Consider the following 282,611-nt stretch of genomic DNA (forward strand, 5'->3'; position numbering starts at 1 on the left):
ATGATCAAAAGTTTGAAATTGTGTGCGAGTAAATTAAAGTATTTTTGGTGGGTAAACCGGTAAGTAATAGCTGATCAGATGTTACTCTCTACTTTCGGTTTCTTTATTTGCTGTTGAAATTCGGATGAAACATATGCCGCCACAGACAGACTATGTTTATTTTAAAAGATTTAGTGATTATTAACGATACAGTCATTTTCTTCAAAAAAATAAAAAAAACGATACAGAAGATGTATTCTAAATCTATAAAAATATTTTATAATCGTAGTCTGAATAAAAATTGATAGTTCAGAAATTACAATCAACGAAATGAACATGTTAACAAGGAAAAACGCTTGTGACACATGACTTATTCCCGTATCACCCATGTTAATTATTTCTTTAAATCACAGTATTATTATTAGAGAAGATCCGGTCAAAAAGTAAATTCTTGGAATGTTTGTGTCTGCATAGGTGATCTAATCTGAGAAGTAAAAAATTACATAATGAAGGCAACAAGAAGATAGCTTGTAATCTGTGTTGGCACCAATGAAATTGAAGACAGTGAGAGTGAAATAGTTGGAAACTGGTGGAGAATAGGCGAGCTGACACCAGAGTGCAAATATTTGTTATAACACGCCGAACTATCACGATTTAATCGTTGCAAGGTGATGTGACAATTTGATTTTTAAAATTATTGATAAAACTAGACAGAAAAATTATAATAATATTAAATTTGACTGAATTTAAAATTGTCGCTTATGATTTAACGTGACTTCATGGACGATGTTTGAGTAATTTTGAATTGTTAATGAGTTATTAAAAATATAATAATAAAAATAAAAATTATTTATAAATTATTTTTATTTAAAAAGAAGTTTAAAAAAGTTAAATCATCAAAATAATTAACCCAAACTAATTTCTAGTTTAAACGCGTTCCTGTTTTATTTTTTATTTTTAAATCAAATTTGTTACGACAAAAAACTCTTTTTCATTTTAAATAACAATTATGGGAAACCTAGAGCCTGTTTGCTGGGCTTGAATTCCGGGCTTTAAGTTATCTCTGATTTTAAGCTGAAAAATGTTTGTTTGTGAAATGAAATAAGCCAGAAGTCAGTTTAAAGTCAGAAATAAGTCAGAAGATGACTTAAAGCCTGAAGTTAGTTTGAGGTACTTTTTTCAATGACTAATTTTTTTATTTTTTTTGATAAAAATTACTCTTAAGTCATAAATTACCAATAATTCTTTTTATTTCTATTATTATATTTTTAATAACTCATAAGTCATTAATAACTCAAAATTACCCAAACAGACATTTTAAACTCTCAGCTTATTAAATAAGTCACGTTAAGTCATAAGCCATAAGTTCAGCGAAACGGACTCCTGATCTTATTCCATAAGAGCAACTACAATACAATGCTATATTTGGTTCTATTGCTATATTATAGCATCAAAAGTAAAAAAAACTCATCTCCAAAGAGGTGCTATATTTGGATGCATCCATGCATAGATGCATCCTTGGTTCTATATTTGAAACCAAGGATGGATCCATCCATGTTGCCACATCATTAATAGCTAGAAATTGGAAACTAGTTAATGAGTTAATGAGTGGTAAAAGTTAATGAGCTGGTTTTATATAAAAGTTAGATAAAAATTAATGAATTGGTTAAATTTGAAACTAGTTATAAAACTTAGCATTGGAGTAAGTTCTATTTTAACACCAAAAAATACATTTTAATGCTATATTATAACAATAGCATTAGATATATAGCATCTAGTATTGTACATGCTCTAAAAGCTTTGGGCCATTAGAGCAAGTCCAATAGGTGTGCTAAATTAAGTCTTAAATCCAAAAATAGGGAATATGGGATAAAATTGCACTCCAACACTATGCTAGTGATGTGCTAAATCACTAGCACAAGCTTCCCCTTCCCTATTTTTAGAATATGCTAGCCACTCCTAAACTATTTTTATCATTAAAATATTCATTTCTCTCTCTTCTCCACATCATTTCCCTCTCTCCTCCACACCAAAGTTGTTTAAATTTAATATTATTATAATAATAGGGAATGAATATAGGGAGTACTATTGGAGCTCATGTGCTAAATCTTGTGCTAAATCACTAAGACATATTATCTTATAATATTTTTAGGGAACCCCTTAGCATAGTGTTGGACTTGCTCTTACGAACTATCGAGCAGCTTAATAGTATCACCTCCAAATGGTTCGCAAAAGTCTTCAACCTGCCAAAACAGGTACACTTTAATCCCAATTTATGCCTTCTAATTTCTACATTCAATTTCTTAATCCTTTTTTTGTGAAACTTTTTTTTTTTTTTTTACTTCATGGCCATTTTATTCTACCAAAATAATAAAATCGAAATTATAAATGCCCAGTAATTCATGCAATCAAAAATCTCATTATTAGAACACTTCAAGATCATGGGTTGATCTACATTGAGTTGCTGCATTGCCACTTATGCCTGTGTAAAAAGAGATGAATTTGTAGAGTTGTTCTTATTGCCCTGTGTTTTTATAGAGTGAGTGTTGTGCCTTGAAGCTGTTTGACAAAACGCCTGAACTAAACACAGAAATGCAGTAATACTTTGCTGATTGCTAACATTGTAGTTTAGTAGCTTAGTTGGTGCCCTTTTTCTCGATAACAAGATGTTTCGGTAGAGGCATGAGTGCGTGAGTATTTAAATTTCGGCGTGCTAAACTATGTTATGATGTTAATGTTTCTGTATGGTAGGTCTATCAGCAATTAAGTCGTTCAATGCCGATAAGTACCTAAAAAAGATAGGCCTAGGTAAGGAGGACCATTATTTCTGGGGGCAAGTAGGGAAGGCATTGTTATGCACATATGCATTGTTTGGCGCTGCATGGTTGTACAACGAAACATCGCCCCTTGGTTGGTGGACACTTAAGCCGAAACCCAAGGAAGAGAAAGAGTTGGCCCATCTGTATGAACGTCGGGAATTTCCATATCCGGGTGATGCTGAGGCGATGGAGGAGTTTATTGCCAAGGGTGGGATGATCGGGACAACTATTGGGCCGAAAGGGGCACTTGAAACAGATAAGGACTCGGTTAATTTTCAGAAGCAGTTGCAGGATAAGAAGTTTGAGCACGAAGCTTTTAAGATGTGGGTGAGGATGAGGAGTGAAGTTGTTGCAGACCTTCAAAATAAAGGGTATGAAATTGAGTGATTGTTCTATCATTTCTGCAATATAAAATGATAATGTTTGTTGTGTGATACTCCCTCTGTCCCATTTAATTGTATACGTTTCTTTTCAACTGCTCGACACGCATTTCAATGCTCTTATAAAACATAGTTCCGTAACTTATTTTTGAGATTTTTTTTTTCTGAATAAAAATATAACATCCAAACTTTAATTCAGAAAAAGAAAATTTTAAAAATAAATTACACAACTACACTTTACAGGAGCATTAAAGTCCGTGCCACGTCCCCGTCCCCCAATGTATACTACTCAGGGGGACGGAGGGAGTATAATTTATGTGTAGCTTGATTAGTAGTTAAAAATTCAAATGGTCATTGTTCTTATGAAACATGGTATCAGCAAATTGTTATATGCATCGAACTGGCTTGATTCTTAATAAATTCTTGTTCTTAAATTCCATCTGTCTATTCTTACAAGAAAAATATGTATATATTGCCAGATTAATATGAGAATAATCAAAGTTAAGACAGTCGAATATGTGTTACTAAGGAATGTAAATTAGCTTTGCCATTACTTAAAGACCAATTGAAATTTCCTGAGAGAGAGATTCTGGGCTTAGTTCAGTTTTCCCCTCAAAATGCCTATACATAGAGAGAATGAACAACCTGCATTCGGTTTATAAATGATTTTGTTCATTTGTCAGCAATTTGGTGTTAAATTCGATGAAATTTGGTTCTTATCTGATTTGATAGTTATAAGGGGTAAAATATAACTCAGTTTTTGGATGTCAGAAACTATAACTAGGTCGAACTTGTTTAAGAAAGTGCTCGTGTACAGCTTAAAATACAAGTTTGTGAGATTTCTCAGTAAAGCAGGCGCTTTAAAATTTAAACACATTTTTTAGTTGTTATTGAAACTAGGATCCGCTTGAAATTGATGTTGCAGACAACAAATTTTTGCTTAAAAATACGTGGAAAAGCTGTTTAGTAAATTAAAAAATAATTTTTCTAATGGCAGTTTTTAGCTCAAAAACTGATCACGATACTTTTAAATAAAGGTGTTTTTCCTGTTTTTGTGGGAACTATCACAGATTTAAAACATCATTTTTTTTAACAAGAAGTGAAATACGTGAATATGAAAAAAATATCGAACAACAAGAATCTACATCCCGTACGCTGCACTTAAAAATTAGACCATTATGTCAAATCACAACCTACATCCTGAATATCATGGTTAAAAATTCAAGCCGCAATTATATCATAAAAATTGTGGATGCATGCGGTTTGAGATTTGATGATCACATTTCTATTATTTCTATAAATAAAAATTCATTTACTTCCGTTTTTTTATTTATCTGTATTCACTTTTTTTATACCATTTTCCATGATCGTAATAATACCCTCTTCGTTCGCATGAGTTGTATATATAAGAGAAGGGAAATGGGGACGTCGACACGACACGTATGTTAATGTTCTTGCACAATATAGTTTTAAAATTTATTTTAAAAACTTTTTCTTAAAAAAATTTAACACTAAAATATATATTTAAAAATAAGCTATAAGAATATATATGATAGAAGTATTACATGTCAAATACCAGAAGAAAATGTATAGATAATGGGGCCGTTTGGCTGAGTTTAAAATAAGTGCTTCTTGCTTAAAGTAAAGAAGTGAAATAGAAGTTAGAAGCTAGTTAAGACTTATAAGTGATTAAAGTGTTTGGGAAATAAGCAGAAGTCATGAAACAAAAGCTAGCATTCTCAGCTTTTTATAAGTGCTTCCTAACTTATTACACAAACAGTACGAAATAAGTGCTTTTAACTTATAAGCCCAGAAGTCTGGCTGCGAAACACCACCAATATATGGGTGGAATCCAACATGGCTTCTGTTTTGGATCACCAAGTAATAGCGTATTTTGAGAAACTAACTTTTGGGCCGTCAGCTATTTCAAAGACTTGTACCTGACAAAGGATTTTCACTTCATGTATCCTTTTCTTTTGGGCTTCACAATAAAGATAACAATGGTCTGCAAATAACATGGGCGACACTGTCAAAAGCCTTTTGCCTCTACTTGTATATTTCGATAATTTTAAATAATAGTATAGTATAATTCATGAATTACTAAAATTATAGAAATAAAAACAAATCAATAAACTATCTTTTAAATAATGATAAATAAAATATTCAACCAATTAAAATTATAAGTAAAAATAAAATTACTTAAAAAATAGTAGTCATATCAGATAAATTTTGAAAAATATTTAGGTTGTTACAGAAATGACGTTTCTGAGGCAAACTTATCTAAAAACAACGTGTAGTGACAAATTCGATATTATCACCAAAACAAGCCCCATTTCTGTAATCCACTAAACACTAGTCCACAACATATACTCACATTATACACACATTTCTCACCGGAAACACCATGAATTTTCCGGCGGCCGTGAAACGCCCGATCACCAAATTCTCATCACCACCTCTTCAAACTCACAAACCACTCAAACCCCATCAATCTTTGATCAAATCCCCGCCTACCCTTTTCAAGAAATCACCGAATTTCAACAATCACTTGAAAAATGACTCATTCACATCCCTTTCAAGCTCAAGAACTGGTTTTCCGATGAGTTCTCGGGTCAATTCGAAGAGGGCTTCTTCGGGAGATGATCGTTATCTTGTGACTGACGTGAAAGCACCGAGCTTTGTTGAGTTTATTACTTCTGAGAGGATTAAAGTTGTGGCAATGCTTGCTATGGCTTTGGCTTTGTGTAATGCTGATCGTGTGGTTATGTCGGTTGCGATTGTTCCGATGTCGCTTTCGAATGGGTGGAGGCAGTCTTTTGCTGGAGTAGTGCAGGTAGTTTCTGTGATTCTCTCATTGCATATGTATATTTAAATGTTTGTATGATCTTTAGTTAGTGTAGTAGAAATTCGATGAAATGTTATTTTTTTCGATGCCTGCATAACAGTGTATTATTTATCTTATTAAATTGTGGAGGTTTTAGTGTACTCTTAGTTTGGTGCAGAGTGTTTGTTGCTTTGCATATGTATATTTAAATGTTTGTATGTGATTTTTGGTTAGTGTAGTAGAAATTCGATGAAATGTTATTTTTTTGGATGCCTGCATAACAGTGTGTTATATATCTTATTAAATTGTGGAGGTTTTTGTGTACTCTTAGTTTGGTGCAGAGTGTTTGTTGCTTTACTTGTTGCTGTGTAGAAACGGTATGTTTATGCAATTGATATTGAATTGTATGATTAAATATTATGTAATGAATGTGACGTTTGTGAATGATTAAGAGGATTTAGGAGTGGTGCTAACTAGGGTGAGCTTCAGTGTGGAAAAGTTAACGGATTTTTTTTAAGACTGAAGTGAAGAATGTATATAATTGGAAACCCTATTTGGTCATTGTTTCTCGATATAGACATAGTATAGGCTGATTTTACTTACGTGTTGGTGTTTGTCGTAAGTCAAGGTGTAGGGTCTGCTCATTAATTGGTGTATGGGATGATATGATGGTTTAGGATGTTTTCTAGTTTGTCGGTTTCTACTGTCTGCAGCATTAGCGGGCACTTTTTTTGTACGGATGATTACGGTGTTGAGGTCTATTATTAGTTTATGTTAGTTTCTACTTGGCTCCCTTGTGATGATTGACATTTTACTTCTTTTTCAAAATTGAAGGATATTTCATGTCTTAAATTGATTTTATCAACTTAACTTAATTTGAAGTTTTGTTTTTTCAAATTTATTTGAAAGTCAATGTCTGCAGTTTTTACATTGCTTTAACGTAGAAACATTTATTATTATTAAACTCTGTTAAAGAAATCATTACTCCCTCCGTCCCCCGTGGTTGTTTACGTTCACTGTTACGCATTTTAGCCTCTTCTTTAAAAATTTTGATGATATTTAATGGCCTCTAATTGCAGTCTTCTTTTCTCTGGGGATACCTGATATCGCCCATAGCTGGTGGGACTCTTGTAGACTATTATGGCGGTAAGATAGTCATGGCATGGGGTGTCACTTTGTGGTCACTAGCGACGTTTCTCACTCCATGGGCTGCAGATACTTCTTTGTTAGCATTGCTACTTGCACGTGTCCTACTTGGCATCGCAGAAGGTGTGGCTCTTCCTAGTATGAACAATATGATAGCAAGGTAGAGTTTAACAAGTCACTTACATGTCAAAATGAATTGAATTCTCATTCGATCCTTTATATGTTATAATATTGTGATTTTAGAAGACTAAATTTGGCCTTTTGATGTTAGATGGTTCCCTTCAACAGAACGATCCCAAGCTGTTGGTCTTGCAATGGGAGGATTTCAGCTTGGAAGTGCTATTGGACTCACACTTTCTCCTATCCTCATGTCACAAGCTGGTGTGTTCGGACCATTTATAATATTTGGATTATGTGGTTTTTTGTGGGTTATAATATGGATTTCTGCTACAACAAGTACTCCCGATCAAAATTTTCAAATATCACGATATGAGCTGGAGTATATACGAAGCATGAGGCCAAAATCCTTAAAGGTTGAGAATGATTTGGCAAAACCTAAAGTCATTCCTCCTTTTAGACGATTGCTTTCCAAGATGCCAACTTGGTCTATAATTGTTGCAAATGCCATGCATAGCTGGGTATGTATACATTCTCTGTCTGTATATACCTTATCTGCTGAGATTATTATTTGTTTTGGTCTCATTATAGTATGTGGGTATATATTTATTAGTTCCCATATGTTATTGATATACCGAATCTCAAAATTCCTCATCTTCTACATTGTTCGTTTTTTGCTCACAGGGTTTTTTCGTTATTCTTTCGTGGATGCCAATATACTTTAAAACGGTAATATCAGATTTGACTTGCAGAATTTTAAATTGTGATATTTCTTCCATATATCTTGCTTCGAATATACCCTTTAGAAAATGAGGAGTTGTTGTTTTCATGCTGAGCAGATATATCATGTTGACCTCAGACAAGCCGCATGGTTTAGTGCTGTTCCATGGAGTATGATGGCAGTAGTAGGATACTATGCAGGTGTTTGGTCAGATGATTTAATTCGACGTGGTACAAGTGTCACTTTTACCAGAAAAATGATGCAGGTTTGAGTCAGTATATATCTATCTTTTTGAATGCTTATTTAATATACATCTTGGAATCGATTATTATAAAAGCATTTCTAGATGTGCTAATCTATAATTCAACTAATTGTGCAACCGTCAACATGATCTTAAAGGTTGCTATGCTAAAAGGAGTCCCACGGTAGAAACAAAATAGTGCTGCCAAGTTGATGACTGTGTGCTTCAACTTATACCAACTTCATATGCTGATTGTGTTATTATTTACCTAACAATTAGGCGACTGCCAACAGAGATAGGTAGATGATATTCATTGTTTAAGAAATGGTCAGGAGAAATTGGGAGACTAAACACGTGGTTGAGGCAATAAAAATGTCCAGCACTGTTAAAGTAGATTAGTATTGTAAGTGGCTAGTCTAACACGTGGCTTTCAGATACAAATATTTTTTCTGTAATGAAGGACAAGAGTGATAATTTTATTTTTGAATATATGTAGTCGATATATTTTTGCTTTATAAATATCTGAATTTAGAAACCCTATCAGATTGAACATGAGTGTATTATGGATCAGAAACATGAGGAGCATGTCATCTGGCTTCTCAGCTTTCCTAAAACTTTGGGGATAGTATTTAAAGTTTAAAAGCCCAGTATTTCATATAGTAATTTGCATACCTTTATATAATCATGCCGTATTTTTATGATTTTAAACTATATTTATTAACTTTCCGTATATATTCTGTATTCACAAAGTGAGGTGTCTTCCCAAAAATAATCTCTGGTTCTAGGAGTAGAGGTAAGTTATATGTCTATCTTACACTCTTAAGACTACCCTATGTCTGAGTGAAACGCACCTGGTATGGTTTTGTTTTAGTTGGTACCTTGTATACGTTGGCCTTCTCTTAAACTGTTTCTCGCTGTGAATCTGTTGCTTGTTTCAACATCTCTATTTAGTTGTTATTCGTTCATTATTTTAAGGACTATTATTAGTTGCTGGCGAATGCAACATGATTTCTATGGTTGACAAATCTCCTAAAAGCTGGTTACTACAACTCATGTTGCAACATATTGATTGTCGAACTAAAATGATTTGCTACTGTTGACAAAGACACAAGGTAACTTAAATTTTTTCCTTCAGACAATTGGATTTGCTGGCCCTGGCCTTGCTCTCATTGCTCTAACAATGTCAAAAAGTCCAATAACAGCATCTGCATGGCTAACCGTAGCTGTGGGGCTGAAGTCATTCAGCCATTTCGGCTTCCTTGTAAATCTACAGGTTGGTATAAGTAAATTAGATGAAAATACATGTTTTTTTTTCACCTTCTAACTGTTGATCTACACTTGTCATGATTTAGGAAATTGCACCGCAATATTCTGGCGTTCTTCACGGTACGTATGTACTTTTTTTCATTATTCATTAATGCTAAGTAATGATATTTGACATTTAAGCCGATAAAAAAGCAAACGTCAACCCCTAGTCCAGATGAAATAGTCTGGGGTTCACTCTGTAATACACCACTTCCCTGCATCTGTAGGAAGTCCTAGAGATCTCTTACACGATCTGATTATAGACTACAGTTAGCACCCAAAGGAAGTATCTATTTTTAAAGCTCATTTGTCTACTTATAACATGTTTGAGTGATGTGGATGAGAATTTGAAGAAATAGAGAAAATATGACAAGCAGATGATCAGAAACTTTTAATCAAATTATCGGAATTCGAATAAGTGGCATCAGATTTTTACTTGTAGTATATTTGGCCTGATGTACGCTCTTTCACTTCTATAGGTTTGTCAAACACCGCAGGAACGTTAGCTGCTATAGTGGGAACAGTTGGAGCTGGGTACTTTGTCGAACTAGTTGGCTCCTTCCAGGGATTTTTGATACTCACAGCTATCCTCTATTTTATGTCCACTCTATTTTGGAACATTTTCTCTACCGGAGAATTGGTTGATTTCGATGAGACTAATCAGGTCAAGCAGCATTAGGTTAAGCCTGATTTAGAGAAGAGGAAATATGGCAGATAGAGTTAATTTCATGTGTCATGTGTTGTAGGCAGTATGTACCAGTATGTTGCTGTAGTTGTAATGTTTGGGATGCCGAGGAGCTTACCCGATTTCTGATTTTGGATTAATGTAGGTTTTTAATTTTCTTTTTTGTAAATATATCCCAGTATATATTAGGGAGGCGCTTGGTTCATGGTTAATGTGTCTAACGTGAATCGGAATCTCAAATCCCGTCTTGGTGTTTAGCTTAGCAATCTTGTGACATGGAATGAGAACCCAATCTAACTTGAAGGGTAAATCATTCCTTACGCTTCTTTTGGATACCTATTTGGCTATTTCCATACCCCTCATTCTCATGTCCCATTACCTCATTTTCATTCTAGCTCCCTATCTAAACGCCCCTGGTAAACCTAATGAAGTTGGACCACTGACTTGGTTAAAAGCAAGAGACCTTCTGTGAAGAACATAATATATTTTTGACAGAAAATCAAATTCCCCAGTTTATGAAGAATTTTATTTTCATTTCTCACTTTGACTGATCTTTTCTAAGAACTTTCCCTAGCTTTTTACTCTTTCCCTGCTAAATTGACATGGTTCAAATCATTGAAGGTCAAGAAATTCTAAAATATCACAAGCAACAGATTGCCAAGTTCAATACGTTTGCCTACTCACAATAAGCAGGATACGAATTTTCGACATGTTCTTTATTTTGTGAGAGTTAGTTTTTGATTCGGTTGTAACCCAACTTTAAAAGAAAATATCATTTACCTTGGGCACTGACCCATATTATAATAAATAATATCTCTTAGGATTCTGCAGCAGAACTTCACATGCAAAATATGTCGATATCTATGTATTATGTTATCTATTTAAAATTTAGGTTTCTGCTGCAGAATCTTAATGATTCTATGATTTTATTTTAAGGATGGTTTCTCCGTTGAGCGCGACCCTATCTTTAATAATATAAATAATGTTCAAGATCAATCAACTAAATCAACGACTAGTAACATGTTATTGATTAAAAATATAAATATTTAATTTTTCTCTTGAACAAGTATAATTTTTTATATATTTATCAAAAATCTAAAATTAATACACATGAAAAATTCGCTAAAATACGTCACCGAACCCGCCCAATTATATATTTATCCAGGTTGACCGTGGAGTTCATCTACACGTCCAATTAATACATTTGTCGTCGGCCAACTTTGTTTATCACCAAATTGACCATGTTATTAAATATCATATCCACAAAGAAATCACTAACACATTCCCCCATCATTTTATAATCATCATCATGTATCATATACCAAATAATGTTTGATTCATTTCCAAATATTATATATTCCTAAGCCTTCAATTTCCTCCAAGTTAGTTGAATTTCTTAGCTGCAAAAATGAAGAGAACACCCAGTCCTCAAATCACAAGGCATGGTCAAATCAATACACAAAACTCAAATCCACAAAATGGGTACTTGGGAAACAAGAATCAGAGGAAACCCCATGTCTTGAAAGCTTTTGCAAGAAAAGTATCTAAAGTTTTGAGCTTTATTAGCTGTAAGGGAGAACCCAACTCTAGTACACTTGAAAATGATGTTCATCATCATGGTATTGAGAAAGACTTTGCTGGTAAGTCTGTGTGTTTATATGTTTTGTGGATGTTGATTATGTATAGATACATGTGTTTGTTTAATTATTTCCGGCCGCAACCAATGGGCTAACCTAGGCTGGAGTCCTGTTCCGGAATTTAGTAGAATTTTAATTTTGTTGGTTTAGGATGGAAAATTATTTATTTATGATGATAAACTTTGTGTTGGTCTAGACATATTATGAAGTACAATTTGCAGGCTTGTAATAAACTCTTAAGAGCATCTCCAACTCCTTAGCTAAAAGTCATTAATAGATACTATAAATGAAAATATAACCTCTTGATGTTTGGCCAATCTCTAGAGTACTATAGCAAGATTTCACATCATTTACTAATATATTCTATTTATACAACTTGAAATAATTATTACATACAATTTTAAAATATAGTCAATCAATATAGTTGGAGATGCTCTAAGATTTTAATAGGATTGTTCATCTATGAGAACTTATATTCAGGTTCAGTACCCATAATATTCTTAAATTGTGGCCCTTGGTGGAATTTTAATGGATGTCCATTCAAGTGTAAGACATGTGATAATGTTTGAGTAGGTATGTGGTCATTTGACAAGAAAAAAGTTGTGATTAGGTTTGGCTGATTAATTGCTGTATAGTTTGTAGTAATGGCAAATGTCCTGCTCTGCAGCATCAGAAGATACTTCTTCAAAAAGCAGTAGCAGAAATAAGTTTATAAATTCACCAGAATATATGAAGGCCTTGAGTGGTGAGAAACCAAAAAGGGTTAGTTATACGATTGAAGAGATTATCAAGGGGACAGCTAATTTCTCAACAGCAAACAAAATTGGAGAAGGAGGGTTTGGTATTGTGTACAGAGCTAAGCTAAAAGATGGATCTTTTGTTGCGGTAAAGAGGGTGAAGAAAAAGGTAAGAAGAGACATTTCAGTACAAAGGTTTTTTTTTAATAGTCGAGCTGTTTTTATAGATATGCATGTTTTGTGAAGTTGAATTAAGGTCTAACTTCATTTGAAAAATAAAATATATGAGAAGACTTGACATGTTTATGTGTTACAAAAATTAGTACATTTACATATGTAAAGTTACTTGAAATTCTTCTCGCAGAACCTGAATGATAGGACATCGTCAACGGAGTTCAGAAATGAAATCCTTACTCTAGCAAAGATTGAGCATTTAAATTTGGTTAAGCTTTTTGGTTTTCTGGAGCAGAGAGATGAACATCTGATAATAGTTGAATATGTTGGGAATGGAACACTTCAGGAACATCTGGATGGTAAGCGAACAATCTTTATAAGCACCCTTTTTAATGTAATTCACGCCTTTTGTGTTTGTATCCACCAAATTATAAAAAAAATACGATAATATACACGTACACAAAAATAAATACCACAAAAATATAGATGCTCGCCTTACCTTGATGCAAAGCTCTTTTCTGTATCTCTGTATAAGCAACTCTCTAATTTTGCATACTCCTCACATATGTTACTGTTGTAGGTGGAGACAGCATTTGCTCACCTTCGAAATCATATAACCGTCCATATTTATTTATTTATAAGCTGTAAGCTCTATAATTTTCTAGTCCTTATATGTTTTAGACTCTCATTGGTGATTAATACAATTTTTTTTATCTTAGAAAGGATCTTAATTCTTACCACATTCTATTTCCCACCAAAATATTATCAAGTACATCACGATATATTGACAAATGTCTGTGAATCACTTCTTGACTATATGAAGAATATTTCTTGTTGTGGTAGTATATACAGAAACTTCTGATTCATTTTGCAATAGTTTAATAAATGTTGATATATCCTAAAACCAAAGAATGTACAACCTTACACTTCAATCTTAATATTGTCATAACAGGGATACTTCTACCCTGAATATGACATTGCTTGTTTTAAACTACAAATACATATGTTGTTGTGTGTTCAAGTAGTTTAAAATATATTGCTCAATTGCTAGTGATCTGTCGTGCAGGGATGTGCGGGAAAGGACTTGAAATTGGAGAGCGTTTGGACATTGCTATCGATGTGGCTCATGCAATAACTTATCTGCACACTTATACAGGTATTTGCTATGTTACTTAAAGGAACTGCCGGAGACATGTTCATATGCCAAATTGCCTACTCGATGCCAACTGCATAGGATCCACAGCTTTTATTCTTTAGAACTTCTTGCAGAGTTAAACTGGCTTGAAATTTTTTTCCATGTACTACAGATCCTCCCATAATTCATCGAGACATAAAAGCATCAAACATCCTTGTCACAGAAAAGCTCCGTGCCAAAGTGGCAGACTTTGGAATTGCACGGCTAGCTCCTGAAGATCCTGGAGCAACTCACATTTCTACAGAAGTCAAAGGAACGGCAGGGTACTTGGATCCTGAGTACCTGATGACACAACAACTTACTGAAAAGAGTGATGTTTATTCCTTCGGGGTACTTCTTGTTGAGCTGATAACAGGAAGGCAGCCAATAGATCTAAAGAGACCAGTCAATGAGAGGATCACTATAAAATGGGTAAGTAGAGATTAGAGAACTGCATGAATCCAAAGTGGTACATTTCACATGAAAACATATTCTAAACTGTTTTTATTATACTTGCATGTTCATATAATATTTTGTTTGGCCATCCATTTTACACTTCAATTCAACAGGAGACTTATTGATGTGATCTCAGATTTCTTCACAGTCCTCGGAATTATACAGAACTAGTTCTTTTGACATATCTTTTAATTGACATATACTTTTACATTTATGCAGCTTGTTTCAATAGGACATATAATTTCTTACTGTGTGTACCTTTGTTTTAAGCATTTTAAGGGCATATTTGTGGGAATAAAAATATGAACTATGCTACATGCACATCAGAAGACAATTTTCTTTCTAAACAATAAGTTCTCTCCTACTGAACATATTATGTTTTTGATGATTAAGAGTACATAAATATATCAGGAGTATTATTGACATAGTAAACAAGGACTAGTCTACAATGAAGAAGTTGGTCCATGTGTAAGCACATAATAGATTCCACATAGCATATGCGACTAATGGTTTGCTTGTTTTGTGTCTTTTATAGTTATAATTAACTTTTTTAATACTAGAACCTCCAACTGCTTGTTACCAAGAGTGAGGGGTACGGGTATCCGCTAGGACATAATGCTATGGATGACTTTTCTACTTAAATGATACTGCAAGGTTTATTAACATAGCATAAGTTTATCACTCACTTGTTAAAACTCTGGATCTGCAGACTATTATATACAGTTGACTCAGATAGAAGCTAATTTTATCTAAAGATTACACATTTGCAACTCATTACAAATAATGGGTATCATAGTAAATGTGACCTCCTTAAAGAGCAAGTAGAGTCGATTAATTTCATAGGACTTACGGAAATACAGGAGTTAATTTGTTACTTACTATACTGGAAAAATCAGTATATTGAACTCATCTACTATTTGAAAGTGCATTTTCTGAATATAGGAATATATTATGGCAATTTTCGTCAAAAATAAATAAATATATATTATGGCAAGAGTGGAGCTATCAGAAGAAGCCTTTAAGCAATAAGATATACTCTTTATTTGATGCTCTATATAAACATGACACTTTAAACAAGTTTCACTTTGCTTGCCCCTTCAAGATTTGTTTTGTTACTTGTAAAATTAAAAGAATGACAACTTTCTGTACCGAAGTATGAAATTCTTGTCAGAAGCAAGCTTCCATGTGGCAAATGTGAATATTCTTTTCCTGAACGGCTTTTTTTAAAATAACTTTTATTGTCAAGACACCCTGAAATGATAAGACCGTCTTTGAAAAGTCTATGTTTGATTGTGGTATTTAGTTAAATCCTGATGTTAGGATTACTCAAACTTTAATTAAATAAGTTCATTGGAGTTCAATTTTACTTACTGTTATGGAGAATCTAACAGTGATTAAGCGAATGACTTTCAAAGTAAATAAAGATGACAAATCGAATCATGTATATTTGTGTCCAGCTGACAGCTGCATTCAAGGATACTACATCTCAATTTTCAAGTTCTCCTTTGCATTTTTGCTTTTGATCTGTTTCCGGAATGTAGTAAGATACAAATTACACATTTAGCTAACCTTAATGCTAGTGAATTTGGAAATTAAAAAAAGAGCCTACGTTATGGACAATAGCCAGAATTTCCTTCCCTAGCATACACAATAACCTTAAGTAAAAAGGTCACTTGATGATTTAGAGGGTCCTCATTTTTTGGAAGTTACAGGTTATAAATTTTGTTTTCTTGACTCCTTTTCTTGCATTATAGGGGAAGATAGAGATACTAATCATTTATATATGCAGGCCTTAAAGAAACTAAAAGAAGGAGATGCTATTATGACAATGGATCAAAGACTACGAAGGAATCCAGCATCTATTATGGTGGTAGAGAAGGTTCTAAAACTAGCTCGCCAGTGCCTTGCACCTTCACGACAAGACAGGCCCCTAATGAAGAAATGTGTCGAGACATTATGGAGAATTAGAAAAGATTACAATGAGAAATGTGTCAATTCTGCTGCTTCAGCCTTTGCCAATTCTGCAAATGTAGTCGAGGGGGATGCTAGAAAGAAGCGACATAATTATTTTGGGATCGAGGATAGTGAAAGCTACAGATTTCGTTCTGCTTGACTTACCAGCCCATAGTTAGGAATTGTGATTATACTTTTCTTTATTTTTGATGTCCTAATACCTATTTTTTGATTGATTCTTTTTGCTTGACCATATTTTTCGGATAAAACTTAACCTCAAGGTACACGAAATTGTGTGAGACAACTGCATATCTATAGATGTCTCTAATTTATACAATGTTTGTTGAAGTTGTGGAATGATTATGGACTTCATATGCCATATTGTGTTCTAAAGCAATCAGTTTTTTAGGCAGAAAGTAGACTTGGGAGCCTGAGAATGTGATCTGGTTAACTGCATAATTAAATTAATCTGTGTCCATGGCCAGCACTTAGACATTAACTTTCTGATTGATTCACACTAATACATACTTGTTCTAATCATTAATATATCATGATAAATACCAAGTCTATTTCAAGACCAAAAAACCACAAGGATTTGCATGTATGCTATACAGTTTTTGACAATAAAATGCCCTCTACTGAAGTTCACCTGCCAGAGATATATTTAAATCACGTATGCTATTCATCAGCTGGAATAGCTCAGTTGGTTAGAGCGTGTGGCTGTTAACCACAAGGTCGGAGGTTCGACCCCTCCTTCTAGCGTTTTTCCCTTGTCCCAGCTCTACGTTGCAGAGAGTTTTTTTCCTTGTTAGAGCAGCTGCTGGTATTGCTTTTGAGTGTTGAAGCTCAAGTCGTCATTGTTGTTCCAGATCTTGTTGCTGTTCATGCACAACACTTTTTCAATCATTTCCACATGCATGTCACACAGTCGACAGCCCTTGTAGCAAGAAATTTAACTCTCGGTGTTGAAACAGTAACAAATAGAAGGTGGGATCAGTTCATATTTATCGTATAAATGTAGCAAAGAAAAATAATGGAAGTGGATGTGACAAAAAAAATAGTGGGAGTTCTTGATTTTTATACTATAAGATTTTAATATATTCGATAAATTTTGAAATGTAAAGAATTAGATAACACATTTCAAAAATGAAAGTGTAAAAAAATTATTGAGACGGAGGGAGTATATAATTATGCTTACATATAAAAAGACATCCATGTATAGTTCATAATAAAATTGCGGTCCGGTTCGATCTGTGAAAAAAAGAAAAAAATTAATTTTGACTCCGATTTTGAACAGAATCAACCGAGGGCTCACCAGGAGTTTGACTACCACCCTTAACATTCTTGAAAAGTTTGAGAACATGTTATACATAAGAAGGAAAATAAAAGGGAAGGTGGAAGAAAATGTTATAATAAATATTTATTGAATAAGTTAAGAGTATGGTATAACTTGTTATAGATATAGATTAGAATTCACTAAAATTAATGGGAATTACAATTGACACATCATCTCAACTCATCAAAAGTAAATAAAATTAGGTGTAATAATTTTATATACAAGATAGCGGGATACTCGAAGAGTGGTTGAAATTTGGAATAAGAGACCGTAACCACCATATATATTATTCTGTTTTAATATAAAAGGAGATTTTTTGGAGCTAAAATATAATTTTTCTGTAATATTCGTTTTTATATTCAAATTTCATATAATAATTAAGTAAAATATACAAAATAATTTAGAGGAGTCAAAACTTATGACAACATATATAGGTGACAAATAATGTTTCTTTTGCACCAAAAATCTGAGAGAAAAGGTCTTGTATATCATAAATTGAGCTTAAAGTATCCTGAATATCAAGTTTTGAAAAAAATGATAACATCGTAGAACGTTACATCATGTAGCGTTAGGTTATAAGAATAAAATGGTACGATGCAGCATTTTGATAATGATGTTACATGGATTATAAGAATAAAACCGTATACGATGCGGGGTTTTGATAAGAGAAAATAGATTTTTTTTGTCACCGAACTTATTATGTTTTTAGAAACTTGCCACTCAACTAATATTTTTCCCAGATGTTAGGTTCAGAATTTTTTTTGCCACTGAAGTTAGGTTCGGGTTTGATTATTACCATTATATTAATTCTTTGTAGTATTATTAAAATATAGTGATAACCTTTAATATTTTGATGATTTGATATATGTCTATCTTTATATATAGTACTTTTATGTCGTTTATCTTCGGTGATGAGAGTTAAACACGCATTTTACGGTTTCCAAAAGCGTACTCTCATAAATTATTTTATTTTTTCTTCTGAATAAAAATTTAGTGTTTGAATTTTTATACGCAAAAAGAAAATCTCATAAATCATTGAAGATTAAGTTTTCCTCTCTATTTATTTATCTTTATCTTGAACATTATAATAAGATAAAGTTATTAAAAATTACGAGAATAAATTTAAGAAAGATCTTAAGCTGAACTAGGTGATTGAAACTTTAATAGTGAAAGATGATGCATCGTATCACTCAATTAGACTTTATTTTATCATGGAGAGCATAAATTATTTGAAGTCATTGATTCCATACTGATGATTTAATAAATTTTTAGAATTCTAATTACGATTTTTTCTGATTTTAATTTATATCACCTCATTTTATGTTATAAATTATTGCTATATACAAAGATATAAATATACATCATATTATCAAAAAATTATATACTATCACTATGTATTAATGATGCTACAAAAAATTATCACAATGCTAATAATCATATCCGAACCTAAGTTAGTGATTAAAAACAAATCCAAACCTAACATCAGTGACTAAAAAGAAAAAAAAATTTAGTTGAGTGACAAGTTTCTAAAAACACAATAAGTTCGGTGACAAAAAAATTTATTTTTCCGTTTTGATAACGATGTTACATGGGTTTGGGTATAAAATGTTGGATTAAGTTATATTATCTGGCGTTAGATTTTTTAGGATTTTCAAATATTTTTCTTATTGATTTGGACTAAAATAAGAGAGAAATCGTATATCATGTAATTTTTTTAAAAAATATAAATATTACACGACGTCACATCACAAAATGAAATATTATGAAGTGAAATTTAGGATCAACATTTGAGACTTTGATAGTCAGATGTTTTAACCAAAACCCGACCGAAAAATCCTGAAATCGGATTAGGATAAAAATGAGAAAAGAAATATACAGTACACTTCATCGCAATTTACATGAAAATTGGGCAGGGTGTAAAAACAGGATTTTGAAATATAACATCGAAACCCCCGCGCCCAGCCCTTTTTCCATTCTCAACTACACACTGCCATGGAAGAAGAAGAGGCTGCGAAACAGCAGCAGCTCCTCAACATGGGCTTTTCTCAAGACCTAGTTTCTCAGGCCCTTGAAGCCACCGCCGGTGATTCCACTCTCAAAGCCACCGAATGGATTCTCTCCCACTCTCAAAACCCATCTTCCCCTCCTCCTTTATCTTCTCCTTTTCAACCCAAAATCAACCATTTCTTCGCCAAACCAACTCCAACCCCCCCTCTAAAAACCCAATCAAAAAATACCCATTTGCGAGAAGAAGAAAATATTATGGCCCCCCAAAAGCGATTAAAAGTTCATCCACTGAGGCAGCCGCAAAAAAAACATAATCATAAACCTCCTTTGTATGAAAGAATGAGACCTCGTACTATTAATGAGGTTGTCGGACAAGACCATCTTCTTGCAAATAATTCTCTGCTTAGATCTGCAATGCAATGTAAGTTGATTCCTTCTTTTGTGTTGTGGGGCCCACCTGGGACTGGTAAGACTTCTATTGCTAGAGCTATTCTTGATTCTGGTAGTAGTGGGTGTGATTTGATGTATAGGTTTGTGTCTTTATCTGCTGTGACTGCTGGGGTTAAGGATATTAGGGATGTTGTCGAAGAATCGAAAAAGTTGAAATTAAAGAGTAATAAGAGGACTATTTTGTTTGTTGATGAGGTTCATAGGTTTAATAAGTCTCAGCAAGATTCTTTTTTGCCTGTTATTGAAGATGGTAGTGTTGTGTTTGTGGGTGCTACTACGGAGAATCCCTCTTTTCATTTGATTACTCCGTTGTTGTCGAGGTGTAGGGTTTTGAATCTTAGTCCTTTGCAGCCTCAGCATGTTTGTATGCTGATTAGACGAGCTGCCGATGATTTGGAGCGTGGGGTTGTGCAGAGTTTGTCAAATGTGGGTTGTGGGGTTATAAGGATTGAGTTGAGTGATGAGGTGGTTGAGTTTTTGGGTTCGAATTGTGATGGGGATGCAAGGGTTGCACTTAATGCTTTGGAGAATGCAGCTGTTACGGCTGCCGCACGAGTTGGGGATTCAGGAGGTTCAGAAGAAAATGACATTACTCGTTCAGTTGTGCTTATGGTGACTCTTGATGATGCAAAAGAGGCGTTGCAGTGCAAGCATCTTGCTTATGACAGAGCGGGCGATGAGCATTATAATTTAATCAGTGCACTCCATAAATCTATGAGAGGAAGTGATGCTAATGCTGCAATTTATTGGCTTGCTAGGATGCTGGAGGGTGGTGAGGAGCCTCTTTATATTGCGCGTCGATTAGTTAGATTTGCTAGTGAGGATGTTGGACTGGCTGACCCATCTGCAATAACCCAGGCCATTGCATGCTATCAGGCTTGCCATTTTCTTGGTATGCCTGAGTGCGATGTGAATCTTTCCCAGTGTGTTGCATATTTGGCATTGGCTCCAAAATCAATTGCTGTTTATAGAGCACTAGGGGCTGCCAGGAAAGTTATAAAGGAATCAGTTGGACATGTCATGGAACCAGTTACTCTAAAACCTCAAGGTGTTAGAGAATGGCCCTTTCCAGGATCTTATATTCTAACATTCCCCCTCACTCGAGAGCCCATTTATGGGTCGAAGAGTGGATCACGGGCGCTCATCTTTGGAGCATTAATTTGCCATTTGTGCCACTATAAATTGTGAGAATATTGGGGGTGGCAGGGATCGAACCTGAGTCCTCTGCCAACCTGGCTCTGATACCATGTCAAGGAACCATGTTACTCTAACACCTTGAGGTTTTAGAGTAACTGGTTCCATGACATGGTATCAGAGCCAGGTTGGCGGAGGACTCGGGTTCGATCCCTGCCACCCCCAATATTCTCACAATTTAAAATGGACACGAAGGCAATTTATGCCCCAAAGATGGGCGCCCGTGATCCACTCTTCAACCCAAAAAAATGGGATTTCGAGTGAGGGGGAGTGTTGAATATAAAGTATAAGATCCATAAAGGGGCCTCCTCTAACACCTTAAGGTTTTAGAGGGAATGGTTCTCTACATGGTATCAGAGCCAGGTTGGCGGAGGACTCGGGTTCGATCCCTGCCACCCCCAATATTCTCACAATTTATAGTGGCACGAATGGCAAATTAATGCTCCAAAGATGAGCGCCCGTGATCCACTCTTCGACCCATAAATGGGCTCTCGAGTGAGGGGGAATGTTAGAATATAAGATCCTGGAAAGGGTCATTCTCTAACCACCTTGAGGTTTTAGAGTAACTGGTTCCTTGACAGGACAGAATGAGGGAGTGCCTCTCCACTTGAGGAATGCACCAACAAAATTAATGAAAGATTTTGGTTATGGAAAGGACTATATATATCCACCGGATAATCCTTCATCGACACAGACTTATCTTCCACCTTCCCTTCATGGTTATAAGTTCCTGCATTGGCCTGATACTGCTGGTGCTTTAGATGCTAACAGACGGACTGATAGATGCTGATGAATAACTCCCTACTGTCCCTCACTCTTTTTTTGGCAGATAGTAATCTATACTGGTTAGAACTTCCTTTATGCCCCATCCTTTTCATTACATTATGAAGTTTGGTTGTATTAGTATATATATCTCTAGTATGAGAAATCACCTAAAACTCATTTTCAAGCAGTATGGATTTATGAAAAAGGTATATATATTACGGATTAATAGTATAGAAAGGACAAACAAAAAGGTCATGCTAACAACAATTATATAAAATTTAAGATGTACATACTGCATCAGTGCTATCTATTAAGATAATATTAAATCGTAATGACTGCTATTATATAAAATTAGACAATAGGTTTACAATTTCAACTTTATTGTAATAAAAATAAGAAAGTAATATTTCACATCCTCAAATAGTGAGAGGCTTTTAATTGACTGGTCAAGGGCAATTTTTTCTTTTTTTTTCGATTTTAATAAAACATGAGTAAATTGCTTGTATTGCACTCCCACAAACACGTTTTCACGATTTAGGCAATGTCTAGTATGCTGTACAGTCCGAATTTTTTATTCTTTTCTATTTACTAATTTCATGAGCTAAATGTATAATTGCATAACTACTGCACAACAACTATTGGAGGGAACTATTCTCATTGCTGAATCTCATAGCAGTTCTGGCCCCATCAATTAAGAATATGGAAGGGCCACATTCTTACAAGTCCTTGTTAATTATGGCCTGTTTGTTTCCCATAATTGTTTGATTATATGTCATAAATTACTTGCAAGTTTATTATTTGGGTTATAACTAATAAATAACCTTGACATATAACTAAATTACAAGTTGAATTTTGAAAGTACAAAATGTGTACTTATTGCAGTTATTTTTCTTATGATTTTTGCAATTTGACTTCATAAAAATGAATGCTATCCCTTCTAAAGGTAACTTGTAGTACTTTAAAGTTAATTATGTTAATTTTTGTATATTATAAATTACATATTGTGAATCAATTTATCCAAAGTGATAGTAACTTATAAACAAAAATTTCTTTTTTACTTATAAGCAGTGAAAGTACTTTAAAGTGAAACATAACTTCTCCTGTATTTAAGATCTCCCGGACAAACCCTATAAGTACCTAGGCATGGGTGCCAATAGCCCAAGAGGGCAGAAATTTTTTGTTTATTGCACGACTTATGAGGAAGTGAAGATATAGAAGCTCAATTTTTTTATGGGATAAACAGAATCTCGGTAACTTATGATTTGCTTATGCAGTGATAAATTGTTTCTTCAAGTTTACCTCATTTGATGGTTTTTGAATGTGTGTATTGTAGTTCAAATAATCTTATAAATTATGGGAAGCTTTTTAAGGTATATCAAAAAGGCCGATGAACTCTTCAATGTTCTGGAATCACATGTCTCGTATAGATAGTTCAGAAAATTTGCACCCATTTCGTTGCACTTGTGAATCTTGATAAAACTTTTCTCTGTTATCTGGACCATGTGATCAAAATATCTTGAATTTTATTGTTTAAGTTGGGATCTGCACTAGTAATTGGTTTCAGCCCTCATCTGATGATGGATTCTCCTTCCGTTGATTTCTATATTTATTATGTTGTTCTTCTGCTTTGGTTGATGATAAATAAAAAAAGCAGAGAGAGCTCCTAAATAGTTAAAACTGGTCTTTCATTCCAATCACCGGATCTTTTATGAAACTTCCCATCCCCTAAAGTTATTTTATAACTTTTCTTTGACAATTAGTATATAAATTTTATTTTCATACAAGAAATAATAAAATTAACTATACATTAATATCGGAGAGGGTCGATAATCTATATTTAAATAAAAATACTAAGTTCTTGCATTTAATCTATTATGAATTCACTGTTTAACGTTGATTCTTAGATAAATCTAAACAAGTATTATTGGACAAACTTGTAAACCAGCTCACAATGTTGAAGGACTAGAGAACAACACAATTTGCATAGATTGTTGCCGTTAATTGTAATTGTTTTCGCTTAAAACAACTATTATCAACTGCATTCCAGGATTATCAGATGGATGCAAGTAAAATGGATGATTACAGTCAAAATTAGATGAAACAGACGTAGATTTTATTGTTAAAATTAGATGCTCTCAAACACAGGTTGATATATGATCAAAGTCTGATACATAGAGAACACAGAGAAGTGTTTATTATATAAAGAATTCTCCGTTTTTTCTTCCCTTTATCATCATTACCCCATCTCCTTGTGAAAATCATCATCCATTAGTGGCGTGGATGAAGCTTGGTACAAAACCTGAAGCATTTCAGCGTGACGGCCTGACCTGGTATGGAGCTTTTATTTTTTTTATTCATTTAGTTTTTTTTTGTTTAAAATATTTGGTGGATCACGAGTAACTGACTGAGAAGAGAAGCAAGACTTGAATCTCGTAGACAGGGTAGATATAAACATTACAGTAACGTGCAAATGTGCTTGCTGTGTCATAACACTCGCTTGTGTTATAGTACTTGAATGCAGTATGATGCGCATTTATGTTTTTAATACTCGCTCCGCCTATTAATACTTTTCTTGTTTGTTTATCATATTTGTCAAACATATACTTCTGATCGTTAATATTTTTAATTTCGTATTAGTATTAAATATAAAAACTTCGTCGTATTAACATTAATACGAATCGTCGTATTAACATTAATACGAATCGAACAAGATCACTTACAATTATATTTAATCTTATAAATTAAGTGTAAATTAGTAATTTGTTTCATGTTATGAAAAGTCCCGACATATGAAACAACAAAAGTAATAAGAGGCTGAGAGAGTATTATTTGTCGCGAGATAAACAAGAAACCTAACGACAGTTCAATTGATGTGGACCGTTCTGGACTATTATGATGAATGTGGAGGAGCAGTGATTCCCCGATTCCTGGTCTCGTCTATCTCGTGCATTCTCATTCAATTACCACCTACTTTGAAAATAATACAGGTATTTTTTCTTGCTAAATTTATTTCAAGTCTATTTTCTCTTTCTCTTTAAAAAAAAAAGCTCATCTCTTGACTTTTTACACGTAATTTAATATGTAAAACAAACATATTTTTATATATTATATTTTTATCTTTATTGTTCTAAATAAAAATTTAACATCTATTCTTTTAGTTAGAAAAAAATTCGAAAAATAATGCGTAGAAGGATATTTTTTTGCATCTCAAATTACTTGCAAAAAATCAAAACGATCACTACAAGAGAAAGCGCTTTTATCAATGGAAATTGTTAAGGGAAATTAATCCGTTAGTAGTTCTCCACAGATTTGTAACGATTTGACTAGTCAATACTCATGCCAACTAATTCGCAATGAAATACCCATGATTATTTACCAACAAGACGTTCCGTTAGGAAATATAGTCTCACAATAGAATAGTAAGGGAGTATCTCAAATGGGGACGCTTATTTACCAACGAGGCGTTCGTTTGAGAAAGAGAGAATAAAATTTAATAAATTATGTATCTCATACCAGTTTTCTTCTCTCTTTTATTATTTTAAGTACCCAAGGAGTATCTCAAATGAGGTTGGTTAAATCGGACATATAAGATGTTATCTAAAATTTGTTTAATCCGTGACACATTTTGTTTTGATGGTATCACTATATTTTAATTATAACATGTAATTATTAAGTTGTTATAAATATAATGTATTGTTTCAATATACTAATCGATGACGTGACATTTGCTATAGAGCAGTCGTTCTAAAAATATAATCATCCATAAGTAGTTGACTAAAATTTATAAATTTGCTATATAATACATGATATAAATAAACACAGCGTAACAAACGAATCAAGAATTATATTTTCATATTATCCACAATCGACTACCTCAAGCAAAACAGGAGAATATACGGATATCAAATTTTTTATTGCATGCATAAATAACAGAGCGAAATTTATACAAATCTTTTCTGAAGAAACATAAAGAAACTCACTAAATATGATAATATCTTGGAGCAGACGAGACTGTTCTTTTCAAATGGATTTGTGGTGAAATACTCTGTTCTTTTTTTCTTTTTTTGGTCATAAGGTGAATACTCTGTTCTATTCATTAGACTGTTATGAAATGTAGTTGCATGTTAGGTCGCATTATTTATTCTTGCAGGCCCATAATAATGCTTACAATTATGTTTCATCTACTGAAACCAGAGATAACATCTAATACAGGATTTCCTTGTCTATATATTAAAGCCTGAAAGGGTCTTGCATGGTAGTAACAGAAAGCTCACAAGAAGAGCTATGGGTTTATTGGCAGGAGTAGCAGCAGAGAAGCAGGCTCATGTAGTTTGCATACCTGTCCCAGTGCAAAGCCACATCAAGGCAATGCTGAAAATGGCAAAGCTCCTTCACAGCAAAGGCGTTTTCATTACATTTGTCAATACAGAGTTCAATCACAGACGCATCCTTAAATCAGGAGGCCTTCAATTTCTTCAAGGCCTAACTGGTTTTGAATTTGAAACCATCCCGGATGGCCTCCCTCCATCTGATCCTGACGCTACCCAAGACATATTAGCACTTTGTCAGTCAGTTGCTGAATATATGTCGCAACCCTTTCAGAACCTTCTAACGAAACTCAATACCGGAAAAAATCAGGTGACTTCTATTCTCTCTGACGGTTTCATGACATTCTCAGCTGATGCTGCTCAGAACCTTGGAGTTCCTATTGTTTCGCTTTGGACAGTTGCTGCTTGCGGATTTATGGGATTTTATCAGTTCAAAAATGTCCTTGAAAGGGGTCTTGTACCACTTAAAGGTATGTTTTCCCAATTTTGAATCGACATGCAACTGCAATCACATATGACATGCAATTACTAACTATATTAGTATCTATGCTCAATAAAACTAGACTAAAATGCATGCTCTGTATATGCCCAAAGTATCACCTTGATGCATTTTGTGTACCTAAACTATTATGCCTAGCGCATGCCCAAGAATCAGGAATGATGCAGAATGTATACTGCTGGTTTCCTCGAACACCGTCAGAGCATTTCTGTAATTTTGGATTTGTAAGTTGTAACAGCTTTCTACCACATGTTTTTCTATCTGCAAAACCAATTATGATACTCCAAACTCAGAAATCACTTTGTGCATGAATCAATTCCTTCCCAGAAAAAAAAAAAATAGTACAATTAATTTACTTAAATATTACTCCCTCCGTCTCACTCATTTCTGTACAGTTTTCTTTTCGGGATGTCCTATCATTTTTATACAATCCAAAAATAGTAACTTTTTATAATATAAAACACTACGACACCCACTACTTTCTTCCGCCATCTCAAATCTATTACTCCCTCCGTCTCTAAAAGCTTTTCTCATTTGATATGTCGGGACTGTTCATAACATGAGACAAATTACTCATTTACATCTAATCTATAAGACTAAATATAATCATGAGTGATCTTGTTGGATTCGTATTTATGAATACTTTAATACGGTGAAGTTTTTATATTTAATATTGATACGAAATTAAAGATATTAATGATCAAAATAATGTGTTGGCAAGCGTGAAAAGGAGAAACAGGAAAAGTATTACTCCCTCCGTCCCACTTCTTTTGTCTTGTTTGACTTTTTGTGGTCAAATTGACCAAACTTTGACCGGTAATAACTAATTATTCTTACATGATTTTTAAAATCCGAAACATACATCTTGAAGTAGAGCAAATGTAGATTTTAGTAATATATTTTTTAAAATCTTTTCCAATTATTTAATACATGTAAATTTCAGTCAAAGTTTGGTCAATTTGACCATTAAAAGTCAAACAAGCCAAAAGAATTGGGACGGAGGGAGTAAGAGACGGAGGGAGTACTATTAAAAATAAATGGGTCCCACCACTTTATCTACTTTTCATCTAACTTTATTAATTTTTTACACTTTTTCTTGGTCTCCGTGTCCCAACTAAAATGTATATAATTGGTTGGGACGGAGGGAGCATATGAGATGGTTAAAAACATGCTAGTATTTAATGGAAACTGTTCACCAACCACAATCGGATATCTTGCTTATGCAGCCAACTCATCTCTAACCGTCCAAAATAAGGCAATCAATGTCTAAAAATTAAAGAGGACAAAACTAACTGCAAGTATATGTTCTGCGTCGATCCTTATTCTTCTGCATGCACTTTGCTAGATATGATAGTTGGAGTACACAAAACGCATCATAGTGATACTTCAGTACACAATCTCCAATTAAGTCATAAAACTATAATGTTCACTGTAATGCAGATGAGAGCTATCTAACAAATGGATATTTAGACACCATGATAGACTGGATCCCAGGAATGCCAGACATGCGTTTGGCGGATCTCCCCAGCCATTTAAGAATAACAGATCCAAGTGATTTCCAATTCAACTTTTTCTCGGACTGTACTCAGAGAGCAGCTAATTGCACAGCACTTGTAATCCATACCTTTGATGATTTGGAACAAGAACTTGTGAACGTCATCTCATCTATGTTAGGCAAAAATGTATACACAATAGGTCCTCAACAGATGCTTCTCAAACAAAGTACATTGGATCAGAAAAAACCTCTCACGAGCATTGGTAGTCTCTGGGAAGAGGAAAAAACATGTCTAGAGTGGCTGGACTCTAAAGAAGCTGATTCTGTAGTTTACGTGAACTTTGGAAGCATAACGGTCTTGTCTCCAGAGCAGCTTCTGGAGTTCGGTTGGGGGCTTGCTAATAGCAAATTCTCCTTCTTGTGGATAATTAGACCAGATTTGATCATTAATGGTGAATCCGCAAATACACTGGGACTTGAATTTATGGATGCCATCAAGGACCGAGGCTTCATTTCAAGTTGGTGTCCACAAGAGGATGTTCTGAACCACGTAGCAGTGGGAGGGTTCTTGACACATGGAGGATGGAATTCAATCTTGGAGAGCCTATCCGCGGGAGTGCCAATGCTCTGTTGGCCTTTCTTTGGGGATCAAACAATAAACTGCAAGTTCTTGCGTGACAAATGGGAGTGTGGATTGGAGATTCCTAATAACGTCAAGAGAGGCGATGTGGAGGAGCTTGTTAGACTACTGATGGAAGGAGTTGAGGGTAAGAAAATGAGAAACAAGGCCATGGAGTGGAAGAAATTGGCAGAGAAGGCCTGTGGACCTAATGGCTCTTCTTCTCTTAATTTGGACAAGCTGGTGGTCGTGTTGAAGAACTAGAACGTCCATAATATTATGAATAAATTCATTCTTGAATCTTCGGTTTGCATCTTCCAGCTTTCATGCTTATGAATCAATAAGGTTATGATAATTCAAATAAATGAAACGCTTTTTTACTTTATTGTACGTGCGCTCAAACTCTTGCTTCAATATTCGCATCAAAAGGTGACGTACTAATTTTAAATTTACTTTTTTCGTGGAGTACGTAAATGACATTCAAATATAATTGAACACCTAAAATTTGTATTTAAATAATTTTACTTCTAAAATATTAGATTTCTAGTATATTTTGTCATATAAGCTATAGGAAAACTTTTTCATATACAGATTTAATAAAATTACCAAAAAAAAAAAAAAACTTAAAGCTGTCGCTCACTCTTGTTAACTCAGACAGAGACGACGCATACCATGTTCAACATGGTTTTAGTTGCAGTTTATTTTATTTTTTACAAATATGGCTTATATATAGCCTTACAATGAGGATTGTTCTAATAAATTTTTGAGTGAGTCAGGATCAAACACAACACCTGGGATGACATGGGATGACAGAGGATAACCAAACGGACTCGGCACCAAAATGATCGATGGTCGTTTCGCTGAGTTTATGGTTTATGACTTAACCTAACTTATGTGATAAACTTGGAGTTTAAAATGTGTTGTGGGTGAATTTGACTTATTAATGATTTATAGGTTATTAAAAATATAATAATAAAACTAAAAGTGATTCATTGGTAACTTATGATTTATAGGTATTTTTTATCAAAAAAATTAAATCACTGAAAAAAAAATACCTCAAAACTTCTAGTTTTAGGTAAGTTTCTGTCTTATTTATGATTCTAAACCAACTTCTGACGTATTACATAAACAAACATTTTTCGGTTCAAAATCATAAATGACTTGAACCCGTCTTTAAGCTCAGGCAAATAGCCTCATAAAGCCAAGTTCACGAAGTAAAGAGCGAAGGCCACACAAGTCTAGCAGCTGTATTAGCTATTCCTTTATATTCAGCCTCTGCACTAGAGCGAGATACTGTAGCTTGTTTCTTTGAGCTCCATGGAATAAGATTAGAACCTAAATATACACTGAATATACACCGTAACCATCGGTAGGCTTGCGATCATTAGGGTAACCAAATCAGCATTTGTGTAAGCATGAAGTTGCACACCAGATTTAGCAGGTATAAATAGGCCAAAATTAATTGTTACTCTGGGATATCGTATAATTCTTTTAAGGCTTAATGCCCTTATAACATCGAGGCCGCATCGGTACAACCCTGAACTTTGAGGGTTAAAAGGGCATTAAGCCTTCTTTTAACCACGATCCAATGAAGATCAGTAGAAGAGTGCATAAATTGTGACACTTTGTTCACTACAAAGCAAATGCCAGCTGGTGTTAGTGAGATATTGAAGAACACCAACTGTGCTATGAAACAATGATGTATTTGCTAATGGTGTACCAGAGTAAAATGAAAGTTTACACGAAGCGGCAATATGTGTATGTGCGAGTTTGGCACCATCCATTTTGACGACAAGAAGATCTGGTATATATTTTGATTGTGTAAGCATGAGACCATCCAAAGTGCGATGTGCTTCTACACATAAAAAGAAATATAAGGATCCCAAATCTTTGAGAGAAAATTCTTAATAAGTGAGGATACGTATGACTGATTGTTTCCTATTATAAGAATATCATCAATGTAAACCAACACAATTAAGAAGAATGTAAAACGAAGTTTGAGAAGATGGTTACTTAGATGAGTATACCAGGTCCGAGGAGACTGTCTAAGATCATAAAGTGCTCATAGTAATTTACAAACATGACTAGGATAACACTAATCAACAAAGCCAGGAGGTTGTGCCGTGTAAACATCTTCAGTAAGAAAGCTATGAGGAAAAGCATTATAAACATCAAGTTGTCGAATTGTCCAATCCCAGAGACCGCTAAACTCAAAACTACACGAATTGTACTTAACAGTAGGGCTGAAAGTTTCATCATAATTAAGCCCAGATTGTTGATGGAATCTTTTGCAAAAAGACACGTTATATCGCTCAACAGAACCATCCAGCTTACGTTTGATGCGAAAAACCTATTTGCAGCCAACTAAACTCATATGTGGTTGATAAGGAACCAACTGCAATTTTTTTTTCTACTAGAGCATTAATTTCAGAATCCGCGAAGCTTCATTTCGAACGAGAGCATTAATTTCAGCATCCAAAGCTTTTCTCTATTGTGCAAACTCATTGGCTTGTGACAAGTCGGTTCAATCTCATGTGATATCAATTAGTTAGTGACGAGCTGAGAGAAGAGGATGTAATATTGTGGAAAAATCTTTGTGTTTGCCGCTGTTGTTTTGGTATGCGTGATCATGTAATGGGATGAAACAATGGACTTGTTGGCTATCTGAGAGGGCTCTGTAATGATGTAGATCTGGATGTGCATGATATCATTTGCACCTAAGAGAGCGTTAGTGGCATAATAAGTTTTTCTGAATATATAATAAATAATTTAATTTCAAAAAAATGAGGAATTTTTTATTAAATGACAACTCAAACATCTCTATTTGTGTTCTTTATTTAAAAACTATTAACAAAAGACTAATAAAAATAATGTGAAAATTAAAATTGTCCGAATATTTAATTAATAAAACTCAAATGAGGTTTGAGTTAGCCATCACCTATTCATCAAGATTGAAAAGTGAATCCTTAATGGAATGACTAGCGTTTAGAGATCACATAACTACTATGCAGAGATGCTCTAATACCGCAACCGAAATCACAAATGTGCCGTTTCTAAAATAAAAAATTGAAATCGAACCGAGCACGGTTGGTGCCGTTCAATTATGATTTCTGGTTTATGTCTTCATCGTTAATCTTGTATCAATGAATTTTTTTTAAGAAAATTAATAATTCAAGTAAGTGACTTGAACATAAGATTATATAAAGATTCAAGTGACTTGAACATGAGATTATATAAATTAATGATATTATTATTTCTAGATGTACCTAGTCGAGTATTATTATTATTCTATTAGGAGAATAATAATAATATATAGATACTAATATATTGATTGACAAATGATCACATCTCATTGATAAGTATAGAAATACTAAAGTCAATACATACGTATATGTAAGAGTATAATGTAAAATGCAACGATAAAGGTGGGTTGTGGGTATATAATGAATCGGGTGAAATATGAATCATATAGATATAATTTTTTTTTTTGTCATAGATCTAGATATAATTTAACCCTTCTATTATGGGTTGTATTATTATTATTGATTGATTGATTGAGAAGACCATAACATGCACAGCATGCTTAAAAATCGATTTCACTTAAATAGTCTACTCATCGATCAAGAAAATAAAATTATATTATTAAAAGGGCGGCAAAGATCTAGACTCGAGTTTAATCTGTAATATTAGTGTTAAAAGGATTATATTATGAATAATTTATTATTATTACTTGGTTACCAATAATGTACAACTGGATGTTGCTCATTGTTTATGATTTTAGTATTAAATAATATAATTATTTCCAATATGATAATAACCTATATGGTCACACATAAATGATATCTAGAGAGAATTAATTTAAACTATGAATTTAAATTAATTATGTAATTAGAATTTATTTATGATATTAATTAAGTGAGACTTAATTGAATTAAATAAATTAAATATAAAATTCCTTAAAGTGAATATGAAATTCTATAATTAACTAATTAGATCAGTTCTAATTATATACCGAAAAGAAATTTTAGGTAACTATTGATACCTATTAGATTAGTGTTAGGAATTTTAGATAATTATTAACACTAATTGAATTAGTATTATGAGTATTATCTTTCTGTCTCTCTACTTATATATAGACAATTTCAAATAAAATCCTAGCAGTTGAGAGGAACAGATCTTTTGGTCTCCTCATCGATCATTTGACATTGGGTTGTTCGCACGGATACCACTAGAGACATACGTGGCATACACGGAATATGTTGGTAATTGCAGCAGCTAAGACTTCTAATTGATATCTTTTACGGTAAATCAATAGTCTCCGAATTAAATTTTATGTTTTGTCATGGATCCTATAGATGGTTTCGCTATTTTTGATTTATTTTCGCATTTTTCTGCTATGTTTATTGCGTGAAACCCATCAGTTATAAATAAAATACACTTACTTCGTTCCTCAGTTGTATACATCGGGGGATGTAGATGCGACACACACTTTGATGCTACGGTAAAATTTTGATGCTCCGGTAATATATATTTCTATAACTTGGAGACCTCTTACTGGAATATTGTTAAATTTTTTTAGTGGTTCAACAAATATAGCCAACAACAGAAGGGATGATAAATTTTCTAGTCAAGGAGAATGTTATATCGGAGTTGATACATATTTACATATTCTTTTTAATTCTTATTTCTGATATTTTTAAACTATTTTAAACCTAATGTGTTGTATGGTTAGCATATCCAACCATGTCGACTAAAATGATATAAAATACTGATTATGAGAAATTTACTTTGTTGTGCTATAATGGTACTCGATAAAACGGTATGCTATATTTTAAAACTAGTACGTGATTATTATTTCAAGTTATTATAAATAAAATATATTATTTTATTTTGTTAATATGAGTCTCTGGTAGTCAATAAATATAGCTAATATCACGAGGTTGATTAAATTTTTAGACGAGTTGAATGCACAGTTGGAGTGAAGAATGTTTTACATTTTCAATATGATTTTTAATTATGAGACCGTTTTAATGAAAAAATTTAAGAGTTTTTTTTTATAATATTGTATTAAATTCCTATGGGAAGGTTTTGGTATTTCAGGAACCGTGCCTGTTTGGCAAGACCCACTTCCGGCTTTTTTTGATAAGAAACCGGCTTGTACTTTTCTTGACCGGTTTGTATAAAAACTCTGAAGCACTTATAAGAAGCCGAAGATGCTAGTTTTTGTTTCACGACTTCTACTTTTTTCCCAAACAGTTTAATCACTTATAAGTATTAATTTACTTCTCACATATAGTCTACTTCTTTACCTTAAGTAAGAAGCACTTTTTTTAAACTTACCCAAACGGCCGACTTGGGCATTGAAGAAGTATAAGATGTTTCTCACTTCTGCTTTTCTTGACCCATTTGTGTAAATAAGTAGAAGCACTTTTAAAAAGCTGAGAATGTTAGCTTCTCTGTAAAGCTTCTAATTATTTTGCAAGCACTATATTAACTTCTTTGTTTCTCACTTCTAATCCACTTATTTACTTTATGCAAGAAGTCACTTATTTTTAAGTTTGCCCAAATGGCCTTTAAAATATATGATTACTAAAAAGTTAGTACATTCTTAAGAATGTCAACTCCAACAATATTTTTTATATTCTTTTCTTTTCCATCTTATTAATATTTGAACTAAAAGATAGTGAAAAGTGATGGATAAGTAAGAGAGAATAAATTTTTTATTAACAATAATAAATTAAGAGCCATGTGGAGGCTTTAAAAACGAAGAGACTGAAGACGCTCTTAAGTTAATAAAGAGCCACTAAACATGATTTTTCCAATTAAGAGCTCATATAAAGAGCTTATCAGAGATTTCTCAAGTATAATAATATTAGTGTGTCTTATTTTGATAGGTTGTTCTCTATAGTATAACGTGTAAGAATTGAAATGGAGAAAGAATGAAATTTATGAATAATTGCTTTTAATATATTTCAAATTTCATTTTATTCCATTCCTTACAAATTCATTCGCTCCGGCCGAACACAACATTACAGTATTGAGATTATGCTGAAGATATTTTTGTCCACAACCATCATTTTGAAACAATAGGCGAAATTGGACGGGAAACATGTGTTCTTTTTTCTTCAAATGAAATAATGTTATAAAATAGTGTAAAGTGTGGAAGTAAATTTATTTTGGTTTCTCAATACCGGTGGAATTCGTGTTAACTAGCTATGCCACTTATTAATTCTCTACTGGTTAATATATCTTGTCTAACAACGGTTTCGTTTGACTGCAATCAGAACATTTTCTTATTGTAATAGAAAATTTATTTAGGCACAACAACATTATATCTCAACATGGCACCAAAGACATGCTCAAAAAAGATAAAGAGGTCAAAATTTTTGAAGCCTAGGATATCTAACGGCGTAGTAAGCAGCAAAGAATGGTTAAAACACATCACTGATGAAAGTTCCAAGGCTGTCATTCCTGTTGGACCTCGTTTTCAAGCTGATGTTCGGGATTGGAACGGTCAAATTCCAGGGAATTATCAAGATGAATCAAAGTGGTTGGGTGCTAAAGTGTGGCAACCTAATTTTACAATCCTGACCGCAGTTGAAGAAGATGGTTATACTAGCGGAAAAGGGAAGCTAGAACCTCTGAATGAACAAAGCTACATGTCAGGGATAAGAATAATCAGTTAATGTTGGATTTGGGATCCATTTATCAGCTTTCCGGATTTCATAAGATTGGTTATGCAATTGGGAACTCTTGCAACTTAAATGAGTGAAATAACATTTCTCAACATGCGATCAAACAGAACAAGTTTCTGGAACATTGTTTTGGTGTATTTGCTTTCAAAATGTCCCTGGAAGGCCCAAGTGTTGTGAATATACATCAATATTTACGTTCCTCATGAATTAGCATGAAGATCATGAACTAGCAAGGGAGTGTCAAGTGGGTTCATTTTATTTGTTATATACCCCTGTTTGGATTGGTAATTCTTTTTATTTTTTCTCAAGTCTAACGTATGTCATTTCTGTGTGCAACTGAAATTTTTTAAGCTTATGCAGGTTCTAAATAACGTTTCTTTAGTCAAACTATATGCAACTTGAAATTAGATAATTGAATGCAATTATCTTACAATTCGTTAAAAGTTTGTGCTTCTCGGCCATTTCTGAATTCTGCGGCAGAAATAAGTAGCCTCCTCATGAATAATATGGGCTATAATTGGGTAACCTTAAAAAAAATTTTTTTTACTTAGAGTAAAGAAATGGAATAAAAGTGAGAAGTAAATAAAGACCTCTAAGTGATTAAACTGTTAGGGAAAGTCTCGAAACGAAAGCTATCATTATCAGCTTCCTATAAATACTTCTGACTTTTTACCACGGATCAAGGAAAGTACAAAGTTGGTTTCTTATAAAAAAAAGCCGAAAGTGGGTCTAGCCAAACAAGCACATAATTCTCAACTTAGCTAAATCCACATCAATTTATATTTTATAGGTATCAAGTAGCATTTCTTTCAGATTAGAGCAAGTTCAATAGGTTGTCTAAATGTTCTCTTAAACTCACATTTAAATAATGTTTCAAAAAGATATCACTCCAACATTGTCCTAGTGATTACCTAAATCACTAACCATTACCTATTTTTAGGTAACCACTAGCCATTACTTATTCAATATTTATGAATAAAAAATTCATCTCCCTCATTTTTTCTTTAACTTTTCCCTCCTTTTCCACCTTATTTCCCTCAAATTTATTACTAAAATAATAATAGAAAACAAAAAATATGGATTACTATTGAAATTGACACTAAGAGTAGCTTCTCTAAATCACTAGGATTCATTATTTTATATTATTATTAGGTAATGAGATAAATAACATATTGGACTTGCTCTTAGATAACACAAACTGTCTTAAATATTCCCTGGAGCAAACTGTACAAACAAAAATATGATATGCCCCTGTTAGGGGGAGAGAAGCAAGATCTGCTTCTTGCTACTGCTTTTCTTGAGTCGTATGTGTAAAGAAGTAAGAAATACTTTTAAAAAGTCGTGTGAAAGAAGTCGGAGGTAGAAAATAATGTTAGCTTCTCATTACAGCTTCTACTTTTTTTCCAAACACTTTAACAACTTATAATTATTAATTTACTTCTCACTTCTACTCCACTTCTTTACTCGATATATAACCCTGCTAAATAATATTCCAAATCTCCTAATAATAAACTAGTGATAATTAATCTTAGTTCCTGGTTAATTATTCTTTCTAATTAATTATAGACAATATCTTCTAACATTATCTTCCAAATTCGGAAGGTATCCTTATAACTCGAATATGATTAAAATATAAAATTAACTAAATCCAAACACATTCCTAAACAATCATGATGATGAAATTTTAATCCTATGAGCATCCCTAATGGAGTTTGGTTAGAGTATCTCCAACCATCAAAAACCCTTGGCTAAAAGATGAGTTGACATACTTAAAATAAAAAAATTTAGCCAACAGCTCGAAAAACTCAACTCCAACCATGCTCGGCTGTTGTCTATAAATTTAGCCAACCTCCTATGGATGGCTAAATTTGTCGAACCTCTACAGGTTTGTAAGGAAATCTGTAGGAAGATTGCACATCATTTATTACTATATTGAACTGATATATTTTGTTTTAACAATCTAAAATATTAATAACATACTATTTTTAAATTATAGCCAACCAATATAGCTAATACCATTGAAGCAAAATGTCTTACAGGTTCAGCAAATTTTACATAATGTCTTACAGTTCCTATTTAGCCAACGATTATAGCCAACGCCGTTGGAGATGCTCTTATAATCGTTGGCTAAATTAGACCCGTAAGATATTATGTAAAATTTGCTGAATCTGTAAGACATTGTGCATCGACGGTATTGACAATATTGGTTGACTAAAATTTAAAATCAGCATGTTATTAATATTTAGATTGTTATAAATAGAATATATCAGTTTAATATGATAATAAATAATGTGTAATCTCCCTATAGGAGGAGGTTGACTAAAATTATAGATAAGAGTGAGTATGGTTGGAGTGTGATTTTTTTTAAAGAAGAGATTGACTATATTTTTTTATTTTTGTATGTCAACTCAGTTTTTAGCTAAGGCTTCTTTATGGTTGGAGATGCTTTAACACAATTGTGTTGACTTGAAACGTCGACATCTTGGAAAAAGATATGATACATCTAACAAGTCAAGACATCTCTAAAGTCCAACCCCAAAGGCAACCAATTAAGCCGTTTAGTGGCGTCGATGAGTGACCTCCAATGCCCTGCTCTGTTTCACAATAGTTTTCCAGATATATAACATAAGAGAGGATTCAAGCCAGTTCCAAATGGGTTCTCATAAAATTTGTTCCCAAAAAAAATAAAAGCTCAAAAACTACATCATAATTTTCAAAGACACATTTGTACAGAAATCAACAGACAAGGCAACTTGGTCAACAGGAACATAAAATCATAAACTATTGTGAAGATAAGAACCTTTGTGAAACCCATAATATCATCTTACATTCATAACTGCCGATTTCTTCATTAGTAACCATATGTTAGCTGAGCTTTTGGCCACAGTCTCATGGAAATTGATTTGGGCAGACCCATAGTAAGGTCATTTGTTCCAACTGAATCAAGGAACACCAAATATGATTTATCTCACTTTCAATTTACAAAAAACATCATTCTTAACTTCAATCCTCATCACTGTCAACTTCCAAAGCACCTGATCTGATCTTTGTGCTAATTCGACGAGGAACATAAACATTGAAGTAGTAGCTCACAACATTTTTCCAGCATTTTGCAGGAAAATGCACCGAGACAAGATCTAAGAAACTTGTATGTTTTGATTTCATGTTGCATGTTCTAGCAAGAGCATTAATTGTCTTTCGCTCGTCAAAGTCCCATGACTTCCTCCTACCTACCTCACCCATCTCATAAAATCTCCATTTGTAATAAGCGGGTCCTAGATCCGACCTCAATTGATTATGCTTGATTCTAACATGTAATTTAACACATTCAGTAGATCCTGGGAAGGTGCATAAACAAGAGTCAGGCCTTCCTTTCCCTATAGTATTACCTTCTTCTTCAACTATGGTCCGGGTTGCATAACTAGGTTGCCATACAACAGAACGCAACCACTTCGATTCATCTGAATAATTCTTTCGAATCTGGTCGTTCCAATCTGGCACATCGGCTTGAAAATAAGAGGCCACTGGAATGACGGCCTTGGAAGTTTCGTCAGTAATGGATTTTGTCCATTCTTTGTTGCACACCGTATTCTTAGATTTTTTAGGCTCCAAAAATTTTGAGTTTTTTATCTTTCTTGAGCGTACCTCTGGTGCCATGTTAAGATAAAATGTTGTACCTGTATTGGGTATCAAATTTCAGTTAAATAATGTTGAGTTCACCTTTGAACAGAAATCGTTGTTGACAAGATATAGTTACAGAGAGAAAATAGAGGTACCGTACGTCTTTTATATAAGGTGGAATCAACTGGCATGAAAATTGTGGGGCCGTTTCGGTAAGTTTAAAAAAAGTGTTTCTTGCTTAAAGTAAAGAAGTGGATTAGAAGTGAGAAGTAAATTAAGACTATGGAGCCGTTTGGGCAAGCTTAAAAAAGTGATTCCTTGCTTAAGGAAAAAAGTGGATTAGAAGTGAGAAGTAAATAAGTTAATAAAGTGTTTGGAAAAGAAACAGAAGCTCTGATAGAAAAGTTAGCATTCTCAGCTTCTTTAAAATGTTTCTACTTATTTACACAAACGGGTCAGGAAAAGCAGAAGCCAGAAACAGAAATTGATTCTGCTAAACAAACAGGGGCTATAAGTGATTAAACTGTAGTTTGGGGAAATCCTGAAACAAAAGCTAGTATTCCCAAATTCTTTTAGGTGCTTCTGACTTTTTACACAAACGGGTTAAAAAAATAGAAGCCGGCTTCTTATCGAAAAAAGCCAGAAGTTGTCTTGCCCAAATAAGCACTACATGAAATTAAAGTCGCTCTCACAGTCAACACTATCTATTACAACCTAATTTTTTATGCATAAAATGTAATTTCCTCAATTGCCCGATTATGCACACGTAATGATAATTGCTAGACACAACACCTTTGCTTAATCTTAAAGCTTATATACAACACAATTTTCCGGAATGTAATCAATGTTGAATTCATAGATACATAATTATATTCCTTCTGATTTCGAATTTTTACGCTGATGCAAATGAAATTTCTATCATAATAATACACACCAATATATTATTATATATGAGATTTTGACTCAAATTAGGACTATATCTCTAATAATAAAATTTTAGCTACATCCCTTCAAATCATCCCTCAACCTGAATCTTGTTAGGACTAATGAGAAGCTTGTGATCCTACGACAATGGTCTGTTTGGCATTCAACAATAATTTCATAAATAATTTCTTATTAGGGTTAAATACATGTTTTTTGCATCGTTTGGTGTGTTTAAAAATAATTTCAAAATATAATTCATAAACACCACATTTTGCATGTGCAATTGTGCTGCAGAACTCTAATTAATACTAGAATTAAGACAAAATTATACACCTGAACTCACTCCATGTAAATATAATATTAATACTACAAAATAAAACGAATTTTGCTACAAAATATTATGTTTAACATCCGAACCGTACCCCTATACTACAAATAAGGCAAATGTTGTTGCACAACCCAAAATTTTGAATAGACTCTTTGCATTCAATTGTTAAAATATTTTATGATCAATACAAAATAAAAAATTCAGCTGAAATATACAAAACTACAAAACAAGGCGAGTACAAGGCGAGTTCTGCCGCAGAATCTTAGTTAATACCCCGCACCAACATATAATAAAAGTTCATGTAATACAACCAAGTTCAAACATCTAGGTACTGTTTGGGGTTGCTGTTACATACGGCAACAACAACTTTTTGCTGAAAAGCAGGTGAAAAACTGTTTGGTAAATCTTAAAGCAACTTTTTAGTAGCTAAAAAGTTGCTTTTAGAAAAAGCATGTCTTCCCATGCTTTTGGAAAAAGTTGCTTTTCAGCTTTGCAAAAAACTGTTATAGATTTCACTATCAAACCTAAACAAAAACGTTATTTTTTTATATTATAACTCAAAATAAACGTTATTTTTTTATATTATAACTCAAAATAAGCTCATATCAAAAAATTACCAAACAGTTATCTGACTTCTGCAACATGACTTTTTTACCAACAACACAACAATTTATAACAACAATTTATAACTGCACTCCCAAACACCCAAACAGACCCTTAATCCTTCTAAAAAATAAAAAAATTCAAACATTTAAACATTCTGATAAAATCAAAGAATAAATAAACCTTAAATGTGCTATATTTATGGATGTGAAAAATTACTGAAGTGATACATCAATAAGAATTAATAGTTATACAAGAAATCACTTATCATAACAAAATTACAACATACCTTGAACAAATCTCATCAAATTTCCTTGGATTAGTACCAAATCAGCAGTTAGAGCAATTTGATGTAGATCTGGAGAAGACTAATTGCAACAACTTGAGATGGTTGAAATCAAAAGAAGATTATCATAGCCAGTGGTGGTGATATATAACAACAATGATATTTGATGGGCTGATGTGCTATGATGAGATCCAGATCTAAGAGGAGCACAAACCTATGCTATACTAATTCACCTAATATTATATGTGAAGTCTGTTTTGGGATAGATGTTCAAAACTGTTGGGCTGCTAAGAAAGTGTTTGGTAAAAAATTAAAATATATCTCAAAAATATATTTTATATGAAATATATATTATAAATTTATATTTGTATATTATTTTATTTGAATTTATATATATTATGTATTTTTAACATAAATTGGATTTATTTTTTTAAAAATATATTTATATCGTAAAATGAAAATCCGTATCCAACCCAAAATTCACCGTCTATTTTTGTCTTCATATATCAATAATTAAAATCCAGACAATAATAATTGGTGTTTCATCCTCTGTATCAAATCGTGGCCGGTGCTTTGTATTCACAACTGCTTTATCTTTCGACACCATCCTAGCACTTCTTTTAAGAGGTTACTAAACAATAATCCATGCCATTTTGTTCAAGTTTTTCACTCGTCTCTTTCTTTATTGTCATCTTTCTAGTTCGAACGCAAAAATATGCACGGTCCAGATTTGGATATTATTTATCATAAAGATGACTATTTTATCGGTGATCTCAGAGACAATATTTATACTCCAAGCAGAACATAACTAAAATATTGAACTGAGACGTGTGGCCGGGGTTTAAACAGACACATCTAATTAAACAAATATTCAATCTTTCACCATGATAAACATACATGCATATATGCTCGGGTATAAGTGTGCTAGAAGCCTAATCGGATTAATCGGATTAATCAAGGAGCGCGCAAGCGGCCCGAACACCGCTTTAACAAAAAAAAAACATACATGCATATAGAGTCAAAAAGGGTAGCAAATGCAAACATATAGAGTTCAGTAGTATTACAGTATATACACACAAAAAATTCTTATAGGTCATCCGGCTAATAATTCAGGAAACTCTACACGGGTTCGGTTTCCAATTATACGAATGTTAATACGAATGTCGGGACAGCACTAGACAGCTTAATCCTTAATTTTTGATATATATGAAGGGGGTGCTGCCTCATCATAGAATTTTTCTACACTTTTTTTTGCCGGGTGTAAGTTACTAACATAGCTATATGGTGCATGGCTGCCCTTCATATATAGCGCACGTTTGTTTAGCACGAGTAGCTTCTGGTTGTGCTTCCATTTTTCTTGACCTGTTTGTGTAAATAAGTAAAAGCACTTTTAAGAATCTGAGAACACTAGCTTTTCTCTTAGAGTTTCTACTTTTTTTCCAAACACTTAATTAACTTATTTACTTCTCACTTTTACTCCACTTCTTTAATTTAATTATTTAAGTAAGAATTCGCTTTTTTTAAGTTAACCCAGACAGCCCCGTATATATATCCCGCACACTTTCCAACCGGTGGAGTATGGCGAGGGACCCTGACCTGACCCCCTTACCTTCTACTTCTGCTTCTAGCTTCTATTTTTCTTGACATGTTTGTGTAAATAAGTAAAAGCACTTTTAAGAATCTGAGAATGCTAGCTTTTCTTTTAGAGTTTCTACTTCTTTTCCAAACACTTTATTAACTTATTTATTTCTCATTTTTACTCCATTTCTTTAATTTAACTTAATTATTTAAGTAAGAATTTTAAAGTTAACCCAGACAGCCCCGTATATATATCCCACACACTTTCCAACCGGTCGAGTATGGCCAGGGACCCTGACCCCCTTACCTTCTTCTACTACATTCTTTTCTTGTTTGCGACTTTTTTCCATCTTCATAGTCATCCTATTTTCCTTCACAAATATTTGTAGCTTCCTCTGCTTGACCCCTTTTTTGCTAGTATCATCCTTGTTTAATACATATAACTGTGAAGAGATATCTTCACCACTCGAAGAAGATAAACTGGGGAACAGCTTGGGTTTGAGTGTATATAAGAAGATAAAGCTTGGGTGCTTACCAATAAAAGAATGGTTTTTACAGAAAAAAGGTTTCATAATAATATATGAGAAAAATGATGAACTGAGGCTACTCTAACAAACTAGACAGAGATGATAAATATCAGACTTACATTCATTTCTAGCAAGGAAAAATAGAAGATGACTAACAAGTTTCAATTTCAGCCTTCTTCAATTTGAATAGTTACATGTTGAATACCATATACTGTTTGACAGTAATCCGTCAGTCTGTGAATGCATTCGTTTGAACTAACTCCGGCCTCAACTATTACATGGCAGGCTAATACATTTTTCCCTACTGTGATTGACCAGACATGCATATCATGGACATCTTTAACTCCTTCCATATATTTAAGATCATGCTCGAGACGATCAATGTTAATCTCACTTGGTGTACTTTCTATCAAAATGCAATATATATTTGTCAGCATGGGCAAAGTAGTACTTAGAGCCACAATTGCGAAGATGAGTGTACAGATTAGATCAACCACTATCCATTCAGGTTTTGCCCATATGATTAAGCCAGCAACCATTACCCCAATGGTCTGAATCAGATCAGTAATGACATGCAAGTAAGCCCCTTGAATATTTAAATTTCGTTTTCTGGTCTTCACCGGGGAATTTGGCACCAGAGTTTTAATCTCTTCTTCAGTACATTCAGCTGCAACGCCATGATCATTTTCGATTTCATGATAGGTACTATGCGTATGATCAAGGACAAGATTTTGAATCGGATTGTGAATATGTCCCTGATCATGACTTCCACTGTGAGGATGATCGTGATTGTGATCATGACCGTGATGGTGACTATGCACGTGACCATGATCATGACCATGACCAAGCCAGAGCACCATTACAAGGTTGATGAAACAACCGAATGCAGCGACAACAAACATGAGCTTTCCATTTACCATCTCATTTTTATGAAACATTCTTTCAACTGCTGCATATATTAAGGTCCCAGATATGAACCAAATGAGCTCCACAGACAAAAACGCCCCCAGAACTTCAAGACGGTGGAAACCAAATGATTGTTGTGACGTCGCCTCCCATCCAGACGCCCAAACAGTAAAAAGAGAAATTGAAAATCCTGCAATGTCACTCAGCAGATGGGCTGCATCAGTAAGTACTGCAAGACTGTTGGCTTCAAGACCTCCAACAATCTCTACTACCATGACGATTAAATAAAAGAATATCAGCCCACAAAGTTTAGTTCCAGACTTTGATCTTTCCTTTGCATCAGACAGACTGAATTCTGATTTTAGAAAAGAGCAGACAGAGCACAATAATGGTAGTGCCTTAGAGGACACATTCCTTTCAGCTTTTGGTGATTCATTAACTTCCAGCTGGTGTTCTTCAGCAGTGGGAAGTATTTGATGTTCCATCTGCTTACCCTCTAGCAGCAATGCAAATCAAGTTAAACGAACACCTGAGCAGGAAAACAGGTTTACAGGAGCAATGCATTTTGTGAACAGTGCGAACTTAGCAATAAATCAACCTATAAAACCAGTTGAGATATTTTATATGTACATTTCTTAAGTCCTATATACCATAGAACTGTATAATCCAATTTTAGGTACTACAACAACAAATCTCAGCAGAATTGCAGAAGCAAGTTTTATCATTGAAAAGGTAGTGCCTAAAGTGTTAGAAGTTTTCTTAAGCACATGTAGGGCAATGAAAATTTTACCAAAACACTGAATCAACCAAATCATCAAAGCACAAAAATAAAAGGTACATAACAAACCTTTTTGGTTAATAATGTGAAGAACATAACAAGTTCACCTAAAAATAAGATAAAACATAAAATGGTTCCTAGTTTACAAAGAGAAATTTAGAGGGAAAAAGGTTATTGCAAAATTTCTCAATTTTTTCTTTTTGAAATCAACTCAAAATTGAGTACATGGACCAATTTGTCATCACTATTCAGTTGGTATGATGTAAAGATTTATTACTGGAAAGGATTGGAGATCAAGGGGAAAACAAGGACCCAGACTTGTGGCTCCTGCCTAAGGAGTTGGAGACATCAAAGCTTAAATTAAAATGACGAGCCTGAGGAATTTTAATCTTATATATGTGTGTGTGCCCTGCGAATGTCTTCACAAGTGCTAAGATGAAAGATAAGAGATGGATTCATAAGACCTTCACATGCCTTATGGATCAGGACCAGGCTACACTTACAGCAATCTCAACAAGTACATATGACATCCTATTTTGAAATTCACAGACTAAAGGTATAAAAACATGTCCATTCAGGTTGAATTTTTTCACTTATTGCAGAAATAGAAAAGAGAAGGAGAAGATCACCACATATGAGTGGGACTTGATCTGCGCCTCTGCATTTTGTCATGATCATTTATCTTTATATTCTGGCTATTGTAACCATCATCTCCATTTAGATTATAAATTCTAGGAGCAACTTGTATACAAAAATGATCAATGCATAACACAAAGAAGAATGCTAACGACTATTATCCATCCAACAAAAAATAAAGCTAAAATGTTCCTTATCCACTTCGGTTAAAATATAACATTAAATCCATTTGGGGCATTCCTCTAACACTTTAAGGCTTATTGATTCTCAACAATTTCAGCAATGAACAACAAGATAAAAGGATTTTGTCAATGCATGAAAATTTCGAATTTTTTAACTACCAACTGATCAAGAATTATAATTTCATATTACCTGCAACAGACTACCTCAAGCAAAACAGGACAATTTACAGATCTATCAAAGAATTTATTGCATGCATAAACAACAGAGCGAAATTTACACAAATCTTTTCCGAGGAAATATATAGAAACTCACTATATATGATTAAATCTTCTAGCAGACACGACTGTTATCTTCAAATGAATTCGTGGTGAATACTCTGTTCTATCCTTTAGAATGCCTCCTTGGCGTAGAATGTAGAGATAAACAAAACAAAAGCTTGTGAAATTCCGGCCATTTGTTTCTCCCGGTCTTTCTTTAGAAATATATAGATTTTTAATTAATTAAATGGAAGGACGGCCTTCTTATATAGGCAAAGAGAAGTTTGTGGGGGAAGTTTGGAGAGCGTCTGTCCGAAAATTATTTGCAGGAAAAAGGATTTTTCAAAGAGAAAAAATAGATTAGCTTACTTTAGAGTAATTTGTATTTTGCACCCCATAAGTTTAAGCGCTTTTACGATTTAGTCTCGAACAAAATTTCTTGTCAATACGCACCTTAATGTTTAAAAAGCGCTTCGATATGCATCCCTTTGACCATATTCCGTCAAGTTAATAGTTAAAATTAACGGCTGCAAAGGTAAAACGGTAATTTTGTATGAAAAGAATCAATAGAAGGAAGTCTACAAAATTACAATTTATCCCGTTAACTTTACTTTTGTATGCAAGTTAAGTAAGTTGTTATATGGTCTGACGCAGGCTCCTTGATGTTGGTTTGCTAAATTTCTACTGCATTGAAAGATTACGGTTTCTCTTAATCCCATCTGATAACAGCCTATTCACATTTACTCAAAACTGTAATTTTGTTGCTATTCTGGTATATGTTGATGATATTCTTGTTACGGGAACTCATATACATCTTATCAATACTATTACATTCTACCTGACCGCCAAATTTCAACTTAAAGACTTGGGACCACTCCGTTATTTCCTTGGCATTAAGGTTGTTCGTTTTTCTGTTCCTCAGAAGGCATCTATCTTGGTCAGCACAAATATGCCTCGGATATTTTGCAGGACACTTGACTTGTTGATGCTCAGCCCTTTGTCATTTCTATGGAACATAATCATAATTTTCAGGACAATTCCAGTCCCTTACTCTGTAAGTCTGTAGCTTCGTCTTATAGACGTCTTGTAGGACGTTTAATCCATCTTACATTCACACGTCCTGATTTAGTTTATGTTGTGCAAGTTCTGTCTCAGAATCCAGCCACACCTCAGACATGACCATCTTATTGCAGCTCATCGAGTTGTTCAATACATCAAAATTCTCTTACTCCTTTTACTATGTATTGTGATATCATATATGTACTTCATACTGCTCACAATTCTGTCATTCACAAGCGTACTAAGCAATCAGTAATATCACTTAAGACCTTAAAATTTTTAGAACCAGATTTTTATAATATATAAACAGGATTTAAATCTTAAGAGCTCACATTGAATTCCAAACTTTTTCTATTAACAAGTTCTAAATGCAGGATTGCAGAGCCAAGGCTGATCCGCATTTGAAGATTTCTGACTTGATACTATTACAGGTAACGACGCTAGGTAACGGTATTCTAAACCTGAATTGATTATAAGAATTTTAATTCTCATGCAAGCACTAGTCTGTAATCAGTGCAACTCAAACCATAATGCTCCCAAATGCGAGGAATATCTATTGGGTTGGGTTACTATATTTCGGGGATTTTGGAAGGATAGATAAATCTTTGCTGACAAGGACTTTCTGGGGCACTGTCGAAACAATTTTTTAATTTTCGACATCTCTGCATAGGCATCGGCTTTTACATTGCTGAAGTGAAAGAATATCTTCTTGAGCGACGGGGAAACTGCAAGCAAAGTCTTTATCAAAGAGAGAACTCTTGTGTCAACCACCACATCAAGAATTGTCAAAGTATGTAGTTGGTGTAGTAACACGTCCTTCCAGCAAGGCTTTTCCATTCTTTGTCCAACTGTTGGGTCCAAACTCCTTGTTCCAGGTTTCTACACACGAAACATATGAAACTTCTTAATACTTTCATAACATCCCCAATAAACTTACGAGTTAAAACTCAAGCTGGAAATTATAATTAAAAGATTTTTAAAATTAGTTCTATTTCTAACCAGTTCAATCATAAGAACCCGCAGGTTGGACAAACATCTGATCAAGCTAAGAGAATTGTAAAGTTGACAAACATTTTTAAATTGAAGTCCAAGTAACCTAAGGATCTCTATTCGTGGTGCAACTCCCTTCAACGTCGGATAAAATGGTTGTCCCAAAACCTATTAATGGATGAAAAGGCAAAACACTAAATTGTAAGAGACACTGCTGGAGTATTATTTAGTTGAATGTAAAATCTGTTAGTTAGATTGGTCGAACTCTGTTCTTACCTCGACAGTGTAACCATTAACATAAAGATGACTGATGCTAGGTGTATCGCCAAGAAGCTTGATCAAATCGACGGGCATCCTCGTGTTGGGATTTACTGTTGTCAGTGCGAGACCTAAGAATTTCAATTGTTTGGTGCATTTAAACCATTGCCACTCAATTTGTTCACTTTTGTACAAGATAAAATATGTGAGGTTGTTGGAATTGGTAAATTGGCAGCCCAAATTGTGAATTCCAGTACAGCCATACAGTAGCAATTCCTTCAGTTGAGACCCAAATGAGATGTCAGCAGTAATTGAGACATCGATAAGTTCAACCCTTCTTAGATTATCAAAGCTTCCAAGTTTAGGTGATGCAGTTAGTGTCCCTGTAGTGAGCTTGAACTCAACCAACCCTTCACAAGTGAACAAAGGAATTTCACAGGCATTCTTTTCTGAAAAAAAGATCTCCAAGACCTTAACCTTTTTATTGAGAAAGTGATCAAGCCACCGAGAAACAGTAAACTGATCAAGTTTTGGAGGAATGAAGAGATTTAAGCTCAATAAAGGTCCAGCATGAGCCAATATAATCATCTCAACAGCCCTCGAAAAGGCAGACTGATGCGTGTCTTTGTCTTTATTAGCAGTAAGTTGCAAGAAAAACAACTTATCGAGGACTAGATTGTTTTTCATTCCCCATTTACACCTCCATTCTTTTGACAGAACACTTGTTCTTGCTGCATCGTGAACCGACAAACGCTCCAAGATACAGTGTACTAGTTCTTGTGGCAAGTTGCTGATCCTATCTGATCTTTCATCAAGTTGTATCATTCCAAAATCACCAATTCCCTCGCTGTGTACTCCATCACTAACAAACACTCGCATTTGATTATCAAGTTGCTTTCTTTTAGCACTAGGTGTGTCGTCTTCTATAGCATAAGATGGCCTCTTTGGGACATCACCAGCCATTGCTAAATTGAATATCTAAGTAATCATAATAACAACTCAATTAATCAATAAGCAAAAAACGATCCAAAGCGAAAAAAAAACATATGTGCATGACCCATTATATTGAACCGAAAATATGTACATAATCAAAGAAGGGTCCTGGTCCCGGGCATCCATATGCCAGGGAGCTCTTAAATAAAATATCTGTACTGTTGGATGAATATCCAGCGGCGGGATCGACATATACGGCGTTTAAAACGCACGGTTAGGGGATGTCCCGTGCAACGCTTAAACGTATTAAAAACATGATATAATCTAAACACTGGATATTCATCTAACGACAACGCTTAAACGTATTAAAAACATGATATAATCTAAACACTGGATATTCATCTAACGGTTGTATGTTGTTTAACTCCTTTGCAGCCATTAATGGCTGTGGACCGCTACCCATTAAAGAAATACAACAGAAGCAGGGGATGAGTAACAAACAGCTGAATTGAACAAACAACAAACAACAAACAAAGATCAAAGAGAGGTATAGAAATACGTACGTGTATATGATGATATTGTTTTCGAACAACTTATGATCTTTAACTTTAGAGCAGCTAGTATCGTTTATATATACTGGGGTTAGGGTCGGCTCAACAGTAAAGCAACCAAGCGCTCGCCTAGGATCCCAAACCCTTAAAAGGCCCCAAATTTTTTATAGTTTTATATATGTATTTAGGTTGTAATAATTAAACTTTGATTTGTATTTATAAAAAAATATATTTAAAATAAATATGAATTATTGTATTTAAAAAGAATATATATAATAATAAAATATTAATAAATATGAATAATATTAACTTAAAAAAATGAGAATCAGATGAATCAAATGATTTTGAATTTTTCAGTGATATGGGTAAGTACTTGATAAATGTAATAAACATAATATTTAAATAAATAATATTTATTTTTATTTTTCATAAGTTATGTGGATTCTATCTTTTGTGTTATAATACTTTTTTAAAATTTATTTAGTTGAAATTTTATATTAATATACAAATTAACCTAAAAAAATAAAAAGAACAATATATAAAATGATGTATAAATTTGGTGTAAAATCTAAAGATAATGATTATGTTCCTATTGATAAATATTATGTATAATTATTTATAAGAATCTAAAATATAAATTTTTTTAAATATAAAAAATAAGTATCAAAATACATAAAACTTATTATAAATAATATATAAATTCATATATTATATAAAATAGAATATTTTTATATAAAAAAAAAGACCTCCATTAAAATCTCGCTTAGGGCCTCATATTTAGTTGATCGGGGTCGTTTGGATGAGTTTAAAATAAGTGCTTCATGTTTAGTTCTCATTTTAAGGGTTCTGACACTCACTCTGTATATATATATATATATAGTACTACTCTAATACAAACCACCTTATTCTACAAACTAAAACCCAGCTGCAATATCACTAAATTCTGAACACAATATCACTTAATCTTTTAACAACCCCACCTCCACCTCCATCTTCTCCGGCTAAGCCTTCACTTCCGGCAACACCATTTCGGACGCCCCCTCCACATTTGTCGCCCACTACCACCCCGTTCACGTCCACCATCCCTCCATTCCTCCTCCACCATCTCTACCACCAACGTCCAACCACCTCCACCTCTTCCACCACCTTCATCTCGACCTTTGCCATCTTCACCTCCGCACGCTATCTCAGGTCCTACCTCCGCCATAACTCCATCTCGACCTCCACCTCCACCATCTTAACCCCACTCCCGCATCCTCCATGCCCTCGCCCCTCCATCTCCACTACCTTCTTCTCAGCCACCGCCATCACCACCAGAATTAACAAACAAAAATAGATCTGGAGGTTTGCATCAGATTCTGGAGATTTTTACGAATATCACTAATTTCTACAGAGGATATCACTAATTTCTAAAGCGGATATCACTAAAATGTATAGATTATATCACTAAATAGTATATCAGAATATCACCGATTTTTGTAAAAATATCAAGAGCAGGTGGCAGAGGTGGTGGTGATGATGGTGAAATCGGAAACAATGACATGAGTGGCAGTGTTGATAGGAGCGTGTGGGCATAGATGTGATAGTATAGGTGGAAGGAGAAAAGGGAGATGAAGTGCGGTTGATGAAAGAGAAGTGGAAGGAGGAGAAAGAACGGGGGCAGATCTGGGTGGGGGGTTACTGCTGGGTTATAATTAAGTGTAAGTGAGTGCCTTTAGTAATTTAAGGAGTTTCAATAGTGGTTTTTAGTTTTTATTCTAACATTGGTTTCTATTTGATCATGAGCATATATATATATATATATATATATATATATATATATATATATATATATATATATATATATATATATTAAGGTTCGAGGGAGAACCTTACTATCAAGAGAACTGAGAGATCTAATAACAACCATAGATATATTCTAATATTACAATGATTTAAAACCCATTAATTTAATGGCATTATTGTAATAATCATGTGTATGTTGGGTAAATGGCTTTCTATTTTGGACCTGATCGACAAAGAATCTTTTAAACATGGAAATTTGTATCACATTTAATTGCATACAAATCAATCACAATAAACTTTTAAAAGGAAAGATTATGCAATATTCTCATTATTTAGATATATGAAAACACACATAATACAAAACATACTCTTATCTTCTACAATCACAGACGTAGAACAACTTAGTTGTAGAATTCCATGATGGAGAACAACGAGAAAATTACAAGGTTTGCATTCTATCTTGAATGCAAATGACCAAAAAGAACAGATTACGCAGACAAGGTTTAATTCGGTGGTGGTGTTTAATTTGAAGGAACACCCTTATCATGTGATGAACTTCGTGGTTAAGTGAAGACGATCGATGCGCTGGTGCACAAGAAACAACAGCATGCGAACATCATTGATCTGGATTCTTTAAAGAACCATCACCCTGCTTGATTTCTAAACCCACACTAAAGACAACCCCGTCCCCTGTTTTCTGTCAATTTTCGTTCGATGGTTACGGAGTTGTTTGAGCAGTGCGTTTTCTTTTGATTTTTTTGCCTAGTCGTTTTTCCGAGTTGGGGTTCGATTTCGTGTCCTGCGTACCAAGTCATAGCTGTCTTTGAGTTCCTTTGCAAGTTTATGAGTCTGAGTTTGTTTAGTTTTGTATTAGTGGATCATTGCAAGAATTCAAAGTTGATATAACTGAAGCAACAACAGCATGCCAACATCATCTCTTGATTCCCTATGGGCTGCAACAACTTCTATGATGGAAAGAAAATTCAAATCTTGATTTATTGCTCGAAAGCAGAAGAAAATTGCTATTATGCCGGGCAATCACGGAACTCATGCTGCTAAACCAAGCCAAAAGAATAGTTAAAGGATTTGAATTCTTGAATTCTATATGATGTCATATTAAAAAAACTATTCTATAATCTTTGTCAATATAATATGTTGGTCATCAGATTCTAAAATGTGTTTACCAGAAAGAGTCACAATTTTATATATTTCCGTTGTGTATTTCATAAATGCTAATTAGGGTCTAAAGGAAGGAATAATCAGTGATGATAATGCTTCACAGGATTGCTGTGGAGCAAAAATTGAAAAGCAAGATGGAACCAAAGGGGGTGCTGTAGAAATCTCATTAATTTTATTAAGTTCCAAAGCACTTTTACTACATTTTCAGTGATTCTTGGAAAAAAACGACTACAATATTTTTGAAAAGAATCCCTTTATGCATTATTCTAAGATGTGTTGTGAGGTTTTATATATAATTACCATTAAAGATTCTTCAATTTTTGGCAAATATAATATGTTGGTCAAGAGAATCCAAGCTCTGTTCCGATGAAAGAGTTTTAATGACAATCTCACTTTGTCTATTCCATGTTGCTTCACAGTGCCGAGACAAAAGAATCATTAATGACGGTGATACTTCAAAAGTGCCCAGACAAAAGAATCATTAGTGACGGTGATGCTTCAAAAGATGGCTGTGGACCAAATCCTTTTTACAAATGTTACTTGCCTATGATAGCAGTTCTCACAAACAACTTCACCAATATTTTAATTATTATAAAATTTAAAATACTAAAATTTATATTATAGAATATTAATCTAATAGGTGTTTTGTTATCTAATAAGCCATATTTCTCATTACTAAAATGAAATATAATAGGTGTTCTGTTATCTAATAAGCCATATATCTCCCGACAAATTATATTTCTCAAACAAATATTTGTGTATTTATTTTATTAACAAATATGTTCTCTCAAATGTTTTAAATAAATTAAATTTACTACAGTTATATTTCTTTTAAAGAATCTTCTAATTACTGTCATACCTATCTTCTTAAAATTAAATATTAATATAATTATATTATCCTAAAGAATCTACTAATCTTCATCATATTTATCTTTTTATCTGTAAAAGAAAAGTTGTGGAATCTAATTACTAACTAGTTTTACATTATTAAAATAGAATATAATAAATTACAATTTCATTTATTTAAAACACTTAAGCGAATCTCCCGACAAGATAATATTTTTATAATAAATACTTGTGTATTTTATTTTAATACACAAATATATTGTCTAAATTGCTTCAAATATTTGAATTTCACCATAACTATATTCCTTTAAAAAATCTACTAATTAACTTCATATTTATCTTTCTAAATAATTGAATTTTCATAAAATTATATTTTCTTAAGGAATCTATTAATTACCGTCATATTTATATTTTTTATCGGTAAAAGAAAAGCTGTAGGATCTAATTACTAAGTAATTTCTCATTATTAACATATAAAATAATAAATTAATATTTTTATTTATTTTAATATTTAGTTGAATTACTACATATTATAATATGCTAAGATTCTATATATGTACACTTAAAGATTCTTGTAAAAATTATATATTTATATATTAGTTTGGGTTCAGAACTTCACATGAAAAAAATTCTCATTTATGTATTAAATTTTGAAATTACTTTTGAACACACACAATTATGCGGAAAAACATGTATTTAGATTTAAATTCTGAAAGTCGGTGAAAATTACACGGTTGTGAGCAGAACCCTAATGGTTCTATTTTAAACATTGGTCGAGACCCTATATAAAAAGAACATTTAATAATAGATTCTAGTATATATAATAAAGTATAATTCAAATCAAATTGAGATTCTTTAAAATGTTTTGAGATTCTTTAAAATGTACGCTCAAATATCGAAGAATGGATATAGTACAATTTTTAAATATTTATTTATAAAATTTACATAAAATGTCTATTTTAAGTAATTGAAAGAATATTAACACGGTGAACTATATTTAAGTTTTTTTTAAAAAATCTCAAAATTTTATTATTGAAAATTAATACTAACTTAATTTATATTTAAAGAGCACTTTATCGAATTCTTAACAAGAAAACATGTAAGTTTGCTATAATAGATTTCGCAAGTTAATTCTGTAACTAAATACTTTTACAATATTTTGAAGAATTTTTATTAGAAAACTAAATATTTATACAATATTGAAAGAAATATTTCATGGATAATAAAGTACTGATTTATTAAACGTGATATTTACACAATATTTGAAAGAATCTCTGATGAATAACTATTTTCATCATGGTCAATCTTTTGAAAATTTGAAATTCAAAGTTAATATACATTAAATTCTATGGTTGATTGATTAAGATATGGAGAATATAAATAAAGAAATCAATTGATTACATATCTTATTATTTATGTTAATCAAATAATTGGTCATAAATGAAAATTGAGATTCTTTAAAATGTTCTGGGATTCTTTAAAATGTACGCTCAAATATCGGAGAATGGATATAGTATAATTTTTTAAATATTTATTTATAAAATTGACATAAAACGTTTATTTTAAGTAATTGAAAGAATATTAACACGGTGAATTATATTTAATTTTTTTTATAGAATTTCAAAATTTTATTATTGAAAAATAATACTAACTTAATTTATATTTAAAGAGCACTTTATAGAATTCCTAACAAGAAAACATATAAGTTTGCTATAATAGATTTCGCAAGTCAATTATGTAACTAAATACTTTTACAATATTTTGAAGAATCTTTATTAGAAAACTAAATGTTCTTTTAATTTATACAATATTGAAAAGAAATATTTCATGGATAATGAAGTACTGATTTAATAAACATGATATTTACACAATATTTGAAAGAATCTCTGATGAATAAATATTTTCATCATGGTCAATCTTTTGAAAATTTGAAATTTGAAATTCAAAGTTAATCTACATTAAATTTTCTAGTTGATTGATTAAGATATGGAGAATATAAATAAGGAAAGCAATTGATTACATATCTTATTATTTATGTTAATCAAATCATTGGTCATAAATAAAAATTTGCCCAGAAGATATTTTTATTGATATCCGATTATGCCCTTTACTGAATCATTGATATATATATAGGCTTGTGCTCAAATGAGAACCCCAACTAATGTGAGATATGAGATCTAATCTCAGCCACACATTTTTATCCCCAAATTAAATGATAACCACACATATTAAATGTTAAGTTTAATCCACCCACCCACCCATTTCTCTCACCTCCCCAACCCACCCACCCACCCACTTCTCTCACTGCTCGAGCAACCCCCCCCCCCCTCCTGACATCAACTCGACGGCAACTCTGCCGCACCTTCCACCACAAACAACACAGATAACACTCACAGTACCTTTGTATACACGTGCTTGCACTCTCTGCTCGCTTCCTCTTCTCTGCACATCATCGCCTTCATCTCCATCGGCGAGGCGGCCACTCCGGCATCGCGGCTGCTGCCGACCTCTATGCCACGTCGACAATCCTCTTCCTCCTTACTTTCATTTACTCACTGACATTGTTGCTCGTCGTCGATCCAATCTCAACGCACGCAGGCAAGCTTCTGATTTCGCCGTCACGTTCTATAATTATGTCGACAGTTTTGGTGGTGCTGAGAGATTTGGTGGTGGTGGTGGTGTTGCTTATGTAGTGATTTTTTTTTATTTCATTCGATTTTTCATGTTTTATTTTGTTCGATTTTGTTGATTTTGATCTTGTTGATTTAAATGCGTGTTAATTTTTATGATTTTGTGATCAGTTTGATGATTTTTGTGCATTGTGTGATTTTAATTATATGTGGTTGGATGTGGTGATTTTGTTTTGTATTTGGGGATTTCGGGGGTGGTGGTGGTGGTTTGTAGATGGTGGTGGTGTGGTAATTTTAATTTACGGTGGTGAATTTTTTTTCTGGTGTTGCTTTCTCATTTTTCGGTATTGATTTCTCATTTTTTTGTGGTGATTTTTGTTTTTACGGTGGTGATTTTTGTTTTTCTGGTGTTGATTTCTCAATTTCTGGTGGTGATTTTATATTTTACGGTGGTGATTTTATGTTTGCCGGCGGTGATTTTTTAATGGTCGCCGGAGGTGGTGGTTGTCGCCGGAGGTGGTGGTCAGCAGTGGTTGAAGGTGATAGGTAGTTGAATTAGAAGATTGTGAAATAATAAAATATTATTTTAAATGAATGATGAGAGATGAATATAATGTATTTAAATGAATGGCTGAGATTAGATCTCATATCTCACAATAACAGTGGATCTCATTGGAGCATGACTCTATATATATATATATTCACTAAATCTTCTAATTATAATAGCCATTGGATTTAAATGAATCATCTACGGTAGATAGGTTTGTTCCCCCGGTTCTCTCGATAAAAAAGTTCTCTTAGAATCTTACTCCTATATATATATATCGGTTTGTCTAGTGTGTGCCCATGGGCACACACTAAGCGCGGAAATTTTTATATTTGGGAGATTTTGATTGGTGTGGTTGGTGTATTTGCAAGGGGGGTCCACCATTATCAAAAGAGGGGAGCCAATCAAAATCTCTCAAGCACAAAATTTTCCGCGCTTAGCATGTGCCCATGGGCACACAATAGAAAAACCGTATATATATATATATATATATATATATATATATATATATATATATATATATATATATATATATATATAGAGTGAGGTTCCAGAGAAAACTCTCTTATCAAGAAAACCGAGGAACCCTCTTAGATACCGTTGATTATTTTTCTCATATATAACTATTTCTAAAATTAAAATCAATCAAATATATCTATAATCTAACACACACGGGGGCAAAATTGTAAAGAATCTGTCATTGATTAATTAAAAATCTTCTATTTTTGGCATCTAATAAAATCCAATCAAAGCACACAAATAATCTAGAATCATTACATACATATATTATCCTCTAATAAGAATCTCTGCAATTGTAAGAAAGAGACCGCCGTGGTTGAAAACACCATGATTCATCGTTTGAAGGTTTGTACCACGTATCCTCCTCATGGATCTTAAAACTTTTTCATAAAATTTATCTGTTATGACTTTTGTATAATCTCTAGAACCATATAATCCTTTTCAGAGATATAATGGCAGAAAAGAATCTCCATAAGAACACCGGCCATTTGTTGGTACGAGTAAAACCTATCTTCTTAAAGAGAATCGTGGGGAATCTTTCCGATGCACAAAGACAATGGGTTGTGGAAACCGGATTCGAAAAGCTTCTACTTTTCAACATCATGGAATACCCTCAACTTCTGAGTTTTTCGATTTCAAAGTCGTACAAACCAATCGATTTAACAATTTCAATTGGTGAGAATATTATAAACTTTTAAGAAGATGATGTCTAGAATGTACTTGGTTTGCCGAACGGGGAGTTAATGTTTGAGAATTCTTACAATAGAGAGTATACAGATGTTGGCTTGAAATTTAGATTGAACTTTCTTATTGTCCTCACCAATATTCTAATCAGGGATCCAGAACACCTTATCTCAATTTGAAGATTCTGTCATATTCTTAAGTTTGAAGATTCTCCTTGTTTGGTTAGTGTTCTATAAGAGATTCATTATAGTATAGTTGATTGTTGAAGTTGATATTGTGTGTATAGTTGTATTTCACACATGCTTCAGTTGGTGTTCATTACTAATGCATTCAGTTTAGATCTTTGTAAAAATTCTAATCAATATTATGTTCAGTGTTCTAATCAGAGTTGTTTTACAGAACAACACAAGGTTCCAGTACATATTCTAAGAATTCCTTTATTTGTTGGTAAGTTTTGTTTGGTAGAGGCGGGGGTCTGATTTGATTTATTTGTCTAGTTTTGTTTAGATTTTTTTTATTTTCTCCAATAATGGAGAATTTATATTTGTATTCTTTGTTAGTTTGTAGTAGATGTTCCCTATTTGAGTGTGTTCTTTGTGATTTTTTGAAAGAAGTTCTCTCTTTGCACATTCTTTTTTTCTGATAAAATTCATACGAGGTGCCGCTATACCATTAACGTTATGTTTTTTTTTTAAAAATTCATTCTACTTGATTATAAAAAATATGTTTCTAATAATACATTTCTTACGATTATGTTAGGTGTTTAAAATTAAATTTTTTGAAATTTAGTTTATTGAATAGTTTAAAAAGAACACATAATAAAATCATATATGATCGACAAACGAACACCTAATAACTTCAAGTGTAGTTATAATTTTACTTAAATCAATCTCATTATAGTATGTTGAATTGAATATTGAGATTCTAGTAGATGTTCATCTATACATCACTCTAAAATATTTCATTATCAAATTTTTTGCTCAACGATTAAATTAACATTTAATTACTAATTAGTTTTATGATATATTAGAAAGTATAATTAGATTATGATTTTATTAAAGATACCATTTTTTGATATGGAGATTCTTTAAAATGTTCGCTTGTATAACAAAATAACAAATATTAAAATACACTTGAACACTTAATTGAATTGACATATTATAATATCATGAGAGTCCAATAAACATTCACTCAAATTTGTAGAATAATATATAGTAGAATCTTTAAACTGATATTATAATAAATTTATATTACTTTAAAATATTCGCTCAAATATAATAGAATAATATAAGGTAGAATTTTTAAAAAATTTATTTACAAAGTTGAATTAAAACAACTATTATAATATATAGTAAATGAAGAGATTTCTTACAATACCCGTTCAAATATTTTTCAAATGAAGGTTCTTCAAAATGTTTTTTCAATATTTAAATTTTATATTAAAAGTAAAAAATAATTAAAGAACTTAAGTCATTGTATACAATTTTTTTATAAATTTTTAATATTAATTATTAGAATCTTAATACTTATCACTTAATTAAATAAAATGTGTTAATTTAAATTATGATTTATTTAAAAAGTGCACATAATAAATCATATATCATCAACAAACCGAACACATAACAACTTCCAATTTAGTTATAATTTTACTTACATCATCAATCTCATAACAGTATGTTGAGATTCTAGTAGATGTTCACTTATACACCTACTAGATTCTTTACGATACCCGTTCAAATATTTTTCAAATGAGGGTTCTCTAAAGTATTGTTTCAATATTTAAATTTTATATTTAAAGAAAAAGATAATTAAAGAACTTAAGTCATTGTATGCAATTTTTAATTAATATGTAATATTAATATTATAACATTTCAAGATTCCAATTAGAGCACTTAAAAGAATCTTAGAAAATCTTAGAAAAAATTTTATTTTAAATTATTAGAGCACTTAAGAGAATCATAGAAAATCTTAAATAATTTTAAATCAATAAAACACTTAAGAGAATCTTGAAAAATCTTAAATATTTTTAAATTAGTAAAAAACTTATGAAAATCTTAAAAAAATATTCAATTTAAATTAGTAAAACACTTAAAAGAATCTCAGAAAAATCTTAAATAGATTTAAATGAGTAAAACACTTGAAAGAATCTTAGAAAAAAATTATTTTAAATATTCAATTTAAATCAGTAAAACACTTAAAAGAATCTTAGAAAATCGTAAATATATTTAACTGAGTAAAACACTTGAAAGAATCCTGGGAAAAAAATTATTTTAAATTAATAGAGCACTTAAGAGAATCTTAGGAAAATATTATATTTATTAGTAAAACACTTAAAAGACCGTAATAAAAAAAATTATTAGATGATCCGTTATAACAATGGTAAGAGATTTATTATCATACACAAGATAACGCAAAATATATAAACAAGATTCTCTAAGATATTCGATCAGTTTTTAGCAAGGTGAATCTTTTGAAATTTGAAATTCAAATTTAATACTGATTGATTGATTGAGATATGAATAATATAAAAAAGGAAATCAATTAATTGCAAATCTTTATTGAATGTACTGATTAAATGCATTAAATATATTACTGATTGAATGCATTAAATATATGTAGAATATTACCATAATATCCCTTATGAATTAGATTTGATTGATCTTTTGATAAATTAAAATATATATTATGATTATAAAATCAACGGTGATTAAGTGGGTTTCTCGGTTTTCTTGATAAGCTGGGTTTTCTTAGGATCTTCCTCCTATATATATATATATATATATATATATATATATATATATATATATATATATATATATATATATATATATATATATATATAGAGTCATGCTCTAGTGAGAACCAATGTTATTGTAAGATATGAGATCTAATCTCAGCCACACAATTTATACCTTATATCAATCTCTCATCACACATTAATTTTTAATTTGTAAATATTTTAGCATCATCTTCATTCTAATTCCACCACCTGCCACCTTCAACCACCGCCGATCACCATTTCCGGCCACCACCACCTCCGGCTAGAGCTGGCCAAACGGGCGGGCCGGGCCGGTTCGGGCCGGTTCATGCGGTTTCCGGACCGTCGCCGGTGAAACCGTAACCGGCACGCCAAGATTGGCGGTCCGGGCCGGTCCGGGCCGGGCTGGAGAAAATCAAAACCATAACCGTATAACACGGTTTATACGGGTTAGACGGGTTAGACGGGTTATACGGTTCGGGCCGGTTCAACGGTTCACGGTTCGAATTCGACGGTTCCTTAAGTTCACTGAGGACCAGTTGAGCAAACTTTTATAAATTAAATTAAATTTTACCTTTTTTTAAGTTTCAATTTCATTTTAAAATGTAAACTTTTATGTTTTCATATAAAACAAAAAATAAAATATAAATATCGAGTGTATTAAAATAGACACTTTTTATTAAAATATAAACTTTTTATTTTGTTTAATATATAAACTTCTATATTTTTCTAATATAATATAATGGAAAAGAGAGAATCTTAATATTAATTTAATTAAAAATTTGAAAATAATTTTATGATAGTTGACATTTAGTTTAAAATTAAAAAATAAAAAATATAATATCAAATATATTAAAATATAAACTTTTTTATTTCGTTTTAAAATATAAAGACGAATAAAACGGAAAGAAACCGTGAACCGCGAACCGCGGTTCCACGGTTCAATCACGGTTCACCGTGCCAAGATTGGACAGACTGTCAAACGAAATAATAAAAAAATACACCCTGCTTCATTCTTTCATAGAATTGGAAGTAGCGAAACACGGGCCGGTTCCGCGGTTCCGCGGTTCAAGCGGTTCAAGCGGTTCCGCGGTCCGGTTCCGCCCTGCTAAATATTTTTTTATCATAAAATTAAAAATATCTTATTTAATAGTATATAATATAATATATAATTATTATATCTAAATCAGTTTTAATATAACAAAAGTGAAAATTTTCTTATTTTATAGTATATAATATAACATAAAATTATTATATCAAAATCAGTTTAATATAACTTATAAAATTATTAAGTGGTGATGATTTATAAGATTTTAAAATATAAGTTAGTAGAGTGTTTAATAATTTAATTATAAAATGACATTTTTAAATAAAATTTAATTTATGTAAATATAAACTTAATATTTAAAATTTAAATCAGGCTAATTTATTTAAATATAAATTTGATACAGATTACGGTGTAGAATTCCACGGTTAAACCGCGGTTTTGCGGTTCGCGGTTCAAACCGCGGTTAAACGGTTCCAGCTTGTGCGGTTCAAGCGGGTTAAAGCGGTTTCGGGCCGGTTACGGTTCGGTTTCTCGATTCTAAACCCGTGTTCGGCCCGTACTCAGTTTCGGTTCATGCGGTTTTCGAACCGGCCCGTGTTTATACGGTTTCGGGCGGTTAAAAACACGGTTCGGGGCGTGCCGGTTCGAACGGTTCGGCCCGTTTGGCCGGCTCTACCTCCGGCGACCACCGGAAAATCACCACCGGCAAACATAAAATCACCACCGTCAAACCGAAAATCACCATCGGAAAACTAAAAAACACCGCTGGAAAAATGAAAATCACTTTCAGAAAATGAAAATCACCACATCACCACCATTTACAAACCACCACCACTATCTACAAACCCCGAAATCTGAAAAATTACCAACTACAAAGTAAAATCAGCTCCAAAAAACAAAAATCACCACCGTCAAACAAAAAATCACCACCAGTAAAGAAAAAAATCAACACCAGAAAAATAAAATCACCAACGCCAAAATAGATCCAACAATAGCGTCTCCGACGACACAACGGCAGCACCCACTTCAACGCATCTCCACCTTCAAACACCACCCCTCCACCACCGATTAACCCTTTCTTCCCTTGTCTACTCCTTCGCCTCTGATCTTGTCTTCTCCTTCTTCATATTCGTTGACTTCAACTCCACCTCCTTCTCCTCCACCAGCTCCTTCATCGTCATCGCCAAGAAGCTCCACACCAATACAGTTGCTGATTAGCCTGATTGTGTCGCTGGGGAAGGCAATGGCGTTTTCACCGTCGGTGGATTGTGTCATTGGAAAGGCGGCGAAGTTTTCACCGTTGGTGGATGGGTCGAGAGAGGTAGAAGGAGACGGAAGGGATAAAGATGACGGGAGAGGGAGATGGAGAGAGAAATGGAGAGCACAGTGGAGGGGATGAACAGGTCTGATTGAAGATTGACGTTGGAGGTGAAGAACAATTTTATCGAAGGCAAAAGGCGGTGGTGTGGGGATTGGGGATGAAATGAGAAGATAAGTGGTCAAGCACGTGGTTAGGAGAGAAAAAATGTGAGGGTGTGATTAAAAGTTGTATTATAAATAAAGGGCTGAGATTAGATCTCATATCTCACATGAGCTTGGGTTCTCATTTGAGCACTTGCCTATATATATATATATATATATATATATATATATATATATATATATATATATAGGCGAGGTTCAAAAGAGACGGAGTTTTAGCGAGAGACGTGATATCTAGCTGTTGGATTAGTCTTGATCTTGTGATCAGATGGGATATACTCCATACTGTATAAATACAATCAATTTATGTACAAGGGCAGTACATAGAATGTTTTGCACTATTAAATTTTTTATACGTATCCTTAAGTGTATCGAGTGCAGAATTATTACATAACTTTCCTTTATCAGGGAGATAATGAATATAATTTACTCTCCTTAATTGATTCCAATTAATATGATGATATCACTGATCTAATTAACATATTTTAATTATCATTATATACATATCAGTCATACGATTTTGTCAATTGTATTTCCAAAATTAAAAAGATTGAATCTTTATTGCCATCAAATTCACCGTTACAATTCCATATAATATACAATTAAAATGTTTCCATGTAAGTTGAGATCTTAAAAATATTACCATTAATGATACGTCAATGTTACATATTTTACATTATTTCTTACCATTTATAAATAGATTGTATGAATATTCGGTGCACTATTAATATAAATTAAAGATTCTACAATTAATATATTATCATAGATTATATTAATGATTCTTTTAGAGTTCTACTGTCTTTATATCATCGAAGTTTTTTTTTGAAACAAAAATAAAAAATTCTATAAAACATTATCTAATCAATTTAAATTATATCACTAATCCACTGAAAATCCAACATCAATTTAATTTATTAATAAGAAGAACATTGGAGAAAAAATATTAAATTATTATTTGTTGCATGAATAAACACTGGAAAAATGATTCTTCATCAATGGAATGGTTGTTACTAAATAAAAAAAATTCTAAGAATAATGATTTTTTTTATCTTTTATGAATTTCATTATGAAGAATTTTTATCTATTTTAAATTTCAAATTAATAGTTCACATTAAATAACACTATTGAGAATGCCTTAGAGAATTTTTAATAAGAAATTTTAAGAACTCACTGTAATAAACATTATAGTAAAGATTATTTTAAATGTTATTTTAACAATCTATTCACGAACACCTTAAAGAATCTCCCATAAATATCTTAAGAAATCTCCCAATCATATCTGATGTAATAAATAATAAATTATATATTTATTATTTTCTAAATTTTTTTATGGAACATATCCGATAATCTTAATGTAATGGTTTTTCTATGTTAATTCTGACATTAAAAAAAATCTAATGAATACGAGTATTTGATTGCATTTTACTAATATAAATTAGTTAATCTACTGTAATTATTTAATATTTTTACTAATTTAAATTAAATATTTTTCAAGTTCTCTAAGTTTATGCATCAATAAGCAAATCTTAACTAATATATTAATGAAATAAATTATAACAAAAAATTCAAATTTATCAACTTATACTTAATGATTACTAGTGAAGGCATTCAAAATACCCAGCGTTTGCCCATGGGTAAAATTTATTTACCTAACCCTCTCACAATACGGGTAACCCGTTTTCTTCACGGGTAATACACTTATGGCCCATTATTCACGATATAATCAAATTTGAAATTCACGATTCAACAGACTGGTATATTCAAGCTTCAAACCCCATTGTTGAGTCACTGCCAAACATGAGTATCGAGGATTTTAATCTCGTGCAGGATTCGCTCACATGACGGGTGTGGATGATTGCGGCAGCTCTGGTATCGACAGTTGTGGAGGTACGTTGTATCCTTTCGTGCTGATTCATATAGCCTATTCTCCCTGCTATTGACACTGTATCATCAATCCCAACCCATTCTAATTCAAGGAACAACAGCTCGGAAACGGCCTTCAGAATCGGAGTTTCAATAGGTATATATAGTAAGATTTTAGATTTCCTTATGGCTGAAACATAGGTAACAATTGACAGGAAACATGCAAGTGCTAAATTAAGTTTGTTTGTTGAGCTTGGTAGTTTTCAACCATAACACTGATGCTTTAAAATTTAATTGACTGATTCCATTTAACTTATAAATGCAGCAACACACGCGGGCAAGGAAGGCGTGGGTACAAGCCATGATGGCAGCAGTAACCCATAGTTGCGTAATAAGATGCAAACGCATGCATAGCAGCATGAACATCCCTTTCAAAGGTTCCGTGTATACAATATTGGTTTGAATGGCACCATTAGTCTTTATCGTCCATCAGACTTCAGATATATTCACATGCTCATTTATTCCTCATATTCTTCTAAATGATGCTAAATATGATTCACAGACAACACCACATCAAGTCGCCGTTGTCCAAATGTTAGTACACTTTTTAAAAATGATATATTCAAAACTCCAGTTCACTATGATAAAGAAAATTCCCCCATCAACTCAGGTATTACACGTGCTAATAATATTTATTATACTTCCAGGAAACGTCTATGTGGTCTACTGTTGATCGACTGTCACGGTATATAACTTTGGTCTTGAATTTTTGTTTGTAACAGGTTCGAATCGTCGTGGACGTGGTCCCAGCACTGAAAACTGTTTGCGATACAGTACACAGGAGATGCGACCTCATCAGAGCAAGTGTACAAGCGCAAGGGTCGTGGCCTAAGCATTGAGAATCAAATCAAATCACAAGTCTGTCAAGAGCCTCTGACTAGTATTGTATTGCCACTCTTAATATTTTTTGATGTATTATGGTATCACGCTCTTCTGTTTCGAATACTCTTATGTGATATTTTGTTTCAGCGCGTGCGCCCCCGTTGTGGAAGAGGACCCAGCATAAGCTCAGTTTTGAAAAAAGGTATAACAACAGCCTGCATCCTCATGTACATTGTCTGAGAATAGCCATCTTGGTGCCTGTATATGTGTCAGACAAACAAATATGTGCGGTAATGTATATCCACAGGCATATACATGTGAAGTCCTCCATGCGTTGAAAACCTCCCTCTGTTTAATTAGTATTTCATATCACTTGCCTGTTTCTGAAAATCTAAATTGTTTACGGTATCCATGTGGGCTATGATATTTTTTATATTAGTCGTATATAACAAGGACCATTTGGACAGCATGAGGGCTTATCATTAATTTCATGTTTTAAGCGTTTTTCGCCAATTTGCAGCCATCAGTGGAAAGCAGACCTGTACATCTTCGTGTATATCATCTGAATTAGGTGCATCTGAAATAGGTGCATCTTCATGCACCTCATCTGAAATAGGTGCATCTGGGGCTAAGAATCTGCTCGGCGAATTCAACAAGGCTGATGCAGAGGTCCCACCGGGTTACACAGGTACATACATATCATATTTATCTGACTTCCAATCAGATGATACATGGGTTGTATGCTTTTGTTCAAGTTGGATAATCCAAAAACGACTGTTTGTTGTCTAATGAACAGGTGACGAAGAAACACGTCCAGGTTTTCAACCCGATCTCTGGAAAGGTTATCAATCCCCAGGTGCGCCTTCTGATTCGTGTACCAAGTGCAACGCATTATGATTTATTTGAGTTTCTCATAAATTGTTAAAATTTTCTAACCGGTACTTGCAATATTTTTAGGCTTTCAATGAAGCTATTGAGAGTTAGATACATTGGGAGAGGATTCATACAAGGATAACATTCTTATTATGTAGCTTCTTCAAGACAATCTAACCCTGTGGACTTCTGATATGCATGTATGTATTTAGCCAAGATTTAAGATATAAATTATGCATAATTTGAGTCTCTGGTGCAAATTTACTGATTTATATGCTGGCTGTCCAGGACGGGGCTGATGAGACCAAAGTAGCAGCACCCAAGTAAGAAGAGGAGCAGCGCTGAAGTTCACAACTTATGAAGAAGAAGTTTGATTCCTTCTCATCTGATAATTTGATTTTAAATTTGTTTTGCTTTATTTTTAAACCTTAGATGGATATTAATCATCAAACTACTGCAAAAGTAGCACTATTTAGAAGGTCGTCTTGGCCAACCAGTCTATACTTTGTGGTTTCTAAATAATGATAAGAATTTCTCAGTTCTTGATTTGTATTTCCCAGGCAAAAAAGATGGCAAAAGAAGATTAAAGATGAAGGGATGGCTACATATAATTCAATATATCTATTTTTAAACTCTTTTGGATCATGGTCTGTTAATTCGTGCTTGGGGCCTAAAGTTGAGTTAAATTTTTTAAGAAGTGTTAAATCCACGGTCTAACTGCATGCTCGGCCTCCAGGCTCCCTTTACATCCGTCTCTTCCAAAGACTTCACTATCTAATTTAATATTGCTAGCAGAAACAGATCCCAGGACTAGGGTTGCTTCTCAAGAAAGGATGCATCTGATGCTTGGAAATGGAAATAAGTAAAACTATTGAGATTAAATGGTGTTATTTTTTTTTTTTTACAGCCATAAATTCAATTTATCAATGTTGTACAGGGTTTTAATGTTTATATCTTCTTCTAACACCATACACATCCTATATCTGCCATTCTTGAGATTTTACCTATAATCTTTCATGTGATTAGCATGACTAGATCTCTCCTAAATTTTATGCACTCATCGTATAACTACACGAGCATGTTTATTTGCACTTGATGAAAGGTTGCTAATTATTTCTCGATTTAAAGTTGACATAAAGGTAAATGAATGAGTGAGTTGATAGTATCATTGTTGGAAACATTTATCAGGTTTCTGTACATGTCATACAAGCCACTTTGGTGAGCTGGGGAGTTGATGAATGATTCTTAGAAATTGAAGGTGTTGATTTCTCTATCTATGTCCAGGCTAACTTTTCTATCATGATGATAATTAAATTGAAAAAAATATTAAATTATCAAGTTCTATCAAAAGTGTCGTTTGTGTTTGATTTAAGCAGAGAAGTGAAAAAATTGATATAGTTAAAAGTGTAATTATCTTTAAAAGAGATCGTTTTTCATGTGTAGGTATTGGTGAAATAGATAGATACTAGATAGATAGATTTACAAATATGAAATTGCCACAGAGTTGGGAAGTGAAATTGATAGATTTACCAATACTCTTTGCATAAATTTTATGTGTAACCTTACTAATATTAAAATATTTCAAATATTTTTTTAAAATATGTCTTCCAGTATAAAATTTACAATCTCTAACTTTTTTAACTTATTATCATTTTGTTTATCAAATATAAAACACATAATTGTTTTCAACTATTTATATAATATTGAAAAATAAATTATATAATTATAATGTAAATAAAAGTTTTCGTATTTTATAACACTTTTATTTCTATGTGAATTTTTGTTAATTTGTATAGTTGTTTAACAATGTTTTTTTTATCTATGTAGTATACACACATGTATAATTCTATACAATTTTTGAATTTAACGAGGTTAATAACATTAATAGATTTTATACGAAAGTTTAAGCACGCGTAGTGCGGCCAAAATTTACCATGTTTTAACTCTGTTGTGTCGCTGCGAAAAATACACATATATAATTCTCTATCATTTTTCGAATCTAACGAAGTTAATAAAAATAATAAATTTTTACGAGGGTCCCCGCACGCGAAGCGCGGGCAAAATTCCCTATAAAGTGAACATAATTAACTTATATTATATATTTTATTGGAATTTTACTTTTATTAGAGAAACATAATAGAACTTAATATAGAATAATTATATTTAGAAATATGATATTAATGAAACAATTAGTATATTTTTAATATTATTAAGATAACATTTACTGAAAATTATGTTTAAGAAATTTTTTAGAATTTTTATAAAATTCCATATTTCTACTACTTTTTCCAAAATAATGTTGTTATAAAAGAGATATATAATGCTAATAAAACACTTTAAAGAATCTCATTCAAAAAATTAAATACATTATGAACTCAAAAAAATTAAAACATGGTGATGTAATTTGGAGAATAATTTCCTATATGGTTTTGATAAATTCTCAAAATGTTTTTTATATTACTTTATTTGTGATTCTCTTAAATAATTTTTAATTATTAATTTATTGTTCATGTCAAATGAATTTTTTTATAAATTATGATTGTTTAAAGTGTTTTTGATTCTTTAATCTCGTGGATTCTTCAGTTTTATGAACGTGTCTTAAGGAATGATATATTATTAAATTTTACTTAATAAGATAAATGAAAAGTTATTTGGAGGAATACTGTAATGAATCTTTTAGAGATTAAATTTCTAAAACTATCACATATGTTGAGTTAGTATGATAGATTCAAAGTCTGAATTTAAAATAATATATTTTTTAAAATTTTGTATTTAAATTAAACATTTCGTTCTTAAATTTTCCGGTTGTATAAGACCACCTTTAGGATTATTATTTTATTACTTATCAAAATATCAATTGCTTGCCTAAGTAGTAACCATTTGCTATTTAAAGTTCTATTAAGTGTTTATTCAAGTATATGACAAAAAAAAGTGTTTATTCAAATATTTCAGTATATCATTTTAAATTGAATATCAAACATAATATTTTTTTTCAACGTTATATTATAGTTTTCTAGGAGTTATTATTAAAATTTAAATTTTATAGTGAATTTGAACATATGATCTATATTTAAATATTATGTTCTATTATTTAATCAAATTATAGTGTAAGATTTAAAATCGAGTAAATATTTTTTTAATCGAAAATATTTTATAATATCTTTTTATTTCAACAAAGTAACAACTAAATTTTAGTATAAACTTTTTAATCGAATAAGTATTCCAAAAATTTTAATATAATTTTTTTATTATATTCTAGCAAAATTTATTATAATTACTTTGAGTTTTGTAAGTGATCTACATACATTATATATTTTAGTAGAATGAAATTTATGAATCATGTTGTTTAATTTTTTCTCCCATGAATTTTAGTATTAGCTCGTTAAATACAATTAAGTATATGAGTTACAATATATTTAAGGATTTGAAACGTAGTTTACATGAACAGATTACCAAAAATATGCAGATTGTAATAAATTTATTAGCAAAAATATAAAGATTCTTTTGTAATTAGAGATCTTTAAATCAACATGTCAAAATATAAGAATTTGTTAAATATGAATAGATATATAATGTTAAAATTTCCATTATTATATAATAACATCTGCATTAATTGTTAATAAATTATGACTCATAAATAATATTGATCTTAAATATCTTTGCACATCCAAAAATGGAATGGAACACAATGAAGAATCCAAAATAATGAAGAATTTGCAAGCACCTATGAAAGAACACTAGACAACAATAGGTGTATATCTTAACAACACTCAAAACACCAAAAATAGAAAAATAGAAAAAAACTAAGAGGTCGCAGGATAATGACCATTGCTCCTGTTTCTATTCATGTGCATGAGTTCTGGTGCCCAACTGTCCAATTCTAATATCATTGAAAAGATGCATTGGACAGCCAAAAATCCATGAATCTTAACGAGTGACTTGAGAGCCAACAGTGAGGAAACAAGAACAGCCAAGAACACTTTAACCTTGATGGATTGCCTTCTCACCCATGCAAACAATTTGTTCTTCATACTGTTCTTGATAACATGAGGCAAAAACATCAAGAACAAAAAATGGTTAGTGTTCTACTTGACATTCTTAGAATAAGAAACAACTATATACTTATGTGTTTCTGAAAAGAGATTAAGAAGAAAAACAAACCTTGAGAGATCAATCTCAGGATGAATCGACTTCGACCTTACGGTGTTCTGCAACTGTTCGCTACCGTTGTCACGCCTGAACCAAATAAAGAATCAAGAGTTAGGGTTCCATAAGGTGTTCTATATGAAATTCGTAAAAATATATGGTGAATCAGTGAGATCAAAAGCCAGAATAAAACCTTGGGTTGCCCATGTTAGCTTCCATTGACATTGTTATTACAAACCTCTGCAAATCTTTTCAGCGCTTACATACTTGATTCTGAGTTATATATGTCTTGTATATTAAGACTTAGAAAGCTTCCAAAATTAAAAAATCCATGATTGAAGCTCCAAATCAGTAGTATATTCACGTTACCTTATAAAGAACGTATATTGATCTTATGTTTCTAGTTTACATCAGCGTATAAATTATTTTTTTCCCCAGCGTGCCCCTGTAGTTGTTGCAAGAATACTGATGGAATCAACGGCTGGTGTTATGTCTCTCTCGTCTCTTGATAAGCTGCGTCTCCACGGAACTTGACCCATATATATATATATATATATATATATATATATATATATATATATATATATATATATATAGGGTTACTCCAGTGAGAACTTCTTAAAATGAGAACCGTGAGAACTTCCTTAATTTATCATATTTTGGATAATCTAAACATCAAACTAGTGGGTACCCAATATAAAAAATGTATATAAAACTAATCTCTTCTAGTTAAATAAAAAATTCAAAAAAAAAAGTCCACTGCCACGTCATCAGTGATTTTTTTTTTATTTTTTTTTATTTTTTCGACTAGCTAGGTGGAGACCTTAATTATATACATTTTTTGTGAAGGTGCCCTGACGGGGCTCTTCAAATGAATGAGATATTGATAAATTAAAAAAAATTCTCACGGTTCTCATTTTAAAAAAGTTCTCATTTGAGCAAGTGCTATATATATATATAGGGTCACGTTCGAGATAGAACCAAGTTATTGTTAGAACTTAGAACTCGCTAAGGACCATTAGATCTAAGTATATTATATGGTTGAGATTGAAATTACATTTAATTATGAAGTACTATATGCATTAAATATGTACATATTTATGACCATTAACTAATCACTTTAAATAAAATGACTTACTTACCATAACTAGTTTTAGTTTTAAATATAATTATTATATATTGCTGCAGTATACTCTATTTTTATGTCATATATTCATTAAAACAAAAAAATACTATTGCAGTATATCATAAATTATACTCTTACATTATTGTCGAACTAATACAAAAATAACATAACCATAGTATATACCATTGCAGTATATGTAAGTAATAGATAAAATAATAGATTCAATTCATCAACACGATATTAGCTAAAATGAAATAATTAGTGAATTCATTATTTTATTGTAACTTAAATATACTGCAATGATATACCATAGTATATTTATAAATTGATTTGATTTTTTTATCTATTACTTAGATATACTGCAATGGTATACAATAATTATATCATGTGTGATATATTTCCTGAAATAGTGAGATATGATATATAATTTATTACCTAATATAATGTGAAATATAATGTGTGCTTTAATGAGGGAAGATATTAAATGATTTAATATAAATGCCTTTTAAATCATAGCCATAGATTTAAATAAATCTCTAAGTTCTAATTCTAGTATAGGTTCTAATTTGAATCTCACCCTATATATATATATATATATATATATATATATATATATATATATATATATATATATATATATATATATATATATATATATAAAGGCTAAATCAAATACAAAATCTTAAGTAAAATCCAATTATCTATTTCAAAATCACTATTTACAACTATATGAATTACTAGTTTATACTGCATTAATCTTTGTTTTATTTAGTAAAATATGCTGCTTTTATTTTTCATAATTGAGAAAATCTATTTGTTTTAACTGCTGGTTGTCGATTATTAATGATCAATTATGATAATAGGAGGTCCATATTGGTAGCAAGTGATGGAGGCGTATGGTGGTAGGTAGTTGCTAAGTATGGTAATAGTGGCAAGCATGGAACAAGGAAAACGGGTAAATATGACCGGCTAAATAAAAAATTGCATAATTATGAATTATCACAATTTCTGGTCGAATTTAGCTAAAATTGATCACGAAATTTTTGATCAAATTTAACCCCTTTTTTTAGTAGTGGCCACAGTGGTCATTGGTGATGGTAGCTGGAGGTTTATTTTTGCTTATTGATCATAAACGAGATCTTGATTTGGTGATAAATTTTTTGAGTGAAATCACATTCTGATGGATAATTCAAATGACAACTCCATCGAGATATGATAAAAAAGATATCAATAACGAGAATGCACGGAATAGTAAAGATAACCAATCCATATTACCACTAGCTAGGACTGCTAAATAACAGAAAACATTCAAAGCAACCGTTGAAACCTTCTGCCTCAATATTACCAGGCAACGCTTAAAGCAACTTCTCAACAAACACAAATTCTAAAAACTGGATTGGTAATCAAATAACAAAGGGAATTATGCACGGCACAACCAAGAAAACTGAGAACTCAATTGAACATATTTTTATACTGAATGGAACCTAATTTATATTATGGACCCCTAATCAGTTTTTAAAAACGAATACTTTTAAGAATAAAAAATGAAATTAATATATCAAGTAATTTTTTGTACGAACATGAATTTAAATATATTAAAATGAGGGTGATCCAAAATATCGACCGATGCTAATTTTACAAAAATATGTCAAGAAAAAATTGATTACATTTACATAATTGAAAACAATAAGATATGTAAATTAATGTAGGAATAAGTTGACGCTAAAATATTCGAGTAAATTGCTTATGTGAAACATTTGTTATATTAATGTGTAATAATAATATATATTATATTTATAAAATTTATAAATAAAATTTAAAACCCAACATAATTACACGGTTTGAATATTTTTATTTCGGTTTAGTTCAATTTTCTTATTTCGCTTCGGTTTCACTTAGATTATATAATTATATGATGGTTTTTAGTTATGTGTTTTTTTTACCTAATTTAAAATTCAAACTTGTATATATGACAAAGGTCCAAGTTTTCTGTCGTACATAAAATATTAGAATATTGGATATCAAAATTAGACAAATATGACCTTATTATTTTAATTATTTTTCAAATATTTGTAGATATTCGACAACGTACAAATTATGTTCTACAACATAATCGTTATAATCAAAAAAGTAAAATAATTATTTTTATAAATCACAAGACACTATATTCTACAATATAAGTTAATGATTGTTAAAATTGAAAAATATTAATGATTGATTGATATTTATGTTTAGAACTACTTATAAATGATAAATTATAAATAAATTTGGATAATCAAAGATATAATTAAATTATTTGAATACCATATGAATTATTAAAATAAATATATAATTTTAAATTTTATAACATAATAATTAATTTGGTAATATTTTTGAAAAATGCTAACAATTTATAAATGCATGTTCTCTCTTTAAATGCCATGGACAGTGACCATGTAGTCCAGTACATGGTCACGCATAGGCACTTAGATAGCAAGGATGAGCTATATGCAGCAATCCAACAATTAGAAAAGAAGTTACTTCTTATTTAAACTAAAGAAATGGGGTAGCTTCTTAAAAATGCTTCTACTTATTTACACAAACGGGTGAAAAGAAGCAGAAGCTAGAAACAGCTTGCTTCAGCTTCCGCGAAACAAACAACATCTAGAAAGTCACTATAATTCTGCTGAGATTGGCAGATCCAAGACGGGCTTAATATTTTAATAAAACTATTTATATGATGAGACAAAAATTGTAGATGTAAACTAAATTTAAAATATCTTTAATTATAGTGTAAATAAGAAAACGTTATAGCTTGAGCGTAAAATCCTGTAATTTTATTATTTAAATATTTTTATTTAATTAGTATTGTTATTATGAGTTAGATATTAGATTTGGATTATTTGTATTTATATATTTAGATATTAGTATTAAGAGTGATTGACACTTTGCACCCCTTATGTTTAGGCCTTTTTTCGATTTGGTCTTAAACTATTTTTTTTTGGCAGTATATATGCACCCTAAAATTTGAAAAGCGCTTCGCTTTGCAACCCTTTGACCACTATCCTTTTAATTGACCGTTAAAGTTAACAGATTTCAGATTTTCACTTTGCAACCCATAATTTTAATTTTTTTCATGAGTATTTTGAAATAATTTTTTCATGAATCAGAACAGTTCTCTCAGCACTCCTCTTTAAACGACGCATGTGATTCAGTATTGCAACACATTCATCAATAGCTTAATTTTTAAGACTGAAAATTAAGACTGAAAGAGGTTGTGAGAGCTTATGGAGGGAACTTTGCTGCTAAGGTATGTTGATTGCGAGCATCTCTTTTCTCAGGCTGGTGTGTCTATCTTCTCATATCTACTTTGATTTTATGTAGAAGCATCTCCCTCTATATTTCATATAAGATAAATAAATAAAGTCTCTTGCGTCATGCTTAATTTTTACTATAAAAGTCCTCTAGAACGGTTATTGTTGTTTCTCAAGCATGAGTGCTACGATTGTCAAACGCACAATATGTGTTGATTATTATAAACCTCTCATTACCCAATTTGGCTTGCGCTTTATTTTGCTACTAGTGAAAGAGGCAAAACAGTGTAAAGAGGCAAAACAGTTCCTCAAGATCACAAAATATTTAGATGTAAAAACTGGTCTCAGGTGATAAGTCTGACTTAAAAGTTCAAATTGTGGATCGTTCATTTCAATTTCAAAATAATATGTTCAGATATATTATTGAATATAGATTTTCATGAGCACTAAACTAATGAAAATTATATCTTTATAATAGTCTTTTATATCTTACAACATTATAATACGTCATTGTTAGTCTATGGTATACACAGATAGGTGCACTTGAGATTTATTTTGCAAAGTTACGTTTGTGTAGCAGGCAGTGTTGTAAAAAGCGCAAATCGGTCCTAAGCGGTGAGGTGACCTTGTAGCGCTTAAGCGGATAAGCGGACGCTTAAGCGGAATTTTAAGCGGGTGATTAAGCGGATTAATAATATATATTTAAAATTTTATATATAATAATATTATATATATAATTAAAATTATAAAATAATTAAGTAATAAGAATTTAAACATAAAATGTTTTTGATAAAAAAGATATTTTTAATTTTTTATTATAATTTTCATAATATTTATAAAAAAATATTTGTATTTATATATAAAAATTTATCAAGTCAAAATCATTCTGACCGCTTAATCCGCTTAATGTCCGCTTAATCCGCTTAACAGGCCGCTTAATGTTAAAAAACGCTTAATCTCCCGCTTAATGTAAAATCGAAGCGTTTTACCCTCCGATTCCGCTTAAGCGCCCGCTTAGACGGCCGCTTAATGCGCTTTTTAGAACACTGGTAGCAGGATTGCATTCATATGTACACATCAGAATCGGTCTCCTTTACCTATAAGCAAGAGCATGACATATGAAGCAACTTATATGTTTTGACACAAATTTTGTGGTAGCATTTTCCAATTCCTTAATCAGGGTTGTACTACCATTGCTAATGGGAGCGGTGTGTTTTTTTTTTTTTTGGTGCCATTATCATATTTCAAAAATTATTCAGAATCCTACACTTGCAGAGCTTCACAAGGCAGCCAACCAAGGTAGGAGGTGCACTTGGGAGAGCTCTCAGCCATAAAAGCCACTTGGGAGAAGTTCCCTCCATAACCTCTTTCAGTCTTAATTTTCAGTCTTAAAAATTAAGCTCTTGATGAATGTGTTGCAATACTGAATCACATGCGTCGTTTAAAAGAGGAGTGCAGAGAGAACAGTTCTGATTCATGAAAAAGAAAATTCAAAATACTCATGAAAAAAAATTAAAATTATGGGGTGCAAAGTGAAAACCTGAAATCTGTTAACTTTAACGGTCAATTAAACGGAGAGTGGTCAAAGGGGTGCAAAACGAAGCGCTTTTCAAACTTTAGAGTGTGTACTACCAAAAAAATTGTTTGAGATCAAATCGAAAAAACGCCTAAACATAAGGGGTGCAAAGTATCAATCATTTTAGTATTAATTGGAAGATTCTAGAATTTATTTTTGTGTTAGTTAATTTGAATAATAAAGTAGAAAAGATTCTTTATTGATGGAAGGAAGCGTAGAATTATTATTTTTAAAATTGAAATCTTCTTGAGAAGACCTTATATTTGGAAAAGTGGTTTATGAGGTGGAGAAAATCGTGACCCAAAGTTTTATGTGCTATATAAGAATCCTTTAGAATCCGAATAAGTCGTACATCAATTTGGGTACGCTCTCTTTTCCTCTTTGATTCTAACACGTATATGTTGACTTGAGATATTGATTTCTTGCTCCTTGTCATGTGTATTTGATGTAAATATATCTTGTTTGCTTAATTGTTTATGCTGAAATTCGTATATAGTATTTTCTGTGAATTAGTTGGTTGTAAAAATCGTAGTAAATTGAAAATTGATCAGATTTTGTTGATTCTGGACATTCTGAAAAGATCTCTTCGTTACCTACAACTTTTGTATCAGGCAGTATGTCGAAATTCGCAATGTATCTATGTTACAAATCACATTCTTTGTTACCCTCCAGTTCTTAGTCGCGAAACTTTTTCCCATGTTCAAAAATTCGTTATAAATTGACCGTATGTCGAAAATTTACTCATGATACCAATCTGGAAAACTTGAGATATAATATTTCATTATCAGTCATACCTGTTGTTTAAATTTATTAAATTGTCTAAACTGACTTTACAAAAATTTAGGGTTGTTTATACTTTTCTGCTGAGTTGTTCCGTATTTAAAAATTCATATCTCCTTATTTGCCATGAAATTGTGATCTTTACCAATTTAGAAACCTCTGATAATGCTCTTTAAATGTTTAGTTATATTCTAATTGAGATCAGTTTGTCGTCAAAATCAGCTTTGTATGTAATCTGGTCTTGAGTAAATTCTGTTATGTTACTTGAACTTCTAAAATTCATAACTAATTCGTTATCTGTCCGTTTATTATGAATCTGGTCATTTTGGAATCCTTGTTTAATGTACTTTGATTCTCCAGTTGACTATTTTCTCATATTCAGAAGCTATATTTGGTTAATATTGAGATTTGTAACAGCATGTATGTTATTTATCTTATTCGATAAATGAAATTGTGTTAATTATTATTAGTTGTTAAAGTTTGAATTTTGTTAAGACTTGTTATGTGCCTTGCTCTTGATTGTTTAAGGAGTACTACATGTTAATTATGTTTTGTTTATTAATTAAATGTGTAGGTTTTGTTCGTGTTATTAATTTCGGATTTTAAGTGTCTAAGTATACTTTTGACTCGCTTTTAAATTTTGAAAACATATTTCGATTCTGTTTTTAATTCGTATAAGAAATAAGAGTTTTTATTTCAAATTTATAAGATATAAGTATTTGTGAATTTTAGAACACAGTCTCTACGTTTCGAACCCATTCGTAGTCTACGTTATAGTTCCGGAACTAGACTTGGATTCCCTTAGTAGGCGCATAAGTGTGCAATTTTAGATATCTGCTAAGGGCGCGTGATTATTGAACTTTAGATCCCGGTCACTGGGTATGTGTGGCAAAAGAATAAGAAAAAGATCCCGGTCACTGGGTAAGTGTGGCAGTAGAGCAAAACTGTGATATTTAAAAGATTTTCATTTCATTTTATTTTGTTCTGCTCCGATCTGTTTAAATTTTGAAATTGTTTTTAAAACATAAACTTTGGGTTGGAATTGCTTTTGCAAATATTTTACAAATTGTTATTGTTTTTTAGAAACAATGTTTTATAAAACCGCCCATTGTTTTGAGATTCATTTACAGTTAAATTGTTACTTGCTGAGCTGGGTAGCTCATCCATTTTTCTATATTTCAGGTTCTATCATGTGGAAGAATTTTGAGAATAAGATTGAGGATTTTTGGATTTTATGCTTCATGATTATTTGCATTAGTAAATAAAGACTTAGTGTTTATTAAGAATAATTTGATGAATTTATTAGTTATTGGTTTGGATTTATGGAGCCGCGTCTCCAAATTTATGACTTTTGATTATTAGATTAGACCGCTGCTTTGAGTTATATATTATTTGAGGATTTTGATTTAAGTAACGGTATTATTTATGTTATGAAATTAGTTTTTAATATTCCGAAATTCGGGATGTTACATTGAGGCACCAGGTGGTCCTAGTACGTTTAATTAGCAATAGACATCGGTCTGGAACCGATGTTAAAAAAATTTAGAAGCGATGTCTTCGCATGTGTAGAGAAAGGTCCAGCTTTTTAGACATCGGTTCACAACCGATGTTAAAGATTCACCTAGACAACGGTTCTAACTTAGACACTGATGTCTTTTTTTTAATATTTTACATTTTAACACATGATCACGAGTTCAATATTAGTTTATCTTGTAATTTCAATCAATTTAAGCATGCGATCCACAAGTGAAAAAAAGACAAAGACAACGTATATGCAAATCAGGACGTTGTAAATAAGTACTTTTGACATCGGCTATTATCTGGACTGATGTGAACAACAATATTAAACATCGATTATGTAGGCCTATATTTGGGATCTCTTTTGAGCTGTTGTTAAAGATATAATTTAACATCGGTCATCTTAAATCCAGTTGATGTTATATCTTTGATAAGACATCAGTTCCTTGTATATCTCACACTCAGAAATGAAAATTCAAATACCCAGAAGCAATATACCAAACCAAATAACTAGTATACAAAAATCAATATACCAAAACCAAAGTTGCATTCAATTGGCCAAGTACATTATCTAATTCATCTAATTTCATGCTCCTAAACATAAACTGTACTTGAACTGCATTTTGTAATCATCCCCAAGTATAAAGTCATCCCCAAGTATAAAGTCAGATCTCTATTCCTCCATTATCTTAGTATATTTTGTTCAGTAGTGTTGTCAAATTATTATTCATCCTGCAAACAGACCAGGGAAAGGCAAATTTAATCCTACAAGTATATTGAGAGGCTAAAGAGTGAAGTAATGAAACTGAACATTGCCTTAATATGTTTACCTAATCGACTAGAATTACCACCATGCCTAATGCATGCATCGATGTGTCTTGATATGCTGCAGAAGACTTCTGGTAGAAGAATATTAAAGATTTTGGTATATGCGAAGCCAACTCCAGGATATGCTCATAAGGTTGAATTCTGGAAGTAGAAATGAGGAGAGTAAGCAAACGGATCAATCTTAAATTTAAGTCTATAGCTCCATTCAGTAAAAATAACTAGACAATGCAATTAAAACAAGGAAGTTATTTATGTTGCTTACTTTTGTAAAAGTATTACCTGAAGGGATAATATTGTTGCATCTCTGCTGAAACGAGTCCAAAAGATTTTGCATGCTCTCGCACTCAGTATTGTTCCATATCTCGGAAGAAATTTAGTTCCCCGTATCCATATGAGTATGGCAATAACTCTTCCACCTCAATCCTGGAGCTGGAACAACTCATTCTTCTTTTGAATCTACTATGGTTTATAGACTCAACCTCAGCCAGAAATATGCTGTAAACTGGTCTATGATCTGAGAAACGAGACTCACCACGAACATAAGACATTTGATGCAGACCTCTACCATACCACAGTATGCGATCACAGAACCTAAGTTTCAATAGCTGAATGTATGTTCAGAGTGCATTACATATTGTACAATTGCAATAAATCATAACAGATTGTAATTTTAATTTGAAGCACATTATCCAGCAGTATGATGCACTACTATCAAAAGAATAATGTAACATCAAAAACAGAAACCAATTTCCTAGCCAATGGATCATCTATTGTTATCAAATTTATACTTGAAAGAACCCTTAGTCTATAGAACACCGGAATATATTATATTAAATTCAGCAAAAAGTTAGATATCTGTGCATGTACAGACGATTTATCCACTCTACAACAGAGCTTCAAATTCATTTTGGCTAATAAAATATTTGAACTGAATGCAGAAAACTTATTGCGGAAAGTGAAATATCACTTACAGCTTCTTTCCTGGAAGTACCATACTTGCTCTGCATATGTAGAATGACCCCGTTCAATGAATTAGAGTAATCATACATCAATAAAATACACTGAAGAAATATTAGCTATTGCATAGACCTTCATAGAGAACTCAGGCACATCTAACAACAGCAACTTCGCGTCAAAATAATGTGACAGGGCTTTTGCAAGCATTTGCTGGTAAAGTTCTAGAACAGAAGACATAAACAAGCAATAAATCCAAATCAGACAGAAATTCGATTAATCTGTAATATAGATACTTCCTTTCACACCACTGCAGGGCATGACAATAAGATTGTATGGAGTAACAAAAAAACAGCTCATGTTAATACACAAAAGCTTCCAAAAATTGTGAACTAGAGTGCTTGTCAACTAGGGAATACAATCAGATTTTTTCACATCAACTTTGGCACTATAAGAGTTTGTAAATACATCCAACAATTAATAATATTGAGCTAATTTTGATCCAAGAACCTCATAATCCTCAATGATCCAGATTTGCAAAAATATTCAATCTTTAACAAATAAGAACCCTAGACGATTTAATTGAAAATCAAAAGCCAGTATAATCATACATATATACAAAGAGTAACTGATCAAAAGTAGAAAATAGAGAGATTTGAGAAAGAGTACCTTTCGTAATTGGTAAAACCCCCAACTCAAGAATAGAAACCCTAACAAGATCATATCGAAAAATGAAAAACAAAGTCAATCAATATATACACAAACACAAAATATATGATAATGAAAAGGGAACCACCTTTTAGCCAATTTATCAGGCGCCGGAGCCTTTTTACACTGCTATTATTAAAACCACCATCGAATCGAGACTAAGAGAAGACTCATCGAATGAATTTCTATGCTTGTGAGTCCCTGAGTCACACACAATCCGTGACCCGACCCATGACCCGTCCATTGAAGTCTGCAACGATGTCGTCTAATAGGAGGTCGTCGTCTTCGAAACGGAAGCAGATCTCGAATTGGGCTCGGTGGTGGTAGGTCTGGCGAGTTGGTAATTCAGGCATCTGGTTGAAGTCTAGCATGGGGTTAAAGCTTGACGAGAGAGAGAGGAGTGCGAGAGACTACGTGTGAGAGAGATGGAGAGAGAGAGAGAGAGAGAGAGAGAGAGAGAGAGAGAGAGAGAGAGGGTGTGGACAGTGAAAGGAGGGGGAGGGAGAGGAGGGGGGAACGGGGAATAAAGTTTTGGTTTAGGAAAAATTCAAAATTTTGGCTGAGGAATGGAATGTGTATGTATGTAATGAGGTACTTGTACTTTTAGTTGTTTTGATTTTATTTTCAAAAAATTTTGATTAGACAGCGATTATGTTTTAAAACGATGTTTATAGATATTTTAACATCGCTTAAAAATCGATCGATGTTAAAAATATTTTTGACATCAGTGCTTTTCCTAGCCGATGTTAAAACGGTGATGTCTATTGCATTATTTCTAGTAGTGAAATGTGTTTGATTGCATGTTAGGAGCTGATGGTTATCTATGTAGTGGGAACATACGGCCAGAGGTGGCCAATGGGAGGGTCGGCACGGATCGAACCGCCATTTTAATTGCTGCTGTGACCAGCCAAGCCGACCGGCGAGCCAGTTACGGTTCAAAAGAGAATGCTACTGCCATTAGAAATTTTTTGATGATTCAGAAACATGCTCAGATTACATGAATTCATCCGAACCAAGCTAATGATAACTCTAGATGGCTAATAATTCATCTCCTGTGTGAAGTTCTCTATAAGTGAACCTTGATCTTTCAAACGAGAGAAGAATGGAGGATCGTATTCATTGTTGAGAACCAGTACTTTAAAACTGGTATGAGCTCTGATATCATGTTGACTAACCAATTCTCATAAAACCACGAGGTGCTAGAAGGTCCCAAATAGATCATATGCTATATTCCAACATTCATAGCATTGTCCTTACAAAAAAAAACATTCATAGCATTGAAGATTTACACAATAGTCTATCTATCTATAATACACCTGCTGAACATCTCAAAATGAAGCTTTCCATTTCTTCATACGCATTCTACCTGCTAATTTCATAATCAAGCACCAAGCCACTGTAAGCACAACAGCCAGACTCTGACCTTCGACTAGGCCAGCAATGACAATAAAAGAGACCAACCAATATTCTAAGACCAAGGTTCTTCTATCTGTTGGTCTTTGAGGTTCTGCTTCAATTACACTTTCTTCAATATATGTGAAAAATTTGTTGGTGGTGCCACCATTGAATCATGGCGTTTTAATCTTTTCTTCAATGTCGGTTTCTTCATTGGAAATCTGGTTTAATGGCACAGATCATTAACCAGACAGAGCAGGCCTGTTATTCAATGGAAGTGGCCTACTTTACCTGAATTCTAATCTCATAACAAGATTTGATTACAATGCCTTCTGTGATCAGTAATTATAATCTTTTTGTGGTTTTTGTAATCTCTAAAGTTTCAATGAGTAAAGAACATAAGTTTTTGCATCAGGTTTGCATGGTGATCAGAGGCCACCTAATATTCTACTGTCTTTCCAGATATGTTAAAAATAGAACCACGTTTTATTTTGGGTTATATATGCATGGATAAATAAACACATTTTATATCGAACATCATAACGACTTCAACCAGTTCATCTCTGATCTATGTGGACCAATTAAACCCGCCTCCAACAACAGTAAGACTTATTCATAAGTTGTACTGATGATTTATCACTTAACACCTGTATTTGCTTTTTATTTGAAGAGGCTTTTACTGCTTTAAGAACTTTAAAGGATGTGTTGAGAAGGAGATGGGTGCATTGTCACTTGCTTAAGAACAAATAGAGAAGACGAGTTTATTTCAACTGAATTTAAAGAGTTTAGTAAATCTCATGACAAAAAACGATATTTGACACTCCTTAACAGAATGGAGTTGTTAAATGAAAGAACAGAATACTCATGAGTGCAGTATGTTCAAATTTCAGCTGCTATGAAGGTTACAACATTAATTTTTGCCTGAGGCTGTGAACTGGTGTGTGCACATTCAAAAAAGAAGGCTAATTACAGCGGTGAAAGATAAAACTCCAGAAGATGTTCGCATTCCTAACCAGTTGCAAGACTCAACACTTGTGGAACTTTGTGTTTCTTCAATTAATTCAATCATGCAAGTCCTTAAGAGCAAAAGAGATCACCATTTTTCCGAAGCTTGTTTATGCCTGTTTTCCTGATGCAGATACGTACCAGCGCCTTCTCCTTCTTCTGCGTCCAAGTCCTCAACAACATTGACACCCTGAAATGCACCTTGTGATGGCGGAGATTGTCCTGAAGGTGCTACAAGTGCTGAGTCAAGAGTCACTGCACCTGCCGTCCGATTAATATCAGTCATTAGCCTAGTCTTCTGTTTACGTCCACGCATCTGTCGATTTCGTCTGCTTACAGTACTGGATGCAAGTGGAAATGAAACATGTTAAGAATTTTCAAACTTAAAGATCAAGGGAATTAAAAAATTAGAAAGTTCACCTCAAATTAAAGCCAGCTCCATTGTTTCTTTCATTTGCCTTTTTCTTGGATCCTTCCACCCGAGATTTTCCTCTTTCCTGCTTATCAGCATTGTCCTTTACTAAATGATCTAAATGATCGGTATCTGACCAATTAGGGATTGTGTCTAAAGAATCCTGGGGACATGCCAATCCGAATAGAAGTTCCCCCTCTTCATCAGCTACATAGTATACAAATCAAAGATACATAAAAATCACAAAGACAAAAGACTAAATAAAAACAAGGTTTTTAGATATATACCTGGTTTCAGATCAGATTCCGTTAGAGATAAAGGCTCCTTATCAATATTTTTCAATTGTTCCACAGGAGTGAGAAAATTCAGCCAACCTGATTCAAAGATATCTTATTCAGAGAGTCGGTCTTGTGGTGGTGAGGAGGCAGACTCAACTTTATGCAGCAGGTCACAAAAACTCAGAGATTTTTAAAACTCTACAAACTTAAACATTGACTCAACGAAAAATGACTTTAAGGAAAACCGAACTCAGGCAAACACTTGATGCAGATACGTACCAAAGCCTTCTTCTGCGTTCGAGTCCTCAACAACATTGACACCCTGAAATGCACCTTGTGATGGCGGAGATTGTCCTGAAGGTGCTACAAGTGCTGAGTCAAGAGTCACTGCACCTGCCCTCCGATTAATATCAGTCATTAGCCTAGTCTTCTGTTTACGTCCACGCATCTGTCGATTTCGTCTGCTTACAGTACTGGATGCAAGTGGAAATGAAACATGTTAAGAATTTTCAAACTTAAAGATCAAGGGAATTAAAAAATTAGAAAGTTCACCTCAAATTAAAGCCAGCTCCATTGTTTCTTTCATTTGCCTTTTTCTTGGATCCTTCCACCCGAGATTTTCCTCTTTCCTGCTTATCAGCATTGTCCTTTACTAAATGGATATCTGACCTATTAGGGATTGTGTCTAAAGAATCCTGGGGACATGCCAATCCGAATAGAAGTTCCCCCTCTTCATCAGCTACATAGTATACAAATCAAGTATACATAAAAATCACACAGGAAAAAGACTAAATAAAAACAAGGTTGGTTTTTAGATATACCTGGTTTCAGATCAGATTTCGTTACAGATAAAGGCTCCTTATCAATATTTTGCAATTGTTCCACAGGCTCAGTGAACAAATTCAGCCGACCCGATTCAGAGATATCCGATTCAGAGAGTCGGTCTTGTGGTGGTGAGGAGGCAGACTCAACTTTATGCAGCAGGTCACAAAAACTCACAGATTTTTAAAACTCTACAAACTAAAACATCGACTCAACGAAAAATGACTTAAGGAAAACCGAACTCAGGCAAACACTTGAACACGAAAAAAAACACAACAGAACACGCAGCAAAACGCAGCAAGAACTCGATTCAAAACCCAGCAAGAAATCCCAGCAAGAAATCTCAACAAAAAAGAAATACCAGAAAACAAGAAACCAAAGAACAAAACTAGAAAAGAAGAAGCAGCAAGAAAACACGTATACCTCTCGGACGGGGAAGCAACGATCCCGGCAACGATGACACTATAGTCAGTCGTCTGTTACCTAAACAAACAAAGAAGAATTGACGGAATCAACATGTCACATTCTCATATTTCAAAACCTAGTTCCAAGAAAACAAGAAAAGCAGCAAAACGAGAACCTGGCAAACACTTTTTGTACGTGAAATCAACAAAATATTGATTACCTGCATTACTATCGTTCGCCATTTGTATCAGAGAAAGCTTAACAGGGTGGTATAGAGAGAATAGAGACGGAGGGACTGAAGTTAGGCTCAAGTATTAGGTAGGTGAGACACTCTGTGAATCGACTAAAACGTGATTTTGGGTTCTTCAGTTGCACGGATATAAGTTTTTGTTCAGGTAAAGAATTTAACCAGAGACTTGTTCATGGAAAGAAGTGAATCAGAGAATCTTGAAGTGAAAACAAGTCTTGATGTGGTTATCTGAATTGGACTATTCCCGGGATGCAATATATAATCAGCCTGAGCTTAATGCAAAATTAAGTTTAAAAAGTTAATTATAAAAGAATTGAAAACCATTATAAATGACTTTTAGTATAAAAATATTATCATGTGCAAAATGATAAAATAAATATAAAATCAAACAAAAACAGCTAGATCTATGGTTAGTCTAATATGAAAAAAAGGAAGGCTTCTTACATGTCTCTGTCTTCATCTCCCAAAATTCCCATGTTCTTCGAAAGGCAATGCTCCTCCATCCATCTCTATCATCATCTGTAACATGCATGCTGCTAATCCCATCCCAATCTTTGAACATTTCTGTACATTATTCTCCTCAGATAAACCATCAAGATTAACACATCAATACATGTATGTGTGATTTATGATATATCTGATGTTACAACATAAGTGCAACAAGAATTGCAGGGGAGTATATATGAATCGATGGACTCGCCTGCCAGAAATAACGCGTCCCGCGTTTGTTCTATTATGGATCATTCAAATTCTAAGGGACTCTGGTTTGGAGATAACCCTCTTAAGTTCTATGTTCCTTCACTTCTGCTGCACCTCTCTCTTAGTATTAATATTCTCACCAAGTGCTTTCACTTCTTTCTCAAGCCTCTTGGCCAACCTACCATCATTTCTCAGACTCTGGTAAGCCCATTGTATCATCTTTCTATGTAATTTGTTCATGTGTTATTGTTTGTCTGATCATTTAATTTTATTGCATTTTGCATGCATGCATGTTGATTTATATGAGGGTGATCCATGCAATGTAACAATTAAGTTATCTAGCATTTTCCTTTTAAGGCATGAGATTGTTTAACTGTTGCTTATTTTGGGTGATCATCTTGACCAGGCTGGTGTTGTTCTAGGTCCATCGATACTCGGGCAGAGTACAACGTTCTTATCTAATGTGTTTCCTAAGGAAACTCGGATAGTACTAGAGACCACTGCATCTTTTGGCTTCATGCTCTTTATATTCCTAATTGGGGTCAAAGTAGATCCAATAATGGTTTATAGAACAGGGAAGCCACTGGGAACTGCACTAGCTGAGAACTTGATAGCTTTGTTGAAGTATTTATGCCGTTGTTTTTCATTGTTTCCGGATTACAGACGGATGTTTTTGCCATAAAGAAGATGGACAATGTAGGTTCAATTCAATTGCTTGCATGTGCTTCATTTGTTGGAAAAGTTCTGGGGACTATATTGCCTCCTCTTTGCTGCAGGATGCCAATCCGAGACGCCCTTTCTCTTGCTCTTGTCATGAACACTAAAAGCATAGCTGAACTTGGTTTCATGATCCAGATGAAACATATGAATGTAAGTCAGCAGAATACATTCTTAGCATGTAGTGTTTTCTTCAAGTAATATTAATTTGTTGATATTATTATAAAATGCAGCAATTGACAGCAGAACCGTATACCATTATGGTAATCTCAGTGGTGGTTATAACAGGAGTAATTTCGCCTATCGTGAAATTTCTATATGATCCTTCAAGAAGGTACCTTGCCTATAGGAGGAGGACTATCTTGCACCTCAGACGGAACGAAGAACTTCGTGTACTTACTTGCCTGCACTCTCCAGAAAATGTCCAGGCATCTAATCCAACAAAAGAGAGCCCAATTAATCTTGTGGTTCTCCACCTTGTCAAGCTCATTGGTCGCGCCAGTTCTCTACTAGTCCCATACAGGCAAAGGGAAAAGCCTTCGTCAAAACGTTCAGAATCAGAACAAATATTCTCTGCATTCAGAAAGTATGAACAACTCAACTATGGCAGTGTATTTGTAAACAATACTTTTAAAGGAATTTCGCCTTATGAAACAATGCACGACGATGTCTGCTCCCTGGCCCTTGAAAAAAAATAAATTCTTATCATCCTCCCTTTTCACAAGCAGTGGATATACGGGGAAACAGTAGAAACCTCTCATGCATTCAGAAACTTGAACAAAAAGGTCCTGGATAAGGCTCCTTGCTCTGTCGGGGTCCTTCTTGATCGCGTAAAACAGAAGAACCCCAGATACGTATTGTCAGAGCAGTTGTTACAGAAGGGGCCTGATGATAGAGAAGCCCTATCATACGGCCAACGAATGTCAAGCAACTCTACTATTGAGCTCCATTTAGTTCGATTCATTACTTCAAATTCACAAAACATCATGGGAGGGAAAGAACGAAGCAAGATGCTTGATGATAACATCTTGAGTGACTTCAAGCACAACACTATGAGTTCTAAACGTGTTTCGTACCAAGAGGAGGTGGTGTCCAGTGGTAAGGATGTGGTCTCATCAACAAGATCAGTAGGTGTTTCTCATGACCTTGTCTTGGTTGGTAGGCGGCACGGGGAGTCACTCCTAATGTATCAACTAAAGACATGGAGGGACAGGGGAGAGTTAGGGGAAGTCGGAGAAACACTTGCTTACCCTGAATACAATTGTGAGGCTTCTGTTCTGGTAATGCAACATCAGACCAAACTATGGGGATTGCACGACCCCGAGGAGTCGACACACTTAAGAAAATGTGATTTTTAGCATAATTTTCTGACTTGTACACTTGTAGAAAGCTTCTGCTAAACATAAACAGCCAGAAATCAAGCTTTTATTAAATTACTAAGATGATGTTTTCACTAGTTAAATCCTTACATCTAAAGATTACTGTCTTCTTCATAAACAACTACTACTGCAAAAAATTACTTTAAAATTTTTACATACCAATCCAACAATAAGCTACAAAAGATTGCTGGCAATTATGCAGACCCCCCTTCTCCTCTTTTTGGCTACACTGCAACTATTCCAAATTAATACCATCACATGTAATGGTGATGAAGATTTACTTAATTCATCTGTCGACACGGGGAACAACAATTACCTGACCACCTTTGTTAAGGCAAACCACAATCCATATGGTCAACATTTTCCAGGACAAGTTCCCACAGGCAGGTTTTCAGATTTAATCAATTAATCCTCGTTAATCCAGGCAACATATTTGAATTGAAAATCTAATTAACCTTTTATATGTTTTTTTAATTGAAGTATATATATAATGATTTATTAAAATCAAAAGACTATATTACTTTAAATATGAAGAAATATAAAATTTACGATATAAGAGACATATATTTGTTAATAAATAACTAATATAATATATTATCAAATAATATATAATATTAAAATGCATCCCGCTTTCATTCCGATTAATCCTTCCCATTAATCATCGATAAGAACAAATAAACAATTGATATGATAACATAATAAATTTAATAATCAATATATATCAATATATATGAATAAATAAATGGCTTAATGCAATAATGTAATAACCTTTTATTTTGACAAGATATCAGTTTTTTGTTACAAGATACTTTCTCGTATAAAGAATTTTTCCGAAATAAGATAGCTAAAATATTATAAGAAAATATTAGTAGAAATTTGTAAACATATTTAAGATACATCTACACATGTACAAGACAAGATCTTGGGAAAAAAATAAATCAAGATTAGTAACATAATAACCCACTTACCTCCGTCATACGCCGGTGTCAATCAGTTTTCAAAATATTATAATTACTATATTTATATTATATTATATATCAAAATTATAAATATATGTCAAAAACTTAAATTAAAAAATATTAATTCACATTAAATGTTATAATTTGTAATTTAAATTTCAGTTTATTTGGTTATTATTATATATATTATTTATATGTAAGATATATTATTTTTATTATTTTAATAAAAATAATTGAGCTATTTTTCATTACATTAATTATGCTGTTAACCATAATTTGTAAGTTGTCGGATGTTTATGAATATTGTAGAGAAAATTAAAATTCAAATGTCTACATTATATTTTACTTCTTCTGTCCCAATGGGATGTACACGCTCAGTGTTTGCACGCATTTCGAAACTTCAATAAAGTATAGTTACATAATGTTTTTTAAAAAATTTCTTATTTTGCATAAAAGTTTAAACATCAAATTTTTATTCAGAAAAAGAGAACTTTAAAAATATATTGTGAAATTATACTTTAAAAGGTCTTAAAAAACGTTCCAAAAAATAACGTATACAATACTTTGGGACGAGGGAGTATCCAATTTGGACTTCAATACTCCAATACCTAACTCCATAAAACTTAGACATATACATATGCTACTTTATTTATTTGTTTACTTATTTGTTAAAAAAAATATGCTAATTTATAATTTGGTTTCAACATAATTTTTTGTCCATAAATTTAATTATTATTAAAGTTATGACATAACACGTTATTATTTTGGTTGTAATATAGCCTTATCAACCAATAAAAGTGTTATGACAAAAAAAACCCAATAAAAATATTATAAAAAACGGGAATCAAACTTAATTGATTAAATCGCAGAATAAAGATTAATGAAAAATTAATTGGATTCATAAGAGATTAATTGAATAATCAGAGATTTAATCGGTTCATTGAATCACGGAACATGAATCCGTGATGAAGTATCGTAATACTAAATTTGGTTTTTATATGTTACTCGTTTGTAGATTAATGCTATATTACTTATCGGACTTTTATCTCCAAACGGATCGTCGGATCCTATTCACTCCTGGAGTTGTTCCCTCTTGATATAAGCTCGCTATCAATGGATTGGGATGTTTTAGTGCTGCATATATAAACGACTAACCAACTCAGGTTTTAAACCAATCAATCTTTCTTATTTCGCCTCATCATTTTTAATCATGTTTCATCTTTATTTTATATATGTGTAGTGCGGTTTTCTTATGAACTTTGATTCTCTTCCCTGCAACCTTAAGATTTTAGGTCGGTTGATCAATCACCAATGTATCATAAACCAATATAATATGCTTTTAATATTGATACTTAGAGAAGGATGTGGAAATCATCTTAGATTACATGGTTTTTACATTAGTTGAAATTCAGTACACCTATTGCAAACTATAACTTTCGTTAAAGGTAACAACTAGGTCACTTGTAAGGAACATTATTATAAAATTATTAAGCTTTAAGGAACAGTATTGCAAAAGCTGAAACTCTGGGTGAACAAATAATGTTGTATAACTTAATTTTGGAGGGACACTTCTCTTATCTTCCTTACTAGTTTACTTAAGATCACCTAGCTGACAGAATTAGAATCTTTGGCAAGCCTTATTGCAAACTATAGCACTTTCAATTCATAATTGACTTTGGTTTTAGACAAATCTTTCGGTTTATATTGTATTTGGGTACATGAAATCCATTTCAAATGATATAATTTGATTTGTTATTTCTAAGTACCAAATTTATGCTTCAATTTAAATGACTTGAAATTCAATTTAATTCGAATAATAAATTATTTTTGTATCCGAACATGTCATTTGTCGAGATCCAGAATTTTATATGAATTCCAAATTTCTAAACAAGACAAATGTTGGTTTGCAAATATAAGCTATTGTTTCTGAATTCGGCATTTGGCGGAGGGACTTGAATCAGATTTTTTGAAAGTTTAGATGTCAAAGTTGGATTTTTTTTTTGTTTAGGGACCTAAGCCATAAACGGCCTATAGGAATGAATTAATTTTCCCCAAAGATTTTATCTTCTCAGGTATGTAACATCCTGGAAATTTATCAGGCACTGGACTATCAGCAATATCCGTGAGTCCACAAACTTATCCAGGCCTCAACACCCAAGGCATGTCTTTGTTGCGTGCTGATCACCATAAAGCACCAAACTGATAGGTGGGTGTTCCCCGATACTGGTGGAGGCATCATTATCCTGGCTGAGGGACGTTTAATGAATTGGGTTCTGCAACTGGTCACTCTAGTTTCGTGATGTCTTGCTCTTTCGCTAACCAAGTGATTTCTCAGCTAGAGTTGTGGAATGAGAAGAGCTCAGGAAAGTATGAGAAGAAGGACCATGTCTTACCCAATCACCTCGACGAGAAGGTTGCTGCACTCCATCTTGAAAATCTCGGTGCAAAGCTTACAAAGCTCTCCAAGGACCAAGCTGACTACATCAGTGTTTAAGTTGAGGGTCTTCGAGAGTTAAAAAATGTGAAAAACCTCTCTATCATTGTGCCTGTAAGCTTTCATTTTGAATATGAACTCATGGATGTGGTGGAAGCAAAATCTGCAATGCCAGCTAACATCTGTCAAGATGTCATCAAACTGGCGATGATGTGCAGATCTAATCTTTCCCATCTAATATGTATGTACCAGTGTTATGATTGTGAGTACATATGTATCTATATAGAAAGGAGAAGAGCTGATAGGACGAATGAAGGAAAAGGTAAAGATAGAAATACCCTTAACCACACAGATGGCGTTAGATCCATTTGATGGAAACACGCTGAATGTAAGTAAACTAAAAGTCTAGTATATCACATGATATTTTATAAATTGGAGTATCTCAAGTAGTTTGACACACAAAGTGCACTTTACTCTTATATATATATATATATATATATATATATATATATATATATATATATATTCATAGATATTTGCGGTTTTCTTATTGAACTTTGATTCTATTCCCTGGAACCTTAAGATTTTAGGTAGGTTGATCAATCACCATTGTATCATAAATCAATATAATCTTCTTTTAATATTGATACTTAGGGAAGGCTGTGGAAATCATTTTAGATTACATGGTTTTCACATTAGTTGAAATTCAGCACATGCTGGCACAAAACTACATCTTCACACATCTTTCACATTTAGGAAGTTTTTTAAATATAGGTTCTTGTTGTTCAACTTTCGTTAAAGGTAACAAATAGGTCACTTGTGAGGAACAGTTTTATAAAATTATTAAGCTTTAAGGAACAGTATTGCAACAGCTGAAACTCTGGGTGAACAAATAATGTTGTATAACTTAATTTTGGAGGGACACTTCTCTTATCTACCTTACTAGTTTACTTAAGATCACCTAGCTAACACAATTAGAATCTTTGGCAAGCCTTATTGCAAACTATAGCTCTTTCAATCTAAATTGTCTCTGGTTTTAGACAAATCTTTCGGTTTGTATTGTATTTGGGAACATGAAATCCATTTCAAATGATATGATTTGAGTTGCTATTTTTAAGTACCAAAGTTATGCTTGAATTTAAATGACTTGAAATCCAATTAAATTCGAATAATATATTATTCTTGTATCCAAACATATCATTTGTCGAAATCTAGAATTTTATATGAATTCCAAATATCCAAACAAGCCAAATGTGGGTTTGTAAATATAAGCTATTGTTTCTGATTTCGGCATTTTGTACAAGATGCTTAGCTGGTAGTATTAAAAATTATGTACTAGGAATTGACTTGAATTGTTTTAGTTTTTCATTCGGGCCCGGATCTTGACATATGAATGTTATAGCATACTATCGATGGGTTTTTTTCCGCCAGATGGCCTTAACCTTAATATTTTGATGTGTATGCAGGGGATTGCCACAGTGTCACATAGCAAAAAAATGGCTCATGGGTGTGTAGGTGAGTTGGCGAGAGTACTAGTTATTGACCAAAGCTTTGAAGGTCTAATTCCTGGAGGCGTGGGATCTTATACCGCACTCAAGGAATGGCTACCAATGTGGTCTTGCCACTTATTGAGTATGGCCAGGGTGTCCAGAAAATGACTCATTCTAGGGTTTCTGTCGTCCACTTTTTTCCGCTAGATGTATAATATTCTATTTTTTTCGACTGACTGCCTTTTCATTAAACCAAAATCCTTTCCTTTGAACTTCATTTGACAACAACATAAATGTTTGGAACTCTGTAATTTTGCTTAATTCGATTTTTCAATTAAATATTTTTTTGGTCCATTGCCTCGAAATTGACTATTTCCTCAATACAGTTAGTCTGGGACACGACACAAGTCAATTACAAATATAAATAAACTTCCTAGATGAGTTTCCAAAAGTGGATCCATAATTATGTTATTTACGGATCATAGACTTCGCAAAAGGTCCATTAGTCCATTATTATCGAAAGGCCTCAAATATTGTGATGCCAATCCAGCCCACCTTGAAAGATTAATATCGGGGTAAAATTGTTTGGACATGTGTCGTCATATGCTACAATCCTACCCGTCGCCTCATCCTAACCGTCCTCCACTCTATTAAATTTACTTGTTTCCCTACGGTCTTTTCTCTTTAGTTATATATCAAAGTGCACCTCAGGAGCGCCGTTTGTGGCGAACAAGATCGACCCTGCTAGTTGTTTCGGTGAGTTCTGTCACTCCCAGATCTCCAACAAGTCATTTTTTTTCTATACAAGGATTGTAGCTTTTTTAATTGAGTTATATATTACTTTTTTCGCTAGATTTGACAACAAGAAGTCATTTAATCTGTTCATTCAGAAAACCAAAGGAAGGAATTCATCATGATATATCAATTAACAACAGTTTGTGTATTGTGATAACTAATAAGATTGATACTTTGATAGTTACTTTGCAAGCTTGCCAGTTAATTTGGTACTTCAATTATTTTTGTTATTTTACAAATCTTCTAATCAATTTATGTAAGTGTTTCTCTTACACTGCCTTGATTTTATATTATTAGTATGTGTTATTCCACAATTGTCAAGTCTCTATGGTTTGCTTTACCCACAGACTTTGCAGTGTTCATTGCTGATTTTTAAATATAACGCAGTGCTTTTCTGTTGTGAAAAATTATTTGTGTTATATCGGCAATTGAACATAACTTTGACATTCTGATGTTTAAGTCCTAGTCTATAGAATCTATAAACCATAAGTATATAAATCTACTAATGCATCTATCACACCAACCTGACAGAGAAACAAGTACAACAGTAGCAGTATTTTGGTCTTTTGGATTTCCTTTTAACCCTTCAGTCAGAATTGATGACTCCTATTGATTTCTTATATTCTTTCTACTAATTTTTTTTTGTTACAAACATGTATTATTATTTTTGAATATATATGTATATAGATTATTCTTTTTTACCCGCAAAAAAGGAAACGTACTTGTAGCTAGTTCCACCTGATTGAAAGGTTTATCAGCATTTTGGTTTTAGATCATATCATTTCTCCTTCTATCTCGTATGCTCTTTTGGGTTCTCAAACAGGAACTTTTTCTGGTTTTTAAACATCACATTTCAACCAAAGAATGAGGGGCCCCTATTATGCCTTTCATGCCGTCTCACGTTAAATCATGTGGAAGCGCATCCTTACAGTTGGGAATAAAGGAGATACGGAATGTAAACATCTTACTGTCCGCAGACCCTGTTTTCATGTGTGATATATTGTGGTTTTCTGGCTTATATTGCATTTCTGGCTTCTTTGTTTCTCATGAATCCATAAGATTACAAGTCATATGTGTCCCAGGTTGTCTCGTGGATAACTCATGAGGCAACCCTCCTCATAGTAAGAATAATGAGATAGGGAATGTAAACATTGCTCAGTTTTTGCTTATTATTTGGTTCATTTTGAATGTGATATGTGATATCATGTATTTTGTCATGAGCTAAAAAATTGTAGATTGTATGTTTGTAATGCGTAAAAACAGTGAAGAATGAGAAGAAAATCTGTTTTTATGCTGCCAAAAATGGGTCTCAGTAGATTATCTGTTTTTCTGGGAGATCAAACAGAATTACGAAAATTGAGATCGATAATTTTTCATTTTGGTTGTTCCATACTAATTTTAACTTGAATTGCTTCTACAAATTACTGTTAACAGTAGCAGTACTTGTCTAAAAGAAGCACAAGGAAGCCTCGAAAGCTTTAGAAGTAGCCCAGTTTCTCGACAATAGCAGAATGGCAGTGGATCGGCGACCCAATCTTGGTGGGATGGAAAAGGCATTCAGCTTAAATATCATGATGCTTATTACTCGATATTTTGCAGGACTACCGAGGATAGACATTAATAGGTAACTTTTTCTTTAAATCTGGTCTATATTGATTAATATTATGATCTGTATCTTAAGTTTGTTCTAAAGTTTGGGACATTATATTCTATCTTTTTTCTTTTTTACCTGTTATTTATTTCAAGTTTAATAAGGATGATTCTGTCAAAAAAAAAAGTTTGATAAGGATGATATCTACTGGTAAAAGCAACAATCTACATGTAAAAGGACAGACTAGTAGACTACTGCTTTTTTATGTGAAACACAGTCTGAACATCGATAAGAATGAAATATATTTGAATGGTCATGTTGAATTTAGCTTTGTATTGAGTTCTTCTTTTTCCTATTTCCTGAAAGGGACTCTGCACCAGCAAACGGACCAAGGAAAAAATGTAAAAGGAGCGCCGGCATATCGGGTAGCAGAGTATGGAGAGCTTGGGATATTCTCCCTGATGAACTCCTTGTTTCAGTTTTAATGAAACTAGATATTATCGACTACCTTGCATTCAGTGGCGTCTGTAGATCGTGGAGGTTAGCGTCTCTCGATATACGCAATTGTTTTATGGAACGTCTGCAACCTTTGGTTGTCGCAAGGAGAAGATATTGTAAGAAAGCTTGTGTTCTGTTCAATATGTTCGACAGGAAAAGTAGCAAGTCAATGCTGCCAAATTTGGCTGGTAGGAAATTCTGGCATTTAGTAAGTGGTTACTTGATCACAATCGACTGCAGAGAACTTTGGCTTGTGAATTTAATGACAAGGCATGAGCTGCATTTTTCTGCTCTGCCCGCCTGTATGGGGAAAATTAATGACACCAGAAATCGCGCTGTCCTCTTCCGTTCGACTCAGCTTTCAGGAGTTTTCATGGTTGTTTTCTCTAAAATGAGTTGTTATTTAATGTTGTCTGAAAGTGGCTCCAGCAGATGGCAGATATATTTCTTACCAAAAACTAGTTTCGGGATTTTCGATGTGAAAATTTTGGATGGCAAAATCTTTGTCTTAACCTGTGACCTACAATTCGGAGAATTTAATCCGAGGGGAGATCCTGTTTTCAAGCTCTACAACTTCCCGATCCCAATTCAGCTTTCAGGATTTAAGCACTTGCAGTTAGCCACTTCTGACAACAAACTCTACATTATTGTATCTCATCAGGTACACCGTCGTAACACACCCGGGGTAATTATAAAGGTCCAATATCATTCGCTCTATGAACTAGATTATAAGGAGGAATCTGTAAAACGGGTTCACGACATGGGTTCAAAATCTTTGTTCCTGAGTGAATTCCAGTCTGCTGTGGTCGATACAACAGGTTGGGGAGCAGGTAACTGTGTCTGTGTTCTTCAACCTATGTTTCATCAGACTTGTGTGTTCTATGGCTTGAGTGGAATGGAGCTATCAACACTTCCTTTTCTGGGGACGGATAAGTTAGCACCATATTCCTGGTTTTTTCCTAGCGAAAGCTGGGACATCAATTGTGTTGGTGATGAATTTGGCATGTGATCACTTCTACTCTTGACTGGCATCTGTGGCCAAATCTTCAGTTGTAGTTTCGTCTTACATTTAGAACAGTTTTATGCTGTTATGATATTTTCAGATTGTTATGATATGCTGTTGTACTAGAGATCATGTAATATGTTGACTATGGGTTATCGTTTAAAATTTGTCAGTGCTGTAAAAAAATGTTGTCCTAAAAATCACAAAAGATATTGTTATAGAAATCATATAGATGTTTGGTAGTATTTTTGGTATCCGCATATTTTGACAACTTATCACAAAAATTAAAAAGCAGCTCTTTACAAACATCAGAGCAACTTTCGCAATGATGTATGTTTGGATTGTTTGAGATTTGATCGTAATATTTTTTGGTTTAAATAATTTACATATTCTATTTGTTAACCGATCTGAAAACAAAGTGAATATATGTTTAGCTCGTCTTTTGCTTCTTAATCAGGTTGTAACTAGTTGAGAAGGCGGATTATAAAAATTATATTAATGATTTAATATTAATATTTGTAGAATAAAATAATTTTGTGGCTGTCTATAAAAAGTATATTAATGATTTAAAATTAATATTTGTCGGATAAAATAAATTTATATTATTAAAATTTTGATGTAATACCAATAATAATATATAAAACTAGTTGAGAAGCCGCGCGTTGCGGCGGTCTATAAAAATTATATTAATAATTCATTATTAATATTTGCAGAATACAATAATTTTGTGGCTGTCTATAAAAAAAATATATTAATGATTAAAAATTAATATTTGTATGATAAAATAAATTTTATATTATAAAAATCTTGATGTAATACCAATAGTAATGTATAAAATTGCAAAATTTGGACTATAATTCATGGTGAAAAAATGAAAATAACTTTCTACATGTAATTAACAATTTAAAGCACAACAAATCTTAATTTTATATGTGTTTTTTTTTAAAGTAATCATGTTCTTACATTGTCACCTTCCACCAATTTTTTTGGATTAATTGTGCACAAAAACATCTAACTTAAATCCGTGAGATGGCGGTCTATATAACTATCCTTACTTGCAACAGCCTTCAGTTAAAAGTTACTTGAACGGAGCAAACAGATAATGCATGAATAATATTTTTTTATATACAAAGCAAATCATATAAAAATTAACAACAAACATGTCCGATGAACAAAACAAATATTATAAAAGAATAATCAACAAACATACATCACTAATAGTTAATTTCTTAATATCATCCATCAATACCATGTCAAGACTATATTCTTCTCCCGTGTTTGGATTTGTCGACTCCCACCTAGCGGTTCTTTACTTGCAACAACCTTTATATTTTTTAATATTGTATAAACAACCTTCACTTATCATATAAGAACGGCACCACCGAGTTAGAAATCGAGTAAGAGAACTATCATCAGAGAGAGGTAGGATTGTGGTATTGAGAGAGAGTAGATTGTATTTTGATGATCCAAAATCCTACAACTTATAGGGGTATTTATAGGTGCAGAGAGACTTGTTTGCTACTCTTTCCCATAATTAAATAATCTGAAACAAAATCAGATTAAAACTTTCAAGCTGCTATATTCCATAAATAATCTGAAACAAAATCAGATTCTGAAACTTGCTTCTAATATATCCGAACTAAAAAAGGTAGTTCTAATTTTTGATATTTTTCATCCGAAAATTCCAGAAAATTAGAAAAATATAACAGAGCGATGTGAGAGGCGCCACCTACACGTCCATCGCTTCTCCTTTACATAGAAACAAAATCAGATTAAAAATTTCAAGAAACTTGCTTCTAATATATCTGAAACTAAAAAAGGTAGTTCTATCGCTTCTCCTTTATATAAAAACAAAATCAGATTAAAATTTTCAAGATACTATATTTCATAAATAATTTGAAACAAAATCAGATTGTGAAACTTGCTTCTAATATATCCGAAACTAAAAAAAGGTAGTTCTAATTTTTGATATTTTTCTTCCGAAAATTCCAGAAAATTACTAAAAAAGGTAGTTCTAATTTTTGATATTTTTCATCCAAAAATTCCAGAAAATTAGAAAAATATAACAGAGCGATGTGAGAGGCGCCACCTACACGCCCATCGCTTCTCCTTTACATAGAAACAAAATCAGATTAAAAATTTCAAGAAACTTGCTTCTAATATATCCGAAACTAAAAAAGGTAGTTCTATCGCTTCTCCTTTATATAAAAACAAAATAAGATTAAAACTTTAAAGATACTATATTCCATAAATAATTTGAAACAAAATCAGATTGTGAAACTTGCTTCTAATATATCCGAAACTGAAAAAGATAGTTCTAATTTTTGATATTTTTCTTCCGAAAATTCCAGAAAATTAGAAAAATAGAACGGAGCGATGTGAGAGGCGCCACCTACACACCCCTCGCTTCTCCTTTATATAAGTATATTGATTGCAAAACTGAACTATACACTACAAAGATTAGAACTCATAAATTCATGATTTCCTAAACAAATATATTAAGTACTATATGAATTATGTAACTATCAGAATTGATTTATGTACACATTTTCTTGTTGACCTTCAAGAATATGGCATCTCCTTTGGGCACGCTAGCAAACATGTCCCCTCTGACGTGTTCCATTTCATCACAATTGGTAGTATTTCTGATTTGTGCCATTTTATCCATGGGACAATTGTGATTCAAGAGGTAATCTTTAATGATGAAGATGGTTTTTGGTAGACCAAACTTGGTGTTTATGATTTGGTTAACCAAAAATATTAGGTATTCTTGTTTTGTTCCTATTTTTGTGCTTTATAGGTGCTTGATATCTTTTTCAATCAATTGTAAATGAAACATAAGGGTTTTATAAATGTTTGGTAACACTACAAGAAAAGCGTCTATTATCGACCGGTTAATTTCGACCGCAAGCTATTTTCGACCGTAACCGGTCGAAATTATTTATCGACCAAACTCGGTCGAAAATAATTTCGGTCGAAATTAGTTGGTCGAAAATATTGGCGGTCGAATTTAGTTGGTCAAAAATAAGCATAAATTCGACCGTTTTTTAGTTGGTCTAAAATTTTGAGGGGAAAATAAAGGGGGGAAAGTTCCCGCCCAAAAGAATTCAAATTAATTTCGACCATTTTTGGTCGAATTTATTATTTTCGACCATTTCAGGTCGAATTTAATAATTTCGACCACTTTTGGTCGAATTTATTTTGGCCACAAAATGAAGGCGGGAAAGTTCCCGCCCAAAATTTAGAGCGGGAAAATTACCGCCTAATTCTGTTCAAAAAATTTTGAACTAATTTCGACCATTTCTGGTCGAATTTATTATTTTCGACCAGAGTTGGTCGAATTTAATAATTTCGACCATTTCTGGTCGAATTTAATAATTTCCACCAGAAATGGTCGCATTTATTAAATCGGCCAAAATAATTGAATTTATAATTTTTTATAAAACCACAAATGTTGCTAGTCTAATACAAATCATAAAAATTATGGGTTGGATCAGTGACTCTTATAATCAAATTTTGCGATTATAATCATAGAAATGGTCGAATTCTGTGATTGGATCAGTGATAATTATTTCATAAAAGTTCAAATGACAATTCCGGACTAAAAACTAGTACAAAGAACTAGTCAAATTATTGGTTGGCTCTTATAATCTCAAATCATATTAATTTAATAATTTTTGAAATTGTAGAAATATGATTATAATTAATCAATCTTAACATCTGTAAGATTGATTCATCGATAATTATTTTTAAAAAATTCAAACTACCAAACCACGAGTATACACGATTTAAATGTAATTTTAAGAATACGATTAAAATATATCGATCTTAACATCTACAAGGTTGGATCATTAATAAAATCTTTAACCTCTAAATCATATAAATTTAATATTTATTAGTTGACCGTTAAAATCTCAAATCATATAAATTTAATATTTATTGAACATTTAGAAATATGACTAAAATATAGACATCTTAACCTCTATAAGGTTAGATCATCGATAAGGTTTCAAAAAAAAAAAAAATCAAACTATTAAACGAGGAGTATACACCATTTGGAAGTCAAATTATCAGTTGACTGTTATAATTTCAAATCATACAAATTTAGTATTTATTAAAAATTTGAGAATATGATTAAAATATATACATCTTAACATCTATAAGGTTGCATCATCGATAATTATTTCTAAAAAATTCAAACTACCAAAGTCGGAGTATACACGATTTAGATGTAATAGTCAAATTATTAGTTGACTGTTATAATTTCAAATCGTATAAATTTAGTATTTATTAAAAAATTTGGAATATGATTAAAATATATACATCTTATGATCTATAAGGTTGGATCATCGATAATTATTTTTAAAAAATTCAAACTACTAAATTAGGAGTATACACCATTTAGATGTAATAGTCAAATTATCAGTTCACTATTATAATTTCAAATCATGTAAATTTAATATTTATTAAAAATTTGGGAATATGATTAAAATATATACATCTTAACATCTATAAGGTTGGATCATCGATAATTAATTTAAAAAAAATCCTATAGAAAGGATGATATTTTATGAATCTTATAAATTTAGCAATTTTGATACGGATCACAATTTTATTAATTTTTTAATTTTGAAAATTCTGGATCAAAATTAATTTAATATAATAATACACATGTAGTTAAGATTAATTGTACTTCTTATCATCTTCCACATATATTATTAATTATTTAAAATTTAAAATAGAACATGTAGTTAAGATATAGCAGGTGAGTGGAGAAACTGCAGAGAGTGGGTCGAGAAGAGGAGAAACAGCGGTGGATGGGTGGCTGATGATGGCGGTGCCAAGGGTTTGACGGCGGCGGCGCGGTGGCGCGGTGTTCAGGATGAGGGAGGAGATTGTGAAACAGGGGTTTGAAGGGTTGGGACAAGGGAGAGTTGCAGAAGAAGGATAGAGAGAGAAAGAAAGGCTGAGAGAGAGAGAAAAGGAGGGGGAAAGGAGAGGTTGGCAGTGGTGGTGTCCTGACGGAGGTCTGGCCAGTGTGGTTGTTTGTGCAGCTGACTATTAAACGGCGGTGCTAGCAGCTCAGCCGCAGTTGTGGTGGCGAGATCACCGGAGAGGATGAAGATCAGAGGTGGCTTTGCTAAGAGGTGTATGTATTTGTATATGTTGTTGGGGTGTTTAACTCGGCAGAGATTGAGGCTGTGAGTTTTGAAATGTGTAGGAATAACTTGTGAATCAGCGTTGAGTCTGGTGAATGTTGTGAGCCTATGATCAATCGAAGGGGAAATTTTCAGGACCGGCCAGTGAGGGGTCAGGGTGCTGCTGTGCCGGGTGACAACAAGTTGGGTTGAAATTTGAGTAAAGGAAGTTGTTGCAGGTAAGATGGTGGGCTGAGATTGATGAGCAGGGGGGGTATTCCTATAAAGGAAAAAGATAAGTGAGTAATGGAATGCAGGGGAGAGTATAATGGATGCCCCTGGTGCTGGTTTTTGGGCTGCTGGCTGAGTGATAACTATAGTCCGATGGTTGTGGGGATTTGTGGTTGAGGGCAATAAGAGGGTGCTGATTGAGGGATGAGGCAGGAGAATTGGTGTGGTTGATAGACATGTATTCTGGTAGGGGTGGAGAATGGTTGCAGAGCAATTTCAGAAGATAAAAATGGAATGAATACTAGTTAATTATGGATTATGTAATTGTTATTATTGATATTGTTATTATTATTATTATCAATTCTTTGATAATAATAATGATAATTAATAATTCTAATAACGTTAATAATCAATAATTGATTATCTTGAATTCTATTTTTATTCCGATTATTTGTGAATAAAGGTAGCTGGTTGAGTTTGAATTGTCCGGAGTATAATTTTATCTAAATTTGGGATTGTGTTGGATAAATGCTTCGTGCTTTATAATAAGTTGAATTCGAGTATATGCAATGTTCAAGGACCTTATATCTACAATATAGATTCAAATATTCGAACAGTGGAATGTGATTGGAATTACAAATTGTATTATTATTATTAAAATAATACGTGTTTCGATATTGTGATGAATATTTATATTACTTGGACAGAGATTATTGTGTTGTTGATTTGGGGTTTGCTCGATTTTAAAAGGATGTGCTGTCCAAAATTTATTATTTTATTCTGATTATATTTCGAGTGGAATTGAGATATGATTGAATTACAATTGGACTTGTAAATTAGACTGGCTTGGATTATATTTCTGAAATAGATAGTAGCCAGGGATGTATTGTCGTTGTGTTGATTGTTTGTATATAATCATATATAAAATTATATACATGATTATTAGAATATTTATATTTTATATAAATATTAAAGCATGTGCTTATGTGACTACGTGTTTAACTGATTGATACTATGTATATATAGTAATTGTATATATTATATGGCGAAGGGTAGTAATATAATTTCGATTCAGCGATTTGACGGCGGTTGGGATTGTTCTTCAACTGAAGTATTGTTTGCTGTTATATATAGCCGGCTGAGACGTGGTCAACAATGACTTTCAGAAGCCAGCGAATAGTGTTGCAAGCCAAGTCTGAAATAATTCAATAAGGCCAGATTGTGCCGCAAGACAGTCCATTTAGAATGTAGTGACTGTAGAGTTAGCAGTTGAGGCAAGTCTAGAAACCTCGAGTAGTGTGACCGAGTTGCATTGTCACATGTTTTCAGTCAGAGGCAAGTATTCTTACTCTTCTCTTTTATTTAAAGAGCAAGAATTTTAAATCTCTTTTAATAATGCAGTTTTCTATTTATGCATGACTTGTATTTCCCGCAAGCATTCGTACTTTTATACTGTGATATAAATTATCGAATATTTTTTTAGTTCGATCCTTTTCTAGCGTGATATGCACAATGACAACATTGTTAGAAAATTATTCTGATTTTGATTTAATCAGTTTTCTGAAAGATTATTGTCTGAGTTTCTTTACAGTTTGGAACTATTGATGACTGTATAGCAGTCATATTTCGATTCTACAATATATGCCTGGTCTTCTGTCCCAGACATAAACACTGGATTTTTAAATGGCGAAAATAGTTGTTTTTATTCCTTTGAGCCGCATTGCGGTGGATTTTAGAATCGTACTCAGACTTTAATGAAATTGATTTTGACAGTATTTTGAAATTGAAAACTAAAGAGTTTTCAGAAAGTTTTGAAAGGATGATTGTATGGCATAAGAGACTAATTAATGGTCCAGCCAGAGAGACCAGCAAAAATATTTTGTTTTGATTGGATGAATGCGTAAGAGGCCGTGACGGCGGTCCAGTGAGGGCTATATACGTATTATTGAAATATTATAATACCTCTGCCAAAGGCCAATGTGTTGCCTTGTATTTGGTACCTATCGTAACGGATATACTTCTACGAAGTATGATCCAGTGCTATCACATGGTCTGATCAGTTGTGATAGTACACCCGTCAGTTGTGGATTCCGATCCAAAAACTGGTCAATTATTGTTTAAGCTTTTGAGAGCTTATGTTTATTGTCAAATTTATTCTGTGAAATTTTCAAGCATATTGATTTATATGTTTGATAAAATTTTGAGTTACAACTGTTATGATTTACTTCAAAAGTTGCTTTATTTTCAAATACTCTGATTTAATTGAAAAGAAATTATATCTTGTGGCTCTTGCCTTTCATATTATCTTGCTGAGCATTTTCGCTCACCCTTGCTATTATTTCTAACCCTTTCAGCTAGGGATTGAGATAGTCACCTGTGTAAGCTGAGCGTAAGATTGATGCTAGGCGAGACTACCAAGGAGATGTCTACAAGAATAGTTTCAGTTAGAATTGATTTATTTCAGTTCAGTTGTAAATAGATTTATTTATTTGGTTATCAGTTATTCTTCTCATCGAGGCTTAACTGATAATGTAGTTTAAGTTGTAATATATTGTAAGTTTTAGTTTCTGATTTCAGTACTGTAACCTATTAGCGATCCTGTTTTTAGGGGGTCAAAGTGATTTTGATTTAAATCTCTTTTAAAAATTTCAGATTTTCAAATATCTGTTTTACCTTCTTCCGCAAATACAGGTTTTTTTATGATTTTTGATTTAGTGGCACCAAATCCCGACCCCCGGATTTGAGGGCTGTCACAGTTGGTATCAGAGCTGTAGGTTATAAGTTATTGAAATCAGAATGTAGATGGTGATAAGATTGTGTTTAGTGGAACCTCATATAGAGGTAAGTCAAGACTATTAGGTATAGTCTTTGTCAAGAGAACTGAGATTGATTTTGGAGTATTGATTCTGAGTAATCATTTGGGATATCCTAGTTTCCAGTTTTAGAACTAGTGAGTTTGGATTTTATGAGAAACATGATGGAACACCTTTAGTTTCCAATCTTTTAGATCTTGAGGTCGACTTTCTGAGTAACTAGTGCCAGCCAGACTTGTGGAGAAACCTGTCAAGTCTAGAATGTTCCTTACTATCTTTACCACTTCTAGAGTATTGGTTAGAAGGTGATTCATTGTTTCTTATATGGAGTTGGTAGACGAGTATGAGATTTGTCGATTCAGAGTGAGAATCCAGATGTATAGTTCTCGGGTTGAGAGTTTATATGGATTTCATGTTGGACTACTCGATATAGTGCTATGAGTAGGCTAGAACGTCAACGCTCTGCATTGCTGATTGTATAAAGTTGAAGATGACTTTTGATCATGCCAAGCTGAATAAGACTTTTTACTAAAGTGGATAGCGGTGATGGAATCTTTAGAGTCAAATACGAGTCGGCCAGAATTTTAGAATATCAAGAAGAATTGCTAGAATCGAAACGAGTTATCAGAAGAATCAATCGAGAAGACAATTATGATAATGCTGGCAATACTTTCCTCATTATTGATTATATTGATTATTTTTCCAATCAATAATTTGTTTTAACATCTCTTTTATAAAGATGTTTATCAAAAAGCGTATACTCTCTCTTGAGTAATACTGCTATACTTGTGTTTACCCGTATTTGAAATGAAGTGTGAAAGAAACTGATATGATACCTATTTGTAGGTTGTGTCAAGCTCGTCACATTATGTTAATTCAAATTTCATTTTCTCTAAGTGGTGAATGATTCTTATTTCAATTTATCACCATTTGCTCACTATGATTAATGATTTTTGGGTTATTCTTCTTCTCCGAAAATTAGCATCTTTGGAATCTATTCAATTTAGAACCCAAAGTGCGCATTTAAGATTCATTCATCAAAAGTTAATTATTTTTAATTGATTTTGAATTTATTTTATATTTTCTACTCTAACTGAGATGAACAACCCTAATTATAGGGGACACAAGGACTCTCTGTCTGTGTGATAGAAGTTTGGTGGGACGCCATCACTTGTGTGTTGTGCATTACAAGGAGGCTAATTACCTTTAGTAGTATCTTTATCAGGATACGCAACACTATGTTCTCTCGATCATATTGATCTCTCAGTAACTATTTATTTCAAGTCAGCTTTGCTTTGTACACTCATACATCTGATATTCGCTATAATATCTAAAAGTTGATGTATTTAAAAGATTCCATGATTCTTGTTCCTCCACTTAATTTTGAGGGTATGCCACATATGTTTGACAAAGCTAATCCGGACAATGCATGTCAAGATTCTTATAAGACTTCAATTGCAAAAAGGGGATCACGATGTGACTTACAAGCAATAGCAGGTTCTCGTTCGTTCTTCGCGGATTCCGAGGACGGAATCCTTATAAGGGGGGAAGTCTGTGACGACTCGGAAATTTTTATAATTGTTTATTAGTTGTTATTAATTTTCTAAAAAGATGAGGAATAAAATTTTATATTATATTCCAAATTGTTGGATTTCCAAAAACAATTTTAATGAGTTGTTGCAATTATGTGATTAATTGATTTAATTATGTTACGTGTTAGATGTGCAATTTAAATTATTTACTTTATGTCTGGTTGTGGATTTACAGCTTTGATTTATTTTATTATTTTGATAAATCAAAATTTTCTTATGATTCCAAAATAAATATCATTTTTATATGAGCCCAAAGGTTTTGTCGGATTTAAAATTATTAAAATATTCAATTTTGATACTTTTATATTTTTATCGGATTCAAAAATATTTGAAAGTCTGCAAATGATTATTTTAATTGTTGTAATTTAAAAATGATTTTTGAGCTTTAATTGCAAAAATAGAGAAAGATTTTAAAAAATATTATTTTTGCAAATATTGTGTATTCGGGATTACTAGAATTTACAGGAAGTTTTATTTTTATATTTGGATGATATTTTTGGACCTCCAAATTGTTGAAATAGCTCTTAATTTAAATTGGGGGTATGAGTTTTAGTAAATATAAATAGTTTTCTAAAAATCTTTTTAATGTATACTGATCAGTTATACAGCAGCGTGTAAACAGTTTTGGGGTAGAGGCGGCTAAATTAGGGTTTTGGATTTCATTCCTTCAATTGGATTCAAGCTCTAATCAGGTGAGTGAGTTGATTGTGTGTTTAACTGTGTGTATACATATCTCTGTGTGTTGTGGATTGTTTTGGCGGCTGTCGGAGGAATCGCGGCGACAGGGTTTCCGCCGGAGTGGTTCGGGCGGCGGTTTGACGTCGCTGGCTGACGAAGAAGGGTAGGAGAGAGACCGAGTTGAAGGCGGCTCTGCCGCGAAAAAGATATAGCAGGTGAGTGGAGAAACTGCAGAGAGTGGGTCGAGAAGAGGAGAAACAGCGGTGGATGGGTGGCTGATGATGGCGGTGCCAAGGGTTTGACGGCGGCGGCGCGGTGGCGCGGTGTTCAGGATGAGGGAGGAGATTGTGAAACAGGGGTTTGAAGGGTTGGGACAAGGGAGAGTTGCAGAAGAAGGATAGAGAGAGAAAGAAAGGCTGAGAGAGAGAGAAAAGGAGGGGGAAAGGAGAGGTTGGCAGTGGTGGTGTCCTGACGGAGGTCTGGCCAGTGTGGTTGTTTGTGCAGCTGACTATTAAACGGCGGTGCTAGCAGCTCAGCCGCAGTTGTGGTGGCGAGATCACCGGAGAGGATGAAGATCAGAGGTGGCTTTGCTAAGAGGTGTATGTATTTGTATATGTTGTTGGGGTGTTTAACTCGGCAGAGATTGAGGCTGTGAGTTTTGAAATGTGTAGGAATAACTTGTGAATCAGCGTTGAGTCTGGTGAATGTTGTGAGCCTATGATCAATCGAAGGGGAAATTTTCAGGACCGGCCAGTGAGGGGTCAGGGTGCTGCTGTGCCGGGTGACAACAAGTTGGGTTGAAATTTGAGTAAAGGAAGTTGTTGCAGGTAAGATGGTGGGCTGAGATTGATGAGCAGGGGGGGTATTCCTATAAAGGAAAAAGATAAGTGAGTAATGGAATGCAGGGGAGAGTATAATGGATGCCCCTGGTGCTGGTTTTTGGGCTGCTGGCTGAGTGATAACTATAGTCCGATGGTTGTGGGGATTTGTGGTTGAGGGCAATAAGAGGGTGCTGATTGAGGGATGAGGCAGGAGAATTGGTGTGGTTGATAGACATGTATTCTGGTAGGGGTGGAGAATGGTTGCAGAGCAATTTCAGAAGATAAAAATGGAATGAATACTAGTTAATTATGGATTATGTAATTGTTATTATTGATATTGTTATTATTATTATTATCAATTCTTTGATAATAATAATGATAATTAATAATTCTAATAACGTTAATAATCAATAATTGATTATCTTGAATTCTATTTTTATTCCGATTATTTGTGAATAAAGGTAGCTGGTTGAGTTTGAATTGTCCGGAGTATAATTTTATCTAAATTTGGGATTGTGTTGGATAAATGCTTCGTGCTTTATAATAAGTTGAATTCGAGTATATGCAATGTTCAAGGACCTTATATCTACAATATAGATTCAAATATTCGAACAGTGGAATGTGATTGGAATTACAAATTGTATTATTATTATTAAAATAATACGTGTTTCGATATTGTGATGAATATTTATATTACTTGGACAGAGATTATTGTGTTGTTGATTTGGGGTTTGCTCGATTTTAAAAGGATGTGCTGTCCAAAATTTATTATTTTATTCTGATTATATTTCGAGTGGAATTGAGATATGATTGAATTACAATTGGACTTGTAAATTAGACTGGCTTGGATTATATTTCTGAAATAGATAGTAGCCAGGGATGTATTGTCGTTGTGTTGATTGTTTGTATATAATCATATATAAAATTATATACATGATTATTAGAATATTTATATTTTATATAAATATTAAAGCATGTGCTTATGTGACTACGTGTTTAACTGATTGATACTATGTATATATAGTAATTGTATATATTATATGGCGAAGGGTAGTAATATAATTTCGATTCAGCGATTTGACGGCGGTTGGGATTGTTCTTCAACTGAAGTATTGTTTGCTGTTATATATAGCCGGCTGAGACGTGGTCAACAATGACTTTCAGAAGCCAGCGAATAGTGTTGCAAGCCAAGTCTGAAATAATTCAATAAGGCCAGATTGTGCCGCAAGACAGTCCATTTAGAATGTAGTGACTGTAGAGTTAGCAGTTGAGGCAAGTCTAGAAACCTCGAGTAGTGTGACCGAGTTGCATTGTCACATGTTTTCAGTCAGAGGCAAGTATTCTTACTCTTCTCTTTTATTTAAAGAGCAAGAATTTTAAATCTCTTTTAATAATGCAGTTTTCTATTTATGCATGACTTGTATTTCCCGCAAGCATTCGTACTTTTATACTGTGATATAAATTATCGAATATTTTTTTAGTTCGATCCTTTTCTAGCGTGATATGCACAATGACAACATTGTTAGAAAATTATTCTGATTTTGATTTAATCAGTTTTCTGAAAGATTATTGTCTGAGTTTCTTTACAGTTTGGAACTATTGATGACTGTATAGCAGTCATATTTCGATTCTACAATATATGCCTGGTCTTCTGTCCCAGACATAAACACTGGATTTTTAAATGGCGAAAATAGTTGTTTTTATTCCTTTGAGCCGCATTGCGGTGGATTTTAGAATCGTACTCAGACTTTAATGAAATTGATTTTGACAGTATTTTGAAATTGAAAACTAAAGAGTTTTCAGAAAGTTTTGAAAGGATGATTGTATGGCATAAGAGACTAATTAATGGTCCAGCCAGAGAGACCAGCAAAAATATTTTGTTTTGATTGGATGAATGCGTAAGAGGCCGTGACGGCGGTCCAGTGAGGGCTATATACGTATTATTGAAATATTATAATACCTCTGCCAAAGGCCAATGTGTTGCCTTGTATTTGGTACCTATCGTAACGGATATACTTCTACGAAGTATGATCCAGTGCTATCACATGGTCTGATCAGTTGTGATAGTACACCCGTCAGTTGTGGATTCCGATCCAAAAACTGGTCAATTATTGTTTAAGCTTTTGAGAGCTTATGTTTATTGTCAAATTTATTCTGTGAAATTTTCAAGCATATTGATTTATATGTTTGATAAAATTTTGAGTTACAACTGTTATGATTTACTTCAAAAGTTGCTTTATTTTCAAATACTCTGATTTAATTGAAAAGAAATTATATCTTGTGGCTCTTGCCTTTCATATTATCTTGCTGAGCATTTTCGCTCACCCTTGCTATTATTTCTAACCCTTTCAGCTAGGGATTGAGATAGTCACCTGTGTAAGCTGAGCGTAAGATTGATGCTAGGCGAGACTACCAAGGAGATGTCTACAAGAATAGTTTCAGTTAGAATTGATTTATTTCAGTTCAGTTGTAAATAGATTTATTTATTTGGTTATCAGTTATTCTTCTCATCGAGGCTTAACTGATAATGTAGTTTAAGTTGTAATATATTGTAAGTTTTAGTTTCTGATTTCAGTACTGTAACCTATTAGCGATCCTGTTTTTAGGGGGTCAAAGTGATTTTGATTTAAATCTCTTTTAAAAATTTCAGATTTTCAAATATCTGTTTTACCTTCTTCCGCAAATACAGGTTTTTTTATGATTTTTGATTTAGTGGCACCAAATCCCGACCCCCGGATTTGAGGGCTGTCACAGTTGGTATCAGAGCTGTAGGTTATAAGTTATTGAAATCAGAATGTAGATGGTGATAAGATTGTGTTTAGTGGAACCTCATATAGAGGTAAGTCAAGACTATTAGGTATAGTCTTTGTCAAGAGAACTGAGATTGATTTTGGAGTATTGATTCTGAGTAATCATTTGGGATATCCTAGTTTCCAGTTTTAGAACTAGTGAGTTTGGATTTCATGAGAAACATGATGGAACACCTTTAGTTTCCAATCTTTTAGATCTTGAGGTCGACTTTCTGAGTAACTAGTGCCAGCCAGACTTGTGGAGAAACCTGTCAAGTCTAGAATGTTCCTTACAAAGTAAATCATATAAAAATTAACAACAACAAACATGTCCGATGAACAAAACAAATATTATAAAAGACTAACCAACAAACATACATCACTAATAGTTAATTTATTGATATCATCCATCAATATCGTGTCAAGACTATATTCTTTTTCCATGTTTGGATTTGTCGACTCCCACATAGCGGTATATAACTATCTTTGCTTGCAACAACCTTTATTTTTTTAATACTGTATAAACAGCCTTCACTTATCGTTGCAGAAGAACGGCACCACCGAGTTAGAAATCGAGCAAGAGACAGCAGAGAGAGGTAGGGTTGTGGTATTGAGAGAGAGAGGAGGTTGTGTTTAGATAATCCAAAATCCTACGATCTATAGGGGTATTTATAGTGCAGAGAAACTTGTGTGCTATTTTTTCCCATAATTAAATAATCTGAAACAAAATCAGATTAAAATTCTCAAGCTCCTATATTTCATAAATAATCTGAAATAGAATTAGATTCTGACACTTGCTTCTAATGTACCCAAAACTGAAAAAGGTAGTTCTAATTATTGATATTTTCATCCAAAAATTCTGGAAAATTAGAAAAATAGAGCGGAGCGATGTGAGAGGCGCCAACTGCACGCCTCTCGCTTCTCCTTTATATAAGTATATTGACTAGTGAACAAAGCCGCGCTTCGCAACGGCGTTATAAATTTTTTATAAATTTTGATACGAATTGATATTATAATTGCATAAAAGTTATTTTGAGTCATGTTCCCGTTAAACATATCATTAATAAAAATATTATAATTAATATAAAAATTTATTTAAGGGGCCCTCTTGTCAACCACAATACTAATAAAAAAAATTGTTTGAACTGCCCTCCCATCAAAGATAATATTAATCAATAATTATTATAATTATAATAAAATTAAATATAATAATATCTATATATATATATAAATTAGTTTGAGCCGCCCTCTTGTCAAGCACAATATAATAACAAAAAATTTTAATGTAAATATTAGTTTTAGTCGCCCTACCTTCAAACACAATACTAATAAAAATTATTATAATTATGATAAAGTTAAAGGTTATAATTGGATAAAAATTATTTCAATGAGTATTGTGGGTTTAATGTATCAAGTTGGTCACTGAACTGAAAACGGTATCAAATTGGTCACTAAAATCACCATAAATATAAAATAGGTACCTCGAAATATGAGTTGAAGCAGTAAAAATATTATTTATAGAATTTTACGCATTATTCTTGAATGTTACCACAACCAACTAAAAAGTTATGACTTGTAGTATTTATGATAATATATTTAAGATTTTATCCAGTTTATTTATTATTTAATTTTATTATATAGTTATTTTCTTTGTTTAATTAAAATTAAATAATAAATAAATTCGATAAAATCTGAATACATTATATACTTATATATAACAAGCGTAAGGGAGATAATTTGGTCGCATGGTCCTATGGTCCAAAATCTTATCTTGGATCGTATATTGAACAAATAAGCACCGTTAGATTAGAACAAAATTAAATTCTGTTCTATAAGGAAACTGACATCTACTTACATGTTTATAATTCCTTTTCTGAATCTAAAACAAATTCTGTGTTTCATGTGTTTTTGGTTTTTTTAATTTAAAATAAATATTTCCTACAAAATTTAATTGTAGAATCGTATAAATCGCACCGTCACAAAATTATTTTTATCCATCGGATCGTATATTGAACAAATAAACACCGTTAGATTAGAACAAAAATAACATCTGTTTCATAAGACAACTGATATCTACTTGCATGTTTATAATTCTTTTCCTGAATTCAAAACAAATTCTGTATATCATGTGTTTATGATTTTTTTAATCCAAAATAAATATTTTCTACCAATTTTATTTGTAGAATCATATAAATCGCACCGTCACAAAATTATTTTTATCCAATATATTTTTAAATTAATAGGCCCGATTTATGTGAGGAACGAATACAAAAACTTTTTCTTAATCCAAAACAAATTCTACCATGTTATTGCATGTTTATGATTCATCTTCTTAATTCAAAACAAATTGTGTTTATCAATTTTAATCTCGAACCATAAAAATTTTTAGAAAAATATTTAAATCACATTATATAATCTAATAGGAGTCGGCGTCACATATTTTACTTAAAATTATTTAAAATTTGATAGAAAGAATTTAATACTTTAGCATGATACATATAATTTTAATTTATTATTATAAAATAATTTTTTTCACACCATTTAAAATATATTTAAAAAAATTATAAATAATTAAAAAGCTCCCGTGCCTTGCACGGGCTATAAGCTAGTTATCATAAATACTAGAAGTCATAAACTTTTAGTTGGTTGTCGTAACATTCAAGAATAATGCGTAAAACTCTATAAATAATATTTTTACTGCTTCAACTCATATTTCGAGGTACTTGTTTGATATCTATGGTGACTTTAGTGACAAACTTGATACCGTTTTCAGTTCAGTGACCAACTTAATACATTAAATCCACTCCAGTGACTAACTAGATAATTAACCCATATAACATATGCTATTTTATTTATTTGTTTATAATTTATTTATTAAAAAACATATGCTAATTTATAATTTGATTTCAACATAATTTTTTGTCCATAAATTTAATTATTATTAAAATTGTGACATCACACATTATTATTTTGGTTGTGGTATAGCCTTATCAACCAATAGAATTGTTGTAAAAAACGGAAATCAAATTTAATCGATTAAATCATGGAATATAGATTAATTAGAAATTAATTGGATTGATTAGTAATTAATTGATAATAGGAGATTTAGGGCATTTGTTTTGAGCTTACTATAGCTGAACGAGATGTATCTTACCGATTAATATAAGTCAGATTGTTTGGCTGTCATATTTCTTATTCTGATTCATTCATATGGAACTGATCAGGTCATTTGAAATCGGTGACAGAACGATGCTGACACTGTTGTATACTTGTATGTCAAATATTAATTTGTTCATTTATTTGTCCGCTGCATTTTATATATATGTTTTATCCCAAATTTTGTGTGTAATCAATTTATAATAAAATAATCTTTCAAAAAAATTGAAAATAATATAATAGTAATCAATATAAATAACTTTATAATTATTTTGAATAATAATATGTCTAATATTCTTTTTACATATGTATAAATAAGTTTTTGTCTTATTAAAAATCAAGTGATATATATCTTATTCAAATTTGTATAATTTTTTTTCTAAAATAAATTATCATATTTCTAATATATTATTTAGATATTTCAAATGTTATTCATTAAAGAGTATTATTTCTTCAGAATTCAGATGATTTATTTATTAGAATCATTCGTATTAATCATTCAATTTAGATTTGTCAAATGACCTCTTAATTAGTTCACTAGATCACGAAACATGGATTAATCATCCACTTTCAAAACCGCGGTCTGGTAATACTAAATTTGGTTTTTATATGTTGATCCTCATCTTAGAAATTCGTTTGTAGCTAGATTAATGCTAAACTACTTATCGGACTTTTATCTCCAAACGGATCGTCGGATCCTATTCACTCCTGGGGTTGTTCCCTCTTGATATAAGTTCTTTCCCTCTCTGTATATCTAATCCGGTGTTGTTCGCTATCAATGGATTGGGATGTTTTAGTGCGGCATATATTAGATGCCAAAACGACGAACCAACTCAGGTTTTAAACCAATCAATCTTTCTTATTTCGCCTCATCGTTTTTAATTATGTTTTTATCTTTATGTATGTGTTGTAGTGTTGTTAATTGTTTTAATACATTTTCGTCATTTACATTCTAATTGGAGTGCTGTGTGTTCAAAATTTTATACACTCCATCAAGCTGTGACCAAGCTTCTAATCGAGTGCCGTAGGATAGTATCAATCACAATAAATTTATTTTATAACCTTAACATCGATTTCTCCCTTAAGTATTTATGATCCAAATCATGAATGATCCTCCGTATGTTACAGATTTTGTGGATCATTGATAACCGGAAGTTTTAGATAATGAATTAGAGACTCAGAGTTAAGTAAAACATGAAATTTATACCTGAAAAGTCCATGGGATCAGGAAATTTTTTGAATGTGAAAAGAATTATTTTGGAATTTGAGTTTGTTTATAAATTATTACATCTCATTATATAGGAAGTATGAAGGTAAGCGTAAGTCTACTATCCAAACTCTTAACATACTTCAAAATTTTATTTATATGTTTTCAGCTCTGTTTTTTTATTTAATATTTTTCTTTTTTGCATTTTTGATATAATATTTTGATGAAATGCTAATTTGTTTTTTTTTTTCTTCTGAAATTGCTTGATTTTGAACTTCGTCAGAAATTGTGAATATTAGAACCCCAGTTTAAGTCTATGACCCGAACACATTAGTATATGCGTATAGTTTTGAAATTAAACTCTGATACCTTGCAACTTGCAAGGGTGCAATGATGCGCACTTTCTGACATTATAGTATGTTAACTTCTGGAGTCTGGACCGCGTCAGTGGTTTATTGTGACTTCTGGAATTCTGGACCATGTCAACAGTTTATAGTGACCAGCTTAGATCAAATAGGTGACTAAAAGTCATCATTTTAAACGTTATAAATTGCTGAAATTTAGTGTTTGGTATTTTGCATTGCATTTATTGGTTGAACACAGGGGTGGCAATCTCAGACACGACCCGAAACCCGACTCGAACCTGACCCAACCCGAAACCCGATTTACTGAGACAGAAACCCGAAAGTGACCCGAAAATCACCCGATTGACCCGAAATAGACCCGAAATGACCCGAAATTAGAATTTTATTTCTAATAACTTCAATTTTCAGTTTTATTCAATTTTAAGTGATTTTAACTTAACCCGAAATCGACCCGATTGCTGACACGAACACGATCATTTGAAAGATCATCTTTGATTCAGATTGTAACACAAATTTCTATTACCAAAATCACAATCTGATAGTGATTTTGGTAATAGAAATTTGTGTTACAATCTGAATCAAAGATGATCCTTCAAATGGATATCTTATTTTAATATGTGTTCTACTTATGAATGATACATTATTCAAACTAGGAAGAATCCTTCAAACAGATTTTGTTTAAACTATTCTTCCGGATCATGAATGATCCTCAGATTAAATTCTTGTTAACTATTCATATAAATCCTGAATAATAAGCTGCATCTTGTATATGTATATATTGATAGTGACAGAGGGCTCACTTCTAAATATCTTATCTATATATGCTCCGATGCTCTATAGAAGTAGGAAAAGAGAGTACTCTGCACTAGTGTTTAAGAGATTCCAGAGAATGAAGAGAGAAACTCCGAAAAGAAAGGCTATCACTTGTACCACCGACATACTGATTCGGTCAGAGAGTCCTCCCATCCCCGCTTGTCTGGCTGCCGATGAGCTCACTCGACTTCTAACTAGGTCTGTCATTTTTACACATCCAACCCTATTTTATAATAAGTATTGTATTTTGGGAAAATTAATTCATTTGTTCCTGAACTGTAGGTCGTTAATGGTTTAGGTCCCTAAACTAAAAACCCAATTTTTTTTTTTGCCACAACTAAAAACCCAATTTTTGATACCTAAATGTTTAAAAAATCTGATTCAAGTCCTTCCGTCAAAATTTGACTAACGCTTGTTAGTCATTGCTGACATGGAAATTGGAAAAATAAAAGAAAAAAAAATTAAAATACGAGAAATCAAAACTTCAAGGACTGAAGTGAAATCTTGATATGTTAATGTACTAGTGATTTTAAAAATACGGGTGGTGAAAGTTTTAGATTTCGAGTTTACTAACATATAGAAATATCACTTTAATCTCAAGATCACGAAGATAAAAACTTATTAAAATGCAGTTTTTTGTATGCTGGTGAACTCTAATCAGGAATTTTCACTATCCTTGTTCTTGAAATGACTCATAAATGAACATATCAAAATTTTATTTCATTCCATGAAGTTGTGATTTTTGTGTTTTCAATTATTATTTTCTTTTGTTTTTTCAATTTCTATGTCAGTATTAAGTAACGGCCGTTAGTCAAATTTTGGCGGAGGGACTTGAATCAGTTTTTTGGAAAGTTTAGATATCGAAGTTGGGTTTTTTTAGTTTAGGGACCTAAACCATAAACGGCCTATAGGAATGAATTAATTTTCCTGTGTATTTTCAGCTGATATAAGATTACATGTGTATATTTATTGTGTGTGTGTATATATATGTGTGTACTTTATGTAATGGTCGTCTGATGGAATAAGCGAGGTGTACTTTGGAAGAAAAATCACAGAAGTTCAGAGCTTGACAAAGAGGTTTGACATCTCTCTCCACTGTCCTCCAATGTGTATTCTCTTTTAAATTGGAGTCATTTTGACAAATAAATGGTTTTCTTTAAAACAAAAAAATACTAACAATATTTATGCATGTAAATTGTAAATGTAATAGAGTCTAGTCAATTTTGTAAATGAATACAAATTCAGAAAGTAGTTTTAGGTTTTTGAGTTATATAAATATTCTATTATTATTTATTGTTTGGGAAAATTAATTTATTAGTCCATGACCTATATGTCGTTTATGGTTTAGGACTCTGAACTAAATAAGACCAAATTTTTTTATACCTAAACTTTTAGAAAATCCGATTCAGGTCCCTTTATTAAAATTTGACTAACTGCAGTTGTTCAATGCTGACGTGGAAATTGAAAAAATAAAAGAAAAAAATAATTAAAAATACCAAAAATCAAAACTTCAGAGATTGAAATGAAATTTTGATATGTTATTCTACAAGTGATTTCAAAACAATGGTTGGTGAAAGTTTTTGATTTCGAGTTCACTAACATATAGAAATATGCACTTTAATCTCGAGAACACGTAGTTATCAAGGCTTATTAATCTCAATGAGGGGAGGAAGAGAAATAAAGTCACTCATTCTTCTAGCCCCTATTTCTATCACTCCATTTTCATGTCATATTGTCCACAGATCCGGACCTTATTCAAGAATTCTGCATACCAGACACCACATCAAATGTCACCCAAACAACAAGGTCTGGTATGATCCCATGCGAAAATCTGGTAGATGTTATCCCCGAAGATTTTATCTTCTCAGGTATAGAACATCCTGGAAATTTATCAGGCACTGGACTATCAGCAATATCCGTGAGTCCACAAACTTTTCCAGGCCTCAACACCCAAGGCATGTCTTTGTTGCGTGCTGATCACCATAAAGCCCCAAACTGATAGGTGGGTATTCCCCGATACTGGTGAAGGCATCATTATCCTGGCTGAAGGACGTTTGATGAACTTGGGTTCTGCAACTGGTCACTCCAGTTTCGTGATGTCTTGCTCTTTCGCTAACCAAGTGATTTCTCAGCTAGAGTTGTGGAATGAGAAGAGCTCCGGAAAGTATGATTAGAAGGTCCATGTCTTACCCAATCACCTCGATGAGAAGGTTGCTGCACTCCATCTTGAAAAGCTCGGTGCAAAGCCTACAAAGCTCTCCAAGGACCAAGCTGACTACATCAGTGTTCAAGTTGAGGGTCTTCAAGAGTTAAATAATGTGAAAAACCTCTCTATCATTCTGCCTGTATGCTTTCATTTTGAATATGGACTCATTGATGTGGTGGAAGCAAAATCTGCAATGCCAGCTAACATCTGTCAAGATGTCATCAATCTGGCGATGATGTGCAGATCTTATCTTTCCCATCTAATATGTATGTACCAGTGTTATGATTGTGAGTACATATGTATCTATATAAAAAGGAGAAGAGCTGGTAGGACGAATGAAGGAAAAGGTAAAGATAGAAATACCCTTAACCACACAGATGGCGCTAGACCCATTTGATGGAAACACGCTGAATGTAAGTAAACTAAAAGTCTAGTATATCACATGATATTTTATAAATTGGAGTATCTCAAGTAGTCTGACACACAAAGTGCACTTTACTCTTATATATATATATTCATAGATATTTGCGGTTTTCTTATTGAACTTTGATTCTATTCCATGGAACCTTAAAATTTTAGGTAGGTTGATCAATCACCATTGTATCATAAACCAATATAATGTTCTTTTAATATTGATACTTAGAGAAGGCTGTGGAAATCATTTTAGATTACATGTTTTTCACATTAGTTGAAATTCAGTACATGCTGGCACAAAACTACATCTTCACACATCTTTCACATTTAGGAAGTTTTTATATACCGGTTCTTGTTATTCAACTTTCGTTAAAGGTAACAAATAGGTCACTTGTGAGGAACATTATTATAAAATTATTAAGCTTTAAGGAACAGTATTGCAAAAGCTGAAACTCTAGGTGAACAAATAATGTTGTAGAACTTAATTTTGGAGGGACACTTCTCTTATCTACCTTACTAGATTACTTAAGGGTTAAATATCAAAGTGGTCACTCAAGTGGAGGTCATATATCACTTTGCTTACTAATCTTAACGGGGTCTCATTTAAATCATTAAAGTCAAAATAAATATCAATCAAGTACCTCCAAATTTCAGTCCAAGGAGTAAAAATATTATTTATAAAGTTTGACACATTAATTTTGATAACTACCACAACCAATTAAAAGGTTATGACTTTTAGTATTTATGACAATTTGTTCAGATTTTATCAATTTTATTTACTATTTATTTTTAATTAAAACAAAGAAAATATTAATATAATAAAAAATAAATAGTAAATAGACTTTATAAAATCTAAATATATTTTCGTAGATACTAGAAGTCATAACATTTTACTTGGTTGTGCTAGTATTCAATAATAATGTGTCAAACTTTATAAATAATTTTTTTACTCGTTGGACTAAATTTCCGAGGTACCTGATTGATATTTATTGTTACTTTAATGATTGAAATGAGACCTCGTTATGATTAGTGAGCAAAGTGATATATGACCTTCAATTCAGTGACCACTTTGATATTTAACCCGTTTACTTGAGATCACCTAGCTGACACAATTAGAATCTTTGGCAAGCCTTATTGCAAACTATAGCACTTTCAATCTATAATTGACTCTGGTTTTAGACAAATCTTTCGGTTTATATCGTATTTGGGAACATGAAATCCATTTCAAATGATATGATTTGAGTTGTTATTTCTAAGTACCAAAGTTATGCATGAATTTAAATGACTTGAAATTCAATTAAATTCGAACAATAAATTATTTTTGTATCCAAACATATCATTTGTCGAAATCCAGAATTTTATATTATTTTCAAATTTTCAAACAAGCCAAATGTGGTTTTGCAAATTTAAGCTATTGTTTCTGAATTCGGCATTTTGTACAAGATGCTTAGGTGGTAGTATTAAAAATTATGTACTAGGAATTGACTTGAATTGTTTTAGTTTTTCATTAGGGCCTGGATCTTGACATACGAATGTTATAGCATACTATCGATGGGTTTTTTTTCCGCCAGATGGCCTTAACCTTAAAATTTTGATGTGTATGCAGGGGATTGCCACAGTGTCACCTAGCAAAAAAATGGCTCATTGGCGTGTAGGTGAGTTGGCGAGAGCACTAGTTATTGACCAAAGCTTTCAAGGTTTAATTCCTGGAGGCGTGGGATCTTATACCGCACTCAAGGAATGGCTACCAATGTGGTCTTGCCACTTATTGAGTATGGCTAGGGTGTCCAGAAAATGACTCATTCTAGGGTTTCTGTCGTCCAACACTTTTTTCCGCTAGATGTATGCTACTAATATTCTACTGTTTTGGACTGACTACGTTTTCATTAAACCAAAATCCTTTCCTTTGAACTTCATTTGACAACATAAATGTTTGGAGCTCTGTAATTTTGCTTAATTCGATTTTTCAATTGAATATTTTTTGGTCCATTGCCTCGAAATTGACTATTTCCTCAATACAGTTAGTCTGGGACATGACACAAGTCAATTACAAATATAAATAAACTCCCTAGATGAGTTTCCAAAAGTGGATCTATAATTATGTTTTTTACGGATCATAGGCTTCGCAAAAGGTCCTTTAGTGCATTATTATCGAAAGCCCTCAAATATTGTGATGCCAATTCAGCCCACCTTGAAAAATTAAAATCGGGGTAAAATTGTTTGGACATGTGTCATCATATGGTACAATCCTAACCCGTCGCCTCATCCGGACCGTCCGCCACTCTATTTATTTTACTTGTTGTTTCCCTACGGTCCTTTCACTTTACAGATATTTCAAAGTGTACCGCAGGAGCGCCGTTTGTGGCGAACAAGATCGACCCTGCTAGTTGTTTCGGTGAGTTCCGTCACTCCCAGATCTCCAACAAGTCATTTTTTTCTATACAAGGATTGTAGCTTTTTTAATTGAGTTATATATTACTTTTTTCGCTAGATATGACAACAAGATATCATTTAATTTGTTCATTCAGAAAACCAAAGGAAGGAATTCATCCTGATATATCAATTAACAACAGTTTGTGTATTGTGATAACTCGTAAGATTAATAATTACTTTGCAAGCTTGCCTGTTAATCTTATAATCAATTTATTTAAGTGTTTCTCTGACACTGCCCTGATTTTATATTTTTACGAAGTGTTAGTCTACAATTGTCAAGTCTATATGGTTTGCTATACCAACAGACTTTGCAGTGTTCATTGCTGATTTTTAAATATAAAGCAGTGCTTTTCTGTTGTGAATTTTTTTTTGTGTTATATCGGCAATTGAACACCAGCTGTACAGAGATTTTGGGAAGTAACATAACTTTGACATTCTGATGTTTAAGTCCTAGTCTATAGAATCTACAAACCATAAGTATATAAATCTACTAATGCATCTATCACACCAACCTGACAAACAAGTACAGAAGTAGCAATATTTTGGTCTTTTGGATTTCATTTCAACCCTTCAGTCAGAATTGATGACTCCTATTGATCTTTTATATTCTTTCTACTAATTATTTTTTGTTACAAACATGTATTATTTTTTTTGTATATATATGTACATAGATTATTCTTTTTTAACCGCAAAAAAGGGAACGTACTTGTAGCTAGCTTCACCTGATTGAAAGGTTTATCAGCTTTTTGGTTTTAGAACATTTCATTTCTCCTTCTATCTCGTATGCTCTTTTGGGTTCTCAAACAGAAATTTTTTCTGGTTTTTAAACATCACTTTTCAACCAAAGAATGAGTGGCCCCTATTATGCCTATCATGCCGTCTCATGTTAAATCATGTGGAAGCGCATCCTTCCAGTTGGGAATAAGGGAGATACGGAATGTGAACATCTTACTGTCCGCAGACCCAGTTTTCATGTGTGATATATTGTGGTTTTCTAGCTTATATTGCATTTGTTATGTATTCTAGTAGATATTCTTTGCTGTCATTAGTTAAAAATTTGTGTTAATTTTATGTTTGGGATGCTAGTGAAAGAGTAAAGTACGCAAAAACAATTGTTTTTATGCTGTCAAAATATGGGATTAGTTGAATTATCTGGAAGATCAAAAAAAATTATAGCAGTTGCGATCTATTTTATATCTTTTAACAGATGTTCTAGACTTCGTTTCCTTAAAACTATCCTTTAATTTTACTTGAAATATATCTACAAACTTTTAACAGGAGCAGTACTTGTCTAAAACTAGTGCAAAGGGAGCCTCAAGTTATTTCCAGTTAGACTCAAGAGCTTTGGAAGTATCCCAGTGGGATGGAAGTGGATGGGAGACCTAACCTTGGTGGGATGGAAAAGGCATTTAGCATGAATGTCATGACGCTGCTTGTTAAATTTTTTGCGGGACACTCGATAAGACTCCGGTAACTTTTCTTTAAATCTGCTCTATGTCAATATTGTGATCTATATCTTGAAGTTTCCAAATCCCTGATGTGAGGCATCAAATCATTACTTTTCGTTAGTAGCAACTGCATGTTTGGGAGACTGAACCCGTGTTATTATTATTATACCAAGGCTAAATGTCCCAAGAAGTGCATGCAAACCAAAGCATAAGCATCCCTATGGAAAATAAAGTCCTTGTTTAATTCCAAGTGAAATAGTGAATAATATATTAACTAAACATGGATTTTACTTTAAGTCAAAACTCACATAGATTTGATGTTCTTTACCTTTACTTTCTGTTATGAATAGTTGGCTTTTCAAACCTTTTGAACAACAAGTCTATGCAGAATGCAGTGCTTTGCATTTGAATTAATTCCAACATGCTTTATTATCTTCTTATTATATAGGTGCTGAACTTTTGAAGCGCAGATAATGTGTTATAAGTTTGAGAAATTGTATACTGTCTTTTTATTTATTTCTGTTATGAATTTTATAGTTAACTATGATTAGGCTTTGTTATCTACTGGTAAAAGGAACGATCCTACTTTAGGTTCTCGTCTAATTTTTGTCTTATATTCGGAAAAATCTTGTAATGGATGACTCTTACCTAAAAAAGATCTTTAAAAGTAATGCATTCCACGAATGACAAAGTACTCTGTTTTAAAGAAAAAAGTCTGAACTTTAAAGATAAAATATATCTTAATGGGCATGTTCAATTTGGCTTTGTTCTGAGTTCTACATTTCCCTATTTCTTTGAAGGATTCCTGCACCAACAAAAAAACAAGGAAGGAAACGAAAACAGATCTGCAGCAGATCAGGTGACAGAGTTTGGGGAGCATGGGATAGTCTTCCTAATGAACTCCTCCTTTTAATTCTAATGAAATTGAATATTATCGACTACCTTGCCTTCAGTGGTGTGTGTAGATCCTGGAGGTCAGCGGCTACCGATATTCGCAAAAGTTTTATGGAGCGTCTGCAACCCTTAGTTTTTGCACGATCAAGATATGCAAAAAAAGCTTGCGTTCTATATAATATTTTTGACTCGCAAAATTGCAAATCAATGCTGCCGAGTATGCCTCGCAAGTACTTATGGGGTTTATCAAGTGGTTACTTGATCACATACGACAAGAACATGGGGTTTTGGCTTGTGAACTTAATGACAAGACATGAGATGCACTATCCTGTCCTGTCCGAAAGTAGCTATAGGTTCTTTGACTTCACTCCTCGCGCCGTTCTCTTGCGGTTGACTCGGCTTTCAAGAATTTTCATGATTATTTTCTCTGAGAAGCATAATTTTTTACTGATGTCTGAAAGTGGCTCTAGTAGTTGGCAGGAATATCTTTTACCAAACACCAGTGCTGGGATTGCGGATGTAAAGGTTTTGGATGGCAAAATCTTTGTTCTAACCTGTGATGCACATTTTGGAGAATTTAATCCGAGGGCAGATCCTGTTGTGAAGCTCTACAACTGTAACATCCCTATTCAACTTCCATCACGTTCGATTTTGCAGTTAGTGACTTCAGACAACAAGATCTACATGGTTATATCTCAATATCCTTGTCCATGTGTAACTTTGTTGGTCCAATATCTTTTCTTGTACGAACTTGACTACAGTATGGAATTTGCAAAACAGATTCATGACTTGGGTTCAAAATCTTTGTTCCTGAGTGTATATAATTCTGCCCTGGTTGACACAACTGGTTGGGGAGCGGGCAACTGTGTATGTTTTCTTCAAAATACAATCGGAAAATGTTCATTCTTTCACTTGGATGGACGCAGGCTAGCAACGATTCCTGCTGTTTGGGATTGTTATGTGAGACTATATTTCTGGGTTTTTCCCGGTGAAAGTTGGGACATCAGTTGTGTTGGTGATGAATTTGGCCCTTGATCATTTTTACTTCTGACATCTGTTTTCCTTTTCCTGGCCAAATCTTTGGGTGTAGTTTCATCTTACATTCAGAATATTTGTATTCTTTCAGTTTCATGGATTTATTCACTCAGACTAAATAGTTATGATGTGATTTTTATTATGCAAGCCAAACTATCATAGTTTATAAATTTTTTATTCAAGAGAATTGACTTTTTAGTATAAACCTCTGTTATTTTTATACAAGTTGTGTTCAGTAGAATTGGAAGAAGATAAAATTTTAGTGTGATGTTGTATTAAAGAATAATTGCTGACTGTGATTCTTGTTATGTTGCGGATTCAAGTACTATAATATAATATAAAATAAGAGTAAAGTGCACTATATATGCTCCGGCTTTCCTCAAAACACTATTTATAATACTGTAGTTCAAAATCGAGCACTTACAATATCAATTTTCGTATTTCATTACACTTTGTTGTATTATGTTAATTTGGATTAACTCCGTTAGTAATTTAAGGAGTAAACTCCCTTAATAATTTAAGGAGTAAAGTGCACTTTGTGTATTCGCACTTTACTCAAAAACATCACTTGCAATACTCTAGTTGATAATTTACGGTAAAGTGGGAGTACACAAAATACAGTTTAGGTAAAGTGCGAGTACACAAAGTGCACTTTACTCTCTAAATTATCAACGGAATTAACCCAAATTAACGGAATGCAACAAAATATAATGAAATACGAAAATTGATATTGCAAGTGCTCGATTTTGAATTATAGTACTGCAAGTGGTATCTTGAGTAAAGTAGGAGTACACAAAGTGCACTTTACTCATAAAATAATAAATAAATAAGAATTGAATAATCGTAGTTTTGAAACTTTCTTCCAATATATTTGAAATTAATTCAAACTTTCTTCCAATAATTTTTGAATCAAAAAAGATAATTTTAAAATTTTCTTCCAATATATCGATAAAAAATTAATTTTTTAATTTTAATATTTATAATTGAAAAGTTTGAGTAAACTAGAAAAATGTCTCAGGGTTGAAGGTAGCCTGGACGGAAATTAACATCTCGGTTCCCATATAAGATTATATGTGTGTGTTTGGGGTTCTCAAATCTCAGGTGGAGAAGATGAAAAGTGTCGTTCCTTGCCACGATCTGACGTCGTTTTCTAATGGGTAACTTGTTTCTCCGTTTCATATATAAGTTGTTTAATTTTCTTTCCCTTCTATGCAAATTATAAGTATAGATGTCGATGTTTGTTTGATTAAGTGTGGTCCATCAGGTGTTAGATGGACTATGCAAGCACAAAACCCATGACACAACTCTGTGCTTGGAATGCGCAAGCCGGTGAATCGCCCAACGAAATCCGACAATCTCAACCATGCCAAAATCCAACCATTTAATTAAGCTTCATGAGCTACTGGGCTTATGGTGAGAATTGATGAGAGAGGTGGACTCTGGATAAGGGGACGGGTCAGCAGGATTGCACCATGTCATGACACATGTTTGTATGGCAGTACCCTATTATCGATTATTGACGGGTTGGACCAAGATCGCTCGGCTCAGGTCTTTGCTATCTAGATTTAGGTGAGTGCATCACTAGTCATTATAATATGCATTTCTATAGAAGGTCGTGGTGATCATTTTAGGGTACAGGCTTAGTTTTCGTAGAATGGAAAGTTTGAGAACTCAGAACTACGAAAATGTCCCTCCTTCAAACCTAAAGTTGAAGAGCAGAGCAAATTTAAAAGCCCTCCTTTTTGCGTGCTTAATGTTGAAGCACAAAAAAGCGATAAAAAGGCGCTTTGCGTAAATGGGTGTTTTTCTAGATCTGGACATAATTTTAAAATGTCAGTCAATGTTTTCTTTTTTATGGATTGTTTTAGAGCCAAGCACATTATAGATTCTAGACTTTTAGTCAAAAACACACTCTGAAACATCTAGTCGACTTAATCAACCTCTACAAATCCTCAACAAAGCACTAGGAACTCCCAAAGAGTACAAATCTATCGCTGCTGATTCAATTTTATATGAGTTTTTTATGTACATTTTATGCTCAATGATAGGGTTACGGCTGAGTTGCGTGTTCTAAGGCTATTTGGTGATCCCCTTAAATTTCTCCATGAAATCTTACCAATGCAAAAATTATGATCGTGGCAGATGACAATTTAAGGGCGGTCAATGTGCAGAGAGAGGTATGAAACCTTCTTAATATTTTATATTTCTTTTTAACTATTTAGAGGGTTTGATTTTTCAGATAATCAATACTTTATTTGTTGTTTTATTGCAGAAGGAGAAAAGTTCATATTTTGTTGCATATCGACATAAACTTAGTGCTTCTTCTCTCTTATATTTGATTTTCTTCTTGTCACCACCCTTTACTAGCATGTACCTTGGCAAAAATAATGCAAGATGAGGGAAATCGTGTAGTTGTAGTAAAGATGAAAATTCAGTGTGACAGCTTAGAAGTATGATAAATAGTGACAATCAACATGTGGTATGTGGTATATACCGTTTTTTGGTATAAGGGTTAAAAGGAACATTTATGACACTTCAAGGGTTGAATCGGCCGAGTTAAAACTTCGAGGCCGCATCAGTACATACCCCCAAAGTTTGAGGATTAAAAGGGCATTAAGCTTTAGAAAAAAATACACCTTTGTTTATGCGGAGTATATTCACACAAAATGAGTCTTCATCGAATTTGATGTTCCAATTGAATTTTTTTTGTCCAATGTCTCGATATTTGACTATTTTCTCGATATAGTTAGTCCGGACGACGACACAAGTCAATTACACCGATAAATAAGAATGAATTTCCAAAAGTGGATCTGTAATTATGTTAATTCACGGATCATAGGCTTCGTAAAAGATCCATGAGCATTATCCAGAGGCCTCAAACATTGTGATGCTAATCCAGCCCACATTGAAAGATTATTAGAATAATATCAGGGAAAAGTTGTAAGGACATGTGTCATCATATGATACGATCCCAACCCGTCACCTCCACCCCTCTATATATTTTACCTATTGCTTCCCTACGGGCTAGGGCTACAGTCCATTCTCTTTACATAAATTATAAAGGGCGCTTCAGGTGGGTCATTTGTGGCGAACAAGATCGACCCTACCAGTTGTTTCGGTGAGTTCCGTCACTCTCAGATCTCCAACTAGTAATTTTTTCTCTTTAAGGAATGTAGCTTTTTTTTTTTTTTTTTGTCACAATGTAGCTTTTTTTTTAATTGAGTTGTATATTACATTTTTCGCTAGATATGACAAGATGTCATTTTAATTTGTTCATTTGGAAAACCAAAGGAAGGAATTCATAATCGAAAATCATATGGTCATTATCTTGATTTAACAATTAATATTTAATAACAGTTTGTGTATTGTCTTAACTCATAAGATTAATAATTACGTTTGCAAGCCTTACAACTGTCTCGATTTGCTTGAGTGTTTCCCTCACACTGCCTCGATTTTATATTTTCTGTTTGTGTTATTCTACAATTTTCAAGTCTCTATGGTTTGCTTTACCCAAAAACTTCACAGTGTTTATTGCTGATTGTTAAATATACTGCAGTGCTTTTCTATTGTGAAAATATATTTGTATTCTGTAAGCAATTGAATACGTTGTAGAGATATTTCGGGAAGTAACATAACTTTGACATTCTGATGTATAAGTCCTAGTCTATAGAATCTATAAACCATAAGTATATAAATCTACTAATGCGTCTATCACACCAACCTGACATAAGAAACAAGTATAGAAGTAGCAAAATTTTGGTCTTTGGATTTCCTTTCAACATTTCAGTTAGAATTAATAACTCCTATTGATTTCTTATATTCTCTGTACTTATATTTTTTTGTTACAAACATGTATTATTTTTGTTGAATATATATTTATATATAGATTATTCTTTTTTTACCCGCAAAACGTACTTGTAGCTAGCTCCGCATGATTGAAAGGTTTATCAGCTTCTTGCTTTTGGATCACTTCATTTCTCCGTCTATCTCATATGCTCTTTTGGGTTCTCAAACAGAAAATTTTTCTGGATTTAAACATCACATTTCAACCAAAGAATGAGGGGACCCTATTATGCCTTTCATGTCGTCTCGTGTTAAACCATAAGGAAGTGCATCCTTACAGTTGAGAGTAAGGGAGATACGGAATGTGAACATCTTACTGTCCGCAGACCCAGTTTTCACTTGTGATATATTGTGGTTTTCTGGCTTATATTGCATTTGTTATGTATTTGTGTAAATAGTCTTTGCTGTCATGAGTTAAAAATTTATGTTAATTTTATGTTTGTGATGCAAGTGAAAGAAAGTAAAGTAGCCAGAAAAATTGTTTCCATGCTGTCAAAATATTGGATTAGTGAAAGAAAGTAAAGTAGTCAAAATTTATAGCAGTTGGGATCTATTTTAAATCTTTTAACAGATGTTCTAGACTTCGTTTCTTAAAAGTATCCTTTAATTTTACTTGACATATTTCTACATACTGTTAACAGGAGCAGTACTTGTCTAAAAGCAGGACAAGGGGAGCCTCAAGTTATTTCCGGTCAGACTTAAGAGCTTTTGAAGTATCCCAGCGGGATGGAAGTGGAATGGAGACCTAATTTTGGTGGGATGGAAAAAGCATTTAGCATGAATGTGATGATGCTAATTGTTGGATATTTTACGGGACGCTCGATAAGACACTGGTAACTTTTCTTTAAATCGGCTCTATATCAGTATTGTGATCTGTATCTTTAAGTTTTTTAGTCCTTGATGTGAGGCATCAAATCTTTACTTTTCATTAGTAGCAATCGCAAGTTCGGCCGTTTGGGAGACTGAACCTGTGTTAATTATTATTATACCAAGGCTAAATGTCCCAAGAAATGCATGTATGCAGCAAAGCAAAGCATAAGCATAAGCATCCCTTCAGAAAATAAAAGGTTTTATTCCAAGTGAAAAATATATTATACCAAACATGGATTTTCCTCCAAGTCAAAAGTCACATAGATTTAATGTTCTTTACCTTTTACTTTCTGTTTTGAATAGTTGCTTATTCAAATCTTATGAACAACAAGTCTATGCAGTATGCAGTGCTTTGCATTTGAATTAGCTTCCAGCACACTTTATTATCTCCTTACTATAAGCTGCAGAACTTTTGAAGCGCAGATAGTGTGTTATAACTTTGGGACATTGTATACTGTCTTTTTACTTAATTCTGTTATCTATGTTATTGTGAACTATGATTAGGCTTTGGCATCTACTGGTAAAACCAAAACAATCCTACTTTAGGTTCTCCTCTAATTTTTGTCTTATATTCGTAAAAATCTTGTAATGGATGACTCTAACCTGAAGAAGATCTTTAAAGTAATATATTCCATTTCGCTTTGTAATGCGTTCTGCATTTCCCTATCTCTGTACTTTACAAAGATAAAAATAATATATGAATGGGCATGTTCCATTTCGCTTTGTAATGAGTTCTGCATTTCCCTATTTCTGTAAAGGAGTCCTGCACCAGCAACAAAACAAAAAAGAAAACGAAAAGAGATCTGCAGCAGATCAGGTGACAGAGTTTGGGGAGCATGGGATAATCTTCCTGATGAACTCCTCCGTTCAGTTCTAATGAAAATGAATATTATCGACTACCTAGCCTTCAGTGGTGTGTGTAGATCCTGGAGGTCAGTGTCTACCGATATTCGCAAAAGTTTTATGGAGCGTCTGCAACCCTTAGTTCTAGCAAGACCAAGATATTCAAAAAAAGCTTGTGTGCTATATAATATTTTTGACAGGAAAAGTTGCAAGTCAATGCTTCCAAATATGCCTCGCAAAAGCTTATGGGGTTTAGCAAGTGGTTACTTGATCACATATGACAGGAACATGGGGTTTTGGCTTGTGAACTTAATGACAAGACATGAGATGCACTATCCTGTCCTGTCAGAAAGCAGCTATAGCATCTTTGACTTCACTCCTCGTGCTGTCCTCTTGCGGTTGACTCGGCTTTCAAGAATTTTCATGATTATTTTCTCTGAGAAGCATAATTTTTTACTGATGTCTGAAAGTGGCTCTAGTAGTTGGCAGGAATATCTTTTCCCAAACACCAGTGCTGGAATTGCAGATGTAAAGATTTGGAATGGCAAAATTTTTGTTCTAACCTGTGATGCACATTTTGGAGAATTTAATCTGAGGGCAGATCCTGTTCTGAAGCTCTACAACCGTAACATCCCTATTCAACTTTCATCACGTTCGATGTTGCAGTTAGTGACTTCAGACAACAAGATCTACATGGTTATGTCTCATACTCATTATCCTCGTCCACCTCTAAGTATGTTGGTCATATATCTTTTCTTGTACGAACTTGACTACAGTATGGAGTCTGCAAAACAGATTAATGACTTGGGTTCAAAATCTTTGTTCCTGAGTCCACATAATTCTGCCCTGGTTGACACAACTGGTTGGGGTGCGGCAACTGTGTATGTGTTCTTCAAAATACAATGGGAAGATGTTCATTCTCTCACTTGGATGGACACTGGCTAGCAACGATTCCTGTTGTTTGGGATTATAATGTGAGACTATATTTCTGGGTTTTTCCTGGTGAAAGTTGGGACATCAGCTGTGTTGGTGATGAATTTGGCACCTGATCATTTCTACTTCTGAAATCTGTTTTCCCGGCCAAATCTTCGGTTTTAGTTTCATCTTACATTCAGAATATTTGTATTCTTTCTGTTTCATGGATCCTTTCATTCAGACTATAAAGTTATGATGTGATGTGAATTTTATATTATGCACCAAAAGCTTTCATAGCTTTTAAACTTATTATTTAAGAGAATTGACATTTTAGTATAAACAGCTATTATTTTTGTCCTTGTGTACACTTACAAATGTTATAGTATTTTCTATATTTTGTTTTCTATACAGGTTATGTTTACCGGGGAGAAGCGAGGGGCTTATAGATGGTGACCGCCTCTCAAACAGCTCTGTTTTATTTTTATAATTTATTGAATTTTTGAATTATAAATATAAAAAAATAAGTTACCCATTTTTAAATTTTGAATATATTGATTGGAAAGTTGAAAACTGTCTTTTTCAGTATTGAAAGAAAGTGTCAAAACTATCTTTTTTGGTTTCGATATTATTGAAAGGTAGTTTCAATTTGAAAAATTGATAAGTTCTATTTTTCTAGTTTCTTAAAATCTTTTTTTTTACAGAAGTTTTTTAAAATCTTTGAAATCTATATAATTGAAAAAAAGTTTTAAACTATAAGAGCAACTCCTAAGGCATCATCTTCATTACCTATAATGAGCTTATGTGGACAAGAATAGGGGTTTAAGTAAAAATTATTGCCCTTATCTCTTCCATCTCATCTCCCATTTTCATTTTCTTTCATTTTTAATTTTCCCTCCCTTTTTTATCTCTCCCATCATAGTAGAAGTTCTAATAAAATATTATTTTTTTCAAATATAGGATGGTTATAGGGAATACCATTGGAGTAAAATAATTTTTTGCTTACCTATATTTTAAATAACCTTTAATATATTATATTTTAGGGGTTCAAAATAGGTAGCACCATTGGGGTTGCTCTAACATTTGGTTTTTAGAGACTTTGGGAAGGACCGTATATTTTGAAGGAAGGATTCATTGAAGATATATTTATGCGTTTGTTCAATTTCGATTATACATGTGGATGCCGATTGTCTTTTCATTATTGAATTATTTTCCTATTCAAAAAAAAAAGTATATTGATGATAATTATTTTCTTTGTCCCTCTGATTTCTCAACATTTTTTTAAAGTATTTGATAAGCATTTTAAGGTTCATATAAAATATAGGTTTAATTTTTTTTTTTAAATCTTCTCATTCGGTATTAAAATTTCAACGTTAAATTTTTATTCAAAAGAAAAGAATTTTAAAATAAATATCAAACTAAATATTTTTATGAGAATCTTAAAATGTGTGTCAAACTCCATTATTAGAAACTTAAAAATTGACCTCTGCATGACAGACCTCAGCAGAAAATTGAGGCGGACAAAGATGGGAATAGTTGATAATTTATCACCAAAATTGCTTGAAGAATTTCAAATCGATTTTACAATTTATTTATCTTTTCATTGACATGCCTTATAGCTCAAAAGTAGTTTAGTTCGATAATAATTTTACATATTAAAAATCGAGGGCTACCTCCCCTAATAAAAGACGGAAAAAAACGTCTCGGTTCCCATATACACTAGTGTGTGTTTGGGGTTCTCAAATCGCAGGAGGAGAAGATGAAAGTTTGGGTCCTTGCCATGGCGTCGTTTTTTAATCGGTAACTTCTTTCTCCGTTTCATATATAAGTTGTTTAATTTTGTTTCCCTTTTCTATGCAAATATATGTATAAATATCGATGTTTGTTTGATTAAGAGTGGTCCATCAGGTGTTCTTTGAACGCGCAAGCCAGTGAATCGGCCAACGAAATCCGACCATCTCAACCATGCCAAAAACCAACCATTTAATTGCGCTTCATGGGCTACTGGAAGTATGGTGAGATTTGATGTGAGAGGTGGACTCTGGATAAGGGGACGGGTCAGCAGGATTGTACCATGTTATGACAAGTGTCTGTATGACAGTACCCTTTTAATGATTATTGATGGGTTGGCCCGAGCTCGGGCTAAGGTAAATTCTTTGTCATCTAGATTGAGGTTGGTGCATCACTAATCATTATTATAAGATGCATCCTAGTATCGATTATTGCTGGAGGTCTTTGTCATCTAGATTTAGGTGGGTGCATCACTGATCATTATAAGATGCATTTCTATAGAAGGTTGTGGTGATCATTTTAGGTTACAGGTTTAGTTTTTGTGGGATGGGAAGTTTGAAAAATGAGAACTACAAAATTGCCTCTCCTTCAAACCTAAAGTTAGATTAGTTTCCAGTGGCATTTTAATAGTTTATTGTAATATATTTGGTGAATGCTAGTACATGTTGACACGAGAGTACATCTCCACACTTATTTAGCATTTTAGAAGGCTGTGATATATAGTGATCACTATTACGTGTCCATAAATTAGGAACATTGACATAGGAAGATTAAGCTTAATAGAACTTATTAACAATGGACATCAATAATTGCAGATTAAGCTTAAAAGAACAACTGTGCAAAAGTTGACTTTAAGTTGAAAAACAATGGTTGCATACTTGGAGTTGGAGGGAGTAGGGACACTTAGCTGACCAAATTTTGAATCTTTGGCTAGCTCTATTATTTCACATTAAAGCACACCGCGAATGTTTCAAGTTTCAACTTTACAGGAATGTTCTGGTGGAGAGAAAAGGGATTGTGTTTGAACTTGGCTGTTAGTTTAGGATCCGTAGGTGGTAATGTAACATATTGTATATAAGTTAACTTGTAAATAAATAGAAACTTAAAATTTTTGGCTAAAACATGGCATTTTCCTTTACAAGGCACCAACAGATATGCTAAATATTGTAATCCTTTATTTTAACCTTTCTGTAATCCAATTTAGTATTTCAATTCTTATTTTTCCACAAGGTTGAGTGTTGCCTCGATGTAATTAGTTTCCGAGACTGTGACACTACCGACAATCATGCATACACATTAACTCACTAGATGATTTGGACAAGTGAATCTTTTATTACGTAAATCTACACACAACAAGCTTCCTAGGACATCAGTCCCATGATTTATACAGTGGTTGGTGTAGGAATAGGCATTGGGTTTAGTTATGTCTATCCAACCCACTTTGAATGATTGTTAGTTGGGTACAACTGTAGTGACATTTGTCATCATCTGGTGCAATCCTGCCTACCCATCACTTCATCCCGAGTCTTTTTTCTCATTGAGAACTTCTTTGGAGCAGGGAGGGCCATTCCGGCAAAAAAGGTGATTTCAGAAAACTTATTTTATATGTTTCCAGTCATATTTGTTGAATTTGTAGTTGTTTGCTAACACCTACAACAAATTCTTCCTTCTGTGAGGTTTTAGGTTTGCTCTACTTAATTGATATATCATTTTCTTGTTTCACTGAACATCACAACAATATTCTAGTTTAACTTGGTCTTGTCCTAAGACAACTAAAGGAAAATTTTGATAAAGCAAAATCGTGATCACCAGATTCATGGTTTAGTCCTTATTATTCTTCGTGGTCTTTACATCTTTCACTCTTTGTGTTTATGGCCATGATCTATTCACCTAAGTTACAGCATGCCTGTGGTTGTCTATGGATTTTTAATGTATATTGTGTAAATTTAACTGATAGTGAAAATATCTACCACCAGTGCTAATTAGATTTTTTTTGTAGGGTTTTATAGTTTCTTTATAACTGTACAACAAGGTAACACTTTTACAAGCAAATAAGAATGTTTAAAACCAAAAACTTCCTTAGCTATGGAGACAGAGGTAAAGACATAGCCTGTATTGATTTTCAATTGCATACTGTTTTGTGTAAAGCATGTGTCATGCCTAATTAATCCCTGTTCTAGTTGTCTGATTGTTTACCATTTGTAAAGTATTCTTGAAGATTTGTTTTTATCAATAATTTGATTGAAATAGTTATTCGTTCAACGACCTGAATACATGCCACTAAATCTCGATTATAGTTATTGGGATAACCAGGTCGTGAGGTTAATTTTATAACGTTTCAGTACCTTAAATTTATTTATGAGATGACATTGGATTATTGGGTTAATAGGCAAAAAGATCACTGAACTCATGGCCAAGTTGCAGTTGGGTCATTGAACTCAAAAAATTTGCAAACGGATCACAGAACTAAATTTAACTTGCAGTCAACTCACTGAACTAATAAATACTTGCATTTAGGTCACTGTGCCGTTAAGTATGAGTTGACTTTAACAGAATCCGTTCAAAAATAATGAAAAATTTGAAAAAAATATAAAAATTCGATTTTCTCAAAAAATTCTGAAAACTTAAAAGAATTTGAAAATTTTGAAAAAACTTTAAAAAATATGGAATGTTTTTAAAAAATATGAAAAATGTAAAAACTTCGAAAAAAATCTAAAAATTTCGAAAAAAAAATTAAAAAATCGAAAAAAACTGGAAATTCAAAAAATATACCTAAAATTTTGAAGTTAAAAAAAATTTCAGCCTTTTTCCCAAATTTCTAGATTTTTTCAAAGTTTTAAAATTTTAAAATATAGAATTTTTATATTTTTTCAAATTTTTTTAACAGATTCCGTTAAAGTCAACTGATACTTAACGGCGCAGTGACCCAAATGCAAATTTTTATTAGTTCAGTGAGTTGACTGCAAGTTAAATCCTGTTCTGTGATCCGTTTTCAAACTTTTTGAGTTTAGTGACCCAATTGCAAGTTGGTCATGAGTTTGGTGATCTTTTTGCATGAACTTCACAGGCTGGCCAGTTAGCTCTGTGTTTCTTTTATTATCGTGTTAAAATAAATTACAATATGAGCCATTGAAATCCTTGTTTCGCATCATTCTCTCTTTTAAAATAAAGATTTCTCACGAAACTTGAAGATGCTAAATTGAATTCCATGAGGAATGTTATCTTTGGAAGCAACATGAAAAGACCAAGATGTTTTTATATGGTTACAGTTCCCAGCATCTTTAAAAACTCACTATATTACAGTGTGATCATATCGGTTTTCTTGGTCACCTTCTCTGCCTCTTATTATATGTTGATACACTGAACTCTAAGAACTTCAACAACATCTTTGCCACCTTGTGATTTATAATCTTCTTGGTGTCTATTAGGTCCTCTCCATCTGTGCAGTTAATCAACTATGACAATTATATTCTTGAGCTTGGCATTATTGTATAAGAACCCTATATTTATAGGAGAAACAAAGTTCGGTTTTGGGCTTTCAGCTACAACCTGATGCTAGATCTTTTCTTGCATTGATTTTCTTTACCAACAAGTAGTTCGAAATTAACTCCTTTTTTTGCCTCCAATTTTTCAGCCTCCTTGCCATTTTCATCTAGAATCTTTTAATTATTTATTCTCCAACAAAGTAAAATAAAACATATAATTAGTTAATAAAATTAAAAAAAACAAAATCTAAAATAGATCTGAAATATACTGCCATTTAAGTCAATTTTTATGTACACTCAATTAACTAAAATTGATCTACTTTTATGCCTTACATGTCAATCATAGATTCAGAAAACTTCCATAGGGCCGAGAAATAATATTACTACGAAGAGGTTATTTCGTAATGGTGGTTGACATATAAATTTGTAATTTTAAATACTAGTTAATAAAATAGTTACTATATATCTTATATACAAAATTTAAAAAACAATATAAAATTATTTATCTGTAATAAATACCTGAGTGTAAAATATATTTATAAGACTCAAGAAGCTTTAGTAAATATGGATGTTCAAGTTAAAGAAAAACCGTTTTAACAGAAACAATAAAGTCATTGTAACATAAAACTTTAAAAAGAAGAAACAAATATAGTTAGCCATCTTAAATTTTTATGTAATATCTTGTGTATTTTGAACATATATCCAAATATTAAAATGAATTTATTCTTATACAGAGGGAATTATATAAAAGATAGACTTTGAAAAAAAGTATTGAAAATTACAATGTGGAGGTTATTCCTCGTTATAACCGGTCTGGAGGTGGGACTGCAATGGTTAATTTTATATAGAGTATTGAAATAAATAAATATATATATATATATATGTGTGTGTGTGTGTGTGTGTATGTATGTATGTATGTATGTATGTATGGATGTATGTATATATTTGCGTGCATATATATATATATATATATGTTATATACTTGCAGTTCACTCTTATTATATATACAACTACTATAAATTACTCACTCCGTCTTAACTAATTCTTGACACTTTCCTTTCCTACACTGTCCCTCTCAATTCTTTACATATGAAAATTTCTAAAAATAATAAATTTTTATATGTAAACGTTAATATCACCCTACTTTCACCCCCTTTTTTGAATCTATTAATTAAATACATGTTGATTTATATTACCACTTTTCCACTTTCCTTGCCTTTTCCCATTATTTTATACACTTTTCTTAACGGTATGCCAAACCCAAACCCAAATATAAACAAATGGGTGGGACGGAAGGAGTAATAAGTATTACAAAAAATTTGAATCATCTAATTTTTAAGATATTTAATTGAACCAAAAGTAAATGTGTTATTGGGATTGGGCCATAGTTTATGCATGATGTAAAAGTAGTGATCTCTTGTTGAAATTACAGTCTTAATATGCAAGCATTGAGTGTGCCTCTCAAACATATATATTCTTCTACAATCTTACAGTAATCTAATGCTTGGAGTGGAAACTGTGATGGTTATCGAAAGAGTGCTTTAAGTGCCGCTTCAGCATGAAGCGAAGTGCGCCTATTGGGCTTTGCTTTTCTGAAGAGCAGAGCATATACAAAAGCCCTCCTTTTTGTGTGCTTAATGTTGAAGCACAAAAAAGCGATAAAAAGGCGCTTTGCGTAAATGGGTGTTTTTCTAGATCTGGACATAATTGAAAAGGTCAGTCAATGTTTTATTTTTTATGGCTAATTTTAAAGCCAAGCACATTATACATTCTAGACTTTTAGTCAAAAACAAACTCTGAAACACCTAGTCGCCTCAATCAACCTCTACAAATCCTCAACAAAGCACTAGTAACTCCCAACGACTACAAATCTATCACTGCTAATTCAATTTTATGAGTTTTTTATGTAAATTTTATGCTCAATAATAGGGTTACGGATGAGTTGCGTGTTCTAGGGCTATTTGGCGATCCCCTTGAATTTCTCCATGAAATCTTACCATTGCGAAAATTAGTATAGTGGTAGATGACAATTTAAGGGCGGTCAATGTACAGAGAGAGGTATGAAAGCTTCTTAATATTCTATATTTCTTTTTAACTATTTAGAGGGTATGATTTTTCAAATAATCAATACTTTATTTTTTGCTTTATTGCAGAAGGAGAATAGTTCATACTTTGTTGCATATCGACATAAACTTAGTGCCTTCTCTCTTATATTTCGATTTTCTTCTTGTCACCACCCTTTACTAGCATGTGCCTTTGCAAAAATAATGCAAGATGAGGGAAATCGTTGTAGTTGTAAAGATGAAAATCCAGTGTGACAGCTTATATGTATGATAAATAGTGACAATCAACATGTGGTATGTAAGTCCCTACTATTTTTTAGAGTGAGAATAAATTTTAAGGGAAATGATTGAGCAACATCTTGACCGTTCATTCAAGAAAGTTATCATCTAACCATCGGAGATGCAAGATGACCGGAGACATTTAGACAATAAAGCTTTTATGTCCGAAAAGAAAAGGCCCATCTTCTTCCAAGCATCCTAAAAGAATGAATGAACGAAAGAAGTAAAATAGAAGTCGATATATAACAAATTATATATATATATACACACACACACATTATAAAATAATTAAGGATATCATATTCAATAATAAATAAATATTAAATATTAAAAGCGTGTGTGTATATCATTTATGAAGAGAAAGAAAATAAAATAAAGTCTAACCAAAGCAAGATCTTTGGTTAGACAGTAAAGGAAATAAGATAATATATAGAAAATTTAATTTAAAAAACCTCGAATAAGCAAAGTGAAAACATACGCCATCAATCATAGCCACCCATAAATGGTACTAAAATAGGCATCAATCAAAGCCACAATTAACATTCAAACTGATTAAAAGAGATTTATGACATTTTTAAATAATTTCAAATTATTTCCACTTATACAAAAAGTGATAACATCAATGTAATAAAGAAGAGATTCTAATTAAAAAAAAACTAAAGAATTTATACCAAATCCTTAAAAATCTAAACAAGACATTTATTAATATATTAATATATTAATATATAATATAACAATTACTAAAAAAGAAGGAAAATTTCAAAATTCAAAATATTAATAATTAATGAGTCAATCACTATCTAAGAACATATCACATTATACAATTTACCTTTACTGCAATTAAACTAATTTATCAATTTAAATGTAGACAATTAAAAGAAACGAAATATTAAATACAATTCTATAAAATTGAAAACATAAATCATGTCTAAATTTTAGTCAATAATATCACCACCGCATACCGCCAGGGAACCACACCACTTACCGTTATCACATATCTCGTAGTATACAACATATTAACGTCTAAAACAAAAACCTAGCTCTAGGCACGGTCATATATTAAAAGATCATTGTTACGCCAACAAATAACAAAATGCAATGAGTTTATTAAAGAAAATAGTGATATTAAAATTCCGCTGTATATATCTAAATTACAACGGATCACATATATAAACAAGTAGGATTATGAATTAGAAAAAATACACCTTAGTTTTTGTGGAGTATATTCACACAAAATGATTCTTCATCGAATTTGATGTTTCAATCGAATATTTTTTGTCCATTACCTCGATATTTGACTATTTCCTCAATATAGTTAGTCCGGGTGACGACACAAGTCAATTACACTCAGAAATAAGCTCCCTAATGGCCTGTTTGGATAGGAGCATTTCATTTGAAATGCTGAATTTGAACCAAATACCTTGTTTGGATAAATAAAATATTTGAATTTGGATTTGGCCCAAATCTCAGCTAATTAAAATACAAGCCCAGTATAGCATTTGGAAATAACTTTTTATCTGGTGTCATTTGAAATAACAGAAAGCCCATAGAAACCTCTCGAAATCTCTCTCTCTCGCGAGTCTCTCTGCTCTCGCTGCTGGACTCTCGCTGCTGGGACTCTCGCGTCTCTCTGCTGGGACTCTCGCATCTCTCTCGCGTGCTCTCGCTCTCCTCCTCCCTCTCGATCCCCCATCGCTCTCCTCGTCCATTCTCGCTCTGATTACTCTAATGAGGTATGTTTAACACTCAATTGATTCAAAACTTTCACACAGATGAGATCCTATCAGCAAGTTTCTCATTTTCGTTGGTTTTATGTTGCAGTTCAAGGGGTAATTCAGCTCATTCATCTCATGGGTAAGAATTCCGAACACTACTGTTTATTAATTTACAGATGTTTAATTCTGCTCTTGTTTTTGTATATATTAGAAATTCGTAACTTAATAGTGATTATGTTGATAATTGTATATTTTTCCCCCAACTGAATCACAGAAATTTAAATGTCTCGAATGTTTCACAAAAGCGTTCAAGGGAGGATGAGGAAATGGAGTTTGTAATGTTAGTTATAGGTTTCATTCACGTAGTAGTGGCAGCTTGTTACGGTAAGAATCATAGGTCGAAGGGGTTGACTTGGAATAATTATGATCGCTCTCAAATTAGAGCTACTTGGATGAATACATTAAAGATTGATAGAATTTGTCGTGAACAATTGCGTCTTGATATACGACGGTTCGAGAAGTTATGTCATCTTTTGGAAACTAAAGGCGGATTAGTAACTACGAAACATGTCACTGTGAAAGAAGTTGTCGCATTGTTTCTTCACACTCTAGCACATGATTTGAAAAATAGAACTATACAAGCTGTGTTTGCACGTTCTGGAGAGACAGTGAGTCGACAATTTCATATAGTACTTGGATCAGTACTCAAGTTGGGGAAGGATTACATAAGAAAAGTAGACCATGCCACTAGTTATGTCCATGATAACCAATGGAAGTGGTTTGAGGTAATATAAAAGCAAATTCAAATTCAATTGCTAATTATGTAGTTAAAATCATAAGAAATATATTATGTATGTAATTATTTCACCTGTAAGCCTGATAAGGTTGATAGTGTCTCAGCATTTCACTAGTGAACCTACTTGGATTGCTTACTGCTTTTTTATGAATTGGATACCTGATACAAGGCCTATTTAATGTTGCTCACGACATAGTCTGAGCATTTTGAGAAGCTTAACACCAATAAGCTGACTGTATTGTATCTTTTTGTTTAATTATATATCTCTGCAGTCTGCACTGGTTTCATAGTCAGTCGCATCGTGAACTCTTGTTTTAAGGTATATTCGGCTTTAATGGATTTGCTCTTGCAGGTATACAATTGATGATAAATGAACTCTTGTTACATATATCAAGAGTTTGCACTGCAGAGATATCTCACGAATCTTATTTATGTCTGTCCAGATAGTTATGCTTTGCTATTTAATTTGTGAAAATCAGAGGCCATGAATGTTAACAAGTACTAGACTACTTTGTGAAGAAATTTCTTTTTGTATCTTTCTGAAATAAATGTGATGATACTGTATGTTTATGCTTTGCAATTTTTGTTAATTCTTGGATCCCTGAGATGTCTCTGCTTTTCTTTTCCAGGTCCCGAAGACAAGGAAAACAGCCTATGGCTCCACCAGCTGATCAGCCAACCGTACCTGCTCAGAAAAGGGGATATTTAGCATGGACCCCTGAGATGGACAGCATATTAACATCAACACTGTATGATCAAATTAATGAAGGAAATAAGGGTGACGGAAATTTTAAAAGTCAAGCTTACCAGGCTGTGGTTGATAAGCTGCGGATTGAAAAGAGTATGTTAGTTACTGTGGAACATGTGAAGCACCGGATTAAGATTTGGAAGAAACATTATGGTGTGATTTCTGATATTCGAAATTATACCAAATTCAATTGGGACGAAGAAAAGAAGATGCTAGTAATACCGATAGAAGATCTTGTAGAATGGAAAGCTTATTGTGAGGTAAATTAATTTTTCCCTATTAAATATTTTTACATCTGATTTTATGCTAGTAATACTGATTTTATATTGTAGATATAAAAGAGGGTTTTTTTAATTCAAGTGTTTGCTATTACAATGCTAATGCAAGACAGATAGAGAAGAGATAGTATCGACTATTACAGTACTTGGTTGTTTTTATTATGCAAATTTTCACACCACTGGAGTCCTTGTACAAGGGTAATAGATATGAAGGTAAAGCTTTGGTTTGTTTTTGCATTATAGTTCAACTCTGTAGGAGTATACAACTATTGTGAATAAATTTGCGGATAGATTTCTGTGTTGATTACATGTTTATCAGTCTCATATGTGAAGATGATAAATAAGTGTCCGGCATAGGTTGTTTGATTTTATTTTCAGAGAACTCAGGAGCTTATGATAGTGGAGTATGTGTTCTCAAGGCCCTAGAACCTAGTTTACCCTGCAGAGAGAACTCAGGAGCTTATGATAGTGGAGTATGTGTTCTTATGATAAATTTTGTCATTTTAGGAGAGGCACTTTGATTGGAATCATGTGTTTACGAAAAATTCATGGATCATTAGCTTGTGTTTGACATAAACTAAAGCTCAATCGTAGATCGTAGTGTACACTTTATCTTTATACAAGTTCTTGTGCAAGCTGTAGCATGATGCTGCTTGCATACTCGAGCATATTGGTCGATATGTTACAAATCTACAATCTGAACTAGGATTTTGATAAGAAGACGTTGATCGTGCTTTCCTGGTATAAAAGTGAATGATCAGGATCAACTAATTTTGACTTTTTAAGAAAAGCTCTTATCTCCTGCAGTACTGCTCAAGGTCATGACTCCAAATTTTTTTACTTGCTAGGTGTCTCAAGATTTTAAAGAAATGATTTGCTTGACTTTTCAAATTGATCAGGACTGTTATAACATAATCTGGTCTTGTTCTGATCGACTCGTTTGTAAGTTGATTGATTGAATTCAAATTTTACAGAACAAGAATAAACCAATTTCCTTCTTATATTGATGCAATTTGCTTTTTATATGATAGAACTTGAGTGAACTCCTTGATTGTGACTGCTAGCAAACCATACACTTGCTACCCATATGCAGTAGAAGTATTACTTGTACATGTTCCGTGTAACGCGCAGAAATGAAACAGATATCGCCAAATGCAACTTCTTACATAATTTTAGGAGAGGCATACTATGTGTTTACAATGATTTCATGGAGCATTAGCTTAAATTTAGCATGAACTAAGCACAATAGTACAACTGAGCATTCACTATTCCTCTTTGTTTGAGTTTTTATGCAAGCTGTGACATGATATCCGCATACTTGCATGTCATTCAGTATGTTGCATCCAATAGAATTATGTGATCTTACTTAAAAGCTTGTCGTGAATTGAATCTACGACACAAGTTGCAGTTAATAGAAGTGCTCCCAAATTCAAGCGGCTGTGCATACTCTGGCTGCATTCTTAGTACATGAACCAGAAGCTGCTGCATAATTTACCCTGCAGAGAGAACAGATACTTAGCTTTTTCCAAACATACAAGCTAGTAAAATCAGTCCCAACAGTGGACCAGAAACAACTGTTTTCAAAACAAGACTGATAATCCCTGGATCATAAAACAGAGTGTTCTGAACATAAACTTGCACTCCAAGCAGTATGCTAGTGTAGTATTGTTTCCCAGAACTTGTCTTTCTTTTGGTGTATATCAGTGTTAAAAATCTAATATAGATCAACTCTGAACTTGGACAGGGATGTCCAGATGCTTCTGCATACCAGAACAAGTGCATTCAGAATTGGGATGACATATGTACTTTATTTGCCTCCGATAGAGCCACTGGTGATGGTGCAGAGCAGTTTGAGGAGTCAGCTACTGCCATGGAGCTAGAAAATGACATTAGCACTGCTGAGACGGGTTCGGGAGAATCAAACAAGAGACAGAAAAGAGATCGTTTAGCTGATGCTGTTACCAGTTTCGCAGAGTCATTTAAAGAATATGTGAGCAAAGCAAAAGAGCCTCCAAGACCCACGTGCAAAGAAATATATGAGGTCGTATCTGAAGTTATTGGTATTACGGATGATCAAGCTATGAGGGCTGTCAAGAGATTCGTGAATGGCAAAGTTGATGAGTTTGAAATGCTTAAAAATTTGCCGGATAATGAGAAAAAGAGAAGCTGGATCATGTTGCTTATTAGTGACTCATAGTATTTAGGCGTATTTTTAAAATTGTGTAAAAGACTATTTCATTGAATAGTACTAATTTGATGTATTTTTAATTTGAATTTTCAAATGAAATTCTAGTAATTCCCAAACACCATTGGAATTTGAAATTCAGGATTTGAAATTCTTGTACTTACCAAACAGGATATTTGAATTTGAAATTCTGGATTTGAAATCTAGGAATTAAAATTCATTATTTGAAATGAAATATATGAATCCAAACGGCCCCTAAATGAATTTCCAAAAGTTGATCTGTAATTATGTTAATTTATGGATCATAGGCTTCATAAAAGATCCATGAGTCCATAAGCATTATCCAAAGGCCTCAAACATTGTGATGCCAATCCAGCCCACATTGAAAGATTAATATCGGGGCAAAGTTGGATGGACATGTGTCATCATATGATACGATCCCAACCCGTCACCTCCACCCCTCTATATATTTTACCTATTGCTTTCCTACGGGCTACGGTCCATTCTCTTTACATAAAATTTTAAAGGGCGCCTCCGGTGGGTCATTTGTGGCGAACAAGATCGACCCTACTAGTTGTTTCGGTGAGTTCCGTCACTCTCAGATCTCCAACAAGTAATTTTTTTCTCTATATGGAATGTAGCTTTTTTTTTATAATTGAGTTATATATTACTTATTTCGCTAGATATGACAACAAGATGTCAATTTAATTTGTTTATTCGGAAAACCGCAGGAAGGAATTCATAATCGAAAATCATATGGTCATCATCTTGATTTAACAATTACTCCCTCCGTCCCCCTCATTTGTTTACATTGGGGGACGGGGGCTTGGCACGCATTCTAATGCTATCGTAAAATGTAGTTGGTAAATTATTTCGAACTTTTATCTTTTCTGAATAAAATTTGATGTTTAAACTTTTATACAAAAAAGAAATTTTTAATTTTTTTTTAATAAAATTATGTTTTATATGCGCCTTAAAATGCGTGTCGATCAGTGTAAAAAAACTGTAAAGAAATGAGGAGGACAGAGGGAGTAATATTTAGTAACAGTTTGTGTATTGTCTTAACTCGTAAGATTAATAATTACGTTTGCAAGCCTGCTAGTTAATTTGGTACTTCTATATTATTGATTTTATATTTTCTGTTTGTGTTATTCTACAATTGTCAAGTCTCTATGGTTTTCTTTACCCAAAAACTTCACAGTGTTTACTGCTGATTGTTAAATATAACGCAGTGCTTTTCTATTGTGAAAATATATTTGTATTTTATAAGCAATTGAACACCAGTTGTAGAGATATTTCGGGAAGTAACATAACTTTGATATTCTGATGTACAAGTCCTAGTCTATAGAATCTATAAACCATAAGTATATAAATCTACTAATGCATCTATTACAGTTGTAGAGATATTTCGGGAAGTAACATAACTTTGTATTTTTTTTGTACAAACATGTATTATTTTTGTTGTATATATGTATATAGATTATTCTTTTTTACCCGCAAAAAAGGAAACATACTTGTAGCTAGCTCCGCATGATTGAAAGGGTTATCAGCTTTTTGGTTTTAGATCATTTCATTTCTCCGTCTATCTCGTATGCTCTTTTGGGTTTTCAAACAGAAATTTTTCTGGATTTTAAACATTACATTTCAACCAAAGGATGAGGGGCCCCTATTATGCCTTTCATGTCGTCTCGTGTTAAACCTTAAGGAAGCGCGTCCTTACAGTTGAGAATAAGGGAGATACGTAATGTGAACATCTTACTGTCCGCAGACCCAGTTTTCATGTGTGATATATTGTGGTTTTCTGGCTTATATTGCATTTTCTATGTATTTGTGTCAATATTCTTTGCTGTCGTGAGTTAAAAAATTTATGTTAATTTTATGTTTGTGATGCTAGTGAAAGTAAGTAGGGTAGGCAAAAAAATTGTTTCCATGCTGTCAAAATATGGGATTAGTTGATTTATCTGGAAGATCAAAAAAAATTATAGCAGTTGCGATTTATTTTAAATCTTTTAACAGATGTTCTAGACTTCGTTTCCTCAAAACTATCCTTTAATTTTACTTGAAATATTTCTACAAACTGTTAACAGGAACAGTACTTGTCTAAAAGCAGCACTAGGGAGCCTCAAGTTATTTCCAGTCAGGCTTAAGAGCTTTGGAAGTATCCCAGCGGGATGGAAGTGGATTGGAGACCTAACCTTGGTGGGATGGAAAAGGCATTTAGCATGAATGTGATGATGCTGATTGTTAAATATTTTGCGGGATTCTCGATAACACACTGGTAACTTTTCTTTAAATCTGCTCTATATTAGTCTTGTGATCTGTATCTTTAAGTTTTTAAGTCCTTGATATGAGGCATCAAATCTTTACTTATCATTAGTAGCAATCGCAAGTTTGGGAGACTGAAGTCATTGAACCTGTGTTAATTGTTATTATACCAAGGCTAAATGTCCCAAGAAGTCCATGTATGCAGCAAAGCAAAGCATAAGCATTCCTTTGGAAAATAAAAGGTTTAATTCCAAGTTAAAAATATATTATACTAAACATGGATTTTCCTCCAAGTCAAAACTCACATAGATTTAATGTTCTTTACCTTTTACTTTCTGTTTTGAATAGTTGCCTATTCAAATCTTATGAACAACAAGTCTATGCATTTGAATTAGCTTCCAGCACACTTTATTATCTCCTTATTATAAGCTGCAGAACTTTTGAAGCGCAGATAGTGTGTTATAAGTTTGGGACATTGTATACTGTCTTTTTACTTAATTCTGTTATCTATTTTATAGTTAACTATGATTAGGCTTTTGCATCTACTTGTAAAACCAAAACAATCCTACTTTTGGTTCTCCTCTAATTTTTGTCTTATATTCGTAAAAATCTTGTAATGGATGACTCTAACCTGAAGAAGATCTTTAAAAGTAATGAATTCCATTAATGACAAAGTACTCTGTTTTTCTATAGAGAAAAAGTCTGAACTTTACAAAGATAAAAAAAATATATGAATGGGCATGTTCAATTTCGCTTTGTAATGAGTTCTGCATTTCCCTATTTCTGTAAAGGAGTCCTGCACCAGCTACAAAACAAAAAAGAAAACGAAAAGAGATCTGCAGCAGATCAAGTGACGGAGTTTGCGGAGCATGGGATAGTCTTCCTGATGAACTGCTCCTTTCAGTTCTAATGAAATTGAATATTATCGACTACCTTGCCTTCAGTGGTGTGTGTAGATCCTGGAGGTCAGTGTCTACCGATATTCGCAAAAGTTTTATGGAGCGTCTGCAACCCTTAGTTCTAGCAAGACCAAGATATTCAAAAAAAGCTTGTGTGCTATATAATATTTTTGACAGGAAAAGTTGCAAGTCAATGCTTCCAAATATGCCTCGCAAAAGCTTATGGGGTTTAGCAAGTGGTTACTTGATCACATATGACAGGAACATGGGGTTTTGGCTTGTGAACTTAATGACAAGACATGAGATGCACTATCCTGTCCTGTCAGAAAGCAGCTATAGCATCTTTGACTTCACTCCTCGTGCTGTCCTCTTGCGGTTGACTCGGCTTTCAAGAATTTTCATGATTATTTTCTCTGAGAAGCATAATTTTTTACTGATGTCTGAAAGTGGCTCTAGTAGTTGGCAGGAATATCTTTTCCCAAACACCAGTGCTGGAATTGCAGATGTAAAGATTTGGAATGGCAAAATCTTTGTTCTAACCTGTGATGCACATTTTGGAGAATTTAATCCGAGGGCAGATCCTGTTCTGAAGCTCTACAACCGTAACATCCCTATTCAGCTTTCATCACGTTCGATGTTGCAGTTAGTGACTTCAGACAACAAGATCTACATGGTTATATCTCATCATCCTTGTCCACGTGTAACTATGTTGGTCCTATATCTTTCCTTGTACGAACTTGACTACAGTATGGAATCTGCAAAACAGATTAATGACTTGGGTTCAAAATCTTTGTTCCTGAGTCCATATAATTCTGCCCTGGTTGACACAACTGGTTGGGGAGCGGGCAACTGTGTATGTGTTCTTCAAAATACAATGGGAAAATGTTCATTCTCTCACTTGGGTGGACACTGGCTAGAAACGATTCCTGCTGTTTGGGATTATAATGTGAGACTATATTTCTGGGTTTTTCCTGGTGAAAGTTGGGACATCAGTTGTGTTGGTGATGAATTTGGCACTTGATCATTTCCACTTCTGAAATCTGTTTTCCCGGCCAAATCTTCGGTTGTAGTTTCATATTACATTCAGAATATTTGTATTCTTTCAGTTTCATGGATCCTTTCATTCAGACTATAAAGTTATGATATGATGTGAATTTTATATTATGCAAGCAAAGCTTTCATAGCTTTTAAACTTATTATTTAAGAGAAGGGAAAATTAATTTTAAAGTCCCTGAACTATAGGTACTTTTTTTTCTAGGTCCCTGAATTATAAATGTCAATTCACAAGTAATTCAACTCTTGATTTTTTCTTGCCTGGGTCCTTCTGTTAATCTGGTTTGACGTTGTTAGTTTTTCCGGCGAAATTGGTCGGAAAAGCTCAAATCAGGTGAGCTCGAATTTTCCGACGAGGCTAATATGAACATTAAAAATCACAAAAATTATATGAACATGCTCATAATCACACGATCTATCAATCCACATCATTATAATTCGAATAAAAGCTATCAAAATGAAAACTAATATTCAACTCAAAATTCGGAAATTACCAAACTAAATTTTGATGGTATAGATGGATAGAGGATTGAAAAACGAGCAATTTGATTACTCAAGCTTCAAATTTAGATACCGGAATCACCTTCAAAATTATCTTTGATTCTCATGAACTTAAGAAGAACTAACGACGTCAAACCAGATCTAACGGAAGGACCCAGGTAGGAAAAAATAAAGAGTTGAATTACTTATGAATTGACATTTATAGTTCAGGGACCCAGAAAAAAAAGTGCCTATAGTTCAAGGACTTTAGAATTAATTTTCCCTTAAGAGAATTGACATTATAGTATAAACATCTATTATTTTTTGTCCTTGTGTACACTTACAAATATTATAATATTTTCTATATTTTGTTTTCTATACAGGTTATGTTTACCGGGGAGAAGTGAGGGGCGTATAGGTGGTGCCTCTCAAACAGCTCCGTTTTATTTTTATAATTTTTGGAATTTTTGAATTATAAATATAAAAAAATAAGTTACCGATTTTTAAATTTTGAATATATTGATAGGAAAGTTAAAAACTGTCTTTTTCAGTATTGGAAGAAAATGTCAAAACTATCTTTTTTGGTTTTAATATTATTGAAAAGCAGTTTCAATTTGTAAAATTGGTAAGTTCTATTTTTCTAGTTTTTTAAAATCTTTGAAATCTATATAATCGAAAAAAAGTTTTAAACTATAACATTTGGTTTTTAGAGATTTTTGGGAAGGACTATATATTTTAAAAGAAGGATTCATTGATGATATATTTTTGCGTTTGTTCAATTTCGATTATATATATGGATGCCGTTTGTCTTTTTATTATTGAATTATTTTCCTATTTCAAAAAAACAAAAGAGTATGTTGATGATGATTAATTATATAAGTATATTGACGATTGATTGACGATAGTGATGATAATTATTTCCTTTATCCCTCTGATTTCTCAACATTTGTTTTAAGTATTTGATAAGCATTTTAAGGTACATATAAAATATAGGTTTGATTTTTTTAAAAAAATCTTCTCGTTCGGTATTAAAATTTCGTTAAATTTTATTCAAAAGAAAAGAATTTTATAAAAATTATCAAACTAAATATTTTTATGAGAGTTTTAAAATGTGTGTCAAGCCCCATTCTCCGAAACCTAGAAATTGATCATTGATCCAATTTGAGACCTCTGCATGATAGACCTCAACAGAAAATTGAGGCGGACAGAGGTGGGAGTAGTTGATAATTTATCACCAAAATTGCTTGAAGAAATTCAAATCGATTTTAAAATTTATTTATCTTTTCATTGACATTCCTTATAGCTTATAAGTTATAACTAGCGTAAAAGCCCGTGCAATGCACGGGCCTTCAACTTAATCATATTTTAAACAAATTATTTATTTATTTATAATAAACTTGAATTATAATTTAATTAGTTTTCTTATTTTTAAATTGTACTTTTTTAACCCATGTATTCTAATTGATTCATAATTCAAACTTGATCAATATTAAATAGTTAAAATGCTTAACCCATGTATATATCACTCTTCTCGATCACTAACTACACTTCTAAATTAACGACTTTATTAGTATACCACTTCTAACTGTTTTTGATGTCTAATAATCACTTGTTTTTATATATACCTCATTCCGACTTATCTTTGTAATCAAACTCTAAGTATATATCTCACATAGCCTCCCTGATCTCTGGTTAGACATCACCTTCAGGGACCCAACCTAAGAAATCGTTTAAAAATCTTGTGAATGCAGGTCTCTGCAAGATTTGTAATATGTTAATGGACAGCCACATCATGCTATCTGCAACAAAACATAATCAAATACATTACAGAAATAATAATAAGTTTACAGAAACTTAAAACATTGCATAAAATTGTTTTGAGATTACAAGTATTGCTATATATATTGGTATTAGTAAAAATAGCATTTATATATAAGTCTCACATCGGCCTCCAGCTCCAGACCTCTTCACCGCAGCGTGTTTCATTAACCTGCAGCACCAGCAAAATATTAAACATCTTTTATTAAACGAACAGGCCTTGCAGTATGTTTGTCTAGAGAGTGAGAGAGGATATTTGACATTCTCAACGCTTTGCTGGTATTAGGACTATCACCAAGAAACTGACAAATACTAATTTCAGAAATACCAGCATGATGAGCCAATATATTCATGATGGAATCAGCACGTCTGTGCAGGTGAGGAGTACTCTGCCTTGTTTTTTGCTGTAGTCTTGCAGGTCTGTGCTGGTGGTACTTGACAAACACGACGATGCCTCACTCTTTGTCTCAGATCCCCATGAAACTGTAGCCAACTTTCCTCAACTTGCTGCTTGGCAATCAGAAATTTGAAGATTCTTAAACAGTTTCTTTCTCACAACCTGCAACCTAGAATCCATTAACATGCCATTTTGAAAAATCAACGTATCTCTAGTCTTATCTACAATCGAACAAAGACAGATAGATTTTTTGCAGAATATACTTAAAGGTCATCATGTAATTGATTTTCACTAAGTAGGTTGAAAACTTGAAATTCAGATGTAATACGTTTAAAATTAGAATAAGTACGAGTCAATGTCTAGCAAATAACCTGTAGATTAGAGTACATAGAGAAGATATTTAAATTGGAAAACGGCTCTAGTATTTGTCAATGAAAAAGGATTTTCATATGATATTGCAGAGTAAGAATAATAAAGCTAGAATTTATGTTGCTGAAGCAAAAATCCCGGAGCATGTCGTGGCAATCACTGCTACAGTTTTCTAACAGAAATCGTGCTTATAATCTAAACTAAACATATTCAAATGACAATTCCCTGAAAGTATAAAACTTAAAAACTAACATAAGCAACTATCTGATGATCACAACTCAAAGCAATTTAAGAAAACAGAACACTATCCAAGTCCTTTAATTTTAAAAGCTTCAACTCCAGATCAATATATATGTACAGAGTACTGTTGTTCCAAGCACATACACAAAAAAAAAAAATCTAAGCAAATTAAAAATAAATAATCTATCTGCAATCCAAACAAACAGGATCAAATACGACTCTAAACTCTCAAAATTTTATTTAGATGAATGATCAAGCAGAACACAATCCGAGATTCGCAACTTCATCCCAAATTCAAATAACGAAGTATACATAATACGTGGATCTGAGCAAATCAGGCAAAAATATTAGCTAAAACTAATCAAAAGCATATCAAATCATCCGTAATTTAAGCTCGCCAACATAGGGCTGGCAAAAAACTTTATTGCAAATCATTAAACACTGGACATGTGAATATGCGCAAACATGTGCCATGTTTAGTTTAGAAGTTTAAGGTTACACCAGTTAATTGAGTTGTATAAAAACAGTTCCACATTTAATAAGATCATGCGGCTCAACCAAATCAACATACCAAAGAAGAACATCTGCACCATGAGAATCTTTAAAAGTGACATATGCAACTTGAGAACGCTCGGTATCACTAATAAGTTAAAAAAGAATTAGAGATTTAGTTCGTTCGAAAAACCATACACTGTAGCAAATAAATAACCTTCGTAAATCAACATATTCAAGATCACCAGAGAATGAAAAGAACTACTTGATGTCGTGCTCGGAAGCACTCAAGGAGACATTGTTGACAGATACTATTTTTACCTGACGCACATCCTAAAAGAGAACTGAGCAAACAAATATATCCAGGACATGACAAAATTAAAAATCAGCGGCCATATCGTCTTATTTATATAAATTATACAAGTCATGTACAGAGATATTCTAAAACGGAAAGACATGTCTAGAGTCTAGAGTGCTCCAATTAATAGGTGGCAAAGCCCACAAATTCTTTCGTGGAATCAAGTATCCTGCAAAATGAAATTTCTAACCGTGTATACTTTGAAAAATGAAACTTAATTTCATTTTAAAAAAATATGAAACTTGGCAAATGAAAAGCCAGTCGATAACCGTGAATATTATTTTAGACAATTGCAAACCGTTCCGTTGATATCAAGGCTTTGCTTGGACTTCCCGCAGGTCTTACACAGATAGTTTAATCTTGATAAATTTATGCAAGGCCGTCACAGGCTGACGTCTTGTTCCTATGGAAAAAATCTGGCTCATGAAACTCTAATACTCTCACCCTTTTTAAGTAGTTTGATGTTAATGCTGTAATGAGTGGTTCGATCTTATAAGAATAAAAAACACACATTTAAGCTGCTTTGGGACGCACATTATATTTAGTTTACAACACAATGTGTCGTGAACCCAGCAAAAACCTGCACAGATTTTATAATATCTGTTTGCACTTTTATTTTAAGGTGTTTGCATGTATCTATAGTGTCCCATACACAAAGCTCTGGAATAGCAATGGTATTGAACATGTTCATAACATTTAGTCTCTGAAATCCCAAAAGTTTTGTAATTTACATGTATATCTTTCTCTTATGTTCTGCTATGTATGGCAACTTTGTAACTCTAGTTGGGATATTAAAAAAACAATATATGCTTATCACTTTCTCCTGTTATCACAACACAGAAAAGAAGTAAGAAGTAAGAAGCAGAGGGAACTTGCCTCATCGATTACGAGAACCCTTATAGATTCTAACTTTAAAATATTCTTATTTAACATCTGCCTCAAGCTCCTCATTGTTGCAACCACTATAGTAGGAGGCTCCGCCTGTTTCCCACTAAATAGGTCAGCAACATGCTAAAAGTATAGAAAAGAACGCATTAAAGGTATACGTCATCTTCCTTTTATGTCTAATAAGATCATCATCGTCCATATAAGCAAACATATCTACAGTCACAGTGATAGATTATCATAAAAAGGTATATAACACTAATATCGCCTAAAGTGTCTGCTTTTATAAATGTGTTGACAGGAGACAACTGATAACAAATGCTCTGTGCATCTTCAGAAAGAAAAATATAAAGGAGGTGATATAAGCCTTTAAGGGATATGTTTCTACAAATTTCATTCCTAGTTCGGGTGTTTGATCGCCTAATGGTGACAGTGATTACTCATCTGCTCATTTCAAAATTAAAAATGTTACCTTGAATCAACTCTTGTGCCTTCTCAAAATTCCTCCGTCAAGAAGAGCCATAACTGTGCAAGGTTTCTCCTCAGTTCCAGGCTTCCCACTTTTTGCAGCAAGAGTATGAGCAACTTTTGTAACCTTACTTGACAAGATAGTTCATCAAGAGATAAGAATTTTGGTCCGAACAATGGTTATATCTCATAAACATTAATATTCAAAACAAACAAAAATATATATATACCCGCATGCCAAGCTCCCTGGTGGGCACAATAATCAGTGCTTGCACAGTTGACCTCCAAGTGCTTAAAACTGAGAATATCAATATTAGATAGGCGAGGGTCTTCCGTGAACTTGTCTAGTGACCCAAATAAAGCAAAACAAAACATTCATTAAAACTCCATCAGCAATTCACCACACTTCAAAACAAATGAGTTACGCCTACGCATAAAACATAAGAGAAATTGCAAAATTACACTATTGCATCTTTTGCGTACAATGTTTATTGTTCAGGTGAGTTTATATAAAGGCCTCACATTATTCAAGCATAAAGTTGTACAAAAATTCAATCTGTTTCCGTCTCTCAGCTACTCACCACAATAATCTGCCTCTGCATCTACCATTGATCCAACTCGTTTATCTCCACCTTGTCCAGAGACTACTGACCCAATGATTGATCGCCACTGACGAATGGTTCATGAACCATATTTTGCATATTGAATGTAAGGAGAAGAGGAACAAATTGCCATTAGGCTTCCACCATTTAAGGACTTGAGTCTGAAGTTTTTTCGAGAAACCATCCGCTGTGGTGAAGAAAATATGCAGCGTAAACTCAGTTAATATACAAACAAAAAATGAATCCCTATAAGAAAAAATAGGTTAGTATAACAAGCCAGGCACCTGGAGTTGAATTGTGGATGGAGGAGACGCAGAATCGCTAGTAGAACGAAGAATGGCGGCGACACAAAAGCTGCCGGCGGTGCTGGTCTGTTCACATGTATTGTTGAAGGATAGTAAGCTGATTCATGGTGCCGCTCATATGCCTCATTGTAATGTCCAAATAAAGTATCAGGTATATACATGTATATCATGCTAATGCTTGTTTGATAAAATTCCTAAACCAATAGCTGCAAATATACATGGAGAAACTGCTGCAGATGAAAGAAGAAAATGAAAAGTCGATGGCATTATAGAAATTGTGTATAAGTCAAGGGTATGTATGTCATTTCACAGACATTTTATTTACTCTTTTCGCCCCTCATCCTCTTTTAATATATAGAAGTAGACTAGTTTAGTTCGATAATAATTTTGCATATTAAAAATCGAGGGCTCGCCTCCCTAATAAAATACGGAAACTAACGTCTCGGTTCCTATATTCACTAGTGTGTGTATGGGGTTCTCAAATCGCAGGAGGAGAAGATGAAAGTTTGGGTCCTTGCCATGGCGTCGTTTTTTAATCGGTAACTTCTTTCTCCGTTTTATATTTGAGTTGTTTAATTTTGTTTCCCTTTTCTATGCAAATATATGTATAAATATCGATGTTTGTTTGATTAAGAGTGGTCCATCAGGTGTTAGATGGACTAGGCAACCACAAAGCACATAACCAACTCTGTTCTCTGAACGCGCAAGCCGAACATCTCAACCATGCCAAAATCCAACCATTTAATTGCGCTTCATGGGCTACTGGAAGTATGGTGAGATTTGACGAGAGAGGTGGACTCTGGATAAGGGGACGGGTCAGCAGGATTGTACCATGTTATGACACGTGTCTGTATGAGAGTACCCTATTAATGATTATTGATGGGTTGGCCCGAGAGCTCGGGCTAAGGTAAGGTCTTTGCCATCTAGATTGAGGTGGGTGCATCACTAATCATTATTATAAGATGCATCCTAGTGTCGATTATTGCTGGTGGCCCGAGATTGCTCGGGCTAAGGTCTTTGCCATCTAGATTTAGGTGGGTGCATCACTAATCATTATAAGATGCATTTCTATAGAAGGTTGTGGTGATCATTTTAGGTTACAGACTTAGTTTTTGTGGGATGGGAAGTTTGAGAACTGAGAACTACAAAATTGCCTCTCCTTCAAACCTAAAGTTAGATTAGTTTCCAGTGGCATTTTAAATAGTTTATTGTAATATGTTTGGTGAATGCTAGTACATGTTGACACGAGACTACATCTCCACACTTATTTAGCATTTTAGAAGGCTGTGATATATAGTGATCACTATTACGTGTCCATAAATTAGGAACATTGACATAGGAAGATTAAGCTTAATAGAACTTATTAACAATGAACATCAATAATTGCAGATTAAGCTTAAAAGAACAACTGTGCAAAAGTTGAATTTGGGTTGAAAAACAATTGTTGCATACTTGGAGTTGGAGGGAGTAGGGACACTTAGCTGACCACATTTTGAATCTTTGGCTAGCTCTATTATTTCACATTAAAGCACTTTCAGTTTGTTGATGAGACCGCAAATGTTTCAAGTTTCAACTTTACAGGAATTTTCTGGTGGAGAGAAAAGGGGTTGTGTTTGAACTTGGCTGTTAGTTTAGGATCCGTAGGTGGTAATGTAACATATTGTATATAAGTTAACTTGTAAGTAAATAGAAACTTAAAATTTTTCGCTAAAACATGGCATTTTCCTTTACAAGGCACCAACAGATATGCTAAATATTGTAATCCTTTAATTTAACCTTTCTGTAATCCAATTTAGTATTTCAATTCTTATTTTTCCACAAGGTTGAGTGTTGCCTCGATATAATTAGTTTCCGAGACTGTGACACTACCGACAATCATGCATACACATTAAGTCACTAGATGATTTGGACAAGTGAATCTTTTATTACGTAGATCTACACACAACAAGCTTCCTAGGAAATCAGTCCCATGATTTATACAGTGGTTGGTGTAGGAATAGGCATTGGGTTTAGTTATGTCTATGATCTATCCAACCCACTTTGAATGATTGTTAGTTGGGTACAACATGTAGTGACATGTGTCATCATCTGGTGCAATCCTGCCTACCCATCACTTCATCCTGAGTCTTTTTTCTCATTGAGAACTTCTTTGGAGCAGGGAGGGCCATTCCGGCAAAAAAGGTGATTTCGGAAAACTTATTTTATATGTTTCCAGTCATATTGGTTGAATTTGTAGTTGTTTGCTAACACCCACAACAAATTCTTCCTTCTGTGAGGTTTTAGGTTTGCTCTACTTAATTGATATATCATTTTCTTGTTTCACTGAACATCACAACAATATTGTAGTTTAACTTGGTCTTGTCCTAAGACAACTAAAGGAAAATTTTAATAAAGCAAAATCGTGAGCACCAGATTCATGGTTTAATTTTTATTATTCTTCGTGGTCTTTACATCTTTCACTCTTTGTGTTTATGGCCATGATCTATTCACCTAAGTTACAGCGTGCCTGTGGTTGTCTATGGTTTTTTAATGTATATTTTGTAAATTTAACTGATAGTGAAAATATCTACCACCAGTGCTAATTAGATTTTTTTTTTAGGGTTTTATATTTTCTTTCTAACTGTACAACAAGGTAACACTTTTACAAGAAAATAAAAATGTTTAAAACCAAAAACTTCCTTAGCTATGGAGACAGAGGTAAAGACATAGCCTGTATTGATTTTCAATTGCATACTGTTTTGTGTAAAGCATGTGTCATGCCTAATTAATCCCTGTTCTAGTTGTCTGATTGTTTACCATTTGTAAATATATTCTTGAAGATTTGTTTTGGGAAATTATGAATGGTACAATTGTGTAATTGGCTTCTCTAAATGGTACCATTTCGTGTTTTTGACTTATAGGTGGTACCACTTAGTTTATAATCCGTTAACGATACTACCATTCCGTCCATCAAAATGTTAAAAACGTTAGTTGACCGTATTTATTTCATATTTTCCTTTAAAAACACATAAAATACAACTGATATCCGTATTTTTTCTTTGTGTTCTTGAGTTCTTGAAGATTAAACAACCTTTTGATCATGTTGCTGGGGTCTGTTTTAAGAGTATGATTAATCAAATCGAAGCTTGAGACGAGCTTTATCCGCCACAGCATCCATTATCACGTAATATTTCAAACCGCGAGATATTTGATTTGATTCGGCTAAACATAGGCTAGAATGTTGGTTTGAAGCCATTCTAACGCGTAGTTGACGTCTCCAGAAGCAAGGGCAGTGAGGTTCTCGTTAGGGACTCCGACCATGAGCTCGATTCCAGTGCCTACAAATGGTGCTAATGCTTCAGGGTCCACGTTGAAAAGGCGAATTCTTGAAATTCCGTTTGATTTTATGAGGTTGATCACATCTAGGGGGGCGGCAGATTGTTTGCAACTCTGCCATAACATAGTCCAATTGGTGCAGCAACTACAAAAAAAACCCAATGCTCAATGGAAAATTGAATTATATAGAAGCTAGCAGCCCTCCATTTTCCCCTCAGATTTCTAGACCACACAGTGCTCAATCTGATTACTTGATAATGGATGTTGTGGCGGATACAGCTCGTCTCAAGCTTCGATTTGGTTACTCATACTCTTATAGCGGACACCGGAAACATGATCAAAAAATTAGCTAGTCTTACAGAACTCAAGAACACAAAGAAAAAATACAAATATCAGTTGTATGTTATGTGTTTTTTTTAAGGAAAATACGAAATAAATATGGCCGACTAACGTTTTAAACGTTTTGATGGACGGAATGGTAGTATCATTAACGGATCATAAACTGAGTGGTACCACTTGTAAGTCAAAAACACGAAATGGTACCATTTAGAGAAGCCAATTACACAATGGTGCCATTCATAATTTCCCATTTGTTTTTATCAATAATTTGATTGAAATAGTTATTCGTTCAACGACCTGAATATATGCCACTAAATCTCGATTATAGTTATTGGGATAACCAGGTCTTGAGGTTAATTTTATAACATTTCAGTACTTTAAATTTATTTATGAGATGACATTGGGTTATTGATGAACTTCACAGGCTGGCCAGTTAGCACTGTGTTTCTTTTATTATCGTGTTAAAATAAAATACAATATGAGCCATTGAAATCCTTGTTTCCACTACGGGAAAACAGGACATAACCGACCGCCAGAATCGGTCGGTTATGAATACAATCGGTCGGTTATAAGCCTAAAACCGACCGATATGGTTGGTCGGTTAAACCCTGGTCGGTTACGTGAATTGGTCGTGTTTAACTCTTAAAACCGACCGACGTGGTGGTCGGTTATGTGCTGTTTTGTTCCCAGAAAAGTGGCCCCACTTGATGCCACCTGTCACCACGTGGCAACAGGTGTCACACCACGTCAGAAGCGATTTGTAAAACCGACCGATTATGGTGGTCGGTTATGTGCCTTTTCTCTGATTTGTAAAAGTGACCGATTCGCATCATTCTCGTCTCTTTTAAAATAAAGATTTCTCACGAAACTTGAAGATGCTAAATTGAATTCCATGAGGAATGTTATCTTTGGAAGCAACATGAAAGACCAAGATGTTTTTATATGGTTACAGTTCCCAGCATCTTTAAAACTCACTATATTTCAGTGTGATGATATCGGTCTGTCGCTTATTTTCTGTTGATACACTGAACTCTAAGAACTTCAACAACCTCTTTGCCACCTTGTGATTTATAATCTTCTTGGTGTCTATTAGGTCCTCCCCATCTGTGCAGTAAATCATCAACTATGACAAGTATATTCTTGAGCTTGGCATTATTGTATAAGAACCCTATATTTATAGGAGAAACAAAGTTCGATCGGTTTTGGGCTTTCAGCTGCAACCTGATGCTAGATCTTTTCTTGCATTATTTTTTCTTTACCAACAAGTAGTTCGAAATTACCTCCTTTTTTTGCCTCCAATTTTTCAGCCTCCTTGCCATTTTCATCTAGAATCTTTTAATTATTTATTCTCCAACAAAGTAAAATAAACATATAATTAGTTAATAAAATTAAAAAAAAATCTAAAATAGATCTGAAATATACTGCCATTTAAGTCAATTTTTATGTACACTCAATTAACTAATATTGATCTACTTTTATGCCTTACACGTCAATCACAGATTCAGAAAACTTCCATAGGGCCGAGAAATAATATTACTATGAAGAGGTTATTTCGTAATGGTGGTTGACGTATAAATTTGTAATTTTAAATACTAGTTAATAAAATAATTGCTATATATCTTATATACAAAATTTAAAAAACAATATAAAATTATTTATCTGTAATAAATACATGAGTGTTAAATATATTTATAAGACTCAAGAAGCTTTAGTAAATATGGACGTTCAAGTTAAAGAAAAACCGTTTTAACAGATTCAATAAAGTCATTGTAACATAAAACTTTAAAAAGAAGAAACAAATATAGTTAGCCATCTTAAATTTTTATGTAATATCTTGTGTATTTTGAATATATATCCAAATATTAAAATGAATTTATTCTTATACAGAGGGCATTATATAAAAGATAGAATTTGAAAAAAAGTATTGAAAATTACAATGTGGAGGTTATTCCTCGTTATAACCAGTCTGGAGGTGGGACTGCAATTTTTTACTCTGTAGAGGTTAATTTTATATAGAGTATTGATATATAGGGATAGGATCAAATAAAAACTTTTTTAAGTTACAAACTTACAAACTTTTTTTTTGAATTTTTTTTATTCTCCTAACCTGTTAATGGAGTTGTAGAAAGTATTTATGTTGAAAATTGTTTAAAAAACATCACAATTTTTGAAATAACGCATAGATAAATCGTGCATTCAACACATTTGCAACTGAGGTTCAAAATTAGGTGTAGCATTAATTATCATTATGTTGAATATATTTATAAACATGCTTAAACTATACCTCTGGGGTTTGGGTAGGGTCTAGAAAGATAATATTGGTTATATAATACGTTTAAAGTAGTTCTTACATTAAAAAATTAGTTTATGTACTTCTCCAACACAATTTTAATCGATGTTCAACAAAAATATCTTAAAAAATGTTGAACTCAAGTTATATATGTGTTGAAAAAAAAAGTTTGTAAGTTTGTAAGTTTGTACCAGAACCCTCCCCTATATATATATATATGTATGTATATATTTGTGTGCATATATATATATGCTATATACTTGCGGTTCACTCTTATTATATATACAACTACTATAAATTACTCACTCTGTCTTAACTAATTCTTGACACTTTCCTTTCCTAGATTGTCCCTCTCAATTCTTTACATATGAAAATTTCTAAAAATAATAAATTTTTATATGTACACGTTAATATCACACACTACTTTCACCCCCTTTTCTAAATCTCTTAATTAAATACATGTTGATTTATATTACCACTTTTCCACTTTCCTTGCCTTTTCCCATTATTTTATACACTTTTCTTAATGGTATGCCAAACCCAAACCCAAACCCAAATATAAACAAATGGGTGGGACGGAGGGAGTAATGAGTAATACAAAAAATTTGAATCATCTGACTACCTTATTGCAACATCTGCCCTAGGCTGATGGTACTGCACCATCGGATGCAGAAGTTTTTGTCAAAACTCGTAAGCGAAATCCTGGCCGCAAGTACAAGACTGATACCAAAAAAATCAAAGAGAAAGTTGTGAGTATTTTATTTTCAGAGTCTTGTACATTTGTGCATTTGTCAATTTAATTATCTTTTCATTTTAAGTATATTGTCCATGTGTATCTTTTTTAGTTTAAAAAGTCACTGTTTCAATATTAGCCAAACGACCCCCATGATCCATCTTAACTAGTAAGTACTGGTAGTTTTGCTATATGAAAGCGAAAATCATAATATACATGTTACTCCTCCATTTTTCAGTCCTCATCTAATTGAAAATATACGAAAATCAGATTGCATTAAGAGTCTGAACATTATGTTAAAAATAAATAGGCCTAATATTGCTCATTATCTTCTACATTATTTGTACAGTTTATTGCTATAAATATTTATCTTTTTTACTTTAAGTCACTTTTTTTTAATTTAAGCCAAACGACCCATCAACTTGTTTAATATATCGCAGTTTCATGTGTATTCATTTAAAGTATATTTTCCATGTGCATTTCTGTTTTGTAGGACGATATCGAAAAACAAATCAAAATATCAGGAGATGGCACTGATGAGCTACTACTTTCTGGTGGCAAGAAGCATGGGAAGACTTGGCTTTACTGGAGGTGTCCAAATGCAGCCAAAGTCCCTCGCAGTACAAGTTCAGGGAATAGTTACGTGGAAGACCTGGCATGTAAGATCAAGGAAAGTATGGCCGAAGATGTCAAGGAATCAGTGAGCAAGCAAGTCCAAGAAGAAGTGGATGCTCAAGTAAACAAGAAGGTCCAACAAAACTTGACCTTGGCGCTTAAAAAAATTGCGGAGGCAAACCCAGGCATCAAAATTAATATGGAGGATTTTTGTCCAACAGCTTCGAGTGATGATGAAAATGGTACGCCTATAACTGGCGGTGCTAGCTGCTAGGTTCTCCATGTTGTCTCCATCTCCAGTAGTAATAGTATTAACCTATTTCCTGCTTTTGGGTATATTTTGGTCATCAACTAGTTGGTAAATTAAGGATTTGGTAATTTCTTTTGTTTTAGTTTGGTGAATTGTGAATTGTGCTTTTGGTTGGAGTTGGTGAATTGTGGATTTGGTTGGAGTTGGTAGCTGCTTGGATTTGGTTGAACTTGTGTAGCTATTTTGGTTTGTAGATGTTGAATTGGTTGGATTTATTGGGAATTTTAATATTTTAAACAGTATATTTTCAATTTGTTTCATGAAAAAATGTTGCAATTGATTCATAAAATGTTGCAGCTTGATGTAATAAAATGTTAAAAAGCTCTCTTTAATGTTGCACTAGCTCATATCTATGTTGCAGTTGTATAAGAAAATGTTGCAATTGCATAAATAATATGTTGCAGTAGAATAACAGGTGTCTTCATCAGGTAGTGACACGTGTCTCCATATGGTAGAGACACGTGTCTTCATCAGGTAGTGACACGTGTCACCAGACTGTAGAGACACGTGTCACCATCTGGTAGAGACACGTGTCAGCGTCCCATAGAGACACGTGTCAGCCACTGGACTGACATGTGGCACTAGGGACCCAGAAGTGGGGCCCACATGTGGGACCCACAAATGGGTCCCGGTTTTTTTTTAAAATAAGGAGGTCTAACGTAACATAAAATATTTGTTGCTATAAGGTAGTCAGATGTTGCAATAGCGGTCTATTGTGACAGAAAAGCCCGTGTTGCAGTAGGTAACCATTATGTTGCAATAGAAGCCTAGGGCAACATCGAAAAAAGCAACTTAAATTTTATGTTGCAATAGCCAATTTTCGGGCTATGGCAACATATTTGGGGGTTATTGCATCATTTTTTTGATGTTGTTGAAGGCCATATATGGCGTAGTGATACGATGCATGGGGAGATAAAGAAATAGATCGAATCGAGCACATGTAGGTATCAGTTCTAATACGTCAGTGTAACAAGGCAAACTGAGATCAACCAAGATTTGCTTTATCCAGTATCAAACAGGTCGGTTCGGACCTCCACTTAGTTTCACCCAAACTAATATAATATAATATTAGCTTTTGGACCAAAGGAACTCATTTGATGAGAGAGAGGATCAGTTTGTTTGGAAGGACAAACTTGGAGGCCCTTCATTCAGAAATTATAGAAATCATTTCCCAACGAGAAACTGCAGCTCCTTGAAAATTAACTCATCTATCTGTCACTACAATAATTCAGAAACGAAGTAATCATCTATAAATTAAACTTTGATTAACAAAAATATATAACTATATTAAACTGCAGAAACTGCAGCTTCAAATTGGGAATTTTACACCAAAGAATCTGTCTTATACACGAACAAACAAGGTGTCAATAAGAAATAAAGAAAATGACATTTGAGTTCTGGTGCCTCCAATGCAAACATCACAACATCAATGTATAAAAGTTTTCAAAATGGAACTAGTACAAAGTTGCATTATGAAAGATGAAGATACAAACTACATACTTAATGAGAAAAACTGATATGAGATTTAAAAGTGATCATGCGCCAAACTCGTCACTGACACAACTGATGGACCAAGTTTCACTAGGAAAATACCAAAAATATGGAGATGAATGACTATCCCAAACGACAGGAATTGTTCCTAGCAGATTTCCATTCAGTTTAAAGAAAGAACAAGCATTGAAACTTCCTAAGTGAAGAACACAGACACAGTTACCTGCTCCCCAACCAGTTGTATCGACGACAGCAGAACTGAACCAACTAAGAAATAAAGATTTTGCACCCAAGTCATGAATCTGTGTTGCTCTATCCATTGTCTCGTGGTCAATTTCGAATAATGACAGATGTCGGTCCAATGCAGGATAAGGATAACAATTTATTACAGTAATGTATAGCTTATTGTCTGATGCCACCAACTTCAAAAAAGTATCAGATGAAACCGGGAAAGGGATGCTGATTTTGGAGAACTTCGGAACAGAACCTGCCTTCGGATTAAATTCTCCAAAACGTACATCTGAAGTCATAACAAAGATTTTGCCATCAAAAATCTTCACATCTGCAATCTTGTCTTCTGTGTCGGATAAAACATATCTCTGCCAACTGCTGCCGCCACTTTTGGACAACAATATATAATTTTCTGTCTGAGAGAAAAGAACCATGAAAGAATCTGAAAGCCGAGAGGACCGACAGAGGAGAGCAGAAAATTCAAAGCAGTTTATGGCACCCATATGTCCAGGAAGGACGGGAAAACGCAGCTCATGTTTTGTCATTAAATTTACGAGCCAAAAGCCTAAGTTTCTGTCTATTGTAATCAGGTACCCACATGAGAAACCCAATAATTTCTTGCAAGGCAAATCTGGTAGCATTGTTTTGTAACTTTTCATATCAAACATATTGTACAATACACAAGACTTTTTTGAATACTTTGGCCGAACAACAACTAGGGGTTGCTGGTGCATCATACAATATTTGCGGAAATCAATCGATGCAGACCTCCAAGATTTACAAACACCGCTAAATGACAGGTAGCCCACGATACTTAATTTAACCAAAATTGACACCAGAAGTTCAGTAGGGAGAATTCCCCAAGCTCCCCAAACTGAGTCACCCGATCTCCTGCAAGTCCTTTTCCGTTTTCTTCCTTGTTTTACTGTTCACGGAGCATTCCTGCTAACAAATAGAGAAACGAAGAACTCACCACAAAGCTAGATTGAGCATGCCCATTCAAATGAATTTTATCTAGAAAGATTTAGTAGTTTGTTGAAAACGGAATGCATTATTTTTACAGATGTTTCTTAAAGACAGATTCATCCTTTGAAAGATTTAAAAGAACTTGATTTAACACATAGAGGAGAAACTAGAGTAGGATTGTTCCTTTTGCCAGTACAGTAAAAAGTTCTGCAGCTAGACATTAGAAGATAATAAAGCTTACTGGAAGCTAGCTAATTCACTGACGGTTCACATATTAAAATGCAAATCAGTGCATAGTTTATGTTAAGGCCACTAAAATCTAAATTTTTTAATCAGAACTGGATTAAGAGTGTGCATACTCGACATCTTTCCGAAATGAGAACTTCAACGTTCCCTAGTAAGAATGTAATCTTCCTAATGTACCATAACTAGATTTATAAGAGGTAGTTTGGTTAACATGTAAATCTCTAGGAATTTAAACTTTCTAGCAAATTGAAAGATTTTTTGGTTGACCGCTATATGGAAACTGGAAGTCTGGAACTTCCTAGGAAATTGGAATTCCCCACATGCATAATATAGAAATTTGCTTATATCACACCCGGGCACCGAAAATTCCTACACCACAACCAAACATATTTGTTAACTTCCCAGGAACTTGATAAAGGAACTGGCATATGATACTTTTACAATAGCATTCTAGTTTAGGTGGGCACAAGTATATACGTAATGCATACTTCAAAAGAAAGTAGGTAACATTAATTTTTGATTAAAATTTTAACTGAGTGAGGTAAATATAAACCATGTTTTTAGTAGAATCCCTTAGGGCAAGTCCAATAATCTTGTTCTATATCTATATTTTAGAACAAAAATTAAAAATTCCCTACTCCAAGGGTATTCTATATCTTTTTCTAAAATAGAACAATGCTATAGTTTGTTCAATATTTAGAACAAAAGATAGATGGATCTACAATTGCTAAACCATAAAATGATGAAAAAATGTATAAGAAAGTATTAAAATTGTGGGGTCTTTGAAAGTTAGGCATATTTATATTTAAATGTGTTATGTATATGGAAGTTGTTTAAATGTGAAACAAGATTTGAAACCAATTGGTGCACAAAAAATCACTTTTTGATGCTAAATTATAGCAATAACTCCAGCTATTTTAGCACAACCAATTGACATGCTCTTATTGACTTGAGATTTAGCCAAGACATTATTCAACCCCCCCCCCCCCCCCCCCCACCCCCAGGGTGCTCATGCTTTGATTTGTTGTATGCATGCACTTCTTGGGACTTGAGATTTAGCCAAGACTTTAGTCTCCCACACTTTTATACTCCCTCTGTCCCATTTTAATTGACCCTAATTCCTTTTTGGGACGTCCTAAAAAGATTGAACTTATTATACTTACTATTTTTGAACACTACTTTTCACTATTACACGCACTACCTCTCAATTTTTTACTCTCTTTTTATTAAATAAACACTATTACACGCAATATATACCTTCCTCCATTATCTCAAATCTATTATTAAATTTTGACAGGTCCCACCACTTTACCCACTTTTCAACTAAATTTACTGTTTTTTATTACCTTTTTCTTAATCTCAGTGAAAGTCAAACCAGCTCAATCTTTTTGGGACGGAGGGAGTATGTTACTATGTAAGGATCAGATGCCCCATACCAATGCCCCATACCAGGAACTCCAAAACTTCAAGACAAAATTTCTAATATTCATATACAGCAAATCCATAACATAGTTACTTGAAAGTATAAAATGATTAAAAAATGTATGAAAAATTACTTGAAAGTGCAGGGTCTTTGAAAGTTAGTCATATTTATATTCAAAAGTGGGATGTATTTGGAAATTATTGCAATAACTCCATCTATTTTAGCACAACCAATTAACTTTATCCACTTGAGATTTAGCCAGGACTATATTCTCCTCCCTTCCAAGGGGTGCTTATTCTTTTATTTGCTGTATACATGCACTTCTTGGGACTTGAGATTTAGCCACACTTTTGATTTTTACTACGTAAGGATTTGATGCCCCAAACCAGGAACTCCAAAACTTCAAGAAAAAATTTATAATATTTACATAGAGCAAATTCAAAACATAGTTACCTGGAATAGTCAACTATCAACCGCCCCGCAAAAAAATCACCAATCCGCCTCAGAACATTATTACAAAATGCCTTTTCCATTCCAGCCAAGGAAGGCCATTCAACCCCTTCCATTCTGCCTTCGTTGAAAAAATGGGCTGACTCTCTCAAGCTCTTGTTCTTCCTAATAACCACACAATACATAATGGTCAGACTGGAAATATCTTAGTTTTCCTTGTGCTTCTTTCAGACATTTACTAGTACTCTTTACAAGTTTGTAGAAGGAATTCAACTTAAATTGACATGTACAAAAAGTAAAAAGGGATATCCACAGAAAAGATTTTACTGTCCACATCTTTTGACAGCATGAAACCAGTTTTTTTTCCAGTCTTCATTTTCTTTTTCGTTGGCATCATAATTAAACATAAATTTTAAGCATACGATATCCAATAATTCTGATTGAAGGATCACACAGAAATCAAAAATGTCAAAAAAGTGGCACTTCATAGTACTTAGACCTTTTTCAGGTTTGTGTAGTAAACAAATTAAGTAGGGCATATACTGATGAATGTCTAAGTTATGTTACCTACCAAAATCGCTTAACAACTTAAATGGTTTTTTATAGCTTCTTTAAATATATATATAATATATATATATGGGAAAGTTAATTATAAAGTCCTTGAACTATAGACACTTTTTTTTCTAGGTCCCTGAACTATAAATGTCAATTCGTAAGTAATTCAACTCTTGATTTTTTCCGTCCACTCACCGGAAAGAAGCGTAGTCCACTCACCGGAAAGAAGCGTAGTCCACCGCAAATCGCCCTTCAGTAGTGCTCTCAAAATTTCTTAAATAAAAAAGAGACATGGGTTGACATAGGATTGATATATGGAGAGATGGACGGTCAAGATGTGGTGATAAGTTGGTGAGATTGCACTATATGGCGACACATGTTAGTATAAATATACCGCAGTACAGATCAATTGAGTTCGGCCGGACGAGATCACTACCCCCAAAGGCTTAATTACATGACCATTGACCGGACAACGGTGATGGACTAATATTTTTTTTCAAAAATACTATGATCCATATATTAACTTAATCACAATTTCACAGATTGCTCACATACATGAACTCATTTGATAAATATAAAACTGAATCCAAGATTAAGTTAATATATAGATCATAGTTTTTTGCGAAAATATATATTAGTCCATCAGCGTTATCTGGTCATTGGTCAAGTAATACAAGTTGTATTGGGAGTGTTTGACTTTGCTTAACAGAACTGATTTCTTGCTTAAATTAAAGAAGTGGAGTAGAAGTGAAAATGAAATAAGTTAATAAAGTGTTTCGAAAAAAAGCTGTGAGAGAGAAGTCAGCATTCTCAGCTTCTTAAAAGTATTTCTACTTATTTACACAAACGGGTAAAAAAAGCAGAAGCCAGAAACAGAAACTGCTTCTAGCCACATTATGTTAATTTTTTTTTTTTAGGGTTTTAGGTGATTTTCTTGTGTGCTTGGAGTAAGAAAAGGTGTGTCATGTTAAATAAAAAATTATAAATATCAATGATAACGTTATAAGATGATATTTGAATCCATATTTTCTAGACCTGATATTTGAAATATGATTGTATGAAATTATGATAAAGAGGGTACAATGGAGTAGTCATTTTCTACCTTAAAACTAAGCGAGGAGCTAGAGAAAAAAAAACCAAAATACCGTGATTTTTATATATTACCTTTAAAATTAATGATCAAGAATCTTGTTCTATTATCTTTTTGAGAATGAGTGACCAATTTATAAATATTTGATGTTTATAATTTTTTAGCGATAATTGATAATATAGATGGTGGGGTTGTTTGTTTAATATACGGTAATATATATGTGTGGGGGGTTGGGTTGTACTCCCTCCGTCCCAAAATAGTTGTCACATTTCTATTTTTGTTGGTCAAATTGACTAAGTTTTGCCCAAAGATTATAACTTAATCACTCATTATTATAAAAAACTGAAAATTATATCTTAAAGTAGATTAAAAGTTATTTCCGGTGACATATTTTTTTTATTTTGTCAATTGATAAAATATTAATAAATTTCAGTCAAACTTTAGTCAATTTGACCGGCACAAAACCAAATGTGACAACTATTTTGGGACGGAGGGTGTATATGATAAAATATTTTGAATAATGAAAAATTAAATTTTAGGAAGGTTATTATCCAAAGAGTGAGTATTACCATTACCTATTCTGAGAATGTGTATTTGTGTTTTTAAAAATTAATTTATATATATTGGTCTTTTTAAAAATTAATTTATATGTGACACCCATTTTGAGAATGAATATATAAGGATACCCATTTAAAGAATGTGTATCATAGTGGTCCATCTACTTGAAAATTGATTTTCTTGTAAAAAAAAGTTAAAATGTGATATATTTAGCTTTCTCGTACTTGAGACTTAGAGCATTTCCAAGAGACTCTTAAATGAGCTCTTAAATTAAAATTTCAGTAGGGAGAAAGAAATTTTTGGTGCAAGAGACTCTTAGTAGCTCTTCATGTCACTAAGAAACTCTTGTTTCTCTCTCCTCTCTCCTCAAAGTTAAGAACCACTACAAAAGCTCTTAACTTATTTTTGACAATAAATATTCATTGCCTCCAATTACATTTGAGTTTGTGACATATACCAGTCCTAAATTTGCATCAACTTACTAGGAGTCCTAAATTTGCATCAACTTACTAGGAGTCTAATATTTTATATATAATTTAAGAGTGGGTCAGGAGGCTATTGGAGATGCTCTATCAAATCCTTACTGCATCAAAAAATTACCATTAAAAGTCTGGCTGATTTGAAGTATTTACTTAGCATTGAGATTCTTAGAACTGAAGCCGGAATTCAGTTAGATCAGAGGAAGTATATATTGAATTTATCAGCTAATACTCACTTGGCTGCTGGTTTTCCATTATTAAAAGGCTTGCATCCAAGCACAAAGGATGTTTTAAAGTTGCCTGACCCAGAAGTGTATAGAAGATTTATCAGGAAATTGCTCTATTTGATCCTCTTTGATGCCTAGCTTGAAGGGGGTATTGATCTATGTACATGTATTGTAAATAAATGTTCTAGAAGCTTCCAGCTACATAGTTAGTTAGAGTAGTTGTAGGAATATTCTGTTAGTGTTGTTAGTGTATATACTTGTAAATACAGCTTATGGAGCAACAAGTCAATTTTAACAGTTTCATTCTGTTCAGCTCTCCCTAACAAACTTGAATCACACTAATGAAGATCAAATAAGCTTTCTCTTAATATATTCCGCTCCCTTAATGCGCTGAAAGTGCTAAGTGATGGGATTTCTCTTCTCCCAAAACAGTGCGCAATTGTTGATTGATAAATAATTTAACTTTTAGGCACTGAGGATAATGAAGCTTTTTGCTGATCAACACTCGAGAGGCAAATTCTCTGTCTCGGTGCTTAGTTGCTTCCATGTATTTTATTAAATTTATGGTTGTTGAAACAATTAATTTGTATACGACATAGTGGTGATTACGCAATACAGGCCAAGAAATTTTTTGAACTAGGGTTTGTGGCTGTTAAGGAGAACTAGGGATATGGTTTACCCCATATCCCTATTTTTAGCATATATATAGCTCTATTTTTAGCATTTATTGTTTACTTTACACCATTTTTTGCTTCCCTTAGAATCCCTAGATATTTTTTGGATCAGATCTACACGGAATAAGAATCACCAACTGTGTGATCTAGCGTTTACAACCATACCAGCTTCTTGCATTCTAGAGTTGAAATGAGATTTAATTGAAGTACGTAGACTCTATGTCATATTTTACAAGCGATACATCTTATATTCTGTAATTTCTCCAGACATGCATGTAGCACTTGCGACCAACCTCTATGGTGTTAGGATATTGGGATAATTTCTTTCTAAAATCATGCAAAGGCGTAATGGTGCTACTCCCTTAGAAGCGATTCCTAGAAAAAGGTGTAATCGTAATACAAACAGGAGGCGAATTTGAGAAATAGAGATCCAAAATACTGAATGAGGACAACACTGCAAGCACTCCCAACATGTAAAGGTCTAAAAAATTTAAATTAATCGCACACTTCTACCATGAGTTCAACACGGCAGGAACAAACAAATGCGACTTCTTCCAGAGAGAATTTCTCAGAACTTGTTCATGATGACTCAAAAGATTTGTGAGTTTGGCTGCTACTGAGTCATGAAAGTGATCTCTGAAAATTGATTCAGAAACCAATGCAAAAGATGGATGTAATCTTTATAGAAGTGGAGAAGCAATGCTCCTTGCCCATTTAAAATAAGATATAGAAGATAAACCAGAGCTTAGACTATTGCAGATCAGTTTTTTACACAAACAGTACAAATGAGTTACATCTGACTTATAAGTTTGAAAGATGAGGTTTTAAGCCCAATCAAACACCCTAATATCTTTTTGTCTGGCTTATTAAAAAAAAATCGAACAATTATACTGAACAGTAGACTATACATATGAATCCAGAATGCACTTGCGAAGAGATACAATCTCCAGTGGAAAGTCTGGGTATGGTTGTAAAGTTGAGCAAGAATAGTTTTGCCAAGACTCATTTGAACAAGAGGAGTTTGTTTGGAAGGACAGACTTAAAGGCCCTTCATTCAGAAATTAAGGAGTTGGTTTAAGTAAGCAGCACTTGATGACAGAGCGGCTGGAAAAAGAGTTGGACATGCAAAGATCTGGCAGGAAAAAGAGATGGAAGAAACTGCATCTCCTTCTGGAAGGAGTTGGTTTGTCACTACCATAATTCAGAAATAAAGTAATCATCTATAAATTAAAGTTTGCTCAGTAAAAATATATAACTATATTAAACTACAGCTTCAAATTGGGAAATTTTTCCTTATGAATCTGTATTATACACGAAAAGACATGGTGCCAATAAGAAATACAGAGAATGACATTTGAGTTTTGTCTGGGGCCTCTAAGGCAAACATTACAGTTCCATAATGTAAGATGAAGATAAAAACTACAGACTTAATGAAAAAAACTGAATGAGATTTAGAAGTGATCATGCGCCAAACTCATCACTGACACAACTAATTGACCAAATTTCACTAGGAAAATACCAAAAATATGGCAATAAATGACCATCCCAAACAACAGGAGTTGTTCCTAGCCGATTTCCATTCAGGTTAAAGAAAGAACATTTATTCAAATCTTTAAAGTGAAGAAGACAGACACAGTTACCTGCTCCCCAACCAGTTGTATTGACGACAGCGGAACTGTACGAACTAAGAAATAAAGATTTTGCACCCAAGTCATGAATCTGTTTTGCTCTATCCATTGTCTCATGGTCAATTTCGAATAATGAAAGATATCGTTCCAATGCAGGATATAGATGACTATTCAATACAGTCATGTATAGCTTATTGTCTGACGCTACCAACTTCAAATACATATTAGATGAAACCTGGAAAGGGATTCTGATTTTGGAGAACTTCGGAACAGAACCTGCCTTCGGATTAAATTCTCCAAAACGTACATCTGAAGTCAAAACAAAGATTTTGCCATAAAAAATCTTCACATCTGCAATCCTGGCTTTTGTGTCGAATAAAGCATATCTCTGCCAACTGCTGCTGCCACATTTGGATAACCAAATATAATTTTTTGTCCGAGAGAAAAGAACCATGAAAGTTTCTGAAAGCCGAGTGGACCGAAAGAGGCGAGCAGAAAATTCAAACCAATTTCTGTCACCCATATCACGAAGGAAGGGAAAACGCAGCTCATGTTTTGTCATTAAATTTACGAGCCAAAAGCCTAGGTTTCTGTCAATTGTAATCAGGTACCCACATGACAAACCCATTAATTTCTTGCAAGGCAAATCTGGCAGCATTGTTTTGTAACTTTTCATATCGAACATATTGTACAATACACAAGACTTTTTTGAATACTTTGGCCGAACAACAATTAGGGGTTGCTGGTGCTCCATACAGTATTTGCGGAAATCAATAGATGCAGACCTCCAAGATTTACAAACACCGCTAAATGACAGGTAGTCCACGATACTTAACTTTACCAATATTGAAACCAAAAGTTCAACAGGAAGAATGCCCCATGCCCCCCAAACTGTGTCACCCGATCTCCTGCAAATCCTTTTCCGTTCCCGTCCTTGTTTTACTGTTCGTGGAGCATTCCTGTTAACAAATAGGGAAATGAAGAACTCACCACAAAGCTAGATTGAGCATGCACATTCAAATGAATTTTATTTAGAAAGAGTCAGTAGTTTGTTGAAAACAGAATGCATAGAGGAGAAACTAGACAGAAGATAATAAAGCTTACTGGAAGCTAATTTACTGAAGGTTTACATATTAAAATGCAAATCAGTGCATAGTTTATGTTAATTAAGGCCACTAAAATCGAATTTGTTTTCAGAACTGGATAAAGGGTGTGCATACTCAACATCTTTCCGAAATGAGAACTTCAACGTTCCCCAGTAAGAATCCAATCATCCTAATGAACCATAACTAGATTTATAAGAGGCAGTTTGGTTAACATGTAAATCTCCAGGAATTTAAACTTCCTAGCAAATTGTAAGATTTTTTTGGTTGACCGCTATATGGAAAGTGGAACCTCCTCGGAAATTGGAATTTCCACATACGTAGAAACTTTCTTATGTCAAACCCAAGCACTGCAAATACCTACACCACAACCAAACATATTTTTTAACTTCCCAGGAACTTGATAAAGGAACTGGGAGGCCAAATTGGAGAATTTAGAATCAAGGTCCAACTGGCATATGATACTTTTACGATAGCAGTCTAGTTTACAAAGACACAACTATATACGTAATGCATACTTCAAGAGAAAGTAGGGAACATTCAAATTAAAGTTTTAGTAGACAATGATGGTGTTTTTTTATATTGTTCTATGTCTATATTATAGAACAAAAACTAAAATTCTCTACATCAATGGTGTTCTATATCTTGTTCTAAAATAGAGCAATACTATAGTTTGTTCAATATTTAGAACAAAAGATAGAGGGAGCTATAAATATTGCTAAAGTATAAAATGATGAAAAAATGTATTAAAAAGTACTTGAAAGTGTGGGGTCTTTGAAAGTTAGTTATATACTTATATTTATATTCAAAAGTAGGATGTATTTGAAGAAGTTTAAATTTGAAACAAGAATTGAAACCAACCGTTGGAGACATGGTGCTATTTTAGCACTAAATCACTTTTTGATGCTAAATTATAGCAATAACTCCATCTATTTTAGCACAGCCATTGGACATGCTCTTATTCACTTAAAATTTAGCCAAGACTTTATTCTCCCCCCTTCCAAGGGGTCCTTATGCTTTGAATTGCTGTATACATGCACTTCTTGGATTTTGTGGCCTTAATATTAATTAAATTAGGTTCAGTTCCCCACACTTTTGATTGTTACAACGTAAGGATTAGTTGCCCCAAACCAGTAAGTCCAAAACTTCGAGACACAATTTATAATATTTATATAAAGCAAATTCAGAACATAGTTACCCGAAATAGTCAATTATCAACCTCCCCGCAAAGAAATCAACAATCCGCCTCAGAACATTATTACAAAATGCCTTTTCCATTCCACCCAAGGCAGGCTTTTCAACCACTTCCATTCTGCCTTCGTTGGAAAAATGGGCTGATTCTCTCAAGCTCTTGTCCTTCCTAATAACCACAGAATACATAATAGTCAGACTGGAAATATCTTTCCTTGTGCTTCTTTCAGACATTTACTACTACTCTTACAAGTTTGTAGAAGTAATTCAACTTAAATGGACAAGTACAAAAAAAAAGGGATATCCACAGAAAAGATTTTTACTATCCACATCTTTTGACAGCATAATACCATTTTTTTTCAGTCTTCATTTTCTTTTTCATTAGCATCCAAAATTCTAAGCATACGACATCCAATAATTCTGATTAAAGGGTCACACAAAAATCCAAAATGTCAAAAAAGTGGTACTTCAAAGTACTTGGACCACTTTCAGGTTGCTTTAATAGACACATCGGAATGTCTAAGTTAAGTTACCTATCAAAATCGCTTGACGATTTAAGTGGTGTTTTACTCTAATGAGAACCCTTAAAATGAGAACTTAATGAGAACCATGTCGAAACATAACACATATGGTATGCAAATTGATCGTTGGGAGATGAATAAAAATTCAGTGAAGTCGGATTTTGAAAAAAGTTAACCGATTGACGGGAAAAATCAAATTAAAAACGGAGGGATTCTGTGTAATCATGTATGCAAGGGTACAGGTTCGTGAATTTTAGTGGGCCATTAGATTAGATTGATCTAATGGCTTAGATTAGTTGTCATATCTCACATAGATATGGGGTTCTAATTTGAGCACCTGCCAATATGTGTGTGTATATATTCACAACAAAAATGTGGACATGCTCCAAATGCTGTCTAGTTCCTCGAGTGTTATGTTTCTTACTGTCTACATAGTATCACAAAAATGTGGACATGCTCCAAATGCTGTCTAGTTCCTCGAGTGTTATGTTTCTTACTATCTACATAGTATCACAGTGACTAATATAACTAAAGCAACAATCAACACTGTGAAGTCTTTGGACTAACGGGCTTCTTTTATAAATAACAGGTCACGAAGCATATTATCGGTTATGCTAGTTGGAAGAACATTAGCATGACTTGGGCAGCTATTAGTAAGCCCAAAATAATTATTTAAATTGCATACTCGAAATCTTGGCATGTTTCATTCATAAAAACAATTGCATTCACAGATATTGTAATTCTTAGTAGACAAGCGATACAATGAAATGTGAAGCACGACTAGTGTATTAAGAATATGTTCTATTTCACACTACCATCAAGTAAATTCAGGTTTACATACCCGCAAAGTAACAGAGGAAGACACAGAGAAGAAGAAGAAGAGGAGTTAAGCAAATTTATTTTAACCCTACACAGCATGTCACACTAATTTGTTCCTGCAGCAAATTACGTTCTTCCAAAACATTCGGTAAATATGTGAGAACCATATAATGATTGTCTTAATATTTACAAGTGTCAGATCATACACCGCTATTTCCTTAATTGATCTCATCAAGTCAAGATATCATAACAACAAGATAATATTGATATGTATTAGATTTTAACACATTTAACGGTAAATTAAAGGAAACAATCAAGTAAAACTGATCAGAAAATTAATATTACCACACTATTAGGCAGGTTTAGAAACTTAATCAATATACTTATTACATGAATAAAATTGGAGTATTGGATTTTTATTTATTAAATTATTTAAGAGAAAGCCAAAGCTTCTTACAGTTTTGCTTTATCAATTCCTTCCAGGATTGGACTAAATTAAGCTAACATCTAGTTGTGATGTCCGGCAAAACAAAAATTAACATCAATCTAGTAAACAAAATCTACAATCCTCTAAAGGAGAGACTTACTTGTTGATCAAATTATACGGGCAAAAACTGAACAGAAACAGCAATGGTATTCGCCAACTCACCTGAAATTTACCCTAGTCCGCCGAAAATGGCCGTCAAGCAGTGCTCTCAAAATTTCTTAAATTAAAAATAGACCTGGGTCGACATAGGATTGATATGTGATGAGATGGACGGTCAGGATATGATCACTTGAGGTGGGCCAGATCGAGATCACTAACCCACCACTGATCATTTGAGGTGGGCCGGATCAAGATCACTAACCCAAAGGCTTATTACATGACCAATGACCGGATAACTGTGAGGAACTGATATGTATTTTCAAAAATACTATATCCATATATGAACTTAATCGCGGATTTACTTATATTTTAATTGAATAGTTCATGTATGTGAGAAAGTAATGACATTTGTATTTGGTGTTACACACTAATTATATCTAGGCATTATTAATCTTATAAAAAATGGACAAAGAATTATTAGATTTGACCCCAATGACCCCATGGAAATGACAATATCAAATTGCAAAGTTACCAATTTTGTGTCTGTCACAACTTGCTCATATACATGAACTCTTTCGATAAATATAAAAGTTAATCCGCGATTAAGTTAATAAATGGATCATAGTATTTTTGAAAATATATTAGTCCCTCAGCGTTATCCGGTAATTACTCAAGTAATAGGCCATGAGGGTAGTGATCTCGATCCGCCCACCTCAAATGATCTGTAGCGGGGGTACATCTATACTAACATGTGTCGTCATATGGTGCAAGTCTCACCAACCCATCACCTTATGAGGACTGTCCACCTCAGCATATATCTTATCCTATGTCAACCCAAGTCTCTTTTTTATTTTAAAAATTTTGTGAGCACTACAGAAGGGCGATTTGCCGCGGAGTAGGGTAATTTCAGGTGAGTTGGCGAGTTCCATTGCCATTTCTGTTCATTTTTTCCCCGTACTATCTGATCGACAGGTAAATCTTCCCTCAATAGGATTGTAGATTTTGTTTACTAGAGTTCTATTAATTTTTGTTTAGCTAGAGATCACAACTAGATTTAGCGTAATTTAGTCTAATCCCAAGACCACTAGGAAGGAAATGATAAAGCGAAATTATAAGAAGTCTGGGCTTTCTCTTAAATGATTTACATAGCACCTATGCATGCTTATCTTTCCAAAGCCACATTCATTATGTTTGAATATTCGTTTAGAACCAGTAACATTTACATATTGAAAGTGCCTCAATGTGCCGCAGGGTTCGCCAAATGTTCAACATTGGGTCTGCTAGCGCTATGTGATCAAAACTACTGCATGATACAAAGCAAATACTTCCATCCATGCTGTATTTAAGTTTGCTCCCAACGTCTTAGATTTTCGCATTATTGTTCCTTAAAAACTTGTCTTTCTATATTGATCTTCCGCGCGTATTGATGACCTATTTGTTATCTTTATCATATTAGTTGAACACCAGAAATTAACCATTACACAAGAACACTCCCAACATGACAAAAAAAATTGATTTGTGTAGATAGCATCATGAAACAGCACGCTGGATTTAACAAATAAAACCACTAGAATAAACTAATTACATGAAACGCTCACACCTGTTTCCTTCTAGACCATGCCCCCATTCTCTGTTCAAGATTATCGCCTCCTTGCATAACATTTGCTACTAGAGACCAAAATCTCGAATATTACAAGTGAATGTATTCCGTCCATTGATTGGTCTGAAAGATACAAGTGAATAATTTACCATGAACCACCATGGTACATAAGCCTGTTATCAAACACCAAACCAGACCTTGATCAAAACCTTTTTTGTGGCAATCATATCATACACCTCAGATTACACCTTCATCGAAGTTAGATTCTCATAAAATTTGGGTGCAAGATATTAAATTTGTCTACAATATCTGTAAGTTCCAATTAGATGAGATGGAAGTGTAAATAAAACACACACACAATGTATATAAATAACAAACTTGACTAAAAATGATGAGCAGAAACATGAAAAATTGATGGGTTTATACCAAAACACAAGCCCTTTACCCATCTGAAATTTCCAGCGCAAAAACATCCCAATCCATTGATTAAAAGATTACACGAATGGTTTCTTGTGTTAACAAACTTAAGAAGAGAGATAGTAATACTGAACAAGGGAAGGGGCTCTGTAGGGATGCAGCCTGGTTGCGGATGCTTAAAAGCAGGAGAAAAGGCGCCGCATTTCCTAAATTGTTAAAATATCCTCAATATCTGAATACCAACCTAAGGAGAAAAGGCCCCAATAACGGTGGGGCGTATTGGATCGGTATTTTAAAATATTTTTTTTTATGAAATCCGAGGGTGTTCGATTGTTTGAAATTCATTAGAATCTTGAGGTATTCAATTGGGATTTCAAATTATATATGCTACAAAATCTGGCGGTATTCAATTAAGATTTTAAATTATACTTTAAAATCCGATGGTATTCAATTATCTTTTTGAGAATGAGTGACCGATTTATCAATATTTGATGTTTATAATTTTTTTAGGGATAATTGATAATATAGGTGGTGGTGTTGTGTGTTAAATAAACGGTAATATATATGTGTGTGTGTGTGGGGGGTTAGTTGTGTGGTTTTGTATAAGATAAAATATTTTGAATAATGAAAAACAAAATTTTAAGAAGGTTATTATTTTGAGAGTGTGTATTGTGGTAACTTATTCTGAGAATGCGTATCGGTCATTCTAATAATTAAAAAGTTAATTTATAGGTGACACCCATTTTGAGAATGAATATACATGGATACTCATTTTAATAATGCGTATCAGAGTGGAATTTTTACCATCTACTTGAATAAAGATTTTCTTGTAAAAAAAGTTAAAATTTTATATTTTTGATTTTCACGAGACTAACTAAATAATCTATCAAATCCTTATTGTGTCAAAAATTTACCATTATAAATCTGGCTGATTTGAAGTATTTCCTTAGCATTGAGGTTCTTAGAACTAAGGTCGGAATTCAGTTAGATGAGAGAAAGTATGTATTGAATTTATTAGTTAATACTTACTTCGCTGATTGTACACCAGCTGCTTTTCCATTATTAAAAGGCTTGCATCTAAGTACAAAGGATGTTTCAAAATTGCCTGCCCCAGAAGTGTATAGAAGATTTATCGGGAAATTGCTTTATTTGAACTCAAGTAAGCTTGATATTTCATATGTTGTTCAACAGCTTTCTTAATTAGTTTCACCAAGAACCAGCTCAGCCACATTATGATGCTGCTCTTCATGTCTTAAAATAACTTGAAATTTTCATTGAATGTTGGTCTGTTTTACAAAGCTAATACTCCCCTGCAATTAACTGCATATTCAGATGTAGACTAGGGAACTTGTTCATTTTCTGCAAAATCCTTGTCTGGTATGCTATTTTCCAGGGTTCTTCCTTAATCTCTTGGAAAACTAAGAAGCAAAAAAAGAATCTAGAAGTAGTGCAGAAGCTGAGTATATAAGTATGAGCTATACAACTTCTGAGTTGCTTTGTCTTAAGGTTTTTTAAGGGATCTTTATTGTGATAACACTTCAGCTCACCACATTGCAAAGAAGCAAATCTTCCAAGAAAGAACTAAACATTTGAAGATTGACTATCATTTTATTCGAGGGTATGTTGATTCTGAGTTCATTCGAATTTCACACATACTAACTTTCATTGAGCTTGAACAATATTAGTTTGACCAGAAGGAACTCATTTGAGCAAGAGGAGTTTGTTTGGGAGGGTAGACTGTCACAAGATGAAGCTCAAGCTTGATTTTATTAAAGATATGCCATGAGAGAATGTTTACATTGCAGAGAAAAAGAGAAAACATATCTGAATATGAAAATGAGCTGATGACTTCAAAAGAAAGCTAGCCACTACATATATTCTAGCACTACTTTCTACCAACAAACTTTTGCCTCTAACTGTCATGCCAGCTGTGCACATGTGTCCTCATCTGATTCGTCAACAGTAATAGTGGGAATATTCTTAACATCCCCCCTCAAGTTAGGAGGCTTGAAGAAATTACAGACTCCTAACTTGGAGAGAAGGTACTGAAGTTGAGCAGAGGGTAAGGCTTTGGTAAAAAGATCAGCAGGTTGTTCACTGGATGGAAGATGGCGAGTGACAATAAGATCCTGCTTGATTTTCAGTCGAACAAGATGACAGTCTATTTCGATATGTTTTGTGCATTCATGAAACACTGTGTTGGATGCAATGTGGAGGGCAGACTGATTGTCACAGTACATGGACACAGGAGTAAGAGAAGGAGTGTGCAATTCTTTGCAGAGAGAAATGAGCCAAGAAATTTCACAGCATGAGTCAGCCATGGCCCTATATTCTGCCTCGGCAGAGGAGCGAGATACAGTATGTTGTCTTTTGCATTTCCAAGAGATTAATGAGCGACCCAATGTCACACAAAAGCCAGTAATGGATTGTCTGGTTTGCTTGCAACTGCCCCAATCAGCATCAGTGTAGACCCTGAGATCAAAGGTGGACGCATTGGAGAGAAAGATTCCTTGACCACAAGTATGTTTCAGATATTGAACTAGTCGAAGAGCAGCTTGACAATGCACCTGTTGAGGTTGATGCATGAATTGAGCTAGAATATGAACTGAATATGCCAGGTCAGGGCGTGTGATAGTGAGGTAAATCAGACGTCCAATGAGGCGGCGATAAGTGGAAATATTCTGAAGAGGAGGAGAGGATGATGTGGCAGTGAGAGTGTGGTTTTGTTCCATCACAACCACACAAGGTTTAGCTGCCAAGTAGCCAATATCTTGAAGAATATCCAAGCAGTATTTTCTCTGATTTAAGTAAATGCCATCATATGACCTGGCAATCTCAATGCCAAGAAAGTATTTGAGATCTCCAAGTTCTTTGATCTTGAACTTGGTAGCTAGGAACTGGGTAACATCAAACATCAGCTGAGCATTGCTCCCTGTTAGGACCATATCATCTACGTACACAAGTAAAATGACAATGTCTGCATTCTTTTTGAGCACAAACATACTAGAGTCACTGAAAGTTTGAGTAAACCCAAACTCAAGAAGGGCATCAGATAGAATGCTGAACCATTCCCTAGGAGCTTGACGTAACCCATAGATGGTTTGAAGAAGTTGACACACCAATTTGCAATTAGGGAACTGAAGTTGCACTGCTGCAGGAATCTGATATCCAGGAGGGATGTCCATAAACACTTCTTCATGAAGGATGCCATGTAGGAAGGCATTTGTGACATATAGTTGCTTGAGAGGCCAGTTGTATATAGCAGCTAATGCCAGTACTACTCGAAAGGTAGTCATCTTTGCAACTGGGGCAAAGGTGTCAAAGAAGTCAACTCCTTCAGTTTGTGTAAAGCCTTTTGCTACCAAACGAGCTTTATATCGATCCACTTGACCATCTGGGAGATATTTGACTCTATAGATCCATTTACACCCGACAGTCTGTTTATCTGCAGGTAATGGAACTATTTTCCAGGTTTGATTGGCTTCCATGGCTGCAAATACAGCATTCATGGCAGTGCACCACTCAGGTGAGGTGACTGCCTGAGTATAGGAATGAGGCTCTGGTACTTTAGTAATGTTGGCAAGAAAGTGTCTGTATGATGGTTGAAATTTATCATAGGCAAGACACTGATTTATACTGTGAGGCACTTGTTTGAGAACAATTGAAGGTAATCCAGTAAAATCAGCACACTTTGCAGGTAGGTGTTTGACTCTTTGTGGTCTAGATACAGGAATAGATGGAGGTGAAGTATGTGGTGAAATGCCAGCTGTGGCAGAGGAGTCATCTGTATGTGTCTCAGGCTGGGTGTCTGGGTTATTTTCATTGGTAGGAGTAGGGTAACAGGTGATAGGGTCTGAGAGATATAGGGTTGATGTATCAGGGAATAAAGTGGATGGTTGCTGTTGTGAGTACTGTACATGCTTAAAGGGAAACTCGGTTTCAATAAAGGTCACATCCCTGGAAATCTGGACTTGCTTTGTCTGGAGGTTTAACACTTTATAACCCTTTTTGCCATATAGGTAACCAAGAAAAACTCCCTTAATGCTGCGAGGAGCAAATTTGTCTGTGCTTTGAGGAAGGATGGTGGCATAACACAAACACCCAAAGACACGCAATAAAGAATAATCTGGTTTGCTGTTGAATAGAACCTCATATGGAGACAACCCGTTTAATAAAGGGGTGGGTGTATGATTAATTAAGTAGCAAGATGTTAAGACACAGTCACCCCATAGAGACAGAGGGATACTAGCATGAAATTTCAAAGACCTTGCAACATTTAATAGGTGTCTGTGACGCCTTTCTACAATCCCATTTTGCTGTGGGGAATAGGCACATGAGGTTTGGTGAACAATGCCATGTGCAGAGCACAGAGAATGTACATGATGATTAACAAATTCAGTGCCGTTATCGGAACGAAATACCTTGATGGTTCTCTTGAAGTGAGTTTTAATATACATCACAAACTCAGTAAGATGTAAATGCACAACAGATTTATCAGGTAACAAAAATACCCATGAAGCACGAGACTTATCATCAACCAATGTCAAGAAGTAATTACAGCCACTATGAGTTTTAATACGATATGGACCCCAAAGGTCCATATGCACAATATCAAAAATATCAGCACTAGTAGTCTGACTATTATGAAATGAAAGACGAACTTGCTTAGAAATATGACAAGTGTCACAGACAGGCAACTTAGTATCTTTACAGTCAATAGAGACAGTTTTAAAAATAGAAAGTGGTACATGACCAAAGCGAGCATGCCACAAATTTGGCTAAGCGGAGGAGGAATGAGCAGCTGAACAAGACACAGCAGGAGGAGTAGAGGAAGTTGACTGCAAGATGTAGAGTCCATTTGCAAGCCTACCAATCTCGAGGACCCTCATCAAGGTAGGGGCCTGGAGATAACAAACACGAGATTGAAACTGAACTGAGGAAGTAGGATAGTGAAGCAACAATTTGGAAATTGACATAAGATTATATTGAAACAAAGGAACACAGAGCACTTGATGAAGAGTGATATGAGAGTTTATAGTGACAGAACCCATATGGGTTACTCTAGCAGTTTGCCCATCGGAGAGGTGTAAAACAGACTCACATTCCACAACATTATGCAATAAATTCAAGTGGGGTGTCACATGATCCGTGGCACCAGTATCAAGGATCCAATCATGCATTTTATGAGAGGAAATAGATAAAGGACCAGCAAAATGAAAGGCAGTACCTGCAAATTGGGTGCAGTTAGCTGCTGAATATGATGAAGTAGTAGCTGGAGATTGTGGGAGTTGCAGAGACTGCTACAACATCTGAACCAGATGCTGATATTGACCCTCTGAAAAGGGCAAAGCAGGAGCACAGGTAGACACACTTCCCCCAGAGTCTGGCTGAGCAGATGCAGGTTGATTGATGTTGTGAGTAGGGGCTGTAGTAGAGGAACTTGCAGCTAGGTGCTTGGGCTTGGGTTTTGGCTTGCCATGTAGTTTGTGCCATGGAGGATACCCATGTAAGCAGAAACACTTATCCTTGACATGACCCTGCATATGGCAATACTCACAGTAGATAGGAGACTCAGCAGTGGGCTTTTTAAAAGGCTTGTTACCAGGAGAAGGCTTGTATTTCACATACATAGCAGAAGAATTGTCAGCAGAGGGCACAACAACATTTGTGACACCTCTCTGACTCTCTTCCTGGAGGAGCATGGCATAACACTGACTCATGGTTGGGAGAGGAGTCATGAGTAAGATCTGACCCCGAATACCAGTAAATTGGTCACTAAGACCCATCAAAAACTGTGTCAGCTGAATAGTTTGCTCCTGGGCATCCAATCTAGAGTTAACAGTGCAGGTACAGTGATTGCAAGTGCACCTAGGGTTAGAATGAAGACACTCTAACTCATCATGAATAGTGCGGAATTTTGTGAAATAGGCAGAAATGGTCATAGTGCCCTGATCTAGATGTGAAATTTCTTTACGAAGGTTAATCAACTTGGGGACATTTGTTTGGGCATAACGAACTTGAAGGTCATCCCAGATAGCTTTAGCAGATTTCATATAAACAATACTCTGTCTAATGGGTATCGACACAGAAATCAACAAACATGAAGTAACCATGTTATTACAACGAATCCAGTGCATAGACAAAGGAGAATTAACAGCAGGTTTAATATAAGAACCATCAACAAATCCCAATTTTAACTTGGAGGACAAGGCAATCTCCATGGAACGATGCCATTGACTAAAGTTGGATTCATCCAAAACAACAGTGGTAATAACCAACCCAGGGTTATCCGAGGGATGCAAATAGTAAGGATGATTAACATCCAAAATAGGAGGAGCAGTATTAGAGCCCAAAGCAGCACTAGAGTATGAAGCACCAGTAGATGCCATAATAAAGAGAAGAGTAACGAACAGAGAATAAAGAACAAAGAAAGAAAACTTAGCGTAGATAGAGGAGCCCAGAGGAACGGAGAAGCTCTGATACCATGTCACAAGATGAAGCTCAAGCTTGATTTTATTAAAGATATGCCATGAAAGAATGTTTACATTGCAGAGAAAAAGAGAAAACAGATCTGAATATGAAAATGAGCTAATGACTTGAAAAGAAAGCAAGCCACTACATATATTCTAGCACTACTTTCTACCAACAAACTTTTGCCTCTAACTGTCATGCCAGCTGTGCACATGTGTCCTCATCTGATTCGTCAACAGTAATAGTGGGAATATTCTTAACATAGACTTAGAGGACCTTCATTCAGAAATTATAGAAATTTTTTTCAAACAAGAAACCGCTACTCCTTAAAAATTAACTTATTTATTTGTCACTACAATAATTTAGAAACAAAGTAATCATCTATAAATTAAAATCTGCTTAACAAAAATAAGTAACTACATTAAACTGCAGAAACGGCAGCTTCAAATTGGGAATTTTTCTCCTAAGAATCTGTCTTATACACGAAGAAACAAGGTGCCAATAAGAAATACATAAAATGACATTTGAGTTCTGGTGCCTCTAAAGCAAACATCACAGCATCAATGTTTAAAAGTTTTCATAATGGAACTAGTACAAAGTTCCATAATATAAGATGAAGAAAATTAATACAGACTTAATGAGGAAAACTGATATGAGATTTAGAAGTGATCATGCGCCAAACTCATCACTGACACGACTGATGGACCAAATCTCACTAGGAAAATACCAAAAACAAGGTGTTAAATGACCATCCCAAACAACCGGAGTTGTTCCTAGCTGATTTCCATTCAGGTTAAAGAAAGAACATGTGTTGAAAACTCCTAAGTGAAGAACACAGACACAATTACCTGCTCCCCAACCAGTTGTATCGACGACAGCAGAACTGAACCAACTAAGAGATAAAGATTTTGCACCCAAGTCATGAATCTGTTTTGCCCTATCCATTGTCTCATGGTCAATTTCGAATAATGACAGATGTCCTTCCAATGGAGGATAAGGACAACAATTGAATACAGTCATGTATAGCTTATTGTCTGATGCCACCAACTTCAAATCCATATCAGATAAAACCTGGTAAGGGATGTTGATTTTGGAGAATTTTGGAACAGAACCTGCCTTCGGATTAAATTCTCCAAAACGTAAATCTGAAGTCAAAATAAAGATTTTGCCATCAAAAATCTTCACATCTGCAATCCTGGTTTCTGAGTCGGATTAAACATATCTCTGCCAACTGCTGCCGCCACTTTTGGACAACAATATATAATTTTCTGTCCGAGAGAAAAGAACCATGAAAGTTTCTGAAAGTCGAATGGACTGAAATAGGAGAGCAGAAAATTCAAGGCAGGTTATGCGACCCATATGTCCAGGAAGGACAGGAAAACACAGCTCATGTTTTGTTATTAAATTTACGAGCCAAAAGCCTAAGTTTCCGTCAGTTGTAATCAGGTACCCACATGACAAACCCAATAATTTCTTGCAAGGCAAATCTGGCAGCATTGTTTTGTAACTTTTCAAATCGAACATATTGTACAATACACAAGACTTTTTCGAATACTTTGGTCGAACAACAACTAGGGGTTGCTGGCGCTCCATACAGTATTTGCGGAAAGCAATAGATGCAGACCTCCAAGATTTACAAACACCGCTAAATGACAGGTAGTCCACGATACTTAACTTCACCAAAATTGACACCCCAAACTCCCCAAACTGTGTCACCCGATCTCCTGCAAGTCCTTTTCCGTTTTCTTCCTTCTTTTACTTTTCGTGGAGCTTTCCTTTTAACAAATAGCCAAATAGGGAAACGAAGAACTCACTACAAAGCTAGATTGAGCATGCCCATTCATATGAATTTTATTTAGAAAGACTTGGTAGTTTGTTGAAAACGGAAGGCATTACTTTTACAGATGTTTCTTAAGGACAGATTCATCCTTTGCGATATTTAAAAGAACTTAATTTAACACAGAGGAGAAACTAGAGTAGGAATGTTCCTTTTGCCAGTACAGTAAAAAGTTCTGCAGCTAGACATTAGAAGATAATAAATCTTACTGCAATCTAATTCACTGAAGGTTCACATATTAAAATGAAAATCATTGCAGAGTTTATGTTAAGGCCACTAAAATCTAAAATATTAATCAGAACTGGATTAAGAGTGTGCATACTCAACATCTTTCCGAAATGAGAACTTCAACGTTCCCCAATAAGAATGTAATCTTCCTAATGAACCATAACAAGATTTATAAGGGGTAGTTTGGTTAACATGTAAATCTCCAGAAATCTAAACTTCCTAGCAAATTGTAAGATTTTTTGGTTGACCGCTATATGGAAAGTGGAATTTCCTAGGAAATTGGAATTCCCACATAATGTAGAAACTTGCTTATATGACACCCCGGCACTAAAAATTCCTACACCACAACCAAACATATTTGTTAACTTTCCAGGAACTTGATAAAGAAACTGGGAGGCCAGTCGGAAAATTTAGAATCAAGGTCCAACTGGCATATACGTAATGCATACTTCAAGAGAAAGTCCAATGGTGTGCTATATCTAGTAGACAACTTTTTGTACAAAAAGTGAGTGAGGTATATTCCATGTTTTCAGTAGAATCTCTTAGGGAAAGTCCAATGGTGTGCTATATCTTGTTCTAAAATAGAACAATGCTATAGTTTGTTCAATATTTAGAACAAAAGATAGATGGAGCTATAATTGCTAAAGTATAAAATGATGAAAAAATGTATAAGAAAGTACTTTGAAAGTGCGGGGTCTTTGAAAGTTAGTCATATTTATATTCAAAAGTGGGATGTATTTGGAAGTTGTTTAAATGTGAAACAAGATTTGAAACCAACCATTGGAGACATGGTGCTATTTTAGCACAAAAAATCACTTTTTGATGCTAAATTATAGCAATAACTCCATCTATGTTAGCACAACCAGTTGACTTTATTCACTTGAGATTTAGCCAAGACTTTATTCTCCCCCCTTCCAAGGGGTGCTTATTCTTTAATTGGCTGTATACATGCACTTCTTGGGACTTGAGATTTAGCCACACTTTTGATTTTTACTACGTAAGGATTTGATGCCCCAAACCAGGAACTCCAAAACTTCAAGACAAAATTTATGATATTTACATAAAGCAAATTCAGAACATAGTTACCCGAAATAGTCAATTATCAACCGCCCTGCTAAAAAATCAACAATCCGCCTCAGAACATTATTACAAAATGCCTTTTTCATTCCACCCAGGGAAGGCCTTTCAACCACTTCCATTCTGCCTTCGTTGAAAAAATGGGCTGATTCTCTTAAGCTCTTGTTCTTCCTAAATAACCACAGAATACATAATGGTCAGACTGGAAATATCTTGGTTTTCCTTGTGCTTCTTTCAGACATTTACTATTCCCCTTTAAAATTTTGTAGAAGGAATTCAACTTAAATGGATAAGTACAAAAAGAAAAAAGGGATATCCACCGAAAAGATTTTATTGTCCGCATCTTTTGACAGCATGAAACCAGTTTTTTTTTCAGTCTTCATTTTCTTTTTCGTTAGCATCATAAACATAAATTTTAAGCATACGATATCCTATAATTAAGTCACACCGAAATCCAAAATGCCAAAAAAGTGGTACTTCAAAGTACTTAGACCTCTTTCAGGTTGCTGTAATAAACAAATTAAGCAGGGCAAATACTGATGAATGTCTAAGTTATGTTACCAACCAAAATCGCTTTACAACTTAAATGGTGTTTTATTGCTTCTTCACACACACACACACACACACACACATATATATATATATACACATATATATGTATATATATTCACAACAAAGAGGTGGATCATGCTTCAAATGCTGTCTAGTTCCTCAGGTGTTATGTTTGTGACTGTCTACAGAGTATCACAGTGACTAATATAACTAAAGCAACAATCAACACTGCGAAGTCTTTGGACTAACGGACTTTTTAAAAAAATAACAGGTCACGAAGCATATAATCGGTTATTCTAGTTGGAAGAATATTAGCTTGACTTGGGCAGCCATAAGTAAGCCCAAAATAATTATTTAAATTGCATATTTGAAAGCTTGGCATGTTTCATTCATAAAAACAACTGCATCCACAGACATTATTATTCTTAATAGACATGTGACACAATGGCATGTTAAGTATGACTACTGTATTAAGGATTATGTTCTATTTCACGCTACCATGAAATAAATTCGAATTTACATGCCAGCAATGGAACAGTCTAACAGAGGGAGACACAGAGAAGAAGAAGAGGAGTTAGCCAAATTGATTTTTATCCTACACAGCATATTCTATCTATAAGCATGTCACACTAATTTGTTCCAGAACATTCAGTATATATGTGAGAATCCATATTATGATTGCCTTAATATATACAAGTCTCAGATCATACACCGCTATTTCCTTAATTGATCTCATCAAGTCAAGGTTTAGTTTCAAATTAAGCTAGATATCATAAAAACAAGATAATATATATATATATATATATATATATATATATATATATATATATATATATATATATGTATTGGATTTTAACAGTAAATTAAAGGAAACAATCAAGTAAAACTGATCAGAAAATTAATATTACCACACTATCGGGCAGGTTTAGAAACTTATTCAATATACTTATTACATTACATGAATAAAATTGAAGTATTGGATTTTTATTTATTAAATCATTCAAGAGAAGGCTCAGGCCTCTACAGTTTCGCTTTATCAATTCCATCCTACCGTTCCTCGGATTAGACTAAATTAAGTTAACATCTACTTGTGAAGTCCGGCAAATCAAAAATTAACATTACGCTAGTAAACAAAACCTGCATCCTCTAAAGGGAAGATTTACTTATAGAAAAAATAATACGGGCACAAACTGAACAGGAATGGCAATGGAACTCGCCAACTAACCTGAGATTACCCTAGTCCGCCGTAAATCGCCCTCCAGTAGTGCTCTCAAAATTTCTTTAATAAAAAAGGGAGACCTGGGTTGACATAGAATAAGATATATGGTAAGATGGACGATCAGGATAAGGCGATGGGTTGGTGAGATTGCATCATATGGCGACACATGTTAGTACGGATGTACACCACTACAGATCCTTTGAGATGAGCCGGATCGAGATCAGTACCCCCAAGGCCTCTTACATGACCAATGACCGGATAACGATGAAGGACTAATATATTTTAAAAAATACTATGATCCATATATTTACTTAATCGCAGATTCACTTTTATTTTTACCGAATGAGTTCATGTATGTGAATCCGGGATTAAGTTAATATATGGATCATAGTTTTTTTTCGAAAATATATTAGTCCATCAGCATTATCCGGTCATTGGTCAAGTTACAGGCCTTGGGGGTAGTGACCTCGATCCGGCCCACCTCACATGATCCATAGTGGGGTACATCCATACTAACATGGGTCGTCATATGATGCAAATCTCACCAACCCATCACCTTATCCTGACCGTCCATCTTACCATATATCTTATTCTATGTCAACCCAGGTCTCTCTTATTTGTTTAAGAAATTTTGAGAGCACTACAGAAGAGCGACTTCCCACGAACTAGGGTAATCTCAGGTGAGTTGACGCGTTCCATTGCCATTTTTGTTTATTTTTTGTCCTGTACTATCTGACTATCTAATATACAAGTAAACTATCCCTTTACAGGATTGTAGAATTTGTTTACTAGAGTGATATTACTTTTTGTTTTGTTGGACATCACCACTACATGTTAGCGTAATTTAGTCTAATCCCAGGACCAGTAGGAAGGGATTGATAAAACGAAATTATAAGAGCAACTCCAATGAGGGTGCCAAAAAGAGTGCTAAAGTTCCATGTGTCATGATGTGGCATGGCACTCTTGTTGGCTCTCCATTGGAGTCCATTGGAGTGGAAGGAGTGCCAAGCAAAGTTGCCAACTTTAGGCACCCTCCTAAAATAGAAAAAAATGTATAAATCACCCTAAAGTCATTTAGTTTCCTATCTTATTATATTTATACTTGTACAAATATGTGGCAAATTTGGGTGACAACCATTAGAGCAAAATTTTATGTAAAAGTTGCCGAAAGAGAGATATTAAAATAGTAATATTTTTGATGATTTGTCATATTAAGCAATTTTAGTTGGCACCCCCCATTGGAGATGCTAAGAAGCCTGGGCCTTCTCTTGAATGATTTAATAGCACCTAAGCATTATCCAAGTACAATGCTTATCTTTCTAAAGCAACATTCATTATGTTTAAACATTCGTTTGGAACTGGTCACATTTACAAATTAAAAGTGCCTTAATGTGCAGCAGGGCTCGCCAAATATTCAACATTAATGGGTCTGCCGGCGCTGGGTGATCAAAACTACCGATGGTACAGAGCAAATATGTCCATCCATGGCCAAAGCATGCTGTATTTGATTTTGCAGCCAAAGTTTTAAATTTTCGTATTATTGTTCCTTAAAACCTTGTCTTTCTATACTGATCTTCTGTATTGATGACCTATTTTTTGATATCATCATCAAAGAAGTTGAAAACCAGAAAGTAACCAATACACAAGAATACTCCCAACATGACAATAAAATATGATTCAGATTTAGCGTGAAACAGCACACTGGATTTAACAAATAAAACCACTACTATAAACTAATTACAAGAAACGCTCACACCTGTTTCCTTCTAGACCATGCCCCCTTTCTCTGCTCTAGATTATCACCTCCTTGCATAACATTTGCTACTAGAGACCAAACTCTCGAATATTACAAGTGAATGTATTCCATCCATTGATTGGTCCGAAAGATACGACTGAATAATTTACCATGAACAACCACCGTACATAAGCCTGTTATCAAACACCAAACCAGACCTTGATCAAAACCCTTTTTGTGGCAATCATATCATACACCTCAGCTTATACCATCTAAATTAGATTCCACACACAATTCCAATTAGATGAGATGAAAGTGTAAATAAAACACACACACAATGTATATATATAAATAGCAAACTTAACTAGAAGTGATGAGCAGAAACATGAAAGATTGATGGGTTTATACCAAAAACACAAGCCCTTTTACCATCTGAAATTTGCAGCGCAAAAACATCCCAATCCGTTGATTAAAAGATTCCACACAAATGGTCTCTTCAGAAGAGAGGTAATACTGAACACGGTAAGGGGCTCTGTTAAGCGGGTGCTCCCTGGTTATCGCAATTTCGAAATAACGTCTTAGAGCAACTCCAAGGCATTAGACCTCTTAGGTAAAAGTGTTTATGTGGCACCTACATGGCATCTATGTGGCACATTTTAGATAATAGGTAAAAATTCTACACTCCAACCATTACTCCTTAGCAAAAAAAATTAGATAACTAAAATTGGGATAGCTACATTTGTAAAACCTCTAAAGGTATTATGTATAATTTTAGATAATATAATTATACATAACACCATTGGAGTGAATCTAGAACCTCTTAGTTATAATTTTAAATGATCATCTATATATCATATTATAGCTAACAAATATACATAACACCCTTGGAGATGCTCATATTGGAAATTATGAACCCAAATTTCACCATGTTATATCGATATTCAGCTCATTTTAACTTCAATTTATGATATTTGAAGCCTTTTAACATGTTGATTCTGTTTTTACAGTAGTCATTTTTCTCCCTCGCCAAAATAGTTGTCACATTTGATTTTGTGTCAGTCAAATTGACTAAAGTTTGACTGAAATTCATTAATATTTTATCAATTGACAAAATAAAAAAAATATGTAAGCGGAAATAATTTTTAAACTACTTTAAGATGTAATTTTTGGTTTTTTAAAATAATAAATGATTGGCTTATATAATATTCAGTCAAAACTTAGTCAATTTGACCAACTAAATAGAAATGTGACAACTATTTTGGGACGGAGTGAGTATGATTTTCATATATTTATCAAAATTTTCACTTTTTAATTTAATGATTAATATTAATATTCTATTATACTTTTGAGAATGAGCGGCCGATTTATCCATATTTGATGTTTATGATTTCATATAGATAAAGATAATTGATCGGTGTTGAATAAATGACGGTAAGACATGTGTATGTGAATGAGTGTTGCATATAACAAAATATTTTGGATTGCATAAAAAAATAATAATTGGATAATGAAAAATAAAATTTCAAGAAGGTTATCATTCTGAATGAATATCACGGTTATATATTTTGATAATGTATAATAGTTTTCTTAAAATAAAAAAATAATTTATATGCTATATCCAGAAATCGAGAATTAGACGTAATCGGTTGAGCTACCAATTCAAATTAATCAGAATTCAGTGATTAATCGGAGTGAAAATCAAATATATTTCAATATTAAAATATTATTTAATATTATATTAGTTATTTATTAACAAATATATATTAACTACATCATCAATTTTACAATTGTTCATAAATAAACCAATATAGTATTTTAATTTTAATATATTATTATATATACTTTGATCCAGAAAAAATTATAAATATTAATCAAATTTTAAAAGTCGAATGGATCATTCACATTGCAGCAGATTAATTGGGAATTTTTTGGACACCGGCTATATCTATTTTGACAATGCATACCAGAGTGGTATCTTTGCCATCTATTTGGAAGTTGATATTTTTGTAAAGAAAAGTTAAAAAAGTGGTATTTTTGGCTCTCAACCAAAACCAACTAATAACTTCAAACAAAATAAGAGATGTTTTCTTTTAATTATTTATTTTCTTTATATAATTTCATATGATAAAAATTAATATCATCATTCGAATAAATAATCTATCAAATATTCAAATCCTTATTGCACCAAAAATTTACCATATAAGATCTAGGTGATTTGAAGTATTTTCTTGGTATGGAAGTTCTTAGAGCTGAAGTTGCCATTGAGTTAAATGAGAGGTGTTGGAAGTTTGTCATTTTGAGCACCAATTTGAGTGAGGCTCGGCTACGTGCTCGTGGCGGGTTATGCTTGGATTATGTTCTCCTCCGAGAGAGCTTTCCAATGCATGTTTATTCACTCAAAACGACTAAGGAATGGATGAGTTATGATGATCCAAAGTTGCTTCCTTGGTAGTGGAAATTTGGAGAGAAAAACTTGAGTCCCACGTTGATTCTATAAAGAGCCTTTAAAGGCTTTATATAGTAGAACACTCTTGTAGTGTTTAACTTGTGTTAGTATGTTATGCTCCACCACCTACGTGCGCGCCGGGGGTGCAAATTGTGGGATTTCGAGGGGAGTTTCGTGGCTTCGCAAGCCTCGGGCTTTTCCGCGTGTGCGACCTGCGGACACGAATGCAGCAAAATCTGGGCGATTTGATTTCGGATTTAATTTATAACCGTGTGAATTAATTAACGCGTTTTAATTAATTACAAAGCGTAGCGCACAAGTCTTGCATTGCCTATTTATATTCATTATAGTTTAGGGTTTGCATTCACGAAAATACACAGCCTCTCGCATACAAAACCCTAGCCGCGTCGGTGATAGTTCTCAGTCTTGTTCTGGTTCGTCGAAGGTGCTTATTGCATCGTTCAATCCGTTTTATCCTGGGAGGCGATCGTTCATCACACACGGTGAGGGCGAAATACGCTTTAAGGAGACAATTACGCACTGGACTCGGATTTCTGTTCATATATCCTTCGTTCTATCCTGCCTCCTTACGTTTACTGTTTTCTCACGCACACACACAAACGCACGTATTGAATTGTTGGTTTTGCACAGATTGTTTAACAAGAGGAAGTATAGATGCTCACTTGACTGATTGTACACCAGCTGCTTTTTCCACTATGAAAAGGCTTGCATCTAAGAACGAAGGATGTTTCAAAGTTGCCTGACCCAGAAGTGTATAGAAGTTGCCTGATATTTCATATGATCTTTAACAACTTCCTCAGTTTCTCCATGCCATGAACCAGCTAAGCCACATTATGATGCTACTCTTCATGTCTTAAAATACTTGAATAGTATATTGAGTGTTGGTCAGTCTTACAAAGCTAATACAAGAAAGAACCAAACATTTGAAGGTTGACTGTAATTTTATTCAAGAGTACGTTGATTCTGAGTTTATTCGAATTTCACATATTAGTGCTTTCATATAATGACAAAGCCATTGGATGATGCTCATCACGAGTTTCTTAGTATCAAGCTCGGTCTTCAATTTGATCCTCCTTGATGCTCAGCTTGAAAAGGGTACTGAGCTATGTACATATATTGTAAATAGATATTGTAGAAGCGTCCAGCTATACATAATTAGTTAGAATTAGTTATATGAATATTCTGTTAGTGTTGTTAGTATATATACTTGTAAATGCAGCTCATGGAGCAACAAGTCAATTTTAACAGTTTCATTCTGTTCATTCTTTCTCTAACAAACTTGAATCACACTGATGGAGATCAAATAAGCTTTGTCTTATCATTTTCCCGCTCCCTTGATGCGCTGAAAGTGCCAAGTGATCAGATTTCTCCTCTCCTAAAACAGTATACAATTGTTGATTAAAAAATAAGACAACTTTTAGGCAATAGAGGATGTTGAAGCTTTTTGCCTGATCAACTCTTGAGAGGCAAGTACTCTGTCGTGGTGCTTAGTTCCTCTCTGTATTTTTTAAAATTTGTGGTTGTTGACACGATGAATCTGTATACGACATAGTGATGATTATGCAATAGGCCAAGTAATTTTTTGAACTCATCTGTACGACGAGAATGCATGGGATTTGCCGTTGTTAAGGGGAACTGGGATATTATTTGAAGAGCTAGGTGATAGTAAAAATATTAAACAAACATGATAAAAGTCGGTCAAAAGATTCAGAAGTGTGTGTCAAAAAGTCAAACTATACATTAGAAAAACGAGGAAGCATTAGTTTGGCCAGATGAATACATTGTGGGGTCATTGGTCAATGTTGCCTCTGACAGGAAGTGAACAATGTTCCTCCTTGTGTCACATTGTGTGAATCTTGATAATGAGTTCATTTCCATAGAACCAAGGGGTAGATACAAATGTAGAGAAGGCAAGCACCATAGATGTGGTTTACATGCATTTTGTCCAGGTAAGGTGTTGCTTGTAATCATGCATTGTTTACTTCACAGCATTTTTTGCTTCCCCTAGAATCCCTAGATTTTCATGGGACCAGATCTACGCGGAATAAGAATCACCAACTATGTGATCTAGCGTTTACAACCATACCAGCGATTTGCATTCTAGAGTTGAAATGAGATTTGGTTGAAGTACTTAGACTCTATGTCATATTTTACAAGCGATACAACTTATTTTTTGTTATTTCTCAAGACATGTAGCACTCGCGACCAACCTCTATGGTGTTAGGATATTGGGATGATTTCTTTTAAAATCATGGAAAGGAGTAATTGTGCTACTCCCTTAGAAGCGATTCCTAGAAAAAGGCGAAATCGTAATACAAACAGGAGGCTTATTTGAGAAACAGAGATCCAAAATACTGAATGAGGACAACACTGCAAGCACTCCCAACATGTAAAGGTCTGAAAAATTTAAATTAACCGCAAACTTCTGCCATGAGTTCAACTCAGCAGGAACAAACAAATAGGACTTCTTCCAGAGAAAATTTCTCAGAACATGCTCATAATGACTCAAAAGATTTGCGAGTTTGGCTGCTCTGAGTCATGAATGTGATCTTTGAAAATTGAATCAGAAAACAAAGCACGAGATGGGTGCAATCTTTATGGGAATAACCAAGCTGTAACTTTACATTTGGTTATAGAAGTGGAGAAGCAATGCTCCTTGCTTGAAAATAAGATATACAACATAAACTAGAGCTTAGAAGATTGCATAGAAAGAGAAAAAAGTAGAAGAAATATCAGCAAAAATCAAATGGTGGGTACTGGGTGGACTTGCATGTATTCGGATCATCTTGTAGGATTGGAAACTGCCGAAGTGTGGAAGTGATATGATAAAGGTATGCGAATAACGAGGTTGTAAAAGATGTTTTTATTGATTATAAGCAAAAAAGTTATTTATAAATGAATAACTTTTAATTTATGTGTTTGGATAATTTTTTATATTTATAGGATATAAACTTTTACAAAAACATTACAAATGGGTTACTTCTGAATTATAATAAACTGTATAGTAGACTATGCATGTGAATCTAAAATGCACTTGTGAAGAGATAAAATCTCCATTGTAAAGTCTGGATTGGTTGTAAAGTTGAACAATATTAGTTTGGCCAGAAGGAACTCATTTGAGCAAGAGGAGTTTGTTTGGGTGGACAGACATAGAGGCCCTTCATTCAGAATTATAGAAATCTTTTTCAAACGAGAAATCACTACTCCTTGAAAATTAACTTATCTATTTGTCACTAAAGTAATTCAGAAACAAAGTAAACATCTACAAATTAAACTTTTCTTAACAAAAATATATAACTATATTAAACTGCAGGTTCAAATTAGGAATTTTTCTCTCCAGAATCTGTCTTATACACGAACAAACATGGTGCCAATAAGAAATACAGAAAATGACAGTTGAGTTCTGGTGCCTTTAAGGAAAATATCACAGCATCAATGTATAAAAGAATTAATAATGGAACTAGTACCAAATTCCATAATGTAAGATGAAAATAAACACTACAGACTTAATGAGAAAAACTGATATGAGATTTAGAAGTGATCATGCGCCAAACTCATCACTGACACAACTGATGGACCAAATTTCACTAGGAAAATACCAAAAACAAGGTGTTGAATGACCATCCCAAACGACCGGAGTTCTTCCTAGGTGATTTCCATTCAGGTTAAAGAAAGAACATGTGTTGAAAACTCCCAAGTGAAGAACACAGACACAGTTACCTGCTCCCCAACCAGTTGTATCGACGAGAGCAGAACTGAACCAACTAAGAAATAAAGATTTTGCACCCAAGTCATGAATCTGTTTTGCTCTATCCATTGTCTCATGGTCAATTTCGAATAATGACAGATGTCCGTCCAATGCAGGATAAGGACAACAATTGAATACAGTCATGTATAGCTTATTGTCTGATGCCACCAACTTCCAACACATATCAGATGAAACCTGGAAAGGGATGCTGATTTTGGAGAATTTTGGAACAGAACCTGCCTTCGGATTAAATTCTCCAAAACGTAAATCTGAAGTCAAAACAAAGATTTTGCCACCAAAAATCTTCACATCTGCAATCCTGGCTTTTGTGTCGCATAAAACATATCTCTGCCAACTGCTGCCACCACTTTTGGACAATAATATATAATTTTCTGTCAGAGAGAAAAGAACCATGAAAGTTTCTGAAAGCCGAGTGGACTGAAATAGGAGAGCAGAAAATTTAAAGCCGTTTATGCCACCCATAAGTCCAGAAAGGACGGGAAAACGCAGCTCATGTTTTGTCATTAAATTTACGACCCAAAAGCCTAAGTTTCCGTCGGTTGTAATCAGGTACCCGCATGAGAAACCCAATAATTTCTTGCAAGGCAAATCTGGCAGCATTGTTTTGTAACGTTTCATATCGAACATATTGTACAATACACAAGACTTTTTCGAACGCTTTGGCCGAACAACAACTAGGGGTTGCTGGCGCTCCATACAGTATTTGCGGAAAGCAATAGATGCTGACCTCCAAGATTTACAAACACCGCTAAATGACAGGTAGTCCACAATACTTAACTTCACCAAAATTGAAACCAGAAGTTCAGTAGGAAGAACGTCCCATGCTCCCCAAACTGTGTCACCCGATCTCCTGCAAGTCCTTTTCCGTTTTCTTCCTTGTTTTACTGTTCGTGGAGCTTTCCTGTTAACAAATAGAGAAACGAAGAACTCACTACAAAGCTAGATTGAGCATGCCCATTCAAATGAATTTTATCTAGAAAGACTTAGTAGTTTGTTGAAAACGGAATGCATTACTTTTACAGATGTTTCTCAAGGACAGATTCATCCTTTGCAAGATTTAAAAGAACTTGACTTAACACATAGAGGAGAAATAAGAGTAGGATTGTTCCTTTTGCCAGTACAGTAAAAAGTTCTGCAGCTAGACATTAGAAGATAATAAAGCTTACTGCAATATCTAATTCACTGAAGGTTCACATATTAAAATGAAAATCAGTGCAGAGTTTATGTTAAGGCCACTAAAATCTAAAATTTCAATCAGAACTGGACTAAGAGTGTGCATACTCAACATCTTTCTGAAATGAGAACTTCAACGTTCCCCAGAAAGAATGTAATCTTCCTAATGAACCATAACTAGATTTATAAGGGGTAGTTTGCTCAACATGTAAATCTCCAGTAATTTAAACTTCCTAGCAAATTGTAAGATTTTTTGGTTGACCGCTATATGGAAAGTGGAACTTCCTAGGAAATTGGAATTCCCACATAATGTAGAAACTTGCTTATATCACACCCCGGCACTGAAATTCCTACACCACAACCAAACATATTTTTTAACTTCCCGGGAACTTAATAAAGGAACTCGGAGGCCAGTTGGAAAATTTGGAATCAAGGTCCAACTGGCATATGATACTTTTACGATAGCAGTCTTGTTTAGGAGGGCACAACTATAAACGTAATGCATACTTCAAGAGAAAGTCCAATGGTGTGCTATATCTAGTAGTAGACAACTTATTGTATAAAAAATGAGTGAGGTATATTCTATGTTTTTAGTAGAATCTCTTGGGGAAAATCCAATGGTGTGCTATATCTTGTTCTAAAATAGAACAATGCTATAGTTTGTTCAATATTTAGAACAAAAGATAGATGGAGCTATAATTGCTAAATTATAAAATGATGAAAAAATGTATAAGAAAGTACTTGAAAGTGCGGGGTCTTTGAAAGTTAGTCATATTTATATTCAAAAGTGGGATGTATTTGGAAGTTGTTTAAATGTGAAACAAGATTTGAAACCAACCATTGGAGACATGGTGCTATTTTAGCACAAAAAATCACATTTTGATGCTAAATTATAGCAATAACTCCATCTATTTTAGCACAACCAATTGACTTTATTCACTTAAGATTTAGCCAAGACTTTATTCTCCCCCCTTTCAAGGGGTGCTTATTCTTTAATTGGTTGTATAAATGCACTTCTTGGGACTTGTAATTTAGCCACACTTCTGATTTTTACTACGTAAGGATTTGATGCCCCAAACCAGGAAATCCAAAACTTCAAGACAAAATTTATGATATTTACATAGAGCAAATTCAGAACATAGTTACCTAAAATAGTCAATTCTCAACCGCCCTGCAAAAATATCAACAATCCGCCTCAGAACATTATTACAAAATGCCTTTTCCATTCCACCCAAGGAAGGCCTTTCAACCACTTCCATCCTGCCTTCGTTGAAAAAATGGGCTGATTCTTTCAAGCTCTTGTTCTTCCTAATAAGCACAGAATACATAATGGTCAGACTGGAAATATCTTGGTTTTCCTTGTGCTTCTTTCAGACATTTACTACTACTCTTTAAAAGTTTGTAGAAGGAATTCAACTTAAATGGATAAGTACAAAGAAAAAAGGGATATCCACAGAAAAGATTTTACCGTCCACAACTTTTGACAGCATGAAACCAGTTTTTTTTTTTCATTCTTCATTTTCCTTTTCGTTAGCATCATAAACATAAATTTTAAGCATACGATATCCAATAATTAAGTCACACAGAAATCCAAAATGTCAAAAAAGTGGTACTTCAAAGTACTTAGACCTCTTTCAGGTTGCTGTAACAAACAAATTAAGTAGAGCATATACTGATGAATGGCTAACTTATGTTACCTACCAAAATCGCTTTACAACTTAAATGGTGTTTTATTGCTTCTTTACATACACACACACACACACACACATATATATGTATATATATTTACAACAAAGAGGTGGACATGCTCCAAATGCTGTCTAGTTCCTTAGGTGTTATGTTTGTGACTGTCTACAGAGTATCACAGTGACTAACATAACTAAAGCAACAATCAACACTGTGACGTCTTTGGACCAACGGACTTCCTTACGAAATAACAGGTCACAAAGCATATAATCGGTTATGCTAGTTGGAAGAATATTATCTTGACTTGGGAAGCTATTAGTAAGCCCAAAATAATTATTTAAATTGCATACTTGAAAGCTTGGCATGTTTCATTCGTAAAAACAACTGCATTCACAAACATTATAATTCTTAATAGACATGCGATACAATGACATGTTAAGTATGACTAGTGTATTAAGGATTATGTTTTATTTCACACTACCATGAAATAAATTCGGGTTTACATACCAGCAAAGTAACAGTCTAATAGAGGGAAACACAGAGAAGAAGAAGAGGAGTTAACCAAATTGATTTTTATCCTACACAGCATATTTTATTTATAAGCATGTCACACTAATTTGTTCCAGAACCTTCAGTAAATATGTGAGATCAATATTATGATTGCCTTAATATTTACAAGTCTCAGATCATACACCGCTATTTCCTTAATTGATTTCATCAAGTCAAGATATAGTATCAAATTAAGCTAGATATCATAAAAACAAGATAATATTGATATGTATTGGATTTTAACAGTAGATTAAAGGAAACAATCAAGTAAAATTGATCAGAAAATTAACATTACCACACTATCTGGCATGTTTACAAACTTATTCAATATACTTCTTACATTACATGAATAAAATTAAAGTATTCGAATTTTATTTATTAAATCATTCAAGAGAAGGCTCAGGATTCTACAATTTCGCTTTATCAATTCCTTCTTACCGGTCCTCGGATTAGACTAAATTAAGCTAACATCTACTTGCGAAGTCCAGCAAATCAAAAATTAACATTACGCTAGTAAACAAAATCTACAATCATCTAAAGGGAAGATTTACTTGTTGAAAAGATAATACGGGCACAAACTGAACAGAAACGGCAATGGAACTCGCCAACTCACCGGAGATTACCCTAGTCCGCCACAAATCGCCTCCAGTAGTGCTCTCAAAATTTCTTAAATAAAAAAGAGAGACATGGGTTTACATAGCATAAGATATATGGTGAGATGGACGGTCAGGATAAGGTGTTGGGTTGGTGAGATTGCATCATATGGCGACACGTGTTAGTACGGATGTACACCATTATGGATCCTTTGAGGTGGGCCGGATCGAGATCACTACCCCTAAGGCCTATTACATGACCAATGACCGGATAACGGTGTGGGACTAATATATTTAAAAAAATACTATGATCCATATATTTACTTAATCGCATATTCACTTTTATTTTTATCGAATGAGTTCATATATGTGAGCAAGTTGTGACCATATTGTTGTTTCAACGGGATCAATGGGGTCAAATCTAATAATTCTTTGTCCGTTTTTCACAAGGTTAATGATGCATAAATATAATTAGTGTGTAACACTAAATACGTCTGTCACAACTTGCTCACAAAGATGAACTCATTCGATAAATACAAAATTGAATTCGGGATTAAGCTAATAAATAGATCATAGTTTTTTTTCGAAATTATATTAGTCCATCAGCGTTATCCGGTCATTGGGCAAGTAATAGGCCTTGGGGGTAATGATCTTGATCCACCCCACCTTAAATGATCCATATTGGGGTATATCTATACTAACATGGGTCGTCATATGGTGAAAATCTCACCAACCCATCACCTTATCCTGATTGTCCACCTAATCATATATCTTATCCTGTATTAACCTAGGTCTCTTATTTATTTAAGAAATTTTGAGAGCACTACAGGAGGGCGACTTCCCACGGACTAGGGTAATTTCAGGTGAGTTGGCGCGTTCCATTGCCATTTTTTTTCATTTTTTGTCCTGTACTATCTGACTATCGAATCAACAAGTAAATCTTCCCTTTAGAGGATTGTAGAATTTGTTTACTAGAGTGATATTAATTTTTGTTTTGTTGGACATCACAACTAAATGTTAGTGTAATTTAGTCTACTCCCAGGACGAGTAGGAAGGGATTGATAAAACGAAATTATAAGAAGCCTGGGCCTTCTCTTGAATGATTTAGATAGCACCTAAGCATTATCCAAGTACAATGCTTATCTTTCCAAAGCAACATTCATTAGGTTTAAACAATCGTTTGGAACCGGTCACATTTACAAATTAAAAGTGCCTTAATGTGTCGCAAGGCTCGCCAAATGTTCAACATTGGGTCTGCCAGCGCTAGGTGATCAAAACTACCGATGGTACAAAGCAAATATGTCCATCCATGGCCAAAGCATGCTGTATTTAATTTTGCACCCAAAGTTTTAAATTTTCGTATTATTGTTCCTTAAAACCTTGTCTTTATATACTGATCTTCTGTATTGATGACCTATTTGTTATCGTTATCAATGAAGTTGAAAACCAGAAAGTAACCGATACACAAGACCACTCCCAACATGGTAACAAAATATGAGTATCGTGAAACAGCAGACTGGATTTAACAAATAAAACCACTACTATAAACTAATTACAAGAAATGCTCACACCTGTTTCCTTCTTCTAGACCATGCCCCCATTCTCTGTTCAAGATTATCGCCTCCTTGCATAACATTTGCTACGAGAGACCAAACTCTCGAATATTACAAGTGAATGTATTCCGTCTAAATAATTTACCATAAACAACCACCGTACATAAGCCTGTTATCAAACACCAAACCAGACCATAAAAGATTCCATCTAAATTAGATTCCACAGACAATGTATATGAATAACAAACTTGACTAAAAAGATGAGCAGAAACATATAAGATTGAATGGGTTTATACCAAATACACAAGCCCTTTTCCCATCTGAAATTTTCTGCAGAAAAACATCCCAATCCATTGATTAAAAGATTCCACACAAATGGTCTCTCGTAAACTTAAGAAGAGATGTAATACTTGAACAAGGGGCTCTGTTGAGCTGCAGCCTGGCTGCGTCTGCTTAAAGTAGTCATTTTCTTCCTTAAAAATAAGCGAGGAACTAAAGAAAAAATGAGAAAATATACTCCTTTCTGATCCCGATCAGTTATACAGGATTACAGGTGTACACGGATTGTAAGAAAATATTTAAAAATTATTAAAATTAGATAGAAAGTGGGTGAAGTGGTGGACTCAATTATATTTAATTAGAGCATCTTCCATGGTGTTGATTAAATTGGACCTGTAAAATATTAGGTAAAATTTGCTGAACCTGTAAGATATTTTGCTTCAATGATATTAGTTATATTGGTCGGCTATAATTTAAAAATAGTATGTTATTAATATTTTAAATTGTTAAAACAGAATATATCAGTTCAATATAGTAATAAATAATGTGCAATCTTTCTACAGATTTTCTTATAGACCTGTAGAGTTTCGACAAATTTAGTCATCCATAGAAGGTTGGCTAAAATTATAGATAACAGCTCAGTGTGATTGGAGTATGAGTTTTTAGAGAGGTTGGCTAAATTTTTATTTTAAACTGCCGCTTAAAGTAAATAAGTAATAGTGTTTTTATTATTAAAAATTACTATTTTTGAAATTTATAGAAATGATGGGACATCCCAGAAAAAACGGTATACAAATGAACGAGACGGAGGGAGCTGTGGTTTTAGGGTTGATGGTCCTTTTTGAGAATGAGTGACATGTATTAGAGCTAGGGGTGAGCGCGGTGCTAATCAGTGCGGTTTTAGGGTAAACCGCAACCGGAACCGCAAGTCTTTGGTTTTTAAAATTGAAAACCGCAACAGCAACCGAACCGCTGGATCGGTTTCGGTTTCAAAAAACCTCGGTTCGGTTTCAAATAGTTCGGTTTCAGTTTTAACACCGCAACTATAAAAAATAAGAGAAATGCATCCAATTTAAAATAGTAGATAACTTATGTTGATTCAATATATACTTCAAAATTAATAATATACCACATTATTATATTATTGGATTTAAACAAAATTAGATTACAAATGAACACTTATATATTCTGTGGGGATCATGATGGAAGTAGATTAGCGACTCAACTGTAGTGATACTACAAGAAAATGCTCGGTGGAAGAACTTGTTCGGGTAAAACAATTTTAACAAAACAACCTCCGCACATTTCAACCCCACTTCCTAATAACCTCCCTTGTTTCCATTTTACTTTGTTCATTACATATTATATATAAATAGTTATATAAATTATGTGTAATATACATATATATATAGGGATAGGATCAAATAAAAACTTTTTTAAGTTACAAACTTACAAACTTTTTTTTTATTCTTCCATCGTGTTAATCCTTAGTTATATAAAGTATCCATGTTGAAAATTCTTCAAAAAACATCACAATTTTTAAAAATAACGCATAAATAAATCGCGTTTTCAACACATTTATAACCGGGGTTCAACATCGGGTGTTGAACACTAATTATCATTGTGTTGAAATATCTAAAAAGATGTTTAAACTATACCTCTGGGGTTTGGGTAGGGTCTAGAAACATAAATATTAGTTATATAACATGTTTACCTTAGTTCTTACATTTAAAAATTGGTTTATGTACTTCTCCACCACTATTTTAATAGATGTTCAACAAAATATGTTAAAAAAATGTTGAACTCAAGTTATAGATGTGTTGAACAAAAAAAGTTTGTAAGTTTGTAAGTTTGTACCAGAACCCTCCCCTATATATATATAATATTTATTTTAATAATCGGTTCGGTTCGGGTTTTTGCGGTTCGGTTTTGGCCTAAAACCGGAACCGCAACCGTTGTAATCGGTTAGGTTTTTAATTTTTCGGTTTCGGATCGGTTCGGTTTTAGGCGGTTCGATTTTTATCGGTTTTCACCGATTTCGGTTACGGTTTCGGTTTCTTGCTCACCGCTAAATGGAGCTATCAAAAATCTGATATTCGAGAGAAATATATGTGTTTGTATTTCAGATAAAGCGGATATTAATATTTTAATAACATATAACTGCTTTCCTTATACGACAAAAATGTGAATGAGTTATACAGTAATTATGATCTTTTCATTATTTTTAAAAAATTAATTAATTACTTTATCCTGTTATGATCTTTTATCTTTTTCAATTTCTTTGCTGGCTTTACCTTTTTCCTTGTACTCAATTGCCTCACCTTTCTCAATTTTTTGGTATCATGACACTATACAATATAAATTGACCTAAATTTTATAAGTTGCTAGCTAAATCTTGAATACGACACCAATTTTTACAAATTAGATTTAATGATGGCAGAAATCCCCACCAATCAAAATTTCCCACCTATACAAAAAATAGTTGTTGGGCACACGCTAAAAAGACCCATTAAAAAAAAACCTAAATTGGGCCATAAATTTGGGGTTTTTGATTGAATTTAGAGACCTTAAATTTCGAATTGGACCTAGTTTGTGAAAATTTATGTCAAATGAGTGTTCTTAGTCATTCAAATTACAATTTGACTACGTGAATTTTAAATTTGAATATCATTAACATTTTAAAAACTGCTTTGATCCGTATGAACATTAAAAACCATAGTTAATGATTATAACACTGATGGAAGGAATTTGATTAAAACACGGAAAAATGAAATGACCTAAATAAAATAATCTTTATTTCAAAGACGTAGATGGCAAAACCTAAATAATTTAGGGACCTAGAATTTAATTTTTCCTATATTTTAGTCGCAAACAATATTTTGTTCATAAATAGTATTTTATGAAGCATAGTAAAGCCTTTAGTGCCCGTAACGGCATGAAAACCTTTTGAAAAGAAATAATTTTATAATCTAACTTTTTCAAGTAATCCTCTAATTTTCAGATGTTCTTTTCTTGAACTTCAATATATTGCTTTATACTTTATAGTACTAAATCCACAGCGTACTTGAAACCACAGTAAGTGATTGATTATAAATACATTAGAGTAAAATTTTATCTTTTTTTTTTGCAGAAAATAAAATTTGACCTTTCAATAGTACAGACTAGGTCGGTGTAGTAAACAAAACACAGAAAAATACTAAAATCTCTATAATACACCCAAGGACAAAGGATGATGGATGATTTTACTAAAATGTCAAACCTCTTGAATACTAAATTAAAAAACCATAAAAGCTTGGCCTACATACTACTAAATTCACATCACAATATAACTATATAGTCTGAGTGAAAGGATTCATGAAAGAAAACAAATACTCTGAATGTAAGATGAAAGTAAAACAAAAGATTTGGCCAGCGAAACAGATGTCAGAAGTAGAAGTGATCAAGTGCCAAATTCATCACCAACACGACTGATGTCCCAGCTTTCACCAGGAAAAAACCAGAAATATAGTCTCAAATAATCATCCAAAACAGCAGGAACCGTTGCTATCCGTTGTCCATCCAAGTGAAAGAATGTACATTTTCCGAGTGTATTTTGAAGAACGCATACACAGTTGCCCGCTCCCCAACCAGTTGTGTCAACCAGGGCAGAATTAAATACACTCAGGAACAAAGATTTTGAACCCAAGTCATGAATCTGTTTTACAGATTCCATACTGTAGTCAAGTTCGTACAAGGAAAGATATAGGACCAACATAGTCACACGTGGATAAGGATGTTGAGATATAACCATGTAGATCTTGTTGTCTGAAGTCACTAACTGCAAAATCGAACGTGATGGAAGTGGAATAGGAAAGTTACAGTTGTAGAGCTTCAAAACAGGATCTGCCCTCGGATTAAATTCTCCAAAATGTGCATCACAGGTTAGAACAAATATTTTGCCATCCAAAATCTTTACATCAGCAATCCCAGAACTGGTGTTTGGTAAAAGATATTCATGCCAACTGCTAGAGCCACTTTCAGACATCAGTAAAAAATCATGCTTCTCAGAGAAAATAATCATGAAAATTCTGGAAAGCCGAGTCGATCGCAAGAGAACAGCACAAGCAGTGAAGTCAGAGATGCTATAGCTGCTCTCGGGCAGAACAGGATAATGCAGCTCATGTCTTGTCATTAAGTTCACAAGCCAAAACCCCATGTTCTTGTCATATGTGATCAAGTAACCACTTGATAAACCCCATAAGCTTTTGCGAGGCATATTCGGAAACATTGACTTGCAACTTTTCCAGTCAAAAATATTATATAGCACACAAGCTTTTTTTGAATATCTTGGTCTTGCTAGAACTAGGGGTTGCAGATGCTCCATAAAACTTTTGCGAATATCGGTAGACACTGACCTCCAGGATCTACACACACCACTGAAGGCAAGGTAGTCGATAATATTCAATTTCATTAGAACTGAAAGGAGGAGTTCATCAGGAAGACTATCCCATGCTCCGCAAACTCTGTCACTCGATCTGCTGCAGATCTCTTTTCGTTTTCTTTTTTGTTTTGTAGCTGGTGCAGAACTCCTTTACAGAAATAGGGAAATGCAGAACTCGTTACAAAGCGAAATTGAACATGCCCGTTCATATATTTTTTTTATCTTTGTAAAGTTCAGACTTTTCCTCTATAGAAAAACAGAGTACTTTGTCATTAATGGAATTCATTACTTTTAAAGATCTTCTTCAGGTTAGAGTCATCCATTACAAGATTTTTACGAATATAAGACAAAAATTAGAGGAGAACCAAAAGTAGGATTGTTTTGGTTTTACAAGTAGATGCAAAATCCTAATCATAGTTAACTATAAAATAGATAACCGAATTAAGTAAAAAGACAGTATACAATGTCCCAAACTTATAACACACTATCTGCGGTTCAAAAGTTCTGCAGCTTATAATAAGGAGATAATAAAGTGTGCTGGAAGCTAATTCAAATGCAAAGCACTGCATACTGCAGAGACTTGTTGTTCATAAGATTTGAATAGGCAACTATTCAACACAGAAAGTAAAAGGTAAAGAACATTAAATCTATGTGAGTTTTGACTTGGAGGAAAATCCATGTTTAGTATAATATATTTTTAACTTGGAATTAAACCTTTTGTTTTCCAAAGGAATGCTTATGCTTTGCTTTGCTGCATACATGGACTTCTCGGGACATTTAGCCTTGGTATAATAACAATTAACACAGGTTCAGTGACTTCAGTCTCCCAAACTTGCGATTGCTACTAATGAAGATTTGATGCCTCATATCAAGGACTTAAAAACTTAAAGATACAGATCACAAGACTAATATAGAGCAGATTTAAAGAAATGTTACCAGTGTGTTATCGAGAATCCCGCAAAATATTTAACAATCAGCATCATCACATTCATGCTAAATGCCTTTTCCATCCCACCAAGGTTAGGTCTCCAATCCACTTCCATCCCGCTGGGATACTTCCAAAGCTCTTAAGCCTGACTGGAAATAACTTGAGGCTCCCTAGTGCTGCTTTTAGACAAGTACTGTTCCTGTTAACAGTTTGTAGAAATATTTCAAGTAAAATTAAAGGATAGTTTTAAGGAAACGAAGTCTAGAACATCTGCTAAAAGATTTAAAATAAATCGCAACTGCTATAATATTTTTTGATCTTCCAGATAAATCAACTAATCCCATATTTTGACAGCATGGAAACAATTTTTTTGCCTACCCTACTTACTTTCACTAGCATCACAAACATAAAATTAACATAAATTTTTTAACTAATCAAGCCTAAATCCCTGCCCGAACTCGACTCGTTTAATTTCACGAGTCGAGCCGAGCCGGCTCGTTTAGCTAAACGAGCCGGCTTTAGCGAGTCGGGCGAGCGGCTCGTTTAATTTTACACTTAATCGAGCCTAAACCTTTAACCGAGCTCGACTCGTTTAACTAAACGAGCCGAGTCGAATCTAGTTAAACGAGTTCGAGCCGGGCGAGCTCGGAGGCCGCGCGACTCGAATTACAGTTCTAGTTATATTTAACAATCAGCAATAAACACTGTGAAGTTGTTGGGTAAAGCAAACCATAGAGACTTGACAATTGTAGAAAAACACAAACAGAAAATATAAAATCAAGGCAGTGTAAGGGAAACACTGAAGCAAATTGATTAGAAGATCAGTAACAATAATATAGAAGTACCAAATTAACTAGCAGGCTTGCAAACATAATTATTAATCTTATGAGTTAAGACAATACACAAACTGTTATTACATATTACTCCCTCTGTCCCACTCATTTCTTTACGGTTTTTTTTACACTGCTCGACACGCATTTTAAGGCGCATACAAAACATAATTTTATAATTTTTTTTTAAAAAAGTCTTTTTTGTATAAAAGTTTAAACATCAAATTTTTATTCATAAAAGATAAAAGTTCAAAATAATTTATCAAACTACATTTTACGATAGCTTAGAATGCGTGCCAAGCCCCCGTCCCCAATGTAAACAAATGAGTGGGACGGAGGGAGTAATTGTTAAATCAAGATGATGACCATATGATTTTCGATTACGAATTCCTTCCTACGGTTTTCCGAATGAACAAATTAAATTGGCATCTGGTTGTCATATCTAGCGAAATAAGTAATATATAACTCAATTAAAAAAAATGCTACATTCCTTATAGAGAAAAAAATTACCTGTTGGAGATCTGAGAGTGACTGAACTCACCGAAACAACTAGTAGTGTCGATCTTGTTCACCACAAATGACCCAGCGGAGGCCCCTGTAAAATTTATGTAAAGAGAATGGACTGTAGCCCGTAGGAAAGCAATATGTAAAATATATAGAGGGGTGGAGGTGACGGGTTGAGATCGTATCATATGATGACACATGTCCGTCCAACTTTGCCCTGATATTAATCTTTCAATGTGGGCTTGATTGGCATCACAATGTTTGAGGCCTCTGGATAATGCTTATGGACTCATGGATCTTTTACGAAGCCTATGATCTGTAAATTAACATAATTACAGATCCACTTTTGGAAATTCATTTACTGAGCTTATTTATGAGTGTAATTGACTTGTGTCGTCACCCGGACCAACTATATTGAGGAAATAGCCAGATATTGAGGTAATGGACCAAAAATATTCGATTGAAACATCAAATTCGATGAAAAATCATTTTGTGTGAATATACTCCACAAAAACTAAGGTGTATTTTTTCTAATTCATAATCCTACTTGTTTATATATGTGATCCGTTGTAATTTAGATATACAGCGGAATTTTAATATCACTATTTTCTTTAATAAACTCATTGCATTTTGTTATTTGTTAGCGTAACAATGATCTTTTAATATATGACCGTGCCTAGAGCTAGGTTTTTGTTTTAGACGTTAATATGTTGTATATTACGAGATATGTGATAAGTGATAACGGTTAAGTGGTGTGGTTCCATGGCGTATGCGGTGGTGATATTATTGACTAAAATTTAGGCATGATTATGTTTTCAATTTTATAAAATTGTATTTAATTTTTCGTTTCTTTTAATTGTCTACATTTAAATTGATAAATTAGTTCGATTGTAGTAAAGGCAAATTGTATAATATGATATGTTCTTAGATAGTGATTGACTCATTAATTATTAATATTTTGAATTTTAAAATTTTCCTTCTTTTTTAGTAATTGTTATATTATATATTAATAGATGTCTTGTTTAGAATTTCAAGGATTTGGTATAAATTCTTTAGTTTTTTTCAATTAGAATTTCTTCTTTATTACATTGATGTTATCACTTTTTGTATAAGTGGAAATAATTTGAAGTTATTTAAAAATGTCATAAATCTCTTTTAATTAGTTTGAATGTTAATCGTGGCTTTGATTGATGGCTATTTTAGTACCATTTATGGGTGGCTATGATTGATGGCGTATGTTTTCACTTTTAAAAGGCAATTAAGTGCCATTTGTTGGCTTATTCGATGTTTTTTAAATTAAATTTTCTATATATTATCATATTTCCTTTGGTGTCTAACCAAAGATCTTGCTCTGTTAGACTTTATTTTATTTTCTTTCTCTTTATAAATGATATACACACACGCTTTTAATATTTAATATTTATTTATTATTGGATATAATATCCTTAATTATTTTATAATGTGCGTATATATATATATTTATATATCGACTTTTATTTTACTTCTTTCGTTCATTCATTTTTTAGGATGCTTGGAAAAAGATGGATCTTTTCTTTTCGGACATTAAAGCTTTATTGTCTAAATGTCCCCGGTCATCTTGCATGTCCGATGGTTAGATGATAACTTCTTGAATGAACGGTCATGTAACACCCCCATCTTAAATTAAAACGAGAGGTTACATACAAATCCAAAATCTGCAAACAGAGTACTAATAATTTCTTGAATGATTTAAATCCTCGAAACACTAATGGTCCATACGTCTTAGTCACCGTAACTGAGGGTAGCTCTCGATCACACAGTCCCGAATCCCCCTAAGTACCTGCCAGAAGAAGAATACGGCATGAGCCAAATGCCCGGTACGGATTGGAAGCATTTACAAAACAAGAAATATTTAAAAATATTTTGACCATCATATAAAACAATAATTTTTAAAATAAATAGGCTGATGCAACGAGGGTTAGGATATTTCATACCGAGATCAAAACATATACAAATACACACATCATAGGGTACCTAATGCGTGCAACAAACCGGATAACGTGTACGGCATATACTACGTCACCGTCAAATCACAAATCATATCAACTGAACTGGATGCATCCACGTATCCTGAACAAATAATCAAAATGGCCAAAGCTCCTCCCAAGAGCTAACAGAAGGATACGCCGTGACCAATCCCACTGTCACGGAAGTGTCATGTCAATGGTGCCGCAAAGACATGGCTGTAGTACCCCCACAACTGGGAAACTCGGTATACCCTATATCTCTCTAAGGGTTCAAACAAAACAACTTTCACAACATTAGAATCACATGGTACATATATTTCGAATAAACTGAACAAATCATATTTTGTAAATTCTTTGAAAACCGCATCAAAAATATTTCAATCTTTTAAAACAGATTTTTAAAATATTTTTCGGAAATCAAAACAGTCAATGAATAGCACAAAAGAAACTTAGCAAGTCGGACGGATTAAAATAGGACAGGTCAAATTTATTTAATACCGAAAGGAGTAGCGCTGAATAAAAGGAATAGAATCCGTACGAATCAAAAATAGTTTATTTCCATGAGGAATAGCCGAGTAAAATTCGAACAGAAGTAAAACAGATTCTTTTAAAAGATTTTGAAATAAATTGTGAGATAATTTTCAGAAATCAAATCAGTCAAATAAATATTCGCGGAAGGAACGGAGTAAAGATGAAACGAATATAACAAGTTGTAACATGAATATTGCTGAATTAAACAAGGACGAATCTGTACAAACACACCGAACAGAAAGGATCAAAACAGAGTAATCAAATTTACCTAACACTAATAGAAGTAGTGCTGAATAAAAGAGAACGAAATCCGTACCTCGAAAATAGCAAACTCAAAGACTAACGAACCTCGCAAGGGACCAACTAAACTCCCGAACCCCGACTTTAACTTAAACTCCAATTATCTCCATGATTGCAATCTGCCCAGACCAATAATATACTGTTTTGACCCTCTAAACGATGTTCTCTGGAAAAACTCAAAACACGAAAGTCGTAGAGAACGAAAAGACCTTTCTGAAAAGGTAAGGCTCATCGAAATCGGAGTTATAACGAATTGGGAATTAAATAAAACGTCCGCTGATTCAGAACTCAAAGAATAAGCAGGATCTGATTAAGTTTTGTAATTTTGAGAACAGTTCGAACATAATCTGAGAAAACATTGTGAACGAAAGTTGTAGGAGATTGAAAGAGCTTTCCGAAACATCAAGAATCGTCGAAATCCGATAAGAATTGAATTTACTACGAAATTTACAAGACAGCTGATTTATGAGAATAAAGTCCTGCGAATTTTTGTAATAAAAACGAATAGAAGGTTGGGTGGCTCTCAAAAGTGTATATAAAAGAATGGAGGAATACAATCAATATATAGAGTCTTGAAACCCTAATCGTAAACCTATCCATTATCCGAATACAAGTCTGATCCATATTCTAACTCTATCATCCTAGTTCAATTTTAAATCCTAATTATAATCCAATTTTAATCCCCTTTTTATTAATACTAATCTATTAATGTTATTCTAAAAATTACAGGATATTACATTCTACCCTCCTTAAAAAGAATTTGGTCCCCAAATTCTCTCAAATCTACTCTCCAAACCCACTTAAATCAAGACATATAACTAATTAATTAAAACTACGTATATTTTATGATATTCAGAGCAGGCTCTCGAAAGCTTGATTCGTCAAGTTGCCGGAGGTGGGGACACGAAGGCTGGTGGTATTATCCCGCAATGGACAGAGATCCGGAGGCGGGGACACGAAGCCAGCTGGTATTATCCCACAATGGCTAGAGAGGTTCGATCTGGGCCTATGGGCTATCCGTTTCGGCCTGACGAGGACGTCAGGAATTTAAGTGGGGGAGTTTGTAACACCCCAGTCCCACATCGAGGAGTGTGGAGACTTTAGTTCAGTTTATAAGCATAAGTACTACTACTAATTGCACCAACAAATCATGATCTTTTGGGGGCCTGTGGTGGGCTTGTGGATTACCCAAGTTGTTGCAATTGGGCCAGTATATTTGGGCTTATTTTCGGATTCGAAATTTGGGACTTGACCCGATTTTCGAAAAAGACTCGGGATTTGACCCGGGTTCCCCATCTTAAATTAAGACGAGAGGTTACATACAAATCCAAAATCTGCAAACAGAGTACTAATAATTTCTTGAATGATTTAAATCCTCGAAACACTAATGGTCCATACGTCTTAGTCACTGTAACTGAGGGTAGCTCTCGATCACACAGTCCCGAATCCCCCTAAGTACCTGCCAGAAGAAGAATACGGCATGAGCCAAATGCCCAGTACGGATTGGAAGCATTTACAAAACAAGAAACATTTAAAAATATTTTGACCATCTTATAAAACAATAATTTTTAAAATAAATAGGCTGATGCAACGAGGGTTAGGATATTTCATACCGAGATCAAAACATATACAAATACACACATCATAGGGTACCTAATGCGTGCAACAAACCGGATAACGTGTACGGCATATACTACGTCACCGTCAAATCACAAATCATATCAACTGAACTGGATGCATCCACGTATCCTGAACAAATAATCAAAATGGCCAAAGCTCCTCCCAAGAGCTAACAGAAGGATACGCCGTGACCAATCACACTGTCACGGAAGTGTCATGCCAATGGTGCCGCAAAGACATGGCTGTAGTACCCCTACAGCTGGGTAACTCGGTATACCCTATATCTCTAAGGGTTCACATAAATAAAATAGTTTTCACAATTTAAAAATCATTCGATACAGATATTTCAAATAAGCCGAACAAATCATAATTTGTATAATCTTTGAAAATCGGAGGACAAATATTTGAATATCTCAAAACAGATTTTAAAATAATTTTTGGAAGTCATGAAAAGAGTCCAAAACAGTTTAGCACGAATAGCGATGAATAAAAAGGACAAAATCCGTACGAATCAAAAATAGTTTATTTCCAAGAGGAATAGCTGAATTAAGTCGGAACGGAAGTAAAACAGATTCTTTTATAATTTGGAATACAACTGAAAAAAAAATTTTGAAATAGATTGTGAGATAATTTTCAGAAATCAAATCAGTCAAACAAAAATTCGCGGAAGGAACAGAGTAAAGATGAAACGAATATAACAAGTTGTAACATGAATATCGCTGAATTAAACAGGGTCGAATCCGTACAAACACACCGAACAGAAAGGATCAAAACAGAGTAATCAAATTTACCTAACACTAATAAAAGTAGTGCTGAATAAAAGAGAACGAAATCCGTACCTCGAAAATAGCAAACTCAAAGACTAACGAACCTCGCAAGGGACCAACTAAACTCCCGAACCCCGACTTTAACTTAAACTCCAATTATCTCCATGATTGCAATCTGCCCAGACCAATAATATACTGTTTTGACCCTCTAAACGATGTTCTCTGGAAAAACTCAAAACACGAAAGTCGTAGAGAACGAAAAGACCTTTCTGAAAAGGTAAGGCTCATCGAAATCGGAGTTATAACGAATTGGGAATTAAATAAAACGTCCGCTGATTCAGAACTCAAAGAATAAGCAGGATCTGATTAAGTTTTGTAATTTTGAGAACAGTTCGAACATAATCTGAGAAAACATTGTGAACGAAAGTTGTAGGAGATTGAAAGAGCTTTCCGAAACATCAAGAATCGTCGAAATCCGATAAGAATTGAATTTACTACGAAATTTACAAGACAGCTGATTTATGAGAATAAAGTCCTGCGAATTTTTGTAATAAAAACGAATAGAAGGTTGGGTGGCTCTCAAAAGTGTATATAAAAGAATGGAGGAATACAATCAATATATAGAGTCTTGAAACCCTAATCGTAAACCTATCCATTATCCGAATACAAGTCTGATCCATATTCTAACTCTATCATCCTAGTTCAATTTTAAATCCTAATTATAATCCAATTTTAATCCCCTTTTTATTAATACTAATCTATTAATGTTATTCTAAAAATTACAGGATATTACAGGTCAAGATGATGCTCAATCATTTCCCTTAGAGATTCATTCTCACTCCAAAAAATAGTAGGGACTTACATACCACATGTTGATTGTCACTATTTATCATACATATAAGCTGATTTTCATCTTTACTACAACTACACGATTTCCGTCATCTTGCATTATTTTTGCCAAGGCACATGCTAGTAAAGGGTGGTGACAAGAAGAAAATCAAAATATAAGAGAGAAGAAGGCACTAAGTTTATGTCGATATGCAACAAAGTATAAACTATTCTCCTTCTGCAATAAAGCAAAAAATAGAGTATTGATTATTTGAAAAGTCATACACGCTAAATAGTTAAAAAGCAATATAAAATATTAAGAAGGTTTCATACCTCTCTCTGTACATTGACCGCCCTTAAATTGTCATCTGCCACTATACTAATTTTCGCAATGGTAAGATTTCATGGAGAAATTCAAGGGGATCGCCAAATAGCCCTAGAACACGCAACTCAGCCGTAACCCTATCATTGACCATAAAATTTACATAAAAAACTCATATAAAATTGAATTAGCAGTGATAGATTTGTAGTCGTTGGGAGTTACTAGTGCTTTGTTGAGGATTTGTAGAGGTTGATTGAGGCGACTAGGTGTTTCAGAGTTTGTTTTTAACTAAAAGTCTAGAATGTATAATGTGCTTGGCTTTAAAATAAGCCATAAAAAATAAAACATTGACTGACCTTTTAAATTATGTCCAGATCTAGAAAAACACCCATTTACGCAAAGCGCCTTTTTATCGCTTTTTTTGTGCTTCAACATTAAGCACACAAAAAGGAGGGCTTTTGTATATGCTCTACTCTTTAGAAAAGAAAAGCCCAATAGGCGCGCTTCGCTTCATGCTGAAGCGGCACTATATGCTCTGCTCTTTAGAAAAGAAAAGCCCAATAGGCGCGCTTCGCTTCATGCTGAAGCGGCACTTAAAGCACGCTTTCGATAAGCATCACAGTTTCCACTCCAAGCATTTAAAGACTGTAAGATTGTAGAAGAATATATATGTTTGAGAGGCACACTCAATGCTTGCATATTAAGACTGTAATTTCAACAAGAGATCACTACTTTTACATCATGCTTAAACTATGGCCCAATCCCAATAACACATTTACTTTTGGTTCACACTACGCCATATATGGCCTTCAACAACATCAAAAAAATGATGCAATAACCCCCAAATATGTTGCCATAGCCCGAAAATTGGCTATTGCAACATAAAATTTAAGTTGCTTTTTTCGATGTTGCCCTAGGCTTCTATTGCAACATAATGGTTACCTACTGCAACACGGGCTTTTCTGTCACAATAGACCGCTATTGCAACATCTGACTACCTTATATGTAATATATTACATATATTACAATCTATTGATCCTGTGTCCACCATCATTCTTATATATATATATATTTATATCACAGTCTCTTAGATCAAATTGCTCTAATAATTATTATGATCACAGTCTCTATAATCTATTTGTCTAACATTATATCATATCTAATACAAACGACAGACAACATAGCCATACATGCAAATACTCCCTGTCTTGGCCTTATAATTACGTGCGGCTGCATTTGCTTGATAGGCTCAATAGTAGGATCAACAACGTTGTCAATGTAAAAGTCAGTAAAATTATTGAGCCCTTGACCCACTGCAGAGAGGTCAGCATCATTTGACAACAACTTCCAACCCCATGGCTTGCCCTCGTAAACGTAGACACCTCCAATCTCTGAATATTTCAGGTCGTCCTTGATATACTCCATCAACACAGTATACGAAAACCTATCACACTCGACATCCCCTATGACGGTTTCTTCCCCACCAGCATATGCTGTACTCAAAAACTCTCCCTGGTGATGGAATCTGAGGTTTACGTATTCTTCCATCCTGCAAGAAATGGACAGAGTTCCATTAGAAGCACGAAAAGCAATAATAATGCAATAATAAAGCATAAATAATGCAATAATAAATTTAGAAATGCTAGCAATAATAAAGCAATAATAAAGCATAAAATCGGAAAATAACAATTAAATTGCACCTACAAATTAAGTAATAGCAAAAGCAACTACTTAGATTATCAAATTGCATTCAAAATACAAAACTAAATCACTAGCATTCAAAATACAGAACTCAATCACTAGCATATTCAAAATACAGAACTCATTACATGAGACAAGTGGCAATTACTAAACAATTAAAATTATTTTCTTAATTAAATACACCAATACTAGAGTGGGACTTGTCTTGGTGGCACATCATCTCTACACCAACTAGCATCATTGAATTCATGTTCTATTTCAGCAAGACTGATTTCTTTATGTAAATTTGTATCATCTTTATCATCATCTGCAATTTCAGATTCGACATCGCACCAATCCCGTGGCATTTTCCTGATAACGTTGTACAACATTTTTTCAGTAGGATCTTCTACGTAGAACACTTGCTGAACTTGTGATGCCACGACATATGGATCAGATTTATGCCATAATTTGTTGAAATTAACTCGAGTCAGCCCATACAAGTCCTTTTCTTCTTGGTACCAGCAACACTTGAATAATACCACTGAATAAACTCCCCAATAATCGACTTCAAGAATCTCTTCAATTGCCCCATAGTAATTGACATTGCCGACCACTGGGTTCTGCTCTTTTGAACTAGCAAAACTCGTAGTCAAAGCAGTTAGAAATACTCCACTATTTTGTGTTGTGCATTTAGCATCTCGGAACTTTGTATGAAATCTGTATCCGTTTATCACATATCCACTATACTTCTTAGCTACTCGATTAGGGCCCATTGCTAGCACTTCCAAGTCTTCTGAAACATTAGACTGTTTGCCAACGTGTTCCTTCAGCCACTTCCAAAAATCCTCAGAATGTTCTCTCTCTCTCTTGTATTTTTTCGACTTTACATGACCATCAACCGATGATCCATCAATTAAAGACCGATGCAACCTATAAAAATTACCTAGTTAATTTAGTAAAAAGAAATGTGCTAGAATTATAATAATGGACTGAACCTAGTAAACATAATCTTACTCAATCAGACTCTCAATTTCAGTGTTCCCGCAATTGAACAGAACGTATCGATGAATTGCCATCCATTCTGATTCGTCTAGTTCAATAGCTTTTCCATCTTTGTTCTTTCTTGTACCTAAAGGATATTCAGTCTTTTGTGGACAACTTTCAAACTTGGCAGGCTTTGTAATTTTTGATACTGATCCCTCAGCACCTAAGAATCTTGAACAAAATATTAAGCCTTCTTCAGCCAAGTAACCCTCAGCGATGGACCCTTCAGGTCTGCATCTATTTCGCGCATAAGACTTGAGTTTGTTTAAATAGCGCTCAATTGACCACATGGATCGAAGGTGAGCCGGTCCACCATATTTAATTTCTCTGCATAAGTGGATTAGTAAGTGGACCATTATGTCGAAGAAAGCTTGCACAAAAACCGTCTCAAATTGACATAGAATTTCAATGATCTCTTCTTGCAGCCTCTTTAGATCATCTATGTTGATAACTTTGCTCCAAATCCCTCTTAAAAATGCCCCCAGTCTGATAAGAGGGATGGCAGCAGCAGGTTTTAAAGTTTTTTTCACTGCAAATTGTAACAAATAATGCAGGACAAAATGAGCATCATGGCTCTTGTAGCCTGACACCTTTCTCTCCTTCAGGTTCACATACCTACTAATATTGGATGCACTTCCATAGGGCAATTTAGTCTTTTTTAACACTGAGCAAAATATTTCTTTTTCAGTTTTTGTCATGTCGAATATGGCAGCCCGTATTTCAAGGTGTTTCCCGTCAAGGGAAGGAATGGGATGAAGGACTTTCCTGATGCCAAGCTCTTGCATATCTAGACGAGCCTTCAGGTGGTCCTTTGACTTTCCAGCAATGTTAAGCAAAGTTCCTATTATGTTATCACAAACGTTCTTCTCGATGTGCATGACATCGAGGTTGTGTCGACATAAATTGTCCTTCCAATACGGCAAATTGAAGAAAATTGATTTCTTTTTGAAAGGAGATTTTGATTTCACAGTTTCTTTCCGCTTTCTTTTTTCTCCTCTCTTGGGTTTATTCTTCACTCCAAACTGATTTACAAAGCCAAACAGCAATTCTTCTATGTCTGTTCCGGACAAAGTCTCAGGACAGCCTCGCATTTCAGTTTGGCCATTGAACTTCCTTTTATCAAGCCTCCAAGGATGTTCAGGATTGAGAAATCTCCTATGATCCATGTAACACAATTTTCTACTATGTTTTAGATACATGGAGGAAGTCTCGTAATTGCAGACGGGACAAGCTAATTTCCCCTTCGTGCTCCAACCAGATAACATTGCTAGGCCGGGGAAATCGCTTATTGTCCACATCACACTTGCACGTAAGGTGAAATTCTGGTCAGTAAGCGCATCATAAGTTTGAATGCCTGCATCCCATAGCTCCTTCAATTCAGCTATTAGGGGATGCATAAAAACATCGATGCTATTTCCAGGGGACTGTGGACCAGATATAAGAGTTGAAAGAATGAGATTTTCTTGCTTCATACACAACCAAGGCGGAAGGTTATAGTTCACCAAAATGATTGGCCAGGTAGTATGAGTAGTATTCATTGTGCGGAAAGGATTGAAACCATCCGCAGCGAGGCCTAACCTAATGTTTCTATGTTCTGACGAGAAGTGAGGATATTTAACATCCATCAGTTTCCAAGCCTCCGCATCGGCTGGATGGCGAAGTTTACCATCTCTTTTCCGACCTTTAGCATGCCATAGAATTAGTTTTGAAAACTCTTTGGACATAAACATCCGCTGCAACCTAGGTTTAAGTGGAAAATACCGCATCACATTAGCCGGGACCTTGTGAATCGACATCTTCGGATTATTGTCGACCCCGACACCTTTCTTTTCCACTACAGTCCACCTTGAAGCACCACAATTTTTGCATGCTTCTTCCTTTTCATTTTCAGCCCAAAATAGCATGCAATTATTGGGACACGCATGTATCTTTTGATAATCGAGCCCTAAATCTTTAATTGTGTTCTTCGCGGCTTTAAAAGACAAAGGAATATTTGCTTCGGGAAAGGCATCTTTGATCAGTTCTAATATATCACTAAGTCCTGCCTCTGAAATTCCGTGTAAACACTTTAACGAATACATCTTAATAGTAAAACTTAATCGCGAAAAGTTTTTACATCCCGGATATAGAGGCTGCTTTCCCTCTTCTAGATGGCGATAAAAGTTTTTTGCATCGACATTTGGCTCGTTAGTACGACGCAACATCTCATCTAAATTATCCCCAAAGTCTGTGATATATGGATCATCCATATATTCAGTCCCCTCTTCAATATTTTGTCTACGCTTTCCGGTTGAAACCTCAAGGATCCAGTTGAGGTATAATGGACAAGGACCATTGCAGATGAGATGATCATAGATAAGATCGTGACTCTGCCACTTGATGTTCTTGCACTTTTTGCAAGGGCAGGTCATCTCATCACCAACAGCAAATTTGGGGAAGGCATTTAGCAGAAATGCCTTTACACCCGTAATGTACTGTTCACTATATTTGGGGAGATCGGTCCAAGTTTCCTCAGCATCCATCACTACAGGTTATTAACTTATAATATTAGCAGTTTATCCAATTATTGACTTTATTAATTAAAAGAATAATTAGTTAGTAATACATGTTCCTAATTTCTACTTAGATATAGTCTGAAATTAAGTTTAAATAGATTAACAATATATTATTTTATGATGATTAAATGTACTTACGCACATCTCACCATTCCTAGATTCCTACAATATATAATGTCAATCCAGAGGTATACGGGTTATAGAGTACAAAACTACCCAATGCATTGAACCATTAATAAATCGACGGCAGTGCACAATCGTTTCTAAGCTAGCTAACTTAATTCTCTTATACTGCTAACACAGTAAGCATTTATCAAGTAAGCATATATTCATATCATTTAGGTTACACTCCACAAGATACATAACATAAGAAAATCAGGGAATCTAAGCACATAATTATAGTCTAACTAACACAGTTAACTACATGGCAAACATCAATTCTATATACACAGAAGAACATCCATGGATATAAAGCACAGAGCAAGACAAGCTTAAGAAAAAAAGAACATCCAAAGTCTAAATATTATTATATCAGGAATACTATCTTAATTTATTATATGCTATTCTTAATTTAACAGTAACTATACTTAATTACTTAATTCCATACAAATCTTAAATCGTTATAAGCAAACACACATTTACAGTAATTATATGATATGGCAAGTTGAACAGTTAAATCATTCAAATCTAAAAAAATACACAACATTACACAAGCATTTACATATAAAATTTAAAAAAAATACAAAACTTAAGTCAAATAGCTCAAATTAACATAGACTCTAAGAAGGGGGAGAGACAGAGGGGGAGAGGGGGAGAGAGAGGCAGAGAGAGAGAGAGAGAGAGAATCACAACACAAAATACACATACATTTACATATAAAATCAAAAACAAAGCATGTATTCAAGGTGAAAATCAAAGGATTATAGCGGATTTTACCTTAAATCCAAGCAAATCGAAGCTGCAAATCGAAGCTAGCCCTAGTTCCATTAAAACCCCAATTTAATCGAAGCCCTAAGGAAAATAAAGACACAAAATAAGAACATAACAGTGAAAAGCAACGTAAAAACAAAATGAAGAAAAGAAAGCCCTAATTCCGTCGATCGAAGAAGCTCTGAATCGAAGCCCTGAATCGAAGCCATGATTGAAAACCTGAAACCCCGATTTTACCTAATTACAGGTGAGTGTGAGCGGCGGAGACGGTGTATCTGAGCGGAGAGGTGGATTTGAGCAGCGGAGAGGGGTGAGTTTGAGCGGAGGTGAGTGAGTTTTGTTTGTGTGAGCGGAGTGAGTGTGTATTGTGTCTGAAAGCCCGATTAATTGTTTTGTTTGTCTCTCGAAATGAAACGGGGGGGGGGGGGAAGTTTGCCGCTCGCTTTTTCAGCAGCGGGAACACCCAAATTTATTTATTTTTTATATTTTATATTAATATTTCAGTTTACTTTGAATTTATTAATTATTTAAAAATATAAATTTATTATGTATTTGATATTTTTAAAAATGTAATTCAGTTGCATTGTAATTGCTTAGAAATAATTAATTAGTTTCAAATTTTATTATTTTAAGTATAATCTGATTATTTGATATAATAATTATATTTTAATATTTCATGTTTAAAATATTATATTTAATAAATTAATCATATTATATGCACATTTTATTATCATATTACAAAAATTATTTTACCAATACTCTATGCAACATATAGTGTTGGCTATTGCAACATCAAATGGACATGAATGGCTATCGTTGCGATAGGTATGGATTAGTGCCTCTAATGCAACATAATTTTGCAACACTCGTGTTTACACCATTGCGATAGGCCATATATGGCGTAGTGTATGTTTGTAACAATACGGACAGAATTTTCAACTTTACAATTAATCCAGACTTTCCAATGGAGATTGTATCTCTTCACAGGTGCATTCTAGAATCTAGATTCACATGCATAATATATTATATAGTCTAATTGATCGATTTTCTTAATAAGCTGGACAAAATGATTGGCAGGGCTTAAAAGCCCATCTTTGGACTTACAAGTCAGTAACACATTGGTATTGTTTGCCTAAAAAACTGATCAATGAACTTGTGACTTATAAGACAGAATATGAGAAGTTAGAAAATCTCAACTTTTTTTAGTCTTATTTTAGAAATTTCATTTTACAGGAAAGTAAAGGACCACTTTAAGAAATAATTTAGAATAATTTATTATTATAATAATAATTTTATACCCTGTAAATATAAAAAAATGATCCAAACATATAAATTAAAAGTTAATTTTCATTTATCTTTTTACGTTTAATCAATAAACACGTCTTTTACAGCCTCATTATTCTCGTACCTTTATCAGATCACTTCCACGCTTCTGCAATTTCCACAATCCTACGAGATGATCTCAATACAGTCCACCCACCATTTATTTTTTACAGAGATTTCTCCTACTCCCTCCATTCCTTTTTAAGTGTCGTATTTTGACCGGGTTTGAATTCCAAATTAAGTGTCACATTTATATTTTCAAGACAATTGCTTATGTTCTCAATACAAGTGGAGTATTCTTTTTACCTCAGTACCCCTACCTTTGAAACTCTCATTGAAATTTATTCATGCTTGATGGACAAAATTGGAAAATAAAACTTACATTAATGATAGTATAACCTAATAATTGCACATCTTAATAGTTGTGCCAAGTCAAAAAATGACACTTAAAATGAAATGGAGGGAGTACTTTTTTTCTCTTTCTCTGCAATCTTCTAAGCTCTAGTTTATCTTATATATCTTATTTAAATGGGCAAGGAGCATTGCTTCTCCACTTCTGTAACCACATGTGAATTTGAGCTTCTAAAAATCATCCCAATATCCCAACATCATAGAGGTCGGTCCGGAGTGCTACATGTCTGGAGAAATAACAGAAAATAATTTGTATAGCTAGTAATATATGACACAGAGTCTAAGTACTTGAAGCAATTCTCATTTTAAGTCTAGAATACAAGTGGCTGGTATGGTTGTAAATACTAGATCACATAGTTGGTGATTCTTATTTCACGTAGATCTGGTCCAAAAAAACATTTAGGGAATCCAAGGGAAGCAAAAAATGGTGTGAAGAAAACAATAGATGCTTAAAATAGAGCTGTAAAGTGAGATGTAAAATTACAAGCAACACCTTACCTGGACAAAATGCATGTAAACCATACCCCTAGTTCTCCTTAAAAACCGCAAATCCCATACATTCTCGTCGTTCAGACGAGTTCAAAAAATTACTTGGCCTACAGAGCCCCTTTCCCCTGTTCAGTATCACCTCTCTTCTTAAGTTTGTTAACACGAGAGACCATTTGTGCGGAATCTTTAATCAATGGAAATTTCAGATGGGAAAAGGGCTTGTGTATTTGGTATAAACCCATTCAATCTTTTATGTTTCTGCTCATCTTTTTAGTCAAGTTTGTTATTCATATACATTGTCTGTGGAATCTAATTTAGATGGTATAAGCTGAGGTGTATTATATGATTGCCACAAAAAAGGTTTTGATCAAGGTTTGATTTGGTGTTTGATAACAGGCTTATGTACAGTGGTTGTTCATGGTAAATTATTCGAGAGTTTGGTCTCAAGTAGCAAATGTTATGCAAGGAGGCGATAATCTTGAACAGAGAATGGGGGCATGGTCTAGAAGGAAACAGGTGTGAGCGCTTCCATGTAATTAGTTTATTGTAGTGGTTTTATTTGTTACTTCCCGTGTGCTGTTTCACGATACTAAATCTACACAAATCATATTTTTTTGTCATGTTAGGAGTGTTCTTGTGTAATGGTTAATTTCTGGTGTTCAACTAATTTGATAAAGATAACAAATAGGTCATCAATACGGCAGATCAATATCGAAAGACAAGTTTTAAGGAACAATAATGCGAATCTAAGACTTTGGGAGCAAACTCAAGTACAACATGGATGGAAGTATTTGCTTTCTACCATGCAGTAGTTTCGATCACATAGGGCTAGCAGACCCAATGTTGAACATAATGAATGTGGCACATTGAGGCACTTTCAATTTGTAAATGTTACTCTTTCTAAACGAATGTTTAAACATAATGAATGTGGCTTTTGAAAGATAAGCATGCTTAGGTGCTATTTAAATCATTTAAGAGAAAGCCCAGACTTCTTATAATTTCGCTTTATCATTTCCTTCCTACTGGTCCTGGGATTAGACTAAACTACGCTACAACTAGTTGTGATTTCCAACAGAACAAAAATTAATATCACTCTAGTAAACAAAATCTACAATCCTCTGAAGGGAAGATTTACTTGTCAATCAGATAGTACGGGCAAAAAATGAACAGAAATGGCAATGGAACTTGCCAACTCACCTGAAATTACCCTAGTCCGTGGCAAATCGCCCTTTTGTAGTGCTCACAAAATTTTTAAAATAAAAAAGAGACTTGGGTTGACATAGGATAGTATAGATATACCCCTGCTACGGATCATTTGAGGTGGGCCGGATCGAGATCACTACCCTCATGGCCGGATTAATATATATTTTCAAAAATACTATGATCAATATATATATATATATATATATATATATTAATTAACTTAATCGCGGATTCACTTTTATATATATTGAAAGAGTTCATGTATATGAGCAAGTTGTGACGAACACAAAATCGGTAACTTTGCAATTTAATATTGTCATTTCCACGAGGTCATTGGGTCAAATCTAATAATTCTTTGTCCATTTTTTACAAGATTAATAATGCCCGGATATAATTAGTGTGTAACACTAAATACAATTGTCACTACTTGCTCACATACATGAACTATTCAATTAAAATATAAGTAAATCCGCGATTAAGTTAATATATGGATCATAGTATTTCTTAAAATACATATTAGTTCCTGACGATTATCCGGTCATTGGTCATGTAATAAGCCTTTGGGGTAGTGATCTCGATTTGGCCCACCTCAAATGATCTGTGGTGGAGTTTAATTTATACTAACATGTGTCGTTATATGGTACAATCTCAGCAACCCATTACCATATCCTGACCGTCCATCTCATCACATATCAATCCTATGTCGAACCAGGTCTATTTTTAATTTAAGAAATTTTGAGAGCACTGCTTGACGGCGATTTGCGGCGAACTAGGGTAAATTTCAGGTGAGTTGGCGAGTACCATTGTCGTTTCTGTTCAGTTTTTGCCCGTATAATTTGATCAACAAGTAAATCTTCCCTTCAGAGGATTGTAGATTTTGTTTACTAGAGTGATGTTAATTTTTGTTTTGCTGGACATCACAACTAGATGTTAGCTTAATTTAGTCTAATCCTTGGACCGGTCAGAAGGAATTGATAAAGCAAAACTGTATGAAGCCTTGGCTTTCTCTTGAATAATTTAATAAATAAAAATCCAATACTAGAATTTTATTCATGTAATAAGTATTGATTAAGTTTCTAAACCTGCCAGATAGTGTGGTAATATTATTTTTCTGTTCACTTTTACTTGATTGTTTCCTTAAATTTACCGTTAAATGTGTTAAAATCTAATACATATCAATATTATTTTCTTTTTATGATATCTTGACTTGATGAGATCAGTTAAGGAAATAGCGGTGTATGATCTGACACTTGTAAATATTAAGGCAATCATTGTATGGTTCTCACATATTTACCGAATGTTTTTGAAGAACGTAATTTGCTGCAGGAACAAATTAGTGTGACTAGCTGTGTAGGATTAAAATAAATTTGGTTAACTCCTCTTCTTCTTCTCTGTGTCTTCTTCTGTTACTTTGCGGGTATGTAAACCCGAATTTACTTGATGGTAGTGTGACATAGAACATAATCCTTAATACACTAGTCGTGCTTCACATTTCATTGTATCGCTTGTCTACTAAGAATTATAATGTCTGCGAATGCAATTGTTTTTATGAATGAAACATGCCAAGCTTTCGAGTATGCAATGTAAATAATTGTTTTGGGCTTATTAATAGCTGCCCAAGTCAAGCTAATGTTCTTCCAACTAGCATAACCGATTATATGCTTCGTGACCTGTTATTTATTAAAGAAGTTCGTTGGTCCAAAGACTTCACAGTGTTGATAGTTGCTTTAGTTATATTAGTCACTGTGATACTCTGTAGACAGTAACAAACATAACACCTGAGGAACTAGACAGCATTTGGAGCATGTCCACCCTTTTGTGGTGAATATATATATATATATATATGTGTATATATATATATATATGTGTGTGTGTGTGTGTGTGTGTAAAGAAGCAATAAAACACCATTTAAGTTGTAAAGCGATTTTGGTTGGTAACATAACTTAGACATTCATCAGTATTTGCCCTACTTAATTTGTTTATTACAGCAACCTGAAAGAGGTCTAAGTACTTTGAAGTACCACTTTTTTGGCATTTTGGATTTCGGTGTGACTTAATTATAGGATATCGTATGCTTAAAATTTATGTTTATGATGCTAACGAAAAAGAAAATGAAGACTGAAAAAAAAAACTGGTTTCATGCTGTCAAAAGATGCGGACAATAAAATCTTTTCTGTGGATATCCCTTTTTTCTTTTTGTACTTATCCATTTAAGTTGAATTCCTTCTACAAAATTTTAAAGAGTAATAGTAAATGTCTGAAAGAAGCACAAGGAAAACCAAGATATTTCCAGTCTGACCATTATGTATTCTGTGGTTATTTAGGAAGAACAAGAGCTTGAGAGAATCAGCCCATTTTTTCAACGAAGGCAGAATGGAAGTGGTTGAAAGGCCTTCCCTGGGTGGAATGGAAAAGGCATTTTGTAATAATGTTCTGAGGTGGATTGTTGATTTTTTAGCAGGGCGGTTGATAATTGACTATTTCGGGTAACTATGTTCTGAATTTGCTTTATGTAAATATTATAAATTTTGTCTTGAAGTTTTGGAGTTCCTGGTTTGGGGCATCTAATCCTTGCGTAGTAAAAATCAAAAGTGTGGCTAAATCTCAAGTCCCAAGAAGTGCATGTATACAGCCAATTAAAGAATAAGCACCCCTTGGAAGGGGGGAGAATAAAGTCTTGGCTAAATCTCAAGTGAATAAAGTCAACTGGTTGTGCTAACATAGATGGAGTTATTGCTATAATTTAGCATCAAAAAGTGATTTTTTGTGCTAAAATAGCACCATGTCTCCAATGGTTGGTTTCAAATCTTGTTTCACATTTAAACAACTTCCAAATACATCCCACTTTTGAATATAAATATGACTAACTTTCAAAGACCCCGCACATTCAAAGTACTTTCTTATACATTTTTTCATCATTTTATACTTTAGCAATTATAGCTCCATCTATCTTTTGTTCTAAATATTGAACAAACTATAGCATTGTTCTATTTTAGAACAAGATATAGCACACCATTGGACTTTCCCTAAGAGATTCTACTGAAAACATGGAATATACCTCACTCACTTTTTGTACAAAAAGTTGTCTACTAGATATAGCACACCATTGGACTTTCTCTTGAAGTATGCATTACGTATATGCCAGTTGGACCTTGATTCTAAATTTTCCGACTAGCCTCCCAGTTTCTTTATCAAGTTCCTGGGAAGTTAACAAATATGTTTGGTTGTGGTGTAGGAATTTTCAGTGCCGGGGTGTCATATAAGCAAGTTTCTACATTATGTGGGAATTCCAAGTTCCTAGGAAGTTCCACTTTCCATATAGCGGTCAACCAAAAAATCTTACAATTTGCTAGGAAGTTTATATTTCTGGAGATTTACATGTTAACCAAACTACCCCTTATAAATCTTGTTATGGTTCATTAGGAAGATTACATTCTTACTGGGGAACGTTGAAGTTCTCATTTCGGAAAGATGTTGAGTATGCACACTCTTAATCCAGTTCTGATTAATATTTTAGATTTTAGTGGCCTTAACATAAACTCTGCCATGATTTTCATTTTAATATGTGAACCTTCAGTGAATTAGATTGCAGTAAGCTTTATTATCTTCTAATGTCTAGCTGCAGAACTTTTTACTGTACTGGCAAAAGGAACATTCCTACTCTACTTTCTCCTCTGTGTTAAATTAAGTTCTTTTAAATATCGCAAAGGATGAATCTGTCCTTAAGAAACATCTGTAAAAGTAATGCCTTCCGTTTTCAACAAACTACTAAGTCTTTCTAAATAAAATTCATATGAATGGGCATGCTCAATCTAGCTTTGTAGTGAGTTCTTCGTTTCCCTATTTGGCTATTTGTTAACAGGAAAGCTCCACGAACAGTAAAACAAGGAAGAAAACGGAAAAGGACTTGCAGGAGATCGGGTGACACAGTTTGGGGAGCATGGGGCATTCTTCCTGCTGAACTTCTGGTGTCAATTTTGGTGAAGTTAAGTATCGTGGACTACCTGTCATTTAGCGGTGTTTGTAAATCTTGGAGGTCTGCATCTATTGCTTTCCGCAAATACTGTATGGAGCGCCAGCAACCCCTAGTTGTTGTTCGACCAAAGTATTCGAAAAAGTCTTGTGTATTGTACAATATGTTCGATTTGAAAAGTTACAAAACAATGCTGCCAGATTTGCCTTGCAAGAAATTATTGGGTTTGTCATGTGGGTACCTGATTACAACTGACGGACACTTAGGCTTTTGGCTCGTAAATTTAATAACAAAACATGAGCTGCGTTTTCCTGTCCTTCCTGGACATATGGGTCGCATAACCTGCCTTGAATTTTCTGCTCTCCTATTTCAGTCCACTCGACTTTCAGAAACTTTCATGGTTCTTTTCTCTCGGACAGAAAATTATATATTGTTGTCCAAAAGTGGCGGCAGCAGTTGGCAGAGATATGTTTTATCCGACTCAGAAACCAGGATTGCAGATGTGAAGATTTTTGATGGCAAAATCTTTATTTTGACTTCAGATTTACGTTTTGGAGAATTTAATCCGAAGGCAGGTTCTGTTCCAAAATTCTCCAAAATCAACATCCCTTACCAGGTTTTATCTGATATGGATTTGAAGTTGGTGGTATCAGACAATAAGCTATACATGACTGTATTCAATTGTTGTCCTTATCCTACATTGGAAGGACATCTGTCATTATTCGAAATTGACCATGAGACAATGGATAGGGCAAAACAGATTCATGACTTGGGTGCAAAATCTTTATCTCTTAGTTGGTTCAGTTCTGCTGTCGTCGATTCAACTGGTTGGGGAGCAGGTAATTAATTGTGTCTGTGTTCTTCACTTAGGAGTTTTCAACACATGTTCTTTCTTTAACCTGAATGGAAATCAGCTAGGAACAACTCCGGTTGTTTGGGATGGTCATTTAACACCTTGTTTTTGGTATTTTCCTAGTGAGATTTGGTCCATTAGTCGTGTCAGTGATGAGTTTGGCGCATGATCACTTCTAAATCTCATATCAGTTTTCCTCATTAAGTCTGTATTAATTTTCTTCATCTTACATTATGGAACTTTGTACTAGTTCCATTATGAAAACTTTTAAACATTGATGCTGTGATGTTTGCTTTAGAGGCACCAGAACTCAAATGTCATTTTCTGTATTTCTTATTGGCACCTTGTTTCTTCGTGTATAAGACAGATTCTTAGGAGAAAAATTCCCAATTTGAAGCTGCCGTTTCTGCAGTTTAATGTAGTTACTTATTTTTGTTAAGCAGATTTTAATTTATAGATGATTACTTTGTTTCTAAATTATTGTAGTGACAAATAAATAAGTTAATTTTTAAGGAGTAGCGGTTTCTTGTTTGAAAAAAATTTCTATAATTTCTGAATGAAGGTCCTCTAAGTCTATGTTAAGAATATTCCCACTATTACTGTTGACGAATCAGATGAGGACACATGTGCACAGCTAATTGAATTACGGACAGCTGTTATGGAATCATCCATCTCCTTCAGTCCATCACATATAACTAAATTAAGGATATGAGCTGAACACCTCATATGCAAAAAATCTCCATCACAAATGGCTGTTTTCCAAATCTGCAACCTTTTCTTAATGTGATTAACAGCCACACCATTAGAGGATGCATTGTCAAGAGTAATTGTAAATACCTTATCAATACCCCACTCTTTTAAACATGCTTCAATTGCCTTACCTATTGTCTCTCCCTTGTGATTACCAATTTGACAAAAATTCAGAATCCTCTTTTGCATTTTCCACTCATTATCAATAAAGTGTGATGTCAATACAAGATAGCACACATTTTGAATGGAAGTCCAAGTGTCACTTGTTAAAGAAACTCTTTGTGAATTTCTAACAAAATAATCCCTTAACTTTGCTTTCTCAGAATTATATAACTTCATTATATCCCTAGCAATTGTATGACGCGAAGGAATAATAAACCTAGGGCAAGCAACACTACAAAACAACCTAAACCCTTCTTGCTCAACAAATCTGAAGGACAACTCATCGATAACAATCATTTTAGCACAAGCAGCCCTACACTCAGATTGATTAAATCCCACAGCCACCAAATTGCTACCACTGCCACTTTCAGACCCAGATTTTGTAAAGCACAAAAGTTTCTGTTTTTTATCTTCAACTCTATATGGATATTTCGGACATTGATTCATTAAATGATACCTAATGGTACTAGTTCCATGTTTTCTAGTGCCACCAGCATAGTCTTTATCACAATAGTTACAAATAGCTCTTACATTTTTTGGATCAGATTCATCTTTCGTAAAATGGTCCCAGACATCACTTGCTTTTTTCGAAGATGGCGTTGCTTTCCGTTTTTGTGATGCAGGCGTCTTCTCAGTGGTTTCATCTTGTGTAGCTTGTGTTGCGTGTGATGAAGAAGTCACCGGAGTATTGACGGGCTCTAAGTTTTGCTCCATCTCCGTCTGAAACAAGAAATTATCGAATCAAAATCCAACAATTAAAAGAATTCGAAGTATGAGAGCAAATAATCTACCTTAATTAGCTCAACAAGCTTGATGTACGTGAGATTGTGAATCGTTGAATCTGAAGTAGTTATTGCAGATAAGATGTTAGCTATTTGGGATTTAGGGTTTTGTCATTTGTGCGGCTATCGGCTAGAATAAAAGAGATGACTAGATGAGTATGATTTTAAGTTTTACCTAATAGAACTTTGGGCTTCTGCCTTCTGGGCTACTGCATGCTGCTGGACTGCTAGACTAGGACTAATAATAGTTAAGTTTTAATGGGCTGAGAGTAATATTAATTATAATATATATATAAATATAAATATAAATATAAATATAAATATTATTTTTATTATATATATTAATATTGCGGTGCGGTGCGGTTTGAACCGCATTCAAGAAAACTAAAACCGCAACCCGCACCGCACCGCGCGGTTTGTGAAAAATCCAAACAGTAACCGCACCACGAAAATTAAAAACCGCGTTTTGTGGTGCGGTTCGGTGCGGTGTGGGTGGTTTACGCGGTTTGGGCGGTTTTCTGCTCACCCCTAGTTAGAGGCAAAAGTTTGTTGGTAGAAAGTAGTGCTAGAATATATGTAGTGGCTAGCTTTCTTTTCAAGTCATTAGCTCATTTTCATATTCAGATCTGTTTTCTCTTTTTCTCTGCAATGTAAACATTCTCTCATGGCATATCTTTAATAAAATCAAGCTTGAGCTTCATCTTGTGACATGGTATCAGAGCTTCTCCGTTCCTCTGGGCTCCTCTATCTACGGTAAGTTTTCTTTCTTTGTTCTTTATTCTCTGTTCGTTACTCTTCTCTTTATTATGGCATCTACTGGTGCTTCATACTCTAGTGCTGCTTTGGGCTCTAATACTGCTCCTCCTATTTTGGATGTTAATCATCCTTACTATTTGCATCCCTCGGATAACCCTGGGTTGGTTATTACCACTGTTGTTTTGGATGAATCCAACTTTAGTCAATGGCATCGTTCCATGGAGATTGCCTTGTCCTCCAAGTTAAAATTGGGATTTGTTGATGGTTCTTATATTAAACCTGCTGTTAATTCTCCTTTGTCTATGCACTGGATTCGTTGTAATAACATGGTTACTTCATGGTTGTTGATTTCTGTGTCGATACCCATTAGACAGAGTATTGTTTATATGAAATCTGCTAAAGCTATCTGGGATGACCTTCAAGTTCGTTATGCCCAAACAAATGTCCCCAAGTTGATTAACCTTCGTAAAGAAATTTCACATCTAGATCAGGGCGCTATGACCATTTCTGCCTATTTCATAAAATTCCGCACTATTCATGATGAGTTAGAGTGTCTTCATTCTAACCCTAGGTGCACTTGCAATCACTGTACCTGCACTGTTAACTCTAGATTGGATGCCCAGGAGCAAACTATTCAGCTGACACAGTTTTTGATGGGTCTTAGTGACCAATTTACTGGTATTCGGGGTCAGATCTTACTCATGACTCCTCTCCCAACCATGAGTCAGTGTTATGCCATGCTCCTCCAGGAAGAGAGTCAGAGAGGTGTCACAAATGCTGTTGTGCCCTCTGCTGACAATTCTTCTGCTATGTCTGTGAAATACAAGCCTTCTCCTGGTAACAAGCCTTTTAAAAAGCCCACTGCTGAGTCTCCTATCTACTGTGAGTATTGCCATATGCAGGGTCATGTCAAGGATAAGTGTTTCTGCTTACATGGGTATCCTCCATGGCACAAACTACATGGCAAGCCAAAACCCAAGCCCAAGCACCTAGCTGCAAGTTCCTCTACTACAGCCCCTACTCACAACATCAATCAACCTGCATCTGCTCAGCCAGACCTGGGGGAAGTGTGTCTACCTGTGCTCCTGCTTTGCCCTTTTCAGAGGGTCAATATCAGCATCTGGTTCAGATGTTGTAGCAGTCTCTGCAACTCCCACAATCTCCAGCTACTACTTCATCATATTCAGCAGCTAACTGCACCCAATTTGCATGTACTGCCTTTCATTTTGCTAGTCCTTTATCTATTTCCTCTCATAAAATGCATGATTGGATCCTTGATACTGGTGCCACGGATCATGTGACACCCCGCTTGAATTTATTGCATAATGTTGTGGAATGTGAGTCTGTTTTACACCTCCCCAATGGGCAAACTGCTAGAGTAACCCATATGGGTTCTGTCACTATAAACTCTCATATTACTCTTCATCAAGTGCTCTGTGTTCCTTTGTTTCAATATAATCTTATGTTAATTTCCAAATTGTTGCTTCACTATCCTACTTCCTCAGTTCAGTTTCAATCTCATGTTTGTTATCTCCAGGCCCCTACCTTGATGAGGGACCTCGAGATTGGTAGGCTTGTAAATGGACTCTACATCTTGCAGTCAACTTCCTCTACTCCTCCTGCTGTGTCTTGTTCAGCTGCTCATTACTCCTCCACTTAGCCAAATTTGTGGCATGCTCGCTTTGGTCATGTACCACTTTCTATTTTAAAAACTGTCTCTATTGACTGTAAAGATACTAAGTTGCCTGTCTGTGACACTTGTCATATTTCTAAGCAAGTTCGTCTTTCATTTCATAATAGTCAGACTACTAGTGCTGATATTTTTGATATTGTGCATATGGACCTTTGGGGTCCATATCGTATTAAAACTCATAGTGGCTGTAATTACTTCTTGACATTGGTTGATGATAAGTCTCGTGCTTCATGGGTATTTTTGTTACCTGATAAATCTGTTGTGCATTTACATCTTACTGAGTTTGTGATGTATATTAAAACTCACTTCAAGAGAACCATCAAGGTATTTCGTTCCGATAACGGCACTGAATTTGTTAATCATCATGTACATTCTCTATGCTCTGCACATGGCATTGTTCACCAAACCTCATGTGCCTATTCCCCACAGCAAAATGGGATTGTAGAAAGGCGTCACAGACACCTATTAAATGTTGCAAGGTCTTTGAAATTTCATGCTAGTATCCCTCTGTCTCTATGGGGTGACTGTGTCTTAACATCTTGCTATTTAATTAATCGTACACCCACCCTTTTATTAAATGGGTTGTCTCCATATGAGGTTCTATTCAACAGCAAACCAGATTATTCTTTATTGCGTGTCTTTGGGTGTTTGTGTTATGCCACCATCCTTCCTCAAAGCACAGACAAATTTGCTCCTCGCAGCATTAAGGGAGTTTTTCTTGGTTACCCATATGGCAAAAAGGGTTATAAAGTGTTAAACCTCCAGACAAAGCAAGTCCAGATTTCCAGGGATGTGACCTTTATTGAAACCGAGTTTCCCTTTAAGCATGTACAGTACTCACAACAGCAACCATCCACTTTATTCCCTGATACATCAACCCTATATCTCTCAGACCCTATCACCTGTTACCCTACTCCTACCAATGAAAATAACCCAGACACCCAGCCTGAGACACATACAGATGACTCCTCTGCCACAACTGGCATTTCACCACCTACTTCACCTCCATCTATTCCTGTATCTAGACCAAAAAGAGTCAAACACCTACCTGCAAAGTGTGCTGATTTTACTGGATTACCTTCAACTGTTCTCAAACAAGTGCCTCACAGTATAAATCAGTGTCTTGCCTATGATAAATTTCAACCATCATACAGACACTTTCTTGCCAACATTGCTAAATTAGCAGAGCCTCATTCCTATACTCAGGAAGTCACCTCACCTGAGTGGTGCACTGCCATGAATGCTGAACTTGCAGCCATGGAAGCCAATCAAACCTGGAAAATAGTTCCATTACCTGCAGATAAACAGACTGTCGGGTGTAAATGGATCTATAGAGTCAAATATCTCCCAGATGGTCAAGTGGATCGATATAAAGCTCGTTTGGTAGCAAAAGGCTTTACACAAACTGAAGGAGTTGACTTCTTTGACACCTTTGCCCCAGTTGCAAAGATGACTACCTTTCGAGTAGTACTGGCATTAGCTGCTATATACAACTGGCCTCTCAAGCAACTATATGTCACAAATGCCTTCCTACATGGCATCCTTCATGAAGAAGTGTTTATGGACATCCCTCCTGGATATCAGATTCCTGCAGCAGTGCAACTTCAGTTCCCTAATTGCAAATTGGTGTGTCAACTTCTTCAAACCATCTATGGGTTACGTCAAGCTCCTAGGGAATGGTTCAGCATTCTATCTGATGCCCTTCTTGAGTTTGGGTTTACTCAAACTTTCAGTGACTCTAGTATGTTTGTGCTCAAAAAGAATGCAGACATTGTCATTTTACTTGTGTACGTAGATGATATGGTCCTAACAGGGAGCAATGCTCAGCTGATGTCTGATGTTACCCAGTTTTTAGCTACCAAGTTCAAGATCAAAGAACTTGGAGATCTCAAATACTTTCTTGGCATTGAGATTGCCAGGTCATATGATGGCATTTACTTAAATCAGAGAAAATACTGCTTGGATATTCTTCAAGATATTGGCTACTTGGCAGCTAAACCTTGTGTGGTTGTGATGGAACAAAACCACACTCTCACTGCCACATCATCCTCTCCTCCTCTTCAGAATATTTCCACTTATCGCCGCCTCATTGGACGTCTGATTTACCTCACTATCACACGCCCTGACCTGGCATATTCAGTTCATATTCTAGCTCAATTCATGCATCAACCTCAACAGGTGCATTGGCAAGCTGCTCTTCGACTAGTTCGATATCTGAAACATACTTGTGGTCAAGGAATCTTTCTCTCCAATGCGTCCACCTTTGATCTCAGGGTCTACACTGATGCTGATTGGGGCAGTTGCAAGCAGACCAGACAATCCATTACTGGATTTTGTGTGACATTGGGTCGCTCATTAATCTCTTGGAAATGCAAAAGACAACATACTGTATCTCGCTCCTCTGCCGAGGCAGAATATAAGGCCATGGCTGACTCATGCTGTGAAATTCTTGGCTCATTTCTCTCTGCAAAGAATTGCACACTCCTTCTCTTACTCCTGTGTCCATGTACTGTGACAATCAGTCTGCCCTTCACATTGCATCCAACACAGTGTTTCATGAACGCACAAAACATATCGAAATAGACTGACATCTTGTTCGACAGAAAATCAAGCAGGATCTTATTGTCACTCACCATCTGCCATCCAGTGAACAACCTGCTGATCTTTTTACCAAAGCCTTACCCTCTGCTCAACTTCAGTGCCTTCTCTCCAAGTTAGGAGTCTGTAATTTCTTCAAGCCTCCTAACTTGAGGGGGGATGTTAAGAATATTCCCACTATTACTGTTGACGAATCAGATGAGGACACATGTGCACAGCTGGCATGACAGTTAGAGGCAAAAGTTTGTTGGTAGAAAGTAGTGCTAGAATATATGTAGTGGCTAGCTTTCTTTTGAAGTCATCAGCTCATTTTCATATTCAGATATGTTTTCTCTTTTTCTCTGCAATGTAAACATTCTCTCATGGCATATCTTTAATAAAATCAAGCTTGAGCTTCATCTTGTGACAGTCTACCCTCCCAAACAAACTCCTCTTGCTCAAATGAGTTCTTTCTGGTCAAACTAATATTGTTCAAGCTCAATGAAAGTTAGTATGTGTGAAATTCGAATGAACTCAGAATCAACATACCCTCGAATAAAATGATAGTCAATCTTCAAATGTTTAGTTCTTTCTTGGAAGATTTGCTTCTTTGCAATGTGGTGAGCTGAAGTGTTATCACAATAAAGATCCCTTAAAAAACCTTAAGACAAAGCAACTCAGAAGTTGTATAGCTCATACTTATATACTCAGCTTCTGCACTACTTCTAGATTCTTTTTTTGCTTCTTAGTTTTCCAAGAGATTAATTAAGGAAGAACCCTGGAAAATAGCATACCAGACAAGGATTTTGCAGAAAATGAACAAGTTCCCTAGTCTACATCTGAATATGCAGTTAATTGCAGGGGAGTATTAGCTTTGTAAAACAGACCAACATTCAATGAAAATTTCAAGTTATTTTAAGACATGAAGAGCAGCATCATAATGTGGCTGAGCTGGTTCTTGGTGAAACTAATTAAGAAAGCTGTTGAACAACATATGAAATATCAAGCTTACTTGAGTTCAAATAAAGCAATTTCCCGATAAATCTTCTATACACTTCTGGGGCAGGCAATTTTGAAACATCCTTTGTACTTAGATGCAAGCCTTTTAATAATGGAAAAGCAGCTGGTGTACAATCAGCGAAGTAAGTATTAACTAATAAATTCAATACATACTTTCTCATCTAACTGAATTCCGGCCTTAGTTCTAAGAACCTCAATGCTAAGGAAATACTTCAAATCAGCCAGATTTATAATGGTAAATTTTTGACACAATAAGGATTTGATAGATTATTTAGTTAGTCTCGTGAAAATCAAAAATATAAAATTTTAACTTTTTTTACAAGAAAATCTTTATTCAAGTAGATGGTAAAAATTCCACTCTGATACGCATTATTAAAATGAGTATCCATGTATATTCATTCTCAAAATGGGTGTCACCTATAAATTAACTTTTTAATTATTAGAATGACCGATACGCATTCTCAGAATAAGTTACCACAATACACACTCTCAAAATAATAACCTTCTTAAAATTTTGTTTTTCATTATTCAAAATATTTTATCTTATACAAAACCACACAACTAACCCCACACACACACATATATATTACCGTTTATTTAACACACAACACCACCACCTATATTATCAATTATCCCTAAAAAAATTATAAACATCAAATATTGATAAATCGATCACTCATTCTCAAAAAGATAATTGAATACCATCGGATTTTAAAGTATAATTTAAAATCTTAATTGAATACCGCCAGATTTTGTAGCATAATTTGAAATCCCAATTGAATACCTCAAGATTCTAATGAATTTCAAACAATCGAACACCCTCGGATTTCATAAAAAAAATATATTTTAAAATACCAATCCAATACGCCTCACCGTTATTGGGGCCTTTTCTCCTTAGGTTGGTATTCAGATATTGAGGATATTTTAACAATTTAGGAAATGCGGCGCCTTTTCTCCTGCTTTTAAGCATCCGCAACCAGGCTGCATCCCTACAGAGCCCCTTCCCTTGTTCAGTGTTACTATCTCTTTTCTTAAGTTTGTTAACACAAGAAACCATTCGTGTAATCTTTTAATCAATGGATTGGGATGTTTTTGCGCTGGAAATTTCAGATGGGCATAGGTGCTATGTAAATCATTTAAGAGAAAGCCCAGACTTCTTATAATTTCGCTTTATCATTTCCTTCCTACTGGTCTTGGGATTAGACTAAATTACGCTAAATCTAGTTGTGATCTCTAGCTAAACAAAAATTAATAGAACTCTAGTAAACAAAATCTACAATCCTATTGAGGGAAGATTTACCTGTCAATCAGATAATACGGGCAAAAAATGAACAGAAATGGCAATGGAACTCGCCAACTCACCTGAAATTACCCTACCCCGCGGCAAATCGCCCTTCTGTAGTGCTCACAAAATTTTTAAAATAAAAAAGAGACTTGGGTTGACATAGGATAAGATATATGCTGAGGTGGACAGTCGTGATAAGGTGATGGGTTGGTGAGACTTGCACCATATGACGACACATGTTAGTATAGATGTACCCCCGCTACAGATCATTTGAGGTGGGCGGATCGAGATCACTACCCTCATGGCCTATTACTTGAGTAATTACTGGATAACGCTGAGGGACTAATATATTTTCAAAAATACTATGATCCATTTATTAACTTAATCGCGGATTAACTTTTATATTTATCGAAAGAGTTCATGTATATGAGCAAGTTGTGACAGGCACAAAATTGGTAACTTTGCAATTTGATATTGTCATTTCCATGGGATCATTGGGGTCAAATCTAATAATTCTTTGTCCATTTTTTATAAGATTAATAATGCCTAGATATAATTAGTGTGTAACACCAAATACAAATGTCACCACTTTCTCACATACATGAACTATTCAATTAAAATATAAGTAAATCCGCGATTAAGTTCATATATGGATATAGTATTTTTGAAAATACATATCAGTTCCTCACAGTTATCCGGTCATTGGTCATGTAATAAGCCTTTGGGTTAGTGATCTTGATCCGGCCCACCTCAAATGATCAGTGGTGGGTTAGTGATCTCGATCTGGCCCACCTCAAGTGATCATATCCTGACCGTCCATCTCATCACATATCAATCCTATGTCGACCCAGGTCTATTTTTAATTTAAGAAATTTTGAGAGCACTGCTTGACGGCAATTTGCGGCGGACTAGGGTAAATTTCAGGTGAGTTGGCGAATACCATTGCTGTTTCTGTTCAGTTTTTGCCCGTATAATTTGATCAACAAGTAAATCTCCCCTTTAGAGGATTGTAGATTTTGTTTACTAGAGTGATGTTAATTTTTGTTTTGCCGGACATCACAACTAGATGTTAGCTTAATTTAGTCCAATCCTGGAAGGAATTGATAAAGCAAAACTGTAAGAAGCTTTGGCTTTCTCTTAAATAATTTAATAAATAAAAATCCAATACTCCAATTTTATTCATGTAATAAGTATATTGATTAAGTTTCTAAACCTGCCTAATAGTGTGGTAATATTAATTTTCTGATCAGTTTTACTTGATTGTTTCCTTTAATTTACCGTTAAATGTGTTAAAATCTAATACATATCAATATTATCTTGTTGTTATGATATCTTGACTTGATGAGATCAATTAAGGAAATAGCGGTGTATGATCTGACACTTGTAAATATTAAGACAATCATTATATGGTTCTCACATATTTACTGAATGTTTTGGAAGAACGTAATTTGCTGCAGGAACAAATTAGTGTGACATGCTGTGTAGGGTTAAAATAAATTTGCTTAACTCCTCTTCTTCTTCTCTGTGTCTTCCTCTGTTACTTTGCGGGTATGTAAACCTGAATTTACTTGATGGTAGTGTGAAATAGAACATATTCTTAATACACTAGTCGTGCTTTCACATTTCATTGTATCGCTTGTCTACTAAGAATTACAATATCTGTGCATGCAATTGTTTTTATGAATGAAACATGCCAAGATTTCGAGTATGCAATTTAAATAATTATTTTGGGCTTACTAATAGCTGCCCAAGTCAAGCTAATGTTCTTCCAACTAGCATAACCGACAATATGCTTCGTGACCTGTTATTTATAAAAGAAGCCCGTTAGTCCAAAGACTTCACAGTGTTGATTGTTGCTTTAGTTATATTAGTCACTGTGATACTATGTAGACAGTAAGAAACATAACACTTGAGGAACTAGACAGCATTTGGAGCATGTCCACATTTTTGTTGTGAATATATACACACACATATTGGCAGGTGCTCAAATTAGAACCCCATATCTATGTGAGATATGACAACTAATCTAAGCCATTATGTTTCGACATGGTTCTCATTAAGTTCTCATTTTAAGGGTTCTCATTAGAGTAAAACACCACTTAAATCGTAAAGCGATTTTGGTAGGTAACTTAACTTAGACATTCCGATGTGTCTATTAAAGCAACCTGAAAGTGGTCTAAGTACTTTGAAGTACCACTTTTTTGACATTTTGGATTTTTGTGTGACCCTTTAATCAGAATTATTGGATGTCGTATGCTTAGAATTTTGGATGCTAATGAAAAAGAAAATGAAGACTGAAAAAAAATGGTATTATGCTGTCAAAAGATGTGGATAGTAAAAATCTTTTCTGTGGATATCCCTTTTTTTTTGTACTTGTCCATTTAAGTTGAATTACTTCTACAAACTTGTAAGAGTAGTAGTAAATGTCTGAAAGAAGCACAATGAAAGATATTTCCAGTCTGACTATTATGTATTCTGTGGTTATTAGGAAGGACAAGAGCTTGAGAGAATCAGCCCATTTTTCCAACGAAGGCAGAATGGAAGTGGTTGAAAAGCCTGCCTTGGGTGGAATGGAAAAGGCATTTTGTAATAATGTTCTGAGGCGGATTGTTGATTTCTTTGCGGGGAGGTTGATAATTGACTATTTCGGGTAACTATGTTCTGAATTTGCTTTTATATAAATATTATAAATTGTGTCTCGAAGTTTTGGACTTACTGGTTTGGGGCAACTAATCCTTACGTTGTAACAATCAAAAGTGTGGGCAACTGAACCTAATTTAATTAATATTAAGGCCACAAAATCCAAGAAGTGCATGTATACAGCAATTCAAAGCAAAAGGACCCCTTGGAAGGGGGGAGAATAAAGTCCTGGCTAAATTTTAAGTGAATAAGAGCATGTCCAATGGCTGTGCTAAAATAGATGGAGTTATTGCTATAATTTAGCATCAAAAAGTGATTTAGTGCTAAAATAGCACCATGTCTCCAATGGTTGGTTTCAATTCTTGTTTCAAATTTAAACTTCTTCAAATACATCCTACTTTTGAATATAAATATAAGTATATAACTAACTTTCAAAGACCCCACACTTTCAAGTACTTTTTAATACATTTTTTCATCATTTTATACTTTAGCAATATTTATAGCTCCCTCTATCTTTTGTTCTAAATATTGAACAAACTATAGCATTGCTCCATTTTAGAACAAGATATAGAACACCATTGATGTAGAGAATTTTAGTTTTTGTTCTATAATATAGACATAGAACAATATAAAGAACACCATCATTGTCTACTAAAACTTTAATTTGAATGTTCCCTACTTTCTCTTGAAGTATGCATTACGTATATAGTTGTGCCTTTGTAAACTAGACTGCTATCGTAAAAGTATCATATGCCAGTTGGACCTTGATTCTAAATTCTCCAATGTGGCCTCCCAGTTCCTTTATCAAGTTCCTGGGAAGTTAAAAAATATGTTTGGTTGTGGTGTAGGTATTTGCAGTGCTTGGGTTTGACATAAGAAAGTTTCTACGTATGTGGAAATTCCAATTTCCGAGGAGGTTCCACTTTCCATATAGCGGTCAACCAAAAAATCTTCAAATTGCTAGGAAGTTTCAATTCCTGGAGATTTACATGTTAACCAAACTGCCTCTTATAAATCTAGTTATGGTTCATTAGGATGATTGGATTCTTACTGGGGAACGTTGAAGTTCTCATTTCGGAAAGATGTTGAGTATGCACACCCTTTATCCAGTTCTGAAAACAAATTCGATTTTAGTGGCCTTAATTAACATAAACTATGCACTGATTTGCATTTTAATATGTAAACCTTCAGTAAATTAGCTTCCAGTAAGCTTTATTATCTTCTGTCTAGTTTCTCCTCTATGCATTCTGTTTTCAACAAACTACTGACTCTTTCTAAATAAAATTCATTTGAATGTGCATGCTCAATCTAGCTTTGTGGTGAGTTCTTCATTTCCCTATTTGTTAACAGGAATGCTCCACGAACAGTAAAACAAGGACGGGAACGGAAAAGGATTTGCAGGAGATCGGGTGACACAGTTTGGGGGGCATGGGGCATTCTTCCTGTTGAACTTTTGGTTTCAATATTGTTAAAGTTAAGTATCATGGACTACCTGTCATTTAGTGGTGTTTGTAAATCTTGGAGGTCTGCATCTATTGATTTCCGCAAATATTGTATGGAGCACCAGCAACCCCTAATTGTTGTTCGGCCAAAGTATTCAAAAAAGTCTTGTGTATTGTACAATATGTTCGATATGAAAAGTTACAAAACAATGCTGCCAGATTTGCCTTGCAAGAAATTAATGGGTTTGTCATGTGGGTACCTGATTACAATTGACAGAAACCTAGGCTTTTGGCTCGTAAATTTAATGACAAAACATGAGCTGCGTTTTCCCTTCCTTCGTGATATGGGTGACAGAAATTGGTTTGAATTTTCTGCTCGCCTCTTTCGGTCCACTCGGCTTTCAGAAACTTTCATGGTTCTTTTCTCTCGGACAAAAAATTATATTTGGTTATCCAAATGTGGCAGCAGCAGTTGGCAGAGATATGCTTTATTCGACACAAAAGCCAGGATTGCAGATGTGAAGATTTTTTATGGGAAAATCTTTGTTTTGACTTCAGATGTACGTTTTGGAGAATTTAATCCGAAGGCAGGTTCTGTTCCGAAGTTCTCCAAAATCAGAATCCCTTTCCAGGTTTCATCTAATATGTATTTGAAGTTGGTAGCGTCAGACAATAAGCTATACATGACTGTATTGAATAGTCATCTATATCCTGCATTGGAACGATATCTTTCATTATTCGAAATTGACCATGAGACAATGGATAGAGCAAAACAGATTCATGACTTGGGTGCAAAATCTTTATTTCTTAGTTCGTACAGTTCCGCTGTCGTCAATACAACTGGTTGGGGAGCAGGTAACTGTGTCTGTCTTCTTCACTTTAAAGATTTGAATAAATGTTCTTTCTTTAACCTGAATGGAAATCGGCTAGGAACAACTCCTGTTGTTTGGGATGGTCATTTATTGCCATATTTTTGGTATTTTCCTAGTGAAATTTGGTCAATTAGTTGTGTCAGTGATGAGTTTGGCGCATGATCACTTCTAAATCTCATTCAGTTTTTTTCATTAAGTCTGTAGTTTTTATCTTCATCTTACATTATGGAACTGTAATGTTTGCCTTAGAGGCCCCAGACAAAACTCAAATGTCATTCTTTGTATTTCTTATTGGCACCATGTCTTTTCGTGTATAATACAGATTCATAAGGAAAAATTTCCCAATTTGAAGCTGTAGTTTAATATAGTTATATATTTTTACTGAGCAAACTTTAATTTATAGATGATTACTTTATTTCTGAATTATGGTAGTGACAAACAGATAAGTTAATTTTCAAGAAGGAGATGCAGTTTCTTCCATCTCTTTTTCCTGCTAGATCTTTGCATGTCCAACTCTTTTTCCAGCCGCTGTGTCATCAAGTGCTGCTTACTTAAACCAACTCCTTAATTTCTGAATGAAGGGCCTTTAAGTCTGTCCTTCCAAACAAACTCCTCTTGTTCAAATGAGTCTTGGCAAAACTATTCTTGCTCAACTTTACAACCATACCCAGACTTTCCACTGGAGATTGTATCTCTTCGTAAGTGCATTCTGGATTCATATGTATAGTCTACTGTTCAGTATAATTGTTCGATTTTTTTTTAATAAGCCAGACAAAAAGATATTGGGGTGTTTGGTTGGGCTTAAAACCTCATCTTTCAAACTTATAAGTACTCAGATGTAACTCATTTGTACTGTTTGTGTAAAAAATTGATCAGTGAACTTCTTACTTATAAGCTAAATCCGAAAAGTTGAAAATCTTAACTTTTTTTAATAAATTATTTTTATTTTTAAAATTTGATTTTACAAAAAATAAAGGATCATTTTAAAAGATCATTTATAATAATTTATTATTATGTTAATAATTTTTATCCTTCGTAAATATTAAAGTAATGATCCAAACACATAAATTAAAAGATAATTTTCACTTGTATGGTATGACTTTTTATTTATAATCAATATGCACATGGTTATGCCAAACCGCCTCAATATTCCGGTACCTTTATCACATCATCACTTCTGCGGTTTCCACAATCCTACATGATGATCTTAATACATTAAGTCCACCCACCATTTATTTTTTGCAGATATTTCTTCTACTTTTTTCTCTTTCTCTGCAATAGTCTAAGCTCTGGTTTATCTTCTATATCTTATTTTAAATGGGCAAGGAAAATTGCTTCTCCACTTCTATAAAGATTACATCCATCTTTTGCATTGGTTTCTGAATCAATTTTCAGAGATCACTTTCATGACTAAGTAGCAGCCAAACTCACAAATCTTTTGAGTCATCATGAACAAGTTCTGAGAAATTCTCTCTGGAAGAAGTCGCATTTGTTTGTTCCTGCCGTGTTGAACTCATGGTAGAAGTGTGCGATTAATTTAAATTTTTTAGACCTATACATGTTGGGAGTGCTTGCAGTGTTGTCCTCATTCAGTATTTTGGATCTCTATTTCTCAAATTCGCCTCCTGTTTGTATTACGATTACACCTTTTTCTAGGAATCGCTTCTAAGGGAGTAGCACCATTACGCCTTTGCATGAATTTAGAAAGAAATTATCCCAATATCCTAACACCATAGAGGTTGGTCGCAAGTGCTACATGCATGTCTGGAGAAATAACAGAATATAAGATGTATCGCTTGTAAAATATGACATAGAGTCTACGTACTTCAATTAAATCTCATTTCAACTCTAGAATGCAAGAAGCTGGTATGGTTGTAAACGCTAGATCACACAGTTGGTGATTCTTATTCCGTGTAGATCTGATCCAAAAAATATCTAGGGATTCTAAGGGAAGCAAAAAATGGTGTAAAGTAAACAATAAATGCTAAAAATAGAGCTATATATATGCTAAAAATAGGGATAAGGGGTAAACCATATCCCTAGTTCTCCTTAACAACCACAAACCCTAGTTCAAAAAATTACTTGGCCTGTATTGCGTAATCACCACTATGTCGTATACAAATTAATTGTTTCAACAACCATAAATTTAATAAAATACATGGAAGCAACTAAGCACCGAGACAGAGAATTTGCCTCTCGAGTGTTGATCAGCAAAAAGCTTCATTATCCTCAGTGCCTAAAAGTTAAATTATTTATCAATCAACAATTGCGCACTGTTTTGGGAGAAGAGAAATCCCATCACTTAGCACTTTCAGCGCATTAAGGGAGCGGAATATATTAAGAGAAAGCTTATTTGATCTTCATTAGTGTGATTCAAGTTTGTTAGGGAGAGCTGAACAGAATGAAACTGTTAAAATTGACTTGTTGCTCCATAAGCTGTATTTACAAGTATATATACTAACAACACTAACAGAATATTCCTACAACTACTCTAACTAACTATGTAGCTGGAAGCTTCTAGAACATTTATTTACAATACATGTACATAGATCAATACCCCCTTCAAGCTAGGCATCAAAGAGGATCAAATAGAGCAATTTCCTGATAAATCTTCTATACACTTCTGGGTCAGGCAACTTTAAAACATCCTTTGTGCTTGGATGCAAGCCTTTTAATAATGGAAAACCAGCAGCCAAGTGAGTATTAGCTGATAAATTCAATATATACTTCCTCTGATCTAACTGAATTCCGGCTTCAGTTCTAAGAATCTCAATGCTAAGTAAATACTTCAAATCAGCCAGACTTTTAATGGTAATTTTTTGATGCAGTAAGGATTTGATAGAGCATCTCCAATAGCCTCCTAACCCACTCTTAAATTATATATAAAATATTAGACTTCTAGTAAGTTGATGCAAATTTAGGAGTCTCAATTCCAACAATATTCTTTATACTTGCTCTTAAGTTAATATTTTATTCTTGTTTGACTGGTATATGTCACAAACTCAAATGTAATTGGAGGCAATGAATATTTATTGTCAAAAATAAGTTAAGAGTTTTGTAGTGGTTCTTAACTTTGAGGAGAGAGGAGAGAGAAACAAGAGTCTCTTAGTGACATGAAGAGCTACTAAGAGTCTCTTGCACCAAAAATTTCTTTCTCCCTACTGAAATTTCAATTTAAGAGCTCATTTAAGAGTCTCTTGGAAATGCTCTAAGTCTCAAGTACGAGAAAGCTAAATATATCACATTTTAACTTTTTTTTACAAGAAAATCAATTTTCAAGTAGATGGACCACTATGATACACATTCTTTAAATGGGTATCCCTATATATTCATTCTCAAAATGGGTGTCACATATAAATTAATTTTTAAGAAGACCAATATATATAAATTAATTTTTAAAAACACAAATACACATTCTCAGAATAGGTAACGGTAATACTCACTCTTTGGATAATAACATTCCTAAAATTTAATTTTTCATTATTCAAAATATTTTATCATATACACCCTCCGTCCCAAAATAGTTGTCACATTTGGTTTTGTGCCGGTCAAATTGACTAAAGTTTGACTGAAATTTATTAATATTTTATCAATTGACAAAATAAAAAAAATATGTCACCGGAAATAACTTTTAATCTACTTTAAGATATAATTTTCAGTTTTTTAAAATAATGAGTGATTAAGTTATAATCTTTGGGCAAAACTTAGTCAATTTGACCAACAAAAATAGAAATGTGACAACTATTTTGGGACGGAGGGAGTACAACCCAACCCCACACATATATATTACCGTATATTAAACAAACAACCCCACCATCTATATTATCAATTATCGCTAAAAAATTATAAACATCAAATATTTATAAATTGGTCACTCATTCTCAAAAAGATAATAGACCAAGATTCTTGATCATTAATTTTAAAGGTAATATATAAAAATCACGGTATTTTGGTTTTTTTTCTCTAGCTCCTCGCTTAGTTTTAAGGTAGAAAATGACTACTCCATTGTACCCTCTTTATCATAATTTCATACAATCATATTTCAAATATCAGGTCTAGAAAATATGGATTCAAATATCATCTTATAACGTTATCATTGATATTTATAATTTTTTATTTAGCATGACACACCTTTTCTTACTCCATGCACACAAGAAAATCACCTAAAACCCTAAAAAATAAAAAATTAACATAATGTGGCTAGAAGCAGTTTCTGCTTCTGGCTTCTGCTTTTTTTACCCGTTTGTGTAAAGAAGTAAAAATACTTTTAAGAAGCTGAGAATGCTGACTACTCTCTCACAGCTTTTTTTCGAAACACTTTATTAACTTATTTCCTTTTCATTTTTACTCCACTTCTTTAATTTAAGCAAGAAATCACTTCTGTTAAGCTAAGTCAAACATTCCCAATACAACATGTATTACTTGACCAATGACCAGATAACGCTGATGGACTAATATATATTTTCGCAAAAAACTATGATCTATATATTAACTTAATCTTGGATTCAGTTTTATATTTATCAAATGAGTTCATGTATGTGAGCAATCTGTGAAATTGTGATTAAGTTAATATATGGATCATAGTATTTTTGAAAAAAAATATTAGTCCATCACCGTTGTCCGGTCAATGGTCATGTAATTAAGCCTTGGGGGTAGTGATCTCGTCCGGTCGAACTCAATTGATCTGTACTGCGGTATATTTATACTAACATGTGTCGCCATATAGTGCAATCTCACCAACTTATCACCACATCTTGACCGTCCATCTCTCCATATATCAATCCTATGTCAACCCATGTCTCTTTTTTATTTAAGAAATTTTGAGAGCACTACTGAAGGGCGATTTGCGGTGGACTACGCTTCTTTCCGGTGAGTGGACTACGCTTCTTTCCGGTGAGTGGGCGGAAAAATTCAAGAGTTGAATTACTTATGAATTGACATTTATAGTTCAGGGACCTAGAAAAAAAAGTGTCTATAGTTCAGGGACTTTATAATTAACTTTCCCTATAATATATATTTAAAGAAGCTATAAAAAACCATTTAAGTTGTTAAGCGATTTTGGTAGGTAACATAACTTAGACATTCATCAGTATATGCCCTACTTAATTTGTTTACTACACAAACCTGAAAAAGGTCTAAGTACTATGAAGTACCACTTTTTTGACATTTTTGATTTCTGTGTGATCCTTTCAATCAGAATTATTGGATATCGTATGCTTAAAATTTATGTTTAATTATGATGCTAACGAAAATGAAAATGAAGACTGGAAAAAAAACTGGTTTCATGCTGTCAAAAGATGTGGACAGTAAAATCTTTTCTGTGGATATCCCTTTTTACTTTTTGTACATGTCAATTTAAGTTGAATTCCTTCTACAAACTTGTAAAGAGTACTAGTAAATGTCTGAAAGAAGCACAAGGAAAACTAAGATATTTCCAGTCTGACCATTATGTATTGTATGGTTATTAGGAAGAACAAGAGCTTGAGAGAGTCAGCCCATTTTTTCAACGAAGGCAGAATGGAAGGGGTTGAATGGCCTTCCTTGGCTGGAATGGAAAAGGCATTTTGTAATAATGTTCTGAGGCGGATTGGTGATTTTTTGGCGGGGCGGTTGATAGTTGACTATTCCAGGTAACTATGTTTTGAATTTGCTCTATGTAAATATTATAAATTTTTTCTTGAAGTTTTGGAGTTCCTGGTTTGGGGCATCAAATCCTTACGTAGTAAAAATCAAAAGTGTGGCTAAATCTCAAGTCCCAAGAAGTGCATGTATACAGCAAATAAAAGAATAAGCACCCCTTGGAAGGGAGGAGAAAATAGTCCTGGCTAAATCTCAAGTGAATAAAGTTAATTGGTTGTGCTAAAATAGATGGAGTTATTGCAATAATTTCCAAATACATCCCACTTTTGAATATAAATATGACTAACTTTCAAAGACCCTGCACTTTCAAGTAATTTTTCATACATTTTTTAATCATTTTATACTTTCAAGTAACTATGTTCTGGATTTGCTGTATATGAATATTAGAAATTGTGTCTTGAAGTTTTGGAGTTCCTGGTATGGGGCATCTGATCCTTGGTATGGGGCATCTGATCCTTACATAGTAACATACTCCCTCTGTCCCAAAAAGATTGAGCTGGTTTGACTTTCACTGAGATTAAGAAAAAGGTAATAAAAAAGAGTAAATTTAGTTGAAAAGTGGGTAAAGTGGTGGGACCTGTCAAAATTTAATAATAGATTTGAGATAATGGAGGAAGGTATATATTGCGTGTAATAGTGTTTATTTAATAAAAAGAGAGTAAAAAATTGAGAGGTAGTGCGTGTAATAGTGAAAAGTAGTGTTCAAAAATAGTAAGTATAATAAGTTCAATCTTTTTAGGACGTCCCAAAAAGGAATTAGGGTCAATTAAAATGGGACGGAGGGAGTATAAAAGTGTGGGAGACTAAAGTCTTGGCTAAATCTCAAGTCCCAAGAAGTGCATGCATACAACAAATCAAAGCATGAGCACCCTTCTTGGCTAAATCTCAAGTCAATAAGAGCATGTCAATTGGTTGTGCTAAAATAGCTGGAGTTATTGCTATAATTTAGCATCAAAAAGTGATTTTTTGTGCACCAATTGGTTTCAAATCTTGTTTCACATTTAAACAACTTCCATATACATACCACATTTAAATATATATAAATATGACTAACTTTCAAAGACCCCACAATTTTAATACTTTCTTATACATTTTTTCATCATTTTATGGTTTAGCAATTGTAGATCCATCTATATTTTGTTCTAAATATTGAACAAACTATAGCATTGTTCTATTTTAGAAAAAGATATAGAATACCCTCGGAGTAGGGAATTTTTAATTTTTGTTCTAAAATATAGATATAGAACAAGATATAGCACACCATTGGACTTGCCCTAAGAGATTCTACTAAAAACATGGTTTATATTTACCTCACTCAGTTAAAATTTTAATCAAAAATTAATGTTACCTACTTTCTTTTGAAGTATGCATTACGTATATACTTGTGCCCACGTAAACTAGAATGCTATTGTAAAAGTATCATATGCCAGTTCCTTTATCAAGTTCCTGGGAAGTTAACAAATATGTTTGGTTGTGGTGTAGGAATTTTCGGTGCCCGGGGTGTGATATAAGCAAGTTTCTATATTATGCATGTGGGGAATTCCAATTTCCTAGGAAGTTCCAGACTTCCAGTTTCCATATAGCGGTCAACCAAAAAATCTTTCAATTTGCTAGAAAGTTTAAATTCCTCGAGATTTACATGTTAACCAAACTACCTCTTATAAATCTAGTTATGGTACATTAGGAAGATTACATTCTTACTAGGGAACGTTGAAGTTCTCATTTCGGAAAGATGTCGAGTATGCACACTCTTAATCCAGTTCTGATTAAAAAATTTAGATTTTAGTGGCCTTAACATAAACTATGCACTGATTTGCATTTTAATATGTGAACCGTCAGTCAATTAGCTTCCAGTAAGCTTTATTATCTTCTAATGTCTAGCTGCAGAACTTTTTACTGTACTGGCAAAAGGAACAATCCTACTCTAGTTTCTCCTTTATGTGTTAAATCAAGTTCTTTTAAATCTTGCAAAGGATGAATCTGTCTTTAAGAAACATCTGTAAAAATAATGCTTTCCGTTTTCAGCAAACTACTAAATCTTTCTAGATAAAATTCATTTGAATGGGCATGCTCAATCTAGCTTTGTGGTGAGTTCTTCGTTTCTCTATTTGTTAGCAGGAATGCTCCGCGAACAGTAAAACAAGGAAGAAAACGGAAAAGGACTTGCAGGAGATCGGGTGACTCAGTTTGGGGAGCTTGGGGAATTCTTCCTCCTGAACTTCTGGTGTCAATTTTGGTAAAATTAAGTATCGTGGACTACCTGTCATTTAGCGGTGTTTGTAAATCTTGGAGGTCTGCATCTATTGATTTCCGCAAATATTGTATGATGCACCAGCAACCCCTAGTTGTTGTTCGGCCAAAGTATTCAAAATAGTCTTGTGTGTTGTACAATATGTTTGATATGAAAAGTTACAAAACAATGCTGCCAGATTTGCCTTGCAAGAACTTATTGGGTTTCTCATGTGGGTACCTGATTACAATCGACAGAAACTTAGGCTTTTGGCTTGTAAATTTAATGACAAAACATGAGCTGCGTTTTCCCGTCCTTCCTGGACATATGGGTGCCATAAACTGCTTTGAATTTTCTGCTCTCCTCTGTCGGTCCGCTCGGCTTTCAGATTCTTTCATGGTTCTTTTCTCTCAGACAGAAAATTATATATTGTTGTCCAAAAGTGGCGGCAGCAGTTGGCAGAGATATGTTTTATCCGACACAGAAGACAAGATTGCAGATGTGAAGATTTTTGATGGCAAAATCTTTGTTTTGACTTCAGATGTACGTTTTGGAGAATTTAATCCGAAGGCAGGTTCTGTTCCGAAGTTCTCCAAAATCAGCATCCCTTTCCCGGTTTCATCTGATACTTTTTTGAAGTTGGTGGCATCAGACAATAAGCTATACATTACTGTAATAAACTGTTATCCTTATCCTGCATTGGACCGACATCTGTCATTATTCGAAATTGACCACGAGACAATGGATAGAGCAACACAGATTCATGACTTGGGTGCAAAATCTTTATTTCTTAGTTGGTTCAGTTCTGCTGTCGTCGATACAACTGGTTGGGGAGCAGGTAACTGTGTCTGTGTTCTTCACTTAGGAAGTTTCAATGCATGTTCTTTCTTTAAACTGAATGGAAATCTGCTAGGAACAATTCCTGTCGTTTGGGATAGTCATTCATCTCCATATTTTTGGTATTTTCCTAGTGAAACTTGGTCCATCAGTTGTGTCAGTGACGAGTTTGGCGCATGATCACTTCTAAATCTCATATCAGTTTTTCTAATTAAGTCTGTAGTTTGTATCTTCATCTTTCATAATGCAACTTTGTACTAGTTCCATTTTGAAAACTTTTATACATTGATGTTGTAATGTTTGCATTGGAGGCACCAGAACTCAAATGTCATTTTCTTTATTTCTTATTGACACCTTGTTTGTTCGTGTATAAGACAGATTCTTTGGTGAAAAATTCCCAATTTGAAGCTGCAGTTTCTGCAGTTTAATATAGTTATATATTTTTGTTAATCAAAGTTTAATTTATAGATGATTACTTCGTTTCTGAATTATTGTAGTGACAGATAGATGAGTTAATTTTCAAGGAGCTGCAGTTTCTCGTTGGGAAATGATTTCTATAATTTCTGAATGAAGGGCCTCCAAGTTTGTCCTTCCAAACAAACTGATCCTCTCTCTCATCAAATGAGTTCCTTTGGTCCAAAAGCTAATATTATATTATATTAGTTTGGGTGAAACTAAGTGGAGGTCTGAACCGACCTGTTTGATACTGGATAAAGCAAATCTTGGTTGATCTCAGTTTGCCTTGTTACACTGACGTATTAGAACTGATACCTACATGTGCTCGATTCGATCTATTTCTTTATCTCCCCATGCATCGTATGTTTGTAACAATACGGACAGAATTTTCAACTTTACAATTAATCCAGACTTTCCAATGGAGATTGTATCTCTTCACAGGTGCATTCTAGAATCTAGATTCACATGCATAATATACTATATAGTCTAATTGATCGATTTTCTTAATAAGCTGGACAAAATGATTGGCAGGGCTTAAAAGCCCATCTTTGGACTTACAAGTCAGTAACACATTGGTATTGTTTGCCTAAAAAACTGATCAATGAACTTGTGACTTATAAGACAGAATATGAGAAGTTAGAAAATCTCAACTTTTTTTAGTCTTATTTTAGAAATTTCATTTTACAGGAAAGCAAAGGACCACTTTAAGAAATAATTTAGAATAATTTATTATTATAATAATAATTTTATACCCTGTAAATATAAAAAAATGATCCAAACATATAAATTAAAAGTTAATTTTCATTTATCTTTTTACGTTTAATCAATAAACACATCTTTTACAGCCTCATTATTCTCGTACCTTTATCAGATCACATCCACGCTTCTGCAATTTCCACAATCCTACGAGATGATCTCAATACAGTCCACCCACCATTTATTTTTTACAGAGATTTCTCCTACTTTTTTTCTCTTTCTCTGCAATCTTCTAAGCTCTAGTTTATCTTATATATCTTATTTAAATGGGCAAGGAGCATTGCTTCTCCACTTCAGTAACCACATGTGAATTTGAGCTTCTAAAAATCATCCCAATATTCCAACACCATAGAGGTCGGTCCGGAGTGCTACATGTCTGGAGAAATAACAGAAAATAATTTGTATAGCTAGTAATATATGACACAGAGTCTAAGTACTTGAAGCAGTTCTCATTTTAAGTCTAGAATACAAGTGGCTGGTATGGTTGTAAATACTAGATCACATAGTTGGTGATTCTTATTTCTCGTAGATCTGGTCCAAAAATACATTTAGGGATTCCAAGGGAAGCAAAAAATGGTGTGAAGAAAACAATAGATGCTTAAAATAGAGCTGTAAAGTGAGATGTAAAATTACAAGCAACACCTTACCTGGACAAAATGCATGTAAACCATACCCCTAGTTCTCCTTAAAAACCGCAAATCCCATACATTCTCGTCGTTCAGACGAGTTCAAAAAATTACTTGGCCTGTATTGCATAATCAACACTATATCATATACATATTCATCGTTTCAACAACAAAATTTTTTAATAAAATACATAGAGAGCAACTAAGCACCGAGATAAAGAAATTGCCTCTCAAGAGTTGATCAGCAAAAAGCTTCATCATCCTCTAGTGCCTTAAATTTGTATTATTTTTCAGTCAACAATTGCGTATTGGAGAGGAGAAATCCCATCACTTAGCACTTTCAGCGCATTAAGGGAGCGGAAAAATGATAAGATAAAGCTTATTTGATCTCCATTAGTGTGATTCAAGTTTATTTGGTGGTTCAAGTCTTTGGCTTCTCCCAAGAAGTTAATGTGTACGCTATAGCAAAGCCAAAATATCACTTTTTAACTCTTTTTTTCTACAAAAATATCATTTTTAGATAGATGATTAAAAATATATATTCTCAAAATAGATATCACATAAAAATTTAAATTTAAATTTTTAAAAAGACAGATTCGCATTTTCAGAATGGCTAACCCCAATATTCATTCTAAGAATAATAACTTTTTTTAATTTTATTTTTTTATTATAAAAAATATCTTATCATATATAACAACACACAATGACCAAACATATATAGCATCCTTTATTCAACACACAACACCATCACCTACATTATCAATTATCCCTAAAAAATTTATAGATATTAGATCATGATAAATCGGTCACTCATTCTCAAAACGACAATAAAATAATATTTTCAATCATTAGTTTAAAAAATGGTATGTAAAAGTATGGTATTTTTGTATTTTTCTCTGTAATTCCTTATTTAATTTTCAAGGTAGTAAATGACAACTTTTAAGAAGAGGCAATCAGCCTGCACTGCAGATCCCCTTCCCTTGTTGAGTACTACCTCTCTTCTTAAATTTGTTAAATACAATTCTGATACGCATTCTTAAAATGAGTATCAAAATAATGGTAAAAAAACACAAGTATCAAAATGTATACATTTTCAAAATAGGTATGGCTTCTAAATCAATTTTTTTAATTTTTAAAAGGATTGATTCGTATCCTCAAAATTGGTACTGAGATGCTCATTCTTAAAATAATAACCTTCTTAAAATTTTACTTTTTGTCATCAAAAATCTATTATCATATATAAGACCAAACACAAAACACATCAATATAATATATTGATGATCATAATTTGATCGATCATTCTCAAAAAATAATTAAATAATCTTTTTGATCATAAATTCAAAAAAAGAGATGTATTTTGTGTTTTGTTTTAAGGCAGAAAATGATTACTTTTAAGCAGAGGCGACCAGGCGGCAGCCCTACAGAGCCCCTTTCCCCTGTTCAGTATCACCTCTCTTCTTAAGTTTGTTAACACGAGAGACCATTTGTGCGGAATCTTTAATCTATGGATTGGGATGTTTTTGTGCTGGAAATTTCAGATGGGAAAAAGGCTTGTGTATATGGTATAAACCCATTCAATCTTTTATGTTTCTGCTCATCTTTTTAGTCAAGTTTGTTATTCATATACATTGTCTGTGGGATCTAATTTGGATGGTATATTAGCTGAGGTGTATTATATGATTGCCACAAAAAAGGTTTTGATCAAGGTCTGATTTGGTGTTTGATAACAGGCTTATGTACAGTGGTTGTTCATGGTAAATTATTCGAGAGTTTGGTCTCAAGTAGCAAATGTTATGCAAGGAGGCGATAATCTTGAACAGAGAATGGGGGCATGGTCTTGAAGGAAACAGGTGTGAGCGCTTCCATGTAATTAGTTTATTGTAGTGGTTTTATTTGTTACTTCCCGTGTGCTGTTTCATGATACTAAATCTACACAAATCATATTTTTTTGTCATGTTAGGAGTGTTCTTGTGTAATGGTTAATTTCTGGTGTTCAACTAATTTGATAAAGATAACAAATAGGTCATCAATACGGAAGATCAATATAGAAAGACATGTTTTAAGGAACAATAATGCGAAAATCTAAGACTTTGGGAGCAAACTCAAGTACAGCATGGATGGAAGTATTTGCTTTCTACCATGCAGTAGTTTCGATAACATAGGGCTAGCAGACCCAATGTTGAACATAATGAATGTGGCACATTGAGGCACTTTCAATTTGTAAATGTTACTCGTTCTAAACGAATGTTGAATCATAATGAATGTGGCTTTTGAAAGATAAGCATGCTTAGGTGCTATTTAAATCATTTAAGAGAAAGCCCAGACTTCTTATAATTTCGCTTTATCATTTCCTTCCTACTGGTCCTGGGATTAGACTAAATTACGCTACAACTAGTTGTGATTTCCAACAGAAAAAAAATTAATATCACTCTAGTAAACAAATTCTACAATCCTCTGAAGGGAAGATTTACTTGTCAATCAGATAGTACGGGCAAAAAATGAACAGAAATGGCAATGGAACTTGCCAACTCACCTGAAATTACCCTATTCCGTGGCAAATCGCCCTTTTGTAGTGCTCACAAAATTTTTAAAATAAAAAAGAGACTTGGGTGTAATAGGAAAAGATATATGCTGAGGTGGACAGTCCGGATAAGGTGATGGTTTGGTGAGACTTGCACCATATGACGACACATGTTAGTATAGATATACCCCTGCTACGGATCATTTGAGGTGGGCCGGATCGAGATCACTACCCTCATGGCCGGATTAATATATATTTTCAAAAATACTATGATCAATATATATATATATATATATATATATATATATATATATATATTAATTAACTTAATCGCGGATTCACTTTTACATATATTGAAAGAGTTCATGTATATGAGCAAGTTGTGACGAACACAAAATCGGTAACTTTGCAATTTAATATTGTCATTTCCACGAGGTCATTGGGTCAAATCTAATAATTCTTTGTCCATTTTTTACAAGATTAATAATGCCCGGATATAATTAGTGTGTAACACTAAATACAATTGTCACTACTTGCTCACATACATGAACTATTCAATTAAAATATAAGTAAATCCGCGATTAAGTTATTATATGGATCATAGTATTTCTTAAAATACATATTAGTTCCTGACGATTATCCGGTCATTGGTCATGTAATAAGCCTTTGGGGTAGTGATCTCGATCTGGCCCACCTCAAATGATCTGTGGTGGGGTTTAATTTATACTAACATGTGTCGTTATATGGTACAATCTCAGCAACCCATTACCATATCCTGACCGTCCATCTCATCACATATCAATCCTATGTCGAACCAGGTCTATTTTTAATTTAAGAAATTTTGAGAGCACTGCTTGACGGCGATTTGCGGCGAACTAGGGTAAATTTCAGGTGAGTTGGCGAGTACCATTGTCGTTTCTGTTCAGTTTTTGCCCGTATAATTTGATCTACAAGTAAATCTTCCCTTCAGAGGATTGTAGATTTTGTTTACTAGAGTGATGTTAATTTTTGTTTTGCTGGACATCACAACTAGATGTTAGCTTAATTTAGTCCAATCCTTGGACCGGTCAGAAGGAATTGATAAAGCAAAACTGTATGAAGCCTTGGCTTTCTCTTGAATAATTTAATAAATAAAAATCCAATACTCCAATTTTATTCATGTAATAAGTATTGATTAAGTTTCTAAACCTGCCAGATAGTGTGGTAATATTAATTTTCTGTTCACTTTTACTTGATTATTTCCTTAAATTTACCGTTAAATGTGTTAAAATCTAATACATATCAATATTATTTTCTTTTTATGATATCTTGACTTGATGAGATCAGTTAAGGAAATAGCGGTGTATGATCTGACACTTGTAAATATTAAGGCAATCATTGTATGGTTCTCACATATTTACCGAATGTTTTTGAAGAACGTAATTTGCTGCAGGAACAAATTAGTGTGACTAGCTGTGTAGGATTAAAATAAATTTGGTTAACTCCTCTTCTTCTTCTCTGTGTCTTCTTCTGTTACTTTGCGGGTATGTAAACCCGAATTTACTTGATGGTAGTGTGACATAGAACATAATCCTTAATACACTAGTCGTGCTTCACATTTCATTGTATCGCTTGTCTACTAAGAATTATAATGTCTGCGAATGCAATTGTTTTTATGAATGAAACATGCCAAGCTTTCGAGTATGCAATGTAAATAATTGTTTTGGGCTTATTAATAGCTGCCCAAGTCAAGCTAATGTTCTTCCAACTAGCATAACCGATTATATGCTTCGTGACCTGTTATTTATTAAAGAAGTCCGTTGGTGCAAAGACTTCACAGTGTTGATAGTTGCTTTAGTTATATTAGTCACTGTGATACTCTGTAGACAGTAACAAACATAACACCTGAGGAACTAGACAGCATTTGGAGCATGTCCACCCTTTTGTGGTGAATATATATATATATATATATATATATATATATATATATATAAAGAATCAATAAAACACCATTTAAATTGTAAATCGATTTTGGTAGGTAACGTAACTTAGACATTCTGATGTGTCTATTAAAGCAACCTGAAAGAAGTCTAAGTACTTTGAAGTACCACTTTTTTGACATTTTTGATTTCTGTGTGACCCTTTAATCAGAATTATTGGATGTCGTATGCTTAGAATTTTGGATGCTAATGAAAAAGAAAATGAAGACTGAAAAAAAAATGGTTTCATGCTGTCAAAAGATGTGGATAGTAAAAACTTTTCTGTGGATATCCCTTTTTTTTTGTACTTATCCATCTAAGTTGAATTACTTCTACAAACTTGTAACAGTAGTATTATATGTCTGAAAGAAGCACAAGGAAAGATATTTCCAGTCTAACTATTATGTATCTGTGGTTAGGAAGGACAAGAGCTTGAGTGAATCAACCCATTTTTTCAACGAAGGCAGAATGGAAGTGGTTGAAAAGCCTGCCTTGGGTGGAATGGAAAATGCATTTTGTAATAATGTTCTGAGGCGGATTGCTGATCTTTTTGCGGGGCGGTTGACAATTGACCATTTCGGGTAACTATGTTCTGAATTTGCTCTATATAAATATTATAAATTGTGTCTCGAAGTTTTGGAGTTCCTGGTTTGGGGCTTCTAATCCTTACGTAGTAACAATCAAAAGTGCGGGCGACTGAACCTAATTTAATTAATATTAAGGCCACAAATCCCAAGAAGTGCATGTATACAGCAAATCATAGCATAAGCACCCCTTGGAAGGGGGGAGAATAAGCTGAATTTTAGCACCCCTTGGTTGTGCTAAAATAGATGGAGTTATTGCTATAATTTAATTAGCATCGAAAAGTGATTTAGTGCTAAAATAGCACCATGTCTCCAACGGTTGGTTTCAATTCTTGTTTCAAATTTAACTTCTTCAAATACATCCCACTTTTGAATATAAATATAACTAACTTTCAAAGACCCCACACTTTCAAGTACTTTTTTATACATCTTTTCATCATTTTATACTTTAGCAATTATAGCTCCCTCTATCTTTTGTTCTAAATATTGAACAAACTATAGAAGATATAGAACACCATCATTGTCTACTAAAACTTTAATTTAAATGTTCCCTACTTTCTCTTGAAGTATGCATTATGTATATAGTTGTGCCTTTGTAAACTAGACTGATATCGTAAAAGTATCATATGCCAGCTCCTTTATCAAGTTCCTGGGAAGTTAAAAAATATGTTTGGTTGTGGTGTAGGAATTTGCAGTACCGGGGTGTGACATAAGCAAGTTTCTACATTATGTGGAAATTCCAATTTCCCTAGGAGGTTCCACTTTCCAAATAGCGATCAACCAAAAAATCTTACAATTTGCTAGGAAGTTTAAATTCCTGGAGATTTACATGTTAACCAAACTACCTCTTATAAATCTAGTTATGGTTCATTGGGATGATTGCATTCTTACTGGGGAATGTTGAAGTTCTCATTTCGGAAAGATGTTGAGTATGCACACTCTTAATTCAGTTCTGATTAAACTATGCACTGATTTTTATTTTAGAGTTAATTACAGTTTGTAGCCCCTAGGATTTCTCCAAACGCACTTAAGATCCTGAACTATCAAACGTGACATAATGCACCCTGAACTTTACATTCCCGTGCAAGTTGTAACCCATAGTCACTATTCCGTCCAAATATGCCGTTAACTTTAACTGTTTGAGAGATAAAAGTGTGTATATTAGTTTCTAACAGCTGCTTTACCCCTGTGACTCCTCAAAGTTTATGTATTATATTTTGAAATTATTTCTGAACACACACAACGATGTAAAAAATATTAAAATAATTTTTAAAATATGTATTTATTTTAAAATTTTAAAATAAGTTACATCGTTTATGTAAAAATAATAATAAATTTTCAGATTCTAAATCTAGATACATATTTTAAAACTTATTTTAAATTTTTTTACATCGTTGTGTGTGTTCAGAAATAATTTCAAAATATAATACATAATTTTTGAGGGGTCACAAGAGGTAAAGTAGCTGTTGGAAACTAATATACACACTGTTACCTCTCAAACAGTTAAAGTTAACGGCATATTTGGACGGAATAGTGACTATGGGTTACAACTTGCACAGGAATATAAAGTTCAGGGTGCATTATGTCACGTTTGATAGTTCAGGATCTTGAGTGCGTTTGGAGCAATCCTAGGGGTTACAAACTGTAATTAACTCTTTATTTTAATATGTGAACCTTTAGTGAATTAGTTTCCAGTAAGCTTTATTATCTTCTGATGTCTAGCTGCAGAAGGAACAATCCTACTCTAGTTTCTCCTCTATGTGTTAAATCAAGTTCTTTTAAATCTTTCTGTCAAAAAAAAAAAAAAAGTTCTTTTAAATCTTGCAAAGGATGAATCTGTCCTTAAGAAACATCTGTAAAAGCAATGCGTTCTGTTTTCAACAAACTACTGACTCTTTCTATATAAAATTCATTTGAATGTGCATGCTCAATCTAGCTTTGTGGTGAGTTCTTCGTTCCCTATTTGTTAACAGGAATGCTTCACGACCAGTACAAGGAAGAGAACGGAAAAGGATATGCAGGAGATCGGGTGACACAGTTTGGGGAGCATGGGGCATTCTTCCTACTGAACTTCTGGTGTCACTTCTGCTAAAATTAAGTATCGTGGACTACCTGTCATTTAGCGGTGTTTGTAAATCTTGGAGGTCTGCATCTATTGATTTCCGCAAATATTGTATGGAGCACCAGCAACCCCTAATTGTTGTTCGGCCAAAGTATTCAAAAATGTCTTGTGTATTGTACAATATGTTCGATATGAAAAGTTACAAAACAATGCTGCCAGATTTGCCTTGCAAGAAATTATTGGGTTTGTCATGTGGGTACCTGATTACAATCGACAGAAACCTAGGCTTTTGGCTCGTAAATTTAATGACAAAACATGAGCTGCGTTTTCCCTTCCTTCGTGGTATGGGTGACAGAAATTTCTTTGAATTTTCTGCTCGCCTCTTTCGGTCCACTCGGCTTTCAGAAACTTTCATGATTCTTTTCTCTCTGAGAAAAAATTATATTTTTTTATCCAAAAGTGGCGGCAGCAGTTGGCAAAGATATGTTTTATTCGACACAAAAGCCAGGATTGCAGATGTGAAGATTTTTGATGGCAAAATCTTTGTTTTGACTTCAGATGTACGTTTGGGAGAATTTAATCCGAAGGCAGGTTCTGTTCCGAAGTTCTCCAAAATCAGCATTCCTTTCCAGGTTTCAGCTAATATGTATTTGAGGTTGGTAGCGTCAGACAATAAGCTATACATGACTGTATTGAATAACCCTTATCCTGCATTGGACCAATATCTTTCATTATTCGAAATTGACCATGAGACAATGGATAGAGCAAAACAGATTCATGACTTGGGTGCAAAATCTTTATTTCTTAGTTGGTTCAGTTCTGCTGTCGTCGATACAACTGGTTGGGGAGCAGGTAACTGTGTCTGTCTTCTTCAGTTCAGATTTTTGAATGCTTGTTCTTTCTTTAACCTGAATGGAAATCGGCTAGGAACAACTCCTGTTGTTTGGGATGGTTATTTATTACCATATTTTTGGTATTTTCCTAGTGAAATTTGGTCAATCAGTTGTGTCAGTGATGAGTTTGGCGTGTGATCACTTCTAAATCTCATGTCAGTTTTTTCTATCAAGTCTGTAGTTTTTATCTTCATCTTACATTATGAAACTTTGTACTTGTCCCATTATGAAAACTTTTATACATTGATGCTATAATGTTTGCCTTAGAGGCACCAGAACTCAAATGCCATTCTCTGTATTTCTTATTGGCACCATGTTTGTTCCGTTGTTCGTGTATAATACAGATTCTTAGGAAAAAGTTTCCCAATTTGAAGCTGCAGTTTAATAAGCAAACTTTAATTTATAGATGATTACATTATTTCTGAATTATTGTAGTGACAAATAGATAAGTTAATTTTCAAGGAGCTACAGTTTCTTCCGTCTCTTTTTCCTGCCAGATCTTTGCATGTCCAACTCTTTTTCCAGCTGCTGTGTCATCAAGTGCTGCTTACTTAAACAAACTCAGTTTCTGAATGAAGGGGTCTGTCCTTCCAGACAAACTCCTCTTGTTCTAATGAGTCTGGCAAAACTATTCTTGTTCAACTATACAACCATATCCAGACTTTCCACCGGAGATTTTATCTCTTGATAAGTGCATTCTAGATTCATATGTATAGTCTATTGTACAGTCTAATTAATGTTTGTGTAAATAACTGATAAGTGAATCTATAAGCTAAATTTGAACATTTGAAAATCTTAACTTTTTTTAGTAACTTATTTTTATTTTTGAAATTTGATTTTACAAAGAAATAAAGGATCATTTTAAAAGATAATTTATAATAATTTATTATTATGTTAATAATATTTATACCCTGTAAATATTAAAATAATGATGCAAACACATAAATTAAAAGTTAATTTTCACTTGTATATAACATTTTATTTATAATCAATAAGCACATAGTTACGCCAAACAGCCTCAATATTCCTGTACCTTTATCAGATCATCACTTGTGCATTTTCCACAATCCTACAAGATGATCGGAATACATTAAGTCCACCCACCATCTATTTTTTGCAGATTTATACTTTTTTCTCATTCTCTACAATAGTCTAAGCTCTAGTTTATCTTCTATATCTTATTTTAAATGTGCAAGGATCATTGCTTCTCCACTTCTGTAAAGATTACATCCATCTTATGCTTTGTTTTCTGATTCAAATTTTAAAGATCACTTTCATGACTCAGTAGCAGCAAAGCTCGCAAATCTTTTGAGTCATCATGAGCATGTTCTGAGAAATTTTCTCTGGAAGAAGTCCTATTTGTTTGTTCCTGCCGAGTTGAACTCATGGCAGAAGTTTGCGGTTAGTTTAAATTTTTCAGACCTTTACATGTTGGGAGTGCTTGCAGTGTTGTCCTCATTCAGTATTTTGGATCTCTGTTTCTCAAATTTGCCTCCTATTTGTATTATGATTACGCCTTTTTCTAGGAATCGCTTCTAAAGGAGTAGCACAATTACTCCTTTCCATGATTTTAAAAGAAATCATCCCAATATCCTAACACCATAGAGGTTGGTCGCGAGTGCTACATGTCTTGAGAAATAACAAAAAATAAGTTGTATCGCTTGTAAAATATGACATAGAGTCTAAGTACTTCAACCAAATCTCATTTCAACTCTAGAATGCAAATCGCTGGTATGGTTGTAAACGCTAGATCACACAGTTGGTGATTCTTATTTCGCGTAGATCTGGTCCAAAAAAAATCTAGGGATTCTAGGGGAAGCAAAAAATGCTGTGAAGTAAACAATGCATGATTACAAGCAACACCTTACCTGGACAAAATGCATGTAAACCACATCTATGGTGCTTGCCTTCTCTACATTTGTATCTACCCCTTGGTTCTATGGAAATGAACTCATTACCAAGATTCACACAATGTGACACAAGGAGGAACATTGTTCACTTCCTGTCAGAGGCAACATTGACCAATGACCGCACAGTATATTCATCTGGCCAAACTAATGCTTCTTCGTTTTTCTAATGGATAGTTTGACTTTTTGACACACACTTCTGAATCTTTTGACCGACTTTTATCATGTTTTTTTAATATTTTTATCACCTAGCTCTTCAAATAATATCCCAGTTCTCCTTAACAATGGCAAATCCCATGCATTCTCATCGTACAGATGAGTTCAAAAAATTACTTGGCCTATTGCATAATCATCACTATGTCGTATACAGATTCATTGTTTCAACAACCACAAAATTTAAAATATACAGAGAGGAACTAAGCACCACGACAGAGTACATGCCTCTCAAGAGTTGATCAGGCAAAAAGCTTCAACATCCTCTAGTGCCTAAAAGTTGTCTTATTTTTTAATCAACAATTGCATACTGTTTTAGGAGAGGAGAAATCTGATCACTTGGCACTTTCAGCGCATCAAGGGATCGGAAAAATGATAAGACAAAGCTTATTTGATCTCCATCAGTGTGATTCAAGTTTGTTAGAGAAAGAATGGACAGAATGAAACTGTTAAAATTGACTTGTTGCTCCATGAGCTGCATTTACAAGTATATATACTAACAACACCAACAGAATATTCATATAACTAATTTTAACTAATTATGTATAGCAGGACGCTTCTACAATATCTATTTACAATATATGTACATAGCTCAGTACCCCCTTCAAGCTGAGCATCAAGGAGGATCAAATTGAAGACCGAGCTTGATACTAAGAACTTCATAGTGGAAAAAGCAGCTGGTGTACAATCAGTCAAGTGAGCATCTATACTTCCTCTCATTTAACTCAATGGCAACTTCAGCTCTAAGAAGTAAGAACTTCAATGCCAAGAAAATACTTCAAATCACCTGTATCTTATATGGTAAATTTTTGGTGCAATAAGGATTTGAATATTTGATAGATTATTTATTCGAATAATGATATTAATTTTTATTATATAAAATTATAAAAATAAATAAATAAAAAAAAACAGCTCTTATTAAGTTGTTTTAAGTTATTAGTTGGTTTTGGGTGAAAGCCAAAAATACCAGTTTTTTTAACTTTTCTTTTACAAAAATATGAACATCCAAATAGATGGCCAAAGATACCACTCTGATATGCATCGTTAAAATAGATATAGTCGGTGTCCAAAAAATCCCCAATTTAACCGATTAATCCCCTGCAATGTGGATGATCGATTCGATTTTTGAAATTTGATTAATCATTATAATTTTTTTCTGAATCGAAGTATATATAATAATATATTAAAATTAAAATACTATATTGCTTTGATTATGAACAATTGTAGAATTTATGATGTAGTTAATATATATTGGTTAATAAATAACTAATACAATATTAAATAATATTTTAATATTAAAATATATTTGAGTTTCACTTCGATTAATCATTCTGATTAATCACTGAATGAATTCTGATTAATTTTAAATTGGTAGCTCAACCGATTACGTCTGATTCTCGATTTCTATAACACTGGATATAACACAAATGTTTTTTTTATTTTTAAAAAAACTATATACATTCTCAAAATGAATAACCGCGAACTCATTCAGAATACCTTCTTGAAATTTTGTTTTTCATCATCCAAAATATTTTATTATATGCAACACTCATTCACTTACACATATCTTACAACTATTTATTCAACACACAACACCACCACATATAGATCAGCTTTCTTTATCCATATGAAATCATAGACATCAAATATGGATGATCATTCTCAAAAATATAATAAAATATTAATTTTAATCATTAAATTAAAAGTTGATATTTTAATAAATATATGAAAATCATAGTATTTTTGTCCATTTTTTCTTTAGTTCCTCGCTTATTTTCAAGTGAGAAAATGACTAGTACTTTAAAAGCAGAGAAAACGAGGCTGCAGGTAGGGCTGTCAAAAAAATCCGAAAGATCCGATATCCGTCCGAAAAATCCGTTACCGTATCCGGGAAAAAACGGATATAATCCGTATCCGGAATAAAACGGATATTATCCGTATTTGAATCCGGGGTTTGCGGATACGGATATGGATATAGGCGAATCCGTATCCGAAATTATTATTATATGTATAATAATATTTATATAAATTTATTATTTACTTATATTTTTTATTTTATCATATAAATTTTGAAAAAGAATTAATATTTAAAATAAAAAAAAACATTAAGTATCTTGCAAATGGAGAAAATGGAACTATCTTCATCAAACTTTTTTTTTTTAAAATTGTTGCAAATAGTGTTGTTTTGTGATTTTAAGTTGTTAAAATTAATATTTTGTTCGAAATAGTTGGCCTGAATGCCCAAATTTCTGTTGAAGTATGTTATTAATTTCTGATTGGGTATACATTTGCAGTTGAACGGTTCAAAATATGTTTTTTTTAATTAATCTCAGAATGTATATTTGATTTTTGGTGATGTTTGAAAAAGCGGATACGGATATTATCCGTATCCGGATATTATCCGGCCGGATACGGATACGGATCTTTTTATTTTAAAATTTGCGTATCCGTATCCGGATCTAATTTTGAGTAAGCGGATACGGATACGGGCAAATCCGTATCCGTTTTATCCGTTTCACACCCCTAGCAACAGGTAAACAGGTTTAAAGGCTTCAAATATCATAAATTAAAGTTAAAATGTGCTGAATATCGATATAACATGGTGAAATTTGGGGTCATAATTTCCAATACAAGGCGTTATTTCGAAATTGCGATAACCAGGGAGCACCCGCTTAACAGAGCCCCTTCCCTTGTTCAGTATTACCTCTCTTCTGAAGAGACCATTTGTGTGGAATCTTTTAATCAACGGATTGGGATGTTTTTGCGCTGCAAATTTCAGATGGTTAAAGGGCTTGTGTTTTTGGTATAAACCCATCAATCTTTCATGTTTCTGCTCATCATTTTTAGTCAAGTTTGTTATTTATATACATTGTGTGTGTGTTTTATTTACAATTATATCTTATCTAATTGGAACTTACAAATATTGTAGACAAATTTAATATCCTGCACCCAAATTTCCTGAGAATCTAATTTTGATGAAGGTGTAAGCTGAGGTGTATGATATGATTGCCACAAAAAAAAGGTTATAATCAAGGTCTGGTTTGGTGATTGTTAACAGGCTTATGTACGGTGGTTGTTCATGGTAAATTATTCAGTCGTATCTTTCGGACCAATCAATGGACAGAATACATTCACTTGTAATATTCGAGAGTTTGGTCTCTAGTAGCAAATGTTATGCAAGGAGGTGATAATCTAGAGCAGAGAAAGGGGGCATGGTCTAGAAGGAAACAGGTGTGAGCATTTCTTGTAATTAGTTTATAGTAGTGGTTTTTATTTTATAAATCCAGTGTGCTATTTCACGCTAAATCTGAATCATGTTTTATTGTCATGTTGGGAGTATTCTTGTGTATTGGTTACTTCCTGGTTTTCAACTTCTTTGATGATGATATCAAAAAATAGGTCATCAATACAGAAGATCAGTATAGAAAGACAAGGTTTTAAGGAACAATAATACGAAAATTTAAAACTTTGGCTGCAAAATCAAATAAAGCATGCTTTGGCCATGGATGGACATATTTGCTCTGTACCATCAGTAGTTTTGATCACCTAGCGCCGGCAGACCCATTAATGTTGAATATTTGGCGAGCCCTGCGGCACATTAAGGCACTTTTAATTTGTAAATGTGACCGGTTCCAAACGAATGTTTAAACATAATGAATGTTGCTTTAGAAAGATAAGCATTGTACTTGGATAATGCTTAGGTGCTATTTAAATCATTCAAGAGAAGGCCCAGGCTTCTTAGCATCTCCAATGGGGGGTGCCAACTAAAATTGCTTAAAATGACAAATCATCAAAAATATTACTATTTTAATATCTCTCTCTTTCGGCAACTTTTACATAAAAATTTGCTCCAATGTTTGGCACCCAAAGTTGCCACATATTTGTATAAGTATAAATATAACAAGATAGGAAACTAAACGACTTTAGGGTGAGTTATGCACTTATTTCTATTTTAGGAGGGTGCCAAAAGTTTGCAAATTTGCTTGGCACTCCTTCCACTCCAATGGAGAGCCAACAAGAGTGCCATGCCACATCATGACATATGACACTTTAGCACTCTTTTTGGCACCCCCATTGGAGTTGCTTTTATAATTTCGTTTTATCAATCCCTTCCTACTGGTCCTGGGATTAGACTAAATTACGCTAACATGTAGTGGTGATGTCCAACAAAACAAAAAGTAATATCACTCTAGTAAACAAATTCTACAATCCTCTAAAAGGATAGTTTACTTGTAGATTCGATAGTCAGATAGTACAGGACAAAATATAAACAAAAATGGCAATGGAACGCGTCAACTCACCTGAGATTACCCTAGTTCGTGGGAAGTCGCACTCCTGTAGTGCTCTCAAAATTTCTTAAATAAATAAGAGAGACCTGGGTTGACATAGAATAAGATATATGGTAAGATGGACGGTCAGGATAAGGTGATGGGTTGGTGAGATTTGCATCATATGACGACCCATGTTAGTATGGATGTACCCCACTATGGATCATTTGAGGTGGGCCGGATCGAGGTCACTACCCCAAGGCCTGTAACTTGACCAATGACCGGATAATGCTGATGGACTAATATATTTTCGAAAAAAAACTATGATCCATATATTAACTTAATCCCAGATTCACATACATGAACTCATTCGATAAATATAAAAGTGAATCTGCGATTAAGTAAATATATGGATCATGGTATTTTTTTAACATATATTAGTCCCTCATCGTTATCCGGTCATTGGTCATGTAACAGGCCTTGGGGGTAGTGATCTCGTCCGACTCATCTCAAAGGATCCGTAGTGGTGTACATCCATACTAACATGGGTCGCCATATGATGCAATCTCACCAACCCATCGCCTTATCCTGACCGTCCATCTTACCATATATCTTATTCTATGTCAACCCAAGTCTCCCTTTTTTATTAAAGAAATTTTGAGAGCACTACTGGAGGGCGATTTGCGGCGGACTAGGGTAATCTCAGGTTAGTTGGCGAGTTCCATTGCCGTTCTTGTTCAGTTTGTGCCCGTATTATTTTTTCTATAAGTAAATCTTCCCTTTAGAGGATGTAGATTTTGTTTACTAGGGTAATGTTAATTTTTGATTTGCCGGACTTCACAAGTAGATGTTAGCTTAATTTAGTCTAATCCGAGGAACGGTATGATGGAATTGATAAAGCGAAACTGCAGAGGCCTGAGCCTTCTCTTGAATGATTTAATAAATAAAAATCCAATACTTCAATTTTATTCATGTAATGTAATAAGTATATTGAATAAGTTTCTAAACCAGCCAGATAGTGTGGTAATATTAATTTTCTGATCAGTTTTACTTGATTGTTTCCTTTAATTTACTGTTAAAATCCAATACATATATATATTATCTTGTTTTTATGATATCTAGCTTAATTTGAAACTAAACCTTGACTTGATGAGATCAATTAAGGAAATAGCGGTGTATGATCCGAGACTTGTATATATTAAGGCAATCATAATATGGATTCTCACATATATACTGAATGTTCGGGAACAAATTAGTGTGACATGCTTATAGATAGAATATGCTGTGTAGGATAAAAATCAATTTGGCTAACTCCTCTTCTTCTTCTCTGTGTCTCCCTCTGTTAGACTGTTACATTGCTGGCATGTAAACCCGAATTTATTTCATGGTAGTGTGAAATAGAACATAATCCTTAATACAGTAGTCATACTTAACATGCCATTGCGTCACATGTCTATTAAGAATAATAATGTCTGTGGATGCAGTTGTTTTTACGAATGAAACATGCCAAGCTTTCAAATATGCAATTTAAATAATTATTTTGGGCTTACTTATGGCTGCCCAAGTCAAGCTAATATTCTTCCAACTAGAATAACCGATTATATGCTTCGTGACCTGTTATTTTTTTAAAAAGTCCGTTAGTCCAAACACTTCGCAGTGTTGATTGTTGCTTTAGTTATATTAGTCACTGTGATACTCTGTAGACAGTCACAAACATAACACCTGAGGAACTAGACAGCATTTGAAGCATGATCCACCTCTTTGTTGTGAATATACATATATATATATGTGTATATATATATGTGTGTGTGTAAAGAAGCAATAAAACACCATTTAAGTTGTAAAGCGATTTTGGTTGGTAACATAACTTAGACATTCATCAGTATATGCCCTACTTAATTTGTTTATTACAGCAACCTGAAAGAGGTCTAAGTACTTTGAAGTACCACTTTTTTGACATTTTGGATTTCTGTGTGACTTAATTATTGGATATCGTATGCTTAAAATTTATGTTTATGATGCTAACGAAAAAGAAAATGAAGACTGAAAAAAAAAACTGGTTTCATGCTGTCAAAAGATGCGGAAAATAAAATCTTTTCTGTGGATATCCCTTTTTTCTTTTTGTACTTATCCATTTAAGTTGAGTTCCTTCTACAAACTTTTAAAGAGTAATAGTAAAAGTCTGAAAGAAGCACAAGGAAAACCAATATATTTCCAATCTGACCATTATGTATTCTGTGGTTATTTAGGAAGAACAAGAGCTTAAGAGAATCAGCCCATTTTTTCAACGAAGTCAGAATGGAAGTGGTTGAAAGGCCTTCCCTGGGTGGAATGGAAAAGGCATTTTGTAATAATGTTCTGAGGCGGATTGTTGATTTTTTAGCAGGGCGGTTGATAATTGACTCTTTCGGGTAACTATGTTCTGAATTTGCTTTATGTAAATATTATAAATTTTGTCTTGAAGTTTTGGAGTTCCTGGTTTGGGGCATCTAATCCTTGCGTAGTAAAAATCAAAAGTGTGGCTAAATCTCAAGTCCCAAGAAGTGCATGTATACAGCCAATTAAAGAATAAGCACCCCTTGGAAGGGGGGAGAATAAAGTCTTGGCTAAATCTCAAGTGAATAAAGTTAACTGGTTGTGCTAACATAGATGGAGTTATTGCTATAATTTAGCATCAAAAAGTGATTTTTTGTGCTAAAATAGCACCATGTCTCCAATGGTTGGTTTCAAATCTTGTTTCACATTTAAACAACTTCCAAATACATCCCACTTTTGAATATAAATATGACTAACTTTCAAAGACCCCGCACTTTCAAAGTACTTTCTTATACATTTTTTCATCATTTTATACTTTAGCAATTATAGCTCCATCTATCTTTTGTTCTAAATCTTGAACAAACTATAGCATTGTTCTATTTTGAACAAGATATAGCACACCATTAATTGGACTTTCTCTAAGAGATTCTACTGAAAACATGGAATATACCTCACTCACTTTTTATACAAAAAGTTGTCTACTAGATATAGCACACCATTGGACTTTCTCTTGAAGTATGCATTACGTATATAGTTGTGGCCTCCTAAACTAGACTACTATCGTAAAAGTATCATATGCCAGTTGGAGCTTGATTCTAAATTTTCCGACTGGCCTCCCAGTTTCTTTATCAAGTTCCTGGGAAGTTAACAAATATGTTTGGTTGTGGTGTACCATTGGTAGTTTTGATCACCTAGCGCTGGCAGACCCAAGGTTGAACATTTGGCGAGCCCTGCGGCACATTAAGGCACTTTTAATTTGTAAATGTGACCGGTTCTGAACGAATGTTTAAACATAATGAATGTTGCTTTGGAAAGATAAGCATTGTACTTGGATAATGCTTAGGTGCTATCTAAATTATTCAAGAGAAGGCCCAGGCTTCGTATAATTTCGTTTTATCAATCCCTTCCTACTGGTCCTGGGATTAGACTAAATTACATTAACATTTAGTTGTGATGTTCAACAAAACAAAAATTAATATCACTCTAGTAAACAAATTCTACAATCCTCTAAAGGGAAGATTTACTTGTTGATTCAATAGTCAGATAGTACAGGGCAAAAAATGAACAAAAATGGCAATGGAACGCGCCAACTCACCTGATATTACCCTAGTCCGTGGGAAGTCGCCCTCCTGTAGTGCTCTCAAAATTTCTTAAATAAATAAGAGACCTAGGTTAATACAGGATAAGATATATGATTAGGTGGACAGTCAGGATAAGGTGATGGGTTGCTGAGATTTTCACCATATGACGACAATGTTAGTATAGATATACCCCACTATGGATCATTTGAGGTGGGGTGGATCAAGATCACTACCCCAAGGCCTATTACTTGACCAATGACCGGATAACACTGATGGACTAATATAATTTCGAAAAAAAACTATGATCCATATATTAGCTTAATCCCGGATTCAATTTTGTATTTATCGAATGATTTCATGTATGTGAGCAAGTTGTGACAGACGTATTTAGTGTTACACACTAATTATATTTATGCATCATTAACCTTGTGAAAAATGGACAGAGAATTATTAGATTTGACCCCATTGACCCCGTGGAAACAACAATATGGTCACAACTTGCTCACATATATGAACTCATTCGATAAAAATAAAAGTGAATCTGCGATTAAGTAAATATATGGATCATAGTATTTATTAAAATATATTAGTCCCACACCGTTATCCGGTCCTTGGTCATGTAATAGGCCTCAGGGGTAGTGATCTCGATCCGGCCCACCTCAAAGGATCCGTAGTGGTGTACATCCGTACTAACATGTGTCGCCATACGATGCAATCTCACCAACCCCAACACCTTATCCCGACCGTCCATCTCACCATATATCTTATCCTATGTAAACCCATGTCTCTCTTTTTCATTTAAGAAATTTTGAGGGCACTACTGGAGGCGATTTGTGGCGGACTAGGGTAATCTCATGTGAGTTGGCGAGTTCCATTGCCGTTTCTGTTCAGTTTGTGCCCGTATTATCTTTTCAACAAGTAAATCTTCCCTTTAGATGATTGTAGATTTTGTTTACTAGCGTAATGTTAATTTTTGATTTGCTGGACTTCGCAAGTAGATGTTAGCTTAATTTAGTCTAATCCGAGGACCGGTAAGAAGGAATTGATAAAGCGAAATTGTAGAAGCCTGAGCCTTCTCTTGAATGATTTAATAAATAAAAATCCAATACTTTAATTTTATTTATGTAATGTAAGAAGTATATTGAATAAGTTTGTAAACATGCCAGATAGTGTGGTAATGTTAATTTTCTGATCAATTTTACTTGATTGTTTCCTTTAATTTACTGTTAAAATCCAATACATATCAATATTATCTTGTTTTTATGATATCTAGCTTAATTTGAAACTATATCTTGACTTGATGAGATCAATTAAGGAAATAGCGGTGTATGATCTGAGACTTGTAAATATTAAGGCAATCATAGCATTGATTCTCACATATTTGCTGAATGTTCTGGAACAAATTAGTGTGACATGCTTATAAATAAAATATGCTGTGTAGGATAAAAATCAATTTGGTTAACTCCTCTTCTTCTTCTCTGTGTCTCCCTCTGTTAGACTGTTACTTTGCTGGTATGTAAACCCGAATTTATTTCATGTTAGTATGAAATAAAACATAATCCTTAATACACTAGTCATACTTAACATGTCATTGTATCGCATGTCTATTAAGAATTATAATGTCTGTGAATGCAGTTGTTTTTACGAATGAAACATGCCAAGCTTTCAAGTATGTAATTTAAATAATTATTTTGGGCTTACTAATAGCTTCCCAAGTCAAGATAATATTCTTCCAACTAGCATAACCGATTATATGCTTTGTGACCTGTTATTTCGTAAGGAAGTCCGTTGGTCCAAAGACGTCACAGTGTTGATTGTTGCTTTAGTTATGTTAGTCACTGTGATACTCTGTAGACAGTCACAAACATAACACCTAAGGAACTAGACAGCATTCGGAGCATGTCCACCTCTTTGTTGTGAATATATATACAATTATACATATATGTGTGTGTGTGTGTGTAAAGAAGCAATAAAAACACCATTTAAGTTGTAAGGCGATTTTGGTAGGTAACATAACTTAGACATTCATCAGTATATGCTCTACTTAATTTGTTTATTACAGCAACCTGAAAAAGGTCTAAGTACTTTGAAGTACCACTTTTTTGACATTTTGGATTTCTGTGTGACTTAATTATTGGATATCGTATGCTTAAAATTTATGTTTATGATGCTAGCGAAAAGGAAAATGAAGAATGAAAAAAAAAAAACTGGTTTCATGCTGTCAAAAGTTGTGGACGATAAAATCTTTTCTGTGGATATCCCTTTTTTCTTTGTACTTATCCATTTAAGTTGAATTCCTTCTACAAACTTTTAAAGAGTAGTAGTAAATGTCTGAAAGAAGCACAAGGAAAACCAAGATATTTCCAGTCTGACCATTAATATTCTGTGCTTATTAGGAAGAACAAGAGCTTGAAAGAATCAGCCCATTTTTTCAACGAAGGCAGAATGGAAGTGGTTGAAAGGCCTTCCTTGGGTGGAATGGAAAAGGCATTTTGCAATAATGTTCTGAGGCGGATTGTTGATATTTTTGCAGGGCGGTTGAGAATTGACTATTTCAGGTAACTATGTTCTGAATTTGCTCTATGTAAATATTATAAAATTTGTCTTGAAGTTTTGGAGTTCCTGGTTTGGGGCATCAAATCCTTACATAGTAAAAATCAAAAGTGTGGCTAAATTTCAAGTCCCAAGAAGTGCATGTATACAGCCAATTAAAGATTAAGCACCCCTTGGAAGGGGGGAGAATAAAGTCTTGGCTAAATCTCAAGTGAATAAAGTTAACTGGTTGTGCTAACATAGATGGAGTTATTGCTATAATTTAGCATCAAAAAGTGATTTTTTGTGCTAAAATAGCACCATGTCTCCAATGGTTGGTTTCAAATCTTGTTTCACATTTAAACAACTTCCAAATACATCCCACTTTTGAATATAAATATGACTAACTTTCAAAGACCCCGCACTTTCAAAGTACTTTCTTATACATTTTTTCATCATTTTATACTTTAGCAATTATAGCTCCATCTATCTTTTGTTCTAAATCTTGAACAAACTATAGCATTGTTCTATTTTAGAACAAGATATAGCACACCATTGGACTTTCCCTAAGAGATTCTACTGAAAACATGGAATATACCTCACTCACTTTTTATACAAAAAGTTGTCTACTAGATATAGCACACCATTGGACTTTCTCTTGAAGTATGCATTACGTATATAGTTGTGGCCTCCTAAACTAGACTACTATCGTAAAAGTATCATATGCCAGTTGGAGCTTGATTCTAAATTTTCCGACTGGCCTCCCAGTTTCTTTATCAAGTTCCTGGGAAGTTAACAAATATGTTTGGTTGTGGTGTAGGAAATTTCAGTGCCGGGGTGTCATATAAGCAAGTTTCTACATTATGTGGGAATTCCAATTTCCTAGGAAGTTCCACTTTCCATATAGCGGTCAACCAAAAAATCTTACAATTTGCTAGGAAGTTTAAATTTCTGGAGATTTACATGTTAACCAAACCACCCCTTATAAATCTTGTTATGGGTCATTAGGAAGATTACATTCTTACTGGGGAACGTTGAAGTTCTCATTTCGGAAAGATGTTGAGTATGCACACTCTTAATCCAGTTCTGATTAATATTTTAGATTTTGGTGGCCTTAACATAAACTCTGCAATGATTTTCATTTTAATATGTGAACCTTCAGTGAATTAAATTGCAGTAAGCTTTATTATCTTCTAATGTCTAGCTGCAGAACTTTTTACTGTACTGGCAAAAGGAACATTCCTACTCTAGTTTCTCCTCTATGTGTTAAATTAAGTTCTTTTAAATATTGCAAAGGATGAATCTGTCCTTAAGAAACATCTGTAAAAGTAATGCCTTCCGTTTTCAACAAACTACTAAGTCTTTCTAAATAAAATTCATATGAATGGGCATGCTCAATCTAGCTTTGTAGTGAATTCTTCGTTTCCCTATTTGTTAACAGGAAAGCTCCACGAACAGTAAAACAAGGAAGAAAACGGAAAAGGACTTGCAGGAGATCGGGTGACACAGTTTGGGGAGCATGGGGCATTCTTCCTACTGAACTTCTGGTGTCAATTTTGGTGAAATTAAGTATCGTGGACTACCTGTCATTTAGCGGTGTTTGTAAATCTTGGAGGTCTGCATCTATTGCTTTCCGCAAATACTGTATGGAGCGCCAGCAACCCCTAGTTGTTGTTCGACCAAAGTATTCGAAAAAGTCTTGTCTATTGTACAATATGTTCGATTTAAAAATTTACAGAGCAATGCTGCCAGATTTGCCTTGCAAGAAATTATTGGGTTTGTCATGTGGGTACCTGATTACAACCGACGGAAACTTAGGCTTTTGGCTCGTAAATTTAATAACAAAACATGAGCTGCGTTTTCCTGTCCTTCCTGGACATATGGGTCGCATAACCTGCTTTGAATTTTCTGCCCTCCTATTTCAGTCCACTCGGCTTTCAGAAACTTTCATGGTTCTTTTCTCTCGGACAGAAAATTATATATTGTTGTCCAAAAGTGGCGGCAGCAGTTGGCAAAGATATGTTTTATCCAACACAGAAACCAGGATTGCAGATGTGAAGATTTTTGATGGCAAAATCTTTATTTTGACTTCAGATTTACGTTTTGGAGAATTTAATCCGAAGGCAGGTTCTGTTCCAAAATTTTCCAAAATCAACATCCCTTACCAGGTTTTATCTGATATGGATTTGAAGTTGGTGGCATCGGACAATAAGCTATACATGACTGTATTCAATTGTTGTCCTTATCCTACATTGGACGGACATCTGTCATTATTCGAAATTGACCATGAGACAATGGATAGGGCAAAACAGATTCATGACTTGGGTGCAAAATCTTTATTTCTTAGTTGGTTCAGTTCTGCTGTCGTCGATACAACTGGTTGGGGAGTAGGTAATTGTGTCTGTGTTCTTCACTTAGGAGTTTTCAACACATGTTCTTTCTTTAACCTGAATGGAAATCAGCTAGGAACAACTCCGGTTGTTTGGGATGGTCATTTAACACCTTGTTTTTGGTATTTTCCTAGTGAGATTTGGTCCATCAGTCGTGTCAGTGATGAGTTTGGCGCATGATCACTTCTAAATCTCATATCAGTTTTCCTCATTAAGTCTGTAGTAATTTTCTTCATCTTACATTATGGAACTTTGTACTAGTTCCATTATGAAAACTTTTAAACATTGATGCTGTGATGTTTGCCTTAGAGGCACCAGAACTCAAATGTTATTTTCTGTATTTCTTATTGGCACCTTGTTTCTTCGTGTATAAGACAGATTCTTAGGAGAAAAATTCCCAATTTGAAGCTGCCGTTTCTGCAGTTTAATGTAGCTATTTATTTTTGTTAAGCAGATTTTAATTTATAGATGATTACTTTGTTTCTGAATTATTTTAGTGACAAATAAATAAGTTAATTTTTAAGGAGTAGCACTTTCTTGTTTGAAAAAAATTTCTATAATTTCTGAATGAAGGGCCTCTAAGTCTACCCTCCCAAACAAACTCCTCTTGCTCAAATGAGTTCCTTCTGGTCAAACTAATATTGTTCAAGCTCAATGAAAGTTAGTATGTGTGAAATTTGAATGAACTCAGAATCAACATACCCTCGAATAAAATGATAGTCAATCTTCAAATGTTTAGTTCTTTCTTGGAAGATTTGCTTCTTTGCAATTTGGTGAGCTGAAGTGTTATCACAATAAAGATCCCTTAAAAAACCTTAAGACAAAGCAACTCAGAAGTTGTATAGCTCATACTTATATACTCGGCTTCTGCACTACTTTTAGATTCTTTTTTTTGCTTCTTAATTTTCCAAGAGATTAAGGAAGAACCCTGGAAAATAGCATACCCAGACAAGGATTTTGCAGAAAATGAACAAGTTCCCTAGTCTACATCTGAATATGCAATTAATTGCAGAGGAGTATTAGCTTTGTAAAACAGACCAACATTCAATGAAAATTTCAAGTTATTTTAAGACATGAAGAGCAGCATCATAATGTGGCTGAGCTGGTTCTTGGTGAAACTAATTAAGAAACCTGTTGAACAACATATGAAATATCAAGCCTACTTGAGTTCAAATAAAGCAATTTCCCGATAAATCTTCTATACACTTCCGGGGCAGGCAATTTTGAAACATCCTTTGTACTTAGATGCAAGCCTTTTAATAATGGAAAAGCAGCTGGTGTACAATGAGCGAAGTAAGTATTAACTAATAAATTCAATACATACTTTCTCTGATCTAACTGAATTCCGGACTCAGTTCTAAGAACCTCAATGCTAAGGAAATACTTCAAATCGGCCCGATTTCTAATGGTAAATTTTTGACACAATAAGGATCTGATAGATTATTTAGTTAGTCTCGTGAAAATCAAAAATATAAAATTTTAATTTTTTTTACAAAAAAATATTTATTCAAGTAGGTGGTAAAAATTCTACTCTGATACGCATTATTAAAATAAGTATCCCTGTATATTCATTCTCAAAATGGGTGTCACCTATAAATTAACTTTTTAATTATTAGAATGACCGATACGCATTCTCAGAATAAGTTACCACAATACACACTCTCAAAATAATAACCTTCTTAAATTTTTTTTTTCATTATTCAAAATATTTTATCTTATACAAATTCACACAACCAAACCCCCCCCCCACCCCCCCACCCCCACACACACATATATATATATATTCCGTTTATT

The 282,611-nt window shown here is 33.8% G+C and overlaps 19 protein-coding genes, 2 long non-coding RNA genes and 1 other non-coding gene across 66 annotated transcripts; 15 read left to right on the plus strand and 7 right to left on the minus strand.

Annotated features, from left to right (window-relative positions):
- The first annotated feature begins 2,056 nt into the window (after positions 1-2,056).
- LOC108206357 (uncharacterized) lies at positions 2,057-3,612 on the plus strand. The gene is made up of 2 exons (XM_017376630.2): positions 2,057-2,234; positions 2,731-3,612. Exons 1-2 carry the CDS (start codon positions 2,201-2,203, stop codon positions 3,183-3,185), a joined length of 489 nt encoding a protein of 162 aa, XP_017232119.1. The 5' UTR covers positions 2,057-2,200; the 3' UTR covers positions 3,186-3,612.
- Positions 3,613-5,496: 1,884 nt separating this feature from the next.
- LOC108206030 (probable anion transporter 4, chloroplastic) lies at positions 5,497-10,429 on the plus strand. The gene is made up of 8 exons (XM_017376192.2): positions 5,497-6,011; positions 7,082-7,308; positions 7,420-7,786; positions 7,950-7,994; positions 8,105-8,251; positions 9,363-9,500; positions 9,580-9,613; positions 10,012-10,429. Exons 1-8 carry the CDS (start codon positions 5,583-5,585, stop codon positions 10,209-10,211), a joined length of 1,587 nt encoding a protein of 528 aa, XP_017231681.1. The 5' UTR covers positions 5,497-5,582; the 3' UTR covers positions 10,212-10,429.
- Positions 10,430-11,398: 969 nt separating this feature from the next.
- LOC108206389 (calmodulin-binding receptor-like cytoplasmic kinase 1) lies at positions 11,399-16,727 on the plus strand. Of its 2 annotated transcripts, none has more exons than XM_017376669.2 (6): positions 11,399-11,857; positions 12,522-12,760; positions 12,956-13,124; positions 13,832-13,921; positions 14,073-14,371; positions 16,185-16,727. In XM_017376669.2, the coding sequence occupies exons 1-6, from the start codon at positions 11,626-11,628 to the stop codon at positions 16,506-16,508; spliced, it is 1,353 nt and encodes a 450-aa protein (XP_017232158.1). In that variant the 5' UTR covers positions 11,399-11,625; the 3' UTR covers positions 16,509-16,727. The 2 variants fall into 2 exon arrangements, with proteins under 2 accessions (XP_017232158.1, XP_017232159.1); XM_017376670.2 differs by having other exon boundaries at positions 11,723-11,857; positions 12,490-12,760.
- A 309-nt stretch (positions 16,728-17,036) lies between these two features.
- Positions 17,037-17,110, plus strand: TRNAN-GUU (transfer RNA asparagine (anticodon GUU)). The gene has a single exon. It is a non-coding gene; the product is annotated as a tRNA-Asn (tRNA).
- A 2,478-nt stretch (positions 17,111-19,588) lies between these two features.
- On the plus strand, positions 19,589-22,553 carry LOC108207021 (uncharacterized). Its single transcript, XM_017377487.2, has 2 exons — positions 19,589-21,158; positions 21,922-22,553. Exons 1-2 carry the CDS (start codon positions 19,677-19,679, stop codon positions 22,123-22,125), a joined length of 1,686 nt encoding a protein of 561 aa, XP_017232976.1. The 5' UTR covers positions 19,589-19,676; the 3' UTR covers positions 22,126-22,553.
- A 3,721-nt stretch (positions 22,554-26,274) lies between these two features.
- LOC108206483 (7-deoxyloganetin glucosyltransferase) lies at positions 26,275-29,426 on the plus strand. The gene is made up of 2 exons (XM_017376798.2): positions 26,275-26,898; positions 28,368-29,426. Exons 1-2 carry the CDS (start codon positions 26,385-26,387, stop codon positions 29,303-29,305), a joined length of 1,452 nt encoding a protein of 483 aa, XP_017232287.1. The 5' UTR covers positions 26,275-26,384; the 3' UTR covers positions 29,306-29,426.
- A 14,277-nt stretch (positions 29,427-43,703) lies between these two features.
- On the minus strand, positions 43,704-44,840 carry LOC108207455 (metal tolerance protein B). Its single transcript, XM_017377900.2, has 2 exons — positions 44,376-44,840; positions 43,704-44,270 (listed from the first exon to the last, which is right to left on the minus strand). Exons 1-2 carry the CDS (start codon positions 44,782-44,784, stop codon positions 43,771-43,773), a joined length of 909 nt encoding a protein of 302 aa, XP_017233389.1. The 5' UTR covers positions 44,785-44,840; the 3' UTR covers positions 43,704-43,770.
- Positions 44,841-47,735: 2,895 nt separating this feature from the next.
- Positions 47,736-50,254, minus strand: LOC108208563 (F-box/FBD/LRR-repeat protein At1g13570). Of its 2 annotated transcripts, none has more exons than XM_017379092.2 (4): positions 50,167-50,254; positions 48,689-49,648; positions 48,422-48,580; positions 47,736-48,301 (listed from the first exon to the last, which is right to left on the minus strand). In XM_017379092.2, exons 2-4 carry the CDS (start codon positions 49,631-49,633, stop codon positions 47,933-47,935), a joined length of 1,473 nt encoding a protein of 490 aa, XP_017234581.1. In that variant the 5' UTR covers positions 49,634-49,648; positions 50,167-50,254; the 3' UTR covers positions 47,736-47,932. The 2 variants fall into 2 exon arrangements, with proteins under 2 accessions (XP_017234581.1, XP_017234582.1); XM_017379093.2 differs by having other exon boundaries at positions 48,200-48,301; positions 48,519-48,580.
- A 29,903-nt stretch (positions 50,255-80,157) lies between these two features.
- Positions 80,158-82,749, minus strand: LOC108206500 (type IV inositol polyphosphate 5-phosphatase 6-like). 11 transcript variants are annotated; one of them, XR_001804126.2, is made up of 7 exons: positions 82,268-82,743; positions 82,141-82,181; positions 81,607-81,695; positions 81,489-81,518; positions 80,797-81,122; positions 80,520-80,658; positions 80,158-80,421 (listed from the first exon to the last, which is right to left on the minus strand). XR_001804126.2 is itself a non-coding variant. In XM_064087247.1 (6 exons), the coding sequence occupies exons 2-4, from the start codon at positions 81,709-81,711 to the stop codon at positions 80,862-80,864; spliced, it is 396 nt and encodes a 131-aa protein (XP_063943317.1). In that variant the 5' UTR covers positions 81,712-82,181; positions 82,268-82,749; the 3' UTR covers positions 80,158-80,421; positions 80,520-80,658; positions 80,797-80,861. The 11 variants fall into 11 exon arrangements, 1 of the variants encoding a protein (XP_063943317.1); XR_001804127.2 differs by having other exon boundaries at positions 80,797-81,108; positions 82,268-82,742; XR_001804125.2 differs by having other exon boundaries at positions 80,797-81,518; positions 82,268-82,747.
- Positions 82,750-87,436: 4,687 nt separating this feature from the next.
- LOC108207456 (cation/H(+) antiporter 15-like) lies at positions 87,437-92,994 on the plus strand. Its single transcript, XM_064086858.1, has 6 exons — positions 87,437-87,646; positions 87,852-88,069; positions 88,222-88,315; positions 88,396-88,773; positions 88,891-89,442; positions 92,836-92,994. Exons 1-6 carry the CDS (start codon positions 87,437-87,439, stop codon positions 92,992-92,994), a joined length of 1,611 nt encoding a protein of 536 aa, XP_063942928.1.
- On the plus strand, positions 91,535-126,531 carry LOC108209152 (uncharacterized). 18 transcript variants are annotated; one of them, XM_064087260.1, is made up of 8 exons: positions 116,068-116,366; positions 117,942-118,991; positions 119,657-119,720; positions 119,810-119,916; positions 120,047-120,533; positions 122,141-122,929; positions 124,246-124,437; positions 125,216-126,531. In XM_064087260.1, the coding sequence occupies exons 7-8, from the start codon at positions 124,331-124,333 to the stop codon at positions 126,342-126,344; spliced, it is 1,236 nt and encodes a 411-aa protein (XP_063943330.1). In that variant the 5' UTR covers positions 116,068-116,366; positions 117,942-118,991; positions 119,657-119,720; positions 119,810-119,916; positions 120,047-120,533; positions 122,141-122,929; positions 124,246-124,330; the 3' UTR covers positions 126,345-126,531. The 18 variants fall into 18 exon arrangements, with proteins under 18 accessions (XP_063943319.1, XP_063943318.1, XP_063943321.1 ...); XM_064087261.1 differs by having other exon boundaries at positions 120,051-120,533; XM_064087256.1 differs by having other exon boundaries at positions 119,657-119,916.
- An 817-nt stretch (positions 126,532-127,348) lies between these two features.
- Positions 127,349-133,157, plus strand: LOC108209858 (uncharacterized). Of its 7 annotated transcripts, none has more exons than XM_017381027.2 (6): positions 127,349-127,501; positions 127,609-127,913; positions 128,393-128,521; positions 128,617-129,462; positions 130,829-131,020; positions 131,816-133,157. In XM_017381027.2, the coding sequence occupies exons 5-6, from the start codon at positions 130,914-130,916 to the stop codon at positions 132,843-132,845; spliced, it is 1,137 nt and encodes a 378-aa protein (XP_017236516.1). In that variant the 5' UTR covers positions 127,349-127,501; positions 127,609-127,913; positions 128,393-128,521; positions 128,617-129,462; positions 130,829-130,913; the 3' UTR covers positions 132,846-133,157. The 7 variants fall into 7 exon arrangements, with proteins under 7 accessions (XP_017236516.1, XP_063943332.1, XP_017236518.1 ...); XM_064087262.1 differs by having other exon boundaries at positions 130,852-131,020; XM_017381029.2 differs by lacking the exon at positions 128,617-129,462.
- Positions 133,158-134,404: 1,247 nt separating this feature from the next.
- On the plus strand, positions 134,405-150,512 carry LOC108209860 (uncharacterized). 6 transcript variants are annotated; one of them, XM_017381030.2, is made up of 9 exons: positions 134,405-134,612; positions 134,721-134,959; positions 136,076-136,184; positions 141,970-142,163; positions 142,252-142,284; positions 143,571-143,949; positions 145,712-146,734; positions 148,240-148,430; positions 149,209-150,512. In XM_017381030.2, exons 2-7 carry the CDS (start codon positions 134,934-134,936, stop codon positions 146,162-146,164), a joined length of 1,194 nt encoding a protein of 397 aa, XP_017236519.2. In that variant the 5' UTR covers positions 134,405-134,612; positions 134,721-134,933; the 3' UTR covers positions 146,165-146,734; positions 148,240-148,430; positions 149,209-150,512. The 6 variants fall into 6 exon arrangements, 5 of the variants coding, with proteins under 5 accessions (XP_017236519.2, XP_063943336.1, XP_063943337.1 ...); XM_064087266.1 differs by lacking the exons at positions 141,970-142,163; positions 142,252-142,284; positions 143,571-143,949; positions 145,712-146,734 and adding exons at positions 139,582-139,803; positions 140,018-140,146 and having other exon boundaries at positions 134,486-134,612; positions 134,721-136,184; XR_010288828.1 differs by lacking the exons at positions 141,970-142,163; positions 142,252-142,284; positions 143,571-143,949; ... (1 more) ...; positions 148,240-148,430; positions 149,209-150,512 and adding exons at positions 139,582-139,803; positions 140,018-140,146; positions 140,242-141,961 and having other exon boundaries at positions 134,435-134,612; positions 134,721-136,184.
- A 1,799-nt stretch (positions 150,513-152,311) lies between these two features.
- Positions 152,312-157,114, minus strand: LOC108209861 (uncharacterized). Its single transcript, XR_010288464.1, has 7 exons — positions 156,763-157,114; positions 156,458-156,665; positions 156,107-156,220; positions 155,881-156,007; positions 152,996-155,504; positions 152,793-152,839; positions 152,312-152,648 (listed from the first exon to the last, which is right to left on the minus strand). It is a non-coding gene; the product is annotated as an uncharacterized LOC108209861 (long non-coding RNA).
- A 6,255-nt stretch (positions 157,115-163,369) lies between these two features.
- On the plus strand, positions 163,370-164,629 carry LOC135150168 (uncharacterized). Its single transcript, XR_010288465.1, has 2 exons — positions 163,370-163,476; positions 163,954-164,629. It is a non-coding gene; the product is annotated as an uncharacterized LOC135150168 (long non-coding RNA).
- Positions 164,630-199,577: 34,948 nt separating this feature from the next.
- On the minus strand, positions 199,578-206,067 carry LOC135150169 (uncharacterized). The gene is made up of 4 exons (XM_064086309.1): positions 205,846-206,067; positions 205,568-205,718; positions 202,315-202,476; positions 199,578-200,896 (listed from the first exon to the last, which is right to left on the minus strand). Exons 2-4 carry the CDS (start codon positions 205,630-205,632, stop codon positions 199,768-199,770), a joined length of 1,356 nt encoding a protein of 451 aa, XP_063942379.1. The 5' UTR covers positions 205,633-205,718; positions 205,846-206,067; the 3' UTR covers positions 199,578-199,767.
- Positions 206,068-209,065: 2,998 nt separating this feature from the next.
- Positions 209,066-219,566, minus strand: LOC135150625 (uncharacterized). 4 transcript variants are annotated; one of them, XM_064087270.1, is made up of 4 exons: positions 219,241-219,560; positions 218,896-219,024; positions 211,185-211,375; positions 209,066-210,396 (listed from the first exon to the last, which is right to left on the minus strand). In XM_064087270.1, exons 3-4 carry the CDS (start codon positions 211,289-211,291, stop codon positions 209,268-209,270), a joined length of 1,236 nt encoding a protein of 411 aa, XP_063943340.1. In that variant the 5' UTR covers positions 211,292-211,375; positions 218,896-219,024; positions 219,241-219,560; the 3' UTR covers positions 209,066-209,267. The 4 variants fall into 4 exon arrangements, 3 of the variants coding, with proteins under 3 accessions (XP_063943340.1, XP_063943341.1, XP_063943342.1); XM_064087271.1 differs by lacking the exon at positions 219,241-219,560 and having other exon boundaries at positions 218,896-219,228; XM_064087272.1 differs by lacking the exons at positions 218,896-219,024; positions 219,241-219,560 and adding an exon at positions 212,517-213,923.
- A 452-nt stretch (positions 219,567-220,018) lies between these two features.
- On the minus strand, positions 220,019-225,459 carry LOC135150518 (uncharacterized). The gene is made up of 4 exons (XM_064086859.1): positions 225,103-225,459; positions 221,582-224,135; positions 220,814-221,497; positions 220,019-220,433 (listed from the first exon to the last, which is right to left on the minus strand). The coding sequence occupies exons 2-4, from the start codon at positions 224,131-224,133 to the stop codon at positions 220,019-220,021; spliced, it is 3,651 nt and encodes a 1,216-aa protein (XP_063942929.1). The 5' UTR covers positions 224,134-224,135; positions 225,103-225,459.
- Positions 225,460-230,895: 5,436 nt separating this feature from the next.
- On the plus strand, positions 230,896-233,342 carry LOC108207460 (uncharacterized). Its single transcript, XM_017377904.2, has 2 exons — positions 230,896-231,008; positions 232,385-233,342. Exons 1-2 carry the CDS (start codon positions 230,896-230,898, stop codon positions 233,340-233,342), a joined length of 1,071 nt encoding a protein of 356 aa, XP_017233393.2.
- Positions 233,343-235,661: 2,319 nt separating this feature from the next.
- On the plus strand, positions 235,662-237,825 carry LOC108207461 (uncharacterized). Of its 2 annotated transcripts, XM_064086310.1 has the most exons (3): positions 235,662-235,795; positions 236,370-237,009; positions 237,336-237,825. In XM_064086310.1, the coding sequence occupies exons 1-3, from the start codon at positions 235,752-235,754 to the stop codon at positions 237,456-237,458; spliced, it is 807 nt and encodes a 268-aa protein (XP_063942380.1). In that variant the 5' UTR covers positions 235,662-235,751; the 3' UTR covers positions 237,459-237,825. The 2 variants fall into 2 exon arrangements, with proteins under 2 accessions (XP_063942380.1, XP_017233394.2); XM_017377905.2 differs by having other exon boundaries at positions 235,667-237,009; positions 237,336-237,824.
- Positions 237,826-244,855: 7,030 nt separating this feature from the next.
- Positions 244,856-247,882, plus strand: LOC108207462 (uncharacterized). The gene is made up of 2 exons (XM_064086311.1): positions 244,856-245,023; positions 246,364-247,882. Exons 1-2 carry the CDS (start codon positions 244,911-244,913, stop codon positions 247,487-247,489), a joined length of 1,239 nt encoding a protein of 412 aa, XP_063942381.1. The 5' UTR covers positions 244,856-244,910; the 3' UTR covers positions 247,490-247,882.
- Positions 247,883-259,278: 11,396 nt separating this feature from the next.
- On the plus strand, positions 259,279-266,028 carry LOC135150520 (uncharacterized). Its single transcript, XM_064086860.1, has 4 exons — positions 259,279-259,434; positions 259,603-259,722; positions 262,771-262,932; positions 264,909-266,028. Exons 2-4 carry the CDS (start codon positions 259,661-259,663, stop codon positions 266,026-266,028), a joined length of 1,344 nt encoding a protein of 447 aa, XP_063942930.1. The 5' UTR covers positions 259,279-259,434; positions 259,603-259,660.
- Positions 266,029-282,611: the final 16,583 nt, after the last annotated feature.

The sequence above is a fragment of the Daucus carota genome, chromosome 2 (assembly GCF_001625215.2).
Source record: "Daucus carota subsp. sativus chromosome 2, DH1 v3.0, whole genome shotgun sequence".
In the NCBI taxonomy this organism is placed as follows: Eukaryota; Viridiplantae; Streptophyta; class Magnoliopsida; order Apiales; family Apiaceae; genus Daucus; species Daucus carota.

Coding starts and splice junctions, on each gene's coding strand:
- LOC108206030 (XM_017376192.2), top strand. CDS start 5,583: ATGAATTTTCCGGCGGCCGTGAAACGCCCGATCACCAAATTCTCATCA. Junction 7,309..7,419: donor ATGAACAATATGATAGCAAG/GTAGAGTTTAAC, acceptor TTTTGATGTTAG/ATGGTTCCCTTCAACAGAAC. Junction 7,995..8,104: donor TGCCAATATACTTTAAAACG/GTAATATCAGAT, acceptor CATGCTGAGCAG/ATATATCATGTTGACCTCAG.
- LOC108207460 (XM_017377904.2), top strand. CDS start 230,896: ATGGAAGTGGTTGAAAGGCCTTCCCTGGGTGGAATGGAAAAGGCATTT. Junction 231,009..232,384: donor TTGATAATTGACTATTTCGG/GTAACTATGTTC, acceptor ATTTGTTAACAG/GAAAGCTCCACGAACAGTAA.
- LOC108209860 (XM_064087266.1), top strand. CDS start 148,324: ATGGAAGTGGATTGGAGACCTAACCTTGGTGGGATGGAAAAGGCATTT. Junction 148,431..149,208: donor GGATTCTCGATAACACACTG/GTAACTTTTCTT, acceptor ATTTCTGTAAAG/GAGTCCTGCACCAGCTACAA.
- LOC135150169 (XM_064086309.1), bottom strand. CDS start 205,632: ATGTTATGCAAGGAGGCGATAATCTTGAACAGAGAATGGGGGCATGGT. Junction 202,477..205,567: donor GGTCTAGAAGAAGGAAACAG/GTGTGAGCATTT, acceptor TGTGCTTATTAG/GAAGAACAAGAGCTTGAAAG. Junction 200,897..202,314: donor TTGAGAATTGACTATTTTAG/GTAACTATGTTC, acceptor ATTTGTTAACAG/GAAAGCTCCACGAACAGTAA.
- LOC135150520 (XM_064086860.1), top strand. CDS start 259,661: ATGTTATGCAAGGAGGCGATAATCTTGAACAGAGAATGGGGGCATGGT. Junction 259,723..262,770: donor CATGGTCTTGAAGGAAACAG/GTGTGAGCGCTT, acceptor ATCTGTGGTTAG/GAAGGACAAGAGCTTGAGTG. Junction 262,933..264,908: donor TTGACAATTGACCATTTCGG/GTAACTATGTTC, acceptor ATTTGTTAACAG/GAATGCTTCACGACCAGTAC.
- LOC108206483 (XM_017376798.2), top strand. CDS start 26,385: ATGGGTTTATTGGCAGGAGTAGCAGCAGAGAAGCAGGCTCATGTAGTT. Junction 26,899..28,367: donor GGGTCTTGTACCACTTAAAG/GTATGTTTTCCC, acceptor ACTGTAATGCAG/ATGAGAGCTATCTAACAAAT.
- LOC108208563 (XM_017379092.2), bottom strand. CDS start 49,633: ATGGCTGGTGATGTCCCAAAGAGGCCATCTTATGCTATAGAAGACGAC. Junction 48,581..48,688: donor TTAATGGTTACACTGTCGAG/GTAAGAACAGAG, acceptor ATCCATTAATAG/GTTTTGGGACAACCATTTTA. Junction 48,302..48,421: donor GGGTTCTTATGATTGAACTG/GTTAGAAATAGA, acceptor TTTCGTGTGTAG/AAACCTGGAACAAGGAGTTT.
- LOC108207462 (XM_064086311.1), top strand. CDS start 244,911: ATGGAAGTGGTTGAAAAGCCTGCCTTGGGTGGAATGGAAAAGGCATTT. Junction 245,024..246,363: donor TTGATAATTGACTATTTCGG/GTAACTATGTTC, acceptor ATTTGTTAACAG/GAATGCTCCACGAACAGTAA.
- LOC108207455 (XM_017377900.2), bottom strand. CDS start 44,784: ATGGTAGTAGAGATTGTTGGAGGTCTTGAAGCCAACAGTCTTGCAGTA. Junction 44,271..44,375: donor CAATCACGATCATCCTCACA/GTGGAAGTCATG, acceptor ATGGCGTTGCAG/CTGAATGTACTGAAGAAGAG.
- LOC135150625 (XM_064087270.1), bottom strand. CDS start 211,291: ATGGAAGTGGATTGGAGACCTAACCTTGGTGGGATGGAAAAGGCATTT. Junction 210,397..211,184: donor GGATTCTCGATAACACACTG/GTAACATTTCTT, acceptor ATTTCTGTAAAG/GAGTTCTGCACCAGCTACAA.
- LOC108207461 (XM_017377905.2), top strand. CDS start 235,849: ATGGCATCTACTGGTGCTTCATACTCTAGTGCTGCTTTGGGCTCTAAT. Junction 237,010..237,335: donor TAACTGCACCCAATTTGCAT/GTACTGCCTTTC, acceptor TGTTATCTCCAG/GCCCCTACCTTGATGAGGGA.
- LOC108206389 (XM_017376669.2), top strand. CDS start 11,626: ATGAAGAGAACACCCAGTCCTCAAATCACAAGGCATGGTCAAATCAAT. Junction 11,858..12,521: donor TATTGAGAAAGACTTTGCTG/GTAAGTCTGTGT, acceptor CCTGCTCTGCAG/CATCAGAAGATACTTCTTCA. Junction 13,125..13,831: donor ACTTCAGGAACATCTGGATG/GTAAGCGAACAA, acceptor TCTGTCGTGCAG/GGATGTGCGGGAAAGGACTT.
- LOC108209858 (XM_017381027.2), top strand. CDS start 130,914: ATGGAAGTGGAATGGAGACCTAATTTTGGTGGGATGGAAAAAGCATTT. Junction 131,021..131,815: donor GGACGCTCGATAAGACACTG/GTAACTTTTCTT, acceptor ATTTCTGTAAAG/GAGTCCTGCACCAGCAACAA.
- LOC108206500 (XM_064087247.1), bottom strand. CDS start 81,711: ATGTCTTCTGTTCTAGAACTTTACCAGCAAATGCTTGCAAAAGCCCTG. Junction 81,519..81,606: donor TGCCTGAGTTCTCTATGAAG/GTCTATGCAATA, acceptor CTACATATGCAG/AGCAAGTATGGTACTTCCAG. Junction 81,123..81,488: donor GTACTTCCAGGAAAGAAGCT/GTAAGTGATATT, acceptor ACATACATTCAG/CTATTGAAACTTAGGTTCTG.
- LOC135150518 (XM_064086859.1), bottom strand. CDS start 224,133: ATGGATGCTGAGGAAACTTGGACCGATCTCCCCAAATATAGTGAACAG. Junction 221,498..221,581: donor GAAATTGAGAGTCTGATTGA/GTAAGATTATGT, acceptor TAATTTTTATAG/GTTGCATCGGTCTTTAATTG. Junction 220,434..220,813: donor GAATTCAATGATGCTAGTTG/GTGTAGAGATGA, acceptor CATTTCTTGCAG/GATGGAAGAATACGTAAACC.
- LOC108209152 (XM_064087249.1), top strand. CDS start 96,731: ATGGCAGTGGATCGGCGACCCAATCTTGGTGGGATGGAAAAGGCATTC. Junction 96,844..97,176: donor CCGAGGATAGACATTAATAG/GTAACTTTTTCT, acceptor ATTTCCTGAAAG/GGACTCTGCACCAGCAAACG.
- LOC108207021 (XM_017377487.2), top strand. CDS start 19,677: ATGGAAGAAGAAGAGGCTGCGAAACAGCAGCAGCTCCTCAACATGGGC. Junction 21,159..21,921: donor TAAAGGAATCAGTTGGACAT/GTCATGGAACCA, acceptor TTGACAGGACAG/AATGAGGGAGTGCCTCTCCA.
- LOC108207456 (XM_064086858.1), top strand. CDS start 87,437: ATGGACTCGCCTGCCAGAAATAACGCGTCCCGCGTTTGTTCTATTATG. Junction 88,070..88,221: donor AACTTGATAGCTTTGTTGAA/GTATTTATGCCG, acceptor TCTTTGCTGCAG/GATGCCAATCCGAGACGCCC. Junction 88,316..88,395: donor TCCAGATGAAACATATGAAT/GTAAGTCAGCAG, acceptor TATAAAATGCAG/CAATTGACAGCAGAACCGTA.
- LOC108206357 (XM_017376630.2), top strand. CDS start 2,201: ATGGTTCGCAAAAGTCTTCAACCTGCCAAAACAG. Junction 2,235..2,730: donor TCTTCAACCTGCCAAAACAG/GTACACTTTAAT, acceptor TCTGTATGGTAG/GTCTATCAGCAATTAAGTCG.